The 281015-nt window shown below is 43.9% G+C and overlaps 5 protein-coding genes across 13 annotated transcripts; 4 read left to right on the forward strand and 1 right to left on the reverse strand.

Moving 5' to 3' along the window:
- The first annotated feature begins 650 nt into the window (after nucleotides 1–650).
- SPMAP1 (sperm microtubule associated protein 1) lies at nucleotides 651–5297 on the forward strand. The gene is made up of 3 exons (XM_081884493.1): nucleotides 651–1000; nucleotides 2637–2736; nucleotides 5024–5297. The coding sequence occupies exons 1-3, from the start codon at nucleotides 794–796 to the stop codon at nucleotides 5179–5181; spliced, it is 465 nt and encodes a 154-aa protein (XP_081740619.1). The 5' UTR covers nucleotides 651–793; the 3' UTR covers nucleotides 5182–5297.
- A 4536-nt stretch (nucleotides 5298–9833) lies between these two features.
- Nucleotides 9834–21537, forward strand: CWC25 (CWC25 spliceosome associated protein homolog). The gene is made up of 10 exons (XM_081884276.1): nucleotides 9834–9945; nucleotides 13051–13223; nucleotides 14002–14238; nucleotides 15141–15210; nucleotides 15795–15910; nucleotides 17029–17098; nucleotides 17233–17396; nucleotides 18288–18374; nucleotides 19202–19366; nucleotides 20554–21537. The coding sequence occupies exons 1-10, from the start codon at nucleotides 9928–9930 to the stop codon at nucleotides 20666–20668; spliced, it is 1215 nt and encodes a 404-aa protein (XP_081740402.1). The 5' UTR covers nucleotides 9834–9927; the 3' UTR covers nucleotides 20669–21537.
- A 3201-nt stretch (nucleotides 21538–24738) lies between these two features.
- PIP4K2B (phosphatidylinositol-5-phosphate 4-kinase type 2 beta) lies at nucleotides 24739–59230 on the forward strand. Of its 2 annotated transcripts, XM_081884262.1 has the most exons (11): nucleotides 24739–25353; nucleotides 25502–25752; nucleotides 32277–32374; nucleotides 36843–36939; nucleotides 39696–39848; nucleotides 42024–42170; nucleotides 43493–43531; nucleotides 46658–46771; nucleotides 48793–49051; nucleotides 50232–50335; nucleotides 52313–59230. In XM_081884262.1, exons 2-11 carry the CDS (start codon nucleotides 25576–25578, stop codon nucleotides 52391–52393), a joined length of 1269 nt encoding a protein of 422 aa, XP_081740388.1. In that variant the 5' UTR covers nucleotides 24739–25353; nucleotides 25502–25575; the 3' UTR covers nucleotides 52394–59230. The 2 variants fall into 2 exon arrangements, with proteins under 2 accessions (XP_081740388.1, XP_081740389.1); XM_081884263.1 differs by lacking the exon at nucleotides 24739–25353 and having other exon boundaries at nucleotides 25508–25775.
- Nucleotides 59231–65076: 5846 nt separating this feature from the next.
- On the reverse strand, nucleotides 65077–72908 carry PSMB3 (proteasome 20S subunit beta 3). The gene is made up of 6 exons (XM_081884471.1): nucleotides 72760–72908; nucleotides 70240–70424; nucleotides 68364–68471; nucleotides 67106–67283; nucleotides 66164–66258; nucleotides 65077–65294 (listed from the first exon to the last, which is right to left on the reverse strand). Exons 1-6 carry the CDS (start codon nucleotides 72760–72762, stop codon nucleotides 65246–65248), a joined length of 618 nt encoding a protein of 205 aa, XP_081740597.1. The 5' UTR covers nucleotides 72763–72908; the 3' UTR covers nucleotides 65077–65245.
- On the forward strand, nucleotides 69807–129226 carry PCGF2 (polycomb group ring finger 2). Of its 8 annotated transcripts, XM_081884335.1 has the most exons (12): nucleotides 69807–69824; nucleotides 85156–85389; nucleotides 109325–109467; nucleotides 109882–109978; nucleotides 114282–114337; nucleotides 114763–114813; nucleotides 114942–115050; nucleotides 117330–117378; nucleotides 118195–118293; nucleotides 119848–119928; nucleotides 122171–128418; nucleotides 128576–129226. In XM_081884335.1, exons 3-11 carry the CDS (start codon nucleotides 109356–109358, stop codon nucleotides 122528–122530), a joined length of 1014 nt encoding a protein of 337 aa, XP_081740461.1. In that variant the 5' UTR covers nucleotides 69807–69824; nucleotides 85156–85389; nucleotides 109325–109355; the 3' UTR covers nucleotides 122531–128418; nucleotides 128576–129226. The 8 variants fall into 8 exon arrangements, with proteins under 8 accessions (XP_081740461.1, XP_081740460.1, XP_081740462.1 ...); XM_081884334.1 differs by lacking the exon at nucleotides 69807–69824 and having other exon boundaries at nucleotides 85089–85389; XM_081884336.1 differs by lacking the exon at nucleotides 69807–69824 and having other exon boundaries at nucleotides 85089–85260.
- Nucleotides 129227–281015: the final 151789 nt, after the last annotated feature.

The following is a 281015-nucleotide window of genomic DNA, read 5'->3' on the forward strand; positions in this document are numbered from 1 at the left end:
GAAATTTGAAGGGACGGGACCTTGGGAGTTGCCAAATGAGGTATCTGAGGGCATCATGCCCACGAGTGCCATGTTGAACTCCAACACAAATACGGCAGGGTGAATTGTTGAACTCAGAATGTGATGTCTAGTCTACATTTGAGTTCTCCCAAGTATGTATGTGATGTTCTTAAATATATATATATGTACCTTGCTGTGCATACATATGGCTCCTAGCTGAAGAAAGAAGCAGCTAAGAAATGGAGCAGAAAAGAATATTTTTTTCACGGCATAGAAATATTACTCGAGATCTTCAGTGTTTTTGTTAAAATATTTTTATTACATATTCTATTCGAGAAATTCCAACTCTCATGGCCCATTTTTGAGGGTAGGTTCATTCATGAAATAAGAGGATTTAAAACAAGACATTTATGTACATTGCGTCAGTGCATCTGGCTGTTGGTGGTTTGAGTCCACCCAGGGAAGGCTTGGGGCAGAATTTCTGAGTTCCAGAGGGTTCGATTAGATGACCCTCTTGGTCCCTTCCAACTATTTTCTGTTCCACTGGAAAGCATTATCCCCCCACCCCCCACCCGTAATGGATCAAGACATGCCATGCCTGAGATGAGTCATCTCGAGCCTAACAACCTGTTGGCAACCTCTTGGTTGTTAGGGGGCAATTGTCTATGCTGATAGCATCACAGTGACACTGATTGTGTGGTCAGGAAATAGTGAAAGTTGCTGGGGAGGCGACGGGGAAAGCGGTACAGCTGGGAATAGCGACCAGTGGCTTTTCTCTTGCCTCGGACAAAACATGACTTGTGTCACACGGAGATGCCTACAAAGGCAAAAGGAGTTCATCCTGGATGGTGTGGCCGTAGACACTATAGCAAGCAGCTACACCAACCTCCTACCCAGGTTGTGGTCTGCCTTGCCTCCATATAATGCTCAGCTGGACATCCACGCGGCCAGCTACTTCTCATCCCCAGTGGTCAAATCTGTGCTGAAAAGGACAGAACAGGTAAGTGAATCTCAAGGATAATAAAACCAACTCGGCTGACAATCACACAGGTACTGCAGGATCTACTGACTATTCTGCAGGATAATTTCCCGTAGAAACTTGCTCCTAGTTTGTGGTCCACAAACTACCCACTTGGAGCTTTCCGGGCAGGCCAGCTCCTCCATCCCATAATAGTTTGCTGCCATGCTTTCCTTGGCTGTGCAATGTGTCTGCTTCTGCAATGCTAGGGTGAGTCGCCGTGTGCTGCAATTTACCATATTTTTTGCTCTATATAACTCACTTTTTTCCTCCTAAAAAGTAAGGGGAAATGTGTGTGCGTCTTATGGAGCGAATGCAGGCTGCACAGCTATCCCAGAAGCCAGAACAGCAAGAGGGATTGCTGGTTTCTACAAGAAAGAAGATTCCACGTAAGCATTAGGAAGAACTTCCTGACAGTAAGAGCTGTTCGACAGTGGAATTTGCTGCCAAGGAGTGTGGCGGAGTCTCCTTCTTTGGAGGTCTTTAAGCAGAGGCTTGACGACCATATGTCAGGAGTGCTCTGATGGTGTTTCCTGCTTGGCAGGGGGTTGGACTCGATGGCCCTTGTGGTCTCTCTTCCAACTCTATGATTCTGTGTTTCTATGTTTCACTGCGCAGCGGTTCTGGCTTCTGACATTCACAATATTTTTTTCCTTGTTTTCCTCCTCCAAAAACTAGGTGCGTCTTGTAGTCTGGTGCGTCTTATAGAGCGAAAAATATGGTGATTCATATAATTGCTTAGCACAGCTCAGTAATACCTCTTACTGGTATGTTAGAGCTTTGCCCGAGAATGCAAGGCATTGTGCATCTTTTTGAAAGTGTATAGTAATAGAATCCATTGCTCTTGGAGTGGTGTGTGGGTTTACCTGCCTTGGAGGTTGTTAATAAAAGGCTGGATCAGCATTTGAAGTGCTTAGCCATACAGAGGTTACTGTTTTGCCCATTAGGCTAGTAAAATCCATTGTTGCTTTTTCAATTATTTTAAATCTAGGTTGCTTCTGGAGGCCGAAGAATTACGCCCCTGCCAACCTCTCTTAAGTTCTAGCCAGATTCCAATCCATTCAGCACATCAAAAGTAAATGGGGAAAATACTGTATAATGAAGTCCAAATCACCACCAGGCTCCTGAATTGTTCCCTACTTCAAAAAAATAAATAAATTGTGTCCTACTTAAAAGACCTTGGAATGTTTCCAAAAGATAGATAGGCTGTGCATCTTCTATAGGTGTTCAGAAGGAGCCTATAGCATGGCCTATGGGTGTTCAGAAGGGGTGTGTGAAATCTTCAATATCTTCTATATTTGGACTTCCCTTTCTTGGAATGTTTCGGCTTTTGCTGCTTGATGTCACAGCTGCCTCTATGACCTCACTGTACGCACCACATGCCCCTATGACATCAGCCCCAATTATGTCAGGGAAAGGGAAGGAACATGATGGGCAATGTGAAAAGTTGAAAGGACTCCTCCTTCCCCACTCTGCAAATTTCATCGCCCCAAAATATCTTAACTAGAAGGATTTTTTTAAAAAAAAATTAGTTCTGTACAGCCCCTAGCACGTTGCTGGCACTAAAATACTAAGCAGCATTAGTAATAATGTTTTTAATTGCTTTTGCTTGTTACAGACCCGCGGAGGTACCTCGAGGGATGGCTGGATAGTAGATTATTTTCATATCTATGGGCCAGGACAGAGGTACTTGAACAGGAGAAATTGGGCAGGGGCAGGTGAGAGAAATACTACGTCTTTTCTATGCCTGTGTTTTGTCGTCCCCCCCCCTTTTCTTGGAGCTGTTCCCCCCTATTTCATTGTGGGAATCAAAGGCTTTTGAAGCTGTGTTTGATGCTGCAGAAATGACTTAATTCAGGACACATCCATGTGATACATTTAAAGCAGTATATACAGTGGTACCTCGGGTTACATACGCTTCAGGTTACAGACTCTGCTAACCCAGAAAGAGTGCTTCAGGTTAAGAACTTTGCTTCAGGATAAGTACAGAAATCGGGCGCGGTGGCAGCAGGAGGCCCCATTAGCTAAAGTGGTGCTTCAGGTTAAGAACAGTTTCAGGTTAAGAATGGACCTCCGGAACGAATTAAGTACTTAACCCGAGGTACCACTGTACTGAGGATGCTAGACAGACGATAACTTAGACATTTTATTAATGACCTGGGTGGATGCAAGAAGGAGTGTTATAAGAATTCTAAGGTCTCAAATATAGAATAAATGTTCATAAATGTACAAGGCAATCACATACATAAGTATATAAACCACATGTCTGAAATAGGTCAGGAGAGCAATCCTGAAGCCATTTTTACCCTCCCAAATTGACCTCAAATATTTCTCTGCGAGGAGGAGCGAAATGGGAAAACCTTTCCAATTGTCTTTGGACTGTAGGGGCTTACACCCTCCTGCAAACACAGTCTGGCAAGTACAGTGGAACCTCGGTTTTCGAACGTAATCCGTTCCAGAAGACCGTTGGAATTCTGAAATGTTCGAAAACCGAGGAGCAATGGGCAGTCTGCAAAATCCACTGAGAAAAAAGAAAAACTGTTCAACGTCCAATGCGTGTTCGAAAACGGAAGCAATTACTTCTGGGTTTTTGGCGTTTGGCTTCCGAGACGCTCAAAAACCGAGGTTTCACTGTATCTGTTAAGCTGAGGAAACTCAATTATGTGCAAGAGATTCAGGAACTAAAGTATTTACTATCACCTGGGTAGCCAAGCTACCCAGAAAATGCAAGAGTTGTTCGCGACTGGATTTAACTGTCAGGGGTCCTTTAACTTTACCAACAGGACGCGGGTGGCACTGTGGTCTAAACCACAGAGCCTAGGGCTTGCTGATCAGAAGGTCGGTGGTTCGAATCCCCACGAGGGGGTGAGCTCCCGTTGTTCGGTCCCTGCTCCTGCCAACCTAGCAGTTCGAAAGCACGTCAAAGTGCAAGTAGATAAATAGGTACCACTCCAGCGGGAAGGTGGACAGCGTTTCTGTGTGTTGCTCTGGTTCGCCAGAAGCGGCTTAGTTATGCTGGCCACATGACCCGGAAGCTGCACGCCAGCTCCCTCAGCCATTAAAGTGAGATGAGTGCTGCAACCCCAGAGTCGTTCGCTACTGGATTTAACTGTCAGGGGTCCTTCACCTTTACCTTAAGGCATTATCAGGTATCCTGGCAGACAGGAGAGAAGCGATACTCTCAAATTTCTGCTGGAGATGGCCTCCTCCTGTGATGCATGTATTATGTTTTGGGGGTAGTCTTGGGGTACAGGGTGGGCAATTTCAAAAGCCATTGTAGGGTCTTGCACACCATTGTTCAGGGTTCTCCTCTGGCCTGCATGTGGTGACCCTGTTGCAACAGTTTATTTCCTTTTAAATGAAGATCAGGCTTACTAGCTGCTTTGCTTTCAATATACAGTGGTACCTTAGGTTAAGAACTTAATTCGTTCCATAGGTCCGTTCTTAACCTGAAACTGTTCTTAACCTGAAGCACCACTTTGGCTAATGGGGCCTCCTGCTGCCACTGCGCCGCTGCCGCACGATTTATGTTCTCATCCTGAAGCAAAGTTCTTTACCCGAGATAATATTTCTGGGTTAGCGGAGTCTGTATCCTGAAGCGTATGTAACCTGAAGCGTATGTAACCCGAGGTACCACTGTATAGTGGTACCTTAGGTTAAGAACTTAATTAGTTCCAGAGGTCCGTACTTAACCTAAAACTGTTCTTAACCTGAGGTACCACTTTAGCTAATGGGGCCTTCGGCTGCTGCTGCGTGGCTGCGGCGTGATTTCTGTTCTCATCCTGAAGCAAAGTTCTTAACCCGAGGTACTATTTCTGGGTTAGTGGAGTCTGTAACCTGAAGCGTCTGTAACCTGAGGTACCACTGTACTCTAGTTGGCCTCTGCTTTCTCCGCGACTGGGGAGAGCTCTATACAGGCTCTGGAAACCCCATAAGGGAATTAGAGGAATTATCTTACAACAGGGGTAATAAAGAATTAGTTTCTCCCCCTCTCCCCACATACAGGTCATTCTCCACAGCAAGTGGCTGGCCACTATTGGCACTTGATGGACGTAAAGCCGGTGAAAGGGTACAATGGACGTTACGGCTACCGCCGCAACACCCCTGATCTCCGCACCCGTTCCTCTTGCTTTGGCGAAGTCACATGTTTCCCCATCCATTGAAGCATAGCATATGATTTCTTCACTGCCTTCCTCTTATCACACTCTCCTTTTGTTGTCAATTATATTGATTTCTCCAAAATAATAATAAAAAAATACTTTTAATTTCTTTACATGAACATTGTGTGTGTGCTTCTGTGTTGTGGGGTAGGGGTGGGGGGAAAGAATAATGTTACTGTGATAAGAATTTTGAGGTCTTAGATATATGGAGATGTTCATAAATGTACTAACCAAGCACGTACATAGATTAGCACAGGAAGACCGACCTGGAACCATTTTGATTCCTAAAGTGAGCAAATGTTTTCTCTGCGAGGTCAAAGTGGGAAACTTCCCCATTGTCTCTTTCCTCACAAGGCCTGTCTTAAGGACACATTTAAGATATGAATAGGGTGTGAGCCCGTGACATGGCCCAGGAACTAAGTATTTATCATTACAAAAGACTCCCCAGGGTATCCAATCAAGTAACCTGCCAGACAGGAGATAAACAACAGGAGAAAAAGAATAGTAAAATTTCTGTTTTAGACCGCCTTTTCTGTGATGTAGGTGTGATGTATCTGAGGGGTGGTCTTAGGTTACATCCCTTCTGTGATGTATGTATGATGTTTCTGGGGGTGTTCTTGATATACAGGGTGGCAATTTCAAAAGTCTTTATAAGGCCTCGCGTGCCATTTTTCTGGGTTCCTCCTCTCTCCTGTGGGTGAAGGGAGCACCCTGTTGCAACAGATCAATAAAGATCAAGCTTACTAGCTGCTTTGCTTCTCAATATTCTCTGACTGGCCTCTGTTATTCTCTCCTACCAATAGGGAACCGATGTAAGGACTCTATATGGGCTCTTGGATACCCCATAAGGGAAAAGGGCTATTTTTGTTTGCAACATTACAAAGGCTGGGTGCCTCCCCCTCTCTCTGCCTAGCGGTGGCAAGAACCCAGGGGGGTCCCAGGCACTCACCCAGGGCCTGTGTTCCTTTTGTTACAGAAATTACGGGGACGGGGGCACATCTTTAAAGTTAAATGTTACAAAATATTATGCCTGAATGTATCCTTTCAACTTGACAGCTCAGGGAAGTTAACTAGCTTTAAAAATAATATAAAATCAACTCCTTTGCCGGTTTCCTCCATTCCAAAGCTATTTCCCCCTTGAAAGGGACTCGAGGAAGTTCCCAGAAGTGACAATTGCTGAGCTGATCTTTGGCCAAGGAAAGCCTCATCCCATCACCAAATTTGCCAAGGGGCCAGACATGCAAAGGAAGTTCTATTGTACTTTGGGTGGTGGGACTTCAGAGGTGTTTGCCTATGCTAATCTTATACCTGAGTCTTGCCCTGCCATGTCTGCTTATGTTAATCTTGGTTTGTTTTTTTTTAAAAAAATATTTATTGAAATTTTACAGACAAAAGAAAATTACAGAATAAGAAAAGAAAAAGGAAAATAAAAAAGGAAAAAAGATACAAAAATACAGAGAAAAATACAAAATACATGAAAAATAGAAAAAAATCCAATTAAAAACAAATCAATCTTTTCATGTCTTATATTTCAATTACTTGTTTCCTGACCTCCTCACACCTCCCTTTTTTGTATTCCAGTTCACATAGTTAATTCAACAAATCCTTCCCCTCTTTGTTTTATCTTAATTCTATATCTTAACATATTAAAACTTTGTATCTTCATCTGATTATCAATCCATTTTTACATATTCTTTTTAGCTTTGTTGCTAAAGCCATTTCCTTTCAATCCAACATCATTTTAACATTCATTAATTTTACAATGTTTCTGTAGATAGTTTTTAAATTTCTTCCAATCTTCTTCCACCAACTCTTCTCCCTGGTCTCGGATTCTGCCAGTCATTTCCGCCAATTCCATATAGTCTATCACTTTCATCTGCCATTCTTCCAAGGTGGGTAGGTCTTGTGTCTTCCAATACTTTGCGATGAGAACTCTTGCTGCTGTTGTTGCATACATAAAGAAAGTTCTGTCCTCCTTTGGCACCAATTGGCCGACCATGCCCAGGAGAAAGGCCTCTGGTTTCTTCAGGAAGGTATATTTAAATACCTTTTTCATTTCATTATAGATCATCTCCCAGAAAGCCTTAATCCTTGGGCACGTCCACCAAAGGTGAAAGAATGTACCTTCATTTTCTTTATATTTCCAACACTTATTATCGGGCAAATGATACTGCATATGCAAATCTTGTACCAAGGACTTGTCTGGACATGTTTGCCAAGGTTAAAAAGGTAAAGGGACCCCTGACCATTAGGTCCAGTCGTGGCCGACTCTGGGGTTGCGGCGCTCATCTCGCTTTACTGGCCGAGGGAGCCGGCGTACAGCTTCTAGGTCATGTGGCCAGCATGACGAAGCCGCTTCTGGCGAACCAGAGCAGCGCACGGAAACGCCGTTTACCTTCCCACCGGAGTGGTACCTATTTATCTACTTGCACTTAGATGTGCTTTCGAACTGCTAGGTGGGCAGGAGCAGGGACTGAGCAACGGGAGCTCACCCCATCGCGGGGATTTGAACCACCAACCTTCAACCTAGTGTAACCCCTGTCTACCCCTCCCTTTGTGACATGTCAGTGATGTAGCAATGATGCTGTACAAACTGTATTCTGGGATATGGTGGGAAAGTTTTAAAAGTCTTTGTCACCCCATCCTCGGGGTTCAAAATTCCTCTTTGAACCTGTTGTGCAATAAACTGGTCTACAGCTATGTACTCTGGTTAGTGGCTGGACTCCTTCCTTTATTCCTCAGGGACCCGCAGTCTCTGCCTGATGAGCTGGGTGACTGAGCAGCCTCACACCTAGATTTTACCGTAACACTTTGGAGAATTGAGACGCGGCAGAGACTGTTGTAGCCTTAAGAAATAGGGTTTGTTCACCTGTTTGCACCTTCAGTCTGCATGGAGGGAGTCCAGATCTTGCAGCATGGTCATTTCAAGAGAGTAGCAGTATGCCCTGCATGTGTGGTTCCCCTCTACTGTTGGAAACTGGATGCTGGGACAGAAAAGCCTTTTTCCCTTTTCAGGCCTGAGCTTAGGCAAAGGCAGGGGAAGGGCTCAAAGCACGACTCCCTCTAGCACACCCTTTTGGTACACATAGTGAGAAAGGCAGCATAACAGTAAAAGTAAAATTCCAATAAAAGTCCATGGACAATATGGGCATTGTTACGGTAAAATCTGGGTGCGAGTCTGCTCTGCCACCCAGCTCGTCGGACTAAGTCCGCGGGTCCCTGCGGAGGAAAATGAGCTCAGCCGGAGACAGGAGCAAGCTGCAGAAGATCCAAGTTTATTGCGCAACAGGTTCAAGGCGAGATTGAACAGCGAGAAAGGAGTGACATGAACTTTTGAAACTTCCCTCCATGCCCCAGAATACAGTGCAAAACACATCCCAGTTACATCATGAATATATTAAGAAGAGGTTGGGTTACACAGATTACATAATGAATACATTAAGAAGAGGTTGGGTTACACAGGATTAACATATGGAGGAGGGAGCGGGGAATATGCAGAGCTGGAGATATGCGCAGATAAGCACATCCTGATGAGAAGACAATGGTCCATGTACTGGCATTGCCTGGAGGAAAGGCTTGGCAGAGTGATTTGACAGGATTAGGGTCTTGACACCTTGCTTGAGGGATTATGGAGGACAGGGGAGGTGTGATGGAGTCCTAGAGAAATTGAGCAAATTGGCACGTTGATTTTCTATGAATTTTATAGATTTTAGTCCCTTTTGACATTGACAATTGGAAATAAATTGATATATTGTAGCGAAGAAGGTGAAGAAGACATGCCCCCCCTTCCGTATCAGCATATATTATATTTATATTTTTTTCTTTAAAAAAGTTTAGGGGTACTCTCATTTTGACTCAAGAAAACGCACCATTTTATAGTTCAAATGGGGAAAAATAAATACAGTAAATGGATAAAAGGCCACCATCGGGGGTAGCAACGGAACTGACGATTCACCGTGCTAGAGAAGAAACTAAATTTTTATTTTTTAGTTTCTGCTCTTGTTAGATTCACAAAATGTTTAGGGGTATGCATCCCCCTGTGTCTCCCTCCAAAAAAGAACCAATTATATCATATATTATAATAATATCTGTCCATATAATTTGACTTCAATTGTTGTTATATTGCCATTTATTTATTTCATAAAGCTTATACACCACTTACTGCTTAAAAAAAGAGAAAAACCCTCCTTTTTGCTGCTGGCAATTTCAACTGCACAACCAGAAACGACAGTGAGAAAGAAAGAAAGAGAGAGAGAGAGAGGGAAAGAGAAAGGGTTATGCGCCTAGAATTCATAGAATCAGAACGGTAGGGACCCCCGGGGTCATCTAGCCCAACCCCCAGCAATGCGCGAGTCGCGCGACTCTGTATAGGCGTGTGTGTCCTTAGCGCCACCTTGCGGCCGAAAGCGCAGGTTCGATTTCCTGGAAGCCCGGTGGGGTGGGAAGAGTTGGTCGACGTCATCATGCCGCGATGGCTGAAGAAGAGAACTGGAGGCGGGGTGGGCGGGGGGAAGAGTTGGGCGACGTCATCACGCCGCGACGGCTGAAGAAGAGAACTGGAGAAGGGGTGGGCGGGGGGAAGAGTTGGGCGACGTCATCACGCCGCGACGGCTGAAGAAGAGAACTGGAGGCGGGGTGGGCGGGGGGAAGAGTTGGGCGACGTCATCACGCCGCGACGGCTGAAGAAGAGACCGGAAGGGGAAAGCGGCGAAGAAGCAGCAGGACGCTGCGGCCTCCTCCGCTGTCGACATGGGGGGAGGCGACCTGGTAAGGACGGGGGTGTGGAGAAGAGGGTGAGGGGAGGACACGGGAGTAGTTCTTCCCCCCCCCAAAAAAGCTGTGAGCTGTTGACAAGGGTGGTTTGGGAAGTTCGAGCCCCAGTGGAAGCACTGAAGTGTTGTGGGGTTTTGTGTTGATTTTTCAGGGGTCGGACTGGATGACCTCCGGGTGTCCCTTCCGACTCTACAGTTCTGAGTCTATGATGCAAAGCACCTGCGAAGGCCCTGGAGGCCAAAGCTCAGATACGGGGGGGGGGACCCAGCTTTGAAAGGGATGTGGGGTGTTATTGTAAGACGCTAGGCGTTCACAGTGGGTCACAGATCACCTGCTATTGTCTTGTGTGTACTGTAGTTATCTAAATCTTCTCATGTTGTAAGTTGCCTTTATTATTACAGGGGCACCTCGGGTTACAGACGCTTCAGGTTACAGACTTCGCTAACCCAGAAATAGTACCTCGCATTAAGAACTTTGCTTTAGGATGGGAACAGAAATCATGCAGCAGCGGCAGCAGGAGGCCCCATTAGCTAAAGTGGTGCTTCAGGTTAAGAACAGTTTCAGGTTAAGATTGGACCTCCAGAACGAATTAAGTTCTTACCCTGAGGTACCACTGTACTTTAATGTATTTTATTTATTATTTTCAATTTTATACATTTCAGTAATTTTATATTCATTTTAACATATCATAACTTGACTTTATGCCAGAGTGGTGCATGCTCTAGTTATCTCCCGCTTGGACTACTCCAATGCGCTCTACATGGGACTACCTTTGAAGGTGACCCGGAAACTGCAACTAATCCAGAATGTGGCAGCTAGACTGGTGACTGGGAGTGGCCGCTGAGACATTATAACATCGGTCCTGAAAGACCTACATTGGCTCCCAGTACATTTCCGAGCACAAATCAAAGTGTTGGTGCAGACCTTTAAAGCCTTTAAAGGCCTCAGCCCAGTATACCTTAAGGAGTGTCTCCACCCCCATTGTTCAGAATGGACACTGAGGTCCATCTCCCAGGGCCTTCTGGCGGTTCCCTCATTGCAAGAAGTGAGGTTGCAGGGAACCAGGCAGAGGGCCTTCTCGGTAGTGGTGCCCGCCCTGTGGAATGCCCTCCCATCAGATGTCAAGGAAATAAACAACTATCTGACTTTTAGAAGACACCTGAAGGCAGCCCTATTTAGGGAAGTGTTTAATGGTTGATGTTTTATCATGTTTTTAATATTCTGTTGGGAGCTGCCCAGAGTGGCTGGGGAAACCCAGCCAGATGGGCGGGTTATAAATAATAAATTATTAATATTATTACATCCCCCTTTCTCTGCGGATATTAAATTTATTTTTAATATCTTCTGCATATCCAAGTTAACTCATTTACTTAAAAACTATATTTACTCATTTATCCAAATTTACTCATCATCTTTAAATATATACACATAAAACTGCAGGTTATTTAAATAATCCTGCCAACGTTCTTTTTACAGTTTATTTGTAAATATTCAATAAACCATTTCCATTCTTTTACAAAAAGTTTGTTATCCTGATTTCTTATTTTCCTGATAGGTTCCACCATTTCCGCGTATTCCATAAGTTTTTGAATACATTCTTCTTTTGCTGGGACTTTTCCTTCTTTCCATTTTTGGGCAAGTAACATTCTTGCTATTGTAAGTTGCCTTGAAGCATGTTTCTAACAATGGAAAGGTGACATAAAAACAAACGGATGGTGGTGGTCTGCCTTGCTTTTAGAATTGCCCAGGTTAGAATAATAGGATCTTAGAATTGTAGAGTTGGAAGGTACCACAAGGGTCATGTAGTCCAACGCCGTGCAAGGCTGGAATCAGTTGCCCAATTCTGGCAATAACCCATGACCCTGAGGTGAAGAGTCTCCCGCTGTACCAACTGAGCTATGCCAGATTACTTGTTGTTATTATATATTTATTAATACTGCGCCCCTGCCTTTTCCCTGACAGGAGTCAAAGCAGCTTACAGATAAAAATAACTGCTAAAAGAGAAAGCAATCATTAAAGCACAATTGAATATTGATGGAATTAAAACTCTTGTTTTAATTTTATCAATACAGTGGTACCTCGGGTTAAGTACTTAATTCGTTCTGGAGGTCCGTTCTTAACCTGAAACTGTTCTTAACCTGAAGCACCACTTTAGCTAATGGGGCCTCCTGCTGCTGCTGCGCTACCGGAGCATGATTTCTGTTCTCACCCTGAAGCAAAGTTCTTAACCTGAAGCACTATTTCTGGTGGAGTGTGTAACCTGAAGTGTATGTAACCTGAGGTACCACTGTATTCAGTTGCTTACATTTGTGTGTGTGTGTGTGTGTGTGTGTAAGCCCTGGCAGCTCCAGCTAGGGCTGGGAATGTCTTCTGTTGGGAACCCTAGAGACCAGCTGCCAGTCAGTGTAAATTAATAATAATAATAATGATGATGCAGTGGTACCTCGGGTTAAGAACTTAATTAGTTCTGGAGGTCCATTCTTAACCTAAAACTGTTCTTAACCTGAAGCACCACTTCAGCTAATGGGGCCTCCCGCTGCCACCGCGCCACCACCACGTGATTTGTGTTCTCATCCTGAAACAAAGTTCTTAACTTGAAGCACTATTTCTAGGTTAGCGGAGTCTGTAACCTGAAGCATATGTAACCCGAGGTACCACTGTAATAATAAATTTATTACTTATTTCTTGCCTATCTGGCCAAGCCTCCCCAGTCACTTTTGGCAGCTCCCAACAGAATACAGTCATACCTCTGGTTACAGAAGCTTCCGGTTACAGACTCTGCTAACCTCAGGTTAAGAACTTTGCATCAGGATGAGAACAGAAGTCGTGTAGCAGCGGTGCGGCGGCAGCTGGAGGCCCCATTAGCTAAAGTGGTGCTTCAGGTTAAGAACAGTTTCAGGTTCGAATTAAGTACTTAACCCGAGGTACCACTGTATTAAAAACAATAGCAAGGGTCATTCCTGCTACTCATGAATCGGGAAAAATATTCGCTTCAATGCTTTCTTTCCCCTTACGTTTGCTGTTTTGGTACACCATTTGCAAGGGAAACCTTATCACCTGTTGTGTACCTCAGTTCAAGGGGCTCATTCCTGTTCGCAGAACCTCAAGAAAAGCTGGCATCCACAAACCTTGCGCAATGTGGAGAAAGTTTGGAAGGCAGAACAGAAGCATGAAGCCGAACGGAAGAAAATCGAGGAGCTGCAGCGGGAGTTACACGAAGAACGAGCACGGGAGGAAATGCAGCGCTATGCGGAGGACGTGGGGGCCGTCAAGTATGTTGGGCAGGATTTCCTTGGCCGACTGGCATATGTAGGGCTTAAAACTGAGCAGGTGCTTAGTATTTCTTCTCCAAGCAGCTACACTGGTAACCAAAACGCCACAGAAATATGAATCAGTTAGTAGAAACAGACTCATAGGATGACGGTTTCTCAGGTTCTTTGGGGAAAACATGGAGTGGAATTATATTTGTTCAGGGTCAGAAACTCAGATATATATAAGCCAGGTACCTTTCCCCCCCGTGAGGCTTATTATTTCTATTCATTTCATTTCATTTCCATACTGCTTTATATTTTAAAGAAAAAAATCTCAAAGTGGTTTACAACACATTGAAACATCATATAAAACAATCCAGAATAAAACAAATTCAAGCCTCAAGGAAAATATTTCAGATCCCTCTCTATTATTATTATTTTATTATTTTTTCAGATGATCTTTATTGAATTTTAGTTACATACTGTACATGCACATACATTATATTTCACATTTGTTCTTGCTGACTTCCCTCCTCCTTCTGGCTTTTTAGTGTCCTCTTTGACTTTTCGCATTGTCTTTGCAAAGCACAGGCACAAAAAAGTATTTTAGAAAGTTTAAAATTACCCCCAGATCTGTTTCACTTTCCGTCGGGTACTCAACTGTTTCCTTGGTCAACTCTTCCTTATAACAGTTTGAGAAATGCTTCTGTTGTAGAGGAGACATCTTTTGCATTTCTCTCAGCTCCTGCCCACTTGGTCTGAAAAATACGTTTAATGTCCTTTTCCACCAATGAATTAGGAAAAAAGATGAGAAGCTGGAGTGGATGTACCAAGGACCAGGAGGCATGGTGAACAGAGACGAATACCTTATGGGCCGCCCAGTTGACAAATACGTCTTTGAGACCATGGAGGACAAGGAAACAGGCTGTTCTTCTGAGACCGGTCTTCTGCCAGGCTCTATCTTTGCCCCTGCAGGTGCCAACTCCGCTTTGGATATGGCCAGCAAGATCCGAGAAGACCCGCTGTTCATGATAAGGTAGCAAAAATCTTTAGCTTTATATGGAACCAATTGGTGCTCTTAAGTTTTGTAAAGTACAGGGGAGTCAAGGCCTATTTAGTGTGACCATGCAGTGGGAGGACGACGACATTGTTTTCATTAGCGTCACCAGTTCCCCAGTTTTAAAAGACCAGTACAGTGGTATCTCGGGTTACATACGCTTCAGGTTACAGACTCCGCTAACCCAGAAATAGCGCTTCAGGTTAAGAACTTTGCTTCAGGATGAGAACACAAATCGTGCTCCGGCGGCAGCAGGAGGCCCCATTAGCTAAAGTGGTGCTTCAAGTTAAGAACAGTTTCAGGTTAAGTACGGACCTCCACAACGAATTAAGTACTTAACCTGAGGTACCACTGTAGTAGCTGTGGTCTAAACCACAGAGCCTAGGGCTTGCTGATCAGAAGGTTGGTGGTTCAAATCCCCGTAATGGGGTGAGCTGCTCCTGCCAACCTAGCAGTTTGAAAGCACGTCAAAGTGCAAGTAGATAAATAAGTACCGCTGTGGTGAGAAGGTAAACGGTGTTTCTGTGCACTGCTCTGGTTCGCCAGAAGCGGCTTAGTCATGCTAGCCACATGATCCGGAAAAACTGTACCCCGGCTCCCTTGGCCAGTAAAGTGAGATGAGCGCCGCAACCCCAGAGTCATCCACAACTGAACCCTAACGGTCAGGGCTCACTTTACCTTTCTGGTAAGACAAAGATGTAAGAAATATGTAAAGCTGAGACGAGACGTTACGTTACATCGCAGAAACTTGCAGTAATGCGAACCTTGCAGTTAGGTTTCATTGCAATGTTGGGATAACAGTGCTGTGCATGGGGAAATCTCATCATAACCTTGACATCTCTCTCCACCCCCCACCCCCGGTTTTTAATGTTGTTATTTAGGAAGAGGGAGGAAGAGAAGAAGCGTGAAGTTCTGAACAACCCTGTAAAAATGAAGAAGATCAAAGAACTGGTATGTTAAGTCTGCAATCCTATGTACCCTTAGCTAATATTCCGTGGGACATGCACAGAATTGTGCTATTGTCTGTAACAAATCCCTATAGCAAGGATTAACATTTAAAATGTCTTCTTGTCTTTGGGGTGGGGTGGGGGAATAGCATTTTAATTCCAAGGCTTGAAATGTTCGGGTGTGAAGGCATGGACCCTGGCATTACATTGGTGCTGATTTAATTGGCATTATATTGGTGCTGATTTAATTGGCATTATATTGGTGCTGATGTAAATGTATTGAGTATAAACGTAACCTTCACCTTTTAATTGTGTGCTCACAACCAAGGTGGTTTAAAGACTGGTACAGGGAGGGGTGACTTTCCACCCCACCCCCTTTCCAATGCCTGATTATGGTTGGAGCAGCAATTTTCACCCATATATTATCAAGAGATAATTATTCCAACTTTATCTAATGCAGAATAGGACAAAGAGAGGTGGTGGGAAAAGGTCTTTGTTCTCGCATTACTTCATGGGGTAGAACTGCGTTATAAATCACTATGTCGTTTGATACGGAGCTGGCACCTTTCTCCTCCCCCCCCCCCCCAGTTGCAAAGCAGTTTGGAGAAGAAGAAGAAAAAGAAGAAGAAAGATAAGAAGAAGAAGCACAAGAAACACAAGCACCACAGCCCCAGCAGCAGCGAAGACGAACAGGCAAAAGCCAAGTACGTTTAGAGAGAGCCAGTGTGGTGTAGTGGTTAAGAGCGATGGACTCGTAATCTGGGGAACCGGGTTCGCTTCCCTGCTCCTCCACATGCAGCTGCTGGGTGACCTTGGGAAGTCTCTCAGCCCCACTCACCTCACAGAGTGTTTGTTGTGGGGGAGGAAGGGAAAGGAGAATGTTAGCCGCTTTGAGACTCCTGAAGGGGAGTGAAAGGCGGGATATCAATCCAAACTCTTCTTCTTATATGCAGTGCAACCTTGTTCAACACTCATTTCCTGTTCTTAATCAGCAATATATTTTCCACTCTCAATTGGGTTGGCCTTGTGAGGTAGGGCTCTGTCACTCCTTTCGATGTTGATAAAGGGGCCTAAGGAGAAAGTGGTTTGCCCAGAACTGCAGAGACAGGACTTGAAGCTACTCTGCCCGTGAAGCAGCAGTGGATATTCAGTATCTGCTAAGTAATGACAGGCAGAACAGTTTCCTTTCTCCCTTCAGAAATATCCTTGTGGGGGGCAGAGGCACCTCCTTTTCAAGCCTACGCACTTGTTCATCTTTCTCCTGCCTCAGGCAATTCGTTGGATCCCCAGGGAGTTCCTGCTGCCAGGCTTGCCTTGTTTTCCTTCCCCTTGTCTATCTGTTAGCCTGGGTTCCTTGACAAGGCTTGGTGTCTACAGGTTAGGCATTCAGAATTACCACAGAGCCTAGGGCTTGCCGATCAGAAGGTCGGCGGTTCGAATCCCCGCGACAGGGTGAGCTCCCGTTGCTCAGTCCCAGCTCCTGCCAACCTAGCAGTTCAAAAGCACATCAAAGTGCAAGTAGATAAATAGGTACCACTCCGGCGGGAAGGTAAACGGTGTTTCCGTGTGCTGCTCTGGTTTGCCAAAAGTGGCTTTGTCACACTGGCCACGTGACCCGGAAGCTGTATGCCGGCTCCCTCGGCCACTAAAGCGAGATGAGCACTGCAACCCCAGAGTTGGCCACAACTGGACCTAATGGTCAGGGGTCCCTTTACCTTTAATATCTGAAGACTCCGTAGCTATTAGACCACCTGGAGAGGTTCAGTAATAACCCGGCTGACAAAGAGGCTGGCATAAATGTTGCTTTTGTCTTTTGCTTTAGGTCACGGGAGAAAACGGACCGCTCTTCCTCGGAGCCTCTTCACCCCAAAATACCCGGGTATGGCTTGCAGGTACGCCCAAGCTGTCTACCCTTAAGACTTCCCCCCTGGGGTAGCATTTACAGTGAGCAGAATGGAAGGGGTGAAGACCACGGCTGGCAGGCATGGTTGCCTCCATCACCAGTCACACCTTTCTCCCATTTCAGATCCAAAACGCCGGCCGCGAAAGCACATCTGGCCACAAGGTCCAACAGACTTCCGGGTCGAAGAGCCGTGGCCTGTCACCAGAGAGGACGTCTGGCAAGAAGAACGCTTACGAGGCGGAGCAAAGCAGCCGCAGGAGGTCAAGGTCACCGAGGCACAATAAACAGTAAGCAAGGAGATGGGGGCAGCTGTTGCTGGGTGACTATTGATAGTGCTATGGAAGCCAGGCTATTTCTGGCTTAGAATCATTTGCTTGTGGTGGAGTGTCGTTAGAAAGCAGAATGGCGTCTGAGTGTACTTGAAGGGAGATAATCCCATCTTCAGCATGTGTCTGACCCACCCTGTGTTCATCACCCGAGACCCTTCTTTGTGTATCTCCTCTGCGAGAGGTGCAGAGAGTGGCAGCAGAAGAAGTGGCCATTTTTGCCATGGCTCCCTGTTTGTGAAATGCTCTCCCCAGGGAGGCTTGCCAGGTGCCTTCATTATATATATTTAGGTGCCAGACAGAAAAAGTTTATTACCACTTCTCTGGCTGATTAACATTCTGTGGCCTTTTTGTGGGAGGGGGATATTGGTTTGTTCAATTTTTTTTTATTATGTATTTTGTGTTCTCATTTTGTATTTTTATCTTGTGACCTGCCCTGTAATCTGCGGATGAAGGGTGCTGCAGAAATTCAATCAATAATAATAACAGTAATAGTACAGTGGTACCTCTGGATGCTAACGGGATCCGTTCCAGAGCTCCGTTCGCATCCTGAAGCGAACACAACCCGCGTCTGTGCATGCGCAGGTCATAATTCGCAGCTTCCACACATGCGCGTGACGTCATTTTGACCGCCTGCGCATGTGTGAGCGGCAAAACCTGGAAGTAACGCGCTCCGTTACTTCCGGGTTGCTGCGGAGCACAATGAAAATACTCACCCTGAAGTTACTTCAACCCGAGGTATGACTGTACAAGATTGGGAAGGGGCAGGAGAATGGAATAGGTCCAAGACTCATTGGGACCAAATGGCTATTTTCGTGGCGGATATAAAAAAAGGATCTTCCTGAATTGCAGCCACAACATCAAGGAACAGAAGGCAAAAACGGGAGGCAGGAGTCCTTCGCCGAAGCAAGAAGTCTATAGAAGACCACAGACCTCAAGGTATGTTTAAGTGGGTAAAGCGCCAGGGGGTGCATTGTGAAGAAAGGGAAAGAGCTCTATAAGGCTGCGTCCTTCATGCAGGAGGCTTCAGAATGGATTGGCAAAGCAAGGCGATGATATTCAAAGTCCCGCACTTTGTGTTTAATTCAAGTCCGCCTTCCTGGATGCTGAAGACCAGAAAGCTGCTCTTAGGTGCTTTTTTTAAGGTTTTAGACTTCAGTTCTGTGCCCTGGGTGGTCCAGTGTACTCAGTAGACCTGGTTAAAAACAGAATAATCCTGATGTGGGTGTGAAATCTAGATTCCTTAATGCCCATGTGCCATGCTCTGCCCTGGCTTCCTTTTCATTTTCGGGCACATTCAAGATTGCCCATGTGCTCTAAATGAGCTTGACACACTGCAAGAAGCCAGAGGCAGTTTGCTGTAGCTAAGAGAAATCCATTTGCTCGGAGTTCCCCAGTTAAGCAGGGATTTGATTTGAACCCAGGTCTTTTCACTTACCCTATTTGTATGACCGCCCATCAACCCATGTTCTCCTTGGTTCACCAAAAAACAAAAAACCAAAAAACCAAATAGTGTTCAGATCTGATAACACCAGTGGCGTAGCGTGGGGGGTGCAGGGGGGGCCGGCCGCACCGGGCGCAACATCTGGGGGTTAGGGTTAGGGGGGCGCAAATCCACGGGTTAGGGGGCGCAAATTACTTGCCTTGCCCCGGGTGCTGACAACCCACGCTGCGCCACTGGATAACACTGATCAGAGTTACAACATTCTGCTGTAGCTCCAGTACCGGAGGCTGGGCAGACTGAAACTGAATTTGATCTCCTTTAGGAGAAAACTCTCTGCGGAAGAGCTGGAGAGAAAACGTCGAGAAATGATGGACAATGCCAAGTGGCGGGAAGAGGAGAGAGCGAAGAACGTGAACAGACACAGAAAAGAAGAGGAGCGAGAGCTCACACGGGATAAACTTGACAACGGCAATGGGAAGTTTATACAGTGAGTTTCCTCCCTTCCTCTGAAACTTGGGGGGGGGGGAGCTATAGCTGAGCATGTGCTTTGGGTTCAGTCCCTGGCATCTCAAGTTAAAAGGATTCAGTGATGGGAGACCTTGGAGAACCACTGCCCAAAATATTAGACGTCACTGGGCTACATGGATGCAGGTGGCGCTGTGGTCTAAACCACTGAGCCTCTTGGGCTTGCCGATCAGAAGGTCGGCGGTTCAAATCCCCGTGATGGGCTGAGCTCCTGTTGCTCTTTCCCAGCTCTGCCAACCTAGCAGTTCGAAAGCACGCCAGTGCAAGTAGATAAATAGGCATTGCTGCTGCGGGAAGGTAAACGGTGTTTCTGTGCGCTCTGGTTTCCGTCATGGTGTTCTGTTGTGCCAGAAACGGTTTAGTCATGCTGATCACATGACCTGGAAAGTTAAGGTAAAGGTAAAGGGACCCCTGACCGTTAGGTCCAGTCGTGACCGACTCTGGGGTTGCGGTGCTCATCTCGCTTTATTGGCCGAGGGAGCCGGCGTACAGCTTCCGGGTCATGTGGCCAGCATGACTAAGCCGCGTCTGGCGAACCAGAGCAGCGCACGGAAACGCCGTTTACCTTCCCGCCGGAGCGGTACCTATTTATCTACTTGCACTTTGACGTGCTTTCGAACTGCTAGGTTGACAGGAGCAGGGACCGAGCAACGGGAGCTCACCCCGTCACGGGGATTTGAACCGCCGACCTTATGATCGGCAAGTCCTAGACTCTGTGGTTTAACCCATAGTGCCACCCGCCTCCCTTACCTGGAAAGTTAGCTATAGACAAACACCGGCTCCTTTGGTCTGAAAGCAAGATGAGTGCTGAAACCCTATCATTGCCTTTGACTGGACTTAACCGTCCTGGGGTCGTTTACCTTACCTTTTTTTTTTTTTTACATGGACCAGTGGTCTGATTTAAACACCTTCACGTGTTCCTATAAAATTTCAGTTCCGAAACTAAAGTAAGGGTTGCACGTGGCTCAGGAAGTATGCCATATGCAGTTGGTATGTGGTTTAAGAAGAGGCCTTGCCTCTTCTGAGCCCATTTCCACCTCTTTCCTTCCTGCCTAAAATTCCTTTTGGCGGGAAACACCCTTGGGGTACAAGGCAGGAGGCTGCTTTTTCCAACCCGTCACGTTTCTTTCTCTCTCGATTTTCCTGCAGCCACATAAAGCTTGAGAGTGCGTCAACCTCTTCCCTTGAAGACAGGGTCAAGAGGAACATTCACTCCATCCAAAGGACAGCGGCAGCCCTGGAAAAAAACTTCATGCAGAGATGAGACTTGCTTCTGTCTTCCTCCACCGGACCAGATAGGGAAACCTTCGTATAAACTCCACAGCTCAGGCCAGCTGCCCTCTCACTGTGTGAGAGGCCTTGTACCTGGGTTTCATGAGGAAGACGTTATCTTTGATGCTTTGCTATAAGGGCCGTTTTTTCCAAACTAGGATATTGTAAAGTCCTGTGGGGTCCCAACTTTTGGAAGAGTTTGATATACTCCTGGCAAGGCTTTTTGATGGTAGGCCCTGTCTTGAAGCTCCATAGAGCTATAACATTTAGGCTAGAGGGTATCAGCTAGCTAGAGGAGATTTGCATCCACAGTGAATGGAACAGAAAGAAAAAGAGGCGGTCCTTTCGCTTCTGATTATGTCATCGCTTCTTATAAAGGAGCACAGCTGCCAAAACCACATGTATTTTATTGGCCGATCATAATTCCTTTTCGGTTTCTTAAATAACTTGATATTATTGGGTATTGGACCCATCCAAAATTTAGTGAGGCAAGTGGGAAATTCTGGGGATTATAGTTTCCCTTTGGCTTATGTTTCCGTTTTGTTGAGTTATTCTCCCCCACCCCCAAGACTGGTGTTCTATCCAGTCCATTTTTAAAACAACTTTTAAATAAGATTTTGTGCTGGGTAGCTAATACCGTAGAGACAGGGGTGCCTTTCATGAAACGAGGCTTTATTTTACGTGAAGCATTTTAGTGGAGACAGATGCACTTTCCTAAGTGGTGAAGCTTAGCTTTCTGAAGAATAGACAACAAAAGCAACACCTGACCAAATGGGACAGCCGTCTTTGTGTAGTCTGTGATGTGTAAATGCTGATCTTTGTATAAAATCCAGCTGGAATAATAGATATAGTTTCTCTTAAGCAGCTGTTTTAACCTTTTTGTGGTGATTTATCTTAATAAGCAGTTCGCATTCGCAGGCCGTTTGAAATGTTGTTGTGTTTCATGTGGAACTGGAGAAGAATGTGCGGGGATTGTAGGGCTGGGTAAAAGGTAAAGGTAAAGGTACCCCTGCCCGTACGGGCCAGTCTTGCCAGACTCTGGGGTTGTGCGCCCATCTCACTCAAGAGGCCAGGGGCCAGCGCTGTCCGAAGACACTTCCGGGTCACGTGGCCAGCGTGACATCGCTGCTCTGGCGAGCCAGAGCCGCACACGGAAACGCCGTTTACCTTCCCGCTGGTAAGCGGTCCCTATTTATCTACTTGCACCCGAGGGTGCTTTCGAACTGCTAGGTTGGCAGGCGCTGGGACCGAGAAGCGGGAGCGCACCCCGCCGCGGGGATTCGAACCGCCGACCTTTTGATCGGCAAGCCCTAGGCGCTGAGGCTTTAACCCACAGCGCCACCCGCGTCCCTTGTAGGGCTGGGAGAAGCACACAAATCCCCGTTTTGTAGCAACTGGCTTTGGAAACAGGCCCTTTTAGAGTGAAAAGAGGGCTGTCAAGTATCTTCCCAAAACACTCTGCTTACAAGGACACCCACGAGGCTTTTAAAACACTCCTGGGATGGGTACAAAGAGCTATATGAGAGGATGAAGGAGCAGCCTCTCTGTGCCCTGCAGCCAGCGCCTCAACTCAAGGCACAGTTTAGAAGAAAGACTACTCACTCTTCCTGCTTTTTAACCTTTCAAATTATTCTATATTTGTAAAGATAACTGTTGTGCCAGAAAATTTCTACTAAGTATGAGATTTTTAAAATTTTTTTTACTATCTACTTACCATTGTTTATGGCAGACAATTTGGAGAGAGATAGCAGAAACTACTTGGCTGCTTTTGGCTGTGTTCTTACATTTTTAATGGTGAAAAGGGGCCCCTTAAGAAAATCAACAGTGCAGTGGTACCTCAGGTTAAGTACTTAATTCGTTCTGGAGGTCCGTTCTTAACCTGAAACTGTTCTTAACCTGAAGCACCACTTTAGCTAATGGGGCCTCCTGCTGCTGCCGCGCCGCCGGAGCACAATTTCTGTTCTCATCCTGAAGCAAAGTTCTTAACCTGAAGCACTATTTCTGGGTTAGCGGAGTCTGTAACCTGAAGCATATGTAACCTGCAGGGTATGTAACCTGAGGTACCACTGTACAATGATCGTATAATTCACAGGAGTGAAAGTTAGTGTTTTGGCAACTATCTCTAAAGTTAACATGGCCACTTTATACCTGCCAGGAATCCCTCCTGGCCCATAGCCCTGTATGAGATTTCTCTGTTTCTTCTTCTTTCCTTAGCTTCTTGTTTCTGATCTTCAGACTCTCTCCTTCTCCTTTCCCTCAGGATCATGATTCTCAAGCATCTACATGTTTGCTTCCTTCTTCTTGGCTACCGCACCCTCTTTGAATAATTATTACCACTATCCACTTCCACCTCAGCCCAATTATTTTTAGGCCTTTGTCCCATCCAAGCTGCTCTTTACTTTGTGAAACTAGAAATAAAGTGGACCAGCTTATGAATATGATACGATAGTCATTTTCGGATATCTCAAGCGCTGTCCCATGGAAGAGGGAACAAACTTGTTTTCTCCTGCTCTGGAGGGTAGGACTCGAACCAGTGGCTTCAAGTTGCAAGAAAGGAGATTCCGACTAAGCATCAGAAAGAACTTCCTGACAGTGAGAGCTGTTCGACAGTGGAATGGTTGTAGACTCTCCTTCCTTGGAAGTTTTTAAGCAGAGGTTGGGTGGCCATCTGCCGTGGATGCTTTAGCTAAGATTACTGCGTTGCATGGGGTTGGAGTAGATTGATTGATTGATTTCAGTCTTGTGTGTGGGCATGAGGTTTACCTGGGAGGAGTCACTCTTTTTCTTTAGGCTTCTTTAAGTGTTGGTGCTGACCTGGAAAGCCCTAAATGGCCTCGGCCCAGTATACCTTGAAAGTGTGTCTTCACCCCCATCGTTCAGCCCGGACACTGAGGTCCAGCTCCGAGGGCTTCTGGCAGTTCCCTCACTGCGAGAAGTGAGGTTACAGGGAACCAAGCAAAGGGCCTTCTCGGTAGTGGCACCCGCCCTGTGGAACGCCCTCCCTTGAGATGTCAAGGAAATAGACAACTATCTGACTTTTAGAAGACATCTGAAGGCAGCCCTGTATTGGGAAGTTTTTAATGTCTAATGTTTTACAATTTTTTTATGTGCTGTCAGCCACCCAGAGTGACTGGGGAAACCCAGCCAGATAGCTGGGATATAAATAATAAAATTGCTATTTTTATTATTATTTATGAATGATTCCCCCCCAGCCCAAAATGGGCTGGAAGTTGGGTACTTGTGGGGGAGACAATGCTTAATGGAGGAGAAAAGAAATAAGGGCTCAAATTTACCCATACACTGGGCACTTTTTTCTCTGTGGGTTGGCAAATGGGGTGGATGGGCCAACTGAAGGCATGACAGCTATGAGTGAAAAGGGAGACAATAATTGCGTGAGGTTCACTCCAGCCACAGGCGGCGCTGTCTGCAAAAACACCACGTCCCTGACGTACCATCGCAATTCCCCATTCATAAATCCAGGCGCCTCTCCGCTGATTGGTCATAAAACGGAGAGGCGTGGTCCCTCCCATCTGTACGTCACATTTTCTTTACCGGAGCGTACTAATACTGAAAGAAAGGGATGTGGAGGAAATATTTCTGGTTCCGCTGCTCGAATCTCCCTTTAACCTGTCTCAGATTGATATTTTTTCTCCCCTCCACACGGGGAACCCCTGCTGCCTTGACTTTAACTAGCCTCACAGCACTTTTCTCCCCCCAACTGAAGCGCAAATGGTACATCCCGCTCCGCCGCCCGCCCCCCTCCCTCCGGCCGACGCCATCTTGACGCCTCTGCGCAGGAGCCGAGCGCGCGGGGTGCTCGTTCCGCGGTGGAGCAAACCACCGAGGAGGAAGCGCGGGGGGGAGGGAGGGGTGGAAGGGAGGTAGGCGGGGCGGGGCGACGTGTTGCCCGCGGACGAAACTACTTCTGGCGGCCGCGGAGGGGTGTCTGTGTGTGTGAGGCGGGGGGAGGGGGGGCGGGCAAGCGCCCGGATTCGGTTCGCTAGGGAGGCGGGCGGCGCTATTCGGCAGCTGACAGCGGGTGGGTGGGGCGCGGGCGCGACCATTATGCGGACGGAGGGGGTGGCAGCGCGGCGGCCGAGTCTCTGAGCGGAACCACTTGGTGGCACGCAGCGGGGGGGGGGGAGAGAGGGTCTGCTGCGAGGCAGTGGCTCAGGTGATACAGGTGCGGCGGCGGGCGGTACCACTCTTAATTCTCGCGGGGGGGGAGAGGGCAAGAGAGCGAGGGAGGGCGTGCTACTGACGGGCTTGGAATGGTAACAGCTCTGAGGAGGCGTGGCCGGGCGGTACCATTCGGGGGAGGCGGGCGGGGAGGCATGCCACAGACTTGACGTGTGCGTGTCTCCGAGGGGGGGAATGTTCCATTGCGCGTGGGTGAGGAAGGCTCCATGTGGTGCTTCTGGAGGGCCCCGTCGAGGGTGATACCACTGCATTCAGCAAGGGGGGCAGAGGGAGGCAGGAGGTACCACTTAGGGGACTGAGGGGAGGGCAACTTTTGGTTTTGGGGGTGCCCCTCCCGGGAATGCCAGGCAGTGCCAGCGCATGGGGCAAGTGGTGCCATTTTGAGCTGTGGTAGCGGAAGGGGTGTGCCTTTCACCCAAAGAGCATCAATAAGCGGGTATTGGAAGGGACCATGCCCAGGCCCCACTGCTCTTAGGGGGCTGTGAGCAGTGGCGTAGTGTGGGGGTGCAGGGGGGGCCAGCCGCACCGGGCGCAACATCTGGGGGTTAGGGGGCGCAAATCCACGGGTTAGGGGGCACAAATTACTTGCCTTGCCCCGGGTGCTGACAACCCACGCTACGCCACTGGCTGTGAGGGGTGCGCGGCGGTGGTGGTGGTGTTTTTTGGCAAGTCAGGAGCCCGGAGGACCCCCTCGCTGCCATGGCCTCCAACTGCACCGGAGGCACGGCCTCGGCGAATGTCGGCGCGGCCATCGGAGCGGCGCTGAGCGCTTCCAAGACCAAGACGAAGAAGAAGCATTTTGTGTGCCAGAAGGTGAAGCTCTTCCGAGCCTCGGAGCCGCTCCTCAGCGTCCTGATGTGGGGAATCAACCACACGGTGAGCAAGAGAGGCATGCAAACGTAGGTAGATCCCTACTCCCACTTCCCTTGAGTCACGCACAGGCGAGAGATGAAATGTGGCATTCATCCATCTCCATTAGGAGAGGTACACCTTCTCATGCCATGAGTCTTAGTGGCAGATCTTTCGCATCACCTGTTTGTTTGTTTTCAATGACTAAGCTCGGAAGAACCAGTTCTTACAGGTCCTGTTGCCAACATGGATTAGGATCCATATTCTGCAGGAGAACATGCTTTACGGAAAGAGAATTTAAAAGTTCCCATCTTTTGAAACGGGAGGCCTGTCAGGTTTCGATGGACTACAGTTTCCATCAGCCCAATGGTCAGGGTTGATGGGAGATATAGTCTAGCAAGATCTGGAGGGTCACCATTCCCCAACCTATATTTTAAAATAATCTGGTAGCATGTGGAGTAGGTTATAATACTCATAATACAACAGCTTGGGGTCCATCCACTGAAGCTGAATATCAGAACATCCAAAAGGATGGACTTCACACAGCACATAGTTCAATTCTGGAAGAGGCCACCACAAAATGTCGTGGTGGCCACCATCTTGGATTATTTCAAAAGGGGATTAGGCAAATTCATGGAGGATAAGGCTATCAGTATCTACTAGTCATGATGATTACATACTACCTTAGTACTGGAGGCAGTAAGTCCCGCGGTGCTGGTGCTCACGAGTGTGAGAGGGCTATTGTGCTCATGTTGTGCTTATGGTCTTCCCATTGGTATCTGGTCAGCCACTGTGAGAGCAGAGTGCTGGACTTGGTGGGCCTTTGGTCTGATCCAGCAGGGCTTCTATGTTCTTGTTAAATGCTGTGTGAAGGGGTAACAGCACTGTGTTTAATGAACTTGAAGGAGGGCCCTTCTACGTGCATGTCTTCCATATCGATTTCACACAGTGAGATAGGCAGGTACAAGTCCACCTCCCAGTTTACCTTATCTAGGGTTGCTTTCCCTGTTGACCCTTCTCTTCAGCTGTTATGGGAAGAAGAGACAAAAGGCTTTTCAGCCACTTCAGCAATTAACTCCCCAGTCCTACATGTTTCTGCTCAGAAGTAAGCCCAATTTCCTGCAGTAGGGCTTACTCCCAGAAAAGTGCAAGTAGGATTGCACCCTAAATCAGATCTAAGCAAGCAAGTTTCCACTTTTATATTGGCTTGCATGTGTCTGTTTGGAGTAAGCTGCACACCACAAACTTGTTTCTATAAATACATTATTTTGCCATGATGAATTCTGATTTCTTGGGTTTAATAATTCACAGTTTAAAACATGCATGCATACTTTGGGATGGTGGTTTGGCGCTTGATGAGGCTTGTAAAATATTCCAAATATTTCCCCAATTATTATTGGTGCTACGGTGACCAGGCAAATGAGATTTTGTCAACCTTATTCAAAACCCTTCCTTTTTCACCAGGTAACAGAAATGAGTGGTCACTTCCTCTCCTGAGGACAGAAGTGTTTTGCTGAATCTGGGTTCCAATCCCCATTCATCTTGAGCTCGCTCTGTTACAATTTATTGCTACTCTATTGATCACCTGTGTCAAATGGGAAGAGTACCTTCCCGAGTATCTGGGTGGAGAACGAGAGAAGATGGCAACATTTTCAATATGCAACAGTGTGCCAGATAAATGCTACACAAACATCTTATGAACTGTTGCAATTTAATAGTCATTTTGGTTGCAATCATTTGTACACCAGCCACCCACGTGTTGTGGAACTCCAGTCCCCATGAGCCAACAGGCAGGGCCAGGCGGTTGAAAGGCGTTGTCCAACACCTGGAGGACTGCAAATTCCACGTTTCCCACCTGTGCCCTAAAGGTGTTTGCTAGCTGTGGTTGATAAAATGGCCCTAGATAACTGGCGGGGCATTTATTGAGTAGCACAGGCATAGGCAAATTCGGCCCTCCAGACGTTTTGGGACTACAACTCCCATCATCCCTAGCTAACAGGACCAGTGGTCAGGGATGATGGGAATTGTAGTCTCAAAACATCTGGAGGGCCGAGTTTGCCTATGCCTGGCAGAGCCCCCCTCCTGTGGAGTGGGAACAATGCTGTCTGTTCAGGAATCTTAAAACTCAATTGTCTACAGTATACATGCATGTACTGGTTTGTGAGAGGGAGCTGGATTATTCAGTGGTGTGAATATTGGCGCCATGCATAATTTATATGAGCAAAGTGCCCCCTTCCCCAGGACTTTCACATTCCCTGTGATAAATATGGCAGTGTTGTCCTATGTGTCATGCACAAACTCTGTGAAACCACACCTCACTCTTGGATTATTGAATATTCCTCTGCCTCTGCTAAGCATGAGACAAAATGCAGTAGCAAGTAGAGAGAATGTCAACTTTGGCAATGTGTCTTGCTCGGCAGGAAACTGGAGGGCACAGGAGACCTGGATTATTATTATTTTTTGTCTAGGGTTTGATGAATTGAGTAAAGAAACTGGACGGCTTGAATTTACAAGCAGTGCTTTTACCTGCTGCAGCTGACCTGTAATTTTGTAATATTGATTTAATGGCGTGTTTTGTTGCAACTGCGTTTTTCAATTTGTTTTAAGTTGCCTCAAGTAATAGGAAAGTCGCCAGGTAAATGGCAGTCAATAAAAAGGAATAGCTTTGACCAATCCTGCCAAATCGGTTGGGTACGTTTGGGTTGGACAGAGGGGTCACATAGTTGTTAATCTGTGGGGTTTCTTGTTGCCAGAGGTGATGCTGGCCACCAGCATAAAAAGCTTAAAGATTAGATGCATTTATGGGTGGCACTGTGGGTTAAACCACAGAGCCTAGGGCTTGCTGATCAGAAGGTTGGCAGTTCGAATCCCTGTGACGGGGTGAGCTCCCGTTGCTCGGTCCCTGCTCCTGCCAACCTAGCAGTTTGAAAGCACGTCAAAGTGCAAGTAGATAAACAGGTATCGCTCCGGCGGGAAGGTAAACGGTGTTTCCGTGAGCTGCTCTGGTTCGCCAGAAGCGGCTTAGTCATGCTGGCCACTAGCTTACCTTCGAATTTTGGGTTGCAAGCATCAGGGCAGAAGGGGGTGGAGGCAGTTGGAAGAAGCTTCCCTAAGGTGCATTGATCAGCATGCAACTTAATATTTTTATCTGAAGAAGTCTGCATGCATACGGAAGCTTATACCAAGAACAAACCTAATTGGTCTCTGAGGTGCTACTGGACATTTTTTTATATACAGTGGTATCTCGGGTTAAGTACTTAATTCGTTCCGGAGGTCCATTCTTAACCTGAAACTGTTCTTAACCTGAAGCACCACTTTAGCTAATGGGGCCTCTTGCTGCAGCCGCGCCCCCGGAGCACGATTTCTGTTCTCATCCTGAAGCAAAGTTCTTAACCTGAGGTACTATTTCTGGGTTAGCGGAGTCTGTAACCTGAAGCGTCTGTAACCTGAAGCGTATGTAACCGAGGTACCACTGTAAATAGAGAGAGCCCAAGTTTTTCCACCCTTGTGGTTGAAAGTGGGTAGGTGATGTCTCCTGTAATGTAAGGAACTGAAAATCTTTCCAGTAGTCAGGGGCAAGCCCTCCGTCCCTTCCTGTTATAGTCCCTTGAATATTAAATGAGAATAAATCCTACACAAGAGAGAGAGAGAGAAATAATTGCATTACTTAGGTTGTAGTATTCTGCATTTCATGACACAGAATTATGATTGACTGGCTACAGATAAGTTTATTTTTTCTAATGTGGACTGTTTATGTCCATGGAAGAGTGTCATGCAAATCCACAGTTGAATGGGCTTTGCCTGTAAAATGTGACTGTCCCAAATTATCTTACAATGTGAGCCTATTCAAACTGGTTTAATATGTGCTGTGGGTAACCATAGTTTCCTGGTTTAGATGAAATGGGAAATCGTGGTTAATCAAAGGCTTCCTAGCTGAATCATGGCTTTTAAAAAAAATAAAAGTTTATTGGTATAAACACATACAGAATACAATAAAAATGATAGATACGATGAGTAAAAATATATGTAAAAGTACAAAAATAAAACACAGATACATGGGTGGAGTAAAAAACCCAATAAACTACTGAAAGTGCAATGTCATTTTCTCTTGTTGCACGAACAGAAAAAGGTGGGTCAATTCAGTTCTCAAGAAAACATTCCACATACTTGTCTGTAAAGCAAGGGGTGTAGTGGGCTGTTCAGTTGAGTTAGCTCAGGAGGAAAAACATATTGAGTAGAAAGGATCCATTTTTGATGAACCGCTGAGGGCTCTCTGGTTTTATGTCAGATGTTCTGACAATGCAATGTCCCACTCTTTCACTAGCCACTCTTCCTGAGAAGGAAGCGATTTGGATTTCCAATGGGCAGCCACTGGCTGCCACAGGAAGTATGAGCACAAGAGATTATGTGTGATAGATGAGTTGGTCCCACACTCCAAGGATAGCAGTGCCAAAGCTGGGTCTGAGAAAAGTACCTGTGAAGTAATTATGGAGATACAGTAGTACCTTGGTTCTCAAATGCCTTGGTACTGAAACAACTTGGAACCCAAACACTGCAAACCCGGAAGTAAGTGTTCCGGTCTGAGAACTTTTTTCGGAAGCTGAACATGCTCCGTTTTGAGTGTTATGCTGGCAATTTGAGTGTTACGCTGACGATTTGAGTGCCAACACTTCAGTTTTGAGTGTTACGCTGAGGTCTGTTTTTGCTATTTATTTTGCGTTTTTGTTTTCGCGGCTCTTTTTTCTTTTGTTTTTGTGTGGAACCCAGTTCAGCGACTGATTGATTGATTGTGTGGTTGCAATACATGGTTCATTGCTTTCATTTTATGGAGCAATGGTCTCTTTGGATAGTAAAATTCATGTTAAATTGCTGTTTTAGGGGTTGTTTTTAAAAGTCTGGAACGGATTAATCCATTTTCTATTACTTTCTATGGGAAAGTGCACCTTGGTTTTAGAACGCTTTGGTTTTGGAATGGACTTCCGGAACGGATTGAGTTTGAGATCCAAGGTACCACTGTAGTGTTAAAAGTTTGGATCCAGAATCTCTGAACTATGCAACAATCCCACCACATGTGAAGCAGTGGTTCAGCGTGTCCACAACCATGCCAACATAAACTGAAGTAGCCTTTGCCAATTCTAACTAGGCAGAGTGGAGTCCGATGCCATCAATGTTTTCAACATGGCTTCCTGTATTTTTACAGAGATGGTTTTAAGTGGGGGTTTAGACCATATTGGGATGCAGGTGGCGCTGTGGGTAAAACCTCAGTGCCTAGGACTTGCCGATTGTATGGTCAGCGGTTCGAATCCCCACGGCGGGGTGAGCTCCCGTCGTTCGGTCCCAGCTCCTGCCCACCTAGCAGTTCGAAAGCACCCTTAAGTGCAAGTAGATAAATAGGTACCGCTTTTTAGCGGGAAGGTAAACGGCGTTTCCGTGTGCTGCGCTGGTGCTGGCTCGTCAGAGCAGCTTCGTCACGCTGGCCATGTAACCCGGAAGTGTCTCCGGACAGCGCTGGCCCCCGGCCTCTTAAGTGAGATGGGCGCACAACCCTAGAGTCGGACACGACTGGCCCGTACGGGCAGGGGTACCTTTACCTTTACCTTTAGACCATATTGCTTCCCATACTTGATCCTTTCTCCGAAGGCCCAGATTACTCTCTCACACTGATCATAGCCCCTGGGAAGAGCCTGATACTTTACTGAGCAGAATTTTGTATCTATTGGAAGCCCTACCCTTATTATTAAAAGGGATGCGGGTGGCACTGTGGGTTAAACCACAGAGCCTAGGGCTTGCCGATCACAAGGTCGGCGGTTCAAATCCCCGCGATGGAGTGAGCTCCCGTTGTTCGGTCCCAGCTCCTGCCAACCTAGCAGTTCGAAAGCATGTCAAAGTGCAAGTAGATAAATAGGTACCACTCTGGCAGGAAGGTAAACGGCGTTTCCGTGCGCTGCTCTGGTTCACCAGAAGCGGCTTAGTTATGCTGGCCACATGACCCAGAAGCTGTACGCCGGCTCCCTTGGCCAATAATGCGAGATGAGCGCCGCAACCCCAGAGTAGGTCACGACTGGACCTAATGGTCAGGGGTCCCTTTACCTTTACATTTACCTTTACCCTTATTATTTAGGGTCTCATTAATACGAAGTAGTTCAAAGGGAGGAATCATGGCTTGCTGCAAAGGAGGAGCAAAGAGGTTGTGTATGTGGACAACATGTTTGTTCACATCCCAGCTTTATACGCCATGATATAGCCATCCAAGCTTGGCCAATGAGTTCATAAGACTGGATTTCAGTTCCCACAAATGCGTGGCACGGGCAGCTGTAGCCTCAGGATTGTACCTGCTCAGTAAACGCAGCAGGGAATTTGGTGTGGCAATGCATTAAGTGTGTGGCTGAATATAAATCTGGTTTCTGTTCTGCAGAATTCTGCAGGTCCTCACTTAGCGCTGACTCTCCCAGTGAAAGTTTAATGGCGTTTATTGGCTCTGGGCTCAGTACAGATGGTTTTCTTTCCCTTCTCCCTTCACTGCCTATTTAGATTCTGTGTTTCTTTTTCAGATTAATGAATTGAGTAATGTCCCTGTCCCAGTTATGTTAATGCCAGATGACTTTAAGGCCTACAGCAAGATTAAGGTGGACAATCATCTTTTCAACAAGTGAGTAATGGACGTAACTTTTGATCTGATTCCTCCCTTGATAGGAACTTCAGTATATAAATAGCTGGTTTCTTTTTATTTGATGTACAATGATGTATCGTCCATAATTTCACAGGAGTCACTTTGCAATGGAGGTGAAAGAAACGAGAAGCATAGACCATAGAGGAGCATGGTTTTATATATAATTTCCCAATTGTCTGTCTGTGTATTCTAAACCCTGCTGGTGTGTGGATATGGCTTGGAAGCTGCAGCTCATCTATTGAGAAAGACACGCCATGGGAAACATTACAACTCCTATTCAGGCCCAGCTGCATATGGCTACTTATAAGTTTTTATACTTTCAAGCCCAGTTTGATGTTCTGATTACATTTTCAGCCTATCATGGTTTGGGACCTGCATACCTTAAAAGGAGCACCTCCTTCCATATGTTTATTTTCACTTAACAAAATTTATATATCAATTCTTTTTATAAGAAAAGCTCTCAAGTGGTTTGCAAAGATGTAAAATGCAACTTCTACAGGTCTGGATAGGTTCGCCCGCACAAAAGTGTTTTAAGCAGAAGCCGGAAAGAATATGACGAAACTGCCAAAGGAAGCAATTGGCAAAACCCTAAAACTAATGATTTTTAATTTGTGGGGGAATGAAAGGATTTTAACTGAACAGCACCCGAGGTGTATATGTGTGTTCTTGGGGTGTTTGTGAAGTTCATTGCATATAAATAAACACCCCATATGCTAATGCTATGGTTTTGTGTGTTTCAAATTCATTCCATCATTCAGCAGTTTAAACCTGTGTTAACAAGAGACACAGATGCATCTTGTATTGCATATGGAAAGAGCTCTTACCGCTTTAGCTCAAGATTAGCTTGCCCACAGTTTCCCCTCCCTGCCTCTGGACAGCTGTTATGAAACCAAGGAACACTTAGATTGTGCATTTTGTGGCCACACTGTTCATTAACCTTGCAATTTTTAGTGCTTAGTGCTTTTAAACTGCTTCTGTATATTTTGACCATGACGTTTTGGAATCTGATTTGAGGCCACCTCATTCTCCTTCAGGAGACTGATATATTCAGAGTAGCATCTACCGTACCTTGCAGAAGAAACCAAGAACAGAATAACTTCCCATAAAAGAAAGGACAGTATTTGTTTCTGTCTAAATATAGGATTTGGGGTGCAGGAAATTCATTTGCCCAGCCTTTGAACATGGGACGGGGAACAAACTATCTGGGGTTAGTATCCTGGGAACACTTTAGTTGGGAATTTGACCTGTTGAACACAGTGGGGATTCCAAGTAAAGAGGCGTAATACTGTGCTGCAAATTGGTACCTTGCCATAATATTTGTTCCACTGCCCCTTTTAAGAACTCTTCAAGGGGTTATGCCTTGGTCTTCTGCAGCCGCACACTAATACTACGTTAGTTGTACAGTCATACCTTGGAAGTCGAATAGAATCAGTTCCGGGAGTCTGTTCGACTTCCAGAATGTTCAAAAACCAAAGTACGGCTTCTGATAGGCTGCAGGAAACAGGCATGTATGGATTTGCAATGTTTGGGAGCCAAAACGTCCAGGAACTAAGCTGTTCAACTTCCAAGGTACGACTGTACTCTTGTACTATTCCAGAGCGACGGAGCAACTATCTTCAGAAGTACTTGCAACGTTTGTGCACGGGGAGCATGTTGTTAGGATATAGTTCCGTTCCACCTTAAAAGGGAACAGGCATGACTGTTACGTGTCACATGCCTGTTTACTTCCAGCAAGTCTGCTGGGAACTTCCGTTTGTATATTGCTTTTGCTTTTAGCTGTTTTGCTGGAGACGAAGGGAAGCAGACATGTTTTCCTTTGTTCCTGAACTCTGCTGAATAAATGCCTGTAATTAAGGCTTACATCTGCCTCTGTCCGCCACTTCTGCCGTGAGAAGATTTATTCACTCTGCTGATAGAGCTTGCACAAGTCTCTAAACGTATCTGAGGCTTGTGCCGCTGATTGATGCTGTTCCAAGGGAGACCGGTGATCGTCCGGCTGCTGTCTAGTGGCTGGAGCCAGCTGGGGACCTGCCTCCCCGGCAGTATCCCAACACATGTAATGCGCCCCAGTTCAGGTTTATGGGATGGGATCTGGTCAGACATGTGCTGGTATAGGTGCCATAACTTCTGCAGCATGTTAAGATATCAAGCTGGCACATACCCACCAATGTGACTCTGCAGAGACGCAAGGGGGAAAGACCTTTGCTTGGTACAGATGTAAATGGATCTGGTTGCTGTATAAGATTAAGCCAGTGAAAAGCTGGGGGTTATGTCTGCACAGACACTGCCAGCTCTTCTAAGTTGCTGGGCAGAGTGAAAATGCAAGTCCTAACAAGAGTGTCACAGCACACATCAAGAGGAATCACCTGCTATTTTTTTTTTTTTTTTTTGACCAGGGGAAAGAGACAGTGGAAGAAGACTGGAAGAAATTTAAGACATATCTTAAAAATTGTTGTAAAATTGAGGAGTGTTAAGATGTCAAGGAATAAGAAATAGAGAATTGCAGCTGTAATTAATAAGTTAAAGAAAAAAGAATCTAATGAAAGTGAATTAAATAATTAATTAAATAATTAGTTAACTGGAGGAGTTGCTAAAGAAGTGTAAAACAAGGATGCAGCAAAAGGGAGGTATGGGGAAGTAAGGTGTATGAAATTAAGACTATGAAATTATACATGTTTATATGTTTGTATGTTTTTGTTTTGTGCATTGTTTGTTTTTATTATGTGTTTGGAAAATAAATAAAAAAATAAAAAAATAAAAAGCGGGGAGGAGGAGGAGAGCGGGACGTAAAATTATCTTTCCCACCTTACAGTAAATAAAAAGATATTTGAGGCCTGATATAAAAAAAAAGAGGAATCACCTGCTTGTCTTCCATTGGATTCGATTGGCAGGATTAAAAATCAGGGAGAGGCTGAACTTTTATCTATGGGTTACATCAGCTCTAGAGAGTATCGCTGTGGTGCAATAGTAAACATTGTCTGAGAAAATATGCCAAGAAAGGAGATGAGCAGGCATGATGCAATGGTAATTGGGTAGTGATAAACACAAGGTTATGGAAGGCTTTGACAAACTGCTATCTAGCAAAAGGCACAGTAGTAATAATAATAATACTAATAATAATAATAATTATTTATTTATACCCCGCCCATCTGGCTGGGCTTCCCCAGCCACTCTGGGCGGCTTCCCCAAAAAATATAAAAATACTGTAATACATCAAACATTAAAAGCTTCCCTAAACAGGGCTGCCTTCAGATGTCTTCTAAAAGTCTGGTAGTTGTTGTTCTCTTTGACATCTGGTGGGAGGCGTTCCACAGGGCGGGTGCCACTACCGAGAAGGCCCTCTGCCTGGTTCCCTGTAACTTGGCTTCTCGCAGTGAGGGAGCCGCCAGAAGGCCCTCGGTGCTGGACCTCAGTAATGAAAACCACATTAAAAGCTGGAGTTGCTATGTGGTTTCACACCAATCCAATTTAGTCCAGGGTTCTGTGCTCTTACGGTGGCCTGTGACTATTGCTCCGTTATGAGCTGGCGCCAATACTAACTTAATTGGGTCACAAGTACTACAGTGACAATGTCAGCATTAAAAATGCAGCTCTGATTTGAACCAGCTCTCTCTTTGATCCAGCAGAGATCTCCATCAACAGAATGGGCTCTTTTTGCAATGTTGAACATTGCCAAATGCACCAGTTACAGCCATGAATGGTTGTTCCGTTCTTTAGATGATCCCTCCAGTGTCGCAAGGTGTGATAGAAGATGACATTGGCTGATTTGTGGCATGTGTTATTAGGATAAAAGCTAAACGTGAACTAGCATGTCAAACCACTAAGTGATAGAGCCTAATTATGCAGACCACACTTCCTCCTTAGAATCCTGCACATGTCCAGGTCACAGAACTCGTTTGCTACCAGCTTTGGGTCGAGTTATGGCAAAAGAACAGTGACTGTCCACTATACAAAATTATAGGAATTAAGAGGATCCAGTCCCATACTGAAAGAGGTTGACACGAGTTTTTGCCATCTTGCGAAGGGGAGATCTCAAGGACTGCTCATGAAGAGGCAGAAGTAATGATTCCATTTTTAAAAAAAGGTTTCATATTAGAGAACACTTTTCACTTGTGCTCCATAAAGCATGGAGACGGTGAGTTAGTGCATATATAAAACCAAATTACATCTAAATGCTGAAAGATTGGAAGACGCGTTTTGTCAGAAGTCTTTTTTTATTTAAGTGCTTAATTAAGTATTAATTAGGAAGATTAAGGGTTCTTTTTATGTACGTAAATTTGCTTTTTCTTCTTTCTTTTTTCTGTATTTTCTTTTTTCCCCTTAATTTCCCCCCCTTTTCTTTTTGTAGTATGAGATTGTAAATTCTTTGTATAAGTGTGTAAATTAAATTAATAAAGATTATTTAAATAAAAAGAAAGAAAGACATCTTCTCTGCATCTGCTTCCAGGGAGAACCTCCCAAGTCGCTTCAAATTCAAGGAGTACTGCCCGCTGGTGTTCCGAAATCTCCGCGAAAGGTTTGCGATTGATGATCAAGATTATCAGGTACGGAGCATTCAAGCAAGCGGATGAGTCAAAACAAAAGGTTGCAATATGTTGGGAGTGGGTTTTGCAGAGTTTTTTTTGGGGGGGGGGTTGTTCAGGGGATTGGGGTTTGTTTGCAGGGTGAGGCCAGTGGGGAAGTCCTTGCAGGAGGAAGCTTGCTTCACTGGAAGCAAGACAGATCCAGCATGAAGGATGCAGGATGAGCCAAGATACTAGTCCTTGGGGCCAAGGTGGGAAGTAGCAGGGTTACTTTTCATGGGGATGAGATCGGGAAGTGGGGAGGTTCAATAAGGAGAAGGAAGATAGCAATAGCTGACCGTTCAAGGAATGGAAAGGAAAGCCTGCAGCGCTGTGGCAAATTCAGAAGTGCAGAGCCCCTTTATGATAACCACAGCCATGCCTCTTCTGAGATTATACAACTTTCTAATATTGTACAATAATTGTAAAGGGACCCCTGCCCATTAGGTCCAGTCGTGGACGACTCTGGGGTTGCGGCGCTCATCTCGTTTTATTGGCCGAAGGAGCCGGCGTACAGCTTCCGGGTCATGTGGCCAGCAGGACTAAGCCGCTTCTGGCGAACCTTAACAGGCACGGAAACAGCGTTTACCTTCCTGCTGAGCGGTACCTATTTATCTACTTGCACTTTGACGTGCTTTCGAACTGCTAGGTTGGCAGGAGCAGGGACCAAGCGACAGGAGCTCACCCCGTCTTGGGATTCGAACCGCCGACCTTCTGATCAGCAAGTCCTAGGCTCTGTGGTTTAGACCACAGCGCCACCCGCATCCCTTTCTTATATTGTACAATAATCTTACAATTATACAATAATAGCTATCTGCCAATCACCCATTCCCACCACCCTTCTGTGTAATACCCCTCCCCACCTTCTCACTATATAGAAGGGTCTGGTGACTTCTGTTTCAGTGTATCTGAAGAAGTGTGCATGCACACGAAAGCTCATACCAAGAACTAACTTAGTTGGTCTTTAAGGTGCTACTGGAATTTTTTTTGTTTTGACTATGGTAGACCAACACGTCTACCTATCTGTAACAATAATAGTAATTAAGGATGTTGTGCAATGATTGGTGCAGTTCTCCGTATGTTGCCTTTCAGCTAAATCTACTGTATTCTGTGCATGTACATGGGCAATTGATTTAGAGTACTCATTTCAGAGTGACCTAAATTGTGTTTTCCGTGGTGTCCCATTGTCTGCAACAGAGCTCATACCCTGCTCTCTTGAAATGGAACCACCTTGGTTTTTTTGGTGCCCCTAAATGCTTCGGCTTGGGGCATACAGGGGCTATAAATCTCCCCTTTTGTGCTGTTTAGGTGGCTCTAAGACATTAGAGACGGGGGCCCTGCTGCAGAAATGCTAATAGGTCTTTAACCCCGGCCCCGTGACCCTGGACCACTACACCACTAGACACAGTGAAGATCTGTGGTGGATGTACGGCACAGTCCAGAGTGCCAGCCTCTTCCCGGACAGGCTTGTGTTTGAGTGTGTTTTCAGGGGCAAAGGTCTGGTCTAGAAATCGATCGCTGCTCTGGAATGCAATCCTGGTATATAAGCTTTGATCGGAAAACAGAAGAGGTTTCTACACCTGCAGCTGTTTAAAGCAGCTTTGGAAATATACTGAATACCCAGAAGGGGTGTGTGTGTGTGTGTGTGTGTGTGTGTGTGTGTGTGTGTGTGGTTTTCATGCATTGTGAGTGAGCTTTCAGTGAACAATGGGACATGACGTTTGCAGTCTATGTGCTTCCCTCCGTTCCCTTTCCCTAGTGTACTCTATGCACCCCTTTCCACACTCCTCACCCCCAAACCTTAGCTCTGTCAGTCATCAGGGACTGGCTTCAAACGTGGAAAGAAAATAGGACTGCTAAAACTAGATCGAGGTAAAATTGGGGAACTGATTCCAATGAGTTAGCTACTTCGATATTTTATTGCTAACCTTTCCCCTTGGCTGAGCAGTTAGAATATTCATAAACATTCCAGCCAGTGGTTGGTGGGGTTTCCTAAGGGGCAGACATTTTTCCTGGTTCAAAATGCATTCCTCTGATTGGTTACCTTTTAAAGTCAGCAAAAACAAACAGGCAGCAACTCTTGGTTTCAATTGCAAAAAAACAAGTTTAAAAATGGGATGCCAAGGATCTGAAAGAAGAGGGACGTAGTGTTTTGCTTTGTTCACAGTGCTCTATATTAAGGGGAGAGGGTGGCGCTGAAGGTCAGCGGTTCAAATCCCCGCAACGGGGTGAGCGCCCGTTGCTCTGTCCCTGCTCCTGCCAACCTAGCAGTTCGAAAGCATGCCAGTGCAAGTAGATAAATAGGTACCGCTCCAGCGGGAAGGTAAACAGCGTTTCCGTGCGCTCTGATTTCCATCACGGTGTTCTGTTGTGCCAGAAGTGGTTTAGTCATGCTGGCCACATGACCCGGAAAGCTGTCTGTGGACAAACGCCGGCTCCCTCGGCCTGAAAGCGAGATGAGCGCCGCAACCCCAAAGGCGCCTTTGACTGGACTTAACCATCCAGGGGTCCTTTGCCTTTACCTTTTACCTATATTAAAGTGCAGGCATGCCAACATAATGGAGCTCTGTTGTGCAGAAGGCCTGGCACCCTACTGGCATGGCACAGTCTGCTTCCGATGCAGCGTTCAATGTCCTTCTTACTCCTGCATCAAGTGAAGTTGCTCCAACTTTCACAGGGCTGGTCTGAAGAGGCGGCCGGTGCATCTCCTCCTTGTTCTTTTCTTTTCCTCTTTGTAGAATTCCGTGACACGGAGCGCCCCGGTGTACAGTGACAGCCACGGCCGTTGCGGGGTCCGTTTCCTCACCACCTACGACCGGCGGTTTGTCATCAAGGCGGTGTCGAGTGAAGACGTCGCAGAGATGCACAACATCCTGAAAAAGTACCACCAAGTAAGGGAGGTGGAGAGAAAAAGGGCGTCTTAAGCACTAACCTAGCATGACTGGGAAGCGCTATTTCTGGTAATGCCTGGATTCTGGGTCATTTCTCTACAGGAGCTTCCTGCCCTCCCAGCACTGGACAAGAAAGCAGTTCTGATTATCTGCTTTGCTAGGCTCCCACAGTAGAGCCAGGTTGTCCTCCTCAGTCCCACTGCAGTCTAAATTGACATTTCTAGTTCTGAATTGAACTAGTTCCTACTCTGGTTTTCCAAAGCATAGTACGTATGCAAGGCTTTCACCATGGAGCCCCATAAGGTTACCAGATTTTTTTCAAAGAATCCAGGGACACTATTATTATTATTATTATTATTATTATTATTATTATTATTATTATTATTATAGTTTATATACTTCCCTATACTTGAAGGTCTCAGGACGGTTCACAGAATAAATTCAAGATATAAGACCACAAAATACAGTGGTACCTCGGGTTGAGAGCCAGTGTTGTGTAGTGGTTAAGAGCGGTAGTCATGTAATCTGGGGAACCGGGTTCGTGTCTCCGCTCCTCCACATGCAGCTGCTGGGTGACCTTGGGCCAGTCACACTTCTTTGAAGTCTCTCAGCCTCACTCACCTCACAGAGTGTTTGTTGTGGGGGAGGAAGGGAAAGGAGAATGTGAGCCACTTTGAGACTCCTGAAGGGGAGTGAAAGGCGGGATATCAAATCCAAACTCTTCTACATACGCTTCAGGTTACAGACTCCACTAACCCAGAAATAGTACCTTGGGTTAAGAACTTTGCTTCAGGATGAGAACAGAAATCGTAGCAGCAGCAGCAGGAGGCCCCATTAGCTAAAGTGGTGCTTCAGGTTAATAATAATAATAATAGTAACAGTAATAATAGTAATAATTTATTATTTATACCCCGCCCATCTGGCTGGGTTTCCCCAACCACCCTGGGCGGCTTCCAACAAAACACTAAAATACAATAACTTATTAAACATTAAAAGCTTCCCTAAACAGGGCTGCCTTTAGAACAGTTTCAGGCTAAGAACAGACCTCCGGAACGAATTAAGTATGTAACCAGAGGTACCACTGTACATAATAAAAATAAAAACAACAGCCCAATAGCCCCCCCCCAAAGAGCCACATTTTAAATGGGCATAGGATGTAGATCAACCAAAGGAAAGGCCTGGTTAAAAGGAACGTTTTTGCCTGGCGCCTACAGGTGTATGATGAAGGTGCCAGGCTACCTTCCCTGGGCATTCCACATTCAGCAGCAACTGGAGGGCCACAGTCTAGCCATCTCTGCCACAGGAAATCACAGCCAATACAATGCCGCAGGTCTCACTCTCCCATAAGTCCTTGCAAGCCTTTGCTCACTGCTCTCTAAACATATATTGGGAGCAGCCACCACAGAAACCCAAATCTGTACTGGAGGATGTATACCTGAGTGTATGACAGTTCCAGGAGGAGAAATCATTAATAATAATCATCATCACTTATCTATAACAACAACAGCTCCTCTGGGCAACTCCCAACAGAATATTAAAAACATGATAAAACACCAAACATTAAAAACTTCCCTACACAGGGCTGCCTTCAGATGTCTTCTATAAGTCAAATAGTTGTTTCATTGACATCTGATGGGAGGGCGTTCCACAGCGCGGGTGCCACTACTGAGAAGGCCCTTTGCCTGGTTCCCTCTAACCACACTTCTTGCAATGAGGGAACAGCCAGAAGGCCCTCGGAGCTGGACCTCAGTGTCCGGGCTGCACAATGGGGGTGGAGATGCTCCTTCAGATATACTGGGCCGAGGCCATTTAGGGCCTTAAAGGTCAGCACCAACACTTTGAATTGTGCTCGGAAACGTACTGGGAGCCAATGTAGGTCTTTCAGGACCGGTGTTATATGGTCTCGGCCACTCCCAGTCTAGCTACCGCATTCTGGATAATTGCAGTTTCCGGGTCACCTTCAAAGGTTTCTTTTATCTAAAAAGAAAGAATCCTTTCGGGTTCCTAACTCTTGTTGTGAAATGTTTACCTTTTTTTGTATGTTTAAGTGTCTCAAATACACTTGCAAGATTTGAAGCCGTCCTGTCCCTTTTGATCAAGCTGTGCTGAAGATCTGTGGCCTGATTCTGACGAACTTCTTGTTCTTGTTTTCGCCTCGCCTCCTCTCCTCTTTAGTTCATTGTGGAATGCCATGGGAATACGCTTCTCCCCCAGTTCCTTGGTATGTACAGGCTCACTGTAGACGGCGTGGAAACATACATGGTGGTCACCAGGAACGTGTTCAGCCATCGGCTGACAGTGCATCGGAAATACGATCTCAAGGTGAGGGACGTTATAACATTCTTGCGTGGAGCCACATTCTGCGCATCTGACTGGCCATCGTGAAAACAGGGTGTTTGGCCAAATGAGCCGCTGGCCTGATCCAGTATGCTTTTATTACATTTTATTACATTCCAACTTCTTTCCTGTAGTGGACAGTCTGACAGTTTTCTTCCTGAGGAGATGGACATTGGAGGTGTTTTAATTATTTTACTGCATACCACGTGAGAGAGAGCATAGTTAGAAATGCTCAAATAAACAAACTGGATGGGGAAGAGGGGGAAAGATGCTTTCAGATATTTCACAGGTTACCCACTTGCATGTGGATCCCGTCTCTCGTCATGGGAGTGTGGTATCCTGAGAATCTCAGCTTTCGAGGGTTTGGCTGTAGGGTAAAGGTAAAGGGACCCTTAACCATTAGGTCCAGTCGTGGCCTACTCTGGGATTGCAGTGTTCATCTCGCTTTACTGGCCGAGGGAGCTGGCATACAGCTTCTGGGTCAAGTGGCCAGCATAACTAAGCCGCTTCTGGCGAACCAGAGCAGCGCATGGAAACGCCGTTTACCTTCCCACCAGAGTGGTACCTATTTATCTACTTGCACTTTGACATGCTTTCGAACTGCTAGATTGGCAGGAGCAGGGACCGAGCAATGGGAGCTCACCCCGTAGCGGGGATTCGAACTGCCAGCCTTCTGATCGGCAAGCCCTAGGCTCTGTGATTTAACCCACAGCGCCACCCGCGTCCCTTTTAGCTGTAGGGTGGTTTTGTACAATTGCATCTAGTGTGCCAGAAGTCCTTTTCAGACACCACATGGTAGAGTTTAGGCTTGTGAGAGGTTATTGGAGACCACTTGAGGGAACCAGATATTAACACTGCAGTGTTATTGTGCTCTGGCTTTCTTAGGGATTTCTACATTAGCCTTCTGGGGCCCCTCTAGGAAGTGTGAGAGAGTCTCCTGACCGATGCATAGAATATCTGCCTGCATAGAATTGCTACACATGTTACATATGTGGTAGCCAGAAGTTAAATATTTGTGTACTAAGTTCCTGCACTTGTGTATCACGTGTGCAACCGTATTTCACATAGCCCCCCCCCCAACTTTTAAGCAATCTTAAAATCTGAATTTTCATCCCACTGGTTGCATAAAATGGGTTTGCTTTTTTGTTGTTAATACTGTGAATTTGGTTTTAAGTCTCTCTGTCTCTCACTGCTGGAAATCTTCAAAAAGGCGCTCGGTTATCTAAGGTTCAACACTGGGGGCTATTTTTTCTTTAAATACTAAGTTTATTGGCTCTAAAATATGTCTCCGCCCCTTTTCTTTCCAGGGTTCAACGGTAGCAAGGGAAGCCAGCGACAAGGAAAAGGTAAGAGCAACAGTCGGGGAAGGCATTCTGAATAAATCTACAAATGTTGCCGCCGTGGCTATAATTCTGGTAGGCTTAGAGGAAAGGGGGTGCAGTTCCCCTTTAGCTTTAGAAGTGTGTGCTGGGCGTTGGAGAGGTGGCTGAATAAGCTATATAGCTGCATCTCCCCATTTAACTCATAACTTTTGATTGCCACTGTTAGAGAGAGCAGGGAGCAACAGCCTCTCTTGAAGTTTCATTCTGTTGATTTGAAATAAAAGAGTGAATCAGAGGGAGAGACAGAAATGGGTATAGCAGAGAGAGAAAGAAGGAGAAAAGGGGAAAGGGGTATAGCAGAAAGAAATGGAGGGACAGGATCCTTCCATCTTTGGCTGTGGTCCTACCCACTGTTAGCATGTAGTCCCTGCTGGATTGCTCCTAAGGGTATGTAGCCCTCGACAGAAAAAAAAGGTTGCTTACGCTTGCATTAATCACCAGACTAGCCAACTACAGTGGTACCTCGGGTTAAGTACTTAATTCGTTCCGGAGGTCCGTACTTAACCTGAAACTGTTCTTAAACTGAAGCACCACTTTAGCTAATGGGGCCTCCTGCTGCTGCCGTGCCGCCGGAGCCCAATTTCTGTTCTTATCCTGAAGCAAAGTTCTTAACCTGAAGCACTATTTCTAGCTTAGTGGAGTGTGTAACCTGAAGCGTGTGTAACCCAAGGTACCACTGTAATATTTCAGCTCGTTTAATAGACGAGGACCCTTTTTGATGGGTGACAGAGAAAGGGACACCCTAGTTTGGTTATCGAGGCTGTTCAGCACGGGTTTCCTGGTAATCGTGGTTGCTGGATATGTGTGGACTGTGCAGCTGGTACGCTTCTAGAAAGTTGCTCCTCCCCAAACCAGAGGATCTGATCCAGTTTGGCTGGACTTGAGAGACTCGTTTGAGCCATAAGATTGGGCAGGGAGCAGGGGGGAATAAGTGAGTAAGTAAGGCCAGGTGGAGATCTCCAATGACTGGATAGTCCAATGGGCAGCTGGTTGCCTACCCCGCCTGTCCAGGCCTTTCAAACTCTGTGCGTGTGTGTGCGTGTGTCATCCAGGATTATTCTTCTTTGTAATTATAAACAAACATAATTCCTATGTCTTCCCTTCCACCTCCCAAATTATGCTAGATATATGTTTGTCTCCAGTGAGCGGGTGTGTGTGTGTGTGTGTGTGTGTCTTAAACGGCTTCCTTCATGTTAAAAACGAGAATCTTATCAAATGCCTGAAATGATTTCTTTTTTTAATTCAATGTTTTAGTTTTCCATTTGGTTATTTAAGAAGTATTTTAATTCTTCTCCCTCATTCTGTCCTGTTTTTCGTACTAATCCGGAAAAGCCAGATGGCTTTTCTCCTATTTTAGGGATTGCCAGTTGATTAGATATTCAGATTACTGAATATTTTTAACCTGACGGGAGTATAAACCTTTCAGACTGTGCAGCAGAGCCCTAAACAGTTGTACCAAAAATGTCTTTTGGGACCGGCCTTTTCTGCTGTAGGGAAATACACCCATCATATTGGTGGTATGTCCAAAAGAACACTAAAGAATCGACAAGTGTTTTTTTGGATTTCGATTCTCAGTTGGTTTTTGAAAATCAAACTTTTGTGATTGCAGGTTATTGAAAATGGCATTTAACCCTGCCAAATAAGCAGAAGATCACGAGCAGTGCAGTGGGGAGAAGTCTTTTCACTCACACATAAGGAAGTTGCAGAAGGAATAAAATTGCCCATTTGGCTATAGTTGTTAGCGTACCTGCTGACTTTTGAAAAATGCAGAAGAGGAAGGTCTAGGTTTCCGTTCATGAACTTCAGGCCCTCGTTACCGCTAGTACTTGAGACCACGGTAGATACAATATTCATGTTTGATGAATATTGGTGATGAAGACTCAGATGAAGAGATATATGTGAGTAAGAGAGTCAAATGGGTCATATTCCTAAATCTGTACTAAGAGCAGTTAAAGGTAAAGGGACTCCTGACTGTTAGGTCCAGTTGTGACTGACTCTGGGGTTGCGGCGTTCATCTCGCTTTATTGGCCAAGGGAGCCGGCGTACAGCTTCCGGGTCATGTGGCTAGCATGACTAAGCCACTTCTGGTGAACCAGAGCAGCGCATGGAAACGCCATTTACCTTCCTGCCAGAGCAGTACCTATTTATCTACTTGCACTTTGACGTGCTTTCGAACTGCTAGGTTGGCAGGAGCAGGGACCAAGCAATGGGAGCTCACCCCGTTACGGGGATTCGAACTGCCGACCTTCTGATCGGCAAGTCCTAGGTTCTGTGGTTTAACCCACAGCGCCATCCGCGTTAAGAGCAGTTAAGATGCTACATATAAGGCCGTAGGATTTTGATATTCTGCTTTGTGCAGATTTTGACCTAAGAATCCTGAACAGTTGAGCCCCTTTTAGGTGTTCCTAATATCTGATTGCCAGGCGCCTAGACAGATAACTCTAGGAAACTCCCAACCAGAACATCTTCCCTTTTTCCTTGTCTCCAGAATCGGCTGATCCAAGAGCTTGTCCCTAAACAGGAAAGTTCTATTTCTGGCTAGCGTTGTTGACAGCCAGCAATAAGAGTTTTGTAGACAGGCCGCTTTGACCCATCCGCAAGGCTACACTGTCATTCTTGAGATGGGTGAGAAAAAACTGCACCCAGGACTCGTGTACTGTAAGTGTGGCAGCACTGCAGCTTTTTATGGTCCCAACAAACCAGAGGGAACCAAAATTTCCCCAGGGTTGGAAAACTCACCCTGCAACCTCAGAAGACATCACAGCCCTTGGTGCCTTTCAGTCTGCTGCCAGAAGAGTTGTGCCATAAGTGTCAGAGAGAGCATTGTTCTGGGTGTTTGAGCTTTAGCCCCCAGTAGCTCCCGGCCGATAATTCCCGTTGTATATTTCATCTTAACCCTAAACGCTTCCAGCGTCGAATTTGCCTTTCCCATAACCTCAGAGAGCTGACATTTTTGGGTGAGTGTCCTGTTACGACCAAGGCCTCTTTCCTGGTTAGATGTGACCTCTTTGGATCTCATCCAGCCTCGATGTGAAATTGAAGGATTTATATATATTTTTTGCACTTATTCCAGTTCCATCTTCTCTCTAGGCCAAGGACCTGCCGACCTTCAAGGACAACGACTTTCTGAACGAAGGCCAAAAGCTCCACGTTGGAGAGGAAAGCAAAAAGAACTTTTTGGAGAAGTTGAAGCGAGACGTCGAGGTAGGGTTTGCTGAGCGAAAATGCGAACGAGTGAAAAGCTTGTCCACAAAGCTGGATAGAATAGAAGGGGGATCTTTGCAGACTCATTTCACCCCTGTAAGTTGGAATGCTTATGGACATGAATGGAAGTACAGTGGTACCTCGGGTTAAGTACTTAATTCGTTCCGGAGGTCCGTACTTAACCTGAAACTGTTCTTAACCTGAAGCATCACTTTAGCTAAAGGGGGCTCCTCCTCCTGCTGCTGCTGCTGCGCCACCAGAGCACAGTTTCTGTTCTCACCCTAAAGCAAAGTTCTTAACCTGAAGCACTATTTCTGGGTTAGCAGAGTCTGTAACCTGAAGCGTCTGTAACCTGAAGCGTATGTAACCTGAAGTGTATGTAACCCGAGATACCACTGTACCATATATACTCGAGTATAAGCCAACTTTTCCAGCACATTTTTTATGCTGAAAAAGCCCCCCCTCGGCTTATACCCGAGTGAGGCAGGCGGCGGAGGGATGAGCAGCCCAAAAGGAGCCCTTTCAGGCTGCTTGTTCTTCCTCCGCCGCTGCTGCCGCCACCACCAGGTTTGTGGCGTGCTGAACCGGCTTATACTTGAGTCAATAAGTTTTCCCAGGTTTTTGTGCTAAAATTAGGTGCCTCGGCTTATATTCGGGTCAGCTTATACTCGAGTATATATGGTATGTTTGAATTAGAGCTTTGAGTGAGGCCAGAGTGCCCACTCACACAGGCTTTCATTCGCTCTGTCTTCCCGAGCATTTGGTGCTGAGGCTCAGAGGTGGACAAGTGCCTTCGGCTGGTGATTAATTGTCTGACAGCAGGATGAATGAAAGCCAATAGTCAGGACCACAGACGGTAGATGCAGTGGTCTCCCTCAAGGACAAATTGCCCGGGCTGGACAAAGGCAGGAGTTTTGTATCAGCCAGTCAGTGGGACTGGAGTGGTTATCTGGTGTCACCTGACTTCCCAGACATAAGAGGATTGTGGGCTGTTGTGCAACTGTTCCAGCCGGAACTGTGTGTGCAGTCCTGACCAGGTGGCAACAAGAACTCTGTTTTTGATGCACCGGTTTGATCTTGGCACCTCCCGAGGGCATGATTCTCTGCCTCTTTCCCGTCAGCCTCCTCTGGGTTCAAATACCGTATTTTTCGCTCTGTAAGGCGCACCAGACCACAAGACGCATCTAGTTTTTGGAGGAGGAAAACAAGGGAAAAAAATATTCTGAATCTCAGAAGCCAGAACAGCAAGAGGGATCACTGCGTAGTGAAAGCAGGAATCCCTCTTGCTGTTCTGGCTTCTGGGATAGCTGTGCAGCCTGCATTCGCTCCATAGGACGCACACACATTTCCCCTTACTTTTTAGGAGGGAAAAAGTGAGTCGTAGAGCAAAAAATACAGTAACTGCCCTTCCTCTGCGCTCCCGGTAGGATTGGGCCAACACAAAAAAGCAGCACAATCGCCTGACCTCAAAGAGGTGAAGCCCAGCCTCTCCTCAGAGTTTGCCTCAGTTTTCACCCTGGAAATGAGAGAGAGAGAGAGAGTGAGTGAGTGTACACACCTTGGAAGTGTGTGTGTGTGTGTGTGTGTGTCTTTACATACACACGCACACACATATATACATACATTATGTACACACACACACACACACATATATATATATATATATATATATATATATATATATATATATTGGTATATTGGGGGGGTGAACGAAGTGTTCCTGCAGTCTTAATTCCAGAATAAAGTTTGCCTTTGCCTTTGTCATTTGCTGGTTTGGAGAGTGGGGGCTTTTGGAGCAAAAGGGTGAATTTGGTAGATACGTTCTGAATTGATTCTAGAGAGTGAAAACAGGACAGAAGGAAGGATTAGGAAGAACGGAAAGATACAGGAGTATGCAGGAGTCCAGGGTAAGAGGTCTAGAGTCTTGAATCTGATGCGGGGAGTTTGAAAAGGATCATAGTTTGAGATCAGAGCAGCTGGAGACAGAGAGAGAGAGAGAATGTCTTTCTGTTGGCTTCCAGTTTCTCGCTCAGCTGAAGATCATGGATTACAGTTTGCTGGTGGGGATTCACGACGTGGACCGTGCTGAGCAAGAGGAGATGGAAGTTGAGGACCGGGCAGAAGACGAAGAATGCGAGAACGACGGCATTGGTGGGAACCCCATTGGCTCTTACGGGACCCCGCCTGACAGTCCCGGCAACCTTCTCAACTTCCCCCGGTTTTTTGGGCCTGGGGAGTTTGATCCCTCCGTGGATGTCTACGCTATGAAAAGCCATGAAAGTGAGTGTTTGGTTTCGGCGTGGGTGAATAGGGTGGAAAGGAGGAGATGGGAAGCCCAGTCTAAAGTCCTCTGGATGGAAGCCAGAGTGTTGTGTTGATAGGTTCCCGGACCACAGGCTTTATGGCTTTAAAGGTCGGCACCAGCACTTTGAATTGTGCTCGGAAACGTACTGGGAACCAATGTAGGTCTTTCAGGACCGGTGTTATATGGTCTCGGCGGCTGCCCCCAGTCACCAGTCTAGCTGCCGCATTCTGGATTAGTTGTAGTTTCAGAGTCACCTTCAAAGGTAGCCCCACGTAGAGCATGTTTCAGAAGTCCAAGCAGGAGATAACCAGAGCATGCACCAGTCTGGCGAGACAGTGCACAGGCAGGTAAGGTTTCAGCCGGCGTACCATAATGTGTACATGTCTTCACAAACCAGTGATGGGAATGCACTGGATAGGAAGCAAATTTTATGTGTGTGTGTGTACACAGCCCTGACTTTCCCCAGCAATGTGCAACCACAGCGGGGAGCACTGGGTCTGTTTTGGGGCACACTTGCAGTGCCCATGGATCAATTGTAAGGCCCAGCAGGTCTGCATAAACCAGACTGTGGCCTAGTCTGTGTCCCAGAATCCTTTGAAATGCACACAGGTTTCTGTTTGTTACGGGTTCCCTAAAAGTTGGAAAATCTCTAATCTTAATAACATGAGAATTCCGTGGAGAGAACTCCTGTCTCTTAACAGCTGTTGGTCTCTGCTAGGTGTGTCTGAGCAATACTTGCTTTTCATTTCCTTATTATTTTGGTCCTTTCTCTTGCTCCACCCCTCCATTCGAAAGCTGGGGGGCTGGTGCATTGGCAGTGGGAAGGCCCTTTTCTGGGGGGGGGGGAATCAAAACAAATCAACTGCCAATCAAGCATCATGAAGCCAATTGGAGAGGCGCTCTGCAGATGCTCAGAGCAGCTGCTGACTTCTGGTCATGCTCTGCCACATTGAAATTGTCAGCAAGATACTACAGCCACGTACCCCCTCTGTTGGGCTGGAAAGGTGGCCTCAACTCACAGATCTAACCACAAAAACATTTGGCCATACTTGAACTGCGCTTGCTAGCCAAAGAGTAGGCGGCCTGCCCTAAATATGACTCTTTGCCTGATTAACCAGTTTTTTTCTCTCTCTCTCCCTCTCTCATTGCAATCAGGTGCCCCTAAAAAGGAGGTCTATTTCATGGCCATTATAGATATCCTCACACCGTATGACACAAAGAAAAAAGCGGCGCACGCTGCCAAAACTGTGAAACACGGGGTAAGACAAAACCATTCCTTTTGCTCGTTCAGAACCTATTGCTGGAAAATTTCATGGAATGCAATTCTAGTGTTGGGGGGGGCATTTTTCTCCTGTCTTTATCAATTAAACAAGTTGTGTCTGTCATTTACCGTAAATTCTACTCAGTATTGATCCGGAGTAGATTCCAATGTATGGTTAGCAGAGTAACAACTTAAACATGTGCAGGATTCCCAAAGAGAGCAGAGGCATTTCATGCAGCAGAGCTTTACTGCTACTGAAGGCAAAGGAGCAGAATGGTCACAAATCCAGTACATTCAGTATTGGCACTGTCCATAAGAAATCCAGTTGCAGCAGACTTAACTTAAACGTCACAATAACTTGTCATAAGTCTAAACCAGGGGTCGGCAACCTAAGGCCCATGGGCCAGAAGCACCCCACGGAGGCCATTTAACCGGCCCATGAGCCACCCACGAACTGAGCCTCCTGCTTGGCGTGTCCCCGTGTGCTGCACTAAACTGGCGCAGCGTGGCGTGGCTGATTAGATAGCTTGCCTGTAACTGAACATGTTTGAGGAAGCAAAACTCCAGCTTCTTTCAGTGGGTGATTGATGTGGGTCAGTGGGGGGGGGAATTAGGGGTCAGGCAAGAACATTCCTCTTATATTGCTAATTATACAATTTGCGGCCTTTAAATTGTCTATGTGTGGCAGGAGTTACTGTTTTCATTCGTTACAATGTTGTATATTTTTGTGTTTTTATATTACAAGTCGCCCTGCATTCCTCTGATTAAAGGGGAGTATAGAAATTAAACAAGCAAGCAAATAAATTGCGAGTCTTCCAGACTCTTTTTAAAATAATAATATTTTATCCCTTTTTTCCATATAGAAAGTTACATTTGTAGTAACAGTTCTATTCCAGTTCCACAAAACTGGTGACTTCCGGCTTCCAAACTCTCAAAGCGATGCATGTTTGGTAGCAATGTAGAATTTGCTGTAGTACCAACCCTTGCCTGTGAATGGGGTTTCATTGCCGACTCATTTCACCCCTGGACATGAATTGAAGTACCATATATACTCGAGTATAAGCCAACTTTTCCAGCACATTTTTTATGCTGAAAAAGCCCCCCTCGGCTTATACTCGAGTGAGGCAGGCGGCGGAGGGACGAGCAGCCCAAAAGGAGCCCTTTCAGGCTGCTTGTTCTTCCTCCGCCGCTGCTGCCGCCACCAAATTTGTGGTGTGGTGAACCGGCTTATACTCGATTCAATAAGTTTTCCCAGTTTTTTGTGCTAAAATTAGGTGCCTCGGCTTATATTCGGGTCAGCTTATACTCAAGTATATACGTGTCAGGGAACTGACATCGGAGCCAGAGGTGGAGGCAAGGCTCCCAAGCGATGCCGGAGAAGGGCCCAGCAGGGAGAGAGGGAACTCATCAGCTGGGGAAGGAAATCAGCGTAACACCAGGGAGAAAGGGGGGCGGATGGGGGAATCGGCGAAGGGGCTCCAGGACTCTTCGCCGGAGACCAGCGGGGAGAGCACAGGTCCTCCGCTACCCACACCCACCCTGCGCAGAAGACTTCCGCGCAGGGAAAGTAGGCGTAGACTTGGCGTCAAAGAACTCCTTTGCTGGAAGAAGTTCAAGAAACGCCCACTGACGGATTCTGCTAGCGACTGAAACAGCCACGAAGTGAAGGGCTGTCCAGCCAGGAAAAGGTTTAACCAGGCAACCTAGCCAGGAGTGGCGGCAACTTACGCACGAGCAACCCCATATAACCATTACAATACGGTATGTTTGAATTAGAGCTTTGAGTGAGGCCTGAGTGCCCACTCACACAGGGTATCATTCGCTCCGTCTTCCCAAGCGTTTGGTGCTCAGGCTCAGAGGTGGACAAGTGCCTTCGGCTGGTGATTAATTGTCTGACAGCAGGATGACTAAAAGCCAATAGTCAGGAGCGCAGAAGGGGGTTTCATTGCTTTAATCTGTTTGTTTTGTTTTCCAGGCTGGAGCAGAGATTTCCACAGTCAATCCAGAGCAGTATTCAAAACGCTTCAACGAATTTATGTCCAATATCCTGACATAGTTGCCTTCCCATCCTTGGCAAAAAAAAAGCAAAGGGAGAAGACAAAGTGGGGGTGGGTGCAGGATTTGACTTCCAGAGCAACAGGAAAGCACCTCACTCTGCCGGGTGCGATGTTCAGTGAATGTGCGATAACCGTGTGACCTAGCCGAAAACTAACTCATAGCTGTAGGCCTCCAAATACTCTGCTTGACCTGGTGGAAAAGTGGAGGTCTCTCTCTCTCTCTCTTTCTCCCTCTCTCTCTTTTTCTCTCTCTCTTTCTTTGGTTGTGAAAAAATCCAAACATAAACCTGAGGAATTATCTTTGAGGAGTACCACCGTCTCCTGAAGGTCAGGCGCAAATGTGAATAAATAGCAGAAACTCCACAGACATTTCTCCCTTCGATTGGATCTGCTTTTTTTCACCCCGAGCGAGAAAAAGCAAACAAACCCCTTGTTGCTTCTTTCTCTAAGAACTGGACGGGAATAACCGTTTGCCGTTTGGAGGGGAAACTGTTACAGCGATGTGCAAAAGCCATTTTAAGTCCATTGAAACAGAGACTTTCCCCTTTGGGTTACATTTCCCCATTATTATTATTATTATTTTGCACCAATGTTCATTTCAAAAGAGATGGGGTGGAATACGATGGCAAGTTGGCTGCTTAAAAATTCACGCGAGTCAATGGGAGGAAAGCAGTTACAGAAGAATTCTTACACCTGTCATTCTGGACCACGACGAAGGCCCTTGGCTAAGAGACTGACTCTGAAGGGGGTGTGGCAACATTAAATCATTCTCTGGATGAGTTGCAAAGACATTTCTTTTGGAGCACCTGGACTCAGTTGCCTCTGTAACATAACCGATGTTCTGGCAGTGTTAAGCTAATCATGGTTCAGCCAACTTTTTAAACCCTGGATCTGGTTGCAAATCCCATAAGACGGTGCTTGCCACTTTTTAAAGCAGCATATTGTGTTGTGAATCATTGTGTTGGAAATCTGTCTCCCTGGAGTTTTGGGAAGAACATGATCCTAGAACTTAGGGGAAAAAACATTATAAATCGATGCAGCTGACTGTTCCATAACCACTAAGATAGACTGTCTGTGAGCTAGGACAGAACGTTGGAATAATTTGTGCTAGGTCGGTTTTCTTCAAGAAAGCAAACTGTTCTTGCCCCATTTGAATTGCAACTTTCCCCCCTCTTACGTCTGCAGACAGTAACGTTGGATTGAACAGCTTGTTGAAACTGCCGAAGATTTGGAATGCAACGCATTGATTCCATGTTTTAAATCTTATGTGGGGTGGGGAGGGGGGTTGTTTGTGGGTTGGTTTCTTTTTTAAGATGGATATAACCGTTTTTGAGCCGTCACCTTGCAATCAAGACACTTTGCTTACTCTGCCTTGAAACTGTTTCTCACATAGGCCTTTCTTACCCTGAATGTGGTTGTTGGGGAGTTTGTGTCTTGTGCTGTGTAGTATAGTTCTTGATTTGTGGATTCTGTCTTGTTGAGAATGTGGTGAATGTTTTCTTTCCTTCTTTCCCCCTTCCCTTGTAGTATATGCCCCTTCTTCTCTGATGGGATCCTCCCCCCCCCCCCGCCTCGCCTGATTAAAAAGAAAATTGATTCCACAATTGTAAAGACATAGAAAGTTTTGCAAAACTTGAAAATGGTGGAGTATGCTGTAAATAGATTGAGGTTTCTTAAAAGCCTAAATGAAACCTTGCATTAGGAATAGGATAAGAAAGTCCCTCCTCTTCTCACTTGTGACTTTAATTTATCAGATCAGCTGCACCCGTCTGCTATGTTTTAAGCATCGTGGGGCAGATCTACACTTGTCATTTATAATGTTAAAAACGTGTTATTGAAATGGGACACCAGAGGGCACTGCAGAGCAGAACTCCACCGGCAATGGGAAACTGCCATTAGGAATTATAGATTGTTTTATTTATAGAAGATCAGTGTAGATCCAGCCCAGCTGACTACAACTGGTTGTGAATATATGAGCATACTTTTCAGAGTGGGAATGGGGATGTCGGCAGGTCGGAAATGCTTTGAAAGCTTTGAAAGGGCCCCTTTCTTCTCTAGAAGCATGCGCTCTAAACCCGTTATGAAATAAGAGCCTACAGCCTGGGAAGATTCTCCACTCTTGGATCCATTTCTTGGGCACTTGCTTCTCGACTCTTAAAAGCCATTTCACCCTACTTTCCACTAGGTTGTCATTAGAAATACGCACCAAACACTGGTGAAGATATCCCTACCAATGTCTGTCCTTTCCGAAGCTTGGCAGTACAGTTAGCCCTTGGGGGGTGGGATACATTTCCTGGTCATGCTGGGACCCGATCCAAAGGCCCATCTAGCCCAGCTTCCTGTTTCTCACAGTTGCCAACCAACCAAATGCTCCTGGGAAGCGTGGCAGGAGGACACGAGTCCTCTCTTGCTTGTGTGCCCCAGCAACAGGCACCTGGAGGCTTCCTGCCTCTGATAACCAGAGACCATATCTAGCCCATCATGGCCTAAATATTCAGTCTATCAAACTCAATCGGCATACGGAAGCAGGCTCCCACACGCATGGAATGACCGTCCCGGGAGCTCAAGGCACACTTCTTTTTTTTAAGTATCTGTGGCCCAACCTGTCTTTCTGCCCTTGTCTCTTCCCATTGCATTCCCATTGACCTCTCTTCTGCCCCCGCCCCCCCGAAAATCCCTTGCTCTCAAACATCTTTGTCAGTTCTGTTCTCATCTAATTTGCTTGAAGCTCCCTCCTTCAACACAACCTTGCTAATAATAATAATAGTAATAGTAATAATAATAATTTATTATTTATACCCCTCCCATCTGGCTGGGTTTCCCCAGCCACTCTGGGCAGCTTCCAACAGAACATTAAAATACAATAACCTATTAAACATTAAAAGCTTCCCTAAACAAGGCTGCCTTCAGGTGTCTTCTAAGAGTCTGGTAGTTGTTTTTCTCTTTGACATCTGGTGGGAGGGTGTTTCACAGGGTGGGTGCCACTACTGAGAAGGCCCTCTGCCTGGTTCCCTGTAACAGTACCCCCCCTCTCTTTTTCTCTTTCTCTTTCTCCCAGTCTCCCTTCAGAAGCCAATTCTTCCCTGATGCTTTTGGCTTGATAAACCCGTTCGTTCTCTTGTAAGGTGAGGAATGTGATCCATGGATATGGGTTTTGTCTGCCCACCTCTCCACTGACAAAAAGCAAAAATCTTTCAGAGAATACACCCTTGGCGGCTGAGACAATCCCCTCCGTCTCATCCCTAGCCCAGCTAAAGCCTGAGTAACATAGCCATTTCCATATCTTGCAAGCCTTACTTTCTCCCTGCAGTCATCCTTTTGATCGTATGCCCTGGGGTGGGGTGGGGCAAACACTGACATTTCTTTTTCATCTTTACAAAAAAGCATGCTGCTCCCATTAGGAGTGAGTGCAGGCAGCCAGTTACTCCCCTAACCATTCAAGCCACCCCACTGGTATCTGGGGTCTCCTAAGTGTCGCTCACCTGTAGGCAAAACTGCAAGCCGTTTATTGGATGCTGTTTGGAGATCTAAATATGAGAAGTCTTAAGCCCAAAGAGCTCTCCAGGGGGAGGTATGAGCAGGTGCTAGGTGACTTATCCAAGCTTCTCCACTCTGAACCTCTCACTAACGCCCTTTCCTGCGCCAACCTCTTTGTTGAGACCGTTTACCTTCGCTTCTCCTAAATTTGTTTTCTGCTCCGTGGCTATGAAGCTCCTGTCTGTTTTTGGCTTCCTGCCAACCCCCAACACTCTGCCTCTTCTCCCTAATCGCACCCCACCAGCAAACCTTTCCTCCCGCTCTTGTAGCTGTAGCTTTCTGCTGTGTCCCACACACGGTCCAATTTAATCTCCCCTTTTCCTCTCTTCTGCAAGTCCCATTTCAGCAAAGCTTCTCCCCATTCATTCTCGTACCAAACCCTACTCTAAGTATGGAGCCTCTCAGCTCTGCTCCCAACCACTGCATGTAGATGAGAATGCGGTCAGGTCTGCAATACTTCTGCATATTGCACCAGATTAACTGTTGGCTGTTAATGTGGAGCCTTTGGAGATAATTCCTGGGCTCAACAGGACGGTTGTGTGGCTGGCATTGTCTCCTCTCCTGCTAATGTTGGGTTTGATTGACAGGTCAAGGGCAGTTGGGTTTTCCCTTCCTCACAAAGCTTTCCCCTTAGATTTGCCTCCCCACAGACCTCCCCTCCAATTTAAGAGATAGAAATCTTGAAAACAGGTGAAACCAGGGCAGGAGACTTGAGAGCTCCATCATTCTGGTCTGATTCTGGCCCACTGCCCATTGCCAATCTTCCTCTTCATCTTCTTCCATGCCGGATTAGTATCAAGCATTTCCAAATTCTTCTTCTGATGAATTTTGGAAGTATATTTTGTGAAATAAGCAGAAAAGTGCACAGTTAGTTCTAGAATGGCAGGATATTTATTGTTCAGGGCAGAATTTGAGTCACCATAGTACAGAACTAGATTATTATTTTCCTCCTATGGCTCATCAGATGAACCTGGCAATCCAGTAAACATGAATTATGTGTAAAGGATATTCTAATTAAGGCTGTTGGCTTTTTTTGGTGCTGTGGAAGTGCCCCCTGCCATCGTGATTACGATATGCTGCTGAAATTGCAGCTGCTGAACAGTCTTAGTCCCCCCCCCCAAGCTTCTCCCCCACTCCATCAAGAACCTTTTGTTTTCCCTTGGATTTTGGTGACCTTTGGGTTTCCTTTTCTCCTGAGCACCGACATTAAACCTGTCTGCATCCATAACCATAAGGAGGCCAGTGTCGTGGTATATTTAAGTTTTGTTGTGTGGCCCAAGGTGACGGCACTGACGATGCAACTTTGCATCTGCATCAAGGGTGCTTAACTTTTTCTCTGGAGTCTATTCTGAAACTTTTGCACTTGCTCTGATGTCCTTTTCTAAGTGTGAGCTGTTTCCACGAAGGGCGCAGCTTGTCTGCACAGCCAGTGGGCTGCTGGCTTACTCTTGAACCTAACAGCCACCGGACACTTCTGTTGTCACTGAGCATTTGAACACCACCGGCAGATTTAGTAGTAGTGATTTATATGGTCATTTCCCCCCAAGATCCTTAAGGCAGAGAGAAGTGTGGATAAGTGCAAGGTGGAGCAAAACAATATCTGCTTGCCTGGACAGAACGCCCTTTTCAAAAGCCAGCATCGGCCGTAATCGGTCCAGGCAAAGAATTGTAAACAGTCAGCACTTTTCCCCTGAGCAAGAGAGGTCAGCTGAGAGCCTTTCTTTTTAATCTCTCACACACATGCACCACAGAAGCAAAGTATTTTCTGGCTCTTGGAGAACACCTTGGTGGTGCTTTCTCAAAAAAGAGAGCAAAAGGCAGCCTAATTGCAATTTCAGTTGGACGGATCTCTCTCTCTCTCTCTGTTTGTGTGTGTTAGTTCTGCTCCTGTGAACAGTCTTGCTCTCAGGATGCACATTCTCAGCTGGATTGTGCCCAGCCAGAGTACATGCTGTTTGTATCTGCTCTCTTGCCTTGGGTATATGCTCTCTGGTGATGCCAAAGCCCAAACCCTAAGGAGTTAGACATATTTGTTAAGGAATCTATTGGTGGCTACTAGCTACATGGTCCTCATAGTTTAAACCTGCATGCTTTGGTCATCACAAAGGAGAAGATGAGGTCATCTCCTCAGGAGAAGAAAATCTAGATGAGAGTTGGTTTCTGTGCAGAGTGAGGGTTTATCCACACTTAACTTACTTCCTCTCTTTCCAGGCACAGTCCGCACCTTAAAGCTTTGTGTCCAAGCGCTTGTTTTTCTTCCAGAGCTTTCTCCATGAAAACCTGCTCTTTAAAGTTCAATCGGAGCAAACAGCAATCCGCAGAAAACCAGAATGAACGTTTGCTCCGATTGAGCACTAAAGAGCGAGTTTTTGCGGTGAAAACTACAGGGCAAAATTAAAAAAACAAAATGCTCGGACAAGGAATTTTAAACCACCTGGAAAGAGCAGGGACAAAAGGTAAATTGGATAAGCCTGGTGTTTGACAGCCATTATACACATCCATCCCATGCTTTTAGTGATTTGATGGGAGGTGGGTTATATTCAGGCACTTAGCACTTGAAAAAGATACTGTTGTGGGATTTTTAAGGGCTGGTGATGGCAACCAAGTTTGTTTAATCATGTCTGCCTCCTTCAAATGTAAAACGGGTTGGGGCGGATCTTAATTGATTATTGCAAAGGTCATGGGTACCACTTTGTGCTCAGTTGTTTCAGCCAGTTGTTTCCAGCACATCTGAGCCAGCCTGGGAACGGTTTATGTTCGTACCCCTTGTTCTTAGGCTCCTGTTGTTAAAAACGCACATATACACATACACACACACACTTTGTATGCGAGCGAGACAACCAACAAGCTGCTATGCAGTCTCACTTGGCCCCGAGAATGAAAATCATAGCGCAAGTCTGCACAGTGTCACCACAGGTAGTTTTTTTTTTTAATTGTACGAATTGTAAATGCAGCTCCTGTGTTCCTAGTCAGGGTGAAGGAATCATGAGCCAGTTCCGCTGAGCTACATTTTTTAAAAAAGCCTGTTTTTTGTGCTGCATATGCAGTGGACTCAAAGGTGTTTTTAAAGATGTATCACATCTTTAGCTGGTGACAAAAAAAGTAAACAAAAAACTGAAAAAACGCACCCGTTTCAATTTTCACAACATTTTTTTAAAAAAATAGAGATTCAAAGTTCAATGTGCTTATCTGTTTGCTAGAAGAAGTATGAGACACTTAGTGTTTTGAAATGCATGCATGTTAACAAGGTGAAGTCTCCCAGGTGGGACAAACGAAATAAAATTAAAACTTTGTGTACAGTTCCATTTTTTAAAATGTATTTCTGAGGCGGGGGGAAACTGGGGAGGTGGGTCTCAAAAGGGAAGCAGGGTGGGATGAACTCATTTTCACATTCATTCAGCATCACAGGCTGACTTAAATATTTGGCCACAAGCCAGCAGTGGAGAAACTGCACCCAAGAAAAGCCACGGTGCCCTGACCAAAGCAGGGTTTGCAAGTGCCGCTGAAGCTGTGAAAGTTGGTGCCTGAAAAGCCCAGTGCCCTTTACCCACAGATGTGATTTCAATCCCTGCAGACAAAGGAAGTGTTTCGTTTGATGTCACCCAGTGACTGACAGGTGCCCAGTCACACTCACTGTCAAAATAGCAGGGACTGGGAAGGATCTCAGCCCAGTACAGTGGTACCTCGGGTTACATACGCTTGAGGTTACATGCGCTTCAGGTTACAGACACCACTAACCCAGAAATAGTACCTCGGGTTGAGAACTTTGCTTCAGGATGAGAACAGAAATCGTGCTCCGGCAGCAGCAGGAGGCCCCATTAGCTAACGTGCTGCTTCAAGTTAAGAACAGTCAGGTTAAGAACAGACCTCCAGAACGAATTAAGTACTTAACCCGAGGTACCACTGTATGCCTGAAGGAGCATCTCCACACCCATCGTTCAGCCCAGACACTGAGGTCCAGCTCCAAGGGCCTTCTGGCGGTTCCCTCGCTGTGAGAAGTGAGGTTACAGTGGAACCTCATGTTACGTACTGTCCTCCTTGCGAACGCTGCGGGTTAAGAGCTCCGCTAACCCGGACACGGGTGGCGCTGTGGTCTAAAAACCACTGAGCCTTGGGCTTGCCAATCAGAAGGTCAGCGGTTCAAATCCGCGTGACAAGGTGAGCTCCCGTTGCTCTGCCCCTACTCCTGCCAACCTAGCAGTTCGAACGCACGCCCAAATTGCAAATAGATAAATAGGTACCGCTCCGGCGGGAAGGTAAAAGGTGTTTCCGTGCGCTGCTCTGGTGTTGGTGTTCCGTTGCACCAGAAGCAGCTTAGTCATGCTGTCCACATGACCTGGAAAAACTCTGCAGAGTGGACAAACGCCGGCTCCCTCGGCCTGTAAAGCGAGATGAGCACTGTAACCTTAGAGTCGCTCGCGACTGGACTTAACTGTCAGGGGTCCCTTTATCTAACCCGGAAGTAGATGCTACTGGTTGTGAACGTTGCCCTGGGATGCGGGTGGAAGTCACACGCTGGTAGCGCGGCAGTAGCGGGAGGTGCCATTAGCAAAAGCGCGCCTCAGGTTATGAACGGTTTCGGCTTAAAAACGGACCTCCGGAACGAATTAAGTTCGCAACCAGAGGAACCACCGTACAAGGAACCAGGCAGACGGCCTTCTCGGTAGTGGTGCCCACCCTGTGGAATGCCTTCCCATCAGATGTCAAGGAATTACAAAAGACTGGCCAGGCTCCCCAGGGTATCCAATCAAGTAAGCATTAACAGGTAATCTGCCAGACAGGAGGTAAACAACGCACTCAGATTTCTGTTGTAGACCGCCCTTTCTGTGATGTAGGCATGATGCGTCTGGGGGTGGTCTTGAACTCCAGGGCGGTCAATTTAAAATGTCTACATAAGGGCGGGAACACCTTGGTCCGGAGTCCTCCTCCTGCTGCATGTGAAGGGGGCACCCTGTTGCAACAGATCAATAAAGATCAGGTTTACTAGCTGCTTTGCTTCTCAATATTCTCTGGTTGGCCTCTGTTATTTTCTCCGACCGATGGAGAACCTACAAAGGACTCTATAAGGGCTCTTGTGTCCCCCACAAGGGAATTAGGGCAGATTTTCGTTTATTATGTCATCATCTAACTCCAGTCCTTTGGTAGTTCTGGGGGGACTTGCAGCATAATAAATAAGGAATATTCTGTACGTGAGACTTTCCACTTGACAAAAAAGCGCCTTAATAAAAACTACCCTTATGTTTAAAAACGAAGACTATCTTACAAGAGACTTTGGGGGATTTTCAAAATTACCTCTTTCAATGGTCTTGAAATATGTAAATATGATGAAATATAACCTATGAAAAGGTTGACAGCTGGGCTAGTGGAAGATCCAAGTTTCTTTAATGTTATCAACCCAATAATTTACCCAGAATACTGCTTTGTGCTGAAACTTGATAAACACTACAGTGGTACTTTGGTTCTCAAACATAATCTGTTCCAGAATTCTGTTCAACTTACAAAATGTTTGAAAACCAAGGCGGGGCTTCCGATTAGTTCAGGCGCCCCGGAAACAATAGCTCACAGCTGCAGTGAACGATCGGCTTCCGAAAAACCTTCAAAAACCGGAACACACCTGTAAACATAATATGTTTACAGGAGACACATGTAGCAAAGAAACACAGAAAGATCTTGATCAATAAGAGACTCGGAAACGAATTTATATCATCAGATAGGGAGAAGAAGAGGGGAGTGATACTGTATGTAAGGAGTAAAATCGAAGCACAACAAATTTTTAAAGACGAAGAAGGAAGACTTATTGCAGTCCAAATTAATTGGCAAGGTGAGAAAATAATGATTGTCGGGATTTACGCACCTAACGGAAATAAAACTGATTTTTATAAGAATTTGGAAGAAAAACTGTTGGAATATGCAGACCAGAAGATAATTGTAATGGGAGATATGAACGGAGTGGTGTCAGGAGAGATGGACAGATTGAGAAACAATGGTTCAAAGGAAGGAAAACTACCCAAAACTTTCTTCGAAATGGTCAAAAATTGTAATCTAATAGATATCTGGAGGTTGCGACACCCACTGGAGAAACAGTTCACTTTTTATTCGGAACCAAATCAGTCAATGTCTAGAATCGACCAAATTTGGATATCAAATGAATTAACGCCAAGAATCCTAGAAGTAGAAATTCAACCGAGAGTTATCTCAGATCACAGCCCCATCAAATTAGAAATTAAAGGATTTGAAGAAAGAACCTATAGATGGAGACTAAATGATTACTTATTGGACGATCGAAAGGTTGTGCAAGATGCACAGAAGAAATTGAAAGAATATTTTGAAGACAACTGTAATAAAGGAACGAGGATGAACATAGTGTGGGATGCAAGCAAGGCAGTGATGAGAGGCTTCTTTATACAGCAGAATTCGATTAAGAAGAAAAATCGGGAGAAGGAAAAGAAAGAAATTTTAAAACAAATTATGGAAAATGAACAAAAATTAATCAAGAACCCAAACAGTGGTAAAATCAAGCAAAGCATCAAGGCTTTACAAACCCAGTTTGCAATGATGATAAATAAGGAGGTGGAATGGAACATTAAAAAACTGAGACAAAAGAACTTCGAATTCGCAAACAAATCAGGAAAATGGCTTGCCTGGCAGATCAAGAAAAGGAAGGAACAAAACACAATAAATAAAATTGAAGTGGGAGGAACAGAGATAACTAACCCCAAAGATATTAGGAAAGGATTCCTGGAATATTATAGACAATTATATAAAAAGAAAGATAAGAACAATATGAGGAAAATAGAAAGATATTTAAAAGAGAAAGAGGTGCAAAAGATCCCGACAGAAGCACAAGAAAGGCTGAACACCCCGATTGACACAGAGGAAATAAGAACGATGATAAAAAAACTGAAAAATGGAAAGGCCCCAGGACCAGACGGCTTCAGTGCAAGATATTACAAAGAATTGGGAATATCCCTGTTGATACCACTGAAAGAAGTAATGAACAACATATTGAAGGAAAGAGAAATCCCAGAGACATGGAAGGAGGCACTTATAACTTTTATCCCAAAATAAGATGTGGACTTATCCCAAGTAAAGAATTATAGACCAATTTCATTACTCAACACGGATTACAAAATTTTCACGGGAATAATAGCAGAAAGATTAAAAAAGGTTTTACAAGAAATTATCCATGATGATCAAGCGGGTTTCCTTCCAAATAGACAGATGAGAGATAATGTGAGAAATGTAATAAATATCTTAGAATATCTATCTGCAAGGAATGAGAAACAAGCAATGTTGATGTTTGTGGATGCTGAAAAAGCATTTGATAATGTGGCATGGGATTTCATGTTGAAAAACATCGAGCAGAGAGAAATGGGAAATGACTTTTTTAACGGAATAAAAGCAATATACACGGAGCAAAAAGCGAAGCTGCTAGTGAACAACATGATAACAGAGGAGATAAAGATCTCTAAAGGTACTAGACAGGGATGCCCGTTGTCACCACTATTGTTTGTGCTGGTCCTGGAGGTGCTATTGGACTCAATAAGGAAAAAGGAAAGTATAAAGGGGGTGACAATAGGCCGAAACCAATACAAAATTAAAGCCTTTGCTGACGACTTAGTTCTGATGGCGGAAGACCCGTTGGAGAATGCAGCGGAGATATTGGAGGAAATTGAAAAATTTGGGGAGGTGGCAGGTTTCATAATAAACAGGAAAAAAACCAAAATTATAGTTAAAAATATGGAAAAAACAACAATGGAGGCATTGCAGCAACAAACAGGTATTGAAATTGTTAAAAAGGTTAAATACTTGGGAATATGGCTATCCCCAAAAAACATCGATCTGTTCCAAAACAATTATACCCCGGTGTGGAACGGAATCAAGAAGGACCTGGAAGTGTGGAATAGGCTAAAGTTATCTCTTTGGGGGAGAATCTCAATGATTAAGATGTCAGTTCGACGACTGGCAGAAAATATGGAATGAGAATTTGAAATTTACGGCATGTACCACACTAAAAGAAAATGTAATGAAGATGGTTTACAGGTGGTACATGACACCAGCAAAATTGGCAAAAATGTATAAAACCTGTAACAAATGCTGGAGGTGTAAGGAGAAGGAGGGTACGTTCATACATATGTGGTGGGACTGTAAAAAAGTAAGGGGGTTCTGGGAAACTATATACAACGAACTAAAGAAAATACTAAAATACAGTTTTGCTAAAAAACCAGAAACCTTCCTTCTGGGCATAACAAGAACGGATATAAGTAGGAGAGATCTCAAACTGTTTCAATATGCTATTGTTGCAGCAAGGACACTGCTAGCACAAAGGTGGAAACAAGAAATGGTTCCGACCTTAGAGGAATGGAGGTCAAAACTAATAGATTACGCAGAGTTAGACAAATTAACGGGGAAAATTAGATACAAAAAGGACCAGAATTTTATTGAGGACTGGGGGAAATTTACAGAGTATTTGGAAAGTATATGTAAGGATAGTACAACGCTAGCGTGCTTTAAAGAGGCTTTGTGAAAGTAGGAGTATTGTCAAAAGGCAAGCAAAGATAGAAACATAATACCTAATGGCAATATAAAATTAAGGAATGTGAAGAGAAGATTGGAAATACAAAAGATTGTCAGAAAGGTTGGGGGAGGTCCAAGTAAGGCTAAATATGTGATATATAAGTGGATTTGTTTATTGCTTTTTATGGAAAACTTTAATAAAAAATTTATATACAAAAACCGGAACACACAATTCTGGGTTTTCGGCATTTGGGAGCCAAAATGTTCGAGACCCAAGGATCCACTGTACAGTGGTACCTCAGGTTAAGTACTTAATTCATTCCGGAGGTCCGTACCTGAAACTGTTCTTAACCTGAAGCACCACTTTAGCTAATGGGGCTTCCCGCTGCTGCCGCGCCACCGGAGCCTGATTTCTGTTCTCATCCTGAAGCAACGTTCTTAACCTGAAGCACTATTTCTGGGTTAGCGGAGTCTGTAACCTGAAGCGTATGTAACATGAAGCGTATGTAACCTGAGGTACCACTGTAATCATCTTCGAATGGATTTTTCTTAATGACCATCTAGCCTACTGCTTACTGCTTTCAGAAGTGATAAAGTTTGTGTATTATAAATGAAAAACCTAGTGGAATTCTTAGTGAAAACATTTATTCTGCCAACAATACATCTCATTTCCATCATATATAATTTTGAGCTCCGACAACAAAATCATATACGGTTTTCTTAACAGAAGAGCATCCCAGCCGTTGAGATAATGTCAAGTAAAATACTGAGCATCCCAAAACAACTGTGCCTTTTGCTTAGTCCATACGAGCTTTCAGTGTTCGGGTAGTAATCTTGTCTTTTTCACTGGTGAAGAGAGAAAAGAGGAGGAGAAACGGAGGTGAAATCTCACACTGATGCCCTGCAGTGTAAATCATATTTTTTACCTCATGGGGAATTTCCATCAAGCATCGGCCACTCACTAGAAAAACCTACCCTCAAGCAGGAAGGGAAACTAAATTACTGTATTTTTCGCTCTATAGGACGCACTTTTCCCCCTCCAAAAATTAAGGGGAAATGTCTTTGCGTCCTATGGAGTGAAAGCAGGCTCCTCGGCTTCAGTGATAGCAACACGAAGCCTCCGAAGCGCAGAGGGAGCGCTCCCGCCGTGCTCCAGAGGCTTCGCGTTGCTTTGGCTGAAGCCTAGAGAGCGAGAGGGGCCGGTGCACACCAACCCCTCTCGTTCTCCAGGCTTCAGGGATATTTGCCTGAAGCCTCTGGAGCGCAGTGGGAACTCGCAAGACACTCTGGCTTCAGCGAAAGGAACCTGAAGCCTCCAGAGCGCAGCGGGAACTCGCAAGACTCTCCTGGCTTCAGCAGAGAGGGAGAGCTGTGCAGCGCCCCTTCAGCGAAGCGGGAGGAGAAAGGAAGGGGCTCCGTTTCTCCTGCTGCTTCGCTGAAGGGGCGCTGCGCAGAGAGGGGGAGATTTTTTTTTCTTGTTCTCCCCCTCTAAAACAAGGTGCGTCCTATGGTCGGGTGCGTCCTATAGAGCGGAAAATACGGTAACTTCATCACTTCCATGGGACTCATTTTTCTGGGTCAGCCTTGCTGCTTTTAAGTGGAGAGCTACTCTCCTTGCAGCTAAGCCATGAAGATCAATCAACCTCTTGGACATGTTTTGCAGCAAATGTACTAAAAAAAGAGACCCAACCACAACAAACCAAAAGCATACTTACATGACATGAACTATCACGCCCATGCCTGACACGGCATCTCGGTCCACCGCATTGAGCATGGCTTGGCCTATGGTTTCAAAGAGGTCGTCTGGTTCCTGCATTCAAGAGAGGAAGAGAGAAACCCTTGTCTTTTACTTGGAATTCCTTTAGGTGTGTTGTATCTAGAACGAGCTTTGCACGAAGAGGAATTAAATCACATGGCATCTTTTAAAGGCCCTTAAGTTTGTAATCTGAAAACACGTGAGATGGGGTGGATTACAACTTCTTCTTCTTCTTCTTCTTCTTCTTCTTCTTCTTATTATTATTATTATTATTATTAAAATTTGTGTACTGGCTTTCATCCAAAGATCACAGGGTGGTTCACAACATAAAAATACTAAATGACAGCAGAAAATACATAACAAAACAAAAACAAACCAATCACACACACCCCAAAGGCCATAAAATGTTTAATCAGCCAAAGGCCCGGTAACATAACAACAACAACAACAACAACAACAACAACAACAACAACAACAACAATTTATTATATGTACCCCACCCATCTGGCTGGTTTTCCCCAGGCCCTCTGGGCGGCTTCCAACAAGGATTAAAAATACATCAAAATGTCACACATTAAAAACTTCCCTGAACAGGGCTGCCTTCAGATGTCTTCTAAATGTCAGGTAGTTGTTTATCTCTTTGACATCTGATGGGAGGGCGTTCCACAGGGCAGGCGCCACTACCGAGAAGGCCTTCTGCCTGGTTCCCTGTAGCTTTGCTTCTCGCAGTGAGGGAACCTCCAGAAGGCCCTCGGCACCGTTAAGAGGCACTGTGCATTAGCGAGAGCAGCCGTTTTTAGAGGCAGCCCCACAAAATCTTGGCCTCGCTAAGGTAATGAAAGCAGAAACACTCATGCCCATGCTTCTTGTGTGCTCCTGGGTAAGGTGGCATCCCTCTTACCATGTCTGGCTCCCACAGGGACTCGCACATGCCGTACATCTGCTCTGCGCAAGTCCCGCTGACCACAAAGTCCTCCGTTGTCATTGGGCAGCCGATCAGGTCTAAGGAGCAGATGAAGGGCTCGTACGTGACCGGGTCCAAGCCGGCTATCACGGGCTCCGTGTAGTAAGGTCCAAACCTGAAAACAGCAGGAAAAGGCGTGTTAGCTATCCATTCAGTAAACACGTCCCAAACACCATCTAAACATGACAAAGTTATGCTAAAAAAAAGCTATTAAAAACCCAACTTTGAGAAAAAGGGAAGCGGCAGGAAAATACATCCAATCACATTTCCGTTGGGATGCCCAGACAAGTTTAGGTTATGCTTAGAACTGGCGAGATCTTCAAATATCTGGAGAGAAGGGCAGAACTTCCCAGCCCCTCCAGTTCAGATGTAGCTTGCTAGAGCTACCCAGAGCACTTATTGCGGTACACCTGCTTTTGGCCTGACATATGTATTGATTTGTGTCAGGTGTGCCGAGTCCTCCCTTCCCTTCGGTAACTTCACAGACAAGAATTAATGAGAAGTTTATATTTTATAGTCCTTTTTAATTCAGTCATCTGAATTGGCTGCATGCAAAAATCCACATTTCTCCACACGGAGAGCAGTTGGCTACTCTAAATTCTCCCGCTTCCGTCCCCGGCAACATCCTGGACACCAACAAGAAGTTCCTCTTCCTCCTCTCTGCATTCTTTGTTCTCTAATACAGATGGACCTCCTAGTTCTTGGAAAGGGAGAGTTCCCCACACTCTCTAATGATGTCTCTGCTGGCTGTTCCCTCCCTTCTGTTTCTCTTTCCATTATCTCGTAACTAGGCAACTCCTGTCAAAGCTGCTTCATGTCTGTGCCTCTCTCTGCTCCTGAAACCGCTGGAAATAGGGGAGGCAAAATTTCCCCCTCCTCCTCTTCAGAGACAAGCTGATCTGAGAATACATTCTCCCATCCTCCGATTCAGACCATTCCCTGACAATTTGAGGGGGTTGGCAGATGGGTGATCCCATCTTTGAGCAGGAGGCATGGGCCATAGGACCTCCTTGTCTCTTCCAAATCAAACTGGTGCTTCAAGAGAACCCACCAGCCAGCAGAGATTCCAGGAGTTCAGTTGCAGCTAGGGCTTCAATCTGTTCTAGGTTTTATCTTCAGTGCAATCCCATGCATTCACCCCCCCAAAATGTTACTGAACTTCTTAGCTGAAATGCAATTCTTTTAAATCCTTTACCGTCTCTCATACAGCAGGTTAGACACCATACTCATCAGGGTCTGCGGTTTGATTTGCCGGCCTTCTTTCAGCTCATAAAGATTCAGCCGGAACTTGAGCCTTTGAGCGCTGTTAAGAGACAAAAAAATGTGTTTATTCCATTTCAAGGCCCTAAATCCGTTTTCCACTTGGTGGCTGAGGAAGCACAATGTACATATCTCAGGACATTCTGCAACTGCTCCCCATGGCATGGCGGATAGCTGTTTATTGGAGAATTTTGGACTAATTTGAGTAATCGCCAGTTTCCTTTATGCTTGCTTGCTTGATTTTTTTTATAAGACCAAGATCTTAGGCATAGTTGTTGCAGGATACAACACAGATCTGTGCAAGTACTTTGCAAAACCTGCACCGGCTGGAAGCCCAGACTTTTCTACTACAGTGGTACCTCGGGTTACATACGCTTCAGGTTACAGACTCCGCTAACCCAGAAATATTACCTCGGGTTAAGAACTTTGCTTCAGGATGAGAACAGAAATCGTGCTCTGGTGGCGCAGCAGCAGCAGCAGGAGGCCCCATTAGCTAAAGTGGTGCTTCAGGTTAAGAATGGACCTCCGGAACGAATTAAGTACTTAACCCGAGGTACCACTGTACTCATAATTTGATAACTTCAGCTTAAAATTTAGAACTTCCAACCTATTGTCTCTAAGAATCGGGTGTGTGGATTATTTAATGCCAATGTGTCTGTTATGGATCTTAAACACACCCCGTGAAAAAAAATAGGTAATGTAATTTAATAAGCCATTCCTAAAAAATGTTTGCATTTGATCTGATTTGAGTTGCAATTCAAAACTGCATTGTTCTAAGACAAAGATATTGCTGGACTACAAACCCCATCATCCTTGACCATGGACCATGCTGGCTGGGGATAATGGGAATCAGGAGTCCAAAAATATTTAAAGTGCACAGGTTTCCCATCTCTGTTTTAAGAGGGGAAAATGTAGCTCATTTTTTTAGGAACTTGGATTTTGTGTTCTAAAAAAGCAAAAGCAAAAACCAACCCTCAAGGTACTGAATATTTTAACTTTCAGTTCACCGGATGTGTGTGTGTTAGTGATCTATAACATGCTCAGCTGCAGGGAATTTTTGCCTCTGGAAAAAACTGTCCCTGTCCAACAGCACAAGTGATGAGAAAAACTTGAAAACATTATCTGTATTTGTTTTCTATTTTCTGATATTCGCAACTTCCAAGCAACCTTGCCAAGAGAGCCATTGTGGCGTTTGCCTCCTGGGATGGGTCATAAGGAAAGGGTTAAAGTAGGTGTGATGTGATTGGCCAGTGAGAATGCAAGGGGGGAATAAAAGTTAGAGTGGGAGGTTTTGAAAGTCAGTTGAGTTGAGAGTTGAGGCTTGGGAGTTGAAGAAGGAAGAGGGAGGTTTAGGTGTGGGTTAGTAGAGTTGTATTGTGAGAGAGAGAGAGGAATTGTGAGGTGGAGTCAGATAGATAGTTGGAATAATCAGTTTAGAGTTGTTAGGAACTAAGAATAAGAAACTGCCAAGTAAAACTAACTGAAACCATAAGCTTGTTCCTGCATTTAAAAATAAACTTGATTATTTGTTTATGTTAACAACTGACTGGACTCCGTGTGTCCCCGTGAGATACGGGGTGGAGGCAGCGGAAAAAGCAATCACAGTGGTGGCACAGGGTCAATAGACCGTCAAACGTCTGGGGCCCCTGTGTGTGATCGCCACAGCCACTCTTTCCATTTTGGAAGAGTTGGGGATATCAAGACCGAAAGAGCAGCAATTCACAAAAATCTAGCCACGAACCTCCCAAAAACAGTTCCCAAGGCACTGGACAAGACCAATTTTCTTGCTTTGAGCAAGAACAAATACTTACACTGTCTGAACATCAGTGGCGAGTCCAGCCAAACCAATGAATAATCTGTCTCCCATTGGGAAAATTTTCTGGAAATCCGTAGTCACCATCTGAGCTTGAATGCCAAACCGCCGGTCAGCAGCAATGGCAACACAGTTTTTCCCTTTCATGGCCATTACGGCCCCACCGTTATAGGACATAATAGACTGGGAAAGGAGGGAGAAGGCAGGCTGGTTAGTCAACATTATTAAGAAACCAATTCGGCAACACTTTTTCACCGGGATGGAGATTTTCCAAATCGGACAACTATGTGTGAGCCTCATCGATAGGACGGTCAACTACACACATGTAAGGAAAGTGTGTCAGAGATCTGACACAATTCCCACTTTCTTCCAAATGTTGTTAGAATAGAGTGCGCCTCTGGGGACGAAGTCAAAATGCTGTGCTAGCAACACCAAAGTGACCTCCCTGGGGAACAAGACTGTGCAGCGCATATGGAGGTCCTGGGCTGCACGGACGACAAGACCCCTCCCACTCTGCCTCCCCCTCTCTGCGGTCCAGATGAAAGCAGAGCGATATGTTTGGCACCAGCTTGGCTGCAGTTGTGGGTAAAGGTAAAGGGACCCCTGACCATTAGGTCCAGTTGTGGCCGACTCTGGGGTTGTGGCGCTCATCTAGCTTTATTGGCCGAGGGAGCGGGCGTACAGCTTCCGGGTCATGTGGCCAGCATGACTAAGCCGCTTCTGGAGAACCACAGCAGCGCACAGAAACGCCGTTTACCTTCCCGCTGGAGTGGTACCTATTTATCTACTTGCACTTCAACGTGCTTTCGAACTGCTACGTTGGCAGGAGCAGGGACCGAGCAACAGGAGCTCACCCCATCGCTGGGATTCGAACCGCCGACCTTCTGATCAGCAAGTCCTGGGCTCTGTGGTTTAACCCACACCGCCACCCGTGTCCCATGCAGTTGTGGTTAGAAAGAAACATATAAGGCGCCACCCAACTGTGTTAGGGACCCCACTCCAGATTTGTGCAATCCTTAACCTTTTCTTCTCCCAAAGATATCCCTGCAAGGCAGCAGACGCTTAGGATCAGAATCTTCCTTCTTTCTCAAATGTGGACCTCCAGCTGTTTTTGGACTACAACTCCCACCATCCCTGAACTCTGGCCTTGCTAGTTAGGGGTGATGGGAGTTGTAGTTCAACAACATCTGGGGACCCACAGGTTGAGAAAGCTATAAGGTAAAGGATCACTGGATGGTTAAATCCAGTCAAAGGCGACTATGGGGTGCAGCGCTCATATCGCTTTCAGGCAGAGGTAGCCGGCATTTGTCCACAGACAGCTTACGGGTCATGACTAAACTGCTTCTGGCGCAACGGAACATCGTGACGGAAACCAGAGCGCACAGAAACGCCATTTACCTTCCCACCACAGCAGTACCTATTCATCTACTTGCACTGGTGTGCTTTCAAACTGCTACTTAGGCAGGAGCTGGGACAGAGCAATGGGAGATCACCCTGTCACAGGGATTTGAACCTCCAACCTTCTGATCGGCAAGCCCAAGAGGCGCAGTGGTTTAGACCACAGCGCCACCCGCATCCCTAGCTATAGCAGGACCAGTGGTCAGGCATGATGGGAACTGTAGTCCAAAAAACACACACCAGCTGCAAGCCCAAGTTTGGGGAAAACATTGTCCCAGATGCACCACCTTCCCAGATAGACGAGCCCCATGTGCCTCTGTCAGCCTTTCTCAACCTGTGGGTCCCCAAATGTTGAACTACAACTCCCATCACCCCTAGCTAGCAAGGCCAGAGCTCAGGGGTGATGGGAGCTGTAGTCCAACAACAACTGGGGACCCACAGGTTGAGAACCGCTGCCCTATGTGGACAATAAAGAAAGCCTGGATTCGCCCAACCCCGGGTGGGTGCCTGGAGCCACTGGACGGGGGCCAACTTTCGCTATCACTTCTACCAGAGCCCGGGGATTTGAACCCCCAACCTTCTGATTGGCAAGGGGCTCAGTTGTTTAGACCACAGCACCACCCGCATCCCTAGCTATAGCAGGACCAGTGGTCAGGCATGATGGGAACTGTTGTCCAAAAAACACACACCAGCTGCAAGCCCAAGTTTGGGGAAACTCTGTCCCAGATGCACTACCTTCCCATCTGCCCCTATGTAGACAATAAAGGAAGCCTCGATTCTCCCAACCCAGGGTGGGTGCCTGGAACCATTTGATGGGGGGCCAACTTTCACTATCGCTTCTACCAGAGCCCGGGGACTATCCCGGGCTGGATCAGGCCAGAGCCCAGCGCACCCACCCTCCTCTTTCCCACGGGATCTGCGGGAAGGGGAGCCGCCTTTCCCCGGCCTCTCCCTCCCTCGCCCCCCGGCGATTCGCACCCAGAGCCTGGCCGAGGGCTCCCGTCTTGGCAGAGGCGGGATTCAGCCAGGAGCAGCCGATCAGCGCCTCGACCACCTTGGTCCAGTGGCACCCCGTTCCGCAGGTCATTCCCCCCCCCCCCAGCTCCCCTTTAGAACCCACCATGATGGACGCTGGTAAGAAAACGAGCCCTTATCTCTCGCTTCCTGCCGCTCGCTGCCCCTAAGCCCCGCCCCCGCCTCCCTGCCACTGGCTAGCGTGGCCACTCGCGCCGCTTCCCATTGGGTAGCTGGGCGCCGTCAGTCAAGGTTCGGCCTCCACCCTCGGAGCGGCCGGCAGAAGGATGTGAAGAGTCATGGTTCCTCCTCCCGCGCAGGACCCTCGCACGTAGAGATAAAAAGTAGAGAGAGACGCATCTTCTCTCGTGGAGGGATAGCTTCCGGGTTCGCAATGGATTTTTTTTCCAAAAAACAAAATTTATTTATATTTTACAATTGCAGAGTTATAACAATACAAAATACATACCCATATTTAGAGATTTCTCCGAATCTCTAGACTACCCACCTTCCCCAGGCCCCAGCCCCAGGGGGAAACTCCCAGGGGGAAATTCAGGATTACATTCTGCGCTTTGTCTGATATAATATATCTGGAATTTGTCTGAAATATATATATCTCTCCTCGTGACATATTCTTTCCCCATTATTGCCTGTATTGCATTATTGCCCATGTTGCCTTGTGTTCCATTCGCTGGGATACACCCACAATGTGTTTTTACATCTAAAAAAACTCAGGTATAAACTGACTGCAAGGACTAAGGGCTGAGTTAAGAAAGAAAAGAAACTCGCGTTGCCATCTAATCGCACGCTAAAATTATGGATTTCTGCAAACAAACACCTAACAGGAAAAAACCGCTTTTTTAAAAAGTGGCAGAAAGGAGGCTTAATAATATTTCAAATAAATAAGGAATAGGGATTCGGAAATGATGCACAACTCTTCTGTTGCCTTTGATTCCTATCTCTATGAACAGCAACCGGAAGTGGCGAAAGATCCAATTGTAAGCCTGAATGCTGCTTTTTTTTTTTCAACCAAGTATCCGCAGAGATAATAAATGAGAGAGATGTCTCCTGGTTGGTTGCCCAAATGACAGCAAATCAGGAAGGGTTTCTGACTTTCGACTGGTTAAAAATGGCAAATATGTTGTCTGTCTTGTATTTTGACGGCCTACCGAAAGCCCTCCTTCTACAAGGCTTGTAAATCGAGAACAATTTGCCTCTGCACTGCAATTGCTTTTTAAATAGATTTTAAAGACTTTTCTGTATTTTATTTCTGCGCTTTGGTACCCTGGGCTCCTTTGGGAGGAAGAGTGGTATGGAATTTAATAAATTAAATAAACTAAAAAGCAACCCTTTCCCCCCTGACCCCATGGACCAGAGCACGCCAGGCACTCCTGTCTTCCACTGCCTCCTGCAGTTTGGTCAAACTCATGCTGGTAGCTTCGAGAACACTGCCCAACCATCTCGTCCTCTGTTGTCCCCTTCTCCTTGTGCCCTCCATCTTTCCCAACATCAGGGTCTTCTCCAGGGAGTCTTCTCTTCTCATGAGGTGGCCAAAGTATTGGAGCCTCAGCTTCAGGATCTGTCCTTCCAGTGAGCACTCAGGGCTGATTTCCTTCAGAATGGATAGGTTTGATCTTCTTGCAGTCCATGGGACTCTCAAGAGTCTCCTCCAGTACCATAATTCAAAAGCATCAATTCTTCGGCGATCAGCCTTCTTAATGGTCCAGCTCTCACTTCCATACATCACTACTGGGAAAACCATAGCTGTAACTATACATACCTTTGTTGGCAAGGTGATGTCTCTGCTTTTTAAGATGCTGTCTAGGTTTGTCATTGCTTTTCTCCCAAGAAGCAAGCATCTTTTGATTTTGTGACTCTGTTACCATCTGCAGTGATCATGGAGCCCAAGAAAGTAAAATCTCTCACTGCGCCCATTTCTTCCCCTTCTATTTGCCCGGAGGTGATGGGCCCAGTGGCCATGATCTTAGTTTTTTTGATGTTGATGTTAAAAACATACACAAAGTAAAATTAAAAAATTCTTTCCAGTAGCATCTTAAAGACCAACTAAGTTTGTTATTGGTATGAGCTTTCATGTGCATGCAAACGAAACCTCATACCAATAACAAACTTAGTTGGTCTCTAAGGTGATACTGGAACGAATTTTTCTATTTTGTTTCGACTATGGCAGGCCGACACGGCTACCTACCTGTAACTAGAACTATGGAAGGCATACACAAAGTAGTTCCTACAATCCTGAAGTCTGCCCACCATTCCCTCAAACGAAGGGTAGAAAATCAACAAGGAAAGCCTCTTATCATTGCCTCTCTGATGCTATGAGGCATTTTAAAACACTGGGACCCAGTCACAGTGGCGTAGCGTGGGGGGTGCAGGGGGGGCCGGCCGCACCGGGCGCAACATCTGGGGGTTAGGGTTAGGGGGCGCAAATCCATGGGTTAGGGGGCGCAAATCCACGGGTTAGGGGGCACAAATTACTTGCCTTGCCCCGGGTGCTGACAACCCACGCTACGCCACTGCCCAGTCAGGAAAGAAACAACAACATCTTTGTCTAGGATTGGGTTTATTTGTTGTGTTTTGACAGGTTACTTGATTATTGCAAATCGGTTAAACGAAAGGAAGCATTTAAACCTCCCTGGCGAGTTATACTTTTCAGATTAATTCTGCAGGCTTCCATCCTCTTGTGTGGTAAAGGGAAGAAGATTCTACCTGCTGCATTCAGGAAAGTAGGGATTGCTAAAAGGAATGCCAGAAACGGCCAATTGGGGCAGGATAAAACCTTGCAAGGCTCTGAATAAAAGAAATGGAAACTCATTGTCATTAAATAAGAGATGTTGCGGCTAAGGGAAGAAACAATCTGACATATGTTTGCAACAGGAGCGGGAAACCTGATTTTAAGAAATTGTATTCAATTAAAGCAATTTGGTTTGATTTGTAATAATTTGGAAAATTAATAAAAATAATGGGGGGGGGGGAGAAAACTAATTTCCCCCCTATCAGGACCCCCACCTACAATGTCTGAAAACCTGCATCTGGTTTGGAAGAATGGCAGATGAAGATGATGGATTTTTTCAGAGCTAGCCGACCTTACCGGAAGAGTCCGCGACCAGAAGGAGGAGTATCAGGAATGGATAAAATTTAATGATTACTTAGTTAAATATGTTAAGTTAAATTAACTGAAAACAGCTTGCAGATACTTAGTTGGCTTAGGATTTTATTTATGTTAAGTGATGAATTAATATGTTTAATTTCATAATGTGAAGATCTGAGGATGTTAATGTCCAAGTTAAATTTTATAAGAACTGTGATTTGGAAAACTGTTAAAAGGACATGCAATGAAATTCAACCAAGGGGAAGCGAGGAAGTCACTTAACAATGTTAATAAAAGTAATTTTCAATAAGGCTATGATTTATGTTTGTTTGTCTTATGTGTTTGTTTGTTTGTTTGTTTGTTTATAATGTTGTGAAAACCAATAAAAAAAATTGGGGGGGAAAAGAAAGAAAAAGAAAACCTGCCTCTGGAGAATGGAAAGTTCCAGGTTATTCTTTTTGGCCTCTACCACCTTTTATTCCAAATTGAGCAGGAATAACTAAAAATGCACGAATCCTAGAGGAGCGGCAGGACCTGCCCTGGGATCAAGGGGGGAGCTGCGTTTATGGGGGCGCCCCTCGTTTTGCAAACCGATGGGAAGCCAGTTGAGAAACAAAAGACACCGTCGTCCCTGGGTGGGCTCGAACCACCAACCTTTCGGTTAACAGCCGAACGCGCTAACCGATTGCGCCACAGAGACCGGCTTACGGCGGGGAGGTGCTTGCCCTGCATTGCTAACTCCGAAGCCTAGTTAAAAAAAATAAAAATAGACAACGGTTCTGGATTCGACCGCTGGAGGCGGAGTGAGATTGGAAAGGTTTGGAAGGAAAGCCAGCGCGCAACAGAATCTTCAGGTTGTGGCTGGTAGTGCAATGGATACTAGGCAGACTGCAGAAAGAAAATGCATGCAAAAAATTTGCTATACCATATTCTATTCTATTCTCCTTTTTCTGAATATTTTTTTGGGGGGAGGTGTACATGGCTGTCTTTTTTAAAGCAATCATCGCATGCAAGAGCTGGCATTGCTGCAGATTGCAAAATCAGCTTCCTCTTCTACAGCTGCCGTTCACGCGCCACGCACTGCGCTGGCCTCGCTCTTGCAGAGATAAAGGCGCTCTCTCCACGCAAGATCCTGCTGCACGCGTGTCTTGTTGCGTCATGTGCGTGGTGGGCCAGCAGAGGGCGCGCCTCCTTCCTGCTCTTTGAACAGCATCCCCAGAACTGGCGCAATAGCAGGTCTCTATCCAGGTCTTGGTTAGCAGCGAGGAAAAACTCCCCCGCGAAGCTCAGCGTGCAAAGCCTGTTTTATAAAATCCTCTTCCATTTCTCTTTGTTCCCCAACCTTTTCTTTTCAGTTTTCCCCTGTTATTTTATTTGAGTCCTCCTACACCCCCTTTCTTTATAATAAAGAAAACAATTTAAACAGTTTAAATTAGCATTTGTTGGGGATTTTCCTGTGTTGCTTTATTACCCTTGGGTGATTCTCAAAGTCTGCTCACTCTCAGAGCAAAAATATTCAAAAACATAAAAAGTTGGGATAGCTCAGTCGGTAGAGCATGAGAGTTTTAATCTCAGGTTCGTGTGTTCGAGCCCCACTCTGGGCAAAAAAAATTCCTGCGTTAAAGGGGTAACTAGATGGGTTTCGTTGTTCCTTCCAACTCTCCCATTCTGTGTTCCTGAGTTATCTGTTGACTTAGGTTATTTTCCTGTGTAGTTGCTGGCTATTTATATTATATTATAATAATTATTATTATTACTATTGCATTGTGCCTTTTCGACAGCCCCCCTCCAATGTTTGTTTGTTTAAATATCCTTTGCCAGTTGTGCTGTTGAACTTCTTGTTCCAGGTAGACAAATGTAGGTGGTTTCTTTCTTGGAGTCAGTTTTGGTTTGGTTGGGGGGCTATGGGAATTTGTAGCGGTGAGTTCCGGATGGTGTTAAGACTCCATCAGCCCCCAGTAGCGTGGGAACTGCAGTTCCCTAACCCGGGTTGGTATGCAAGCTTTTGTGTTACACAGAATTCTTGGTCAGGCAGAAGAGCAAAGACGGTGGAGAGGCTGTCCCTAAACTGTCAGTCTCTGCACCAGTTGAGGGTGCAGAATTAGAGCCATCTCCATCAGCCCCCAGTAGCGTGGGAACTGTAGTTCCCTAACCCGGGTTGGTATGCAAGCTTTTTTGTTACACAGAATTCTTGGTCAGGCAGAAGAGCAAAGACGGTGGAGAGGCTGTCCCTAAACTGTCAGTCTCTGCACCAGTTGAGGGTGCAGAATTAGAGCCATGAAGAGTCCTTCTGGGCTGTGCCACAGACCTGGATAAAACGACTTCACTTCTCCACGCCATTATTCGGAAGCGACCTGTCTAGCCAAAGAATTTCGACCATGATCACAATTCATAAAGTGATGCGCCCAGTCTATGGAGGTGACCTGTATGTATAATCAACAACCTCAATCGGTTAGAGTCCATTGCGTGGTGTGGACATCAGATACAGACAGCCCTTTGCTTTCACTTGTCAGGCGACAGGCAGAAATTCAACGGGTGCAGCTTTTTCCCGTTGCAGCGTGGCAAAAAGTGACGCCTGTCCCCCAGGGAACAGAGCCTCTGGATCAAGATAAAGTTTAAAAATAAGATTGCGGATTTAGGAGATGAAAACTTCACCCTGGTGTGGCCTGCCTTAGATTAATTCAGATCCTCTCCAACTTCTGCATCGATTCTCAACTGTTCTGCTCCTGTCGTTTTCTTACTGCACATAAAAGAGTATCATAATAACTACAATTCCAGCCTTTCAAGGTACTGTCGTTCCCCATAATCGCCTAGGAGTTATGTTTTTGTCACACTCCCTCATATTCAAAACGTCAAAAAATATCTCCCCTTGGTGGTTGCACGGAGAGTCTGCAACTTCAGAATCGTGTGCATTCTGACGTTCAAAGCCACACCGAGAATACTGTGATCTTTCATTGATCAGCTCACCCAGAAGCTCTTAAAATGCTGTTATTTTTGCACTTGCGTGTGTGTGTGTGTGGTTGTTATTGACAAGACCGAGGACGAGAGGACAGAAAACTGGAGAATCATTGCTGAGCTTCAGAAAATGAAGTTATTAAAACTTTGCTAGGACTCTACCTGTTGTCTTTGTCCAAGGAGTTTTCTTGGCAGGGATACTGGAGTGGCTTGCCGGTTCCTGCTCCAGGTGGATCGCGTTTGGTGAAAACTCTCCACTATGACCTGTCCATCTTGGGTGGCCCTGCATGGCATAGCTCATAGCTTCTCTGAGTTATTCGCCACGGCAAGGCAGTGAACCAGCAGAGACATCCCCTTGCCAACAAAGGTCCGTATAGTTCAAGGCATGGTTTTCCCAGTAGCGATGTAGGGAAGTGAGAGCTGGACCATAAAGAAGGCTGATCGCCGAAGAATGGATGCTTTTGAATTATGGTGCTGGAGGAGACGCTTGAGAGTCCCATGGACTGCAAGAAGATCAAACCTCTCCATTCTTATGGAAATCAGCCCTGAGTGCTCACTGGAAGGACAGATCCTGAAGCTGAGGCTCCAATACTTTGGCCACCTCATGAGAAGACTCCCTGGAAAAGACCCTGATGTTGGGAAAGATGGAGGGCACAAGGAGAAGGGGACAACAGAGGACGAGATGGTTGGACAGTGTTCTTGAAGCTACCAGCATGAGTTTGACCAAGCTGCGGGAGACAGTAGAAGACAGGAGTGCCTGGCATGCTCTGGTCCAGGGGGTCACGAAGAGTCGGACATGACTAAACAACAACAACAACAACAACAACAACTGGATTCTACCACTTCGTGCTGCCGGTGTGGAGAGAAATCGCCTGTTTTAAGGGTCCGTCTGCCATCATAGGACACCCCCTCCCCAGAAAAAAACCACTCTCACAGAGAAAGGTGGGGTGATCCCCTTCTCCTTAGCATGCAATATTTTTCTCTGTTCCAGGAGCTGGTTTTGTAGGCAAGCTTTTTATTTTTTAATGCGAAACCTCTCACCAGTAAGTGAAAGTGGTACGCGTGATTCTGCTGAACGCGTGAATCGGCCAGGTTCCTTTGGGGAATGAAGTCTGAAAAGGGCTTCTGAAAGGAGCGAGGAGAGTTGAGATACCGCCCGTGGGTGTATATTATTTGAAATATGGGGCTGAGGGGAAGACACGGGGCAGAGACCTTTTCAAAAGTCTGGCTGGCAGCCCTGCTTCCATGCACATCTGGCCAGCCAGAAGTTTCTCCAATGCATCTTTTCCCAGAAAATAAAAAAGTCTACTCAAAGTTTGATAAAATAATTGACTCAATAAGGATTATAGGGTGGATGAGATGGGTGGAATCCAGCCCTCAGAAGAGCAGAAGGCTCTCTTTTCCCATAATACCCAGTAATTGACCTTCAAGTAGTCATATTTGAGGTTTTGCGCCACCGCTGATGGACTGAATCGCGCCAAAGGGTGTGCTAGTTGACTTACCAATGCCAGAATGCCTGTGGTATCAACAGCTGTTTTGCGAATCCCCACTGCTCAGTAGGTAATTCTCACTCTCTCTGCACTTTCCACATTTTTTATTTTTTGGTCTCTCACAGACCCCACCCCGACCAACGTGCATTCTGTGCCTCAGGGGAAAAAAAACCTTAATGCATATGGTTATACTGTGGTCCACGAAAGTTCATGGTATAATAAATCTTCAAGGTGTGCCAATTCTCCTTGTCGCTTTTCCCTCCGAGAGGAAATTCGGTTTTATGGCCGTTCTCAATCAGAACGTCTTACACGAGTCTTCCCTTCCCCGAATCTTGAGGGTCGTGGGAATGGTATCCAAAACATTACTCCTCTTCAAAGAACTGCGCGTCTGTAGCCAAGAGAGAATTATCGCTAGCCAAGGATGTGATTGTCATGATCACGCATTTCCTCCCTCAGTCTTAAAAAACAACAACCCCGAAGGCACGCGTCGCTTTGTTAAAATGGTTCCCATCCTAAATCTGCGTCCCCATTTGCGTGTGGTCGTTAGCAAAACCCTCAAGGAACGTCCACACCAACTTTTACGGAGCGAAGCTGAATTTGTATCTAAAAGAGACGAGGGAGGAGATCAGCTGGTCTTCTGTGGGAGATGGGTTGCTGCTGATACAAAAGCTTAAGAAGTTGCATCTAGAGACATTTGTTGTTTAGTCGTTTAGTCATGTCCGACTCTTCGTGACCCCATGGACCAGAGCACGCCAGGCCCTCCTGTCTTCCACTGCCTCCCGCAGTTTGGTCAAACTCATGTTCGTAGCTTCGAGAACACTGTCCAACCATCTCGTCCTCTGCCGTCCCCTTCTCCTTGTGCCCTCCATCTTTCCCAACATCAGGGTCTTTTCCAGGGAGTCTTCTCTTCTCCTGAGGTGGCCAAAGTATTGGAGCCTCAGCTTCAGGATCTGTCCTTCCAGTGAGCACTCAGGGCTGATTTCCTTCAGAATGGAGAGGTTTGATCTTCTTGCAGTCCATGGGACTTTCAAGAGTCTCCTCCAGCACCATAATTAAAAGCATCAGTTCTTCGTCGACCAGCCTTCTTTATGGTTCAGCTCTCACTTCCATACATCACTACTGGGAAAACCATAGCTTGAACTATACTGACCTTTGTCGGCAAGGGGGTGTCTCTGCTTTTTAAGATGCATCTAGAGACATACATTCTCCTATTTTTCCTTTGTCTTCCTATTCCTATCAATAAACCTCTGAGTTGTCTTTGTGTGAGACAAGAGCTCAGCTTATTCACACAGTATAGACAAACACGTAAGTGAGAAGAAGGTTAGTCTGAAGTATGCAGGATGTTTTAGCTGGTTGAACGCTTGTCGAGATCCACACCTCATTTGTGGTTTCCATTGACATATACTGGGTCGTGTGTGTGTATAAAGACAGGAGACTGCGTTGGGCTGCACTTTTGTGCTCCGCTCTCTTGGGAGTAAGCCAGTTCAAAGTAACTTACTTCCCAATAGCCTTGTGCCGCGCAAGCGAGCAAGCGAGCAAGCTTCCAAGTTACACAGCATTCTTCGCTGTGAAAGCGCTGTGCGGTGAGGTGCACCCAGATGTTGACTTCCGAAATCATTTCCTCCCACCCATTCTACTCAGCACAATTTTAATGGCATTCAGGTGCGCAACTGCTCCTAGTGCCACGCTCCCACGCTCCTCTGCATCATTTGCCCTTTTAAATTTAGCAACATCCCCCGGTGCCCCTATTTGAGGCTTCTCACCGCTTTCAGTCCTAGAGACTGAGATGGGTGTAAAATGCAAAGGGCTTGTGGGTGCCAGACCGGGAGATCAGCGCCCCCGCAAGGCCACCACAAGCAAGACGCCTACTCTAGAGTAAGTGCCACCAAACCACAGCCAAAGGAAGTCGGACCCACCGGTTTCAGCACTTTCTTCCAAGAATCAGGTTGGCAAGGTGATGTCTCTACTTTTTAAGATGCTGTCTAGGTTTGTCACCCCAAGGAGATGCTGCTAATACAAATTGCAACAACTTCTCTCTCGGAGGCGCGCTCCATTGTCTCTCCAATACCGTGGAAAAGGACTGGTCCCCATCTCCTCCGGATCCTCAACAGGCAAATAGATGTGGTTCTGCAGACTGTACCAGAGGGATGCAGTCTGTACCAGAGATCCCCACCCCAACTGCAAACTAGTGTCTCACCCCTGTCTTGCTACTGGACTCCGGTGCTTGCATTAAATCCAGGCGCTTCGCATATTCTTCCCCTCCAAAGACTTCGCTTCTACAGTATTGCCTCCTCCCAATCATTTCACCACCTTATTTCCCCCCACTGTTGCTGCAGCCCCTGGCACCTGCCCGATGGGCCATCGCACCTCCTCGCAAACACCTCCTCCTTCCTTCCGTCGCCATCCCCAAAAATGCTCCGCGAGGACGCGAGGTCAAGTTGACGCGGCGATTCGTTAATTCGACGCTGGATCCGGATTAGGCGCGCGTTGGTGTCAGTCTGGACTGCCACGAGTTTAGGCTCTCCAAATGATCCGGCGACGTTGGCGACGACCTTGTGGCTTCGGATCCTCACCTGTGTGGATGGGAAGCTGGAACGCGCCGCTTAATCCGTGGTTCACCGCTTGCTAAAAATCCGGATCAATAAATTTATCGCGTGTCATCTTCCTTCCCTGCCGGTTCCTGTGCCCCCGTACCGATTTACAAGCCTGCCTGAACCAGGATTAACTCGTTCCGCAGTAACCACTCTCTCCTCCTGGTTCTGATGGCAGCATAGACACGAGAGCGACCTAGAGGGTTCACACGTGACGGCCACCACGCCATCGCGATTCCTAGAGATTCTCATCGTCTGTCCGCACATAAACGTGCTTGCAAGAAAGCTGGGATATATGCGATCGGGCTTTTTAGTTACTAGCGCTTAAGAGCTGCGCGCTGGCCGCGAGGAAGTGGCTTTTGTAGGCAGTCTGGAGCGGCCACCTTCACTTTTTATGCCCCTGTCCCCAGGCAGAGAGCTTAAGCTTTCGTGAACACGGGTGCCACAAAAAAATCGCTTGGTCTATAACTGGTGGGAGAAAACTCGTGGATGACATTGCTGCAGATTATGCCCACTGCTACCTCTCCGGAATGGACCTTGTAGGTCATCTGTCATGGCTATATTAGCTGAGATCCCTGCATTGCAGGGGGGGGGGTGGACTAGCTGACTCGAGGGTTCCCTTCCCATTCTACGATTCTGTGACTTTAAACCGGTGGCGCCACTGAAGAACTCGCACTTCTCCAGCAAAGTCCCACTCCTCACTGGGGGAACCAGAAAAAGGACATCTCAGAAAGATCTAACATTGCGAAGCAAATCAGGGCTTCGAATCTCCCTCCATAGAAACAGTTAAAGTATTTTAGAAATAATCGACACCCCATCGGCTCACCCCTCCCCAAAAATAGTTCCTTGGTGCAAATCCCACCTTGGGCATGGGCGACGTCTCCAAGAGAAGCGTGTTCTCGTGCTTGAAAACACGCGGGGGAAGCAGGCAGCTTCTATATGGAGTCCAGTTTGTCTTGTTTAGTCACGAAACGGTTGGTAGTTAAAGTTTACTGGTTGCAATGCACGCTCTGCTTTAGTTCTTTTTGTTTTAATCTTACGTTTTGACGCCCTGCGTTTTAATTCACACGCTCTTTGTAAAAAAGTGGGTCATTCCTCGCTGTAAAACAGAAACAAAAAGCTGTAATCTTTTTAAAAAAACAACAACAAAGCTCCTTTTCCATTATCTTTTTGCACGCGTCTTTAATTGGTTCTTTGGGATTCGTTATACAGATTGCAAACTTTTAGCGAACTCTTTATTCTATGGGGAAGGGAGGACGTGAGCCCTTCCTTGGTGTCCGAAAGAAAGTGCCTGGTGCAAGTCACGGTTATAAAGTAACACATACACACACACAAATACTTACACCTGGGAGAAGAAATATAATACTCGTTTTCAGATTGTCCATATTCTCTCTCTCTCTCTCTCTCTCTCTCTCTCTCTCTCTCTCTCTCTCTCTCTCTCTCTCTCCCTTTCCCAAGTTCTGAATTTTAAGGGCTACATCTGCGTCGTGGATTTGAAGCCGACTCCTGTTTAGAATTCGAATTCTTTTATACACGTGACAATTCCGCAAGCCTCCAACCAGTGCACGCCTTCTTCTTGGAAGGATCACAGATTTACGCATCTCCCCCCGTAGCTCGTGGAAGAGCAGGAAATCGGAGAACTGCAGTATGGTCCTTTTGTATATTCCAGAGATTAAACACCAGGGGTTTTTTTTTTAATTAAACTTTTTTTGGGGGGAGGGTGTGCGCGCGCCTGTCCTTTCGCCTGCACCGGTTGTCTTTTCCACTTTCCCTCCTGCGCGTCTTTCCTCCCAGCAAAAAAAGACTCCGGGCCGACCGTGTGTGTGTTTCTGGGTGTGTGTGTCTTGTGTGTGTGTTTGTGTCAAACGGTCCCCCAAGCCGTCGCTTTTGTTCCCCGCGCGATCGCAGGCTTTTCTCTTCCAAATCGTGGCTTTACAGTATTTCGATCGTCGCGGTTTTTTTTTGGGTGCTTTCCTTTTTGCTTTTGAACGGGTGGCAAGGTTGTTTTTGTATTGTCTGGATGCGAAGTCTGTCTGTCTGGAGACAGAGGCGGAAGGGAAACCCGCACATTTTCCTCCCCCCCCATCCCCAGATCCCGAGTCTCTCCACCTCCTCCTCCTCCTCATTTATTTATTTCCAGGGACTTCGCTCTTTTGCAAACACCCCTGAAGGAACGAAATCACGTGAGGCTCCCAAAAGGGGGCGGGGCTTTTTGTCCGGAGGAAAAGAGGTGGGGGGGAGGAGGGGGAGGAAGAGGAGGAGGGGGAAGGGCCATTTTGTAGATTCCTCCCTCCCTCCCTCTTTCTGTAGCCCGGCAGAAAGAGAGAGAGAGAGAGAGAGAGAGAGAGAGGAGAGGAGAGAGATACGGCTGGCCAGAGAATCTCTCTGCCTCTGGAGAGAGAGAGAGATTTAACTATACTGTATATATTTATATGTATATATTTAAACATTCCAGTCTGATCAGTGTAAGTGGGGCGAAAAGGGGGGGCGGCGTCGGTTCCTCCCCCCTTTGCTTCTCCTCTCTCTCTTTTCTCTCTCCCCATCCGGTCTTTCGCTGCCTCCGTGCGCCCCTCTAGAAAGGATCCGGGGATCAGGTAGGGCTGCTATACTTTCCCCCTCCGAAATCTATGTGTGTGTGTGTGTCCCTTTTTTAAAAAAATAGCATTATTTGCTCCCGGGAACTCCCCCGCTTGCTTTCCCCTGGCGCCTTTTCCCTCCTTTCCCTTTGTCACTCCTTCTCTCTCTCTCTTTCCCTCTCCTCTTTTCCTTCTCTTTTTTCCCCCCTCCTCACCCTGCCTGGCTTTCAAGATGGCCGATCTTTTCTCTCTCTCTTTCTCTCTCTCTCTCTCTCTCTCTCTCTCGAAATTTTGCCAGCCCTCTCCGGCTCTGAGGAGCCCGCCTTTGTTGTTGTTGTTGTTGTGGCCGCGGGTCGCTTTTCCCCTTCCCCAAATCGCGAAAGGGGGGTACCTCCGGAGGCTCTCCAAAAGGTCTCCTCGGGGTTCCCCCTTTGGAAAGCTCAGCTCCGCCCCCCGGGACCCCCTTTCCCTTGTGTGTGAGTGTGTGTTTGCGCGTCTGCGTCCCCCCCATCGCAACTCAGGAAGCCGGCGGCCAGCGTGGCTCCCTTCCCCCGCCCAGGGCTGCCTCTCCTCGGCTGCTGCAGCCACCAGCTCCGGCTTCCCCGGAGAGGCCTTTACCGCTTCGCTTGTGCGTCTGGGTATGGTTTTTTGTGTGTGTTTGGGTGTGCGCGCAAACGGCGATCGAGGTTTTGACAGCCAGCATCTTGCAGGCCGCGGTGGAAAAAAGACTCTCCTCTGGTGTGGAGCTCGAGAGATCCACTCCTTTGGATCTCTCGAGAGATCCAAATGTCAGGCGATCCAGGGAGCCCCAAAGAGAAAGGCGCACGCGATGGCTCCTTCGGGCGCGCAGCTGCAGCAGCAGCAGGCCCGGGTGATTTGGAGAGAAAACTGGGATTTATATTGTAAAAATAAATATATGTATCATTTAAAGGGGGGGGCAAGAACCACAACATGGCGCGCAGGATGTTGTGGAGAGCGTTGTTGGTCTGGTGTGTGTGTGTGTGTGTTTATAAATGGTAGTGGGAAAGGGACATATTTCTTCTGCCTTGTGTTTCAACCAGCAAGGTGAGGACGGTGATGGTGCTTCCTTTGGTCTCAGACCAGAAGGGGTTTAAAAGTCTGATCTGGGGAACTCTAGAGCCAGAAAAGGGGTGTGCGTTTCTGTCATTCCCCCAAATCACATGGGAATATGGTTGTGGTGTTTTTGCGGTGTGTGTGTGGGGGGGGGGGTGAGGTTCGACAACATAGTTGTTTCCAAATGCGGGGAGGGGGTTGGGAAAGCTGATCGGGCTTGGGGCAGTTTGAGGCTGGAGATGCCGAAGCAACATTTGCTGATATTATTATTATTATTATTATTATTATTATTATTATTATTATTATTATTATTATTGTTGGCTGTCGCGATGTTTGGGGAGTGGACGAAATAAGGGAAGTAGGTGGAATTTTTTTAAAAAATTTTTGGTGTGTGTGTAAAATATGAATGAGAGTACAGCTGTAGTGGAAAAGCCATATAACTACATATTTTTCACTGTGTTGCTACATAAATAAGAGCAGAATCCTATGGATTCCTGCTAGGAACACTACAGGGTTTAATGGGGCGCTACGTGTGTTTAGAACAACACCCTAAACTTCCCCCATCAACCCCCCATTACTGCCTTAATTTTCTTTTTTAAAAGACACCTGGTGGTAATTTAATTAGCCAGTTGCTCTTGACGCCCTTGCAAAAATAGGATGCAATGTCAGAACAGACATGAGGGTGGACTTTCAGAAAAGTACCTTCTCCTACTCTCAGTTTGCGATGGTTCATTCATTTCTGCCCCACTAAGGATGGGGGGAGGAACCTCTCCTTGGTCACCGGATCAAAATCGTATTTCCCCCCAAAATTCTGATTTCTTCTTTGTAAGCCCCTTCAAAGCAGCTTCTGGTATGTAGCTCCAGAATTCGAGGAAGGAAGGCGTCTCATTGTCTTCTCTAGAGTATAATAAAAGCAGACACGGTGTTGGTATTTTCTAGAGTGCAGGGAGAAAGTACCTTTCTGGACTTTGCATTCCGTATTAGCTTCTAGAATGCAAGGAGGAAAGGATTTCCGCCACCTCTATATTTTACTCCAGAGTGGAAAAGACACCCTTTTCAATGTGGGCCTTTAGACGGAAGAAGTGACCTTCCTTCCAAGTATTTGCCTCTTAAATTCTGGGAATCCGGAACGGGGATTTAAAAAACGGGAGGTTCTAGGATGCAAGGAAGGAGAGGGGCTCATCCTGCTTCCAGAAATGTCCGGGGAAAATTAAGGGTTGGATTTCCATTTGTCTATTTTGCTGGAGGTTTCATGGACAGGTTTCTGCTCCAAGCTTTTATATAGAACATTCCCCTCTGGAATTCCAAGATAAGTTTCTAGAGAACTCGAGATAGGGCTAAGATCCAGATAAAGTTCAGCACTGCTCATTGTCTGTTAAAAATGCTTAATTTATTGGTTGGACCTTTTTAAAAACAGAGATGCTTCTGCCTCCAGAGTCTAAAGTCTTTCAACCTTCCTCGTGCCTTGTTTCATTTTTCTACCTTTAAATGTCGGGAATTATTGGCTTTAAAATATTAATTAATAATTCCCCACCTTCAGATGGCTTGAAAGTCCTTCACGAAAGTGGTGGCAAGGGGAATAGGAGGAGAGGCTGTTTTGTTCCTCTTTTATTATCTCCCTTTCCTCTGTTCTGGGACAAGGTCATTCTCTCAATGTCTCCTGACGCCTGCCCGTCCTTCTTAACGCTAACCTTGCAGTGTAGGCCACCCAAGCAGAGAGAGAAAGGCTGGTGTTCTTGCGTTTAGGCGGAGCAAAGCTTGTGCGTTTTTCTCTGTTTTGCCGTTGTGTTAGCGCGACGAGGATGGAGCGTCAAGTCCAGATCTTAGGTTATAGACTGGGCTTTGTCGTTGAAAAGAGAATTCCTGCATTGAAAGGGGGTTGGACTAGATGACCGGGGGGGGGGTCCCTCCCAAAGCTGCAATTCTATGAGAAGGATGGAGTGAACGATCAGTTCAAAGCGCTGTCCTGGAAGCGGAGCTGTTTCGTCTCTCTGCCGGTGGGTTTCACCCTCCAAGCGTCCCCTCCCTGCGCATCTCAGCTCCCAGAGGTTGCCCAGTGGTAGGGTTTGGGTAGCCCAGGGTACCTGGCGCTCCCGCTTCGCTTTCTGCGCTTCTCAAGAGGCATCTGGTTCGGCTGGGCTCAATGGTGGGTCTTCTTTGGTCGGATCCAGCAGAGGTCTTCTCAAGTTGCCTTATGAAGGTGTTTGAATGGTGGTGGGGACGGGACAATGCGCGCATCTTCTGCCTACGCTTAAGATCGCGCACCGTCGGCTGATGGCGAAAAGCTCGCCGTTTTCCCTGCGCAGAGGCCGGGTGAATCCTAAGCGCCTTCCTGCCCTGGCCTTGGGCCGCGCAAGAGCGTTTCCCGCAGGATCGCGCGCTCTTATTCCAAGTGGTGCTTGCTGGAGCGCCCGTGGCAGCGCAATCCTATGCACAGCATTACGCAGAAGTAAGTACAAATGGGCTTACTCCCAGGCCAGAGTGACATAAAGGATGCCAGCCCAGGGCTCCCCTCCTTCCTCTACCCATTGACCTGGGAGTAAGTCGCACTGCGCACAGGGAGATTTACTCATGAGGAAACTGGCCAGGATCGCGCTGAAAGCAGCCACCCCCTTGCGCAGGAGAGAGGCGAGGGTCGGAGCTGATTTTGGCTTGGCTCTTTTCCTGCTCTTTGGACTGGCGTGTATTTAAATCGGCGCCGAGACCCAGTCTTGCTGGCAGTGGGGTGGGTGGGTGGGGGGTTTGTTGTGTCTCGCTGGCGGTTTGTTGAGTCTTGCTTGGGGTTTTTGTTGCGTCTTGCTGGCGGTTTGTTGTGTCTGCTTTGGGGAGCGAGTTGCCTTTTGAACCCACGTGGGATCGAGAGCTGCAGGGAATCCCCTTGGGCTGGAGGGAGATCGCTTCTGAGAGCTGGGGTGGCGCGCGTCCCCGCTGCAGAAAGGCTAGGATTTTAGGGTCTCTCTCTCTTGCCTTCAGAAAGGAAGCATCCGACGCAGGTATTTGCCCTGCTCCCCGGAGGTCAAGGCCCAATACAGGCGTAACTCCCAAGTAAATCTCTTTCCGGATTGCAATTTTTTATAGTCTCAAATCCCACCCCATCCTTTGAAAACATTATTCCACTTTGACTTGGGATTTTTTTGGAGGTGTTTCAAAGATGTAGCCAAAGTTAGGCTTTTTAAAACACCCCATTGACTTCAGTGGGAGCGTATTCCTTATTTTTGTTTTGAAGATTTATACTCCGCTTTTCGATGGAGTGATGGCATGCGAAGAAACGCGAGTGGCTGGGGCTGCGCAGTCTGGTGTACATGTTCGTGGCTAAAGCAGCAACAGGGAATATCCCAATAGCTTTGATTCAGGACATGGGTTTTGCGGATAGGTATTCTGTTCTAGGTTGTCAATTGGCCTTCAGCTTGGACAACAAATCCCAGTGCTCCAGAAAACCCGGAGGGCTTGACTGGAGAGCGCAAGCTTAGCAGTGGATCTGGAGATGTAACGAACACCCGGATCTGTTTCCTTCGCCGAATTCTAGAAGCTAATAAAATGAAGGGACTGTCCTTGAATTTCTGTGTGGTGCACAGAAAGCCGGCCTCTTCCCAGCGCAGAAATCAATAAGAAGATCTCGAGAAATAGATTGGTGTACAAGGATAGGGGCTGCGTCGTGCAGAAATCAGTAGACTCTGGAATGGACGGGTTCTAGACTGGATTACTAGATGCTAAAGAAACATTGGGGGGGGCGTGGAGTGTTTGCCACACTTGCCTGGCGAAATATTACATGCACTCTCCGGGAAACCTCGGAACTTGTTTCAAAGGGCCCTTCTCGGGACCCTGAGCATATGGAGCAATGAAGAGTGGCTCTGAGCACATGCAGAGTGCCCGTTAACTATTGAGTAATCGCTGTCCGCATACATCTTAGAGGAAAATGTCTGAAACCCTGGCCAATTTTTTAAAAAACAAACCAGCAACAACTAGGCAAGTGACCAGGAGGCATTAAATAAACCATCTGAAAGATCCTTTCGCTCCACCCGTTTGTTTTCTCGTTTATTTAGGGATCTAAGTATTATATATTTCGCAAACGGCTTGGTGTGCAAGATGGTGATCCTCAAATTTCTGGAGGCTTGCCTTGGAGTTTGGGGGCTGCGGGAGAGAGAGACAGGAGGCGTTGCCCTAAATTTACAGATCTGAATCTAAGCTCGGCATAGTTCCTTAGCTTGCCCCTCCAGATCCGGCCCCGATGATGGGAACTGTATTCCAAACCACCTGGAAGAGGCACCAGGTTGGCGCAAAAATAGTAGTAACCTTGACTGGGATTAGGGAGAAGAGTTTCCGGGCTTCGGGGAAGTCGGAGCCCCGGGGGAAATTTTAAAATAAAAGAAGGATTAAAGAAATGTGAATGCTAACCTTTATACTGGGGAAGAGGCCAATGTATTTAGGATGCAATTCGGTGCAAGGGGTAGGACATCTTGGAGCCGTTGTTGCGCAGCGCAATCCTATGCCTCTCTACTCAGAGGTAAGCCGGAATGCGTTCAGGCACTCTTTGCATAGGATGGGAGCGCGACAACCCGGATTGCAGCCAGGGCTGGTTGCAGTCTCTTGCACACTTACATGCGGGGAAGTCCCATTGCTGCCCCCCACTTTGAAATAGGTAGCCCTTCGTAGGATCTGCGCCTCAAGCGCTGCGCTGTTGTTCTGAAGATCCCTCGGTTTTCTCACTTCCTGGTTGGTTGCATCCAGCAAAACAGGCTTTCCAAAGTTTGCAGGCTCAGAGAAGGAGGCTGCCTCCCGCCCATTCCCCCGGGAGAAACCCTTGCTATTTATTTTATCTGAAGGTTGCCTTTCAGAGCAAAACCCCACTTTCTTTAAACTCAGCCGGACGTGCTTCGGAGCGGGGGTGCCAATTTGAATAAAATATTGTGGGCGCCCAGGTAAGCCCCGCACCGCACACTCGACCACATGATGCAATGCACACACACCATTTGAAGGGGGATGCCCATCAACTTTGTGGGAGCCGGGCCCCCTCAGATATTTCATTGTGGGGGTTGAAGTCGGCTCCTGTGCTTCGGGATCCACAGCTGCGCGCTGTCTGGCAGCGTTTTCCGACCGATCCTGTCCTTTTTTAAGCAAATAAATAAATGCCCAAATGGAGCCCCTTTGAAGGGTCTTGCTCCTTTAACAATTGCAGGAAGGCGCGATCCGTCTTCAGCTGCCAAATTCTGCAAATGTACAGTATTCGTTGAATGTATAGCTTGGCTGTGGAGCTGACCGGACCCAGATCTGTTCAGCTTCTGCAATGTTACAAGATGACAATGGACTGCAACCATCATCCTTGCCCATTGGCCGCGCTTGGGTGGGGATGCTGAGAGCTGGGGGTCCAACATCTGACGCTGTGGGGGCAGAGATTTCTAGTCCCTAGCGGTGCAATGATAAATCTTAAAGTAGTTCCTTTATCAGATGAGTTTTCGATTCATTGGAGGGGGGGAGGAAGGCAAGGGGTTGCAAGGACGCCCCCCCTGGACCACTCCAGTTAGGAGAGATCCAGGTTTTGAGTGACCCCAACATTAAATTGAAATTTAAAATATGAAGCATGGTTTATTTGTATGTAAAGGCCGCCATCATGAATAGGACTGCCTTCTCCCAAAAGAGATGTAGAATGGGAACATCAGTAGCTCGAAGGGGCCTAGAGAAACTCCCTCTGCCCATCTTTGCGCCCCCCCCCGATCCCCAGGACCCACTATTTTGTCTGGCGCCACCGCTGGATATTTTCTCGAAGCGCTGAGCTTCGTTTTCATAGGGAGTGGTTTTAGTAGAGAGTGCGTCTGAGCACGTGCAGAAGGCCTTTCCTTTCAGGGCCCGTGTAACCAGATCTTCCTTGATCGCAGCGCATCAAGGATTAGGATTGGACCCAAGACGGACGATCCAATTTTGGGGAAGCTTGAGCACTCTTTGGGGCGGAAGGGGGGTGAGGAGGGAAGCCGTTTTTTAAACGAAAATTGACCACTGGTAAGACCGGCACCTCCATTGCTCTTGTCCTCTGGGGAGCATAAAATCTGCGATGGTGGCCTGTTTCCAAAAATGTATTGGTTTTTCCCGACACACGCAGCGATTTCATTTTTCATTTTTTATTTTTTGCCTGTGTAGGATTTTGGTCTTGGTTTCTAATCTTGAGCCGTTTGCCTGTTTCAGGAGCTAAATAATGTAATGCAAAATAGGTGAACGGGGCTGCCCGGCGATATTTCACGTTGAAAAGTCCCTTTGATTTCAAAGGAGAGAGCTCGATCTTCTGTAAATCGGAAGAAAACCCAAGTCTGTTGAATGGGTCGTTAAGCGGAAACCTAAGCAGGCTTGCTCAGAAGTAAGCCCCACTGAGTTCAATAGGAGTTGCTTTGCAGGCTTCCTTTGGGGGTGACAAATCTGCAGCAAAAGCCCCTACCTGGAGGTGCGGGGAAGCCAGTGTGGTGGAGAGGTTAGTGCGCTAGCCTAGGAGCCAGGAGATCCGGGTTTCAACCCCTATTCGCCCATGAAGCTCGCTGCGTGACCCTGGAGCTGCCACAATCTTTCAGTTTAACCAGATTTACAAAGTTGCTGTGCGGGTAAAATGGGGAGGGGGAGAACCAAGCGCCTTGCAAGAAAAGCCGCGTATAAATGTAATAATAATAATAAAGGCAAGCATATACTTTTCGCATTGGGACACGAGGCATTCCTAGAGCAGTTGTGTGCATGTCTATTTAAAAGTGAAGGCAGCGACTTCAATCGGTTACGTATACCTTGTTAAGCCTGTACAGGATTGCATTTCTTAAAAGTGCATAACTCTGGCTGAGCTGTCAGGGAAGTCCCGGCCCAGGCGAGGTTTGTGAGAAGGCGCGCCAGCTTTCAGGCTCTGCAGAGCTCTTCTTCAGGCATTCTGTACCTATTTCTCTCCCTTGCTGGTGCTCCTGCGCTTTCAGCAGTACTTGCGCAGGAGACAGGAGCACATCAGGTGGAAGGAAGCTTTCTTCAGTTCTTTCTCTTCCTGACAAAATTCCTTCCCTCTAAAGCATTTGGGGAGCTGAAGTAAATGAACAACACGCGCTCCCTCAAATCAGGGTGCACAACTAAGGTTTACCACCATGCAGTGTAACCCCTAAACCAAGGAGACGCAGGGGTGCATCTACCCAAACATGTGTACAAGGGACCATTTAAAGGAGCCCGATTTATTAAATAAATATCCTGTGCACATAATTACAGTAGAACCTCTGTACTCCGGAGCCCAATGGTGGCCAGTAGGTCATGCTTCCGGGTAAGCGTGCGTAAAATTGCGTTGTTTGGATCCGTTTTGCTGATCGAGTGAGATCCTGCTGAGATTCACCCTTTGCAGGGGTAGCAGGCGAGACCTCTCTGCCCATTTTATTGGGAAGCAAATCCCATTGACTCCTCTTCGACGGGACTTTTCTTCCTGCCTGGGAAAGTGGGCGTGAGATGGTTTGCAAACTTGAGTGGGTCGCGTCCGTCTCCATCGTCCATGAAAGGGTGGCTTGGTGAGTTGAGGTCGCTTTATTCTTAGCTAGCTAAAAGTGAAAAAGAAAAGGCCATTTTGATCACCGATAAGAGAGAGAGACAGAAAAGTCGATTGATTTTAAGCTGCTCCACAGCCCATTCAACAAAAGAATCTTGCCAGAAAATAAGATGGGAATGCGTTCTCAGGTTTATGCGCAAAAGGATAGTTTAGCCTGAGTTTGTTGCTCGTCTGGCTTTCTAAACGCTAAAGCAAGTCACAAGTTTCATAAGAGACCATTCTGCTCAGCTTCCCATCCAACTCCTTTCTCTTGCGCTGCAGCTAAAATCTCTCCACGCCCCCTGGGTCCGGGTTGTAAAACAGCCTTGTTACTTGGATTTCCTTTCTTTCCAAAGGGGGGAAAAAAAGGTTTCTGAGATCCCTTCTCAACAAATTGTCCCCAAGATACTGAAATGCGATTAGGCTGTAAATTTCAAGGTTCCTTTAGATGCAGGTTCTCAGCCTGATGCGCTTCTAGTTAGAAGCAAACCCCTTTAAGTTCAGTGGGGTTTTGCCTCCAGGTAAGTATGCATATAGGATTTCAGCCTTTAAGCGAAAGCACCGTTGGGAGTTGTGCAAAAGCCTAAGCAATAATTTGGGAGGTTTTGGCTACACATCTGTGCAAATATTTTTCCTGGTTCCTAAGCAAGTTGGGCGAGGGGAGGGGAACCTGATGCTCTCAGTGACCTAAGAGTAAAACAGCAGGTTGGGGAGAAAAAGAGCAGCAATGGATGGATGCCTCCCAGCCCAGGGGTGTTGATTCACGGGTCATTGATACGTCTAGCCAAAGGCTGTTTGATCTATCCATCTCCATGCTGGAAGGTCGTGTGGGCTGAAGCACATCTGAAAACTATACAAAACGGGAAGGCTGAGAAAATGGGAAAGGTGGTTCATTTTATTTTATTATTTTATTTTATTATTTGCACACCACAGGATGTCAAATAATAAAATAACTCTGGGCTTTTCACCTGCACTTTTGTAAAATACATTCCTATCTCAAATTGTCTGTTCAATCAGTTCTCTGGAATTATCCACTCATCCCTCAATCTGATAAATTTATTTCATATGTCTGTCTCTTTTCCACAGCCCCATTTTCCACAGTTTTTTTTTCTGTGTGCAAAGGATCTGTTTGATTACTTTAAGATGGGAGGATCACTTGTAGTTTACAATCTCGTGTGTGTGTGTGTGTGTCTGAAGAAACAAATTAACTCCACATCCCAATAATAGACTGGGTGGGAAATCAGCCAAGCTCCTTGTTTTTCCTCCTCTCTTTTGTCTGGAATGAGATTAGCCCTTCCTTAAATATTGCCTATATATTCTCATCCTTGATCTGGGATATGCAGTCTTTGGCCCTGCAGATGTTGCTGGACTCCAACTCCCATCAGCTCCAGCCAGCATGGGATGATGGGAGTTGTAGTCCAGCAACATCTGTGTGGAATAACAGCGGAGATACATCTTAAATGCATTACAGTAAGCCTGCAATTTTTTCAGGGGGTTATGTTTCAGGGATTGCACCTAAAGCAAACATTGTGCATACAGTGGTACCTCAGGTTACATACGCTTCAGGTTACATACGCTTCAGGTTACAGACTCTGCTAACCCCGAAATAGTACCTCGAGTTAAGAAATTTGCTTCAGGATGAGAACAGAAATCGTGCTCCGGCGGCATGGCAGCAGTGGGAGGCCCCATTAGCTAAAGTGGTGCTTCAGGTTAAGAACAGTTTCAGGTTAAGAACGGACCTCCGGAACGAATTAAGTACTTAACCCGAGGTACCACTGTAGTTAAAACACATTGGGTTCAGTGGCGGGTGGGATTGCCCAAGTCACTTTTTTGAGGAATCCCGCTCCTTTTTAAAAATTTATTTTGCCACATGTGCGAGTTAAATGCGCATAAATTGCGGGCCCACCTGAATGCAAAAGGGAGGTATCCCTCTGTGGAGAGGAATGGGGAGGTTGAGAAATGCTCAGATGTTTGTTTGTGTCAGATTGGTTCCATGTTTGTGTTCAGCTAATAAAGCTTTTCCCACTTAGACTAGAATTGGCTGGTGCAATGCAGGCAGCGGTGGCGGGCAACTGGGATGGGGACATTAGCCATTCCTCTTGCTTCTATTCCAGGGGTAGGAAACCTAAGGCCCATGGGCCGGATGCGGCCCATTCGCCTTCTCAATGCGGCCCACAGATGGTCCGGGAATCAGTGTGTTGTTACATGAGTAGAATGTGTCCTTTTATTTAAAATGCATCTCTGGGTTATTTGTGGGGCCTGCCTGGTGTTTTTACATGAGTAGAATGTGTGCTTTTATTTAAAACGCATTTCTGGGTTATTTGTGGGGCATAGGAATTCGTTCATTTCCCCCCCCCCCCAAATATAGTCCAGCCCACCACATGGTCTGAGGAACGGTGGACCAGCTAATGGCTGAAAAAGTTTGCTGACCCCTGCTCTATTCCCTTGGTCCATCTTCCTTAACTCAATCAGTTGCACAGTTAGGTAATGCTAGACTTCTGGATTTAAAGGTCTTGTGGGCCACAGCTCGTCTTTAGATGATTGTTGCTCTAATTTCACTTCCTGCAAAATGTGATAAGCCAGCCCTGCTGTGTATTTTGTTTGTTTTTTGGCAGGGAGGTCCTGCTTCTCTTTCCTCTGAGTGGGGCCTTGCACCTCTGTCACAAAGTCTTATCTTGATTGGCATCATTGAGCCTAACTTCTCCAGCTCAGGAGATAGGTAAAGGTAAAGGGATCCCTGACCATTGGGTCCAGTCGTGGCCGACTCTGGGGTTGCGGCGCTCATCTCGCTTTATTGGCCGAGGGAGCCGGCGTACAGCTTCCAGGTCATGTGGCCAGCATGACTAAGCCGCTTCTGGCAAACCAGAGCGGCGCACAGAAACGTCATTTACCTTCCTGCCGGAGCGGTACCTATTTATCTACTTGCACTGGTGTGCTTTCGAACTGCTAGGCTGGCAGGAGTAGGGACTGAGCAACAGGAGCTCACCCCGTCGCGGGGATTCGAACCGCCGACCTTCTGATCGGCAAGACCTAGGCTCTGTGGTTTAACCCACAGCGCCACCTGTGTCCCCAGGAGATAGTAAGTAGCTCCAATTAAAATATTCAGCTGAAGCAGGTAAGGTTGGTGAAGTATGCAAGTCTCCTGGTTTCTCAGTGCTCCTTAAGTGGTTCTTTATGATACAGTTTTGAAGGGGAGACTGTTGGACTAGGGGTTGCGAGACCCAGGTTCACATCCCTGCCCAATGGTGAAGGTCACAGGTTGATTTTGCCCCCCCCATCTCATGCATAGGATAATATGCATGGAGGGAGACACGTGTACATCGGCCCTAAGCTCATTAGTTTTATATAGTATTTATTTGATTTTACAGATACAAACCTATAGCAAAATCAATTAAAGGTAAAGGGACCCCTGACCATTAGGTCCAGTCGTGGCCGACTCTGGGGTTTCGGCACTCATCTCGCTTTATTGGCCGAGGGAGCCGGTGTACAGCTTCCGGGTCATGTGGCCAGCATGACTAAGCCCCTTCTGGCGAACCAGAGCAGCGCATGGAAATGCCGTTTACCTTCCCGCCAGAGCGGTACCTACCGGTATTTATCTACTTGCACTTTGATGTGCTTTCGAACTGCTACAAATCTATATAAAGAGATTACTCCTGAATCTCACAACTTCCCCCCATGGGTCCTAATGTCAACATTTACAATTGCATATCAATTAATTATCCACATTTTCTTATCCATCTGAATTATCCATAGTCGTCGTTACCTTACAAGTTAAAATCCTGCCAATGTTTTCATCTGCTAATAATGGTCTCCTAAATAAATTATAAATTTTCCCCATTCTTTTTTAAAGTTCTTGTCCTTTTGGTTCCTGAGCCTTCCAGTTAATTTTGCCATTTCGGCATAGTCCATCAACTTGGTTTGCCATTCTTTCCTGGTTGGAATTGTTCCTTCTTTCCATCTCTGGGCTAGTAACATCCGTGCGGCTGTTATCACATACATAAATATTCTTTTCTGATCCTTCGGAATCTCGGTACTGTACCTATAATTCCTAATAAAAAGGCTTCTGGTTTTAAAATAAACATTATTTTAAACTCCCCCGCCTTTATTTCATTATTTATCATCTCCCATACAGTTTTTATTACCTTATACGACCACCACATATGATAAAAGGTACCTTCTTTTTCTTTACATTTCCAGCAGGTATTTGTTCTTGTTCTATACATTTTTGCTAACGTACTAGGTGTCAAACACATCATTTTCATATAATTTTCTTTCAGCGTGCAACATGCTGTAAATTTCAAGTTTTCTGTAACTTCTCCCAATCTGCCATAAAATTAATAAAGAAATTAAACCAATACATTAACTGAAAGATCTATAATGCTAGCTGGATTGTAAAAGACTGGGGTGAGGAGATCCCATTGGTGGAAACGGGCAATTTCGCAGAGCTGCCATCAAATGGGAGATAGCTAATAAAAGGGCATGGTGCCATACAAAGAGAAAACGTTTGTGAAAAGAAAAGACCAGATGGGTGTCACTGGAGTAGAGTTGAAAGACTTCTCTTCCAAAACCCACTAGTATCTGCTAATTAATTATCTTTCAAAGAGGCTTTCACAGAAATTAATTTCTTTTACAGGATTAATCTGTAAAAAGGGCTGTTGATTGATTAAAAGATTTTCAGTTGACTTATCTCCTGGCTTCCCATTAATTCATTTAAAGGAAGAAGCATATTGCAAAAGCCTTGATAGGTTTCTTCCTGAGCAGACCTGCAGTGTTTCTCTGAAGTGTGAGAGGGATTGATAATGCTGTAAATAAGCTAGTACTTATTGCTAGATGGAAAGACTGTATTTAATATTTTCAAAAGAAGCTAAAGGATTTGAACAATTCCCCCCCTTTCAGAATATTTTTACTGGTTTTTCTCATTTATCTAAAATCTGAACGATTTAAATCTCTTGTAATTGCTTTGTTTTGCCAGTTAAAGTTTGCAGCGCTACAGAGAGAGGTACAGTGGTACCTTGGGTTAAGTACTTAATTCGTTCCAGAGGTCCGTACTTAACCTGAAACTGTTCTTAACCTGAAGCACCACTTTAGCTAATGGGACTCCTGCTGCTGTCGCGCCGCCGGAGCCCAATTTCTGTTCTTATCTTGAAGCAAAGTTCTTAACCTGAAGCACTATTTCTGGGTTAGCGGAGTGTGTAACCTGAAGCGTATGTAACCTGAAGCGTATGTAACCTGAAGCGTATGTAACCCGAGGTACTACTGTACTGGAACACTAGACTTTGTGGAAATCCCATTCCCCTTGCTAAAGAAGTTGTGTTTTTTAATTCCAGATATGTGAGCTGTTACACCAGTGATGAATAGTGCAGGGAATTCATTCTGCTTATGTTAAAAGATGTGTTTGTCTATCAAATTGTATTTGAAATGTTGGCATGGGGAACAAATTCTAGGAGAAACCTCAGCTCAAACTGATTCTGATTCAACATATGGGGGCAATGCTATGGGAAGATCCGGACTCAGACAGGCTCAACCAGGGTTAAGTCCCCAACCCTGGAAAACCCAAAGATACAGTGGCATTGCTGGCTGGTTTAAATCTCAAAAAGGGTGGTGGTGGAGACAGGGACTAGAGAGGGAGAATTTGGGCTGGATCCTAAACCCATTCATCTTGGTTGCATGATTTGGCAACACATAACCATTTCAAAAGGGACGCGGGTGGTGCTGTGGGTTAAACCACAGGGCCTAGGACTTGCCGATCAGAAGGTCAGCGGTTCAAATCCCCGCGACGGGGTGAGCTCCCGTTGCTTTGTCCCAGCTCCTGCCAACCTAGCAGTTCGAAAGCACGTCAAAGTGCAAGTAGATAAATAGGTACCATTCCGGTGGAAAGGTAAACGGCGTTTCCGTGACTGCTCTGGTTCGCCAGAAGCAGCCTGGTCATGCTGACCACATGACCCAGAAGCTGTACGCCGGCTCCCTCAGCCAATAATGCGAGATGAGCGCCGCAACCCCAGAGTCGGTCACGACTGGACCTAATGGTCAGGGGTCCCTTTACCTTTACCTAACCATTTCAAAGTCTTGTTTTTCATCTGCCAGATTTAAGCAGAACAGCAGCCCCACTGCTGAAGTTTGGATCTGGCTTAACTTTAGACTGGCTTAACTTCCATGGTCTTTCTTTACACTAGCTCCTTGTACATAGGATTGTACTGTATATGTACATAACAAAGGAGGCGTTGGGGCTTCAAACTGAAAGGAAATATTATTCGAAGAGTTTGTTTTGATTTGATTTTTCTGCGGAGAGCAGAAACTAATGTAATTTGTGCTACGGTGAAAAAGCTGATTGGGGGAGTTAATTAGTGTAGGGAAAGTCTCATAGACTAGAAGTTATGTCATGTATGTGTCATGCGGGTTTGTAGCATATATGTATGTATATGTGACGCGTAATTAATGTTACTTGTTGGGTGTCCTTAGAGAGAGAAACTGATCTTTCCATGTAGCATGAATGAGGTATTGATTTCTAGTATGAGGATTTTATTAAAACTAGCTTGCACTGGCAGGCTGGCTTCTTTCCAGCGTTTAATTTCCATTTAAGAAATAAAAGAGCGGTGCTCAGGCAACTTGCTCTTAAGCCCCGACCCCTAATTCCAGATGTGTGAGGGCTGAGAAAAAACAGTCTTCACACGCAAACCTCCTTCTCCCATGTATTGGGAGAAAGAGGCCCCCCCCAACACTAAAAGGACTCGAGAGACAATGGAGTGCGCCTTAGGGGGTGAAGTCAAACCACTGCAAAGTGACCTCCCCGGGGCACAAGCCTGGGCAAGTGTGTATGGAGGTCCTGGGTTGCCCAGAGGACAAGACCCCCCCCTCTTGTCTTCGCATGCAGGGCAAGTCTAACTCAAGGGTTTTTGGACCCATTGGCTACCCTCACCTGGTTTAGCCGGCCAGTCAAAGCCATTCCCTGGGTGCAGCTGCTGTTGCATGCTAAATAACAACAACAACAACAACAACAACAACAACAACAACAACATATTATTTATACCCCACCCACCTGGCTGGGTTTCCCCAGCCACTCTGGGCAGTTTCCAACAAAATATTAAAATACATCAAACATTAAAACATTAATTAAACATTAATTAAATTAAATTAATTATTAAACATTAAAAGCTTCCCTAAACAGGGCTGCCTTCAGATGTCTTCTAAAAGTTTGATACAGTGGTACCTTGGGTTACAGGTGCTTTAGGTTACAGACTCTGCTAACCCAGAAATAGTACAACTTTGCTTCAGGATGAGAACAGAAATCATGCTCCGGCGGCAGCGGGAGGCCCCATTAGCTAAAGTGGTGCTTCAGGTTAAGAACAGTTTCAGGTTAAGAACGGACCTCCAGAACGAATTAAGTTCTTAACACGAGGTACCACTGTAGTTGTTTTTCTCTTTGACATCTGGTGGGAGGGCGTTCCACAGGGTGGGTGCCACTACCGAGAAGGCCCTCTGCCTGGTTCCCTGTAACTTGGTTTCCCGCAGTAAGGGAACCCCAGAAGGCCCTTGGAGCGGGACCTCAGTGTCCGGGCAGAACGATGTGGGTGGAGAAGCTCCTTCAGGTATACCGGACCCAGGCTGTTTAGGGTCAGCACCAACACTTTGAATTGTGCTTGTAAACATACTGACGGCTCTCAGGAGCCAGAGGTGAGAGCCACAGGTGAGAGAGGGTGGGGACCAAAGGTAGACAAACTACCCCCAGAGGAGCACAATGTGTCCTCCACTATACTATCCCTCCCCTAACACCTCATATATCCCCATAGAAGTTCTGAGCCTAGTAAGCGGGATAGCTCAGTTGGTTAGAGCTGGGGTCAGCAAACTTTTTCAGCAGGGGGCCGGTCCACTGTCCCTCAGAGCTCGTGGGGGGGGGGACACAATATTTTGGGGAGAAAAATGAACAAATTCCTATGCCCCACAAATAACTCAGAGGTGCATTTTAAATAAAAGCGCACATTCTACTCATGTAAAAACACGCTGATTTCCAGACTGTGCGCGGGCCGGATTTAGAAGGCAATTGGGCCTGATTTGGCCCCAGGCCTTAGTTTGCCTACTCGTTAGAGCATGGTGCTGATAATGCCAAGGTTGCAGGTTTGATCCCCATAAGGGACAGCTGCATTTCCCTTCATTGCAGTGGGTGATTCTCAGGGTCCCTTCCAACAATGCAATTCTATGTTCAGGGCTCACTTTGAAGCCCATTTCCCCTGAATTTGAGTTAATGGGGAGCTAGTTATGATAGTCAAGTGTGGCATTCTGCACATGTTCAGGTACATTTTTTCTTTTAAGTGCAATCGGTTGCAATTGCATGTTCTTTGTTGCAATTCCAGTGTGTCAGCGGTTCCGAGAACTGATGGGCTTTTACTAAAACTCTTTGCAGTAAACCGGACCGCCCCTTCTCCGTTTCCTTGCCTGCTACCTTTGACAGCATTTGCAGATGGAAGGAGCGAATTTCTTGCCGTGAAGGAGGACAGGAGTGGGGCGGCCAGGAAGAGAATAGATTGCAAAAGCAGACCTCTCCCAGAAAATAAAAATGAGGAGGGGAGGGAAGGGGAAAGACACACAATCTGGAGAATAGGGGAGCTCCCAAGGGTACCAGATAGGGGAATTGCGTTGCAGGACCACAAAGATGCAATGTAATCGGCTGGATTTTTCTCCGGTGCTGGCATCCTGCCGTCTGGAGCAGCCATGTAACTATAGAAACTGGCTCGTTGCCTTACACCAATCAGGAAATGTAACATCACCTGAGAATGCAATGGAGAGAGCCACTTTGTTGATGCTGCGAAGGGAGGGAGCCAGCCCGCCATTCCTTCTTTGCTGTTCCTATTAAGTGAAATTAGGGGAAAGCTGGGGGGTAGGGAGAAAATTGTGAAGCGGGGAGGGGAAGAGCTCAGGGGCGAGGTGGGGTGTCTCTGTCCCCCAAGGAAATTGCGGAATGGAAAATGTGTGTGTGGCAAATAACATTTAGGGGGGTTAGAAGCAGGAGAAGCAGTAGAGTTGGAAGGGAACCCGAGGGTCATCTAGTCCAACCCTCTGCAATGCAGAAATCTTCTGCCCCATGTGGGGCTCGAACCCATGACCTTGAGATTAGGAGTCTGCCGATTGAGCTATTACAGCTTCCGGTCTTCGGGACCTGTATGTTCGTGGCTGATAGGTTCCCATGAAACGATGGGTGGTATTCAACTATGTTTCCCTCAGAGTAGACCCATTGAAATGAATGGACAAAAGGAATTCGCGTGGAACTACTCTGAGTAAAACTTCAGTTTGAATACCACCCTCTGAAAGGAAGATGGGTTTGTGATTTTTTAAAAAAATCATTGGCTGTGTGTCTCTCTTTCTTTGTTTCCCCTCCAACCCTTCATGTTAAGCTATTTTTTGTGCTTGTTAATATTTTTTTTAAAAAAATAATTTTAAAGCTAGACATTGGAGGGAAAAGAGGGATGAAAACATGTGTGCTTGTAGCATAGGGCAGAGGGCCTTCTTGGTTGTGGCACCCACCTTGTGGAACACCTTCCCATCAGATGTCAAGGAGATAAACAACTATATGACTTTTCGAAGATATCTGAAGGCAGCCCTGTTTAGGGAAATTTTTAATGTTTGATGTTTTATCGTGTTTTTTAATATTCTGTTGCGAGCTGCCCAGAGTGGCTGCGGAAACCCAGCCAGATGGGTGGGGTATAAATAACAAATTATTATTACTCCTTCTAAACATGGGAATGCATGTGGCAGAGGTGGAAATAAGTGTGCCTATATTGTGTTTTGCAGACTTGTCACAAAACCCCTCACTCCCTGCTTTTGGGCAGTGATTACATTATAGGGAGGGCACGGGGGGGGACTCTACCCTTTACAGCCCCTTAACTTTTATTTTTATTTTTTAAAGTTACATGAGAACAGCAGTTTAGAAAACTACGGGGTAGGAGTCAGAAAGTGGGGTCTGTGGGTTTCTGTAAGGGACCCCTACTCTCCCCCCTTACAATTCAAGCACCAGGTTTATTTTCTCCCATGGTTTGCTGCTTGTTTTTGGCAATCGTTTTTATGTTTTTGACCATCCATGAGAGCCCAGTATGGGGATTTAACTTCAATTGATGTGAAATCTGTTACCAAGAACACTTCTTTTTAAAAGAAAAACAACACACACACACACACACACACACACACACTTCCTTTTCCCTCTCTTTGTCATGAAAGTTAATGTCTCTTTATAAACTCTATTTCCAATTGTTGTGGGATTCTGCTAATTCCTATCCACCCCAACCTATGGTTTACTCTGAAGAAGACAATGGCAGCTTTCTTAACATGGCTCTTATTTTCCCAAGGCAGGCATGTCCAAATCCGGCCCCCGTGGCAGTTTATTTCCTGGGGTAAAATAATAAAAAAAGCTCAACAACTTCAATCCTTAAAAAAGCTCAGCAAAGGTTAACAACTTTGGTTGGCCCTTAGGTCGGCCCTCATGGCCCTTCACTTCATCAAATCTGGCCCTCTTTGAAAAAAGTTTAGGGAAAAGGATAAATAAGGGTGCAGGAAGCCCTTATTGTACTTTTAATGTTTTAATGTACTTTAAATTTTTTGCTGGAAACCCAGCCAGATGGGCGGGGTATAAATAAATTATTATTATTATTATTATTATTATTATTATTATTATTATTATTTAGAATGTGACCCCCCCCCAAAAAGCACAATGTCTCCCTCCATTTTGTGGCGTACTTTGAGCACAGGCCCATGCAGGACCAGCCCTAACAGGCAACACCCTGGGCAGATGCCATGCATGGAATGTGTGGATGCCATCTTGGAATGTGTGGGTTCCATCTTGTTTCTCACCTCAGGTAGCAAAATGCCTCAGGCTGACTTTGGGCCCATGGCACAAATGTACATTAAATGCACGTATACTAATTTATGTGCACGGAAACAAATTTAGACCAGGTTTCGGAAGGAAAGCAGTCTTGTGATAAAAGTTGTTGTTGTTTTTTAAATGTAAAGTGGGGAAAAACCCAAAAAAGGTGGAAGGGCAAGAGATCCAGTTGGAAAAGACCCTTTGAGGAACTTCTTTAAGAAGCGGAAGGGACTATCATGGATATCTCCTAGATTTAGGCTCCGGGAGGGGGAAAGGACGGCAAATTCTCTTGCACTTTTTCTTAGGTTCTCCATACAAAGTGAAAATGTTGAGGTAGAGTTTTGGCAAATACTAAGTTTCCCCACCCTCTGGAAGCCGCAATGGACAATTTAATAGCTAAGTGAATGACAATAGCAAGTGAATGGCAAGTAAAAAGCACATCAAGAGTTTCTCCCAGTGGTGTCCTCTGTGTGCCCCTAGAAAATGGCGGGGGGCAAATGAGGTTGGGGGCGATGAGTAAATAAAAATGGAAGCGATGTGTGTATCATAATGAATCAAAGCAAAATGCGTGTATGAGAGAGAGACTGACTCAAAACATCCTTTCCTCACCTCTCTCCCCTAAATTAGCATGTGCGCCTAAGTTTGTGGCAAGGCTGACTTGTTTGTTGGAGGTTTAAAGAATCCCAAAACTTGGCCTAGCCGTGGTGTGGAGAGGAAGCTTTTTTTTAACAAGCTGGTTTCCTTGATGAAACCTGAGACGGTTGCCTCCATCGAATTTCATATCCAGACCTTTTGCTGTAGAAACAGACAGAGCGAGCAAAATAATTGCTCCCCCATCTGTTAGGGCTGCTTATCCCTTATTCAGCTTTCCTTTCTCTTATGCTTCTCTCCCGTATAGGGAGAAAAGGTTGACTTCTGTCCTGAGCAGTTTTTGCTTTTCATCAGCAGACCTGTAAAGATTTTTTAAAGCAATACAAGAATGGTGCGCCCCTTTTGCAAAGAGCTGGGCTCTGAGGAATCTGTGACCCTCCAGATATTTCTGGATTATGCCTGGGCCTGACGGTTTTTAGAGACCAGCAAACATCTGGAAGCCCAAAAGCCTTGAAATGAAATAGGGCTTCACTTTTGCAGCTCTGCCACCATTGCTGATGTAAAATTCAGCTAGTTATCTGGATGATTTCCATAACATGCATTTTATCCTTTGCTTTGGGTGGTGGTAGGGATCGCCTAGGCCCAGAAACGATGTGGGTCTCAAACCAATTTGCAAACGCCACACCAGTATGGCATTTCTTTCTTATTCTTTTTTTCATTCCCTGCTTTCCCCATCTTCCTCCTCCTTCCTTCCCCTCTTTTTCTCCCACCTCCACCTTGGGTAGTTGCAATAATAATCTGGCTTCTTGCCAAGTATAGGCGTTACTATGGAAACAGAAAAGCTGCCTCTGTGAGCCAGGAGGGGTTGTGGCTTCTAATGTCTCCTATTGTATATATTCAGCCGTATATAGTAGAGAGGAAAAGAGGGAGAACTATAATCACAGGATTCCCCCCCTTCCTTTAAACCCTTCCTACATTTCATTGTATAAAACGAGGCTGAATTTCCTAGAAGAAACAGAGAATGGGGGGGGGGGGAGAGAAAAGGCCTATTTCCCTTTTCCCCATCCTTGAAAACACCCGACATGCCGCTAAATTTCTTCATCAGCCACAAAGGAGAAAACAACTTATTTTCTTCTTTGCATTTTAATATCGAGAGGGAGGATGCTTTTGAAAATGTTTCTGTGGCTCCCCCTTGATGTGTTGTTGTTGTTGTTTTGCAGAAATAGCACCTAATTGTGGCGCATGAAGGGGTCCCGATTGTGGGGGGGTCACCCGTGAAGTTGTTATTAAGGTACCTGCCATGGCAAGGTGCCATAGAAAGGTTATGGCAGAAGGGAAGGCAGACCCTACCCAGAAGCTTAAATGTTAATCTGGTAAGGCTACATAAGCCTTATGGGGCCCTTCCCTCCTTGCCCCACCCCAAGCAGCCTCTGTTCAGGGGATCTGCAAGCCTTATTTGTTTCTGTACAATTATTTTGTTATGTTGTGTTGACTGGGCCCAGGGATGGCCCAAAACAGTTGGCTGCCTGAGGCAAAGGACAACATGATGCCCTCCCCTCCCCATTTCACATAGAGAAGCCAGTTGAATATTTCCTCAACACGGATGAGGGGGTAGGAGGCTTGTTTAGGATGGGCAATATAGCCTGGGGGCACAAACAGCCCTGTCCTCCAGCAGAGGGGAACAGCTTAGGGGTAGGGGCTGAGAAGAACAGCCGCAGTGCTGCTGCTGCCCCCCCCAGGACCTGACGCCCGAGGCAGCTGCCTTACTCTGACTAATGAGAGGACTGACTCTGGGGTTCTGTATAATTACTTTCAGGCTTGCCATAGGGTTTTGTTTTAGTCAGTATGGGGGGGAAAACCAACTCTCTTTTTCTAATACATTTTTTTAAAAGATAGGAAGAATATGAAGAGAAGTACGGCAGAAGAACAAACAAAATGGCAGACCTGGGGTGGGATATACACCGTGTTTATGGAAGACAATCTTACTTGGCTATGAGTGATCGTCAAAGAAGAATCTAGGGAGCAATGGAAGGCTATGCGATTGTTACTGTGCCCGACAGCCAAATTTACCAAATGGCCCAACGTTAAGCCATCCTTTGTTCAATATGCTGGAATGGGATGTGTGTGGTGTTATGGTCTAAACAATTGAGTCTCTTGGGCTTGCTGATTGGAAGGTCGGTGGTTTGAATCCCCATGACGGGGTGAGCGCCCATTGCTCTGTCCCAGCTCCTGTCAACCTAGCCATTTGAAAGCACACCAGTGCAAGTAGATAAACGGGTACCACTGCGGTGCGAAGGTAAATGGCGTTTCTGTGTGCTCTGGCTTCTGTCACAGTGTTTTGTTGCACCAGAAGCGGTTTAGTCATGCTGGCCACTTGACCCGGAAAGCTGTCTGTGGACAAATGCCAGCTCCCTCGGCCTGAAAGCAAGATGAGTGCTGCAACCCCATAGTCACCTTTGACTGGACTTAACCGTCCAGGGGTCTTTTACCTTTACCATATGTGAATGTGGGAAAGAAGTGTGGCACACAATCCAAAGTTGCAGCCACAGCGTCTGGTAATGTTGCAGGGTCTTCTGGGGGTGGGGTGCACTTTTTTGCCCTTACGGATGCAGAGGTAGTCTTTGAAAAGGTGTGGCACAAGACCTGGTTGCATATCAGCAGTGAGCTAGTGCCCTTGGGTTAATATTAATGGAGCACCAAAAATCCATCAAGGATGGATTTTTCATCCCTATTCAGTTTAGCTAGTGATCAACGCTCTAGAAAAAGCATCTCCTTGTTTTCAAAATTGTGCCAGATCAGCTTTAGAATAAGTATTTTATGATACTCTTCATCTGGGACCTCAATGATGCATTGGAGTCAGGGAGAGAGGCTCCCCTAGTCTCGCAAATGCTTACAAAAGTTAATTTAACTTGGTGTCACCTAGACTACCCCTTCCCCATGCCAGTGGATCTGGCAAACTACTTTCCTAGCAGGAGATATTACTTAGCCTGAACACGTGTGGGGCTTGCAATTGGTGTATGTTTGCAGTCTGCTACAGAATAATGTCCAAAAAGTCAAAATTCTGTCAGATTATATACTCTGTGCATTGCATTTTTTATTTTATGGATTTATTTGGATTCCTTGGGCTTCCTTTTTTGGAAGAAAAGGTAGGGTTTTAAAAATAATTTTGTATGACACCATTATACACACCGACTTTTTGTATTGGTCCTCTGGGAATTGAAAAACCTCAGTGAGTAATGTGGTTTGCATGCCCCCCAGCTCTGGGGACTGCAAGGACTACTATATCCGGTCCCTATTGTATCTGGTGGCACTACTCAGGATACAATATGGAAAGAGCTTGTTCGTTCCCCAGATGGTTTGCAGTCTGCGTTTGATAGGCAAGTATACCGAGATCCATGTACAGACTGTGACAGCACTATGCATATAGGTGTACAGAAAATAGCATCCCGAGTCAAGATTGAAAAAAAACCCTCTTTTCACTTCAGGGCGCGGTATTGCTCTGGAAGTGTATGAGCAATATTGGGTGAGGTCTCCAAAAACCAGAGAGAGAGGAACTAAGCAAGCTTTTTCTGTAGTCAGGGTTTCAGCGACTCTGTCTTTTATGTGCAGAATTCTTTATTGTTCTTCAGAGGCAGCTTAATAAATGATGCAACCTGAATAACCTGTATAGGGCACAAAATTATTTACACACACACACACACACACACACACACACACACACACACACACACACATGCGCATTAAAAAAAGCACAGTTGATACCCATCACTGTCCCTAGGAGAACTTCAAAGCACACAGTTTCTTGCAGCCTGCTCTGATACCCTGGTTTGAAATATTTGGCTATTGCCACAAATTTTCAGCATGACTGAGGTTGTCTTACTTACCCCGGGTCTTTCCCCCCCTTCTTCTTCCAGAGAGGATCTGCTGAGCTTCTCAGGATCCAAAATGCACAGGACCACCAGGATAAAAATCACAGAGCTGAACCCTCACTTGATGTGCGCTTTGTGTGGAGGCTACTTCATCGATGCCACAACCATTGTGGAATGCTTACACTCTTGTAAGTTTAAAAACCATATCTGGAAACTCCTGAGGATTAATGGGATACGTGCCTCATCCCTGGGCTCTATTCAGAGCTGGGGCCAGCTGTCGAAAGACGCAGAACAATAATCACCCCACTTTGAGCATATGAAAAGGGCATTTTCTTCACTATCGACTGGGTGGCATCCCATGCTTCCCACCTTGGCCGCCTCTGCCACCAGGGCCTTTTCCCCCCAAAAAGTCCCGGCAGTAGCAAGACACGGGCATTACCTGAGACCATCAAGCCTTGGAATTTGGGCACTCCATGTGGCTTCCTACGTTCAGTTCTGTCAGTCTTGTGAGGCTTTGCCTCATGGCTGTTGTCCACAGTGTCGTAAATCTTCCCCTGTGCTGACTTTGTCCTCCCACCCCTGTTGCCTTCTTTCCTTTACAGTCTGCAAAACCTGCATCGTCCGTTACCTGGAGACGAACAAATACTGCCCGATGTGCGATGTCCAAGTGCATAAAACAAGGCCACTGCTCAGCATCAGGTATGTCATATTCATTTATATGTCATCTGGGGCAGTTATCTGTGTCAGACAAGAAGCCGAGCAATGTGCTCATGTAACCTTGAAAATTTTGGAGCGGGGGGGAGGGGCAAGGTCCCTTGACTATCCCTATCTGGCACCCCTGCAGCCAAGGATGAGTTCATATAGATGGAAGCAGCATGTAGCGGCTAGACCAGGGGTCAGCAACCTTTTTCAGCCATGGACCGGTCCACCATCCCTCAGACCACGTGGTGGTCTGGACTATATTTTTTTGGGGGGGGAAATGAACGAATTCCTATGCCCCACAAATAACCCAGAGATGCATTTTAAATGAAAGGGCACATTCTACTCATGTAAAAACACCAGCCAGGCCCCACAAATAACCCAGAGATGCATTTTAAATAAAAGGGCACATTCTGCTCATGTAAAAATACGCTGATTCCCGGACCGTCCGCAGGCCGGATTGAGAAGGCGATTGGGCCACATCTGGCCCCCGGGCCGTAGGTTGCCTACTCCTGGGCTAGAGCTTGCCCTGTAATGTCTGTAACTGTGGAGAGGTTGTCACTTAGACCCAAAGAGACTTGCACAGAGCTAGACAAAACCTGATGGTTGGCTTGAACCGCAGGTGAGGACAAAAGCAGGTCACCTGCTGTTATTGGGACATGTGATTGACAGGTGGGCAGCCCAACCTACCTATCAAATTTGGCATGCAGGAAGCTGTTGGACTGTGCTGAAATGGCAAAACTGACCGGAAAGCTCAGGAACCAAGTAGATCAAAACTTTAATAAGAAATGGGAAAAATTTATAACATATCTAGGAGACCACTGTAAGCAGATGAAAACATTAGCCAGATTCTAATAACACTTGTAATGTAGCAATACTATGGACAATATGGAGAGATATAAAATATGGATTATGAAATAATATGCAGTTGAGAAGGTGGACAATAGGACCCGTGGAGGGGAAGGTGGGAAGTCCAGAGATTCGGAGAAATCTCTAGATATGGATATGCAATTTGGATTGTTATAATTCTACATTTGTAAAATCAAATGAAAATTATTATTACTATTTTTTAAATTGGCATGCAGGATGTGAGAGAGTTAAGAGTCCAGCCTGCTGGCAAGATCCAGTTCCTCCCCAGCGAACCCACAGCACACCCTGTCTTATTAGGATTCAGCCTCAGTTTTTTGGCCCCCACCCAGCCTGTCACTGCTTTCAGGCACTGATCCAATACATGCACAGCCTAACGTGGCTGTGTTTCTCTATCTGGTGACGAATGGCTGCATTTCGGTATGGCAAAGCTGCACTGCTAATTAATGGGCTCTGATAATGTCTTTGGACCACAGTCTTTGGACCACAGATGAGCAAGCTATTGAAGAAGCTCTAAGAACTATTAAATCCGAGTATGATTGTGGTTTATGATGTATCGATCCATTTGTCTTGGAGCTCTTGCATTAACCTCCTGCCCGAGGCATGCACACGTCACGCTTTCCCCAATTCTGCGTCAATTTAAACCCGCTGTGCGTCGCGGAGAGCCTGCCTCTAATGCAAGATTAAAATGCAGAATATTTGCACACGTTCATGGATTTTGCACAATTTATTCAGCTTTAGCAAGTTGGAAAGAGAGTCAATGGGCTCAGCAGAGCACTGAGACCCACCCCCATCGCCAACTCTCCTGTCTTTGTGGCTTTGCATTTTTTTTGATGAAACGTTTCTTTTCCAAAAGTAAGCCCGCCCAGCAATGCTTGGCTTTGAAGTGGTTATCCGGCTGCTTCCTTGTTAGTCTGGATTTTGGGGGAAGCCAGACGCACCTTACTGAACTCTACAGATGGTTGGCATAGAAACCAAGAAGGCGACTTCTCACAGATGCATCTCTCCGGTTGTATTTTTAGCTCCTGTGCTGTGCAAATTAAATTCTCTAGTAACACTTCAGGCGTTCTGCAAAATATTTACAAGCCGAGCTCCCACCAGCCTCTCCTCTTAGGCCCACAAACATCCGCGCTCCCAGAGGCATGCATGCGCCCACCCATCCACCCGGCAGATGCGAGCTGCCAGTGCAAAGAGGCATGCGAGAGGGGAGAAAACGCGCCAGGTTAAAAGTGCAGCGAAATGTCACTGGGGTTTAGCGACCCCATGGCGAGACCGCAGCCTCTGATTGATTTCAAATGTGCCACTGAGAGCAGGTGTGCTGGGTATATTAGTTGTGATTTCCTCTCCAGCTTCCCTGAATGTCCCCAATCTCCAAGCAGTTTTATGATTTTTAGGGAGGATGTTTAAAAAGCCATGCGTATGCCTCAATGCTGGAGTACACGGCAGTATTTTACTTTATTTCACAAGGAAACTGATAAGGCACTGATCTGTGAAGCAGGTATGCTTTGATGGGTTGCTTTGATGTTCTGCTAGGGGCAGAGCAGCCTCGGCCCAGTATACCTGAAAGAGTGTCTCCACCCCCATCGCTCAGCCCAGACACTGAGGTCCAGCTCCGAGGGCCTTCTGGCGGTTCTCTCCCTGTGAGAAGTAAGGTTACAGGGAACCAGGCAGAGGGCCTTCTCGGTAGTGGCACCCATCCTGTGGAACGCCCTCCCATCAGATGTCAAGGAAATAAACAACTATATGACTTTTAGAAGACATCTGAAGGCAGCCCTTTTTAGGGAAGCTTTTAATATTTGATGAATTATTGTATTTTAATATTTTGCTGGAAGCCACCCAGAGTGGCTGGGGAAACCCAGCCAGATGGGCAGGGTATAATTGTTGTTGTTGTTGTTGTTGTTGTTGTTGTTGTTGTTGTTGTTGTTATTATTATTATTATTTGTTGTTGTTGTTGTTGTTGTTGTTATTATTAGTATTATTTTTTGTTGTTGTTGTTGTTGTTGTTGTTGTTGTTATTATGGATTGGAAGAATGGGGTGGGTTTGCAGGAGCTGTATAGGCAGCAGTATGGCAAAGTGCATTGGCTCAGTGGTTCATGGTTGCTCTTCCCTTCCCACCAATGATTTCTTAGAATGATTGCATTTTTTTTGGGGGGGGAGAGGCTTTTTATATTTTATTTTACCAGGCCCCTTGGTTGCAACAGGTGGCTTCAGGGCTCTGCTGCGGAGACACGACTCGTCACACTTTATAGCCGCTCAGGAATAATAGGGTGTCCTGGATGTCTTAAGTGTCTTATTGACTCGAGCAAATATAATGGCTTTCCTTGTAACCTAGCTGCCAGTCACGCAGCCCCTGGACAAAGCTTGTTTTCATTAGCTTGCCATAAATCACAAAACAAAGTCAATATGCATGTGTAATAAATAACATTACCAAATTGGATTGGGGGGGGGGCGCTCAGGACAGCCCAACGGTGTGAAGATTGTGACGCTGTAAATTAAAACAAACACTGCCTGGTGTGTGGGTGTGTGTACACACACACACACACACACACAGCCTTTTAAATCAAACTCTGCATGCTGTTCAACACAGAAATAATTGTGTGTTGCCTCCCTTACCTCCAGTAAATCCAAATTCAGAGGGGTTTTGACACATTTATATGTTTCATCAATAGATCAAAGCAGCAGTTAATAGTATTGCAACACTGGAACTGTGCATTAAATGAAATCAAAACTTGGTGCCAAGAACACCTGAACTCCGGCACCCCTGCCCATTATGTGACTTACAACAAGTTTTCATTATGTGCTTATTTTGCATAATTGTTTTCTCACGGCAGGAAAGGGTGAACTATGAATCTTCCTGACTGGCTGGTACGGGGTGTGGGCTGGGCTGTACGTTCCATTACCACGAAGAAAAAAACTTTGGCTAAAGTGTAGGTCAGGACTGGGAAACCTGTAGCATAAAATAGCTTCTATTGATAGCCACTCTCTTAACCAACTGAACTGATCCTCTGAAGTATTCAGTTCTGAATTTGGTCCTGAATTGGCTGCATGAGAGATGCTGGGGCTCAAGGCTTATCTTCTAAAGTTAGGCACACTTCTGTTGTCTTGGCACTAAGAAAAAAAAGGTTTTGTAGCAAGTGTTGGAACACCCTAAGTCCGATTAAGCAACAGAGATAGTGAGCGCTGTGTTTTGAAATGTTAAGCCTCTTCTTCCTGCCTTTGCTGCAATGCCTCCTGTTCAGTGCAGAGGGGATTGCACTAGAGTAGCTATTCGTTTTAATAAGCCCGTACAGTGGGGCTGGGGCAAGAGAGGCTTGCTCTATGTTTCTGATATTATCAACAGCAAAAATGAATTTGAATTGGGATTTTAATATTCTCCCCCACTTTTCCCCTTGCAATTGACCTTTGCTAACCCATCTTTTTCTCCTCATGTTTCAGATCAGATAAAACCCTACAGGACATAGTCTACAAGCTGGTACCAGGACTTTTCAAAGGTGTGAACATGTTCAGATTTTGTGGCTGTTTTTCTGTTTTGTTTTTAAGAAGTTGCTTCCGTTGACTTTGATGCAGTTAGAAAAAGAAGCCATCTGATTATTATATAGGGCTGATGAACAGTATATAAATAACTGAGCAGAATAGGGCCAAATATTCAACTATAGTATTACCTCATTAAGTAATACAAATAGTCTTCGAAACTATGGCTGTTGTGCTTTTGGTCCTAATGCAAATTTAATTCTAGTTCTTTTATTTGTTTTCCGTTCAGTCAGTGATTAAAAATGTACGAATAATTATATGGTAGCGTGTTGCTAAACATGAATGCATTGATTTATTTATTCACTGTGATGTGTAGCCCCACCTGCAGAATAAGTGAAAGATATAAATGCTAATAAATGAATTAACTGTTTGCTTTTGCCCGCAGATGAAATGAAGAGGCGACGTGATTTCTACGCAGCATACCCTCTGGCAGATGGTATGGCGTCTCTCATGAATTTCCCTCCTACATGTGAACAGTGATGCATTAAAAAAAACCACCCCACAAAAAAGGTGTGATTTTTATTTTTTCTCTGTCTCCTCCTTTCCTCTCAATTGCCTGTGTAGTTCCTAATGGATCCAATGAAGACCGGGGAGAAGTTTCGGAACAGGAGAAAGGGAACCTGACAGACGATGAAATTGTCAGCTTATCCATAGAGTTCTATGAAGGAATCAGGTAATACAGAAAAAAATATGAGGGGAATAATTTCACTTAATTTGCCCTGGGTTGTTTTTTTTACTACACATATATTTTATCAAATTTTATATATTTATGCTTGGTTAATGTTTTGAAAGAATGTATGTATTACACTCACACACTTACGTACAGTCGTACCTTGGTTGTCGGACGAATTCTGTTCTGGAAGTCCGTTCGACTTCCAAAAACATTCGAAAACCAAGGCACGGCTTCTGATTGGCTGCAGGATCTCCCTGCACTCAATTGGAAGCTGCAGAAGCCACGTCGGACGTTTGGCTTCCAAAAAAAGTTCACAAACCGGAACACTCACTTCTGGGTTTGCGGCGTTCAGGAGCCAAAACGTTCGAGTTCCAAGGTGTTCAACAACCAAGGTACGACTGTATATTAATTGTATTTGTGGTGTAACATTATGTTTTGGCATTGTATATGCCACCATGAGCATTCTTACTGAAAATGCAATGGATGCATATGATTTAATAATAAACAAGTCTAGGCCTGTGCAGGGAACAATCAAAGTTTTCATAATGCGATATTGCTTTTCATTTGCTTGCTTGTTTGTTTCTTACATCATACAATAAGAAGGATGTGGCCGGGACAAAGAAGAGGAAACTTTGTTACTGAAAGACAGTATAGGAATCATATGTGTGTGCATGTGCGTATTATAATCTCCCAGGGTAGATGCAGTCTATCTGCACTATACTACTGTTGAATGTTATTGCTGATGAAAACATGATTTTAATAAGCTGTGCAATGGAGATCAAGTGCAAACGCACATCGCAATAGAGGTGTGCATCCGATTTGCTCTGCACCCACCAGGAGACGGAATCGCCCTTGTGGCTTAAAGGTCTTGTTGGGTGAGGTTAGGCTTAGGGAACATGTGCTGCAAATTAATTATTTTATTCCCTTACATCCTACACTTCTGTATTGCTCAGTCAGCATTGTTCTTTGGACAGTTTACAATGAAGGCTAAAACCACAATACAGTGGTACCTTGGTTCAGTGGCGTAGCGTGGGTTGTCGGCACCCGGGGCAAGGCAAGTAATTTGTGCCCCCTAACCCGTGGATTTGCGCCCCCTAACCCGTGGATTCGCACCCCCTAACCCTAACCCCCAGATGTTGCGCCTGGTGCGGTCGGCCCCCCCTGCACCCCCCACGCTACGCCACTGCCTTGGATTTTGAACAAAATGCATTCCATAAGTCCCTTTGACTCCCAGAACCGTTTGAAAACCGAAGTGTGGCTTCCAATTGGCTGCAGGAGATGTTTGGGTTCTAAAAATTGCTCGAAAACCTGAGAACTCACTTCTGGGGTTTGATAGCTTGGTAGCTGATTTGTTTGGGAGCCAAGGTGTTCGGCTTCCAAGGTACGACTGTACAGAACAATACCTATCACAGAATAATAATAATAAAAAGAGCTCTATGAAAACAAAAGAAAAACGGCAACAGAGAATAAACAGTACAGTAGACCTAAGGAGCTCAAACACTTTCTAAAGGCTCAGTGGTACAGAATATTGGTTGAATGGGGGTAGGGACTGATAGCAGAGCAGGAAAGGGGACAGAGGGAGGAAGAGAGACACAGAGATAAAACAGAAGGAACCATCTTGTTGTGTGGAGAGGTCCTTTTCTGTTTCGTTCTGAGAAGTTATTGTAAAATATTCCTGGAGGAAGTAGTCAAATGTATCCCTAGAAATCACTGGAGAACTCCCAAGATTTTTAAAAACGTGGCTGGTACTAGTGTGTCCATTCTCCCTCCCCACAACCTGCCCTCTTCAAATATTAGCAGAAAGAGAAGAAGTCCTGCTCTTTCTGAGTTCTAGTTTAGTGTGAAACAACATTTTAAAAAGAACATCCTACCAGTGCAAATTCCAAAGCAGGTTGATTGTTGCTGGGAAAGTGATTGTTGCTGGGAAAGAATGCTAATCCAACCATATCTGGAGCGGTGCCACACAGGTGTGCTCAAGTTGGGCTGCCAAGCTACCTGACCACAGCACTGTAGAAGCAGTGGGTGAGGCTGGGGCTGTGTGGGTGCAACAGCAAAGCCAGTCTGGAGCCCAGGTAAGTTGCAGCAAGACTGCTGCCAGGAGGATGGCTCTGCCCCACTCTACTGGCTGCTCCTGGGACCTTGGTTTTGATTGTGATCTTCCACATATGGCTGAAGTGTGCAGAAATAACCAAAGTTCTGGACCCACAGAGGCCTGGATAAACTGGTCCGTCCTCTTGTGTGTGTGTGTTTCATTAATTCCCCCTATTTCTCTCTCTCAGAGAAGAAAACAAAGGGACTGTTGAGAATGGGAACACAGAGAAAGACAAGGTGAGCTATGTAGCTTCTGCCCTTGAATAATGCTTTAGAAATGTGGGAGAATCCCATGTCCCCTGCATGCCCTCAAATTATTGAATTCTTAAAATAAGAGGTTCAGGGGCTGCCTGAAAGCCGTGTCCTCTGAGCTGGGATCCCAGAGTTGTTCCATAGGTGGTGATCTCTAAAGTGAGAGGTGCAGGGGCTCAAGGTGGTTGTCCTCCAACCGGGAGGCCCTTTCCATTAATATTTCATATTTAGGAACCAATCGCAAGGCACCCCAATCTTAATTGGGATTTTTATGTCCTCCGGGCGTAAATCATGATGAATCAAGTTAGCGCTCAATACCTCAAAAGCCCCCTACACTGCCTCCTCTTGCTCCCCACCTCCAACCTTTCCCCTCAATTTGACTTTCAATTTTTCTTTTCTGTTTAGTCCATTTTTCTTTCCTTCCTGCTTTCACCTTTGCTGTGTCCCTTTCCCTGTTTCTGTGGCTGTGCTAGGATGTACTCCAACTTTCTCCTTTCCTCTTTTTAAATTTCGGATTCTGTTTCCCTCCCCCCACAGATGTTGTGCTTTCCCTCCCCCCTCCAACGGTATATAGATTGCAAGGATGTCCTTTGCCTATGACCTCTGACCCTTCCCGGACTCCTCCCCCTGCCCCCTTCCCCGGTATCCTTGCCTTTTGGCAGATTTACAGCTGCTTCAATACATATTTCAACGACTCTGCCTGCTCCAGCTGCCTAGCCCTCTCCCAATAAAACCTTTTCTCTCACTTTCTCTCTCTCCCTCCCCTCCCTCCCTCGCTTTCTCTCTCATATTCCTCCCTAGAAGAACAGCATGAGATTCCTCCGTTGCCCTGCCGCTATGACGATCATGCACCTGGCTAAGTTCCTCCGCAACAAGATGGATGTTCCCAGCAAATACAAAGTGAGTTGCTATCAAATGCTATCACACTTTTCCCGGGCCAAGGTTGATGCTGCATGTTCAAAACTATTTGCCCATCAAGGAAGCTCCAGTTCCACACTCATTATAAAATAAGCAAACAGCAAAACGTGCAAACAGCGTTTTAAGTGTGCGTGCTTTCTCCCTGCCGAAGAACTGGCTTCACTCTGAAGGCTTATATAGGTTTTTTTAGCAACAGAGGTTTCCCAAATTCCAAACCCAAATGAACTGTGCAGATTGAGAAAACATGTCTCTGTTTGCTTGCTCTGCGTAATTTAGTTTACTTCTAGTTAGGGGAAGGGACATATGCTTTCAAACTTTCTTTACTGCTTAAGGGCTAGAAAATTACTTCTTTAAAAAACAGCAACAAAGATGAAGATGTTCAGGAGACTTTGGACCTGTAAAAGGGTAAAAGAGTATATAAAAGAGGATATAATCTATAATGAAATTAAAACAATGTTTGAAAGTACTTTTCAAAAAAGGAAAAAAGAAGGGGGGAAAAAACAGAGTCCTTTTTGTTGGGGATAATTCAGACAAAAATTCCCAGGTGTCAAAAAAAGGTTATTTATGTATGCCACTACTGCGGCCTGTGTTTTGTTAGCCCCCAAATGGAAAACGAGCGAGGTCCCAACCAAAGAAGAATGACAACTTAAACTGATTGAATATGTGCAGCTTGCAGACCTAATACATAGAATAAGAGAACAAGAAGAACATATGTTTAAAGAAGAATGTCAGCATTAAGATAAATTCAACAGTGTAAATAAGTTTTGATTGATGTAATAATGGAATACTGATTGGTATAGTTTTTGTAAAATATGCAGGGATTTATGATATGCAGAATGAACCATGGATAGAGAAGAGAAGTCACTGCCATTTTAAGATTGTTTAAAAGAGTATTGCAAAACAGAAAATCTAATAAAAGTGTGTGTGTGTGTGTGTGTGTGTGTGTGTATATGTGTGTGTGTATGTGTGTGTGTGTGTGTGTGTGTATATGTGAGAAAGATGCTCAGGAGACTTACTGTATTTTTCGCCCCATAGGACGCACCGGCCCATAGGACGCACCAAGTTTTTTTTGGGGGGAAATAATGAAAAAAAAAATATTTTCCCCCCAGGCGCTTGTGGGGCCGGCAGCGGGGAGAAGCGCTCTTCTCCCTGCCGCCCGCCTGCAGACCAGGTCCGGGGACAGCGGGAAGACGCACTGTGCCTCCTCGCTGTCCCTGGAGCTTGCAGGGCTGGCGGCGGGGAGAAGCATGCGTCTCCCCGCCGTCAGCCTCCAAACCACATTGGGAGACAGCAGGATGGCGGCGGTCCGCCTCCCCGCTGTCCCCCGAGCTTGTGGAGCTGGCGATGGGGCTCTCCAGGCTTCAGCGAAAGCCTGCATTCACCCCATAGGACGCACACACATTTCCCCTTCATTTTTGGAGGGGAAAAAGTGCGTCCTATAGGGCGAAAAATACGGTAAATCTGTGTCCAGTACTTATTCATCTGTGCCTGCCATGTAACTCAGAATTTCTTTACTTGTGTTATTAAATCTGTTAGGTGGAAGTTCTCTATGAAGATGAACCTCTGAAGGAATACTATACCCTAATGGACATAACTTATATCTATCCTTGGCGACGGGTAAGTGCGTAGAGAGAAGCGACCCCTAAGGGTGATCTAGCCCAACTTCCTGCAATGCAGGAATCTCAACTAGATCATAAATGACAGATGGCCATAGGAAGCTGTCTTGTCCTGAGTCAGACCGTTGGTTCATTTAGTTCAGTGTTGTCAGCACTGACAGAGCAACATCTCCAGTGAAAGACTCTTGTCCGAAACCCCCGAGAGCCACTGTACCTTCGTATAGACCAGTGTTACCCAAACATGGGTCCCCAGCTGTTTTTGGACTACAACTCCCATCATCCTCAGCTAGCAGGACCGGTGGTCAGGGATGATGGGCATTGTAGTCCAGCTGGGGAAATCCCTGGTACAGACTGAGCAAGATGGATCAATGGCTTCATTCATAGTAAGGCAGTGTTCCATAGATTCATAAGAGACAAATAAGAGCAGAGGAAATTTGAGTTGTGACCCAAGTTGGCTCAAGGTCTGAGACAGAACTCATTTGAGAATGAGGAGCAAATGTATCTTCCATTCAGAACCCACCAAGTGGGATGGAAGGGTACGTCTTGTTTGTTACATCTGAAAACAACAATGAAAACAAATGACAAATTAGCATTCGGGATTTAGGATGCGGGTGGCGCTGTGGGTTAAACGACAGAGCCTAGGACTTGCCAATCAGAAGGTCGGTGGTTCGAATCCCCGCGATGGGGTGAGCTCCCGTTGCTCGGTCCCTGCTCCTGCCAACCTAGCAGTTTTGAAGCACGTCAAAGTGCAAGTAGATAAATAGGTACCACTCCAGCGAGAAGGTAAACGGCGTTTCCGTGCGCTGCTCTGGTTCGCCAGAAGCGGTTTAGTCATGCTGGCCACATGACCAGGAAGCTGTACGCTGGCTCCTTTGGCCAGTAAAGCGAGATGAGCGCCGCAACCCCAGAGTCGGTCACAACTGCACCTAATGGTCAGGGGTGCCTTTACCTTTAAGAATTGAAAATGTTACGTTGGCCCTCATATCTGGAGGAAGAAGTTAGAGCAGAGGAAAGGAAATAGTCTTTTTTTTAAAAAAATGTTATTAAGGTTTATAGAGAAAAGAATAAAACTTAATATCTTTTCCCTTTTTTTTAACCAACCAAGACTTTTATATAGATACAATAAAAACACAAAAAGGCGTGGGGGAGGGGGGAGAGGAAATAGAGAAGCAAAAAAGAAATAATGTCAAATTCTTCATCTGTCTGCTATATAAAAACAATATTCACTTTGTCCAATCCAATCTAACACTTGACAAAGCCACTTTATATAATCAAACATTATCTTCAGTCCTCAAATCCAGATGCTATTATTTCATTTTCTGTTTTTACGCAGAAAGTCTATGAGAGGTTTCCAATCTTTTATTTTTAAAACACCTTTATTGAACAAGTTCAAAAAGTACATAATTATATGTGCACTGAACATGATGAGACGTAAATAAAAGAAAGAAAGAGAAATAGCACCTGTATAGAAGGGAAAATAATGGGGGGAGGGAAAAAAACCCCCAAACTCTATGCTTTCCAAAGTTCTTATTGTAATATACCAAATCTTAACCTATTACAGTATTTGCAAGAATAGATTCCACATGTCATCGAATTGGTCCATGGCAAGTCTGTGTTTATATGCAAGTTGTTCATATGTTGCGAGTTTGTATAAGACTTCAATCGTAGAAGGTTTCCAGTCTTTAACAAATGTTAACAATGACCTTTCTCTGGTTAAATATGTCAGTTTTGCCATCTTGGCTAAGTCCCCGTTAGTTTTAACAGCCATTTCCCGATTGATGTGTCCTTCCTTCTTGGTGCATATAAAAAGGGGTGGGGGGTAAAACGGTTGCAGGTGGGACGCTGGTGGCGCTGTGGGTTAAACCACACAGCCTAGGACTTGCCGATCAGAAGGTTGGTGGTTCGAATCCCTGCGACGGGGTGAGCTCCCATTGTTCGGTCTTTGCTCCTGCCAACCTAGCAGTTCAAAAGCACATCAAAGTGCAAGTAGATAAATAGGTACCACTCCGGCGAGAAGGTAAACGGCGTTTTCGTGCACTGCTCTGGTTTGCCAAAAGCGGCTTAGTCATGCTGGGCACATGACCCGGAAGCTGGCTCCTTCGGCTAATAAAGCGAGATGAGCTCCGCAACCCCAGAGTCGGCCACGACTGGACCCAATGGTCAGGGGTCCCTTTACCTTTTAAAATGGTTGCAGCTAAGCTGTGTAGAAGATGAAATGTTATGTTTACGCTCTCCCTCTGCAGAATGGCCCTCTCCCTCTGAAATACCGTGTCCAGCCGGCCTGCAAGAGGCTAAAACTCTCCTCCCAGCTCCCCAACTCCGAATGCACCAACACCAGCGGCGCGTCAGAGTGCGAGTCTGTCAGCGACAAGGCCAACAGCCCGGCCACCTTGCCGGCCACCACTTCCTCTTCGTTGCCAAGCCCTGCCACCCCTTCCCACGGCTCGCCCAGCTCCAACACCACCACGGTGAGCATCCCCGCCAACCCTGCGCCCGGGACCATGCTCAACGGCACTTCGAACTGCCACCAGATGCAACCCTTGGCCAGCAGGGGGCGCAAGGCAATGGTAAATGGCGGCCCCACCATGTCGGCTTTGACTTAAAGGGACAGGACATTTTTTCTTCCTTCTCCTTCTTGGCTGGATCTCGAGTTTTATAAATAAGTATATTATGTGTAGATAAGGGCAGTGGAGGGGTGGGGTGGGGGTGGGGGGGAAATTATACATACTTATTTTCTATCAATCGACCTGATTTAATTTAAGAAGAAAAAAAGGCAAAAAGAGACAAAAAAACCCGACGTGTCCTCCCCCTTTTTTAATTTTAAAAAAGAAAAAAAAGTGCTCCTGTAACTGCATGATGTCATCTGTGTTAAAGCGGCAGTCCCTTCCTGTTAAAAACTCTTTTTTATTTGTGCCCTCTGTTTGTAGTCAGATTTAATGCACAGTCCCCGAGAGAGAAAAACGCACAGTCCTGAATCAAGCAGGCTTCCTGTCTTAGAAGCACACGTGGCTTTCTCATGCTTTCTTCGTCCTTTGACTTATGCGCCGTCATGGAATCTGGTTCCCTCCCAGTGTTTCTGGACTTCAACTCCCATGAGCCCTAACCAGCACAGGCTGAGGGAAAGGGACGATGGGAGTTGTAGTCCAACACAATTTAGAGGGCGCCAAGTTGAGGAAGGCAGGACGCCTTCCACCTTGGGCACCCTTGCTGTCTCCACCTACGCTTCCTTTCAGCCCCCCCCCCCGCTACACAAGCGCAATGTCTTTAAAGATGTGCGGAACCTTTGGCTCTCCGGGTGTCGCTGAAACATAACTCCCATCTGCCGCAGCAAGCATTGCCAATGACCAGAGGCGACAGGAGTTCATCTTGAGGGCCAAAGATTCCTCTCACCTTCTTGAAAGCACATCCAAAGCACATCCCCCCACCCTCTCAAAGAATTCTGTAGTTTGTTAAGGGTTGCTGGGAGCTAACTCTGAGTGGCTAACTACAGTGCCCAGAATTCCTGGAGGGAAATAATGTGCTTTGAGCATGCTTTAGAGGTGTAGGGTGTACACAGCTTTAGCCTCATATTCCCTCATCTATACCTCCCGTGGTCTCCTGCAGAGCCGAGATGCAGCTATAAAGCCTGAAGGAGAGGTCCGGACAGCTGCACACATCAGAAGGGTTGACGCCGCCAGTCTCCTTCCTTTAATGATGCGAAAGGCCAACAGCCACTGCTGGTTTGCAAACAGCCATGTGACAAAACATGGCAGCTAGGAACAGAGGGACAGCTGAGATAGGGCTGAGGACCAGAAGCTTAGCCCCACAAGGTTCAGGTCTGAAGGTGGGCCTTGGGCCATTGGTGGAAGAACAGGTTCCGTGAAATGCAATGCGAATTGTCTCACACACAGGGACCCAGGCTAGCGTGGCGCCCTGAGCTTCACAAGCAAGGCCACGCATCACAAGCAAGGCCTGCCAAGATGTCTGGCTGTTTTGTTAGTCGCTGGGGCCGCTTCTTCTGTCTGCCTTTCAAACCCAACATGTGGACTGGGATGTCCTCAGAGCAGCGAGTTCCGCACATTCCCCTCTCCCACCTGTTTCTATGCCTGCAGTAGTGCAATGTTGCAGGTAGCAACTGTCGTGGGTGGCTCTGTGGTCTAAACCACTGAGCCGCTTGGGCTTGCCGATCGGAAGGTTGGCGGTTCGAATCCCTGCGATGGAGTGAGCTCCCGTTGCTCTGCTCCAGCTCCTGCCAATCTAGCAGTTCGAAAGCACGCCAGTGCAAGTAAATAAATAGGTACCACTGCAGCAGGAAGATAAACAGCATTTCTGTGCACTCTGGTTTCCGTCCTGTTGTGCCAGAAACGGTTTAGTTTGCTGGCCACATGATCCAAAAAGCTGTCTGTGGACAAACACCGGCTCCCTTGGCCTAAAAGCAAGATGAGCGCCACAACCCCATAGTCGCCTTTGACTGGACTTAACTGTCCAGGGGTCCTTTACCTTTTTACCTTTAATGTTGTATCTGGTGAGGCCAACCACTACTGGCGTCACATCCCCAAAACCCATACAGGTGTGGCATTGCCAGTGACGCTGTTACGGTGAACATAGTGCCTTGAGCTTAAGCTGGCTTCCTCCTGGTCAGTCCTCCAGACATTTTGAACCATGACTCCTTCCACTCCCACCCCTCAATTCTGTCCCTTTGTGCCAGACGTCTCTGCCTGTATCTCAGGAGATCTCATCTTCACTTCTGTTTCCAACCACTTCAGCCGTCCCGCCAACAGACCTGGGATTTTTTTTTTTTGGGGGGGGGAGGGTGGTTTTACGGAGAGGGCATTTTCTTAGGACACATTCACACCACCTATTTCACGCACGTTTAAAGCACACAGCTCCCCACCCCACCCCAAAATACTGGAAACTGCAGTTTTCTTGAGTGTGCTGGGAATTGTAACACCTATCAGGTAAAAAAAGGTAAAGGACCCCTGGACGGTTAAGTCCAGTCAAAGGCAACTATGGCGTTGCAGAGCCTCTTGGGCTTGCTGATCAGAAGGTTGGTGCTTAGGGTCCCTGCAATGGAGTGAGCTCCTGTTGCTCCGTCCTAGCTCCTGCCAACCTAGCAGTTCAAAAGCACGCCAGTGCAAGGAGATAAATAGGTACAGCTGCGATGGGAAGGTAAATTATGTTTCCATGTGCTCTGGTTTCCGTCACGGTGTCCTGTTGCACCAGAAGCGGTTTAGCCATGCTGGCCACATGACCCGGAAAGCTATCTGTGGACAAACGCCGGCTCCCTCAGCCTGAAAGCAAGGTGAGCGCCACAACCCCATAGTCGCCTTTGACTGGACTTAACCATCCAGGGGTCCTTTACCTTTGACTCTTACACCTATCATTTGTAGGGTTTTTGAGGGGATGTCATGCGCTTTAACGGCATGAGGTTGTATCTGACGCTAGCCCTGCTCAGAGCAGAAACATTGAATGAAGCTAATGGACAGGACCTCACTTGATTCATTGGGTTTTCTCTGAACAGGACTTAGTTGAATACACCCCTCTGTGTGGATGTGTCATTAGAGATAGCTACTGGCCATTTACTGGCCTACAGTTCTCAGGGCTTGAAGTTGTAGAAGACAGAAGTGGAGCCCTCCATATTCAGAGGGTAGTATACTGGGGAAGAATGAGCAGCATTTTCACACCCAGGATGTGAACCGCCCAGGGACATTGGCTGGCCATGGTCACGAGCAGGGGTGGCGAACAACCTGCAGTGACCTGGTGTATGACTCCTGACTCCCATGAACCCCAGTCAGCATGGCCTGCAGTGAAGGATGATGGGAATTACAGACCAGCAGGTTCACCTCCACTGGTCGAAAGACAGATGGTTACGTGAGGCGGGTTCTTCTCCAAAAACCAGCTTGCACACACTTAATGATTTCTTGGCTGGGAGCAATGACAGTTGGAAACAGTTTAGATTTGCGGTGTTGATCTGGCCCACGTGTGTGCTTTCAGGGAGTAGTAGTAGCTTTGAAACCAGGAGTCCATAAAACTAGTTCATGGAAACTTCTACCCATCTTGGAGGCTGGGAGCATGCATACCTTGAGTTCGTGAGATCTGGGGCAGCCAAGACCCACATTCTTGCAGCTGTTTGCGTTATAGTTACGCAAGCAGATGCGCTTGGGGGGCGGCCTGATTTGGCTCATGCCAACTTTTTGTTTGAACTGGCTCTTGAGATGAGAAACAACTCGTAGACTTTGAGGGATCCTGTCCTGCATCTCTCTCCTCCCCCCAAAGCCTCCCTTTTCTCATTCACCCTGCTTGTAAAACGAGTTTCAAAGAAATAAATACAGTGCCTTTGAAAAGGAAACCTACTGCTTGATCCGCTGGGGTGACAGAAGAGGGTTTTGTGGTTTTAACCGGGTGGGGTGGGGTTGGGGGAAGACAATGTCTTTTCATTTGCTGACTTGTGTTTTCAAGACTGCCAGGTGGAAACGCACAACTTCCAGCGGGAAGAGTTCTATTCTTCCGTCAGCTTGAATCCTCTCCCCTTTTTTCTGAATGGAAGAAAAGCGATCCCAGAGGGCAGCCTTCGCCAAGCCTGTTCACCTCCAGATGCTTTGGACTACAACTCCCATCAGCCCCTGCCAGCACGGCTGATGGGAGTTGTAGTCCGGAGGGGGCAACAAGTTGGCAAAAGCTGCCAGAGTGATCATCTTCCTTTTTTTAATGTAAGTTAGGAAGGGCTAACTTGACACAAGCACATTTTGTATTCCTGAATGTCAAAGGAACTTTTGATAGGCTCCCCCCCCCCCACCGGCTGGCTCACAAGAGCGGCCGACCTCACAAAGGCAATCCAACCTCGGAGGTTTTTGCAGGTGGATCTGTTGTGCTCGACGTGCACTGAGACCAAGATGTGCAGCGGAGAACACATGTTTTGGCAACCTGGCAATGCACCTGGACTCCCAAGTCCTACCCCATGTCACCCAAACTTATAAACAAGGGGTTGTACCCTATTGTGTACCTGTGCTGATGGAAGGGTTTTTTGATCCTGCTTGAGCAGAGGGGGAGAGGAGGTGTTTTTTATTTTTTAGTTTTTTATTTAATTCACCCTTTCTCCGACATCCCCTTGCACGACCTCCCACACTGTTCTAAGGGGATCCTCAACCATCTTCAGCAGATTGGGAGGCATAGGGAGGCAAGGGCTGTGGAGGGAAGGGGGAATAACACAAAAAATATATTCCTCTTTCACTTCTGGATCAGAGTGTCTTCCATCAAGGGGAGGGACACACCTGGGATACAGGTCATCTGCCGGTGCAATAGGATGGGTCCAAGTCTGCTGTTGTTACCCTGCTGCTCTGCATCAGGACCACTGTGCAGCAGAAGCCACTGCTAAGAATAGGAAGCTGATCTAGGGATATGTGGGGCCTTGCACAACGTGACATTTGGAGGATGACTATAATAATAATACATTTCCCCTTGCTCTTGCCATTGACATACTGCACTTGAAGTGAGGAGGAAGAATCATAGTCCTGGGAAGGACCCCCAAAACCCTCCTTTCCAGTCCCACTTCACAGAGGACCAGCACATCTGAATCGTCTTGCTGGGTCGGACTCAAGGTTTACTTGTCCCGGCACTCTGACCAAAGAGCTGCTTAGGTTTGTGTGGCAGCCCAGTGAGATATTTTTCATTAACTTTTTTCTCTCTCTAAACAGCTGGCACCTCTGATTGCCCTCTTCCTGCACCGTGTCACAGATCACATCACTAGTTTCCCTTGCTTTCCAAGGTGGTTTGCCGCCTAGCGAGGAAGGCATCTTCCAGACAGAGAGAAACAAAACCTTGCTGCTCGGGTTCTTGCCATAGCTGTGGTCGACAGAACCTAGTAGTGAAAGGGATGTTGCCTCCTGGAGGTTCCAGTTTTGTAATTGTGGCTAATAACCATTGGAAGGCACATCCACTTCCTCTGAAACCGAAGACATGTCCAAAAGTTTAGCATCCCAAAAGCAACTTGTTCTACAGCTGAGCTCCTCTTAGAGTGAGGAAGGCTCTTTTTCCTAATCTGCTCTTCATAATTTCCCGCTCTTTGCTGCTTGTCCTGGCCGCAGGCTGAGCATTCGTTTTCTTGAGATTCTTTATATTAAACAAAAATAGAACTTTGCAGTTTTATCACACCGTTCTAAGCAGCATTTGCAGCAATGCCATAATGTCAAGGGTGTCTGTGTATGTAGGGGGAAGCCTCGTAACAACTACACACACACACACACACACACACACACACACACCCTGATTTGACAAGCTCTATTGTGAAGGTGACGGTTCCTGCATCTGGGGGAACTGAAGTCACTGGGGAGAGGCATGCCTTATGCCACCACCTCGTAGGGAACATAACAACCGTGGGCCTCCTTTAAAAATAGCTTCATGGTAGAGCATCCCTTTGCAGACAGAAGGTCCAGATTCAATCCGCAGCGTTTTCAGGTAAGGCTGGGAGATGCTTCTGTCTGGAATCCTGGAGAGCCACTGCTGGTGTAGACCAGTGTTTCCCAACCTTGGGTTTACAGCTGTTTTTGGACTACAATTCCCATCACCTCTAGCTAGGAAGACCAGTTGTCAGGGATGATGGGAATTGTGGTCCAAAAGCTGCCCGAGACCAAAGGTTGGGAAACACTGGTGTAGACAATACACCGAACAAGGTGTGCACCCACGGTCAGTATAATAAGGCAGTTTCCTCTAACAGCCTGCTGGCAAAACACCACTTTCTCTGCATCTCTTGCCTCTAGGTTGGCAACTGGTGTGGGTGAAGGCGGCACCTCCCAGTGGGCTGGATTTGGTTCTGGCGCCTCCAACCGCCAACCCATAAGATAACCAGTTTTTTTACCCCCTTACAAGGAAGTATCGGAGGCCCCGAGGGGCCAACAGGAAGAATTTACAGAAACACATGCACATTTTATTGACCAGTCCTATTGCTCTCTCTTTCTCATTGGCCAAGACCGAACTTGGGCCTTGCTACTGGCATTGCGCCATGTTTTAAGATTTTCTGGACTTCAAACACCCAAAAGGTGTTTCCCACCTGCGCATTAACATTGTACATACCGAGTGAAATGACCAAGGCGACGGAAGGCCTCACGCTTTTCTCTTCTGAGCTCCCCACCCCCACCCCAACAACCTTTTTTGTACATTTTTTTAATATGGTACAAGCCAAATCGCTCTGTATGTTTGCAAACCTGTATGATGTTTTAATGTGCTGTAATATATTCTGATATTCATATATTGTTATTGGTTAAAACATTTGTATCAATAAGACAGTTTGTAAATGGTAATAAATGCTACAACTTTGTCCTTCAGCTCTGGTGTCTGGCATTGTTGTGCTTTGCAAGTTCTTTCTCCTCCATCACTAGCCCACAAAATCGTAAGCTTTGCAAAAAGGGGCCCAAATTGCTTCACCCCATTGAAGAGCTGAAGCCTCTTATCAGTTTCAAGACAATAGGGCGATGGATGTTGTTCCGGACTTGGTGGTGGAGTATGAAATATCTATGGCAGCAACCAGATAAAGGGATTTCTCTGATTATTATGCTACTTGCATCATGATTGCAGTATCTTCCTTCCTAAAGGTTTTGACACCTTAGGATTTGCTGTTGTATTTGGTACCACAGAACTGCTAATGTGTATATATGTTTTCAGTGAGGCCGAAATTAGAAGTGACATTGAATACGTCTTTGCATTTAACAGGCACCATTTTAAAAAACCCCCGCAAATAGCAGCTGGGTGAGTGTGTGAGCAGCTTAACCCTTTCAATGAGGGAAGTTCCCTTGAGCACCGATAGTAGCTTTCCAATCCCAATACTGTAGTAGTTTCAAAGGAGGAATTTTCCTTGTGACTGAAACAGAGGAGATGTCCTTCCAATCTGCTGTGATCCTGATAACAATCAGCCTCCTCCTCCTTGCATTTTAAAAAGCTGCTTGTTGTGTTTACGGTCACTTCTTATCTAGTTTGTTCATGTGTGTGCTCTCTAAGCATTCCCCACGGCCAAACAATCTCTCAATTTCTTTCAAGTGCAGCCCTACCAGTAACTGCAAAAACATTTAACGCAATTTTAAAACTGCCAAGAAAAGATGCGATCAAACAGAGCCTATCTGCATAACACCTCCTTTTGCATAACACTCTGAATCTGTTTAGATGCATTGGAATTCTGTTCTGTCTGGGCATTCCAAGGATGTTAAAGCCCCACCCACAACCACCAAAAATCTTATTTAGTAATCTGTCTGGTGTCAGATTTTATCAGGCGTTGTCTACACAGTGTGAAGTGTTCAAAGCCAATGGGGACTAGAAATTTGCCGTTTAATTTTTTTTTAAAAAAGGTAAGATTAACAAGAAGCTGGATTTTGTACCTTATTATACCTTCTGCAGTTTTTGTTGTTTTGTACATCAGTTGTAGCATGAACACAGTTCTACACAGACACACAAACAACAACAAGGCATGCTGTTTTAAAATCCCAATGTACCTGCCAGGTGGTGGTGTTTCAAAATCATCCCAAAGTACAACATGCTGCATCAAACCCCTGTCTCTTATTTTGCTGTTCCCTATTTGAAGAACGATTCATAATCTTGGGATTTCACTTTTGGTGGATTTCGACAACAATGCTTTCTTAGCACTGGCAAGTACATGCAGAACTGCTGGCATTATTCAGAATCCACAAATGATCCTGTACGATCTGCAATTGCTCGATAAGTGTGTATGCAGACATAGAGCCAAATAATATAGCCACCAAACAGTGCACAGTGAGCACCACACAGCCACTTAGCCATGTAATAGCAATGGGTGCAAATCTGGGCCAGGAATTCCAATTTCTCCATTGCATGCTGAACTCCAGAGCCAGGGTGGTGTAGTGGGTAAGAGTGGTGGACTCGTAATCTGGTGAACTGGATTCGCTTCCCTGCTCCTCCACTTACAGCTGCTGGGTGACCTTGGGCTAGTCACACTTCTCTGAAGTCTCTCAGCCCCACTCACCTCACAGAGTGTTTGTTGTGGGGGAAGAAGGGAAAGGAGATTGTGAACTGCTTTGAGACTCCTTAGGGTAGTGATAAAGCGGGATATCAAAACCAAACTCCTCCTCCTCCTCCTCCTCCTCCTTCTTCCAGCAGGTCAGGTGAACCTGCAATTACCTGTGTTATCCCTGTGCTAACAGAGTAATTTAAAGATTTCTGGGCTGTGTACTACAGACAGAACATAAAAATGCAGAAATACACAGGATCCTTATTTGGGTTAGGTGCAGCCGTGGCAGAAACCTGTACTCCACCAGCTGGCATTCTGACCTCCTTTTTAGTTTTCTCGCTGCATCATTCATCCGTCTTGACATCCAGCTAATGCAAACATCAACAGCTAGAAGCCAAGTCAGGAGAGTAGGGAGGGAAAGAGAGATCAAGAAATTGGAAGGAAGAGGGACCTCAAGCAGTAGTGGAAGTTGTGGTGGGACCCATTGGGTTACCTCCCGAGTCTGGATAATGCATTATTTTTGAAGAGAATACCTCAATTATAAATACGCCAATTGAACACTCATCACCTGACGTGTTATTATCAAGCTGTGTTCTTGCTGGACACAGAGCTGCTTTCAAAACATCACTGAGGTGAGTAGCATAGCATTTTGGATCAGGGAGTACCAGAAGTGTCAATTCAGAAAGCTGAATTCGAGGGACGCGATAACTGAAACCAGCTCTGGCCACGTGGTGGCAGCAAAATGCATTTTTGGAAAGCATCTGCATTACATCCTATGGTGTGCTGTCACTAAATAAACGAATACTTGTCATTTGAAAGGCTATAGAAGGGCAAGAAGGAGGGTTGAATTTGCGTTGGGGATCTGTCAATACCAGCCTTGGATAAGTGGACTCCCTTCTTTCACTCCCAGACACTTTTCAAAAGTTGTTCCACTAACTCTTTGAATTCTCTCTCCTTATTTGGATTTAATTTGGGGATTTTTGTGGCTTCGGTGAGAGTCTTAGAGGCTGTGAGCTGATGAGCGGATCTCTCCTTCTAGTGCCATGGCTCATTACCCAAATTCTCCAGAGCTTGTGTTGCCCCAGCGGGGAGCTCGGTTTTTTTCTTTTTGGTTTGCGTTTATAGAAAATTTTATTCATTGTTTTTAAAAGATGGCATGTCAAGTCATCAAGCACAAGGAAAGAAAGATTAAACAGCAAATCCCTGGGTTATGTATAGCAGTGTTTCCCAACCTTTTTTGGGCAAAGGCACACTTGTTTCATGAAAAAAATCTTGAGGCACACCACCATTAGAAAATGTTGTTGCCCAAGCGCGGCTACTGCAAAGAGTTTCCAAAACAAGGGCAAATTCTCAGTGGAAGAAGTGGGCACTGCCAGGGGAAAGCTGGAATGGGGGGAAGGAAGGTTTCCCCGTTTATCCTCACCCTCACGGCCGCCAATAAATAAGCAGGTCACTCCGCATGCCAAAATGAACTAACCGCCTCGGAGCCAAAGATTTTGGAAAAGGCACATTAATTTTAAAGTTACTGTTCAAAATGAAATCGGAACAATTGTCTGTTCAGACAGCAACCCCGCTAAGGGAGGTTTCCACAAAAGGCGAGGGTGAGAGGGAAGAAATGTCAACTTTTCTGGTTCTGCGCTGGGAGAGGGGAATCCAACGAGGGAGTGAAAATGGAGAGCGGAGGGCACCCGAAAAGACGTGCCGGGGATTTATTTTAATGTGGCTGCTCATAAATTAGCAAGCGTGGCTTGAGAAGCGCCAGGCTCCGCTCCCAAGGGTTACCTCGCCCGGCAGAGCCGCCTCTTCGGAGCAGCCCCGGGTCGCCCGGCCTCCACCCGGCGCAACCTCGCCCGCCGCCGCCGCGCACCTCACTCCTCTGGTCCCGGAGCGAAGAGCAGCGCGCCTGAAGAGAAGCGGGGGGCCGCCTCCTCGTCGCCAAGCGCGCCCCGCCCCGCCGAGGGGAAAGCCGCCTCCTCCCGGCAGCAACTCCAGCGGCGGCGGGTGGGGCTTACTCCCGAGGAAGTCTTTCCGCGAGGGGCGCGTGAGGCGCTCCTCCGGGAAGGGCCAAGCGGGAACTGGCGACTGGGTCGGTCAGGGCAGCCGAGCCCTCCGGCCACCCGCCTCACCTGGAGGCGCGGACGGGGCGCCGGGGCGAGTCCCCGCAGCCCCTCCCCGTCCGGCCCGGGTGGAGCTCCACTGCCCGGCTGCTTCCTGCCCGCCCCTCGCCGGCCGCCACTCGGCCTGCGCACCTCGGGAAAGGCCGCCCGACTCGCCCGCCTCCCTCCCACGGCACACCAGGCAACGTCTCGCGGCACACTAGTGTGCCGCGGAACACCGGTTGGGAAACACTGATGTATGGCAAAGAACAAGAACATTCAATATAAAATGTCATTTTTCTATTATCATATTTTTCCGTCTATAAGACGCCCCCATATATAAGACGCCTCCTATTTTTGGGGAATCCAAATTAAGAAAACATCACTCAGTACTACACATGTATAAGACAGGCCCCAATTTTAAACCTAATTTTTTGGTAAAAAAAACCCTAGTCTTATACATGGAAAAATACGGCAGGCCTCACATAAAAAGATCACAGTATATAAAATAAAGATAAACGCAATAACCCAATAATAACCCCCCCAAAGATCCACATTTTAAAAGGGTATGGGATGTTGATCAGGTCAACCAAAGGGCTGGTTAAAAAGGAACATTTTTGCCTGGCTCCTAAAGGTGAAGGCCTAATGAAGGCGCCAGGCGAACTTCCCTGGGGAGAGCATTCCACAGACTGGAGCCACTGCAGAGGACTGGTTGGAGGAGCTCCAGATAAATATATAGCTAATTATATGAATCTATTTTATTGTAAGGTGCATTAGGGTAACTGAGACCAACGGTTGGAATCTCAGGAAGGACATTTTTATGGGATGCAGAAATCAGTCAGATTTGTGCTGAAATTGTGACGCAGGGGCTTAGGGATTTTTTTTAAAAAAAAAGGTCCGCAGGTTAAGTTGCTGAAGGCTGATATCTTGTCCTGTGATAAAAAGCCTTCTGTTTCGACCGCCAAACATTTCAGGGGAGCATTTGCAACCCTTCGGCACCGTATTGGACTGAATTGCCAAAAGTGAGATTTTTGCTGAAATTGTGACCCCGGGGCTTAGGGATTATTAAAAAAAAATCTTTTTCTGCCGGTTAAGTTATCGAGGGACGCAGGTGGCGCTGTGGGTTAAAGCCTCAGCGCCTAGGACTTGCCGATCGAAAGGTCGGTGGTTCGAATCCCTGCGGCGGGGTGCGCTCCCGCTGCTCGGTCCCAGCGCCTGCCAACCTAGCAGTTCGAAAGCACCTCCGGGTGCAAGTAGATAAATAGGGACCGCTTACCAGCGGGAAGGTAAACGGCGTTTCCGTGTGCGGCTCTGGCTCGCCAGAGCAGCGATGTCACGCTGGCCACGTGACCCGGAAGTGTCTCCAGACAGCGCAGGCCCCTGGCCTCTTAAGTGAGATGGGCGCACAACCCCAGAGTCTGGCAAGACTGGCCCGTACGGGCAGGGGTACCTTTACCTTTTTTTAAGTTATCGAGGGCTGATTTCTTGTCCTGTGATAAAAAGCCATCTGTTTCCATCGCCAAAGCTTTCAGGGGAGCATTTGCAACCTTTGGCACGATTTTTGAGTGAATTGTCAAAAGTCAGATTTTTACTGAAATTGTGACCCCAGGGCTTAGGGATTCCACCACCCCCAAAAAAATTTCTGCCGGTTAAGTTGCTGAGGGCTGATTTCTTGTCCTGTAATAAAAAGCCTTCTGCTTACACCGCCAAAGCCTTCAGGGGAGCATTTGCAACCATTCGGCACCATTTTTGAGTGAATTGTCAAAAGTCAGATTTTTGCTGCAATTGTGACCCCGGGGCTTAGGGATTTTTCCAAAAATAACTTTTTTCGCTAGTTAAGTTGTCGATGGCTGATTTCTTGTCCTTTGATAAAAATCCTTCTGTTTCCATCGCCAAAGCCAAAGCTTTCAGGAGAGCATTTGCAACCGGTTGGGACCATTTTTGAGTGAGTTGTCAAAAGTCAGATTTTTGCTGAAATTGTGACCCCGGGGCTTAGGGATTTTTCAAAAAAAAAAACTTCTTCCGCCCATTAACTTTCTGAGGGCTGATTTCTTCTCCTGTGATAAAAAGCCTTCTGTTTCGACAGCCAAACATTTCAGGGGAGCATTTGCAAGCGTTTGGCACCATTTTTGAGTGAATTGCCAAAAGTCAGATTTTTTCTGAAATTGTGACCGCGGGGGTTAGGGATTTCCCCCCCCCCCCAAAAAAATTCTGCCGGTTAACTTGCTTAGGGCTGATTGCCTGTCATGTGATAAAATGAATTGTCAAAAGTCAGATTTTTTTCTGAAATTGTGACCCCCGGCGCTTAGGGATTTTTCAAAAAAATCTTTTTCCGCCGGTTAACTTTCTGAGTGCAGTTTTCTTGTCCTGTGATAAAAAGCCTTCTGTTTCCATCACCAAAGCTTTCAGGGGAGCATTTGCAACCCGTTGGCACCATTTTTGAGTGAATTGTCAAAAGTCAGATTTTTTCTGAAAGATTTTCAAAAAAATCTTTTTCTGCCGGTTAAGTGCTTGGTGACTGATTTCTTGTCCTGTGATATAAAGCCTTCTGTTTCGACCGCCAAACATTTCAGGGGAGCATTTGCAACCGGTTGGCACCATTTTTGAGTGAATTGCCAAAAGTCAGTTTTTTTCTGAAATTGTGACCCCGGGGCTTAGGGATTTCCCCCCCTAAAAATATTTCCGCCGGTTAACTTGCTTAGGGCTGATTGCCTGTCATGTGATAAAAAGCCTTCTGTTTCCGTCGCCAAACATTTCAGGGGAGCATTTGCAACTGATTGGCACCATTTTTGAGTGAATTGCCAAAAGTCAGATTTTTTCTGAAATTGTTACCCCGGGGCATAGCGATTGTTCAAAAAAATCTTTTTCCGCCGGTTAAGTTGCTGAGTGCAGTTTTCTTGTCCTGTGATAAAAAGCCTTCTGTTTCCATCGCCAAAGCTTTCAGGGGAGCATTTGCAACCGGTTGGCACCATTTTTGAGTGAATTGTCAAAAGTCAGATTTTTTCTGAAAGATTTTCAAAAAAATCTTTTTCTGCCGAAATCTTTTTCTTGCCAAAAGTCAGATTTTTTCAGAAATTGTGACCCCGGGGGTTAGGGATTTCCCCCCAAAAAAATATTTCCGCCGGTTAACTTGCTTAGGGCTGATTGCCTGTCATGTGATAAAAAGCCTTCTGTTTCCGTCGCCAAACATTTCAGGGGAGCATATGCAAGTTTTTGGCACCATTTTTGAGTGAATTGCCAAAAATCAGTTTTTTTCTGAAATTGTGACCCCGGGGCTTAGGGATTTTTCAAAAAAATCTATTTCCGCCGGTTAAGTTGCTGAGGGGTGTTTTCTTGTAATGTGATAAAAAGCCTTTTGTTTCGACAGCCAAACATTTCAGGGGAGCATTTGCAACCGGTTGGCACCATTTTTGAGTGAATTGCCAAAAGTCAGATTTTTTCTGAAATTGTGACCCCGGGGGTTAGGGATTTTTCAAAAAAATCTTTTTCCGCTGGTTAAGTTGCTGAGGGCTGTTTTCTTGTAGTGTGATAAAAAGCCTTCTGTTTCCATCGCCAAAGCTTTCAGGGGAGCATTTGAAACCGGTGGGGACCATTTTTGAGTGAATTGCCAAAAGTCAGATTTTTGCTGAAATTGTGACCACAGGGCTTAGGGATAATTCAAAAAAATCTTTTTCCGCCGGTTAACTTGCTGAGGGCTGTTTTCTTGTAATGTGATAAAAAGTCTTCTGTTTCCATCGCCAAAGCTTTCAGGGGAGCATATGCAAGTTTTTGGCACCATTTTTGAGTGAATTGCCAAAAATCAGATTTTTTCTGAAATTGTGACCCCGGGGCTTAGGGATTTTTCAAAAAAATCTATTTCCGCCGGTTAAGTTGCTGAGGGGTGTTTTCTTGTAATGTGATAAAAAGCCTTCTGTTTCCATCGCGAAAGCTTTCAGGGGAGCATTTGCAACCGGTTGGCACTATTTTTGAGTGAATTGCCATAAGTCAGATTTTTTCTGAAATTGTGACCCCGGGGCTTAGGGATTTTTAAAAAAAATCTTTTTCTGCCGGTTAAGTTGCTGAGGGCTGTTTTCTTGTAATGTGATAAAAAGCCTTCTGTTTCGACAGCAAAACATTTCAGGGGAGCATTTGCAACCGGTTGGCACCATTTTTGAGTGAATTGCCAAAAGTCAGATTCTTTCTGAAATTGTGACTTCAGGGCTTAGGGATTTTTCAAAAAAATCTTTTCCCACCGGATAAGTTGCTGAGTGCTGTTTTCTTGTCCTGTGAGAAAAAGCCTTCTGTTTCCATCGCCAAAGTTTTCAGGGGAGCATTTGCAACCGGTTGGCACCATTTTTGAGTGAATTGCCAAAAGTCCGATTTTTTCTGAAATTGTGACCCCGGGGCTTAGGGATTTTTTTAAAAAATCTTATTCCACCGGTTAAGTTGCTGAGTGCAGTTTTCTTGTCCTGTGATAAAAAGCCTTCTGTTTCCATCGCCAAAGCTTTCAGGGGAGCATTTGCAACCGGTTGGCACCATTTTTGAGTGAATTGTCAAAAGTCAGATTTTTTCTGAAAGATTTTCAAAAAAATCTTTTTCTGCCGGTTAAGTTCTTGGTGGCTGATTTCTTGTCCTGTGATATAAAGCCTTTTGTTTCAACCGCGAAACATTTCAGGGGAGCATTTGCATCCGGTTGGCACCATTTTTGAGTGAATTGCCAAAAGTCAGATTTTTTCTGAAATTGTGACCCCGGGGGTTAGGGATTCCCCCCCCAAAAAAAATTTCCGCCGGTTAACTTGCTTAGGGCTGATTGCCTGTCATGTGATAAAAAGCCTTCTGTTTCCGTCGCCAAACATTTCAGGGGAGCATTTGCAAGCGTTTGGCACCATTTTTGAGTGAATTGCCAAAAGTAAGATTTTTGCTGAAATTGTGACCCCGGGGTTTAGCGATTTTTCAAAAAAATCTTTTTCCGCCGGTTAAGTTGCTGAGGGCTGATTTCTTGTCCTGTGATAAAAAGCCTTCTGTTTCCATCGCCAAAGCTTTCAGGGGAGCATTTGCAACCGGTTGGCACCATTTTTGAGTGAATTGTCAAAAATCAGATTTTTGCTGAAATTGTGACCCCCGGGGCTTAGGGATTTTTCAAAAAAAATTTTTTTCCACCGGATAAGTTGCTGAGTGCTGTTTTCTTGTCCTGTGATAAAAAGCCTTCTGTTTCCATCGCCAAAGCTTTCAGGGGAGCATTTGCAACCGGTTGGCACCATTTTTGAGTGAATTGCCAAAAGTCAGATTTTTGCTGAAATTGTGACCCCCGGGGCTTAGGGATTTTTCAAAAAAAATTTTTTTCCACCGGATATGTTGCTGAGTGCTGTTTTCTTGTCCTGTGATAAAAAGCCTTCTGTTTCCATCGCCAAAGCTTTCAGGGGAGCATTTGCAACCGGTTGGCACCATTTTTGAGTGAATTGCCAAAAGTCGGATTTTTTTCTGAAATTGTGACCCTGGGGCTTAGAGATTTTTCAAAAAAATCTTTTTCCGCCGGTTAAGTTGCTGAGGGCTGATTTCTTGTCCTGTGATAAAAAGCCTCCTGTTTTGACAGCCAAACGTTTCAGGGGAGCATTTGCAAGCGTTTGGCACCATTTTTGAGTGAATTGCCAAAAGTCAAATTTTTTCTGAAATTGTGACCCCTGGGCTTAGGGATTTTTCAAAAAAATCTTTTTCTGCCGGTTAAGTTGCTGAGGGCTGTTTTCTTCTCATTCTATTTCCTTCGCCAAAGCTTTCAGGGGAGCATTTGCAAGCGTTTGGCAGCATTTTTGAGTGAATTGCCAAAAGTCAGATTTTTTCTGAAATTGTGACCCCGGGGCTTAGGGATTTTTCAAAAAAATCTTTTTCCGCCGGTTAAGTTGTTGGTGGCTGATTTCTTGTAATGTGATAAAAAGCCTTCTGTTTCCATCGCCAAAGCTTTCAGGGGAGCATTTGCAAGCGTTTGGCACTATTTTTGAGTGAATTGTCAAAAGTCAGATTTTTTCTGAAATTGTGACCCCGGGGGTTAGGGTTTTTTTTTGAAAAAAATCTTTTTCCACCGGCTAAGTTGCTGAGGGCTGTTTTCTTGTCCTGTGATAAAAAGCCTTCTATTTCCATCGCCAAAGCTTTCAGGGGAGCATTTGCAAGCGTTGGGCGCCATTTTTGAGTGAATTGCCAAAAGTCAGATTTTTTCGGAAATTGTGACCCCGGGGCTTAGGGATTTTTCAAAAAAATCTTTCTCCGCCGGTTAAGTTGCTGAGGGCTGATTTCTTGTCCTGTGAAAAAAAAGCATTCTGTTTTGACTGCCAAACATTTCAGGGGAGCATTTGCAAGCGTTTGGCTCCATTTTTGAGTGAATTGCCAAAAGTCAGATTTTTTCTGAAATTGTGACCCCGGGGCTTAGGGATATTTCAAAAAAATCTTTTTCCGCCGGTTAAGTTGCTGAGGGCTGATTTCTTGTCCTGTGATAAAAAGCCTTCTGTTTCGACAGCCAAACATTTCAGGGGAGCATTTTCCAGCGTTTGGCAGCATTTTTGAGTGAATTGCCAAAAGTCAGATCTTTTCTGAAATTGTGACCCCGGGGCTTAGGGATTTTTCAAAAAAATCTTTTTCCGCCGGTTAAGTTGTTGGTGGCTGATTTCTTTTCGTGTGATAAAAAGCATTCTGTTTCGACTGCCAAACATTTCAGGGGAGCATTTGCCCACGTTTGGCAGCATTTTTGAGTGAATTGCCAAAAGTCAGATTTTTTCTGAAATTGTGACCCCGGGGCTTAGGGATTTTTCAAAAAAATCTTTTTCCGCCGGTTAAGTTGCTGAGGGCTGATTTCTTGTCCTGTGATAAAAAGCCTTCTGTTTCGACAGCCAAACATTTCAGGGGAGCATTTGCAAGCGTTTCGCACCATTTTTGAGTGAATTGCCAAAAGTCAGATTTTTTCTGAAATTGTGACCCCGGGGCTTAGGGATTTTTCAAAAAAATCTTTTTCCGCCGGTTAAGTTGCTGAGGGCTGATTTCTTGTCCTGTGATAAAAAGCCTTCTGTTTCGACAGCCAAACATTTCAGGGGAGCATTTGCAAGCGTTTCGCACCATTTTTGAGTGAATTGCCAAAAGTCAGTTTTTTTCTGAAATTGTGACCCCGGGGCTTAGGGATTTCCCCCCCTAAAAATATTTCCGCCGGTTAACTTGCTTAGGGCTGATTGCCTGTCATGTGATAAAAAGCCTTCTGTTTCCGTCGCCAAACATTTCAGGGGAGCATTTGCAACTGATTGGCACCATTTTTGAGTGAATTGCCAAAAGTCAGATTTTTTCTGAAATTGTTACCCCGGGGCATAGCGATTGTTCAAAAAAATCTTTTTCCGCCGGTTAAGTTGCTGAGTGCAGTTTTCTTGTCCTGTGATAAAAAGCCTTCTGTTTCCATCGCCAAAGCTTTCAGGGGAGCATTTGCAACCGGTTGGCACCATTTTTGAGTGAATTGTCAAAAGTCAGATTTTTTCTGAAAGATTTTCAAAAAAATCTTTTTCTGCCGAAATCTTTTTCTTGCCAAAAGTCAGATTTTTTCAGAAATTGTGACCCCGGGGGTTAGGGATTTCCCCCCAAAAAAATATTTCCGCCGGTTAACTTGCTTAGGGCTGATTGCCTGTCATGTGATAAAAAGCCTTCTGTTTCCGTCGCCAAACATTTCAGGGGAGCATATGCAAGTTTTTGGCACCATTTTTGAGTGAATTGCCAAAAATCAGATTTTTTCTGAAATTGTGACCCCGGGGCTTAGGGATTTTTCAAAAAAATCTATTTCCGCCGGTTAAGTTGCTGAGGGGTGTTTTCTTGTAATGTGATAAAAAGCCTTTTGTTTCGACAGCCAAACATTTCAGGGGAGCATTTGCAACCGGTTGGCACCATTTTTGAGTGAATTGCCAAAAGTCAGATTTTTTCTGAAATTGTGACCCCGGGGGTTAGGGATTTTTCAAAAAAATCTTTTTCCGCTGGTTAAGTTGCTGAGGGCTGTTTTCTTGTAGTGTGATAAAAAGCCTTCTGTTTCCATCGCCAAAGCTTTCAGGGGAGCATTTGAAACCGGTGGGGACCATTTTTGAGTGAATTGCCAAAAGTCAGAGTTTTGCTGAAATTGTGACCACAGGGCTTAGGGATAATTCAAAAAAATCTTTTTCCGCCGGTTAACTTGCTGAGGGCTGTTTTCTTGTAATGTGATAAAAAGCCTTCTGTTTCCATCGCCAAAGCTTTCAGGGGAGCATATGCAAGTTTTTGGCACCATTTTTGAGTGAATTGCCAAAAATCAGATTTTTTCTGAAATTGTGACCCCGGGGCTTAGGGATTTTTCAAAAAAATCTATTTCCGCCGGTTAAGTTGCTGAGGGGTGTTTTCTTGTAATGTGATAAAAAGCCTTCTGTTTCCATCGCGAAAGCTTTCAGGGGAGCATTTGCAACCGGTTGGCACTATTTTTGAGTGAATTGCCATAAGTCAGATTTTTTCTGAAATTGTGACCCCGGGGCTTAGGGATTTTTTAAAAAAATCTTTTTCTGCCGGTTAAGTTGCTGAGGGCTGTTTTCTTGTAATGTGATAAAAAGCCTTCTGTTTCGACAGCAAAACATTTCAGGGGAGCATTTGCAACCGGTTGGCACCATTTTTGAGTGAATTGCCAAAAGTCAGATTCTTTCTGAAATTGTGACTTCAGGGCTTAGGGATTTTTCAAAAAAATCTTTTCCCACCGGATAAGTTGCTGAGTGCTGTTTTCTTGTCCTGTGAGAAAAAGCCTTCTGTTTCCATCGCCAAAGTTTTCAGGGGAGCATTTGCAACCGGTTGGCACCATTTTTGAGTGAATTGCCAAAAGTCCGATTTTTTCTGAAATTGTGACCCCGGGGCTTAGGGATTTTTTTAAAAAATCTTATTCCACCGGTTAAGTTGCTGAGTGCAGTTTTCTTGTCCTGTGATAAAAAGCCTTCTGTTTCCATCGCCAAAGCTTTCAGGGGAGCATTTGCAACCGGTTGGCACCATTTTTGAGTGAATTGTCAAAAGTCAGATTTTTTCTGAAAGATTTTCAAAAAAATCTTTTTCTGCCGGTTAAGTTCTTGGTGGCTGATTTCTTGTCCTGTGATATAAAGCCTTTTGTTTCAACCGCGAAACATTTCAGGGGAGCATTTGCATCCGGTTGGCACCATTTTTGAGTGAATTGCCAAAAGTCAGATTTTTTCTGAAATTGTGACCCCGGGGGTTAGGGATTCCCCCCCCCAAAAAAAATTTCCGCCGGTTAACTTGCTTAGGGCTGATTGCCTGTCATGTGATAAAAAGCCTTCTGTTTCCGTCGCCAAACATTTCAGGGGAGCATTTGCAAGCGTTTGGCACCATTTTTGAGTGAATTGCCAAAAGTAAGATTTTTGCTGAAATTGTGACCCCGGGGTTTAGCGATTTTTCAAAAAAATCTTTTTCCGCCGGTTAAGTTGCTGAGGGCTGATTTCTTGTCCTGTGATAAAAAGCCTTCTGTTTCCATCGCCAAAGCTTTCAGGGGAGCATTTGCAACCGGTTGGCACCATTTTTGAGTGAATTGTCAAAAATCAGATTTTTGCTGAAATTGTGACCCCCGGGGCTTAGGGATTTTTCAAAAAAAATTTTTTTCCACCGGATAAGTTGCTGAGTGCTGTTTTCTTGTCCTGTGATAAAAAGCCTTCTGTTTCCATCGCCAAAGCTTTCAGGGGAGCATTTGCAACCGGTTGGCACCATTTTTGAGTGAATTGCCAAAAGTCAGATTTTTGCTGAAATTGTGACCCCCGGGGCTTAGGGATTTTTCAAAAAATTTTTTTTTCCACCGGATATGTTGCTGAGTGCTGTTTTCTTGTCCTGTGATAAAAAGCCTTCTGTTTCCATCGCCAAAGCTTTCAGGGGAGCATTTGCAACCGGTTGGCACCATTTTTGAGTGAATTGCCAAAAGTCGGATTTTTTTCTGAAATTGTGACCCTGGGGCTTAGAGATTTTTCAAAAAAATCTTTTTCCGCCGGTTAAGTTGCTGAGGGCTGATTTCTTGTCCTGTGATAAAAAGCCTCCTGTTTTGACAGCCAAACGTTTCAGGGGAGCATTTGCAAGCGTTTGGCACCATTTTTGAGTGAATTGCCAAAAGTCGGATTTTTTCTGAAATTGTGACCCCTGGGCTTAGGGATTTTTCAAAAAAATCTTTTTCTGCCGGTTAAGTTGCTGAGGGCTGTTTTCTTCTCATTCTATTTCCTTCGCCAAAGCTTTCAGGGGAGCATTTGCAAGCGTTTGGCAGCATTTTTGAGTGAATTGCCAAAAGTCAGATTTTTTCTGAAATTGTGACCCCGGGGCTTAGGGATTTTTCAAAAAAATCTTTTTCCGCCGGTTAAGTTGTTGGTGGCTGATTTCTTGTAATGTGATAAAAAGCCTTCTGTTTCCATCGCCAAAGCTTTCAGGGGAGCATTTGCAAGCGTTTGGCACTATTTTTGAGTGAATTGTCAAAAGTCAGATTTTTTCTGAAATTGTGACCCCGGGGGTTAGGGTTTTTTTTTGAAAAAAATCTTTTTCCACCGGCTAAGTTGCTGAGGGCTGTTTTCTTGTCCTGTGATAAAAAGCCTTCTATTTCCATCGCCAAAGCTTTCAGGGGAGCATTTGCAAGCGTTGGGCGCCATTTTTGAGTGAATTGCCAAAAGTCAGATTTTTTCGGAAATTGTGACCCCGGGGCTTAGGGATTTTTCAAAAAAATCTTTCTCCGCCGGTTAAGTTGCTGAGGGCTGATTTCTTGTCCTGTGAAAAAAAAGCATTCTGTTTTGACTGCCAAACATTTCAGGGGAGCATTTGCAAGCGTTTGGCTCCATTTTTGAGTGAATTGCCAAAAGTCGGATTTTTTCTGAAATTGTGACCCCGGGGCTTAGGGATATTTCAAAAAAATCTTTTTCCGCCGGTTAAGTTGCTGAGGGCTGATTTCTTGTCCTGTGATAAAAAGCCTTCTGTTTCGACAGCCAAACATTTCAGGGGAGCATTTTCCAGCGTTTGGCAGCATTTTTGAGTGAATTGCCAAAAGTCAGATCTTTTCTGAAATTGTGACCCCGGGGCTTAGGGATTTTTCAAAAAAATCTTTTTCCGCCGGTTAAGTTGTTGGTGGCTGATTTCTTTTCGTGTGATAAAAAGCATTCTGTTTCGACTGCCAAACATTTCAGGGGAGCATTTGCCCACGTTTGGCAGCATTTTTGAGTGAATTGCCAAAAGTCAGATTTTTTCTGAAATTGTGACCCCGGGGCTTAGGGATTTTTCAAAAAAATCTTTTTCCGCCGGTTAAGTTGCTGAGGGCTGATTTCTTGTCCTGTGATAAAAAGCCTTCTGTTTCGACAGCCAAACATTTCAGGGGAGCATTTGCAAGCGTTTCGCACCATTTTTGAGTGAATTGCCAAAAGTCAGATTTTTTCTGAAATTGTGACTTCAGGGGTTAGGGATTTTTGAAAAAAACCTTTTTCCACCGGTTAAGTTGTTGAGCGCTGTTTTCTTGTCCTGTGATAAAAAGCCTTCTATTTCCCTCGCCAAAGCTTTCAGGGGAGCATTTGCAAGCGTTTGGCGCCATTTTTGAGTGAATTGCCAAAAGTCAGATTTTTTCTGAAATTGTGACTTCAGGGGTTAGGGATTTTTCAAAAAAATCTTTTTCCGCCGGTTAAGTTGCTGAGGGCTGATTTCTTGTCCTGTGAAAAAAAAGCATTCTGTTTTGACAGCCAAACATTTCAGGGGAGCATTTGCAAGCGTTTGGCTGCATTTCTGAGTGAATTGCCAAAAGTCAGATTTTTTATGAAATTGTGACCCCGGGGCTTAGGGATTTTTCAAAAAAATCTTTTTCTGTTGGTTAAGTTGCTGAGGGCTGATTTCTTGTCCTGTGATAAAAAGCCTCCTGTTTCGACAGCCAAACATTTCAGGGGAGCATTTGCAAGCGTTTCGCACCATTTTTGAGTGAATTGCCAAAAGTCAGATTTTTTCTGAAATTGTGACTTCAGGGGTTAGGGATTTTTCAAAAAAATCTTTTTCCACCGGTTAAGTTGTTGAGCGCTGTTTTCTTGTCCTGTGATAAAAAGCCTTCTATTTCCCTCGCCAAAGCTTTCAGGGGAGCATTTGCAAGCGTTTGGCGACATTTTTGAGTGAATTGCCAAAAGTCAGATTTTTTCTGAAATTGTGACCCCGGGGCTTTGGGATTTTTCAAAAAAATCTTTTTCCGCCGGTTAAGTTGCTGAGGGCTGATTTCTTGTCCTGTGAAAAAAAAGCATTCTGTTTTGACAGCCAAAGCTTTCAGGGGAGCATTTGCAAGCGTTTGGCACTATTTTTGAGTGAATTGTCAAAAGTCAGATTTTTTTCTGAAATTGTGACCCCGGGGGTTAGGTTTTTTTTTGAAATAAATCTTTTTCCACCGGTTAAGTTGCTGAGGGCTGTTTTCTTGTGACCCCGGGGCTTAGGGATTTTTCAAAAAAATCTTTTTCTGGCGGTTAAGTTGCTGAGGGCTGATTTCTTGTCCTGTGATAAAAAGCCTCCTGTTTCGACAGCCAAACATTTAAGGGGAGCATTTGCAAGAGTTTGGCGCCATTTTTGAGTGAATTGCCAAAAGTCAGATCTTTTCTGAAATTGTGACCCCGGGGCTTAGGAATTTTTCAAAAAAATCTTTTTCCGCCGGCTAAGTTGCTGAGGGCTGATTTCTTGTCCTGTGATAAAAAGCCTCCTGTTTTGACAGCCAAACATTTCAGGGGAGCATTTGCAAGCGTTTGGCACCATTTTTGAGTGAATTGCCAAAAGTCAGATTTTTTCTGAAATTGTGACCCCTGGGCTTAGGGATTTTTCAAAAAAATCTTTTTCTGCCGGTTAAGTTGCTGAGGGCTGTTTTCTTCTCATTCTATATCCTTCGCCAAAGCTTTCAGGGGAGCATTTGCAAGCGTTTGGCAGCATTTTTGAGTGAATTGCCAAAAGTCAGATTTTTTCTGAAATTGTGACCCCGGGGGTTAGGGTTTTTTTTTGAAAAAAATCTTTTTCCACCGGCTAAGTTGCTGAGGGCTGTTTTCTTGTCCTGTGATAAAAAGCCTTCTATTTCCATCGCCAAAGCTTTCAGGGGAGCATTTGCAAGCGTTGGGCGCCATTTTTGAGTGAATTGCCAAAAGTCAGATTTTTTCGGAAATTGTGACCCCGGGGCTTAGGGATTTTTCAAAAAAATCTTTCTCCGCCGGTTAAGTTGCTGAGGGCTGATTTCTTGTCCTGTGAAAAAAAAGCATTCTGTTTTGACTGCCAAACATTTCAGGGGAGCATTTGCAAGCGTTTGGCTCCATTTTTGAGTGAATTGCCAAAAGTCGGATTTTTTCTGAAATTGTGACCCCGGGGCTTAGGGATATTTCAAAAAAATCTTTTTCCGCCGGTTAAGTTGCTGAGGGCTGATTTCTTGTCCTGTGATAAAAAGCCTTCTGTTTCGACAGCCAAACATTTCAGGGGAGCATTTGCAAGGGTTTGACAACATTTTTGAGTGAATTGCCAAAAGTCAGATCTTTTCTGAGATTGTGACCCCGGGGCTTAGGGATTTTTCAAAAAAATCTTTTTCCGCCGGTTAAGTTGTTGGTGGCTGATTTCTTTTCGTGTGATAAAAAGCATTCTGTTTCGACTGCCAAACATTTCAGGGGAGCATTTGCCCACGTTTGGCAGCATTTTTGAGTGAATTGCCAAAAGTCAGATTTTTTCTGAAATTGTGACCCCGGGGCTTAGGGATTTTTCAAAAAAATCTTTTTCCGCCGGTTAAGTTGCTGAGGGCTGATTTCTTGTCCTGTGATAAAAAGCCTTCTGTTTCGACAGCCAAACATTTCAGGGGAGCATTTGCAAGCGTTTCGCACCATTTTTGAGTGAATTGCCAAAAGTCAGATTTTTTCTGAAATTGTGACTTCAGGGGTTAGGGATTTTTCAAAAAAATCTTTTTCCACCGGTTAAGTTGTTGAGCGCTGTTTTCTTGTCCTGTGATAAAAAGCCTTCTATTTCCATCGCCAAAGCTTTCAGGGGAGCATTTGCAAGCGTTTGGCGCCATTTTTGAGTGAATTGCCAAAAGTCAGATTTTTTCTGAAATTGTGACCCCGGGGCTTTGGGATTTTTCAAAAAAATCTTTTTCTGCTGGTCAAGTTGCTGAGGGCTGATTTCTTGTCCTGTGATAAAAAGCCTCCTGTTTCGACAGCCAAACATTTCAGGGGAGCATTTGCAAGCGTTTGGCGCCATTTTTGAGTGAATTGCCAAAAGTCAGATTTTTTCTGAAATTGTGACTTTGGGATTTTTCAAAAAAATCTTTTTCCGCCGGTTAAGTTGCTGAGGGATGATTTGCTGTCCTGTGATAATAAGCCTCCTGTTTCGACAGCCAAACATTTCAGGGGAGCATTTTCCAGCGTTTGGCAGCATTTTTGAGTGAATTGCCAAAAGTCAGATCTTTTCGGAAATTGTGACCCCGGGGCTTAGGGATTTTTCAAAAAAATCTTTTTCCGCCGGTTAAGTTGTTGGTGGCTGATTTCTTGTAATGTGATAAAAAGCCTTCTGTTTCCATCGCCAAAGCTTTCAGGGGAGCATTTGCAAGCGTTTGGCACTATTTTTGAGTGAATTGTCAAAAGTCAGATTTTTTTCTGAAATTGTGACCCCGGGGGTTAGGTTTTTTTTTGAAATAAATCTTTTTCCACCGGTTAAGTTGCTGAGGGCTGTTTTCTTGTCCTGTGATAAAAAGCCTTCTATTTCCATCGCCAAAGCTTTCAGGGGAGCATTTGCAAGCGTTTGGCAACATTTTTGAGTGAATTGCCAAAAGTCAGATTTTTTCTGAAATTGTGTCCCCGGGGCTTAGGGATTTTTCAAAAAAATCTTTTTCTGGCGGTTAAGTTGCTGAGGGCTGATTTCTTGTCCTGTGATAAAAAGCCTCCTGTTTCGACAGCCAAACATTTCAGGGGAGCATTTGCAAGCGTTTGGCGCCATTTTTGAGTGAATTGCCAAAAGTCAGATTTTTTCTGACATTGTGACCCCGGGGCTTAGGGATTTTTCAAAAAAATCTTTTTCCGCCGGTTAAGTTGCTGAGGGCTGATTTCTTGTCCTGTGATAAAAAGCCTCCTGTTTCGACAGCCAAACATTTAAGGGGAGCATTTGCAAGAGTTTGGCGCCATTTTTGAGTGAATTGCCAAAAGTCAGATCTTTTCTGAAATTGTGACCCCGGGGCTTATGGATTTTTCAAAAAAATCTTTTTCCGCCTGTTAAGTTGCTGAGGGCTGATTTCTTGTCCTGTGATAAAAAGCCTCCTGTTTCGACAGCCAAACATTTCAGGGGAGCATTTGCAAGCGTTTGGCACTATTTTTGAGTGAATTGCCAAAAGTCAGATTTTTTCTGAAATTGTGACCCCGGGGCTTAGGAATTTTTCAAAAAAATCTTTTTCCGCCGGCTAAGTTGCTGAGGGCTGATTTCTTGTCCTGTGATAAAAAGCCTCCTGTTTTGACAGCCAAACATTTCAGGGGAGCATTTGCAAGCGTTTGGCACCATTTTTGAGTGAATTGCCAAAAGTCAGATTTTTTCTGAAATTGTGACCCCTGGGCTTAGGGATTTTTCAAAAAAATCTTTTTCTGCCGGTTAAGTTGCTGAGGGCTGTTTTCTTCTCATTCTATTTCCTTCGCCAAAGCTTTCAGGGGAGCATTTGCAAGCGTTTGGCAGCATTTTGAGTGAATTGCCAAAAGTCAGATTTTTTCTGAAATTGTGACCCCGGGGGTTAGGGGTTTTTTTTGAAAAAAATCTTTTTCCACCGGCTAAGTTGCTGAGGGCTGTTTTCTTGTCCTGTGATAAAAAGCCTTCTATTTCCATCGCCAAAGCTTTCAGGGGAGCATTTGCAAGCGTTGGGCGCCATTTTTGAGTGAATTGCAAAAAGTCAGATTTTTTCGGAAATTGTGACCCCGGGGCTTAGGGATTTTTCAAAAAAATCTTTCTCCGCCGGTTAAGTTGCTGAGGGCTGATTTCTTGTCCTGTGAAAAAAAAGCATTCTGTTTTGACTGCCAAACATTTCAGTGGAGCATTTGCAAGCGTGTGGCTCCATTTTTGAGTGAATTGCCAAAAGTCGGATTTTTTCTGAAATTGTGACCCCGGGGCTTAGGGATATTTCAAAAAAATCTTTTTCCGCCGGTTAAGTTGCTGAGGGCTGATTTCTTGTCCTGTGATAAAAAGCCTTCTGTTTCGACAGCCAAACATTTCAGGGGAGCATTTGCAAGGGTTTGACAACATTTTTGAGTGAATTGCCAAAAGTCAGATCTTTTCTGAAATTGTGACCCCGGGGCTTAGGGATTTTTCAAAAAAATCTTTTTCCGCCGGTTAAGTTGTTGGTGGCTGATTTCTTTTCGTGTGATAAAAAGCATTCTGTTTCGACTGCCAAACATTTCAGGGGAGCATTTGCCCACGTTTGGCAGCATTTTTGAGTGAATTGCCAAAAGTCAGATTTTTTCTGAAATTGTGACCCCGGGGCTTAGGGATTTTTCAAAAAAATCTTTTTCCGCCGGTTAAGTTGCTGAGGGCTGATTTCTTGTCCTGTGATAAAAAGCCTTCTGTTTCGACAGCCAAACATTTCAGGGGAGCATTTGCAAGCGTTTCGCACCATTTTTGAGTGAATTGCCAAAAGTCAGATTTTTTCTGAAATTGTGACCCCGGGGCTTAGGGATTTTTCAAAAAAATCTTTTTCCGCCGGTTAAGTTGCTGAGGGCTGATTTCTTGTCCTGTGATAAAAAGCCTTCTGTTTCGATAGCCAAACATTTCAGGGGAGCATTTGCAAGCGTTTCGCACCATTTTTGAGTGAATTGCCAAAAGTCAGATTTTTTCTGAAATTGTGACTTCAGGGGTTAGGGATTTTTCAAAAAAATCTTTTTCCACCGGTTAAGTTGTTGAGCGCTGTTTTCTTGTCCTGTGATAAAAAGCCTTCTATTTCCATTGCCAAAGCTTTCAGGGGAGCATTTGCAAGCGTTTGGCGCCATTTTTGAGTGAATTGCCAAAAGTCAGATTTTTTCTGAAATTGTGACCCCGGGGCTTTGGGATTTTTCAAAAAAATCTTTTTCTGCTGGTCAAGTTGCTGAGGGCTGATTTCTTGTCCTGTGATAAAAAGCCTCCTGTTTCGACAGCCAAACATTTCAGGGGAGCATTTGCAAGCGTTTGGCGCCATTTTTGAGTGAATTGCCAAAAGTCAGATTTTTTCTGAAATTGTGACTTCAGGGGTTAGGGATTTTTCAAAAAAATCTTTTTCCACCGGTTAAGTTGTTGAGCGCTGTTTTCTTGTCCTGTGATAAAAAGCCTTCTATTTCCATCGCCAAAGCTTTCAGGGGAGCATTTGCAAGCGTTTGGCTCCATTTTTGAGTGAATTGCCAAAAGTCAGATTTTTTTCTGAAATTGTGACCCCGGGGCTTTGGGATTTTTCAAAAAAATCTTTTTCTGCTGGTCAAGTTGCTGAGGGCTGATTTCTTGTCCTGTGATAAAAAGCCTCCTGTTTCGACAGCCAAACATTTCAGGGGAGCATTTGCAAGCGTTTGGCGCCATTTTTGAGTGAATTGCCAAAAGTCAGATTTTTTCTGAAATTGTGACTTAGGGATTTTTCAAAAAAATCTTTTTCCGCCGGTTAAGTTGCTGAGGGATGATTTGCTGTCCTGTGATAATAAGCCTCCTGTTTCGACAGCCAAACATTTCAGGGGAGCATTTTCCAGCGTTTGGCAGCATTTTTGAGTGAATTGCCAAAAGTCAGATCTTTTCTGAAATTGTGACCCCGGGGCTTAGGGATTTTTCAAAAAAATCTTTTTCCGCCGGTTAAGTTGTTGGTGGCTGATTTCTTGTAATGTGATAAAAAGCCTTCTGTTTCCATCGCCAAAGCTTTCAGGGGAGCATTTGCAAGCGTTTGGCACTATTTTTGAGTGAATTGTCAAAAGTCAGATTTTTTTCTGAAATTGTGACCCCGGGGGTTAGGTTTTTTTTTGAAATAAATCTTTTTCCACCGGTTAAGTTGCTGAGGGCTGTTTTCTTGTCCTGTGATAAAAAGCCTTCTATTTCCATCGCCAAAGCTTTCAGGGGAGCATTTGCAAGCGTTTGGCAACATTTTTGAGTGAATTGCCAAAAGTCAGATTTTTTCTGAAATTGTGTCCCCGGGGCTTAGGGATTTTTCAAAAAAATCTTTTTCTGGCGGTTAAGTTGCTGAGGGCTGATTTCTTGTCCTGTGATAAAAAGCCTCCTGTTTCGACAGCCAAACATTTCAGGGGAGCATTTGCAAGCGTTTGGCGCCATTTTTGAGTGAATTGCCAAAAGTCAGATTTTTTCTGACATTGTGACCCCGGGGCTTAGGGATTTTTCAAAAAAATCTTTTTCTGGCGGTTAAGTTGCTGAGGGCTGATTTCTTGTCCTGTGATAAAAAGCCTCCTGTTTCGACAGCCAAACATTTAAGGGGAGCATTTGCAAGAGTTTGGCGCCATTTTTGAGTGAATTGCCAAAAGTCAGATCTTTTCTGAAATTGTGACCCCGGGGCTTATGGATTTTTCAAAAAAATCTTTTTCCGCCTGTTAAGTTGCTGAGGGCTGATTTCTTGTCCTGTGATAAAAAGCCTCCTGTTTCGACAGCCAAACATTTCAGGGGAGCATTTGCAAGCGTTTGGCACTATTTTTGAGTGAATTGCCAAAAGTCAGATTTTTTCTGAAATTGTGACCCCGGGGCTTAGGAATTTTTCAAAAAAATCTTTTTCCGCCGGCTAAGTTGCTGAGGGCTGATTTCTTGTCCTGTGATAAAAAGCCTCCTGTTTTGACAGCCAAACATTTCAGGGGAGCATTTGCAAGGGTTTGGCACCATTTTTGAGTGAATTGCCAAAAGTCAGATTTTTTCTGAAATTGTGACCCCTGGGCTTAGGGATTTTTCAAAAAATTTTTTTTCTGCCGGTTAAGTTGCTGAGGGCTGTTTTCTTCTCATTCTATTTCCTTCGCCAAAGCTTTCAGGGGAGCATTTGCAAGCGTTTGGCAGCATTTTGAGTGAATTGCCAAAAGTCAGATTTTTTCTGAAATTGTGACCCCGGGGGTTAGGGGTTTTTTTTGAAAAAAATCTTTTTCCACCGGCTAAGTTGCTGAGGGCTGTTTTCTTGTCCTGTGATAAAAAGCCTTCTATTTCCATCGCCAAAGCTTTCAGGGGAGCAATTGCAAGCGTTGGGCGCCATTTTTGAGTGAATTGCAAAAAGTCAGATTTTTTCGGAAATTGTGACCCCGGGGCTTAGGGATTTTTCAAAAAAATCTTTCTCCGCCGGTTAAGTTGCTGAGGGCTGATTTCTTGTCCTGTGAAAAAAAAGCATTCTGTTTTGACTGCCAAACATTTCAGTGGAGCATTTGCAAGCGTGTGGCTCCATTTTTGAGTGAATTGCCAAAAGTCGGATTTTTTCTGAAATTGTGACCCCGGGGCTTAGGGATATTTCAAAAAAATCTTTTTCCGCCGGTTAAGTTGCTGAGGGCTGATTTCTTGTCCTGTGATAAAAAGCCTTCTGTTTCGACAGCCAAACATTTCAGGGGAGCATTTGCAAGGGTTTGACAACATTTTTGAGTGAATTGCCAAAAGTCAGATCTTTTCTGAAATTGTGACCCCGGGGCTTAGGGATTTTTCAAAAAAATCTTTTTCCGCCGGTTAAGTTGTTGGTGGCTGATTTCTTTTCGTGTGATAAAAAGCATTCTGTTTCGACTGCCAAACATTTCAGGGGAGCATTTGCCCACGTTTGGCAGCATTTTTGAGTGAATTGCCAAAAGTCAGATTTTTTCTGAAATTGTGACCCCGGGGCTTAGGGATTTTTCAAAAAAATCTTTTTCCGCCGGTTAAGTTGCTGAGGGCTGATTTCTTGTCCTGTGATAAAAAGCCTTCTGTTTCGACAGCCAAACATTTCAGGGGAGCATTTGCAAGCGTTTCGCACCATTTTTGAGTGAATTGCCAAAAGTCAGATTTTTTCTGAAATTGTGACCCCGGGGCTTAGGGATTTTTCAAAAAAATCTTTTTCCGCCGGTTAAGTTGCTGAGGGCTGATTTCTTGTCCTGTGATAAAAAGCCTTCTGTTTCGATAGCCAAACATTTCAGGGGAGCATTTGCAAGCGTTTCGCACCATTTTTGAGTGAATTGCCAAAAGTCAGATTTTTTCTGAAATTGTGACTTCAGGGGTTAGGGATTTTTCAAAAAAATCTTTTTCTGCTGGTCAAGTTGCTGAGGGCTGATTTCTTGTCCTGTGATAAAAAGCCTCCTGTTTCGACAGCCAAACATTTCAGGGGAGCATTTGCAAGCGTTTGGCGCCATTTTTGAGTGAATTGCCAAAAGTCAGATTTTTTCTGAAATTGTGACTTCAGGGGTTAGGGATTTTTCAAAAAAATCTTTTTCCACCGGTTAAGTTGTTGAGCGCTGTTTTCTTGTCCTGTGATAAAAAGCCTTCTATTTCCATCGCCAAAGCTTTCAGGGGAGCATTTGCAAGCGTTTGGCTCCATTTTTGAGTGAATTGCCAAAAGTCAGATTTTTTCTGAAATTGTGACCCCGGGGCTTTGGGATTTTTCAAAAAAATCTTTTTCTGCTGGTCAAGTTGCTGAGGGCTGATTTCTTGTCCTGTGATAAAAAGCCTCCTGTTTCGACAGCCAAACATTTCAGGGGAGCATTTGCAAGCGTTTGGCGCCATTTTTGAGTGAATTGCCAAAAGTCAGATTTTTTCTGAAATTGTGACTTTGGGATTTTTCAAAAAAATCTTTTTCCGCCGGTTAAGTTGCTGAGGGATGATTTGCTGTCCTGTGATAATAAGCCTCCTGTTTCGACAGCCAAACATTTCAGGGGAGCATTTTCCAGCGTTTGGCAGCATTTTTGAGTGAATTGCCAAAAGTCAGATCTTTTCTGAAATTTTGACCCCGGGGCTTAGGGATTTTTCAAAAAAATCTTTTTCCGCCGGTTAAGTTGTTGGTGGCTGATTTCTTGTAATGTGATAAAAAGCCTTCTGTTTCCATCGCCAAAGCTTTCAGGGGAGCATTTGCAAGCGTTTGGCACTATTTTTGAGTGAATTGTCAAAAGTCAGATTTTTTTCTGAAATTGTGACCCCGGGGGTTAGGTTTTTTTTTGAAATAAATCTTTTTCCACCGGTTAAGTTGCTGAGGGCTGTTTTCTTGTCCTGTGATAAAAAGCCTTCTATTTCCATCGCCAAAGCTTTCAGGGGAGCATTTGCAAGCGTTTGGCAACATTTTTGAGTGAATTGCCAAAAGTCAGATTTTTTCTGAAATTGTGACCCCGGGGCTTAGGGATTTTTCAAAAAAATCTTTTTCTGGCGGTTAAGTTGCTGAGGGCTGATTTCTTGTCCTGTGATAAAAAGCCTCCTGTTTCGACAGCCAAACATTTAAGGGGAGCATTTGCAAGAGTTTGGCGCCATTTTTGAGTGAATTGCCAAAAGTCAGATCTTTTCTGAAATTGTGACCCCGGGGCTTATGGATTTTTCAAAAAAATCTTTTTCCGCCTGTTAAGTTGCTGAGGGCTGATTTCTTGTCCTGTGATAAAAAGCCTCCTGTTTCGACAGCCAAACATTTCAGGGGAGCATTTGCAAGCGTTTGGCACTATTTTTGAGTGAATTGCCAAAAGTCAGATTTTTTCTGAAATTGTGACCCCGGGGCTTAGGAATTTTTCAAAAAAATCTTTTTCCGCCGGCTAAGTTGCTGAGGGCTGATTTCTTGTCCTGTGATAAAAAGCCTCCTGTTTTGACAGCCAAACATTTCAGGGGAGCATTTGCAAGCGTTTGGCACCATTTTTGAGTGAATTGCCAAAAGTCAGATTTTTTCTGAAATTGTGACCCCTGGGCTTAGGGATTTTTCAAAAAAATCTTTTTCTGCCGGTTAAGTTGCTGAGGGCTGTTTTCTTCTCATTCTATTTCCTTCGCCAAAACTTTCAGGGGAGCATTTGCAAGCGTTTGGCAGCATTTTTGAGTGAATTGCCAAAAGTCAGATTTTTTCTGAAATTGTGACCCCGGGGGTTAGGGTTTTTTTTTGAAAAAAATCTTTTTCCACCGGCTAAGTTGCTGAGGGCTGTTTTCTTGTCCTGTGATAAAAAGCCTTCTATTTCCATCGCCAAAGCTTTCAGGGGAGCATTTGCAAGCGTTGGGCGCCATTTTTGAGTGAATTGCCAAAAGTCAGATTTTTTCGGAAATTGTGACCCCGGGGCTTAGGGATTTTTCAAAAAAATCTTTCTCCGCCGGTTAAGTTGCTGAGGGCTGATTTCTTGTCCTGTGAAAAAAAAGCATTCTGTTTTGACTGCCAAACATTTCAGTGGAGCATTTGCAAGCGTGTGGCTCCATTTTTGAGTGAATTGCCAAAAGTCGGATTTTTTCTGAAATTGTGACCCCGGGGCTTAGGGATATTTCAAAAAAATCTTTTTCCGCCGGTTAAGTTGCTGAGGGCTGATTTCTTGTCCTGTGATAAAAAGCCTTCTGTTTCGACAGCCAAACATTTCAGGGGAGCATTTGCAAGGGTTTGACAACATTTTTGAGTGAATTGCCAAAAGTCAGATCTTTTCTGAAATTGTGACCCCGGGGCTTAGGGATTTTTCAAAAAAATCTTTTTCCGCCGGTTAAGTTGTTGGTGGCTGATTTCTTTTCGTGTGATAAAAAGCATTCTGTTTCGACTGCCAAACATTTCAGGGGAGCATTTGCCCACGTTTGGCAGCATTTTTGAGTGAATTGCCAAAAGTCAGATTTTTTCTGAAATTGTGACCCCGGGGCTTAGGGATTTTTCAAAAAAATCTTTTTCCGCCGGTTAAGTTGCTGAGGGCTGATTTCTTGTCCTGTGATAAAAAGCCTTCTGTTTCGACAGCCAAACATTTCAGGGGAGCATTTGCAAGCGTTTCGCACCATTTTTGAGTGAATTGCCAAAAGTCAGATTTTTTCTGAAATTGTGACCCCGGGGCTTAGGGATTTTTCAAAAAAATCTTTTTCCGCCGGTTAAGTTGCTGAGGGCTGATTTCTTGTCCTGTGATAAAAAGCCTTCTGTTTCGACAGCCAAACATTTCAGGGGAGCATTTGCAAGCGTTTCGCACCATTTTTGAGTGAATTGCCAAAAGTCAGATTTTTTCTGAAATTGTGACTTCAGGGGTTAGGGATTTTTCAAAAAAATCTTTTTCCACCGGTTAAGTTGTTGAGCGCTGTTTTCTTGTCCTGTGATAAAAAGCCTCCTGTTTCGACAGCCAAACATTTCAGGGGAGCATTTGCAAGCGTTTGGCACTATTTTTGAGTGAATTGCCAAAAGTCAGATTTTTTCTGAAATTGTGACCCCGGGGCTTAGGAATTTTTCAAAAAAATCTTTTTCCGCCGGCTAAGTTGCTGAGGGCTGATTTCTTGTCCTGTGATAAAAAGCCTCCTGTTTTGACAGCCAAACATTTCAGGGGAGCATTTGCAAGCGTTTGGCACCATTTTTGAGTGAATTGCCAAAAGTCAGATTTTTTCTGAAATTGTGACCCCTGGGCTTAGGGATTTTTCAAAAAAATCTTTTTCTGCCGGTTAAGTTGCTGAGGGCTGTTTTCTTCTCATTCTATTTCCTTCGCCAAAACTTTCAGGGGAGCATTTGCAAGCGTTTGGCAGCATTTTTGAGTGAATTGCCAAAAGTCAGATTTTTTCTGAAATTGTGACCCCGGGGGTTAGGGTTTTTTTTTGAAAAAAATCTTTTTCCACCGGCTAAGTTGCTGAGGGCTGTTTTCTTGTCCTGTGATAAAAAGCCTTCTATTTCCATCGCCAAAGCTTTCAGGGGAGCATTTGCAAGCGTTGGGCGCCATTTTTGAGTGAATTGCCAAAAGTCAGATTTTTTCGGAAATTGTGACCCCGGGGCTTAGGGATTTTTCAAAAAAATCTTTCTCCGCCGGTTAAGTTGCTGAGGGCTGATTTCTTGTCCTGTGAAAAAAAAGCATTCTGTTTTGACTGCCAAACATTTCAGTGGAGCATTTGCAAGCGTGTGGCTCCATTTTTGAGTGAATTGCCAAAAGTCGGATTTTTTCTGAAATTGTGACCCCGGGGCTTAGGGATATTTCAAAAAAATCTTTTTCCGCCGGTTAAGTTGCTGAGGGCTGATTTCTTGTCCTGTGATAAAAAGCCTTCTGTTTCGACAGCCAAACATTTCAGGGGAGCATTTGCAAGGGTTTGACAACATTTTTGAGTGAATTGCCAAAAGTCAGATCTTTTCTGAAATTGTGACCCCGGGGCTTAGGGATTTTTCAAAAAAATCTTTTTCCGCCGGTTAAGTTGTTGGTGGCTGATTTCTTTTCGTGTGATAAAAAGCATTCTGTTTCGACTGCCAAACATTTCAGGGGAGCATTTGCCCACGTTTGGCAGCATTTTTGAGTGAATTGCCAAAAGTCAGATTTTTTCTGAAATTGTGACCCCGGGGCTTAGGGATTTTTCAAAAAAATCTTTTTCCGCCGGTTAAGTTGCTGAGGGCTGATTTCTTGTCCTGTGATAAAAAGCCTTCTGTTTCGACAGCCAAACATTTCAGGGGAGCATTTGCAAGCGTTTCGCACCATTTTTGAGTGAATTGCCAAAAGTCAGATTTTTTCTGAAATTGTGACCCCGGGGCTTAGGGATTTTTCAAAAAAATCTTTTTCCGCCGGTTAAGTTGCTGAGGGCTGATTTCTTGTCCTGTGATAAAAAGCCTTCTGTTTCGACAGCCAAACATTTCAGGGGAGCATTTGCAAGCGTTTCGCACCATTTTTGAGTGAATTGCCAAAAGTCAGATTTTTTCTGAAATTGTGACTTCAGGGGTTAGGGATTTTTCAAAAAAATCTTTTTCCACCGGTTAAGTTGTTGAGCGCTGTTTTCTTGTCCTGTGATAAAAAGCCTTCTATTTCCATTGCCAAAGCTTTCAGGGGAGCATTTGCAAGCGTTTGGCGCCATTTTTGAGTGAATTGCCAAAAGTCAGATTTTTTCTGAAATTGTGACCCCGGGGCTTTGGGATTTTTCAAAAAAATCTTTTTCTGCTGGTCAAGTTGCTGAGGGCTGATTTCTTGTCCTGTGATAAAAAGCCTCCTGTTTCGACAGCCAAACATTTCAGGGGAGCATTTGCAAGCGTTTGGCGCCATTTTTGAGTGAATTGCCAAAAGTCAGATTTTTTCTGAAATTGTGACTTCAGGGGTTAGGGATTTTTCAAAAAAATCTTTTTCCACCGGTTAAGTTGTTGAGCGCTGTTTTCTTGTCCTGTGATAAAAAGCCTTCTATTTCCATCGCCAAAGCTTTCAGGGGAGCATTTGCAAGCGTTTGGCTCCATTTTTGAGTGAATTGCCAAAAGTCAGATTTTTTCTGAAATTGTGACCCCGGGGCTTTGGGATTTTTCAAAAAAATCTTTTTCTGCTGGTCAAGTTGCTGAGGGCTGATTTCTTGTCCTGTGATAAAAAGCCTCCTGTTTCGACAGCCAAACATTTCAGGGGAGCATTTGCAAGCGTTTGGCGCCATTTTTGAGTGAATTGCCAAAAGTCAGATTTTTTCTGAAATTGTGACTTAGGGATTTTTCAAAAAAATCTTTTTCCGCCGGTTAAGTTGCTGAGGGATGATTTGCTGTCCTGTGATAATAAGCCTCCTGTTTCGACAGCCAAACATTTCAGGGGAGCATTTTCCAGCGTTTGGCAGCATTTTTGAGTGAATTGCCAAAAGTCAGATCTTTTCTGAAATTGTGACCCCGGGGCTTAGGGATTTTTCAAAAAAATCTTTTTCCGCCGGTTAAGTTGTTGGTGGCTGATTTCTTGTAATGTGATAAAAAGCCTTCTGTTTCCATCGCCAAAGCTTTCAGGGGAGCATTTGCAAGCGTTTGGCACTATTTTTGAGTGAATTGTCAAAAGTCAGATTTTTTTCTGAAATTGTGACCCCGGGGGTTAGGTTTTTTTTTGAAATAAATCTTTTTCCACCGGTTAAGTTGCTGAGGGCTGTTTTCTTGTCCTGTGATAAAAAGCCTTCTATTTCCATCGCCAAAGCTTTCAGGGGAGCATTTGCAAGCGTTTGGCAACATTTTTGAGTGAATTGCCAAAAGTCAGATTTTTTCTGAAATTGTGACCCCGGGGCTTAGGGATTTTTCAAAAAAATCTTTTTCTGGCGGTTAAGTTGCTGAGGGCTGATTTCTTGTCCTGTGATAAAAAGCCTCCTGTTTCGACAGCCAAACATTTAAGGGGAGCATTTGCAAGAGTTTGGCGCCATTTTTGAGTGAATTGCCAAAAGTCAGATCTTTTCTGAAATTGTGACCCCGGGGCTTATGGATTTTTCAAAAAAATCTTTTTCCGCCTGTTAAGTTGCTGAGGGCTGATTTCTTGTCCTGTGATAAACAGCCTCCTGTTTCGACAGCCAAACATTTCAGGGGAGCATTTGCAAGCGTTTGGCACTATTTTTGAGTGAATTGCCAAAAGTCAGATTTTTTCTGAAATTGTGACCCCGGGGCTTAGGTATTTTTCAAAAAAATCTTTTTCCGCCGGCTAAGTTGCTGAGGGTTGATTTCTTGTCCTGTGATAAAAAGCCTCCTGTTTTGACAGCCAAACATTTCAGGGGAGCATTTGCAAGCGTTTGGCACCATTTTTGAGTGAATTGCCAAAAGTCAGATTTTTTCTGAAATTGTGACCCCTGGGCTTAGGGATTTTTCAAAAAAATCTTTTTCTGCCGGTTAAGTTGCTGAGGGCTGTTTTCTTCTCATTCTATTTCCTTCGCCAAAACTTTCAGGGGAGCATTTGCAAGCGTTTGGCAGCATTTTTGAGTGAATTGCCAAAAGTCAGATTTTTTCTGAAATTGTGACCCCGGGGGTTAGGGTTTTTTTTTGAAAAAAATCTTTTTCCACCGGCTAAGTTGCTGAGGGCTGTTTTCTTGTCCTGTGATAAAAAGCCTTCTATTTCCATCGCCAAAGCTTTCAGGGGAGCATTTGCAAGCGTTGGGCGCCATTTTTGAGTGAATTGCCAAAAGTCAGATTTTTTCGGAAATTGTGACCCCGGGGCTTAGGGATTTTTCAAAAAAATCTTTCTCCGCCGGTTAAGTTGCTGAGGGCTGATTTCTTTTCGTGTGATAAAAAGCATTCTGTTTCGACTGCCAAACATTTCAGGGGAGCATTTGCCCACGTTTGGCAGCATTTTTGAGTGAATTGCCAAAAGTCAGATTTTTTCTGAAATTGTGACCCCGGGGCTTAGGGATTTTTCAAAAAAATCTTTTTCTGCCGGTTAAGTTGCTGAGGGCTGATTTCTTGTCCTGTGATAAAAAGCCTTCTGTTTCGACAGCCAAACATTTCAGGGGAGCATTTGCAAGCGTTTCGCACCATTTTTGAGTGAATTGCCAAAAGTCAGATTTTTTCTGAAATTGCGACCCCGGGGCTTAGGGATTTTTCAAAAAAATCTTTTTCCGCCGGTTAAGTTGCTGAGGGCTGATTTCTTGTCCTGTGATAAAAAGCCTTCTGTTTCGACAGCCAAACATTTCAGGGGAGCATTTGCAAGCGTTTCGCACCATTTTTGAGTGAATTGCCAAAAGTCAGATTTTTTCTGAAATTGTGACTTCAGGGGTTAGGGATTTTTCAAAAAAATCTTTTTCCACCGGTTAAGTTGTTGAGCGCTGTTTTCTTGTCCTGTGATAAAAAGCCTTCTATTTCCATCGCCAAAGCTTTCAGGGGAGCATTTGCAAGCGTTTGGCAACATTTTTGAGTGAATTGCCAAAAGTCAGATTTTTTCTGAAATTGTGACCCCGGGGCTTAGGGATTTTTCAAAAAAATCTTTTTCTGGCGGTTAAGTTGCTGAGGGCTGATTTCTTGTCCTGTGATAAAAAGCCTCCTGTTTCGACAGCCAAACATTTAAGGGGAGCATTTGCAAGAGTTTGGCGCCATTTTTGAGTGAATTGCCAAAAGTCAGATCTTTTCTGAAATTGTGACCCCGGGGCTTAGGAATTTTTCAAAAAAATCTTTTTCCGCCGGCTAAGTTGCTGAGGGCTGATTTCTTGTCCTGTGATAAAAAGCCTCCTGTTTTGACAGCCAAACATTTCAGGGGAGCATTTGCAAGCGTTTGGCACCATTTTTGAGTGAATTGCCAAAAGTCAGATTTTTTCTGAAATTGTGACCCCTGGGCTTAGGGATTTTTCAAAAAAATCTTTTTCTGCCGGTTAAGTTGCTGAGGGCTGTTTTCTTCTCATTCTATTTCCTTCGCCAAAGCTTTCAGGGGAGCATTTGCAAGCGTTTGGCAGCATTTTTGAGTGAATTGCCAAAAGTCAGATTTTTTCTGAAATTGTGACCCCGGGGGTTAGGGTTTTTTTTTGAAAAAAATCTTTTTCCACCGGCTAAGTTGCTGAGGGCTGTTTTCTTGTCCTGTGATAAAAAGCCTTCTATTTCCATCGCCAAAGCTTTCAGGGGAGCATTTGCAAGCGTTGGGCGCCATTTTTGAGTGAATTGCCAAAAGTCAGATTTTTTCGGAAATTGTGACCCCGGGGCTTAGGGATTTTTCAAAAAAATCTTTCTCCGCCGGTTAAGTTGCTGTGGTCTGATTTCTTGTCCTGTGATAAAAAGCCTCCTGTTTCGACAGCCAAACATTTCAGGGGAGCATTTGCAAGCGTTTGGCTGCATTTCTGAGTGAGTTGCCAAAAGTCAGATTTTTTCTGAAATTGTGACCCCGGGGCTTAGGGATTTTTCAAAAAAATCTCTTTCCGCCGGTTAAGTTGCTGAGGGCTGATTTCTTCTCCTGTGATAAAAAGCCTCCTGTTTCAACAGCCAAACATTTCAGGGGAGCATTTGCAAGCGTTTGGCACCATTTTTGAGTGAATTGCCAAAAGTCAGATTTTTTCTGAAATTGTGACCCCGGGGCTTAGGAATTTTTCAAAAAAATCTTTTTCTGCCGGCTAAGTTGCTGAGGGCTGATTTGCTGTCCTGTGATAAAAAGCCTCCTGTTTCGACAGCCAAACATTTCAGGGGAGCATTTGCAAGCGTTGGCCGCAATTTTTGAGTGAATTGCCAAAAGTCGGACTTTTTCTGAAATTGTGACCCCGAGGCTTAGGGATTTTTCAAAAAAATCTTTTTCCGCCGGTTAAGTTGCTGAGGGCTGATTTCTTCTCCTGTGATAAAAAGCCTTTTGTTTCGACAGCCAAACATTTTAGGGGAGCATTTGCAAGCGTTTGGCACCATTTTTGAGTGAATTGCCAAAAGTCAGTTTTTTTCCGAAATTGTGAACCCGGGGCTTTGGGATTTTTCAAAAAAATCTGTTTCTGCCGGTTAAGTTGCTGAGGGCTTATTTGCTGTCCTGTGATAAAAAGCCTCCTGTTTCGACAGCCAAACATTTCAGGGGAGCATTTGCAAGCGTTTGGTGCCATTTTTGAGTGAATTGCCAAAAGTCAGGTTTTTCTGAAATTGTGACCCCGGGGCTTTGGGATTTTTCAAAAAAATCTTTTTCCGCTGGTTAAGTTGCTGAGGGCTGATTTCTTGTCCTGTGAAAAAAAAGCCTCCTGTTTCGACAGCCAAACATTTCAGGGGAGCATTTGCAAGCGTTTGGCGGCATTTTTGAGTGAATTGCCAAAAGTCAGATCTTTTCTGAAATTGTGACCCCGGGGCTTAGGGATTTTTCAAAAAAATCTTTTTCCGCCGGTTAAGTTGCTGAGGGCTGATTTGCTGTCCTGTGATAAAAAGCCTTTTGTTTCGACAGCCAAACATTTCAGGGGAGCATTTGCAAGCGTTTGGCGCCATTTTTGAGTGAATTGCCAAAAGTCAGATTTTTTCTGAAATTGTGACTTAGGGATTTTTCAAAAAAATCTTTTTCCGCCGGTTAAGTTGCTGAGGGATGATTTGCTGTCCTGTGATACTAAGCCTCCTGTTTCGACAGCCAAACATTTCAGGGGAGCATTTTCCAGCGTTTGGCAGCATTTTTGAGTGAATTGCCAAAAGTCAGATCTTTTCTGAAATTGTGACCCCGGGGCTTAGGAATTTTTCAAAAAAATCTTTTTCCGCCGGTTAAGTTGTTGGTGGCTGATTTTTTGTAATGTGATAAAAAGCCTTCTGTTTCCAGCGCCAAAGCTTTCAGGGGAGCATTTGCAAGCGTTTGGCACTATTTTTGAGTGAATTGTCAAAAGTCAGATTTTTTTCTGAAATTGTGACCCCGGGGGTTAGGGTTTTTTTTGAAACAAATCTTTTTCCACCGGTTAAGTTGCTGAGGGCTGTTTTCTTGTCCTGTGATAAAAAGCCTTCTATTTCCATCGCCAAAGCTTTTAGGGGAGCATTTGCAAGCGTTTGGCAACATTTTTGAGTGAATTGCCAAAAGTCAGATTTTTTCTGAAATTGTGACCCCGGGGCTTAGGGATTTTTCAAAAAAATCTTTTTCTGCCGGTTAAGTTGCTGAGGGCTGATTTCTTGTCCTGTGATAGAAAGCCTCCTGTTTCGACAGCCAAACATTTCAGGGGAGCATTTGCAAGCGTTTGGCGCCATTTTTGAGTGAATTGCCAAAAGTCAGATTTTTTCTGACATTGTGACCCCGGGGATTTTTCAAAAAAATCTTTTTCCGCCTGTTAAGTTGCTGAGGGCTGATTTCTTGTCCTGTGATAAAAAGCCTCCTGTTTCGACAGCCAAACATTTCAGGGGAGCATTTGCCAGCGTTTGGCACCATTTTTGAGTGAATTGCCAAAAGTCAGATTTTTTCTGAAATTGTGACTTTTAGGGACTTTTCAAAAAAATCTTTTTCCGCCGGTTAAGTTGCTGAGGGCTGATTTGCTGTCCTGTGATAAAAAGCCTTTTGTTTCGACAGCCAAACATTTCAGGGGAGCATTTGCAAGCGTTTGGCGCCATTTTTGATAAAATGCCTTTTTGATAAAAAGCCTTTTATCAAAGGCTTTGATAAAAAGGCTTTTTTGATAAAAAGCCATTTTTGATAAAAAGCCTTTTGTTTCGACAGCCAAACATTTCAGGGGAGCATTTGCAAGCGTTTGGCGCCATTTTTGAGTGAATTGCCAAAAGTCAGATTTTTTCTGAAATTGTGACATAGGGATTTTTCAAAAAAATCTTTTTCCGCCGCTTAAGTTGCTGAGGGATGATTTGCTGTCCTGTGATAATAAGCCTCCTGTTTCGACAGCCAAACATTTCAGGGGAGCATTTTCCAGCGTTTGGCAGCATTTTTGAGTGAATTGCCAAAAGTCAGATCTTTTCTGAAATTGTGACCCCGGGGCTTAGGGATTTTTCAAAAAAATCTTTTTCCGCCGGTTAAGTTGTTGGTGGCTGATTTCTTGTAATGTGATAAAAAGCCTTCTGTTTCCATCGCCAAAGCTTTCAGGGGAGCATTTGCAAGCGTTTGGCACTATTTTTGAGTGAATTGTCAAAAGTCAGATTTTTTTCTGAAATTGTGACCCCGGGGGTTAGGGTTTTTTTTGAAATAAATCTTTTTCCACCGGTTAAGTTGCTGAGGGCTGTTTTCTTGTCCTGTGATAAAAAGCCTTCTATTTCCATCACCAAAGCTTTCAGGGGAGCATTTGCAAGCGTTTGGCAACATTTTTGAGTGAATTGCCAAAAGTCAGATTTTTTCTGAAATTGTGACCCCGGGGCTTAGGGATTTTTCAAAAAAATCTTTTTCCGCCGGTTAAGTTGCTGAGGGCTGATTTGCTGTCCTGTGATAAAAAGTCTCCTGTTTCGACAGCCAAACATTTCAGGGGAGCATTTGCAAGCGTTGGGCGCCATTTTTGAGTGAATTGCCAAAAGTCAGATTTTTTCTGAAATTGTGACCCCGGGGCTTTGGGATTTTTCAAAAAAATCTTTCTCCGCCGGTTTAGTTGCTGAGGGCTGATTTCTTGTCCTGTGAAAAAAAAGCATTCTGTTTTGACTGCCAAACATTTCAGGGAAGCATTTGGAAGCGTTTGGCGCCATTTTTGAGTGAATTGCCAAAAGTCAGATTTTTTCTGAAATTGTGACTTAGGGATTTTTCAAAAAAATCTTTTTCCGCCGGTTAAGTTGCTGAGGGATGATTTGCTGTCCTGTGATACTAAGCCTCCTGTTTCGACAGCCAAACATTTCAGGGGAGCATTTTCCAGCGTTTGGCAGCATTTTTGAGTGAATTGCCAAAAGTCAGATCTTTTCTGAAATTGTGACCCCGGGGCTTAGGGATTTTTCAAAAAAATCTTTTTCCGCCGGTTAAGTTGTTGGTGGCTGATTTCTTGTCGTGTGATAAAAAGCCTTCTGTTTCCATCGCCAAAGCTTTCAGGGGAGCATTTGCAAGCGTTTGGCACTATTTTTGAGTGAATTGTCAAAAGTCAGATTTTTTTCTGAAATTGTGACCCCGGGGGTTAGGGTTTTTTTTGAAATAAATCTTTTTCCACCGGTTAAGTTGCTGAGGGCTGTTTTCTTGTCCTGTGATAAAAAGCCTTCTATTTCCATCGCCAAAGCTTTTAGGGGAGCATTTGCAAGCGTTTGGCAACATTTTTGAGTGAATTGCCAAAAGTCAGATTTTTTCTGAAATTGTGACCCCGGGGCTTAGGGATTTTTCAAAAAAATCTTTTTCCGCCGGTTAAGTTGTTGGTGGCTGATTTCTTGTAATGTGATAAAAAGCCTTCTGTTTCCATCGCCAAAGCTTTCAGGGGAGCATTTGCAAGCTATAGGCAACATTTTTGAGTGAATTGCCAAAAGCCAGATTTTTTCTGAAATTGTGACCCCGGGGCTCAGGGATTTTTCAAAAAAATCTTTTTCCGCCGGTTAAGTTCCTGACGGCTGATTTCTTGTCCTGTGATAAAAAGCATTCTGTTTCGACTGCCAAACATTTAAGGGGAGCATTGGCAAGCGTTTGGCAGCATTTTTGAGTGAATTGCCAAAAGTCGGATTTTTTTCTGAAATTGTGACCCCGGGGCTTAGGGATTTTTCAAAAAAATCTTTTTCCGCCGGTTAAGTTGCTGAGGGCTGATTTCTTCTCCTGTGATAAAAAGCCTCCTGTTTCGACAGCCAAACATTTCAGGGGAGTATTTTCCAGCGTTTGGCAACATTTTTGAGTGAATTGCCAAAAGTCGGATTTTTTCTGAAATTGTGACCCCGGGGCTTAGGGATTTTTCAAAAAAATCTTTCTCCGCCGGTTAAGTTGCTGAGGGCTGATTTCTTGTCCTGTGAAAAAAAAGCATTCTGTTTTGACTGCCAAACATTTCAGTGGAGCATTTGCAAGCGTGTGGCTCCATTTTTGAGTGAATTGCCAAAAGTCGGATTTTTTCTGAAATTGTGACCCCGGGGCTTAGGGATTTTTCAAAAAAATCTTTTTCTGCCGGTTAAGTTGCTGAGGGCTGATTTCTTGTCCTGTGGTAAAAAGCCTCCTGTTTCGACAGCCAAACATTTCAGGGGAGCATTTGCAAGCGTTTGGCGCCATTTTTGAGTGAATTGCCAAAAGTCAGATTTTTTCTGACATTGTGACCCCGGGGATTTTTCAAAAAAATCTTTTTCCGCCTGTTAAGTTGCTGAGGGCTGATTTCTTGTCCTGTGATAAAAAGCCTTTTGTTTCGACAGCCAAACATTTCAGGGGAGCATTTGCAAGCGTTTGGCGCCATTTTTGAGTGAATTGCCAAAAGTCAGATTTTTTCTGAAATTGTGACTTAGGGATTTTTCAAAAAAATCTTTTTCCGCCGGTTAAGTTGCTGAGGGATGATTTGCTGTCCTGTGATAATAAGCCTCCTGTTTCGACAGCCAAACATTTCAGGGGAGCATTTTCCAGCGTTTGGCAACATTTTTTAGTGAATTGTCAAAAGTCAGATCTTTTCTGAAATCGTGACCCCGGAGCTTAGGGATTTTTCAAAAAAATCTTTTTCCGCCGGTTAAGTTGTTGGTGGCTGATTTCTTGTAATGTGATAAAAAGCCTTCTGTTTCCATCGCCAAAGCTTTCAGGGGAGCATTTGCAAGCGTTTGGCACTATTTTTGAGTGAATTGTCAAAAGTCAGATTTTTTTCTGAAATTGTGACCCCGGGGGTTAGGGTTTTTTTTGAAATAAATCTTTTTCCACCGGTTAAGTTGCTGAGGGCTGTTTTCTTGTCCTGTGATAAAAAGCCTTCTATTTCCATCGCCAAAGCTTTTAGGGGAGCATTTGCAAGCGTTTGGCAACATTTTTGAGTGAATTGCCAAAAGTCAGATTTTTTCTGAAATTGTGACCCCGGGGCTTAGGGATTTTTTCAAAAAAATCTTTATCTGCCGGTTAAGTTGCTGAGGGCTGATTTCTTGTCCTGTGATAGAAAGCCTCCTGTTTCGACAGCCAAACATTTCAGGGGAGCATTTGCAAGCGTTTGGCGCCATTTTTGAGTGAATTGCCAAAAGTCAGATTTTTTCTGACATTGTGACCCCGGGGATTTTTCAAAAAAATCTTTTTCCGCCTGTTAAGTTGCTGAGGGCTGATTTCTTGTCCTGTGATAAAAAGCCTCCTGTTTCGACAGCCAAACATTTCAGGGGAGCATTTGCCAGCGTTTGGCAGCATTTTTGAGTGAATTGCCAAAAGTCAGATTTTTTCTGAAATTGTGACCCCGGGGCTAAGGGATTTTTCAAAAAAATCTTTTTCCGCCGGTTAAGTTGCTGAGGGCTGATTTGCTGTCCTGTGATAAAAAGCCTTTTGCTTCGACTGCCAAACATTTCAGGGGAGCATTTGCAAGCGTTTGGCAGCATTTTTGAGTGAATTGCCAAAAGTCAGATCTTTTCTGAAATTGTGACCCCGGGGCTTAGGGATTTTTCAAAAAAATCTTTCTCCGCCGGTTAAGTTGCTGAGGGCTGATTTCTTGTCCTGTGAAAAAAAAGCATTCTGTTTTGACTGCCAAACATTTCAGGGAAGCATTTGGAAGCGTTTGGCACCATTTTTGAGTGAATTGCCAAAAGTCGGATTTTTTCTGAAATTGTGACCCCGGGGCTTAGGGATATTTCAAAAAAATCTTTTTCCGCCGGTTAAGTTGCTGAGGGCTGATTTCTTGTCCTGTGATAAAAAGCCTTCTGTTTCGACAGCCAAACATTTCAGGGGAGCATTTGCAAGGGTTTGACAACATTTTTGAGTGAATTGCCAAAAGTCAGATTTTTTCTGAAATTGTGACTTAGGGATTTTTCAAAAAAATCTTTTTCCGCCGGTTAAGTTGCTGAGGGATGATTTGTTGTCCTGTGATACTAAGCCTCCTGTTTCGACAGCCAAACATTTCAGGGGAGCATTTTCCAGCGTTTGGCAGCATTTTTGAGTGAATTGCCAAAAGTCAGATCTTTTCTGAAATTGTGACCCCGGGGCTTAGGGATTTTTCAAAAAAATCTTTTTCCGCCGGTTAAGTTGTTGGTGGCTGATTTTTTGTAATGTGATAAAAAGCCTTCTGTTTCTATCGCCAAAGCTTTCAGGGGAGCATTTGCAAGGGTTTGACAACATTTTTGAGTGAATTGCCAAAAGTCAGATTTTTTCTGAAATTGTGACTTAGGGATTTTTCAAAAAAATCTTTTTCCGCCGGTTAAGTTGCTGAGGGATGATTTGTTGTCCTGTGATACTAAGCCTCCTGTTTCGACAGCCAAACATTTCAGGGGAGCATTTTCCAGCGTTTGGCAGCATTTTTGAGTGAATTGCCAAAAGTCAGATCTTTTCTGAAATTGTGACCCCGGGGCTTAGGGATTTTTCAAAAAAATCTTTTTCCGCCGGTTAAGTTGTTGGTGGCTGATTTTTTGTAATGTGATAAAAAGCCTTCTGTTTCTATCGCCAAAGCTTTCAGGGGAGCATTTGCAAGCGTTTGGCACTATTTTTGAGTGAATTGTCAAAAGTCAGATTTTTTTCTGAAATTGTGACCCCGGGGGTTAGGGTTTTTTTTGAAATAAATCTTTTTCCACCGGTTAAGTTGCTGAGGGCTGTTTTCTTGTCCTGTGATAAAAAGCCTTCTATTTCCATCGCCAAAGCTTTTAGGGGAGCATTTGCAAGCGTTTGGCAACATTTTTGAGTGAATTGCCAAAAGTCAGATTTTTTCTGAAATTGTGACCCCGGGGCTTAGGGATTTTTCAAAAAAATCTTTTTCTGCCGGTTAAGTTGCTGAGGGCTGATTTCTTGTCCTGTGATAGAAAGCCTCCTGTTTCGACAGCCAAACATTTCAGGGGAGCATTTGCAAGCGTTTGGCGCCATTTTTGAGTGAATTGCCAAAAGTCAGATTTTTTCTGACATTGTGACCCCGGGGATTTTTCAAAAAAATCTTTTTCCGCCTGTTAAGTTGCTGAGGGCTGATTTCTTGTCCTGTGATAAAAAGCCTCCTGTTTCGACAGCCAAACATTTCAGGGGAGCATTTGCCAGCGTTTGGCACCATTTTTGAGTGAATTGCCAAAAGTCAGATTTTTTCTGAAATTGTGACTTTTAGGGACTTTTCAAAAAAATCTTTTTCCGCCGGTTAAGTTGCTGAGGGCTGATTTGCTGTCCTGTGATAAAAAGCCTTTTGTTTCGACAGCCAAACATTTCAGGGGAGCATTTGCAAGCGTTTGGCGCCATTTTTGATAAAATGCCTTTTTGATAAAAAGCCTTTTATCAAAGGCTTTGATAAAAAGGCTTTTTTGATAAAAAGCCATTTTTGATAAAAAGCCTTTTGTTTCGACAGCCAAACATTTCAGGGGAGCATTTGCAAGCGTTTGGCGCCATTTTTGAGTGAATTGCCAAAAGTCAGATTTTTTCTGAAATTGTGACATAGGGATTTTTCAAAAAAATCTTTTTCCGCCGCTTAAGTTGCTGAGGGATGATTTGCTGTCCTGTGATAATAAGCCTCCTGTTTCGACAGCCAAACATTTCAGGGGAGCATTTTCCAGCGTTTGGCAGCATTTTTGAGTGAATTGCCAAAAGTCAGATCTTTTCTGAAATTGTGACCCCGGGGCTTAGGGATTTTTCAAAAAAATCTTTTTCCGCCGGTTAAGTTGTTGGTGGCTGATTTCTTGTAATGTGATAAAAAGCCTTCTGTTTCCATCGCCAAAGCTTTCAGGGGAGCATTTGCAAGCGTTTGGCACTATTTTTGAGTGAATTGTCAAAAGTCAGATTTTTTTCTGAAATTGTGACCCCGGGGGTTAGGGTTTTTTTTGAAATAAATCTTTTTCCACCGGTTAAGTTGCTGAGGGCTGTTTTCTTGTCCTGTGATAAAAAGCCTTCTATTTCCATCACCAAAGCTTTCAGGGGAGCATTTGCAAGCGTTTGGCAACATTTTTGAGTGAATTGCCAAAAGTCAGATTTTTTCTGAAATTGTGACCCCGGGGCTTAGGGATTTTTCAAAAAAATCTTTTTCCGCCGGTTAAGTTGCTGAGGGCTGATTTGCTGTCCTGTGATAAAAAGTCTCCTGTTTCGACAGCCAAACATTTCAGGGGAGCATTTGCAAGCGTTGGGCGCCATTTTTGAGTGAATTGCCAAAAGTCAGATTTTTTCTGAAATTGTGACCCCGGGGCTTTGGGATTTTTCAAAAAAATCTTTCTCCGCCGGTTTAGTTGCTGAGGGCTGATTTCTTGTCCTGTGAAAAAAAAGCATTCTGTTTTGACTGCCAAACATTTCAGGGAAGCATTTGGAAGCGTTTGGCGCCATTTTTGAGTGAATTGCCAAAAGTCAGATTTTTTCTGAAATTGTGACTTAGGGATTTTTCAAAAAAATCTTTTTCCGCCGGTTAAGTTGCTGAGGGATGATTTGCTGTCCTGTGATACTAAGCCTCCTGTTTCGACAGCCAAACATTTCAGGGGAGCATTTTCCAGCGTTTGGCAGCATTTTTGAGTGAATTGCCAAAAGTCAGATCTTTTCTGAAATTGTGACCCCGGGGCTTAGGGATTTTTCAAAAAAATCTTTTTCCGCCGGTTAAGTTGTTGGTGGCTGATTTCTTGTCGTGTGATAAAAAGCCTTCTGTTTCCATCGCCAAAGCTTTCAGGGGAGCATTTGCAAGCGTTTGGCACTATTTTTGAGTGAATTGTCAAAAGTCAGATTTTTTTCTGAAATTGTGACCCCGGGGGTTAGGGTTTTTTTTGAAATAAATCTTTTTCCACCGGTTAAGTTGCTGAGGGCTGTTTTCTTGTCCTGTGATAAAAAGCCTTCTATTTCCATCGCCAAAGCTTTTAGGGGAGCATTTGCAAGCGTTTGGCAACATTTTTGAGTGAATTGCCAAAAGTCAGATTTTTTCTGAAATTGTGACCCCGGGGCTTAGGGATTTTTCAAAAAAATCTTTTTCCGCCGGTTAAGTTGTTGGTGGCTGATTTCTTGTAATGTGATAAAAAGCCTTCTGTTTCCATCGCCAAAGCTTTCAGGGGAGCATTTGCAAGCTATAGGCAACATTTTTGAGTGAATTGCCAAAAGCCAGATTTTTTCTGAAATTGTGACCCCGGGGCTCAGGGATTTTTCAAAAAAATCTTTTTCCGCCGGTTAAGTTCCTGACGGCTGATTTCTTGTCCTGTGATAAAAAGCATTCTGTTTCGACCGCCAAACATTTAAGGGGAGCATTGGCAAGCGTTTGGCAGCATTTTTGAGTGAATTGCCAAAAGTCGGATTTTTTTCTGAAATTGTGACCCCGGGGCTTAGGGATTTTTCAAAAAAATCTTTTTCCGCCGGTTAAGTTGCTGAGGGCTGATTTCTTCTCCTGTGATAAAAAGCCTCCTGTTTCGACAGCCAAACATTTCAGGGGAGTATTTTCCAGCGTTTGGCAACATTTTTGAGTGAATTGCCAAAAGTCGGATTTTTTCTGAAATTGTGACCCCGGGGCTTAGGGATTTTTCAAAAAAATCTTTCTCCGCCGGTTAAGTTGCTGAGGGCTGATTTCTTGTCCTGTGAAAAAAAAGCATTCTGTTTTGACTGCCAAACATTTCAGTGGAGCATTTGCAAGCGTGTGGCTCCATTTTTGAGTGAATTGCCAAAAGTCGGATTTTTTCTGAAATTGTGACCCCGGGGCTTAGGGATTTTTCAAAAAAATCTTTTTCTGCCGGTTAAGTTGCTGAGGGCTGATTTCTTGTCCTGTGGTAAAAAGCCTCCTGTTTCGACAGCCAAACATTTCAGGGGAGCATTTGCAAGCGTTTGGCGCCATTTTTGAGTGAATTGCCAAAAGTCAGATTTTTTCTGACATTGTGACCCCGGGGATTTTTCAAAAAAATCTTTTTCCGCTTGTTAAGTTGCTGAGGGCTGATTTCTTGTCCTGTGATAAAAAGCCTTTTGTTTCGACAGCCAAACATTTCAGGGGAGCATTTGCAAGCGTTTGGCGCCATTTTTGAGTGAATTGCCAAAAGTCAGATTTTTTCTGAAATTGTGACTTAGGGATTTTTCAAAAAAATCTTTTTCCGCCGGTTAAGTTGCTGAGGGATGATTTGCTGTCCTGTGATAATAAGCCTCCTGTTTCGACAGCCAAACATTTCAGGGGAGCATTTTCCAGCGTTTGGCAACATTTTTTAGTGAATTGTCAAAAGTCAGATCTTTTCTGAAATCGTGACCCCGGAGCTTAGGGATTTTTCAAAAAAATCTTTTTCCGCCGGTTAAGTTGTTGGTGGCTGATTTCTTGTAATGTGATAAAAAGCCTTCTGTTTCCATCGCCAAAGCTTTCAGGGGAGCATTTGCAAGCGTTTGGCACTATTTTTGAGTGAATTGTCAAAAGTCAGATTTTTTTCTGAAATTGTGACCCCGGGGGTTAGGGTTTTTTTTGAAATAAATCTTTTTCCACCGGTTAAGTTGCTGAGGGCTGTTTTCTTGTCCTGTGATAAAAAGCCTTCTATTTCCATCGCCAAAGCTTTTAGGGGAGCATTTGCAAGCGTTTGGCAACATTTTTGAGTGAATTGCCAAAAGTCAGATTTTTTCTGAAATTGTGACCCCGGGGCTTAGGGATTTTTTCAAAAAAATCTTTATCTGCCGGTTAAGTTGCTGAGGGCTGATTTCTTGTCCTGTGATAGAAAGCCTCCTGTTTCGACAGCCAAACATTTCAGGGGAGCATTTGCAAGCGTTTGGCGCCATTTTTGAGTGAATTGCCAAAAGTCAGATTTTTTCTGACATTGTGACCCCGGGGATTTTTCAAAAAAATCTTTTTCCGCCTGTTAAGTTGCTGAGGGCTGATTTCTTGTCCTGTGATAAAAAGCCTCCTGTTTCGACAGCCAAACATTTCAGGGGAGCATTTGCCAGCGTTTAGCACCATTTTTGAGTGAATTGCCAAAAGTCAGATTTTTTCTGAAATTGTGACCCCGGGGCTAAGGGATTTTTCAAAAAAATCTTTTTCCGCCGGTTAAGTTGCTGAGGGCTGATTTGCTGTCCTGTGATAAAAAGCCTTTTGCTTCGACAGCCAAACATTTCAGGGGAGCATTTGCAAGCGTTTGGCAGCATTTTTGAGTGAATTGCCAAAAGTCAGATCTTTTCTGAAATTGTGACCCCGGGGCTTAGGGATTTTTCAAAAAAATCTTTCTCCGCCGGTTAAGTTGCTGAGGGCTGATTTCTTGTCCTGTGAAAAAAAAGCATTCTGTTTTGACTGCCAAACATTTCAGGGAAGCATTTGGAAGCGTTTGGCACCATTTTTGAGTGAATTGCCAAAAGTCGGATTTTTTCTGAAATTGTGACCCCGGGGCTTAGGGATATTTCAAAAAAATCTTTTTCCGCCGGTTAAGTTGCTGAGGGCTGATTTCTTGTCCTGTGATAAAAAGCCTTCTGTTTCGACAGCCAAACATTTCAGGGGAGCATTTGCAAGGGTTTGACAACATTTTTGAGTGAATTGCCAAAAGTCAGATTTTTTCTGAAATTGTGACTTAGGGATTTTTCAAAAAAATCTTTTTCCGCCGGTTAAGTTGCTGAGGGATGATTTGTTGTCCTGTGATACTAAGCCTCCTGTTTCGACAGCCAAACATTTCAGGGGAGCATTTTCCAGCGTTTGGCAGCATTTTTGAGTGAATTGCCAAAAGTCAGATCTTTTCTGAAATTGTGACCCCGGGGCTTAGGGATTTTTCAAAAAAATCTTTTTCCGCCGGTTAAGTTGTTGGTGGCTGATTTTTTGTAATGTGATAAAAAGCCTTCTGTTTCTATCGCCAAAGCTTTCAGGGGAGCATTTGCAAGGGTTTGACAACATTTTTGAGTGAATTGCCAAAAGTCAGATTTTTTCTGAAATTGTGACTTAGGGATTTTTCAAAAAAATCTTTTTCCGCCGGTTAAGTTGCTGAGGGATGATTTGTTGTCCTGTGATACTAAGCCTCCTGTTTCGACAGCCAAACATTTCAGGGGAGCATTTTCCAGCGTTTGGCAGCATTTTTGAGTGAATTGCCAAAAGTCAGATCTTTTCTGAAATTGTGACCCCGGGGCTTAGGGATTTTTCAAAAAAATCTTTTTCCGCCGGTTAAGTTGTTGGTGGCTGATTTTTTGTAATGTGATAAAAAGCCTTCTGTTTCTATCGCCAAAGCTTTCAGGGGAGCATTTGCAAGCGTTTGGCACTATTTTTGAGTGAATTGTCAAAAGTCAGATTTTTTTCTGAAATTGTGACCCCGGGGGTTAGGGTTTTTTTTGAAATAAATCTTTTTCCACCGGTTAAGTTGCTGAGGGCTGTTTTCTTGTCCTGTGATAAAAAGCCTTCTATTTCCATCGCCAAAGCTTTTAGGGGAGCATTTGCAAGCGTTTGGCAACATTTTTGAGTGAATTGCCAAAAGTCAGATTTTTTCTGAAATTGTGACCCCGGGGCTTAGGGATTTTTCAAAAAAATCTTTTTCTGCCGGTTAAGTTGCTGAGGGCTGATTTCTTGTCCTGTGATAAAAAGCCTCCTGTTTCGACAGCCAAACATTTCAGGGGAGCATTTGCCAGCGTTTGGCACCATTTTTGAGTGAATTGCCAAAAGTCAGATTTTTTCTGAAATTGTGACTTAGGGACTTTTCAAAAAAATCTTTTTCCGCCGGTTAAGTTGCTGAGGGCTGATTTGCTGTCCTGTGATAAAAAGCCTTTTGTTTCGACAGCCAAACATTTCAGGGGAGCATTTGCAAGCGTTTGGCGCCATTTTTGATAAAATGCCTTTTTGATAAAAAGCCTTTTATCAAAGGCTTTGATAAAAAGGCTTTTTTGATAAAAAGCCATTTTTGATAAAAAGCCTTTTGTTTCGACAGCCAAACATTTCAGGGGAGCATTTGCAAGCGTTTGGCGCCATTTTTGAGTGAATTGCCAAAAGTCAGATTTTTTCTGAAATTGTGACATAGGGATTTTTCAAAAAAATCTTTTTCCGCCGGTTAAGTTGCTGAGGGATGATTTGCTGTCCTGTGATAATAAGCCTCCTGTTTCGACAGCCAAACATTTCAGGGGAGCATTTTCCAGCGTTTGGCAGCATTTTTGAGTGAATTGCCAAAAGTCAGATCTTTTCTGAAATTGTGACCCCGGGGCTTAGGGATTTTTCAAAAAAATCTTTTTCCGCCGGTTAAGTTGTTGGTGGCTGATTTCTTGTAATGTGATAAAAAGCCTTCTGTTTCCATCGCCAAAGCTTTCAGGGGAGCATTTGCAAGCGTTTGGCACTATTTTTGAGTGAATTGTCAAAAGTCAGATTTTTTTCTGAAATTGTGACCCCGGGGGTTAGGGTTTTTTTTGAAATAAATCTTTTTCCACCGGTTAAGTTGCTGAGGGCTGTTTTCTTGTCCTGTGATAAAAAGCCTTCTATTTCCATCGCCAAAGCTTTCAGGGGAGCATTTGCAAGCGTTTGGCAACATTTTTGAGTGAATTGCCAAAAGTCAGATTTTTTCTGAAATTGTGACCCCGGGGCTTAGGGATTTTTCAAAAAAATCTTTTTCCGCCGGTTAAGTTGCTGAGGGCTGATTTGCTGTCCTGTGATAAAAAGTCTCCTGTTTCGACAGCCAAACATTTCAGGGGAGCATTTGCAAGCGTTGGGCGCCATTTTTGAGTGAATTGCCAAAAGTCAGATTTTTTCTGAAATTGTGACCCCGGGGCTTTGGGATTTTTCAAAAAAATCTTTCTCCGCCGGTTTAGTTGCTGAGGGCTGATTTCTTGTCCTGTGAAAAAAAAGCATTCTGTTTTGACTGCCAAACATTTCAGGGAAGCATTTGGAAGCGTTTGGCGCCATTTTTGAGTGAATTGCCAAAAGTCAGATTTTTTCTGAAATTGTGACTTAGGGATTTTTCAAAAAAATCTTTTTCCGCCGGTTAAGTTGCTGAGGGATGATTTGCTGTCCTGTGATACTAAGCCTCCTGTTTCGACAGCCAAACATTTCAGGGGAGCATTTTCCAGCGTTTGGCAGCATTTTTGAGTGAATTGCCAAAAGTCAGATCTTTTCTGAAATTGTGACCCCGGGGCTTAGGGATTTTTCAAAAAAATCTTTTTCCGCCGGTTAAGTTGTTGGTGGCTGATTTCTTGTCGTGTGATAAAAAGCCTTCTGTTTCGACTGCCAAACATTTCAGGGGAGCATTTGCCCGCGTTTGGCACCATTTTTGAGTGAATTGCCAAATGTCAGATTTTTTCTGAAATTATGACCCCGGGGCTTAGGGAATTTTCAAAAAAATCTTTTTCCGCCGGTTAAGTTGCTGAGGGCTGATTTCTTGTCGTGTGATAAAAAGCCTTCTGTTTCGACAGCCAAACATTTCAGTGGAGCATTTGCAAGCGTTTCGCACCATTTTTGAGTGAATTGCCAAAAGTCAGATTTTTTCTGAAATTGTGACCCCAGGGCTTAGGGATTTTTCAAAAAAATCTTTTTCCACCGGTTAAGTTGCTGAGTGCTGTTTTCTTGTCCTGTGATAAAAAGCCTTCTATTTCCATCGCCAAAGCTTTCAGGGGAGCATTTGCAAGCTATAGGCAACATTTTTGAGTGAATTGCCAAAAGCCAGATTTTTTCTGAAAGTGTGACCCCGGGGCTAAGGGATTTTTCAAAAAAATCTTTTTCCGCCGGTTAAGTTCCTGACGGCTGATTTCTTGTCCTGTGATAAAAAGCATTCTGTTTCGACTGCCAAACATTTAAGGGGAGCATTGGCAAGCGTTTGGCAGCATTTTTGAGTGAATTGCCAAAAGTCGGATTTTTTTCTGAAATTGTGACCCCGGGGCTTAGGGATTTTTCAAAAAAATCTTTTTCCGCCGGTTAAGTTGCTGAGGGCTGATTTCTTCTCCTGTGATAAAAAGCCTCCTGTTTCGACAGCCAAACATTTCAGGGGAGCATTTTCCAGCGTTTGGCAACATTTTTGAGTGAATTGCCAAAAGTCGGATTTTTTCTGAAATTGTGACCCCGGGGCTTAGGGATTTTTCAAAAAAATCTTTTTCCGCCGGTTAAGTTGCTGAGGGCTGTTTTCTTGTCCTGTGATAAAAAGCCTTCTATTTCCATCGCCAAAGCTTTTAGGGGAGCATTTGCAAGCGTTTGGCAACATTTTTGAGTGAATTGCCAAAAGTCAGATTTTTTCTGAAATTGTGACCCCGGGGCTTAGGGATTTTTCAAAAAAATCTTTTTCTGCCGGTTAAGTTGCTGAGGGCTGATTTCTTGTCCTGTGGTAAAAAGCCTCCTGTTTCGACAGCCAAACATTTCAGGGGAGCATTTGCAAGCGTTTGGCGCCATTTTTGAGTGAATTGCCAAAAGTCAGATTTTTTCTGACATTGTGACCCCGGGGATTTTTCAAAAAAATCTTTTTCCGCCTGTTAAGTTGCTGAGGGCTGATTTCTTGTCCTGTGATAAAAAGCCTCCTGTTTCGACAGCCAAACATTTCAGGGGAGCATTTGGAAGCGTTTGGCACCATTTTTGAGTGAATTGCCAAAAGTCAGATTTTTTCTGAAATTGTGACCCCGGGGCTGAGAAATTTTTCAAAAAAATCTTTCTCCGCCGGTTTAGTTGCTGAGGGCTGATTTCTTGTCCTGTGAAAAAAAAGCATTCTGTTTTGACTGCCAAACATTTCAGGGAAGCATTTGGAAGCGTTTGGCGCCATTTTTGAGTGAATTGCCAAAAGTCAGATTTTTTCTGAAATTGTGACTTAGGGATTTTTCAAAAAAATCTTTTTCCGCCGGTTAAGTTGCTGAGGGATGATTTGCTGTCCTGTGATACTAAGCCTCCTGTTTCGACAGCCAAACATTTCAGGGGAGCATTTTCCAGCGTTTGGCAGCATTTTTGAGTGAATTGCCAAAAGTCAGATCTTTTCTGAAATTGTGACCCCGGGGCTTAGGGATTTTTCAAAAAAATCTTTTTCCGCCGGTTAAGTTGTTGGTGGCTGATTTCTTGTCGTGTGATAAAAAGCCTTCTGTTTCGACTGCCAAACATTTCAGGGGAGCATTTGCCCGCGTTTGGCACCATTTTTGAGTGAATTGCCAAATGTCAGATTTTTTCTGAAATTATGACCCCGGGGCTTAGGGAATTTTCAAAAAAATCTTTTTCCGCCGGTTAAGTTGCTGAGGGCTGATTTCTTGTCGTGTGATAAAAAGCCTTCTGTTTCGACAGCCAAACATTTCAGGGGAGCATTTTCCAGCGTTTGGCAACATTTTTGAGTGAATTGCCAAAAGTCGGATTTTTTCTGAAATTGTGACCCCGGGGCTTAGGGATTTTTCAAAAAAATCTTTTTCCGCCGGTTAAGTTGCTGAGGGCTGTTTTCTTGTCCTGTGATAAAAAGCCTTCTATTTCCATCGCCAAAGCTTTTAGGGGAGCATTTGCAAGCGTTTGGCAACATTTTTGAGTGAATTGCCAAAAGTCAGATTTTTTCTGAAATTGTGACCCCGGGGCTTAGGGATTTTTCAAAAAAATCTTTTTCTGCCGGTTAAGTTGCTGAGGGCTGATTTCTTGTCCTGTGGTAAAAAGCCTCCTGTTTCGACAGCCAAACATTTCAGGGGAGCATTTGCAAGCGTTTGGCGCCATTTTTGAGTGAATTGCCAAAAGTCAGATTTTTTCTGACATTGTGACCCCGGGGATTTTTCAAAAAAATCTTTTTCCGCCTGTTAAGTTGCTGAGGGCTGATTTCTTGTCCTGTGATAAAAAGCCTCCTGTTTCGACAGCCAAACATTTCAGGGGAGCATTTGCAAGCGTTTGGCACCATTTTTGAGTGAATTGCCAAAAGTCAGATTTTTTCTGAAATTGTGACCCCGGGGCTTAGGGATTTTTCAAAAAAATCTTTTTCCACCGGTTAAGTTGCTGAGGGCTGATTTGCTGTCCTGTGATAAAAAGCCTTTTGTTTCGACAGCCAAACATTTCAGGGGAGCATTTGCAAGCGTTTGGTGCCATTTTTGAGTGAATTGCCAAAAGTCAGATTTTTTCTGAAATTGTGACTTAGGGATTTTTCAAAAAAATCTTTTTCCGCCGGTTAAGTTGCTGAGGGATGATTTGCTGTTGTGATAATAAGCCTCCTGTTTCGACAGCCAAACATTTCAGGGGAGCATTTTCCAGCGTTTGGCAACATTTTTTAGTGAATTGCCAAAAGTCAGATCTTTTCTGAAATCGTGACCCCGGAGCTTAGGGATTTTTCAAAAAAATCTTTTTCCGCCGGTTAAGTTGTTGGTGGCTGATTTCTTGTAATGTGATAAAAAGCCTTCTGTTTCCATCGCCAAAGCTTTCAGGGGAGCATTTGCAAGCGTTTGGCACTATTTTTGAGTGAATTGTCAAAAGTCAGATTTTTTTCTGAAATTGTGACCCCGGGGGTTAGGGTTTTTTTTGAAATAAATCTTTTTCCACCGGTTAAGTTGCTGAGGGCTGTTTTCTTGTCCTGTGATAAAAAGCCTTCTATTTCCATCGCCAAAGCTTTTAGGGGAGCATTTGCAAGCGTTTGGCAACATTTTTGAGTGAATTGCCAAAAGTCAGATTTTTTCTGAAATTGTGACCCCGGGGCTTAGGGATTTTTCAAAAAAATCTTTTTCCGCCGGTTAAGTTGTTGGTGGCTGATTTCTTGTAATGTGATAAAAAGCCTTCTGTTTCCATCGCCAAAGCTTTCAGGGGAGCATTTGCAAGCTATAGGCAACATTTTTGAGTGAATTGCCAAAAGCCAGATTTTTTCTGAAATTGTGACCCCGGGGCTCAGGGATTTTTCAAAAAAATCTTTTTCCGCCGGTTAAGTTCCTGACGGCTGATTTCTTGTCCTGTGATAAAAAGCATTCTGTTTCGACTGCCAAACATTTAAGGGGAGCATTGGCAAGCGTATGGCAGCATTTTTGAGTGAATTGCCAAAAGTCGGATTTTTTTCTGAAATTGTGACCCCGGGGCTTAGGGATTTTTCAAAAAAATCTTTTTCCGCCGGTTAAGTTGCTGAGGGCTGATTTCTTCTCCTGTGATAAAAAGCCTCCTGTTTCGACAGCCAAACATTTCAGGGGAGCATTTTCCAGCGTTTGGCAACATTTTTGAGTGAATTGCCAAAAGTCGGATTTTTTCTGAAATTGTGACCCCGGGGCTTAGGGATTTTTCAAAAAAATCTTTTTCCGCCGGTTAAGTTGCTGAGGGCTGTTTTCTTGTCCTGTGATAAAAAGCCTTCTATTTCCATCGCCAAAGCTTTTAGGGGAGCATTTGCAAGCGTTTGGCAACATTTTTGAGTGAATTGCCAAAAGTCAGATTTTTTCTGAAAGTGTGACCCCGGGGCTTAGGGATTTTTCAAAAAAATCTTTTTCCACCGGTTAAGTTGCTGAGGGCTGATTTGCTGTCCTGTGATAAAAAGCCTTTTGTTTCGACAGCCAAACATTTCAGGGGAGCATTTGCAAGCGTTTGGTGCCATTTTTGAGTGAATTGCCAAAAGTCAGATTTTTTCTGAAATTGTGACTTAGGGATTTTTCAAAAAAATCTTTTTCCGCCGGTTAAGTTGCTGAGGGATGATTTGCTGTTGTGATAATAAGCCTCCTGTTTCGACAGCCAAACATTTCAGGGGAGCATTTTCCAGCGTTTGGCAACATTTTTTAGTGAATTGCCAAAAGTCAGATCTTTTCTGAAATTGTGACCCCGGGGGTTAGGGTTTTTTTTGAAATAAATCTTTTTCCACCGGTTAAGTTGCTGAGGGCTGTTTTCTTGTCCTGTGATAAAAAGCCTTCTATTTCCATCGCCAAAGCTTTTAGGGGAGCATTTGCAAGCGTTTGGCAACATTTTTGAGTGAATTGCCAAAAGTCAGATTTTTTCTGAAATTGTGACCCCGGGGCTTAGGGATTTTTCAAAAAAATCTTTTTCCGCCGGTTAAGTTGTTGGTGGCTGATTTCTTGTAATGTGATAAAAAGCCTTCTGTTTCCATCGCCAAAGCTTTCAGGGGAGCATTTGCAAGCTATAGGCAACATTTTTGAGTGAATTGCCAAAAGCCAGATTTTTTCTGAAATTGTGACCCCGGGGCTCAGGGATTTTTCAAAAAAATCTTTTTCCGCCGGTTAAGTTCCTGACGGCTGATTTCTTGTCCTGTGATAAAAAGCATTCTGTTTCGACTGCCAAACATTTAAGGGGAGCATTGGCAAGCGTTTGGCAGCATTTTTGAGTGAATTGCCAAAAGTCGGATTTTTTTCTGAAATTGTGACCCCGGGGCTTAGGGATTTTTCAAAAAAATCTTTTTCCGCCGGTTAAGTTGCTGAGGGCTGATTTCTTCTCCTGTGATAAAAAGCCTCCTGTTTCGACAGCCAAACATTTCAGGGGAGCATTTTCCAGCGTTTGGCAACATTTTTGAGTGAATTGCCAAAAGTCGGATTTTTTCTGAAATTGTGACCCCGGGGCTTAGGGAATTTTCAAAAAAATCTTTTTCCGCCGGTTAAGTTGCTGAGGGCTGATTTCTTGTCGTGTGATAAAAAGCCTTCTGTTTCGACAGCCAAACATTTCAGTGGAGCATTTGCAAGCGTTTCGCACCATTTTTGAGTGAATTGCCAAAAGTCAGATTTTTTCTGAAATTGTGACCCCGGGGCTTAGGGATTTTTCAAAAAAATTTTTTTCCGCCGGTTAAGTTGTTGGTGGCTGATTTCTTGTAATGTGATAAAAAGCCTTCTGTTTCCATCGCCAAAGCTTTCAGGGGAGCATTTGCAAGCTATAGGCAACATTTTTGAGTGAATTGCCAAAAGCCAGATTTTTTCTGAAATTGTGACCCCGGGGCTCAGGGATTTTTCAAAAAAATCTTTTTCCGCCGGTTAAGTTCCTGACGGCTGATTTCTTGTCCTGTGATAAAAAGCATTCTGTTTCGACTGCCAAACATTTAAGGGGAGCATTGGCAAGCGTTTGGCAGCATTTTTGAGTGAATTGCCAAAAGTCGGATTTTTTTCTGAAATTGTGACCCCGGGGCTTAGGGATTTTTCAAAAAAATCTTTTTCCGCCGGTTAAGTTGCTGAGGGCTGATTTCTTCTCCTGTGATAAAAAGCCTCCTGTTTCGACAGCCAAACATTTCAGGGGAGCATTTTCCAGCGTTTGGCAACATTTTTGAGTGAATTGCCAAAAGTCGGATTTTTTCTGAAATTGTGACCCCGGGGCTTAGGGATTTTTCAAAAAAATCTTTTTCCGCCGGTTAAGTTGCTGAGGGCTGTTTTCTTGTCCTGTGATAAAAAGCCTTCTATTTCCATCGCCAAAGCTTTTAGGGGAGCATTTGCAAGCGTTTGGCAACATTTTTGAGTGAATTGCCAAAAGTCAGATTTTTTCTGAAATTGTGACCCCGGGGCTTAGGGATTTTTCAAAAAAAACTTTTTCTGCCGGTTAAGTTGCTGAGGGCTGATTTCTTGTCCTGTGGTAAAAAGCCTCCTGTTTCGACAGCCAAACATTTCAGGGGAGCATTTGCAAGCGTTTGGCGCCATTTTTGAGTGAATTGCCAAAAGTCAGATTTTTTCTGACATTGTGACCCCGGGGATTTTTCAAAAAAATCTTTTTCCGCCTGTTAAGTTGCTGAGGGCTGATTTCTTGTCCTGTGATAAAAAGCCTCCTGTTTCGACAGCCAAACATTTCAGGGGAGCATTTGCCAGCGTTTGGCACCATTTTTGAGTGAATTGCCAAAAGTCAGATTTTTTCTGAAATTGTGACCCCGGGGCTTAGGGATTTTTCAAAAAAATCTTTTTCCACCGGTTAAGTTGCTGAGGGCTGATTTGCTGTCCTGTGATAAAAAGCCTTTTGTTTCGACAGCCAAACATTTCAGGGGAGCATTTGCAAGCGTTGGGCGCCATTTTTGAGTGAATTGCCAAAAGTCAGATTTTTTCTGAAATTGTGACTTAGGGATTTTTCAAAAAAATCTTTTTCCGCCGGTTAAGTTGCTGAGGGATGATTTGCTGTTGTGATAATAAGCCTCCTGTTTCGACAGCCAAACATTTCAGGGGAGCATTTTCCAGCGTTTGGCAACATTTTTTAGTGAATTGCCAAAAGTCAGATCTTTTCTGAAATCGTGACCCCGGAGCTTAGGGATTTTTCAAAAAAATCTTTTTCCGCCGGTTAAGTTGTTGGTGGCTGATTTCTTGTAATGTGATAAAAAGCCTTCTGTTTCCATCGCCAAAGCTTTCAGGGGAGCATTTGCAAGCGTTTGGCACTATTTTTGAGTGAATTGTCAAAAGTCAGATTTTTTTCTGAAATTGTGACCCCGGGGGTTAGGGTTTTTTTTGAAATAAATCTTTTTCCACCGGTTAAGTTGCTGAGGGCTGTTTTCTTGTCCTGTGATAAAAAGCCTTCTATTTCCATCGCCAAAGCTTTTAGGGGAGCATTTGCAAGCGTTTGGCAACATTTTTGAGTGAATTGCCAAAAGTCAGATTTTTTCTGAAATTGTGACCCCGGGGCTTAGGGATTTTTCAAAAAAATCTTTTTCCGCCGGTTAAGTTGTTGGTGGCTGATTTCTTGTAATGTGATAAAAAGCCTTCTGTTTCCATCGCCAAAGCTTTCAGGGGAGCATTTGCAAGCGTTTGGCACTATTTTTGAGTGAATTGTCAAAAGTCAGATTTTTTTCTGAAATTGTGACCCCGGGGGTTAGGGTTTTTTTTGAAATAAATCTTTTTCCACCGGTTAAGTTGCTGAGGGCTGTTTTCTTGTCCTGTGATAAAAAGCCTTCTATTTCCATCGCCAAAGCTTTTAGGGGAGCATTTGCAAGCGTTTGGCAACATTTTTGAGTGAATTGCCAAAAGTCAGATTTTTTCTGAAATTGTGACCCCGGGGCTTAGGGATTTTTCAAAAAAATCTTTATCTGCCGGTTAAGTTGCTGAGGGCTGATTTCTTGTCCTGTGATAGAAAGCCTCCTGTTTCGACAGCCAAACATTTCAGGGGAGCATTTGCAAGCGTTTGGCGCCATTTTTGAGTGAATTGCCAAAAGTCAGATTTTTTCTGACATTGTGACCCCGGGGATTTTTCAAAAAAATCTTTTTCCGCCTGTTAAGTTGCTGAGGGCTGATTTCTTGTCCTGTGATAAAAAGCCTCCTGTTTCGACAGCCAAACATTTCAGGGGAGCATTTTCCAGCGTTTAGCACCATTTTTGAGTGAATTGCCAAAAGTCAGATTTTTTCTGAAATTGTGACCCCGGGGCTAAGGGATTTTTCAAAAAAATCTTTTTCCGCCGGTTAAGTTGCTGAGGGCTGATTTCTTGTCCTGTGATAAAAAGCCTTCTGTTTCGACAGCCAAACATTTCAGGGGAGCATTTGCAAGCGTTTGGCAGCATTTTTGAGTGAATTGCCAAAAGTCAGATTTTTTCTGAAATTGTGACATAGGGATTTTTCAAAAAAATCTTTTTCCGCCGGTTAAGTTGCTGAGGGATGATTTGTTGTCCTGTGATACTAAGCCTCCTGTTTCGACAGCCAAACATTTCAGGGGAGCATTTTCCAGCGTTTGGCAGCATTTTTGAGTGAATTGCCAAAAGTCAGATCTTTTCTGAAATTGTGACCCCGGGGCTTAGGGATTTTTCAAAAAAATCTTTTTCCGCCGGTTAAGTTGTTGGTGGCTGATTTCTTGTAATGTGATAAAAAGCCTTCTGTTTCCATCGCCAAAGCTTTCAGGGGAGCATTTGCAAGCGTTTGGCACTATTTTTGAGTGAATTGTCAAAAGTCAGATTTTTTTCTGAAATTGTGACCCCGGGGGTTAGGGTTTTTTTTGAAATAAATCTTTTTCCACCGGTTAAGTTGCTGAGGGCTGTTTTCTTGTCCTGTGATAAAAAGCCTTCTATTTCCATCGCCAAAGCTTTCAGGGGAGCATTTGCAAGTGTTTGGCAACATTTTTGAGTGAATTGCCAAAAGTCAGATTTTTTCTGAAATTGTGACCCCGGGGCTTAGGGATTTTTCAAAAAAATCTTTTTCCGCCGGTTAAGTTGCTGAGGGCTGATTTGCTGTCCTGTGATAAAAAGTCTCCTGTTTCGACAGCCAAACATTTCAGGGGAGCATTTGCAAGCGTTGGGCGCCATTTTTGAGTGAATTGCCAAAAGTCAGATTTTTTCTGAAATTGTGACCCCGGGGCTTTGGGATTTTTCAAAAAAATCTTTCTCCGCCGGTTTAGTTGCTGAGGGCTGATTTCTTGTCCTGTGAAAAAAAAGCATTCTGTTTTGACTGCCAAACATTTCAGGGAAGCATTTGGAAGCGTTTGGCGCCATTTTTGAGTGAATTGCCAAAAGTCAGATTTTTTCTGAAATTGTGACTTAGGGATTTTTCAAAAAAATCTTTTTCCGCCGGTTAAGTTGCTGAGGGATGATTTGCTGTCCTGTGATACTAAGCCTCCTGTTTCGACAGCCAAACATTTCAGGGGAGCATTTTCCAGCGTTTGGCAGCATTTTTGAGTGAATTGCCAAAAGTCAGATCTTTTCTGAAATTGTGACCCCGGGGCTTAGGGATTTTTCAAAAAAATCTTTTTCCGCCGGTTAAGTTGTTGGTGGCTGATTTCTTGTAATGTGATAAAAAGCCTTCTGTTTCCATCGCCAAAGCTTTCAGGGGAGCATTTGCAAGCGTTTGGCACTATTTTTGAGTGAATTGTCAAAAGTCAGATTTTTTTCTGAAATTGTGACCCCGGGGGTTAGGGTTTTTTTTGAAATAAATCTTTTTCCACCGGTTAAGTTGCTGAGGGCTGTTTTCTTGTCCTGTGATAAAAAGCCTTCTATTTCCATCGCCAAAGCTTTCAGGGGAGCATTTGCAAGCGTTTGGCAACATTTTTGAGTGAATTGCCAAAAGTCAGATTTTTTCTGAAATTGTGACCCCGGGGCTTAGGGATTTTTCAAAAAAATCTTTTTCCGCCGGTTAAGTTGCTGAGGGCTGATTTGCTGTCCTCTGATAAAAAGTCTCCTGTTTCGACAGCCAAACATTTCAGGGGAGCATTTGCAAGCGTTGGGCGCCATTTTTGAGTGAATTGCCAAAAGTCAGATTTTTTCTGAAATTGTGACCCCGGGGCTTTGGGATTTTTCAAAAAAATCTTTCTCCGCCGGTTTAGTTGCTGAGGGCTGATTTCTTGTCCTGTGAAAAAAAAGCATTCTGTTTTGACTGCCAAACATTTCAGGGAAGCATTTGGAAGCGTTTGGCGCCATTTTTGAGTGAATTGCCAAAAGTCAGATTTTTTCTGAAATTGTGACTTAGGGATTTTTCAAAAAAATCTTTTTCCGCCGGTTAAGTTGCTGAGGGATGATTTGCTGTCCTGTGATACTAAGCCTCCTGTTTCGACAGCCAAACATTTCAGGGGAGCATTTTCCAGCGTTTGGCAGCATTTTTGAGTGAATTGCCAAAAGTCAGATCTTTTCTGAAATTGTGACCCCGGGGCTTAGGGATTTTTCAAAAAAATCTTTTTCCGCCGGTTAAGTTGTTGGTGGCTGATTTCTTGTCGTGTGATAAAAAGCCTTCTGTTTCGACTGCCAAACATTTCAGGGGAGCATTTGCCCGCGTTTGGCACCATTTTTGAGTGAATTGCCAAATGTCAGATTTTTTCTGAAATTATGACCCCGGGGCTTAGGGAATTTTCAAAAAAATCTTTTTCCGCCGGTTAAGTTGCTGAGGGCTGATTTCTTGTCGTGTGATAAAAAGCCTTCTGTTTCGACAGCCAAACATTTCAGTGGAGCATTTGCAAGCGTTTCGCACCATTTTTGAGTGAATTGCCAAAAGTCAGATTTTTTCTGAAATTGTGACCCCAGGGCTTAGGGATTTTTCAAAAAAATCTTTTTCCACCGGTTAAGTTGCTGAGTGCTGTTTTCTTGTCCTGTGATAAAAAGCCTTCTATTTCCATCGCCAAAGCTTTCAGGGGAGCATTTGCAAGCTATAGGCAACATTTTTGAGTGAATTGCCAAAAGCCAGATTTTTTCTGAAAGTGTGACCCCGGGGCTAAGGGATTTTTCAAAAAAATCTTTTTCCGCCGGTTAAGTTCCTGACGGCTGATTTCTTGTCCTGTGATAAAAAGCATTCTGTTTCGACTGCCAAACATTTAAGGGGAGCATTGGCAAGCGTTTGGCAGCATTTTTGAGTGAATTGCCAAAAGTCGGATTTTTTTCTGAAATTGTGACCCCGGGGCTTAGGGATTTTTCAAAAAAATCTTTTTCCGCCGGTTAAGTTGCTGAGGGCTGATTTCTTCTCCTGTGATAAAAAGCCTCCTGTTTCGACAGCCAAACATTTCAGGGGAGCATTTTCCAGCGTTTGGCAACATTTTTGAGTGAATTGCCAAAAGTCGGATTTTTTCTGAAATTGTGACCCCGGGGCTTAGGGATTTTTCAAAAAAATCTTTTTCCGCCGGTTAAGTTGCTGAGGGCTGTTTTCTTGTCCTGTGATAAAAAGCCTTCTATTTCCATCGCCAAAGCTTTTAGGGGAGCATTTGCAAGCGTTTGGCAACATTTTTGAGTGAATTGCCAAAAGTCAGATTTTTTCTGAAATTGTGACCCCGGGGCTTAGGGATTTTTCAAAAAAATCTTTTTCTGCCGGTTAAGTTGCTGAGGGCTGATTTCTTGTCCTGTGGTAAAAAGCCTCCTGTTTCGACAGCCAAACATTTCAGGGGAGCATTTGCAAGCGTTTGGCGCCATTTTTGAGTGAATTGCCAAAAGTCAGATTTTTTCTGACATTGTGACCCCGGGGATTTTTCAAAAAAATCTTTTTCCGCCTGTTAAGTTGCTGAGGGCTGATTTCTTGTCCTGTGATAAAAAGCCTCCTGTTTCGACAGCCAAACATTTCAGGGGAGCATTTGGAAGCGTTTGGCACCATTTTTGAGTGAATTGCCAAAAGTCAGATTTTTTCTGAAATTGTGACCCCGGGGCTTAGGGATTTTTCAAAAAAATCTTTTTCCGCCGGTTAAGTTGCTGAGGGCTGATTTGCTGTCCTGTGATAAAAAGTCTCCTGTTTCGACAGCCAAACATTTCAGGGGAGCATTTGCAAGCGTTGGGCGCCATTTTTGAGTGAATTGCCAAAAGTCAGATTTTTTCTGAAATTGTGACCCCGGGGCTTTGGGATTTTTCAAAAAAATCTTTCTCCGCCGGTTTAGTTGCTGAGGGCTGATTTCTTGTCCTGTGAAAAAAAAGCATTCTGTTTTGACTGCCAAACATTTCAGGGAAGCATTTGGAAGCGTTTGGCGCCATTTTTGAGTGAATTGCCAAAAGTCAGATTTTTTCTGAAATTGTGACTTAGGGATTTTTCAAAAAAATCTTTTTCCGCCGGTTAAGTTGCTGAGGGATGATTTGCTGTCCTGTGATACTAAGCCTCCTGTTTCGACAGCCAAACATTTCAGGGGAGCATTTTCCAGCGTTTGGCAGCATTTTTAAGTGAATTGCCAAAAGTCAGATCTTTTCTGAAATTGTGACCCCGGGGCTTAGGGATTTTTCAAAAAAATCTTTTTCCGCCGGTTAAGTTGTTGGTGGCTGATTTCTTGTCGTGTGATAAAAAGCCTTCTGTTTCGACTGCCAAACATTTCAGGGGAGCATTTGCCCGCGTTTGGCACCATTTTTGAGTGAATTGCCAAATGTCAGATTTTTTCTGAAATTATGACCCCGGGGCTTAGGGAATTTTCAAAAAAATCTTTTTCCGCCGGTTAAGTTGCTGAGGGCTGATTTCTTGTCGTGTGATAAAAAGCCTTCTGTTTCGACAGCCAAACATTTCAGTGGAGCATTTGCAAGCGTTTCGCACCATTTTTGAGTGAATTGCCAAAAGTCAGATTTTTTCTGAAATTGTGACCCCAGGGCTTAGGGATTTTTCAAAAAAATCTTTTTCCACCGGTTAAGTTGCTGAGTGCTGTTTTCTTGTCCTGTGATAAAAAGCCTTCTATTTCCATCGCCAAAGCTTTCAGGGGAGCATTTGCAAGCTATAGGCAACATTTTTGAGTGAATTGCCAAAAGCCAGATTTTTTCTGAAAGTGTGACCCCGGGGCTCAGGGATTTTTCAAAAAAATCTTTTTCCGCCGGTTAAGTTCCTGACGGCTGATTTCTTGTCCTGTGATAAAAAGCATTCTGTTTCGACTGCCAAACATTTAAGGGGAGCATTGGCAAGCGTTTGGCAGCATTTTTGAGTGAATTGCCAAAAGTCGGATTTTTTTCTGAAATTGTGACCCCGGGGCTTAGGGATTTTTCAAAAAAATCTTTTTCCGCCGGTTAAGTTGCTGAGGGCTGATTTCTTCTCCTGTGATAAAAAGCCTCCTGTTTCGACAGCCAAACATTTCAGGGGAGCATTTTCCAGCGTTTGGCAACATTTTTGAGTGAATTGCCAAAAGTCGGATTTTTTCTGAAATTGTGACCCCGGGGCTTAGGGATTTTTCAAAAAAATCTTTTTCCGCCGGTTAAGTTGCTGAGGGCTGTTTTCTTGTCCTGTGATAAAAAGCCTTCTATTTCCATCGCCAAAGCTTTTAGGGGAGCATTTGCAAGCGTTTGGCAACATTTTTGAGTGAATTGCCAAAAGTCAGATTTTTTCTGAAATTGTGACCCCGGGGCTTAGGGATTTTTCAAAAAAATCTTTTTCTGCCGGTTAAGTTGCTGAGGGCTGATTTCTTGTCCTGTGGTAAAAAGCCTCCTGTTTCGACAGCCAAACATTTCAGGGGAGCATTTGCAAGCGTTTGGCGCCATTTTTGAGTGAATTGCCAAAAGTCAGATTTTTTCTGACATTGTGACCCCGGGGATTTTTCAAAAAAATCTTTTTCCGCCTGTTAAGTTGCTGAGGGCTGATTTCTTGTCCTGTGATAAAAAGCCTCCTGTTTTGACAGCCAAACATTTCAGGGGAGCATTTGCCAGCGTTTGGCACCATTTTTGAGTGAATTGCCAAAAGTCAGATTTTTTCTGAAATTGTGACCCCGGGGCTTAGGGATTTTTCAAAAAAATCTTTCTCCGCCGGTTTAGTTGCTGAGGGCTGATTTCTTGTCCTGTGAAAAAAAAGCATTCTGTTTTGACTGCCAAACATTTCAGGGAAGCATTTGGAAGCGTTTGGCGCCATTTTTGAGTGAATTGCCAAAAGTCAGATTTTTTCTGAAATTGTGACTTAGGGATTTTTCAAAAAAATCTTTTTCCGCCGGTTAAGTTGCTGAGGGATGATTTGCTGTCCTGTGATACTAAGCCTCCTGTTTCGACAGCCAAACATTTCAGGGGAGCATTTTCCAGCGTTTGGCAGCATTTTTGAGTGAATTGCCAAAAGTCAGATCTTTTCTGAAATTGTGACCCCGGGGCTTAGGGATTTTTCAAAAAAATCTTTTTCCGCCGGTTAAGTTGTTGGTGGCTGATTTCTTGTAATGTGATAAAAAGCCTTCTGTTTCCATCGCCAAAGCTTTCAGGGGAACATTTGCAAGCGTTTGGCACTATTTTTGAGTGAATTGTCAAAAGTCAGATTTTTTTCTGAAATTGTGACCCCGGGGGTTAGGGTTTTTTTTGAAATAAATCTTTTTCCACCGGTTAAGTTGCTGAGGGCTGTTTTCTTGTCCTGTGATAAAAAGCCTTCTATTTCCATCGCCAAAGCTTTCAGGGGAGCATTTGCAAGCGTTTGGCAACATTTTTGAGTGAATTGCCAAAAGTCAGATTTTTTCTGAAATTGTGACCCCGGGGCTTAGGGATTTTTCAAAAAAATCTTTTTCCGCCGGTTAAGTTGCTGAGGGCTGATTTGCTGTCCTCTGATAAAAAGTCTCCTGTTTCGACAGCCAAACATTTCAGGGGAGCATTTGCAAGCGTTGGGCGCCATTTTTGAGTGAATTGCCAAAAGTCAGATTTTTTCTGAAATTGTGACCCCGGGGCTTTGGGATTTTTCAAAAAAATCTTTCTCCGCCGGTTTAGTTGCTGAGGGCTGATTTCTTGTCCTGTGAAAAAAAAGCATTCTGTTTTGACTGCCAAACATTTCAGGGAAGCATTTGGAAGCGTTTGGCGCCATTTTTGAGTGAATTGCCAAAAGTCAGATTTTTTCTGAAATTGTGACTTAGGGATTTTTCAAAAAAATCTTTTTCCGCCGGTTAAGTTGCTGAGGGATGATTTGCTGTCCTGTGATACTAAGCCTCCTGTTTCGACAGCCAAACATTTCAGGGGAGCATTTTCCAGCGTTTGGCAGCATTTTTGAGTGAATTGCCAAAAGTCAGATCTTTTCTGAAATTGTGACCCCGGGGCTTAGGGATTTTTCAAAAAAATCTTTTTCCGCCGGTTAAGTTGTTGGTGGCTGATTTCTTGTCGTGTGATAAAAAGCCTTCTGTTTCGACTGCCAAACATTTCAGGGGAGCATTTGCCCGCGTTTGGCACCATTTTTGAGTGAATTGCCAAATGTCAGATTTTTTCTGAAATTATGACCCCGGGGCTTAGGGAATTTTCAAAAAAATCTTTTTCCGCCGGTTAAGTTGCTGAGGGCTGATTTCTTGTCGTGTGATAAAAAGCCTTCTGTTTCGACAGCCAAACATTTCAGTGGAGCATTTGCAAGCGTTTCGCACCATTTTTGAGTGAATTGCCAAAAGTCAGATTTTTTCTGAAATTGTGACCCCAGGGCTTAGGGATTTTTCAAAAAAATCTTTTTCCACCGGTTAAGTTGCTGAGTGCTGTTTTCTTGTCCTGTGATAAAAAGCCTTCTATTTCCATCGCCAAAGCTTTCAGGGGAGCATTTGCAAGCTATAGGCAACATTTTTGAGTGAATTGCCAAAAGCCAGATTTTTTCTGAAAGTGTGACCCCGGGGCTAAGGGATTTTTCAAAAAAATCTTTTTCCGCCGGTTAAGTTCCTGACGGCTGATTTCTTGTCCTGTGATAAAAAGCATTCTGTTTCGACTGCCAAACATTTAAGGGGAGCATTGGCAAGCGTTTGGCAGCATTTTTGAGTGAATTGCCAAAAGTCGGATTTTTTTCTGAAATTGTGACCCCGGGGCTTAGGGATTTTTCAAAAAAATCTTTTTCCGCCGGTTAAGTTGCTGAGGGCTGATTTCTTCTCCTGTGATAAAAAGCCTCCTGTTTCGACAGCCAAACATTTCAGGGGAGCATTTTCCAGCGTTTGGCAACATTTTTGAGTGAATTGCCAAAAGTCGGATTTTTTCTGAAATTGTGACCCCGGGGCTTAGGGATTTTTCAAAAAAATCTTTTTCCGCCGGTTAAGTTGCTGAGGGCTGTTTTCTTGTCCTGTGATAAAAATCCTTCTATTTCCATCGCCAAAGCTTTTAGGGGAGCATTTGCAAGCGTTTGGCAACATTTTTGAGTGAATTGCCAAAAGTCAGATTTTTTCTGAAATTGTGACCCCGGGGCTTAGGGATTTTTCAAAAAAATCTTTTTCTGCCGGTTAAGTTGCTGAGGGCTGATTTCTTGTCCTGTGGTAAAAAGCCTCCTGTTTCGACAGCCAAACATTTCAGGGGAGCATTTGCAAGCGTTTGGCGCCATTTTTGAGTGAATTGCCAAAAGTCAGATTTTTTCTGACATTGTGACCCCGGGGATTTTTCAAAAAAATCTTTTTCCGCCTGTTAAGTTGCTGAGGGCTGATTTCTTGTCCTGTGATAAAAAGCCTCCTGTTTCGACAGCCAAACATTTCAGGGGAGCATTTGGAAGCGTTTGGCACCATTTTTGAGTGAATTGCCAAAAGTCAGATTTTTTCTGAAATTGTGACCCCGGGGCTTAGGGATTTTTCAAAAAAATCTTTTTCCGCCGGTTAAGTTGCTGAGGGCTGATTTGCTGTCCTGTGATAAAAAGTCTCCTGTTTCGACAGCCAAACATTTCAGGGGAGCATTTGCAAGCGTTGGGCGCCATTTTTGAGTGAATTGCCAAAAGTCAGATTTTTTCTGAAATTGTGACCCCGGGGCTTTGGGATTTTTCAAAAAAATCTTTCTCCGCCGGTTTAGTTGCTGAGGGCTGATTTCTTGTCCTGTGAAAAAAAAGCATTCTGTTTTGACTGCCAAACATTTCAGGGAAGCATTTGGAAGCGTTTGGCGCCATTTTTGAGTGAATTGCCAAAAGTCAGATTTTTTCTGAAATTGTGACTTAGGGATTTTTCAAAAAAATCTTTTTCCGCCGGTTAAGTTGCTGAGGGATGATTTGCTGTCCTGTGATACTAAGCCTCCTGTTTCGACAGCCAAACATTTCAGGGGAGCATTTTCCAGCGTTTGGCAGCATTTTTAAGTGAATTGCCAAAAGTCAGATCTTTTCTGAAATTGTGACCCCGGGGCTTAGGGATTTTTCAAAAAAATCTTTTTCCGCCGGTTAAGTTGTTGGTGGCTGATTTCTTGTCGTGTGATAAAAAGCCTTCTGTTTCGACTGCCAAACATTTCAGGGGAGCATTTGCCCGCGTTTGGCACCATTTTTGAGTGAATTGCCAAATGTCAGATTTTTTCTGAAATTATGACCCCGGGGCTTAGGGAATTTTCAAAAAAATCTTTTTCCGCCGGTTAAGTTGCTGAGGGCTGATTTCTTGTCGTGTGATAAAAAGCCTTCTGTTTCGACAGCCAAACATTTCAGTGGAGCATTTGCAAGCGTTTCGCACCATTTTTGAGTGAATTGCCAAAAGTCAGATTTTTTCTGAAATTGTGACCCCAGGGCTTAGGGATTTTTCAAAAAAATCTTTTTCCACCGGTTAAGTTGCTGAGTGCTGTTTTCTTGTCCTGTGATAAAAAGCCTTCTATTTCCATCGCCAAAGCTTTCAGGGGAGCATTTGCAAGCTATAGGCAACATTTTTGAGTGAATTGCCAAAAGCCAGATTTTTTCTGAAAGTGTGACCCCGGGGCTCAGGGATTTTTCAAAAAAATCTTTTTCCGCCGGTTAAGTTCCTGACGGCTGATTTCTTGTCCTGTGATAAAAAGCATTCTGTTTCGACTGCCAAACATTTAAGGGGAGCATTGGCAAGCGTTTGGCAGCATTTTTGAGTGAATTGCCAAAAGTCGGATTTTTTTCTGAAATTGTGACCCCGGGGCTTAGGGATTTTTCAAAAAAATCTTTTTCCGCCGGTTAAGTTGCTGAGGGCTGATTTCTTCTCCTGTGATAAAAAGCCTCCTGTTTCGACAGCCAAACATTTCAGGGGAGCATTTTCCAGCGTTTGGCAACATTTTTGAGTGAATTGCCAAAAGTCGGATTTTTTCTGAAATTGTGACCCCGGGGCTTAGGGATTTTTCAAAAAAATCTTTTTCCGCCGGTTAAGTTGCTGAGGGCTGTTTTCTTGTCCTGTGATAAAAAGCCTTCTATTTCCATCGCCAAAGCTTTTAGGGGAGCATTTGCAAGCGTTTGGCAACATTTTTGAGTGAATTGCCAAAAGTCAGATTTTTTCTGAAATTGTGACCCCGGGGCTTAGGGATTTTTCAAAAAAATCTTTTTCTGCCGGTTAAGTTGCTGAGGGCTGATTTCTTGTCCTGTGGTAAAAAGCCTCCTGTTTCGACAGCCAAACATTTCAGGGGAGCATTTGCAAGCGTTTGGCGCCATTTTTGAGTGAATTGCCAAAAGTCAGATTTTTTCTGACATTGTGACCCCGGGGATTTTTCAAAAAAATCTTTTTCCGCCTGTTAAGTTGCTGAGGGCTGATTTCTTGTCCTGTGATAAAAAGCCTCCTGTTTCGACAGCCAAACATTTCAGGGGAGCATTTGCAAGCGTTTGGCACCATTTTTGAGTGAATTGCCAAAAGTCAGATTTTTTCTGAAATTGTGACCCCGGGGCTTAGGGATTTTTCAAAAAAATCTTTTTCCACCGGTTAAGTTGCTGAGGGCTGATTTGCTGTCCTGTGATAAAAAGCCTTTTGTTTCGACAGCCAAACATTTCAGGGGAGCATTTGCAAGCGTTTGGCGCCATTTTTGAGTGAATTGCCAAAAGTCAGATTTTTTCTGAAATTGTGACTTAGGGATTTTTCAAAAAAATCTTTTTCCGCCGGTTAAGTTGCTGAGGGATGATTTGCTGTTGTGATAATAAGCCTCCTGTTTCGACAGCCAAACATTTCAGGGGAGCATTTTCCAGCGTTTGGCAACATTTTTTAGTGAATTGCCAAAAGTCAGATCTTTTCTGAAATCGTGACCCCGGAGCTTAGGGATTTTTCAAAAAAATCTTTTTCCGCCGGTTAAGTTGTTGGTGGCTGATTTCTTGTAATGTGATAAAAAGCCTTCTGTTTCCATCGCCAAAGCTTTCAGGGGAGCATTTGCAAGCGTTTGGCACTATTTTTGAGTGAATTGTCAAAAGTCAGATTTTTTTCTGAAATTGTGACCCCGGGGGTTAGGGTTTTTTTTGAAATAAATCTTTTTCCACCGGTTAAGTTGCTGAGGGCTGTTTTCTTGTCCTGTGATAAAAAGCCTTCTATTTCCATCGCCAAAGCTTTTAGGGGAGCATTTGCAAGCGTTTGGCAACATTTTTGAGTGAATTGCCAAAAGTCAGATTTTTTCTGAAATTGTGACCCCGGGGCTTAGGGATTTTTCAAAAAAATCTTTTTCTGCCGGTTAAGTTGCTGAGGGCTGATTTCTTGTCCTGTGATAGAAAGCCTCCTGTTTCGACAGCCAAACATTTCAGGGGAGCATTTGCAAGCGTTTGGCGCCATTTTTGAGTGAATTGCCAAATGTCAGATTTTTTCTGACATTGTGACCCCGGGGATTTTTCAAAAAAATCTTTTTCCGCCTGTTAAGTTGCTGAGGGCTGATTTCTTGTCCTGTGATAAAAAGCCTCCTGTTTCGACAGCCAAACATTTCAGGGGAGCATTTGCCAGCGTTTAGCACCATTTTTGAGTGAATTGCCAAAAGTCAGATTTTTTCTGAAATTGTGACCCCGGGGCTAAGGGATTTTTCAAAAAAATCTTTTTCCGCCGGTTAAGTTGCTGAGGGCTGATTTGCTGTCCTGTGATAAAAAGCCTTTTGTTTCGACAGCCAAACATTTCAGGGGAGCATTTGCAAGCGTTTGGCGCCATTTTTGAGTGAATTGCCAAAAGTCAGATTTTTTCTGAAATTGTGACCCCGGGGCTTAGGGATTTTTCAAAAAAATCTTTCTCCGCCGGTTAAGTTGCTGAGGGCTGATTTCTTGTCCTGTGAAAAAAAAGCATTCTGTTTTGACTGCCAAACATTTCAGGGAAGCATTTGGAAGCGTTTGGCACCATTTTTGAGTGAATTGCCAAAAGTCGGATTTTTTCTGAAATTGTGACCCCGGGGCTTAGGGATATTTCAAAAAAATCTTTTTCCGCCTGTTAAGTTGCTGAGGGCTGATTTCTTGTCCTGTGATAAAAAGCCTTCTGTTTCGACAGCCAAACATTTCAGGGGAGCATTTGCAAGGGTTTGACAACATTTTTGAGTGAATTGCCAAAAGTCAGATTTTTTCTGAAATTGTGACCCCGGGGCTTAGGGATTTTTCAAAAAAATCTTTTTCCGCCGGTTAAGTTGCTGAGGGCTGATTTGCTGTCCTGTGATAAAAAGCCTTTTGTTTCGACAGCCAAACATTTCAGGGGAGCATTTGCAAGCGTTTGGCGCCATTTTTGAGTGAATTGCCAAAAGTCAGATTTTTTCTGAAATTGTGACCCCGGGGCTTAGGGATTTTTCAAAAAAATCTTTCTCCGCCGGTTAAGTTGCTGAGGGCTGATTTCTTGTCCTGTGATAAAAAGCCTTCTATTTCCATCGCCAAAGCTTTTAGGGGAGCATTTGCAAGCGTTTGGCAACATTTTTGAGTGAATTGCCAAAAGTCAGATTTTTTCTGAAATTGTGACCCCGGGGCTTAGGGATTTTTCAAAAAAATCTTTTTCTGCCGGTTAAGTTGCTGAGGGCTGATTTCTTGTCCTGTGATAGAAAGCCTCCTGTTTCGACAGCCAAACATTTCAGGGGAGCATTTGCAAGCGTTTGGCGCCATTTTTGAGTGAATTGCCAAAAGTCAGATTTTTTCTGACATTGTGACCCCGGGGATTTTTCAAAAAAATCTTTTTCCGCCTGTTAAGTTGCTGAGGGCTGATTTCTTGTCCTATGATAAAAAGCCTCCTGTTTCGACAGCCAAACATTTCAGGGGAGCATTTGCCAGCGTTTAGCACCATTTTTGAGTGAATTGCCAAAAGTCAGATTTTTTCTGAAATTGTGACCCCGGGGCTAAGGGATTTTTCAAAAAAATCTTTTTCCGCCGGTTAAGTTGCTGAGGGCTGATTTGCTGTCCTGTGATAAAAAGCCTTTTGTTTCGACAGCCAAACATTTCAGGGGAGCATTTGCAAGCGTTTGGCGCCATTTTTGAGTGAATTGCCAAAAGTCAGATTTTTTCTGAAATTGTGACCCCGGGGCTTAGGGATTTTTCAAAAAAATCTTTCTCCGCCGGTTAAGTTGCTGAGGGCTGATTTCTTGTCCTGTGAAAAAAAAGCATTCTGTTTTGACTGCCAAACATTTCAGGGAAGCATTTGGAAGCGTTTGGCACCATTTTTGAGTGAATTGCCAAAAGTCGGATTTTTTCTGAAATTGTGACCCCGGGGCTTAGGGATATTTCAAAAAAATCTTTTTCCGCCGGTTAAGTTGCTGAGGGCTGATTTCTTGTCCTGTGATAAAAAGCCTTCTGTTTCGACAGCCAAACATTTCAGGGGAGCATTTGCAAGGGTTTGACAACATTTTTGAGTGAATTGCCAAAAGTCAGATTTTTTCTGAAATTGTGACCCCGGGGCTTAGGGATTTTTCAAAAAAATCTTTTTCTGCCGGTTAAGTTGCTGAGGGCTGATTTCTTGTCCTGTGGTAAAAAGCCTCCTGTTTCGACAGCCAAACATTTCAGGGGAGCATTTGCAAGCGTTTGGCGCCATTTTTGAGTGAATTGCCAAAAGTCAGATTTTTTCTGACATTGTGACTTAGGGATTTTTCAAAAAAATCTTTTTCCGCCGGTTAAGTTGCTGAGGGATGATTTGCTGTTGTGATAATAAGCCTCCTGTTTCGACAGCCAAACATTTCAGGGGAGCATTTTCCAGCGTTTGGCAACATTTTTTAGTGAATTGCCAAAAGTCAGATCTTTTCTGAAATCGTGACCCCGGAGCTTAGGGATTTTTCAAAAAAATCTTTTTCCGCCGGTTAAGTTGTTGGTGGCTGATTTCTTGTAATGTGATAAAAAGCCTTCTGTTTCCATCGCCAAAGCTTTCAGGGGAGCATTTGCAAGCGTTTGGCACTATTTTTGAGTGAATTGTCAAAAGTCAGATTTTTTTCTGAAATTGTGACCCCGGGGGTTAGGGTTTTTTTTGAAATAAATCTTTTTCCACCGGTTAAGTTGCTGAGGGCTGTTTTCTTGTCCTGTGATAAAAAGCCTTCTATTTCCATCGCCAAAGCTTTTAGGGGAGCATTTGCAAGCGTTTGGCAACATTTTTGAGTGAATTGCCAAAAGTCAGATTTTTTCTGAAATTGTGACCCCGGGGCTTAGGGATTTTTCAAAAAAATCTTTTTCTGCCGGTTAAGTTGCTGAGGGCTGATTTCTTGTCCTGTGATAGAAAGCCTCCTGTTTCGACAGCCAAACATTTCAGGGGAGCATTTGCAAGCGTTTGGCGCCATTTTTGAGTGAATTGCCAAATGTCAGATTTTTTCTGACATTGTGACCCCGGGGATTTTTCAAAAAAATCTTTTTCCGCCTGTTAAGTTGCTGAGGGCTGATTTCTTGTCCTGTGATAAAAAGCCTCCTGTTTCGACAGCCAAACATTTCAGGGGAGCATTTGCCAGCGTTTAGCACCATTTTTGAGTGACTTGCCAAAAGTCAGATTTTTTCTGAAATTGTGACCCCGGGGCTAAGGGATTTTTCAAAAAAATCTTTTTCCGCCGGTTAAGTTGCTGAGGGCTGATTTGCTGTCCTGTGATAAAAAGCCTTTTGTTTCGACAGCCAAACATTTCAGGGGAGCATTTGCAAGCGTTTGGCGCCATTTTTGAGTGAATTGCCAAAAGTCAGATTTTTTCTGAAATTGTGACCCCGGGGCTTAGGGATTTTTCAAAAAAATCTTTCTCCGCCGGTTAAGTTGCTGAGGGCTGATTTCTTGTCCTGTGAAAAAAAAGCATTCTGTTTTGACTGCCAAACATTTCAGGGAAGCATTTGGAAGCGTTTGGCACCATTTTTGAGTGAATTGCCAAAAGTCGGATTTTTTCTGAAATTGTGACCCCGGGGCTTAGGGATATTTCAAAAAAATCTTTTTCCGCCGGTTAAGTTGCTGAGGGCTGATTTCTTGTCCTGTGATAAAAAGCCTTCTGTTTCGACAGCCAAACATTTCAGGGGAGCATTTGCAAGGGTTTGACAACATTTTTGAGTGAATTGCCAAAAGTCAGATTTTTTCTGAAATTGTGACCCCGGGGCTTAGGGATTTTTCAAAAAAATCTTTTTCCGCCGGTTAAGTTGCTGAGGGCTGATTTGCTGTCCTGTGATAAAAAGCCTTTTGTTTCGACAGCCAAACATTTCAGGGGAGCATTTGCAAGCGTTTGGCGCCATTTTTGAGTGAATTGCCAAAAGTCAGATTTTTTCTGAAATTGTGACCCCGGGGCTTAGGGATTTTTCAAAAAAATCTTTCTCCGCCGGTTAAGTTGCTGAGGGCTGATTTCTTGTCCTGTGATAAAAAGCCTTCTATTTCCATCGCCAAAGCTTTTAGGGGAGCATTTGCAAGCGTTTGGCAACATTTTTGAGTGAATTGCCAAAAGTCAGATTTTTTCTGAAATTGTGACCCCGGGGCTTAGGGATTTTTCAAAAAAATCTTTTTCTGCCGGTTAAGTTGCTGAGGGCTGATTTCTTGTCCTGTGATAGAAAGCCTCCTGTTTCGACAGCCAAACATTTCAGGGGAGCATTTGCAAGCGTTTGGCGCCATTTTTGAGTGAATTGCCAAAAGTCAGATTTTTTCTGACATTGTGACCCCGGGGATTTTTCAAAAAAATCTTTTTCCGCCTGTTAAGTTGCTGAGGGCTGATTTCTTGTCCTATGATAAAAAGCCTCCTGTTTCGACAGCCAAACATTTCAGGGGAGCATTTGCCAGCGTTTAGCACCATTTTTGAGTGAATTGCCAAAAGTCAGATTTTTTCTGAAATTGTGACCCCGGGGCTAAGGGATTTTTCAAAAAAATCTTTTTCCGCCGGTTAAGTTGCTGAGGGCTGATTTGCTGTCCTGTGATAAAAAGCCTTTTGTTTCGACAGCCAAACATTTCAGGGGAGCATTTGCAAGCGTTTGGCGCCATTTTTGAGTGAATTGCCAAAAGTCAGATTTTTTCTGAAATTGTGACCCCGGGGCTTAGGGATTTTTCAAAAAAATCTTTCTCCGCCGGTTAAGTTGCTGAGGGCTGATTTCTTGTCCTGTGAAAAAAAAGCATTCTGTTTTGACTGCCAAACATTTCAGGGAAGCATTTGGAAGCGTTTGGCACCATTTTTGAGTGAATTGCCAAAAGTCGGATTTTTTCTGAAATTGTGACCCCGGGGCTTAGGGATATTTCAAAAAAATCTTTTTCCGCCGGTTAAGTTGCTGAGGGCTGATTTCTTGTCCTGTGATAAAAAGCCTTCTGTTTCGACAGCCAAACATTTCAGGGGAGCATTTGCAAGGGTTTGACAACATTTTTGAGTGAATTGCCAAAAGTCAGATTTTTTCTGAAATTGTGACCCCGGGGCTTAGGGATTTTTCAAAAAAATCTTTTTCCGCCGGTTAAGTTGCTGAGGGCTGATTTGCTGTCCTGTGATAAAAAGCCTTTTGTTTCGACAGCCAAACATTTCAGGGGAGCATTTGCAAGCGTTTGGCGCCATTTTTGAGTGAATTGCCAAAAGTCAGATTTTTTCTGAAATTGTGACCCCGGGGCTTAGGGATTTTTCAAAAAAATCTTTCTCCGCCGGTTAAGTTGCTGAGGGCTGATTTCTTGTCCTGTGAAAAAAAAGCATTCTGTTTTGACTGCCAAACATTTCAGGGAAGCATTTGGAAGCGTTTGGCAGCATTTTTGAGTGAATTGCCAAAAGTCGGATTTTTTTCTGAAATTGTGACCCCGGGGCTTAGGGATTTTTCAAAAAAATCTTTTTCCGCCGGTTAAGTTGCTGAGGGCTGATTTCTTCTCCTGTGATAAAAAGCCTCCTGTTTCGACAGCCAAACATTTCAGGGGAGCATTTTCCAGCGTTTGGCAAAATTTTTGAGTGAATTGCCAAAAGTCGGATTTTTTCTGAAATTGTGACCCCGGGGCTTAGGGATTTTTCAAAAAAATCTTTTTCCGCCGGTTAAGTTGCTGAGGGCTGTTTTCTTGTCCTGTGATAAAAAGCCTTCTATTTCCATCGCCAAAGCTTTTAGGGGAGCATTTGCAAGCGTTTGGCAACATTTTTGAGTGAATTGCCAAAAGTCAGATTTTTTCTGAAATTGTGACCCCGGGGCTTAGGGATTTTTCAAAAAAATCTTTTTCTGCCGGTTAAGTTGCTGAGGGCTGATTTCTTGTCCTGTGGTAAAAAGCCTCCTGTTTCGACAGCCAAACATTTCAGGGGAGCATTTGCAAGCGTTTGGCGCCATTTTTGAGTGAATTGCCAAAAGTCAGATTTTTTCTGACATTGTGACCCCGGGGATTTTTCAAAAAAATCTTTTTCCGCCTGTTAAGTTGCTGAGGGCTGATTTCTTGTCCTGTGATAAAAAGCCTCCTGTTTCGACAGCCAAACATTTCAGGGGAGCATTTGCCAGCGTTTGGCACCATTTTTGAGTGAATTGCCAAAAGTCAGATTTTTTCTGAAATTGTGACCCCGGGGCTTAGGGATTTTTCAAAAAAATCTTTTTCCACCGGTTAAGTTGCTGAGGGCTGATTTGCTGTCCTGTGATAAAAAGCCTTTTGTTTCGACAGCCAAACATTTCAGGGGAGCATTTGCAAGCGTTTGGCGCCATTTTTGAGTGAATTGCCAAAAGTCAGATTTTTTCTGAAATTGTGACTTAGGGATTTTTCAAAAAAATCTTTTTCCGCCGGTTAAGTTGCTGAGGGATGATTTGCTGTTGTGATAATAAGCCTCCTGTTTCGACAGCCAAACATTTCAGGGGAGCATTTTCCAGCGTTTGGCAACATTTTTTAGTGAATTGCCAAAAGTCAGATCTTTTCTGAAATCGTGACCCCGGAGCTTAGGGATTTTTCAAAAAAATCTTTTTCCGCCGGTTAAGTTGTTGGTGGCTGATTTCTTGTAATGTGATAAAAAGCCTTCTGTTTCCATCGCCAAAGCTTTCAGGGGAGCATTTGCAAGCGTTTGGCACTATTTTTGAGTGAATTGTCAAAAGTCAGATTTTTTTCTGAAATTGTGACCCCGGGGGTTAGGGTTTTTTTTGAAATAAATCTTTTTCCACCGGTTAAGTTGCTGAGGGCTGTTTTCTTGTCCTGTGATAAAAAGCCTTCTATTTCCATCGCCAAAGCTTTTAGGGGAGCATTTGCAAGCGTTTGGCAACATTTTTGAGTGAATTGCCAAAAGTCAGATTTTTTCTGAAATTGTGACCCCGGGGCTTAGGGATTTTTCAAAAAAATCTTTTTCTGCCGGTTAAGTTGCTGAGGGCTGATTTCTTGTCCTGTGATAGAAAGCCTCCTGTTTCGAGAGCCAAACATTTCAGGGGAGCATTTGCAAGCGTTTGGCGCCATTTTTGAGTGAATTGCCAAAAGTCAGATTTTTTCTGACATTGTGACCCCGGGGATTTTTCAAAAAAATCTTTTTCCGCCTGTTAAGTTGCTGAGGGCTGATTTCTTGTCCTGTGATAAAAAGCCTCCTGTTTCGACAGCCAAACATTTCAGGGGAGCATTTGCCAGCGTTTAGCACCATTTTTGAGTGAATTGCCAAAAGTCAGATTTTTTCTGAAATTGTGACCCCGGGGCTTAGGGATATTTCAAAAAAATCTTTTTCCGCCGGTTAAGTTGCTGAGGGCTGTTTTCTTGTCCTGTGATAAAAAGCCTTCTATTTCCATCGCCAAAGCTTTTAGGGGAGCATTTGCAAGCGTTTGGCAACATTTTTGAGTGAATTGCCAAAAGTCAGATTTTTTCTGAAATTGTGACCCCGGGGCTTAGGGATTTTTCAAAAAAATCTTTTTCCGCCGGTTAAGTTGCTGAGGGCTGATTTGCTGTCCTGTGATAAAAAGCCTTTTGTTTCGACAGCCAAACATTTCAGGGGAGCATTTGCAAGCGTTTGGCGCCATTTTTGAGTGAATTGCCAAAAGTCAGATTTTTTCTGAAATTGTGACCCCGGGGCTTAGGGATTTTTCAAAAAAATCTTTCTCCGCCGGTTAAGTTGCTGAGGGCTGATTTCTTGTCCTGTGAAAAAAAAGCATTCTGTTTTGACTGCCAAACATTTCAGGGAAGCATTTGGAAGCGTTTGGCACCATTTTTGAGTGAATTGCCAAAAGTCGGATTTTTTCTGAAATTGTGACCCCGGGGCTTAGGGATATTTCAAAAAAATCTTTTTCCGCCGGTTAAGTTGCTGAGGGCTGATTTCTTGTCCTGTGATAAAAAGCCTTCTGTTTCGACAGCCAAACATTTCAGGGGAGCATTTGCAAGGGTTTGACAACATTTTTGAGTGAATTGCCAAAAGTCAGATTTTTTCTGAAATTGTGACCCCGGGGCTTAGGGATTTTTCAAAAAAATCTTTTTCCGCCGGTTAAGTTGCTGAGGGCTGATTTGCTGTCCTGTGATAAAAAGCCTTTTGTTTCGACAGCCAAACATTTCAGGGGAGCATTTGCAAGCGTTTGGCGCCATTTTTGAGTGAATTGCCAAAAGTCAGATTTTTTCTGAAATTGTGACCCCGGGGCTTAGGGATTTTTCAAAAAAATCTTTCTCCGCCGGTTAAGTTGCTGAGGGCTGATTTCTTGTCCTGTGAAAAAAAAGCATTCTGTTTTGACTGCCAAACATTTCAGGGAAGCATTTGGAAGCGTTTGGCAGCATTTTTGAGTGAATTGCCAAAAGTCGGATTTTTTTCTGAAATTGTGACCCCGGGGCTTAGGGATTTTTCAAAAAAATCTTTTTCCGCCGGTTAAGTTGCTGAGGGCTGATTTCTTCTCCTGTGATAAAAAGCCTCCTGTTTCGACAGCCAAACATTTCAGGGGAGCATTTTCCAGCGTTTGGCAACATTTTTGAGTGAATTGCCAAAAGTCGGATTTTTTCTGAAATTGTGACCCCGGGGCTTAGGGATTTTTCAAAAAAATCTTTTTCCGCCGGTTAAGTTGCTGAGGGCTGTTTTCTTGTCCTGTGATAAAAAGCCTTCTATTTCCATCGCCAAAGCTTTTAGGGGAGCATTTGCAAGCGTTTGGCAACATTTTTGAGTGAATTGCCAAAAGTCAGATTTTTTCTGAAATTGTGACCCCGGGGCTTAGGGATTTTTCAAAAAAATCTTTTTCTGCCGGTTAAGTTGCTGAGGGCTGATTTCTTGTCCTGTGGTAAAAAGCCTCCTGTTTCGACAGCCAAACATTTCAGGGGAGCATTTGCAAGCGTTTGGCGCCATTTTTGAGTGAATTGCCAAAAGTCAGATTTTTTCTGACATTGTGACCCCGGGGATTTTTCAAAAAAATCTTTTTCCGCCTGTTAAGTTGCTGAGGGCTGATTTCTTGTCCTGTGATAAAAAGCCTCCTGTTTCGACAGCCAAACATTTCAGGGGAGCATTTGCCAGCGTTTGGCACCATTTTTGAGTGAATTGCCAAAAGTCAGATTTTTTCTGAAATTGTGACCCCGGGGCTTAGGGATTTTTCAAAAAAATCTTTTTCCACCGGTTAAGTTGCTGAGGGCTGATTTGCTGTCCTGTGATAAAAAGCCTTTTGTTTCGACAGCCAAACATTTCAGGGGAGCATTTGCAAGCGTTTGGCGCCATTTTTGAGTGAATTGCCAAAAGTCAGATTTTTTCTGAAATTGTGACTTAGGGATTTTTCAAAAAAATCTTTTTCCGCCGGTTAAGTTGCTGAGGGATGATTTGCTGTTGTGATAATAAGCCTCCTGTTTCGACAGCCAAACATTTCAGGGGAGCATTTTCCAGCGTTTGGCAACATTTTTTAGTGAATTGCCAAAAGTCAGATCTTTTCTGAAATCGTGACCCCGGAGCTTAGGGATTTTTCAAAAAAATCTTTTTCCGCCGGTTAAGTTGTTGGTGGCTGATTTCTTGTAATGTGATAAAAAGCCTTCTGTTTCCATCGCCAAAGCTTTCAGGGGAGCATTTGCAAGCGTTTGGCACTATTTTTGAGTGAATTGTCAAAAGTCAGATTTTTTTCTGAAATTGTGACCCCGGGGGTTAGGGTTTTTTTTGAAATAAATCTTTTTCCACCGGTTAAGTTGCTGAGGGCTGTTTTCTTGTCCTGTGATAAAAAGCCTTCTATTTCCATCGCCAAAGCTTTTAGGGGAGCATTTGCAAGCGTTTGGCAACATTTTTGAGTGAATTGCCAAAAGTCAGATTTTTTCTGAAATTGTGACCCCGGGGCTTAGGGATTTTTCAAAAAAATCTTTTTCTGCCGGTTAAGTTGCTGAGGGCTGATTTCTTGTCCTGTGATAGAAAGCCTCCTGTTTCGACAGCCAAACATTTCAGGGGAGCATTTGCAAGCGTTTGGCGCCATTTTTGAGTGAATTGCCAAAAGTCAGATTTTTTCTGACATTGTGACCCCGGGGATTTTTCAAAAAAATCTTTTTCCGCCTGTTAAGTTGCTGAGGGCTGATTTCTTGTCCTGTGATAAAAAGCCTCCTGTTTCGACAGCCAAACATTTCAGGGCAGCATTTGCCAGCGTTTAGCACCATTTTTGAGTGAATTGCCAAAAGTCAGATTTTTTCTGAAATTGTGACCCCGGGGCTAAGGGATTTTTCAAAAAAATCTTTTTCCGCCGGTTAAGTTGCTGAGGGCTGATTTGCTGTCCTGTGATAAAAAGCCTTTTGTTTCGACAGCCAAACATTTCAGGGGAGCATTTGCAAGCGTTTGGCGCCATTTTTGAGTGAATTGCCAAAAGTCAGATTTTTTCTGAAATTGTGACCCCGGGGCTTAGGGATTTTTCAAAAAAATCTTTCTCCGCCGGTTAAGTTGCTGAGGGCTGATTTCTTGTCCTGTGAAAAAAAAGCATTCTGTTTTGACTGCCAAACATTTCAGGGAAGCATTTGGAAGCGTTTGGCACCATTTTTGAGTGAATTGCCAAAAGTCGGATTTTTTCTGAAATTGTGACCCCGGGGCTTAGGGATATTTCAAAAAAATCTTTTTCCGCCGGTTAAGTTGCTGAGGGCTGATTTCTTGTCCTGTGATAAAAAGCCTTCTGTTTCGACAGCCAAACATTTCAGGGGAGCATTTGCAAGGGTTTGACAACATTTTTGAGTGAATTGCCAAAAGTCAGATCTTTTCTGAAATTGTGACCCCGGGGCTTAGGGATTTTTCAAAAAAATCTTTTTCCGCCGGTTAAGTTGCTGAGGGCTAATTTCTTGTCCTGTGATAAAAAGCCTTCTGTTTCGACTGCCAAACATTTCAGGGGAGCATTTGCCCGCGTTTGGCAGCATTTTTGAGTGAATTGCCAAAAGTCAGATTTTTTCTGAAATTATGACCCCGGGGCTTAGGGAATTTTCAAAAAAATCTTTTTCCGCCGGTTAAGTTGCTGAGGGCTGATTTCTTGTCGTGTGATAAAAAGCCTTCTGTTTCGACAGCCAAACATTTCAGTGCAGCATTTGCAAGCGTTTCGCACCATTTTTGAGTGAATTGCCAAAAGTCAGATTTTTTCTGAAATTGTGACCCCAGGGCTTAGGGATTTTTCAAAAAAATCTTTTTCCACCGGTTAAGTTGCTGAGTGCTGTTTTCTTGTCCTGTGATAAAAAGCCTTCTATTTCCATCGCCAAAGCTTTCAGGGGAGCATTTGCAAGCTATAGGCAACATTTTTGAGTGAATTGCCAAAAGCCAGATTTTTTCTGAAAGTGTGACCCCGGGGCTAAGGGATTTTTCAAAAAAATCTTTTTCCGCCGGTTAAGTTCCTGACGGCTGATTTCTTGTCCTGTGATAAAAAGCATTCTGTTTCGACTGCCAAACATTTAAGGGGAGCATTGGCAAGCGTTTGGCAGCATTTTTGAGTGAATTGCCAAAAGTCGGATTTTTTTCTGAAATTGTGACCCCGGGGTTTAGGGATTTTTCAAAAAAATCTTTTTCCGCCGGTTAAGTTGCTGAGGGCTGATTTGCTGTCCTGTGATAAAAAGTCTCCTGTTTCGACAGCCAAACATTTCAGGGGAGCATTTGCAAGCGTTGGGCGCCATTTTTGAGTGAATTGCCAAAAGTCAGATTTTTTCTGAAATTGTGACCCCGGGGCTTAGGGATTTTTCAAAGAAATCTTTCTCCGCCGGTTAAGTTGCTGAGGGTTGATTTCTTGTCCTGTGAAAAAAAAGCATTCTGTTTTGACTGCCAAACATTTCAGGGAAGCATTTGGAAGCGTTTGGCACCATTTTTGAGTGAATTGCCAAAAGTCGGATTTTTTCTGAAATTGTGACCCCGGGGCTTAGGGATTTTTCAAAAAAATCTTTTTCCGCCGGTTAAGTTGCTGAGGGCTGTTTTCTTGTCCTGTGATAAAAAGCCTTCTATTTCCATCGCCAAAGCTTTTAGGGGAGCATTTGCAAGCGTTTGGCAACATTTTTGAGTGAATTGCCAAAAGTCAGATTTTTTCTGACATTGTGACCCCGGGGATTTTTCAAAAAAATCTTTTTCCGCCTGTTAAGTTGCTGAGGGCTGATTTCTTGTCCTGTGAAAAAAAAGCCTCCTGTTTCGACAGCCAAACATTTCAGGGGAGCATTTGCCAGCGTTTGGCAACATTTTTGAGTGAATTGCCAAAAGTCAGATTTTTTCTGAAATTGTGACCCCGGGGCTTAGGGATTTTTCAAAAAAATCTTTTTCCGCCGGTTAAGTTGCTGAGGGCTGATTTGCTGTCCTGTGATAAAAAGCCTTTTGTTTCGACAGCCAAACATTTCAGGGGAGCATTTGCAAGCGTTTGGCGCCATTTTTGAGTGAATTGCCAAAAGTCAGATTTTTTCTGAAATTGTGACTTAGGGATTTTTCAAAAAAATCTTTTTCCGCCGGTTAAGATGCTGAGGGATGATTTGCTGTCCTGTGATAATAAGCCTCCTGTTTCGACAGCCAAACATTTCAGGGGAGCATTTTCCAGCGTTTGGCAGCATTTTTGAGTGAATTGCCAAAAGTCAGATCTTTTCTGAAATTGTGACCCCGGGGCTTAGGGATTTTTCAAAAAAATCTTTTTCCGCCGGTTAAGTTGTTGGTGGCTGATTTCTTGTAATGTGATAAAAAGCCTTCTGTTTCCATCGCCAAAGCTTTCAGGGGAGCATTTGCAAGCATTTGGCACTATTTTTGAGTGAATTGTCAAAAGTCAGATTTTTTTCTGAAATTGTGACCCCGGGGGTTAGGGTTTTTTTTGAAATAAATCTTTTTCCACCGGTTAAGTTGCTGAGGGCTGTTTTCTTGTCCTGTGATAAAAAGCCTTCTGTTTTGACAGCCAAACATTTCAGTGGAACATTTGCAAGCGTTTGGCACCATTTTTGAGTGAATTGCCAAAAGTCAGATTTTTTCTGAAATTGTGACCCCGGGGCTTAGGGATTTTTCAAAAAAATCTTTTTCCGCCGGTTAAGTTGCTGAGGGCTGATTTGCTGTCCTGTGATAAAAAGCCTCCTGTTTCGACAGCCAAACATTTCAGGGGAGCATTTGCAAGCGTTGGTCGCCATTTTTGAGTGAATTGCCAAAAGTCAGATTTTTTCTGAAATTGTGACCCCGGGGCTTAGGGATTTTTCAAAAAAATCTTTCTCCGCCGGTTAAGTTGCTGAGGGCTGATTTCTTGTCCTGTGAAAAAAAAGCATTCTGTTTTGACTGCCAAACATTTCAGGGAAGCATTTGGAAGCGTTTGGCACCATTTTTGAGTGAATTGCCAAAAGTCGGATTTTTTCTGAAATTGTGACCCCGGGGCTTAGGGATATTTCAAAAAAATCTTTTTCCGCCGGTTAAGTTGTTGGTGGCTGATTTCTTGTCGTGTGATAAAAAGCCTTCTGTTTCGACAGCCAAACATTTCAGGGGAGCATTTGCAAGCGTTTGGCGCCATTTTTGAGTGAATTGTCAAAAGTCAGATTTTTTTCTGAAATTGTGACCCCGGGGGTTAGGGTTTTTTTTGAAATAAATCTTTTTCCACCGGTTAAGTTGCTGAGGGCTGTTTTCTTGTCCTGTGATAAAAAGCCTTCTATTTCCATCGCCAAAGCTTTCAGGGGAGCATTTGCAAGCGTTTGGCAACATTTTTGAGTGAATTGCCAAAAGTCAGATTTTTTCTGAAATTGTGACCCCGGGGCTTAGGGATTTTTCAAAAAAATCTTTCTCCGCCGGTTAAGTTGCTGAGGGCTGATTTCTTGTCCTGTCAAAAAAAGCATTCTGTTTTGACTGCCAAACATTTCAGGGAAGCATTTGGAAGCGTTTGGCGCCATTTTTGAGTGAATTGCCAAAAGTCAGATTTTTTCTGAAATTGTGACTTAGGGATTTTTCAAAAAAATCTTTTTCCACCGGTTAAGTTGCTGAGGGATGATTTGCTGTCCTGTGATACTAAGCCTCCTGTTTCGACAGCCAAACATTTCAGGGGAGCATTTTCCAGCGTTTGGCAGCATTTTTGAGTGAATTGCCAAAAGTCAGATCTTTTCTGAAATTGTGACCCCGGGGCTTAGGGATTTTTCAAAAAAATCTTTTTCCGCCGGTTAAGTTGTTGGTGGCTGATTTTTTGTAATGTGATAAAAAGCCTTCTGTTTCCTTCGCCAAAGCTTTCAGGGGAGCATTTGCAAGCGTTTGGCACTATTTTTGAGTGAATTGTCAAAAGTCAGATTTTTTTCTGAAATTGTGACCCCGGGGGTTAGGGTTTTTTTTGAAATAAATCTTTTTCCACCGGTTAAGTTGCTGAGGGCTGTTTTCTTGTCCTGTGATAAAAAGCCTTCTATTTCCATCACCAAAGCTTTTAGGGGAGCATTTGCAAGCGTTTGGCAACATTTTTGAGTGAATTGCCAAAAGTCAGATTTTTTCTGAAATTGTGACCCCGGGGCTTAGGGATTTTTCAAAAAAATCTTTTTCTGCCGGTTATGTTGCTGAGGGCTGATTTCTTGTCCTGTGATAGAAAGCCTCCTGTTTCGACAGCCAAACATTTCAGGGGAGCATTTGCAAGCGTTTGGCGCCATTTTTGAGTGAATTGCCAAAAGTCAGATTTTTTCTGACATTGTGACCCCGGGGATTTTTCAAAAAAATCTTTTTCCGTCTGTTAAGTTGCTGAGGGCTGATTTCTTGTCCTGTGATAAAAAGCCTCCTGTTTCGACAGCCAAACATTTCAGGGGAGCATTTGCCAGCGTTTGGCAACCTTTTTGAGTGAATTGCCAAAAGTCAGATTTTTTCTGAAATTGTGACCCCGGGGCATAGGGATTTTTCAAAAAAATCTTTTTCCGCCGGTTAAGTTGCTGAGGGCTGATTTGCTGTCCTGTGATAAAAAGCCTTTTGTTTCGACAGCCAAACATTTCAGGGGAGCATTTGTAAGCGTTTGGCACCATTTTTGAGTGAATTGCCAAAAGTCTGATTTTTTCTGAAATTGTGACTTAGGGATTTTTCAAAAAAATCTTTTTCCGCCGGTTAAGTTGCTGAGGGATGATTTGCTGTCCTGTGATAATAAGCCTCCTGTTTCGACAGCCAAACATTTCAGGGGAGCATTTTCCAGCGTTTGGCAGCATTTTTGAGTGAATTGCCAAAAGTCAGATCTTTTCTGAAATTGTGACCCCGGGGCTTAGGGATTTTTCAAAAAAATCTTTTTCCGCCGGTTAAGTTGTTGGTGGCTGATTTCTTGTAATGTGATAAAAAGCCTTCTGTTTCCATCGCCAAAGCTTTCAGGGGAGCATTTGCAAGCGTTTGGCACTATTTTTGAGTGAATTGTCAAAAGTCAGATTTTTTTCTGAAATTGTGACCCCGGGGGTTAGGGTTTTTTTTGAAATAAATCTTTTTCCGCCGGTTAAGTTCCTGACGGCTGATTTGCTGTCCTGTGATAAAAAGTCTCCTGTTTCGACAGCCAAACATTTCAGGGGAGCATTTGCAAGCGTTGGGCGCCATTTTTGAGTGAATTGCCAAAAGTCAGATTTTTTCTGAAATTGTGACCCCGGGGCTTAGGGATTTTTCAAAAAAATCTTTCTCCGCCGGTTAAGTTGCTGAGGGCTGATTTCTTGTCCTGTGAAAAAAAAGCATTCTGTTTTGACTGCCAAACATTTCAGGGAAGCATTTGGAAGCGTTTGGCACCATTTTTGAGTGAATTGCCAAAAGTCGGATTTTTTCTGAAATTGTGACCCCGGGGCTTAGGGATATTTCAAAAAAATCTTTTTCCGCCGGTTAAGTTGCTGAGGGCTGATTTCTTGTCCTGTGATAAAAAGCCTTCTGTTTCGACAGCCAAACATTTCAGGGGAGCATTTGCAAGGGTTTGACAACATTTTTGAGTGAATTGCCAAAAGTCAGATCTTTTCTGAAATTGTGACCCCGGGGCTTAGGGATTTTTCAAAAAAATCTTTTTCCGCCGGTTAAGTTGCTGAGGGCTGATTTCTTGTCCTGTGATAAAAAGCCTTCTGTTTCGACTGCCAAACATTTCAGGGGAGCATTTGCCCGCGTTTGGCAGCATTTTTGAGTGAATTGCCAAAAGTCAGATTTTTTCTGAAATTATGACCCCGGGGCTTAGGGAATTTTCAAAAAAATCTTTTTCCGCCGGTTAAGTTGCTGAGGGCTGATTTCTTGTCGTGTGATAAAAAGCCTTCTGTTTCGACAGCCAAACATTTCAGTGGAGCATTTGCAAGCGTTTCGCACCATTTTTGAGTGAATTGCCAAAAGTCAGATTTTTTCTGAAATTGTGACCCCAGGGCTTAGGGATTTTTCAAAAAAATCTTTTTCCACCGGTTAAGTTGCTGAGTGCTGTTTTCTTGTTCTGTGATAAAAAGCCTTCTATTTCCATCGCCAAAGCTTTCAGGGGAGCATTTGCAAGCTATAGGCAACATTTTTGAGTGAATTGCCAAAAGCCAGATTTTTTCTGAAAGTGTGACCCCGGGGCTAAGGGATTTTTCAAAAAAATCTTTTTCCGCCGGTTAAGTTCCTGACGGCTGATTTCTTGTCCTGTGATAAAAAGCATTCTGTTTCGACTGCCAAACATTTAAGGGGAGCATTGGCAAGCGTTTGGCAGCATTTTTGAGTGAATTGCCAAAAGTCGGATTTTTTTCTGAAATTGTGACCCCGGGGTTTAGGGATTTTTCAAAAAAATCTTTTTCCGCCGGTTAAGTTGCTGAGGGCTGATTTGCTGTCCTGTGATAAAAAGTCTCCTGTTTCGACAGCCAAACATTTCAGGGGAGCATTTGCAAGCGTTGGGCGCCATTTTTGAGTGAATTGCCAAAAGTCAGATTTTTTCTGAAATTGTGACCCCGGGGCTTAGGGATTTTTCAAAGAAATCTTTCTCCGCCGGTTAAGTTGCTGAGGGCTGATTTCTTGTCCTGTGAAAAAAAAGCATTCTGTTTTGACTGCCAAACATTTCAGGGAAGCATTTGGAAGCGTTTGGCACCATTTTTGAGTGAATTGCCAAAAGTCGGATTTTTTCTGAAATTGTGACCCCGGGGCTTAGGGATTTTTCAAAAAAATCTTTTTCCTCCGGTTAAGTTGCTGAGGGCTGTTTTCTTGTCCTGTGATAAAAAGCCTTCTATTTCCATCGCCAAAGCTTTTAGGGGAGCATTTGCAAGCGTTTGGCAACATTTTTGAGTGAATTGCCAAAAGTCAGATTTTTTCTGACATTGTGACCCCGGGGATTTTTCAAAAAAATCTTTTTCCGCCTGTTAAGTTGCTGAGGGCTGATTTCTTGTCCTGTGAAAAAAAAGCCTCCTGTTTCGACAGCCAAACATTTCAGGGGAGCATTTGCCAGCGTTTGGCAACATTTTTGAGTGAATTGCCAAAAGTCAGATTTTTTCTGAAATTGTGACCCCGGGGCTTAGGGATTTTTCAAAAAAATCTTTTTCCGCCGGTTAAGTTGCTGAGGGCTGATTTGCTGTCCTGTGATAAAAAGCCTTTTGTTTCGACAGCCAAACATTTCAGGGGAGCATTTGCAAGCGTTTGGCGCCATTTTTGAGTGAATTGCCAAAAGTCAGATTTTTTCTGAAATTGTGACTTAGGGATTTTTCAAAAAAATCTTTTTCCGCCGGTTAAGATGCTGAGGGATGATTTGCTGTCCTGTGATAATAAGCCTCCTGTTTCGACAGCCAAACATTTCAGGGGAGCATTTTCCAGCGTTTGGCAGCATTTTTGAGTGAATTGCCAAAAGTCAGATCTTTTCTGAAATTGTGACCCCGGGGCTTAGGGATTTTTCAAAAAAATCTTTTTCCGCCGGTTAAGTTGTTGGTGGCTGATTTCTTGTAATGTGATAAAAAGCCTTCTGTTTCCATCGCCAAAGCTTTCAGGGGAGCATTTGCAAGCATTTGGCACTATTTTTGAGTGAATTGTCAAAAGTCAGATTTTTTTCTGAAATTGTGACCCCGGGGGTTAGGGTTTTTTTTGAAATAAATCTTTTTCCACCGGTTAAGTTGCTGAGGGCTGTTTTCTTGTCCTGTGATAAAAAGCCTTCTGTTTTGACAGCCAAACATTTCAGTGGAACATTTGCAAGCGTTTGGCACCATTTTTGAGTGAATTGCCAAAAGTCAGATTTTTTCTGAAATTGTGACCCCGGGGCTTAGGGATTTTTCAAAAAAATCTTTTTCCGCCGGTTAAGTTGCTGAGGGCTGATTTGCTGTCCTGTGATAAAAAGCCTTTTGTTTCGACAGCCAAACATTTCAGGGGAGCATTTGCAAGCGTTTGGCGCCATTTTTGAGTGAATTGCCAAAAGTCAGATTTTTTCTGAAATTGTGACTTAGGGATTTTTCAAAAAAATCTTTTTCCGCCGGTTAAGTTGCTGAGGGATGATTTGCTGTCCTGTGATAATAAGCCTCCTGTTTCGACAGCCAAACATTTCAGGGGAGCATTTTCCAGCGTTTGGCAGCATTTTTGAGTGAATTGCCAAAAGTCAGATCTTTTCTGAAATTGTGACCCCGGGGCTTAGGGATTTTTCAAAAAAATCTTTTTCCGCCGGTTAAGTTGTTGGTGGCTGATTTCTTGTAATGTGATAAAAAGCCTTCTGTTTCCATCGCCAAAGCTTTCAGGGGAGCATTTGCAAGCGTTTGGCACTATTTTTGAGTGAATTGTCAAAAGTCAGATTTTTTTCTGAAATTGTGACCCCGGGGGTTAGGGTTTTTTTTGAAATAAATCTTTTCCACCGGTTAAGTTGCTGAGGGCTGTTTTCTTGTCCTGTGATAAAAAGCCTTCTGTTTTGACAGCCAAACATTTCAGTGGAACATTTGCAAGCGTTTGGCACCATTTTTGAGTGAATTGCCAAAAGTCAGATTTTTTCTGAAATTGTGACCCCGGGGCTTAGGGATTTTTCAAAAAAATCTTTTTCCGCCGGTTAAGTTGCTGAGGGCTGATTTGCTGTCCTGTGATAAAAAGCCTCCTGTTTCGACAGCCAAACATTTCAGGGGAGCATTTGCAAGCGTTGGGCGCCATTTTTGAGTGAATTGCCAAAAGTCAGATTTTTTCTGAAATTGTGACCCCGGGGCTTAGGGATTTTTCAAAAAAATCTTTCTCCGCCGGTTAAGTTGCTGAGGGCTGATTTCTTGTCCTGTGAAAAAAAAGCATTCTGTTTTGACTGCCAAACATTTCAGGGAAGCATTTGGAAGCGTTTGGCACCATTTTTGAGTGAATTGCCAAAAGTCGGATTTTTTCTGAAATTGTGACCCCGGGGCTTAGGGATATTTCAAAAAAATCTTTTTCCGCCGGTTAAGTTGCTGAGGGCTGATTTCGTGTCCTGTGATAAAAAGCCTTCTGTTTCGACAGCCAAACATTTAAGGGGAGCATTGGCAAGCGTTTGGCACCATTTTTGAGTGAATTGCCAAAAGTCAGATTTTTTCTGAAATTGTGACTTAGGGATTTTTCAAAAAAATCTTTTTCCGCCGGTTAAGTTGCTGAGGGATGATTTGCTGTCCTGTGATAATAAGCCTCCTGTTTCGACAGCCAAACATTTCAGGGGAGCATTTTCCAGCGTTTGGCAGCATTTTTGAGTGAATTGCCAAAAGTCAGATCTTTTCTGAAATTGTGACCCCGGGGCTTAGGGATTTTTCAAAAAAATCTTTTTCCGCCGGTTAAGTTGTTGGTGGCTGATTTCTTGTAATGTGATAAAAAGCCTTCTGTTTCCATCGCCAAAGCTTTCAGGGGAGCATTTGCAAGCGTTTGGCACTATTTTTGAGTGAATTGTCAAAAGTCAGATTTTTTCTGAAATTGTGACCCCGGGGGTTAGGGTTTTTTTTGAAATAAATCTTTTTCCGCCGGTTAAGTTCCTGACGGCTGATTTGCTGTCCTGTGATAAAAAGTCTCCTGTTTCGACAGCCAAACATTTCAGGGGAGCATTTGCAAGCGTTGGGCGCCATTTTTGAGTGAATTGCCAAAAGTCAGATTTTTTCTGAAATTGTGACCCCGGGGCTTAGGGATTTTTCAAAAAAATCTTTCTCCGCCGGTTAAGTTGCTGAGGGCTGATTTCTTGTCCTGTGAAAAAAAAGCATTCTGTTTTGACTGCCAAACATTTCAGGGAAGCATTTGGAAGCGTTTGGCACCATTTTTGAGTGAATTGCCAAAAGTCGGATTTTTTCTGAAATTGTGACCCCGGGGCTTAGGGATATTTCAAAAAAATCTTTTTCCGCCGGTTAAGTTGCTGAGGGCTGATTTCTTGTCCTGTGATAAAAAGCCTTCTGTTTCGACAGCCAAACATTTCAGGGGAGCATTTGCAAGGGTTTGACAACATTTTTGAGTGAATTGCCAAAAGTCAGATCTTTTCTGAAATTGTGACCCCGGGGCTTAGGGATTTTTCAAAAAAATCTTTTTCCGCCGGTTAAGTTGCTGAGGGCTGATTTCTTGTCCTGTGATAAAAAGCCTTCTGTTTCGACTGCCAAACATTTCAGGGGAGCATTTGCCCGCGTTTGGCAGCATTTTTGAGTGAATTGCCAAAAGTCAGATTTTTTCTGAAATTATGACCCCGGGGCTTAGGGAATTTTCAAAAAAATCTTTTTCCGCCGGTTAAGTTGCTGAGGGCTGATTTCTTGTCGTGTGATAAAAAGCCTTCTGTTTCGACAGCCAAACATTTCAGTGGAGCATTTGCAAGCGTTTCGCACCATTTTTGAGTGAATTGCCAAAAGTCAGATTTTTTCTGAAATTGTGACCCCAGGGCTTAGGGATTTTTCAAAAAAATCTTTTTCCACCGGTTAAGTTGCTGAGTGCTGTTTTCTTGTCCTGTGATAAAAAGCCTTCTATTTCCATCGCCAAAGCTTTCAGGGGAGCATTTGCAAGCTATAGGCAACATTTTTGAGTGAATTGCCAAAAGCCAGATTTTTTCTGAAAGTGTGACCCCGGGGCTAAGGGATTTTTCAAAAAAATCTTTTTCCGCCGGTTAAGTTCCTGACGGCTGATTTCTTGTCCTGTGATAAAAAGCATTCTGTTTCGACTGCCAAACATTTAAGGGGAGCATTGGCAAGCGTTTGGCAGCATTTTTGAGTGAATTGCCAAAAGTCGGATTTTTTTCTGAAATTGTGACCCCGGGGTTTAGGGATTTTTCAAAAAAATCTTTTTCCGCCGGTTAAGTTGCTGAGGGCTGATTTGCTGTCCTGTGATAAAAAGTCTCCTGTTTCGACAGCCAAACATTTCAGGGGAGCATTTGCAAGCGTTGGGCGCCATTTTTGAGTGAATTGCCAAAAGTCAGATTTTTTCTGAAATTGTGACCCCGGGGCTTAGGGATTTTTCAAAGAAATCTTTCTCCGCCGGTTAAGTTGCTGAGGGCTGATTTCTTGTCCTGTGAAAAAAAAGCATTCTGTTTTGACTGCCAAACATTTCAGGGAAGCATTTGGAAGCGTTTGGCACCATTTTTGAGTGAATTGCCAAAAGTCGGATTTTTTCTGAAATTGTGACCCCGGGGCTTAGGGATTTTTCAAAAAAATCTTTTTCCGCCGGTTAAGTTGCTGAGGGCTGTTTTCTTGTCCTGTGATAAAAAGCCTTCTATTTCCATCGCCAAAGCTTTTAGGGGAGCATTTGCAAGCGTTTGGCAACATTTTTGAGTGAATTGCCAAAAGTCAGATTTTTTCTGACATTGTGACCCCGGGGATTTTTCAAAAAAATCTTTTTCCGCCTGTTAAGTTGCTGAGGGCTGATTTCTTGTCCTGTGAAAAAAAAGCCTCCTGTTTCGACAGCCAAACATTTCAGGGGAGCATTTGCCAGCGTTTGGCAACATTTTTGAGTGAATTGCCAAAAGTCAGATTTTTTCTGAAATTGTGACCCCGGGGCTTAGGGATTTTTCAAAAAAATCTTTTTCCGCCGGTTAAGTTGCTGAGGGCTGATTTGCTGTCCTGTGATAAAAAGCCTTTTGTTTCGACAGCCAAACATTTCAGGGGAGCATTTGCAAGCGTTTGGCGCCATTTTTGAGTGAATTGCCAAAAGTCAGATTTTTTCTGAAATTGTGACTTAGGGATTTTTCAAAAAAATCTTTTTCCGCCGGTTAAGATGCTGAGGGATGATTTGCTGTCCTGTGATAATAAGCCTCCTGTTTCGACAGCCAAACATTTCAGGGGAGCATTTTCCAGCGTTTGGCAGCATTTTTGAGTGAATTGCCAAAAGTCAGATCTTTTCTGAAATTGTGACCCCGGGGCTTAGGGATTTTTCAAAAAAATCTTTTTCCGCCGGTTAAGTTGTTGGTGGCTGATTTCTTGTAATGTGATAAAAAGCCTTCTGTTTCCATCGCCAAAGCTTTCAGGGGAGCATTTGCAAGCATTTGGCACTATTTTTGAGTGAATTGTCAAAAGTCAGATTTTTTTCTGAAATTGTGACCCCGGGGGTTAGGGTTTTTTTTGAAATAAATCTTTTTCCACCGGTTAAGTTGCTGAGGGCTGTTTTCTTGTCCTGTGATAAAAAGCCTTCTGTTTTGACAGCCAAACATTTCAGTGGAACATTTGCAAGCGTTTGGCACCATTTTTGAGTGAATTGCCAAAAGTCAGATTTTTTCTGAAATTGTGACCCCGGGGCTTAGGGATTTTTCAAAAAAATCTTTTTCCGCCGGTTAAGTTGCTGAGGGCTGATTTGCTGTCCTGTGATAAAAAGCCTTTTGTTTCGACAGCCAAACATTTCAGGGGAGCATTTGCAAGCGTTTGGCGCCATTTTTGAGTGAATTGCCAAAAGTCAGATTTTTTCTGAAATTGTGACTTAGGGATTTTTCAAAAAAATCTTTTTCCGCCGGTTAAGTTGCTGAGGGATGATTTGCTGTCCTGTGATAATAAGCCTCCTGTTTCGACAGCCAAACATTTCAGGGGAGCATTTTCCAGCGTTTGGCAGCATTTTTGAGTGAATTGCCAAAAGTCAGATCTTTTCTGAAATTGTGACCCCGGGGCTTAGGGATTTTTCAAAAAAATCTTTTTCCGCCGGTTAAGTTGTTGGTGGCTGATTTCTTGTAATGTGATAAAAAGCCTTCTGTTTCCATCGCCAAAGCTTTCAGGGGAGCATTTGCAAGCGTTTGGCACTATTTTTGAGTGAATTGTCAAAAGTCAGATTTTTTTCTGAAATTGTGACCCCGGGGGTTAGGGTTTTTTTTGAAATAAATCTTTTTCCACCGGTTAAGTTGCTGAGGGCTGTTTTCTTGTCCTGTGATAAAAAGCCTTCTGTTTTGACAGCCAAACATTTCAGTGGAACATTTGCAAGCGTTTGGCACCATTTTTGAGTGAATTGCCAAAAGTCAGATTTTTTCTGAAATTGTGACCCCGGGGCTTAGGGATTTTTCAAAAAAATCTTTTTCCGCCGGTTAAGTTGCTGAGGGCTGATTTGCTGTCCTGTGATAAAAAGCCTCCTGTTTCGACAGCCAAACATTTCAGGGGAGCATTTGCAAGCGTTGGGCGCCATTTTTGAGTGAATTGCCAAAAGTCAGATTTTTTCTGAAATTGTGACCCCGGGGCTTAGGGATTTTTCAAAAAAATCTTTCTCCGCCGGTTAAGTTGCTGAGGGCTGATTTCTTGTCCTGTGAAAAAAAAGCATTCTGTTTTGACTGCCAAACATTTCAGGGAAGCATTTGGAAGCGTTTGGCACCATTTTTGAGTGAATTGCCAAAAGTCGGATTTTTTCTGAAATTGTGACCCCGGGGCTTAGGGATATTTCAAAAAAATCTTTTTCCGCCGGTTAAGTTGTTGGTGGCTGATTTCTTGTCGTGTGATAAAAAGCCTTCTGTTTCGACAGCCAAACATTTCAGGGGAGCATTTGCAAGCGTTTGGCGCCATTTTTGAGTGAATTGTCAAAAGTCAGATTTTTTTCTGAAATTGTGACCCCGGGGGTTAGGGTTTTTTTTGAAATAAATCTTTTTCCACCGGTTAAGTTGCTGAGGGCTGTTTTCTTGTCCTGTGATAAAAAGCCTTCTATTTCCATCGCCAAAGCTTTCAGGGGAGCATTTGCAAGCGTTTGGCAACATTTTTGAGTGAATTGCCAAAAGTCAGATTTTTTCTGAAATTGTGACCCCGGGGCTTAGGGATTTTTCAAAAAAATCTTTCTCCGCCGGTTAAGTTGCTGAGGGCTGATTTCTTGTCCTGTCAAAAAAAGCATTCTGTTTTGACTGCCAAACATTTCAGGGAAGCATTTGGAAGCGTTTGGCGCCATTTTTGAGTGAATTGCCAAAAGTCAGATTTTTTCTGAAATTGTGACTTAGGGATTTTTCAAAAAAATCTTTTTCCACCGGTTAAGTTGCTGAGGGATGATTTGCTGTCCTGTGATACTAAGCCTCCTGTTTCGACAGCCAAACATTTCAGGGGAGCATTTTCCAGCGTTTGGCAGCATTTTTGAGTGAATTGCCAAAAGTCAGATCTTTTCTGAAATTGTGACCCCGGGGCTTAGGGATTTTTCAAAAAAATCTTTTTCCGCCGGTTAAGTTGTTGGTGGCTGATTTTTTGTAATGTGATAAAAAGCCTTCTGTTTCCTTCGCCAAAGCTTTCAGGGGAGCATTTGCAAGCGTTTGGCACTATTTTTGAGTGAATTGTCAAAAGTCAGATTTTTTTCTGAAATTGTGACCCCGGGGGTTAGGGTTTTTTTTGAAATAAATCTTTTTCCACCGGTTAAGTTGCTGAGGGCTGTTTTCTTGTCCTGTGATAAAAAGCCTTCTATTTCCATCGCCAAAGCTTTTAGGGGAGCATTTGCAAGCGTTTGGCAACATTTTTGAGTGAATTGCCAAAAGTCAGATTTTTTCTGAAATTGTGACCCCGGGGCTTAGGGATTTTTCAAAAAAATCTTTTTCTGCCGGTTATGTTGCTGAGGGCTGATTTCTTGTCCTGTGATAGAAAGCCTCCTGTTTCGACAGCCAAACATTTCAGGGGAGCATTTGCAAGCGTTTGGCGCCATTTTTGAGTGAATTGCCAAAAGTCAGATTTTTTCTGACATTGTGACCCCGGGGATTTTTCAAAAAAATCTTTTTCCGTCTGTTAAGTTGCTGAGGGCTGATTTCTTGTCCTGTGATAAAAAGCCTCCTGTTTCGACAGCCAAACATTTCAGGGGAGCATTTGCCAGCGTTTGGCAACCTTTTTGAGTGAATTGCCAAAAGTCAGATTTTTTCTGAAATTGTGACCCCGGGGCATAGGGATTTTTCAAAAAAATCTTTTTCCGCCGGTTAAGTTGCTGAGGGCTGATTTGCTGTCCTGTGATAAAAAGCCTTTTGTTTCGACAGCCAAACATTTCAGGGGAGCATTTGTAAGCGTTTGGCACCATTTTTGAGTGAATTGCCAAAAGTCTGATTTTTTCTGAAATTGTGACTTAGGGATTTTTCAAAAAAATCTTTTTCCGCCGGTTAAGTTGCTGAGGGATGATTTGCTGTCCTGTGATAATAAGCCTCCTGTTTCGACAGCCAAACATTTCAGGGGAGCATTTTCCAGCGTTTGGCAGCATTTTTGAGTGAATTGCCAAAAGTCAGATCTTTTCTGAAATTGTGACCCCGGGGCTTAGGGATTTTTCAAAAAAATCTTTTTCCGCCGGTTAAGTTGTTGGTGGCTGATTTCTTGTAATGTGATAAAAAGCCTTCTGTTTCCATCGCCAAAGCTTTCAGGGGAGCATTTGCAAGCGTTTGGCACTATTTTTGAGTGAATTGTCAAAAGTCAGATTTTTTTCTGAAATTGTGACCCCGGGGGTTAGGGTTTTTTTTGAAATAAATCTTTTTCCGCCGGTTAAGTTCCTGACGGCTGATTTGCTGTCCTGTGATAAAAAGTCTCCTGTTTCGACAGCCAAACATTTCAGGGGAGCATTTGCAAGCGTTGGGCGCCATTTTTGAGTGAATTGCCAAAAGTCAGATTTTTTCTGAAATTGTGACCCCGGGGCTTAGGGATTTTTCAAAAAAATCTTTCTCCGCCGGTTAGGTTGCTGAGGGCTGATTTCTTGTCCTGTGAAAAAAAAGCATTCTGTTTTGACTGCCAAACATTTCAGGGAAGCATTTGGAAGCGTTTGGCACCATTTTTGAGTGAATTGCCAAAAGTCGGATTTTTTCTGAAATTGTGACCCCGGGGCTTAGGGATATTTCAAAAAAATCTTTTTCCGCCGGTTAAGTTGCTGAGGGCTGATTTCTTGTCCTGTGATAAAAAGCCTTCTGTTTCGACAGCCAAACATTTCAGTGGAGCATTTGCAAGCGTTTTGCACCATTTTTGAGTGAATTGCCAAAAGTCAGATTTTTTCTGAAATTGTCACCCCAGGGCTTAGGGATTTTTCAAAAAAATCTTTTTCCACCGGTTAAGTTGCTGAGTGCTGTTTTCTTGTCCTGTGATAAAAAGCCTTCTATTTCCATCGCCAAAGCTTTCAGGGGAGCATTTGCAAGCTATAGGCAACATTTTTGAGTGAATTGCCAAAAGTCGGATTTTTTTCTGAAATTGTGACCCCGGGGTTTAGGGATTTTTCAAAAAAATCTTTTTCCGCCGGTTAAGTTGCTGAGGGCTGATTTGCTGTCCTGTGATAAAAAGTCTCCTGTTTCGACAGCCAAACATTTCAGGGGAGCATTTGCAAGCGTTGGGCGCCATTTTTGAGTGAATTGCCAAAAGTCAGATTTTTTCTGAAATTGTGACCCCGGGGCTTAGGGATTTTTCAAAAAAATCTTTCTCCGCCGGTTAAGTTGCTGAGGGCTGATTTCTTGTCCTGTGAAAAAAAAGCATTCTGTTTTGACTGCCAAACATTTCAGGGAAGCATTTGGAAGCGTTTGGCACCATTTTTGAGTGAATTGCCAAAAGTCGGATTTTTTCTGAAATTGTGACCCCGGGGCTTAGGGATTTTTCAAAAAAATCTTTTTCCCCCGGTTAAGTTGCTGAGGGCTGTTTTCTTGTCCTGTGATAAAAAGCCTTCTATTTCCATCGCCAAAGCTTTTAGGGGAGCATTTGCAAGCGTTTGGCAACATTTTTGAGTGAATTGCCAAAAGTCAGATTTTTTCTGACATTGTGACCCCGGGGATTTTTCAAAAAAATCTTTTTCCGCCGGTTAAGTTGCTGAGGGATGATTTGCTGTCCTGTGATAATAAGCCTCCTGTTTCGACAGCCAAACATTTCAGGGGAGCATTTTCCAGCGTTTGGCAGCATTTTTGAGTGAATTGCCAAAAGTCAGATCTTTTCTGAAATTGTGACCCCGGGGCCTAGGGATTTTTCAAAAAAATCTTTTTCCGCCGGTTAAGTTGTTGGTGGCTGATTTTTTGTAATGTGATAAAAACCCTTCTGTTTCCATCGCCAAAGCTTTCAGGGGAGCATTTGCAAGCGTTTGGCACTATTTTTGAGTGAATTGTCAAAAGTCAGATTTTTTTCTGAAATTGTGACCCCGGGGGTTAGGGTTTTTTTTGAAATAAATCTTTTTCCACCGGTTAAGTTGCTGAGGGCTGTTTTCTTGTCCTGTGATAAAAAGCCTTCTGTTTTGACAGCCAAACATTTCAGTGGAACATTTGCAAGCGTTTGGCACCATTTTTGAGTGAATTGCCAAAAGTCAGATTTTTTCTGAAATTGTGACCCCGGGGCTTAGGGATTTTTCAAAAAAATCTTTTTCCGCCGGTTAAGTTGCTGAGGGATGATTTGCTGTCCTGTGATAAAAAGCCTCCTGTTTCGACAGCCAAACATTTCAGGGGAGCATTTGCAAGCGTTGGGCGCCATTTTTGAGTGAATTGCCAAAAGTCAGATTTTTTCTGAAATTGTGACCCCGGGGCTTAGGGATTTTTCAAAAAAATCTTTTTCCGCCGGTTAAGTTGCTGAGGGCTGATTTGCTGTCCTGTGATAAAAAGCCTTTTGTTTCGACAGCCAAACATTTCAGGGGAGCATTTGCAAGCGTTTGGCGCCATTTTTGAGTGAATTGCCAAAAGTCAGATTTTTTCTGAAATTGTGACTTAGGGATTTTTCAAAAAAATCTTTTTCCGCCGGTTAAGTTGCTGAGGGATGATTTGCTGTCCTGTGATAATAAGCCTCCTGTTTCGACAGCCAAACATTTCAGGGGAGCATTTTCCAGCGTTTGGCAGCATTTTTGAGTGAATTGCCAAAAGTCAGATCTTTTCTGAAATTGTGACCCCGGGGCTTAGGGATTTTTCAAAAAAATCTTTTTCCGCCGGTTAAGTTGTTGGTGGCTGATTTCTTGTAATGTGATAAAAAGCCTTCTGTTTCCATCGCCAAAGCTTTCAGGGGAGCATTTGCAAGCGTTTGGCACTATTTTTGAGTGAATTGTCAAAAGTCAGATTTTTTTCTGAAATTGTGACCCCGGGGGTTAGGGTTTTTTTTGAAATAAATCTTTTTCCACCGGTTAAGTTGCTGAGGGCTGTTTTCTTGTCCTGTGATAAAAAGCCTTCTGTTTTGACAGCCAAACATTTCAGTGGAACATTTGCAAGCGTTTGGCACCATTTTTGAGTGAATTGCCAAAAGTCAGATTTTTTCTGAAATTGTGACCCCGGGGCTTAGGGATTTTTCAAAAAAATCTTTTTCCGCCGGTTAAGTTGCTGAGGGCTGATTTGCTGTCCTGTGATAAAAAGCCTCCTGTTTCGACAGCCAAACATTTCAGGGGAGCATTTGCAAGCGTTGGGCGCCATTTTTGAGTGAATTGCCAAAAGTCAGATTTTTTCTGAAATTGTGACCCCGGGGCTTAGGGATTTTTCAAAAAAATCTTTCTCCGCCGGTTAAGTTGCTGAGGGCTGATTTCTTGTCCTGTGAAAAAAAAGCATTCTGTTTTGACTGCCAAACATTTCAGGGAAGCATTTGGAAGCGTTTGGCACCATTTTTGAGTGAATTGCCAAAAGTCGGATTTTTTCTGAAATTGTGACCCCGGGGCTTAGGGATATTTCAAAAAAATCTTTTTCCGCCGGTTAAGTTGCTGAGGGCTGATTTCTTGTCCTGTGATAAAAAGCCTTCTGTTTCGACAGCCAAACATTTCAGGGGAGCATTTGCAAGGGTTTGACAACATTTTTGAGTGAATTGCCAAAAGTCAGATCTTTTCTGAAATTGTGACCCCGGGGCTTAGGGATTTTTCAAAAAAATCTTTTTCCGCCGGTTAAGTTGTTGGTGGCTGATTTCTTGTCGTGTGATAAAAAGCCTTCTGTTTCGACAGCCAAACATTTCAGGGGAGCATTTGCAAGCGTTTGGCGCCATTTTTGAGTGAATTGTCAAAAGTCAGATTTTTTTCTGAAATTGTGACCCCGGGGGTTAGGGTTTTTTTTGAAATAAATCTTTTCCCACCGGTTAAGTTGCTGAGGGCTGTTTTCTTGTCCTGTGATAAAAAGCCTTCTATTTCCATCGCCAAAGCTTTCAGGGGAGCATTTGCAAGCGTTTGGCAACATTTTTGAGTGAATTGCCAAAAGTCAGATTTTTTCTGAAATTGTGACCCCGGGGCTTAGGGATTTTTCAAAAAAATCTTTCTCCGCCGGTTAAGTTGCTGAGGGCTGATTTCTTGTCCTGTGAAAAAAAGCATTCTGTTTTGACTGCCAAACATTTCAGGGAAGCATTTGGAAGCGTTTGGCGCCATTTTTGAGTGAATTGCCAAAAGTCAGATTTTTTCTGAAATTGTGACTTAGGGATATTTCAAAAAAATCTTTTTCCGCCGGTTAAGTTGCTGAGGGATGATTTGCTGTCCTGTGATACTAAGCCTCCTGTTTCGACAGCCAAACATTTCAGGGGAGCATTTGGAAGCGTTTGGCACCATTTTTGAGTGAATTGCCAAAAGTCGGATTTTTTCTGAAATTGTGACCCCGGGGCTTAGGGATATTTCAAAAAAATCTTTTTCCGCCGGTTAAGTTGCTGAGGGCTGATTTCTTGTCCTGTGATAAAAAGCCTTCTGTTTCGACAGCCAAACATTTCAGGGGAGCATTTGCAAGGGTTTGACAACATTTTTGAGTGAATTGCCAAAAGTCAGATCTTTTCTGAAATTGTGACACCGGGGCTTAGGGATTTTTCAAAAAAATCTTTTTCCGCCGGTTAAGTTGTTGGTGGCTGATTTCTTGTCGTGTGATAAAAAGCCTTCTGTTTCGACAGCCAAACATTTCAGGGGAGCATTTGCAAGCGTTTGGCGCCATTTTTGAGTGAATTGTCAAAAGTCAGATTTTTTTCTGAAATTGTGACCCCGGGGGTTAGGGTTTTTTTTGAAATAAATCTTTTTCCACCGGTTAAGTTGCTGAGGGCTGTTTTCTTGTCCTGTGATAAAAAGCCTTCTATTTCCATCGCCAAAGCTTTCAGGGGAGCATTTGCAAGCGTTTGGCAACATTTTTGAGTGAATTGCCAAAAGTCAGATTTTTTCTGAAATTGTGACCCCGGGGCTTAGGGATTTTTCAAAAAAATCTTTCTCCGCCGGTTAAGTTGCTGAGGGCTGATTTCTTGTCCTGTCAAAAAAAGCATTCTGTTTTGACTGCCAAACATTTCAGGGAAGCATTTGGAAGCGTTTGGCGCCATTTTTGAGTGAATTGCCAAAAGTCAGATTTTTTCTGAAATTGTGACTTAGGGATTTTTCAAAAAAATCTTTTTCCGCCGGTTAAGTTGCTGAGGGATGATTTGCTGTCCTGTGATACTAAGCCTCCTGTTTCGACAGCCAAACATTTCAGGGGAGCATTTTCCAGCGTTTGGCAGCATTTTTGAGTGAATTGCCAAAAGTCAGATCTTTTCTGAAATTGTGACCCCGGAGCTTAGGGATTTTTCAAAAAAATCTTTTTCCGCCGGTTAAGTTGTTGGTGGCTGATTTTTTGTAATGTGATAAAAAGCCTTCTGTTTCCATCGCCAAAGCTTTCAGGGGAGCATTTGCAAGCGTTTGGCACTATTTTTGAGTGAATTGTCAAAAGTCAGATTTTTTTCTGAAATTGTGACCCCGGGGGTTAGAGTTTTTTTTGAAATAAATCTTTTTCCACCGGTTAAGTTGCTGAGGGCTGTTTTCTTGTCCTGTGATAAAAAGCCTTCTATTTCCATCGCCAAAGCTTTTAGGGGAGCATTTGCAAGCGTTTGGCAACATTTTTGAGTGAATTGCCAAAAGTCAGATTTTTTCTGAAATTGTGACCCCGGGTCTTAGGGATTTTTCAAAAAAATCTTTTTCTGCCGGTTAAGTTGCTGAGGGCTGATTTCTTGTCCTGTGATAGAAAGCCTCCTGTTTCGACAGCCAAACATTTCAGGGGAGCATTTGCCAGCGTTTGGCACCATTTTTGAGTGAATTGCCAAAAGTCAGATTTTTTCTGAAATTGTGACCCCGGGGATTTTTCAAAAAAATCTTTTTCCGCCTGTTAAGTTGCTGAGGGCTGATTTCTTTTCCTGTGATAAAAAGCCTCCTGTTTCGACAGCCAAACATTTCAGGGGAGCATTTGCCAGCGTTTGGCACCATTTTTGAGTGAATTGCCAAAAGTCAGATTTTTTCTGAAATTGTGACCCCGGGGCATAGGGATTTTTCAAAAAATTCTTTTTCCGCCGGTTAAGTTGCTGAGGGCTGATTTGCTGTCCTGTGATAAAAAGCCTTTTGTTTCGACAGCCAAACATTTCAGGGGAGCATTTGTAAGCGTTTGGCACCATTTTTGAGTGAATTGCCAAAAGTCTGATTTTTTCTGAAATTGTGACTTAGGGATTTTTCAAAAAAATCTTTTTCCGCCGGTTAAGTTGCTGAGGGATGATTTGCTGTCCTGTGATAATAAGCCTCCTGTTTCGACAGCCAAACATTTCAGGGGAGCATTTTCCAGCGTTTGGCAGCATTTTTGAGTGAATTGCCAAAAGTCAGATCTTTTCTGAAATTGTGACCCCGGGGCTTAGGGATTTTTCAAAAAAATCTTTTTCCGCCGGTTAAGTTGTTGGTGGCTGATTTCTTGTAATGTGATAAAAAGCCTTCTGTTTCCATCGCCAAAGCTTTCAGGGGAGCATTTGCAAGCGTTTGGCACTATTTTTGAGTGAATTGTCAAAAGTCAGATTTTTTTCTGAAATTGTGACCCCGGGGGTTAGGGTTTTTTTTGAAATAAATCTTTTTCCGCCGGTTAAGTTCCTGACGGCTGATTTGCTGTCCTGTGATAAAAAGTCTCCTGTTTCGACAGCCAAACATTTCAGGGGAGCATTTGCAAGCGTTGGGCGCCATTTTTGAGCGAATTGCCAAAAGTCAGATTTTTTCTGAAATTGTGACCCCGGGGCTTAGGGATTTTTCAAAGAAATCTTTCTCCGCCGGTTAAGTTGCTGAGGGCTGATTTCTTGTCCTGTGAAAAAAAAGCATTCTGTTTTGACTGCCAAACATTTCAGGGAAGCATTTGGAAGCGTTTGGCACCATTTTTGAGTGAATTGCCAAAAGTCGGATTTTTTCTGAAATTGTGACCCCGGGGCTTAGGGATATTTCAAAAAAATCTTTTTCCGCCGGTTAAGTTGCTGAGGGCTGATTTCTTGTCCTGTGATAAAAAGCCTTCTGTTTCGACAGCCAAACATTTCAGGGGAGCATTTGCAAGGGTTTGACAACATTTTTGAGTGAATTGCCAAAAGTCAGATCTTTTCTGAAATTGTGACCCCGGGGCTTTGGGATTTTTCAAAAAAATCTTTTTCCGCCGGTTAAGTTGTTGGTGGCTGATTTCTTGTCGTGTGATAAAAAGCATTCTGTTTCGACTGCCAAACATTTCAGGGGAGCATTTGCCCGCGTTTGGCAGCATTTTTGAGTGAATTGCCAAAAGTCAGATTTTTTCTGAAATCATGACCCCGGGGCTTAGGGAATTTTCAAAAAAATCTTTTTCCGCCGGTTAAGTTGCTGAGGGCTGATTTCTTGTCCTGTGATAAAAAGCCTTCTGTTTCGACAGCCAAACATTTCAGTGGAGCATTTGCAAGCGTTTTGCACCATTTTTGTGTGAATTGCCAAAAGTCAGATTTTTTCTGAAATTGTCACCCCAGGGCTTAGGGATTTTTCAAAAAAATCTTTTTTCCACCGGTTAAGTTGCTGAGTGCTGTTTTCTTGTCCTGTGATAAAAAGCCTTCTATTTCCATCGCCAAAGCTTTCAGGGGAGCATTTGCAAGCTATAGGCAACATTTTTGAGTGAATTGCCAAAAGCCAGATTTTTTCTGAAAGTGTGACCCCGGGGCTAAGGGATTTTTCAAAAAAATCTTTTTCCGCCGGTTAAGTTCCTGACGGCTGATTTCTTGTCCTGTGATAAAAAGCATTCTGTTTCGACTGCCAAACATTTAAGGGGAGCATTGGCAAGCGTTTGGCAGCATTTTTGAGTGAATTGCCAAAAGTCGGATTTTTTTCTGAAATTGTGACCCCGGGGTTTAGGGATTTTTCAAAAAAATCTTTTTCCGCCGGTTAAGTTGCTGAGGGCTGATTTCTTCTCCTGTGATAAAAAGCCTCCTGTTTCGACAGCCAAACATTTCAGGGGAGCATTTGCAAGCGTTTGGCTGCATTTCTGAGTGAGTTGCCAAAAGTCAGATTTTTTCTGAAATTGTGACCCCTGGGCTTAGGGATTTTTCAAAAAAATCTCTTTCCGCCGGTTAAGTTGCTGAGGGCTGATTTCTTGTCCTGTGATAAAAAGCCTCCTGTTTCGACAGCCAAACATTTCAGGGGAGCATTTGCAAGCGTTTGGCGCCATTTTTGAGTGAATTGCCAAAAGTCAGATTTTTTCTGAAATTGTGACCCCGGGGCTTAGGGATTTTTCAAAAAAATCTTTTTCTGCCGGTTAAGTTGCTGAGGGCTGATTTCTTGTCCTGTGATAAAAAGCCTCCTGTTTCGACTGCCAAACATTTCAGGGGAGCATTTGCAAGCGTTTGGCGCCATTTTTGAGTGAATTGCCAAAAGTCAGATTTTTTCTGACATTGTGACCCCGGGGATTTTTCAAAAAAATCTTTTTCCGCCTGTTAAGTTGCTGAGGGCTGATTTCTTGTCCTGTGATAAAAAGCCTCCTGTTTCGACAGCCAAACATTTCAGGGGAGCATTTGCCAGCGTTTGGCACCATTTTTGAGTGAATTGCCAAAAGTCAGATTTTTTCTGAAATTGTGACCCCGGGGCATAGGGATTTTTCAAAAAATTCTTTTTCCGCCGGTTAAGTTGCTGAGGGCTGATTTGCTGTCCTGTGATAAAAAGACTTTTGTTTCGACAGCCAAACATTTCAGGGGAGCATTTGCAAGCGTTTGGCGCCATTTTTGAGTGAATTGCCAAAAGTCAGATTTTTTCTGAAATTGTGACTTAGGGATTTTTCAAAAAAATCTTTTTCCGCCGGTTAAGTTGCTGAGGGATGATTTGCTGTCCTGTGATAAAAAGTCTCCTGTTTCGACAGCCAAACATTTCAGGGGAGCATTTGCAAGCGTTTGGCGCCATTTTTGAGTGAATTGCCAAAAGTCAGATTTTTTCTGAAATTGTGACCCCGGGGCTTAGGGATTTTTCAAAGAAATCTTTCTCCGCCGGTTAAGTTGCTGAGGGCTGATTTCTTGTCCTGTGAAAAAAAAGTATTCTGTTTTGACTGCCAAACATTTCAGGGAAGCATTTGGAAGCGTTTGGCACCATTTTTGAGTGAATTGCCAAAAGTCGGATTTTTTCTGAAATTGTGACCCCGGGGCTTAGGGATATTTCAAAAAAATCTTTTTCCGCCGGTTAAGTTGCTGAGGGCTGATTTCTTGTCCTGTGATAAAAAGCCTTCTGTTTCGACAGCCAAACATTTCAGGGGAGCATTTGCAAGGGTTTGACAACATTTTTGAGTGAATTGCCAAAAGTCAGATCTTTTCTGAAATTGTGACCCCGGGGCTTTGGGATTTTTCAAAAAAATCTTTTTCCGCCGGTTAAGTTGTTGGTGGCTGATTTCTTGTCGTGTGATAAAAAGCATTCTGTTTCGACTGCCAAACATTTCAGGGGAGCATTTGCCCGCGTTTGGCAGCATTTTTGAGTGAATTGCCAAAAGTCAGATTTTTTCTGAAATTATGACCCCGGGGCTTAGGGAATTTTCAAAAAAATCTTTTTCCGCCGGTTAAGTTGCTGAGGGCTGATTTCTTGTCCTGTGATAAAAAGCCTTCTGTTTCGACAGCCAAACATTTCAGTGGAGCATTTGCAAGCGTTTTGCACCATTTTTGTGTGAATTGCCAAAAGTCAGATTTTTTCAGAAATTGTCACCCCAGGGCTTAGGGATTTTTCAAAAAAATCTTTTTCCACCGGTTAAGTTGCTGAGTGCTGTTTTCTTGTCCTGTGATAAAAAGCCTTCTATTTCCATCGCCAAAGCTTTCAGGGGAGCATTTGCAAGCTATAGGCAACATTTTTGAGTGAATTGCCAAAAGCCAGATTTTTTCTGAAAGTGTGACCCCGGGGCTAAGGGATTTTTCAAAAAAATCTTTTTCCGCCGGTTAAGTTCCTGACGGCTGATTTCTTGTCCTGTGATAAAAAGCATTCTGTTTCGACTGCCAAACATTTAAGGGGAGCATTGGCAAGCGTTTGGCAGCATTTTTGAGTGAATTGCCAAAAGTCGGATTTTTTTCTGAAATTGTGACCCCGGGGTTTAGGGATTTTTCAAAAAAATCTTTTTCCGCCGGTTAAGTTGCTGAGGGCTGATTTCTTCTCCTGTGATAAAAAGCCTCCTGTTTCGACAGCCAAACATTTCAGGGGAGCATTTGCAAGCGTTTGGCTGCATTTCTGAGTGAGTTGCCAAAAGTCAGATTTTTTCTGAAATTGTGACCCCTGGGCTTAGGGATTTTTCAAAAAAATCTCTTTCCGCCGGTTAAGTTGCTGAGGGCTGATTTCTTGTCCTGTGATAAAAAGCCTCCTGTTTCGACAGCCAAACATTTCAGGGGAGCATTTGCAAGCGTTTGGCGCCATTTTTGAGTGAATTGCCAAAAGTCAGATTTTTTCTGAAATTGTGACCCCGGGGCTTAGGGAATTTTCAAAAAAATCTTTTTCCGCCGGTTAAGTTGCTGAGGGCTGATTTCTTGTCCTGTGATAAAAAGCCTTCTGTTTCGACAGCCAAACATTTCAGTGGAGCATTTGCAAGCGTTTTGCACCATTTTTGAGTGAATTGCCAAAAGTCAGATTTTTTCTGAAATTGTGACCCCAGGGCTTAGGGATTTTTCAAAAAAATCTTTTTCTGCCGGTTAAGTTGCTGAGGGCTGATTTCTTGTCCTGTGATAAAAAGCCTCCTGTTTCGACAGCCAAACATTTCAGGGGAGCATTTGCAAGCGTTTGGCGCCATTTTTGAGTGAATTGCCAAAAGTCAGATTTTTTCTGACATTGTGACCCCGGGGATTTTTCAAAAAAATCTTTTTCTGCCGGTTAAGTTGCTGAGGGCTGATTTCTTGTCCTGTGATAAAAAGCCTCCTGTTTCGACAGCCAAACATTTCAGGGGAGCATTTGCAAGCGTTTGGCGCCATTTTTGAGTGAATTGCCAAAAGTCAGATTTTTTCTGACATTGTGACCCCGGGGATTTTTCAAAAAAATCTTTTTCCGCCTGTTAAGTTGCTGAGGGCTGATTTCTTGTCCTGTGATAAAAAGCCTCCCGTTTCGACAGCCAAACATTTCAGGGGAGCATTTGCCAGCGTTTGGCACCATTTTTGAGTGAATTGCCAAAAGTCAGATTTTTTCTGAAATTGTGACCCCGGGGCATAGGGATTTTTCAAAAAATTCTTTTTCCGCCGCTTAAGTTGCTGAGGGCTGATTTGCTGTCCTGTGATAAAAAGCCTTTTGTTTCGACAGCCAAACATTTCAGGGGAGCATTTGCAAGCGTTTGGCGCCATTTTTGAGTGAATTGCCAAAAGTCAGATTTTTTCTGAAATTGTGACTTAGGGATTTTTCAAAAAAATCTTTTTCCGCCGGTTAAGTTGCTGAGGGATGATTTGCTGTCCTGTGATAATAAGCCTCCTGTTTCGACAGCCAAACATTTCAGGGGAGCATTTTCCAGCGTTTGGCAGCATTTTTGAGTGAATTGCCAAAAGTGAGATCTTTTCTGAAATTGTGACCCCGGGGCTTAGGGATTTTTCAAAAAAATCTTTTTCCGCCGGTTAAGTTGTTGGTGGCTGATTTCTTGTAATGTGATAAAAAGCCTTCTGTTTCCATCGCCAAAGCTTTCAGGGGAGCATTTGCAAGCGTTTGGCACTATTTTTGAGTGAATTGTCAAAAGTCAGATTTTTTCTGAAATTGTGACCCCGGGGGTTAGGGTTTTTTTTGAAATAAATCTTTTTCCACCGGTTAAGTTGCTGAGGGCTGTTTTCTTGTCCTGTGATAAAAAGCCTTCTATTTCCATCGCCAAAGCTTTCAGGGGAGCATTTGCAAGCGTTTGGCAACATTTTTGAGTGAATTGCCAAAAGTCAGATTTTTTCTGAAATTGTGACCCCGGGGCTTAGGGATTTTTCAAAAAAATCTTTTTCCGCCGGTTAAGTTGCTGAGGGCTGATTTGCTGTCCTGTGATAAAAAGCCTCCTGTTTCGACAGCCAAACATTTCAGGGGAGCATTTGCAAGCGTTGGGCGCCATTTTTGAGTGAATTGCCAAAAGTCAGATTTTTTCTGAAATTGTGACCCCGGGGCTTAGGGATTTTTCAAAAAAATCTTTCTCCGCCGGTTAAGTTGCTGAGGGCTGATTTCTTGTCCTGTGAAAAAAAAGAATTCTGTTTTGACTGCCAAACATTTCAGGGAAGCATTTGGAAGCGTTTGGCACCATTTTTGAGTGAATTGCCAGAAGTCGGATTTTTTCTGAAATTGTGACCCCGGGGCTTAGGGATATTTCAAAAAAATCTTTTTCCGCCGGTTAAGTTGCTGAGGGCTGATTTCTTGTCCTGTGATAAAAAGCCTTCTGTTTCGACAGCCAAACATTTCAGGGGAGCATTTGGAAGGGTTTGACAACATTTTTGAGTGAATTGCCAAAAGTCAGATCTTTTCTGAAATTGTGACCCCGGGGCTTAGGGATTTTTCAAAAAAATCTTTTTCCGCCGGTTAAGTTGTTGGTGGCTGATTTCTTGTCGTGTGATAAAAAGCCTTCTGTTTCGACAGCCAAACATTTCAGGGGAGCATTTGCAAGCGTTTGGCGCCATTTTTGAGTGAATTGCCAAAAGTCAGATTTTTTCTGAAATTGTGACCCCGGGGCTTAGGGATTTTTCAAAAAAATCTTTTTCCGCCTGTTAAGTTGCTGAGGGCTGATTTCTTGTCCTGTGATAAAAAGCCTCCTGTTTCGACAGCCAAACATTTCAGGGGAGCATTTTCCAGCGTTTGGCAGCATTTTTTGTGAATTGCCAAAAGTCGGATTTTTTCTGAAATTGTGACCCCGGGGCTTAGGGATTTTTCAAAAAAATCTTTTTCCGCCGGTTAAGTTGCTGAGGGCTGATTTGCTGTCCTGTGATAAAAAGCCTCCTGTTTCGACAGCCAAACATTTCAGGGGAGCATTTGCAAGCGTTGGGCGCCATTTTTGAGTGAATTGCCAAAAGTCAGATTTTTTCTGAAATTGTGACCCCGGGGCTTAGGGATTTTTCAAAAAAATCTTTCTCCGCCGGTTAAGTTGCTGAGGGCTGATTTCTTGTCCTGTGAAAAAAAAGCATTCTGTTTTGAATGCCAAACATTTCAGGGAAGCATTTGGAAGCGTTTGGCACCATTTTTGAGTGAATTGCCAAAAGTCGGATTTTTTCTGAAATTGTGACCCCGGGGCTTAGGGATATTTCAAAAAAATCTTTTTCCGCCGGTTAAGTTGCTGAGGGCTGATTTCTTGTCCTGTGATAAAAAGCCTTCTGTTTCGACAGCCAAACATTTCAGGGGAGCATTTGCAAGGGTTTGACAACATTTTTGAGTGAATTGCCGAAAGTCAGATCTTTTCTGAAATTGTGACTTAGGGATTTTTCAAAAAAATCTTTTTCCGCCGGTTAAGTTGCTGAGGGATGATTTGCTGTCCTGTGATAATAAGCCTCCTGTTTCGACAGCCAAACATTTCAGGGGAGCATTTTCCAGCGTTTGGCAGCATTTTTGAGTGAATTGCCAAAAGTCAGATCTTTTCTGAAATTGTGACCCCGGGGCTTAGGGATTTTTCAAAAAAATCTTTTTCCGCCGGTTAAGTTGTTGGTGGCTGATTTCTTGTAATGTGATAAAAAGCCTTCTGTTTCCATCGCCAAAGCTTTCAGGGGAGCATTTGCAAGCGTTTGGCACTATTTTTGAGTGAATTATCAAAAGTCAGATTTTTTTCTGAAATTGTGACCCCGGGGGTTAGGGTTTTTTTTGAAATAAATCTTTTTCCACCGGTTAAGTTGCTGAGGGCTGTTTTCTTGTCCTGTGATAAAAAGCCTTCTATTTCCATCGCCAAAGCTTTCAGGGGAGCATTTGCAAGCGTTTGGCAACATTTTTGAGTGAATTGCCAAAAGTCAGATTTTTTCTGAAATTGTGACCCCGGGGCTTAGGGATTTTTCAAAAAAATCTTTTTCCGCCGGTTAAGTTGCTGAGGGCTGATTTGCTGTCCTGTGATAAAAAGCCTCCTGTTTCGACAGCCAAACATTTCAGGGGAGCATTTGCAAGCGTTGGGCGCCATTTTTGAGTGAATTGCCAAAAGTCAGATTTTTTCTGAAATTGTGACCCCGGGGCTTAGGGATTTTTCAAAAAAATCTTTCTCCGCCGGTTAAGTTGCTGAGGGCTGATTTCTTGTCCTGTGAAAAAAAAGCATTCTGTTTTGACTGCCAAACATTTCAGGGAAGCATTTGGAAGCGTTTGGCACCATTTTTGAGTGAATTGCCAAAAGTCGGATTTTTTCTGAAATTGTGACCCCGGGGCTTAGGGATATTTCAAAAAAATCTTTTTCCGCCGGTTAAGTTGCTGAGGGCTGATTTCTTGTCCTGTGATAAAAAGCCTTCTGTTTCGACAGCCAAACATTTAAGGGGAGCATTGGCAAGCGTTTGGCACCATTTTTGAGTGAATTGCCAAAAGTCAGATTTTTTCTGAAATTGTGACTTAGGGATTTTTCAAAAAAATCTTTTTCCGCCGGTTAAGTTGCTGAGGGATGATTTGCTGTCCTGTGATAATAAGCCTCCTGTTTCGACAGCCAAACATTTCAGGGGAGCATTTTCCAGCGTTTGGCAGCATTTTTGAGTGAATTGCCAAAAGTCAGATCTTTTCTGAAATTGTGACCCCGGGGCTTAGGGATTTTTCAAAAAAATCTTTTTCCGCCGGTTAAGTTGTTGGTGGCTGATTTTTTGTAATGTGATAAAAAGCCTTCTGTTTCCATCGCCAAAGCTTTCAGGGGAGCATTTGCAAGCGTTTGGCACTATTTTTGAGTGAATTGTCAAAAGTCAGATTTTTTTCTGAAATTGTGACCCCGGGGGTTAGGGTTTTTTTTGAAATAAATCTTTTTCCACCGGTTAAGTTGCTGAGGGCTGTTTTCTTGTCCTGTGATAAAAAGCCTTCTATTTCCATCGCCAAAGCTTTCAGGGGAGCATTTGCAAGCGTTTGGCAACATTTTTGAGTGAATTGCCAAAAGTCAGATTTTTTCTGAAATTGTGACCCCGGGGCTTTGGGATTTTTCAAAAAAATCTTTTTCCGCCGGTTAAGTTCCTGAGGGCTGATTTCTTGTCCTGTGAAAAAAAAGCCTTCTGTTTCGACAGCCAAACATTTCAGGGGAGCATTTGCAAGCGTTTGGCTGCATTTCTGAGTGATTTGCCAAAAGTCAGATTTTTTCTGAAATTGTGACCCCGGGGCTTAGGGATTTTTCAAAAAAATCTTTTTCCGCCTGTTAAGTTGCTGAGGGCTGATTTCTTGTCCTGTGATAAAAAGCCTCCTGTTTCGACAGCCAAACATTTCAGGGGAGCATTTTCCAGCGTTTGGCAGCATTTTTGAGTGAATTGCCAAAAGTCGGATTTTTTCTGAAATTGTGACCCCGGGGCTTAGGGATTTTTCAAAAAAATCTTTTTCCGCCGGTTAAGTTGCTGAGGGCTGATTTCTTGTCCTGTGAAAAAAAAGCATTCTGTTTCGACTGCCAAATATTTCAGCGGAGCATTTGCAAGCGTTTGGCAGCATTTTTGAGTGAATTGCCAAAAGTCGGAATTTTTCTGAAATTGTGACCCCGGGGATTAGAGATTTTTCAAAAACATCTTTTTCCGCCGGTTAAGTTGCTGAGGGCTGATTTCTTGTCCTGTGATAAAAAGCCTCCTGTTTCGACAGCCAAACATTTCAGGGGAGCATTTGCAAGCGTTTGGCCCCATTTTTGAGTGAATTGCCAAAAGTCAGATTTTTTCTGAAATTGTGACCCCGGGGCTTAGGGATTTTTCAAAAAAATCTTTTTCCGCCGGTTAAGTTGCTGAAGGCTGATTTGCTATCCTGTGATAAAAAGGCCCCTGTTTCGACAGCCAAACATTTCAGGGGAGCATTTGCAAGCGTTTGGCGCCATTTTTGAGTGAATTGCCAAAAGCCAGATTTTTTCTGCAATTGTGACCCCGGGGCTTCGGCATTTTTCAAAAAAATCTTTTTTCGCCGGTTAAGTTGCTGAGGGCTGATTTCTTGTCCTGTGATAAAAAGCATTCTGTTTCGACTGCCAAACATTTAAGGGGAGCATTGGCAAGCGTTTGGCACCATTTTTGAGTGAATTGCCAAAAGTCAGATTTTTTCTGAAATTGTGACTTAGGGATTTTTCAAAAAAATCTTTTTCCGCCGGTTAAGTTGCTGAGGGATGATTTGCTGTCCTGTGATAATAAGCCTCCTGTTTCGACAGCCAAACATTTCAGGGGAGCATTTTCCAGCGTTTGGCAGCATTTTTGAGTGAATTGCCAAAAGTCAGATCTTTTCTGAAATTGTGACCCCGGGGCTTAGGGATTTTTCAAAAAAATCTTTCTCCGCCGGTTAAGTTGTTGGTGGCTGATTTCTTGTAATGTGATAAAAAGCCTTCTGTTTCCATCGCCAAAGCTTTCAGGGGAGCATTTGCAAGCGTTTGGCACTATTTTTGAGTGAATTGTCAAAAGTCAGATTTTTTTCTGAAATTGTGACCCCGGGGGTTAGGGTTTTTTTTGAAATAAATCTTTTTCCGCCGGTTAAGTTGCTGAGGGCTGATTTCTTGTCCTGTGATAAAAAGCCTCCAGTTTCGACAGCCAAACATTTCAGGGGAGCATTTTCCAGCGTTTGGCAGCATTTTTTGTGAATTGCCAAAAGTCGGATTTTTTCTGAAATTGTGACGCCGGGGCTTAGGGATTTTTCAAAAAAATCTTTTTCCGCCGGTTAAGTTGCTGAGGGCTGATTTGCTGTCCTGTGATAAAAAGCCTCCTGTTTCGACAGCCAAACATTTCAGGGGAGCATTTGCAAGCGTTGGGCGCCATTTTTGAGTGAATTGCCAAAAGTCAGATTTTTTCTGAAATTGTGACCCCGGGGCTTAGGGATTTTTCAAAAAAATCTTTCTCCGCCGGTTAAGTTGCTGAGGGCTGATTTCTTGTCCTGTGAAAAAAAAGCATTCTGTTTTGACTGCCAAACATTTCAGGGAAGCATTTGGAAGCGTTTGGCAGCATTTTTGAGTGAATTGCCAAAAGTCGGATTTTTTCTGAAATTGTGACCCCGGGGCTTAGGGATATTTCAAAAAAATCTTTTTCCGCCGGTTAAGTTGCTGAGGGCTGATTTCTTGTCCTGTGATAAAAAGCCTTCTGTTTCGACAGCCAAACATTTCAGGGGAGCATTTGCAAGGGTTTGACAACATTTTTGAGTGAATTGCCAAAAGTCAGATCTTTTCTGAAATTGTGACTTAGGGATTTTTCAAAAAAATCTTTTTCCGCCGGTTAAGTTGCTGAGGGATGATTTGCTGTCCTGTGATAATAAGCCTCCTGTTTCGACAGCCAAACATTTCAGGGGAGCATTTTCCAGCGTTTGGCAGCATTTTTGAGTGAATTGCCAAAAGTCAGATCTTTTCTGAAATTGTGACCCCGGGGCTTAGGGATTTTTCAAAAAAATCTTTTTCCGCCGGTTAAGTTGTTGGTGGCTGATTTCTTGTAATGTGATAAAAAGCCTTCTGTTTCCAACGCCAAAGCTTTCAGGGGAGCATTTGCAAGCGTTTGGCACTATTTTTGAGTGAATTGTCAAAAGTCAGATTTTTTTCTGAAATTGTGACCCCGGGGGTTAGGGTTTTTTTTGAAATAAATCTTTTTCCACCGGTTAAGTTGCTGAGGGCTGTTTTCTTGTCCTGTGATAAAAAGCCTTCTATTTCCATCGCCAAAGCTTTCAGGGGAGCATTTGCAAGCGTTTGGCACCATTTTTGAGTGAATTGCCAAAAGTCAGATTTTTTCTGAAATTGTGACCCCGGGGCTTAGGGATTTTTCAAAAAAATCTTTTTCCGCCGGTTAAGATGCTGAGGGCTGATTTGCTGTCCTGTGATAAAAAGCCTCCTGTTTCGACAGCCAAACATTTCAGGGGAGCATTTGCAAGCGTTGGGCGCCATTTTTGAGTGAATTGCCAAAAGTCAGATTTTTTCTGAAATTGTGACCCCGGGGCTTAGGGATTTTTCAAAAAAATCTTTCTCCGCCGGTTAAGTTGCTGAGGGCTGATTTCTTGTCCTGTGAAAAAAAAGCATTCTGTTTTGACTGCCAAACATTTCAGGGAAGCATTTGGAAGCGTTTGGCACCATTTTTGAGTGAATTGCCAAAAGTCGGATTTTTTCTGAAATTGTGACCCCGGGGCTTAGGGATATTTCAAAAAAATCTTTTTCCGCCGGTTAAGTTGCTGAGGGCTGATTTCTTGTCCTGTGATAAAAAGCCTTCTGTTTCGACAGCCAAACATTTAAGGGGAGCATTGGCAAGCGTTTGGCACCATTTTTGAGTGAATTGCCAAAAGTCAGATTTTTTCTGAAATTGTGACTTAGGGATTTTTCAAAAAAATCTTTTTCCGCCGGTTAAGTTGCTGAGGGATGATTTGCTGTCCTGTGATAATAAGCCTCCTGTTTCGACAGCCAAACATTTCAGGGGAGCATTTTCCAGCGTTTGGCAGCATTTTTGAGTGAATTGCCAAAAGTCAGATCTTTTCTGAAATTGTGACCCCGGGGCTTAGGGATTTTTCAAAAAAATCTTTTTCCGCCGGTTAAGTTGTTGGTGGCTGATTTCTTGTAATGTGATAAAAAGCCTTCTGTTTCCATCGCCAAAGCTTTCAGGGGAGCATTTGCAAGCGTTTGGCACTATTTTTGAGTGAATTGTCAAAAGTCAGATTTTTTTCTGAAATTGTGACCCCGGGGGTTAGGGTTTTTTTTGAAATAAATCTTTTTCCACCGGTTAAGTTGCTGAGGGCTGTTTTCTTGTCCTGTGATAAAAAGCCTTCTATTTCCATCGCCAAAGCTTTCAGGGGAGCATTTGCAAGCGTTTGGCAACATTTTTGAGTGAATTGCCAAAAGTCAGATATTTTCTGAAATTGTGACCCCGGGGCTTTGGGATTTTTCAAAAAAATCTTTTTCCGCCGGTTAAGTTCCTGAGGGCTGATTTCTTGTCCTGTGAAAAAAAAGCCTTCTGTTTCGACAGCCAAACATTTCAGGGGAGCATTTGCAAGCGTTTGGCTGCATTTCTGAGTGATTTGCCAAAAGTCAGATTTTTTCTGAAATTGTGACCCCGGGGCTTAGGGATTTTTCAAAAAAATCTTTTTCCGCCTGTTAAGTTGCTGAGGGCTGATTTCTTGTCCTGTGATAAAAAGCCTCCTGTTTCGACAGCCAAACATTTCAGGGGAGCATTTTCCAGCGTTTGGCAGCATTTTTGAGTGAATTGCCAAAAGTCGGATTTTTTTCTGAAATTGTGACCCCGGGGCTTAGGGATTTTTCAAAAAAATCTTTTTCCGCCGGTTAAGTTGCTGAGGGCTGATTTCTTGTCCTGTGAAAAAAAAGCATTCTGTTTCGACTGCCAAATATTTCAGCGGAGCATTTGCAAGCGTTTGGCAGCATTTTTGAGTGAATTGCCAAAAGTCGGATTTTTTCTGAAATTGTGACCCCGGGGATTAGAGATTTTTCAAAAACATCTTTTTCCGCCGGTTAAGTTGCTGAGGGCTGATTTCTTGTCCTGTGATAAAAAGCCTCCTGTTTCGACAGCCAAACATTTCAGGGGAGCATTTGCAAGCGTTTGGCCCCATTTTTGAGTGAATTGCCAAAAGTCAGATTTTTTCTGAAATTGTGACCCCGGGGCTTAGGGATTTTTCAAAAAAATCTTTTTCCGCCGGTTAAGTTGCTGAAGGCTGATTTGCTATCCTGTGATAAAAAGGCCCCTGTTTCGACAGCCAAACATTTCAGGGGAGCATTTGCAAGCGTTTGGCGCCATTTTTGAGTGAATTGCCAAAAGCCAGATTTTTTCTGCAATTGTGACCCCGGGGCTTCGGCATTTTTCAAAAAAATCTTTTTCCGCCGGTTAAGTTACTGAGGGCTGATTTCTTGTCCTGTGATAAAAAGCATTCTGTTTCGACTGCCAAACATTTCAGGGGAACATTTGCCAGCGTTTGGCACCATTTTTGAGTGAATTGCCAAAAGTCGGATTTTTTCTGAAATTGTGACCCCGGGGCTTAGGGATTTTTCAAAAAAATCTTTTTTCGCCGGTTAAGTTGCTGAGGGCTGATTTCTTGTCCTGTGATAAAAAGCATTCTGTTTCGACTGCCAAACATTTAAGGGGAGCATTGGCAAGCGTTTGGCACCATTTTTGAGTGAATTGCCAAAAGTCAGATTTTTTCTGAAATTGTGACTTAGGGATTTTTCAAAAAAATCTTTTTCCGCCGGTTAAGTTGCTGAGGGATGATTTGCTGTCCTGTGATAATAAGCCTCCTGTTTCGACAGCCAAACATTTCAGCGGAGCATTTTCCAGCGTTTGGCAGCATTTTTGAGTGAATTGCCAAAAGTCAGATCTTTTCTGAAATTGTGACCCCGGGGCTTAGGGATTTTTCAAAAACATCTTTTTCCGCCGGTTAAGTTGTTGGTGGCTGATTTCTTGCAATGTGATAAAAAGCCTTCTGTTTCCATCGCCAAAGCTTTCAGGGGAGAATTTGCAAGCGTTTGGCACTATTTTTGAGTGAATTGTCAAAAGTCAGATTTTTTTCTGAAATTGTGACCCCGGGGGTTAGGGTTTTTTTTGAAATAAATCTTTTTCCACCGGTTAAGTTGCTGAGGGCTGTTTTCTTGTCCTGTGATAAAAAGCCTTCTATTTCCATCGCCAAAGCTTTTAGGGGAGCATTTGCAAGCGTTTGGCAACATTTTTGAGTGAATTGCCAAAAGTCAGATTTTTTCTGAAATTGTGACCCCGGGGCTTAGGGATTTTTCAAAAAAATCTTTCTCCGCCGGTTAAGTTGCTGAGGGCTGATTTCTTGTCCTGTGAAAAAAAAGCATTCTGTTTTGACTGCCAAACATTTCAGGGAAGCATTTGGAAGCGTTTGGCACCATTTTTGAGTGAATTGCCAAAAGTCGGATTTTTTCTGAAATTGTGACCCCGGGGCTTAGGGATATTTCAAAAAAATCTTTTTCCGCCGGTTAAGTTGCTGAGGGCTGATTTCTTGTCCTGTGATAAAAAGCCTTCTGTTTCGACAGCCAAACATTTCAGGGGAGCATTTGCAAGGGTTTGACAACATTTTTGAGTGAATTGCCAAAAGTCAGATTTTTTCTGAAATTGTGACTTAGGGATTTTTCAAAAAAATCTTTTTCCGCCGGTTAAGTTGTTGGTGGCTGATTTCTTGTCGTGTGATTAAAAGCATTCTGTTTCGACTGCCAAACATTTCAGGGGAGCATCTGCCCGCGTTTGGCAGCATTTTTGAGTGAATTGCCAAAAGTCAGATTTTTTCTGAAATTATTACCCCGGGGCTTAGGGAATTTTCAAAAAAATCTTTTTCCGCCGGTTAAGTTGCTGAGGGCTGATTTCTTGTCCTGTGATAAAAAGCCTTCTGTTTCGACAGCCAAACATTTCAGTGGAGCATTTGCAAGCGTTTCGCACCATTTTTGAGTGAATTGCCAAAAGTCAGATTTTTTCTGAAATTGTGACCCCAGGGGTTAGGGATTTTTCAAAAAAATCTTTTTCCACATGTTAAGTTGCTGAGTGCTGTTTTCTTGTCCTGTGATAAAAAGCCTTCTATTTCCATCGCCAAAGCTTTCAGGGGAGCATTTGCAAGCTATTGGCAACATTTTTGAGTGAATTGCCCAAAGCCAGATTTTTTCTGAAATTGTGACCCCGGGGCTAAGGGATTTTTCCAAAAAATCTTTTTCCGCCGATTAAGTTGCTGAGGGCTGATTTCTTGTCCTGTGATAAAAAGCCTCCTGTTTCGACAGCCAAACATTTCAGGGGGGCATTTTCCAGCGTTTGGCAGCATTTTTGAGTGAATTGCCAAAAGTCGGATTTTTTCTGAAATTGTGACCCCGGGGCTTAGGCATTTTTCAAAAAAATCTTTTTCCGCCGGTTAAGTTGCTGAGGGCTGTTTTCTTGTCCTGTGATAAAAAGCCTTCTATTTCCATCGCCAAAGCTTTCAGGGGAGCATTTGCAAGCTATTGGCAACATTTTTGAGTGAATTGCCAAAAGCCAGATTTTTTCTGAAATTGTGACCCCGGGGCTTAGGGATTTTTCAAAAAAATCTTTTTCCGCCGGTTAAGTTGCTGAGGGCTGATTTGCTGTCCTGTGATAAAAAGCCTCCTGTTTCGACAGCCAAACATTTCAGGGGAGCATTTGCAAGCGTTTGGCAGCATTTTTGAGTGAATTGCCAAAAGTCGGATTTTTTCTGAAATTGTGACCCCGGGGCTTAGGGATATTTCAAAAAAATCTTTTTCCGCCGGTTAAGTTGCTGAGGGCTGATTTCTTGTCCTGTGATAAAAAGCCTTCTGTTTCGACAGCCAAACATTTCAGGGGAGCATTTGCAAGGGTTTGACAACATTTTTGAGTGAATTGCCAAAAGTCAGATTTTTTCTGAAATTGTGACCCCGGGGATTAGGGATTTTTCAAAAAAATCTTTTTCCGCCGGTTAAGTTGTTGGTGGCTGATTTCTTGTCGTGTGATTAAAAGCATTCTGTTTCGACTGCCAAACATTTCAGGGGAGCATCTGCCCGCGTTTGGCAGCATTTTTGAGTGAATTGCCAAAAGTCAGATTTTTTCTGAAATTATGACCCCGGGGCTTAGGGAATTTTCAAAAAAATCTTTTTCCGCCGGTTAAGTTGCTGAGGGCTGATTTCTTGTCCTGTGATAAAAAGCCTTCTGTTTCGACAGCCAAACATTTCAGTGGAGCATTTGCAAGCGTTTCGCACCATTTTTGAGTGAATTGCCAAAAGTCAGATTTTTTCTGAAATTGTGACCCCAGGGGTTAGGGATTTTTCAAAAAAATCTTTTTCCACATGTTAAGTTGCTGTGTGCTGTTTTCTTGTCCTGTGATAAAAAGCCTTTTATTTCCATCGCCAAAGCTTTCAGGGGAGCATTTGCAAGCTATTGGCAACATTTTTGAGTGAATTGCCCAAAGCCAGATTTTTTCTGAAATTGTGACCCCGGGGCTAAGGGATTTTTCCAAAAAATCTTTTTCCGCCGGTTAAGTTCCTGACGGCTGATTTCTTGTCCTGTGATAAAAAGCCTCCTGTTTCGACAGCCAAACATTTCAGGGGGGCATTTTCCAGCGTTTGGCACCATTTTTGAGTGAATTGCCAAAAGTCGGATTTTTTCTGAAATTGTGACCCCGGGGCTTAGGCATTTTTCAAAAAAATCTTTTTCCGCCGGTTAAGCTGCTGAGGGCTGTTTTCTTGTCCTGTGATAAAAAGCCTTCTATTTCCATCGCCAAAGCTTTCAGGGGAGCATTTGCAAGCTATTGGCAACATTTTTGAGTGAATTGCCAAAAGCCAGATTTTTTCTGAAATTGTGACCCCGGGGCTTAGGGATTTTTCAAAAAAATCTGTTTCCGCCGGTTAAGTTGCTGAGGGCTGATTTGCTGTCCTGTGATAAAAAGCCTCCTGTTTCGACAGCCAAACATTTCAGGGGAGCATTTGCAAGCGTTTGGCAGCATTTTTGAGTGAATTGCCAAAAGTCGGATTTTTTCTGAAATTGTGACCCCGGGGCTTAGAGATTTTTCAAAAAAATCTTTTTCCGCCGGTTAAGTTGCTGAGGTCTGATTTCTTGTCCTGTGATAAAAAGCCTACTGTTTCGACAGCCAAACATTTCAGGGGAGCATTTGCAAGCGTTTGGCCCCATTTTTGAGTGAATTGCCAAAAGTCAGATTTTTTCTGAAATTGTGACCCTGGGGCTTAGGCATTTTTCAAAAATATCTTTTTCCGCCGGTTAAGTTACTGAGGGCTGATTTCTTGTCCTATGATAAACAGCATTCTGTTTCGACTGCCAAACATTTCAGGGGAACATTTGCCAGTGTTTGGCGCCATTTTTGAGTGAATTGCCAAAAGTCAGATTTTTTCTGAAATTGTGACCCCGGGGCTTAGGGATTTTTCAAAAAAAACTTTCTCCGCCGGTTAAGTTGCTGAGGGCTGATTTCTTGTCCTGTGAAAAAAAAGCATTCTGTTTTGACTGCCAAACATTTCAGGGGAGCATTTGGAAGCGTTTGGCGCCATTTTTGAGTGAATTGCCAAAAGTCGGATTTTTTCTGAAATTGTGACCCCGGGGCTTAGGGATATTTCAAAAAAATCTTTTTCCGCCGGTTAAGTTGCTGAGGGCTGTTTTCTTGTCCTGTGATAAAAAGCCTTCTATTTCCATCGCCAAAGCTTTCAGGGGAGCATTTGCAAGCTATTGGCAACATTTTTGAGTGAATTGCCAAAAGCCAGATTTTTTCTGAAATTGTGACCCCGGGGCTTAGGGATTTTTCAAAAAAATCTTTTTCCGCCGGTTAAGTTGCTGAGGGCTGATTTGCTGTCCTGTGATAAAAAGCCTCCTGTTTCGAGAGCCAAACATGTCAGGGGAGCATTTGCAAGCGTTTGGCGCCATTTTTGAGTGAATTGCCAAAAGTCAGTTTTTTTCTGAAATTGGGACCCCGGGGCTTTGGGATTTTTCAAAAAAATCTTTTTCCGCCGGTTAAGTTCCTGAGGGCTGATTTCTTGTCCTGTGAAAAAAAAGCATTCTGTTTTGACTGCCAAACATTTCAGCGGAGCATTTGCAAGCGTTTGGCAGCATTTTTGAGTGAATTGCCAAAAGTCGGATTTTTTCTGAAATTGTGACCCCGGGGCTTAGAGATTTTTCAAAAAAATCTTTTTCCGCCGGTTAAGTTGCTGAGGTCTGATTTCTTGTCCTGTGATAAAAAGCCTCCTGTTTCGACAGCCAAACATTTCAGGGGAGCATTTGCAAGCGTTTGGCGCCATTTTTGAGTGAATTGCCAAAAGTCAGATTTTTTCTGAAATTGTGACCCCGGGGCTTAGGTTTTTTTTTGAAATAAATCTTTTTCCACCGGTTAAGTTGCTGAGGGCTGTTTTCTTGTCCTGTGATAAAAAGCCTTCTATTTCCATCGCCAAAGCTTTTAGGGGAGCATTTGCAAGCGTTTGGCAACAGTTTTGAGTGAATTGCCAAAAGTCAGATTTTTTCTGAAATTGTGACCCCGGGGCTTAGGGATTTTTCAAAAAAATCTTTCTCCGCCGGTTAAGTTGCTGAGGGCTGATTTCTTGTCCTGTGAAAAAAAAGCATTCTGTTTCGACTGTCAAACATTTCAGCGGAGCATTTGCAAGCGTTTGGCAGCATTTTTGAGTGAATTGCCAAAAGTCGGATTTTTTCTGAAATTGTGACCCCGGGGCTTAGGGATATTTCAAAAAAATCTTTTTCCGCCGGTTAAGTTGCTGAGGGCTGATTTCTTGTCCTGTGATAAAAAGCCTTCTGTTTCGACAGCCAAACATTTCAGGGGAGCATTTGCAAGGGTTTGACAACATTTTTGAGTGAATTGCCAAAAGTCAGATTTTTTCTGAAATTGTGACCCCGGGGCTTAGGGATTTTTCAAAAAAATCTTTTTCCGCCGGTTAAGTTGTTGGTGGCTGATTTCTTGTCGTGTGATTAAAAGCATTCTGTTTCGACTGCCAAACATTTCAGTGGAGCATTTGCAAGCGTTTCGCACCATTTTTGAGTGAATTGCCAAAAGTCAGATTTTTTCTGAAATTGTGACCCCAGGGGTTAGGGATTTTTCAAAAAAATCTTTTTCCACATGTTAAGTTGCTGAGTGCTGTTTTCTTGTCCTGTGATAAAAAGCCTTCTATTTCCATCGCCAAAGCTTTCAGGGGAGCATTTGCAAGCTATTGGCAACATTTTTGAGTGAATTGCCCAAAGCCAGATTTTTTCTGAAATTGTGACCCCGGGGCGTAGGGAATTTTCAAAAAAATCTTTTTCCGCCGGTTAAGTTCCTGACGGCTGATTTCTTGTCCTTTGATAAAAAGCCTCCTGTTTCGACAGCCAAACATTTCAGGGGGGCATTTTCCAGCGTTTGGCAGCATTTTTGAGTGAATTGCCAAAAGTCGGATTTTTTCTGAAATTGTGACCCCGGGGCTTAGGGATTTTTCAAAAAACTCTTTTTCCGCCGGTTAAGTTGCTGAGGGCTGATTTCTTCTCCTGTGATAAAAAGCCATCTGTTTCGACAGCCAAACATTTCAGGGGAGCATTTGCAAGCGTTTGGCACCATTTTTGAGTGAATTGCCAAAAGTCAGTTTTTTTCTGAAATTGTGACCCCGGGGCTTTGGGATTTTTCAAAAAAATCTGTTTCCGCCGGTTAAGTTGCTGAGGGCTGATTTGCTGTCCTGTGATAAAAAGCCTCCTGTTTCGACAGCCAAACATTTCAGGGGAGCATTTGCAAGCGTTTGGCAGCATTTTTGAGTGAATTGCCAAAAGTCGGATTTTTTCTGAAATTGTGACCCCGGGGCTTTGGGATTTTTCAAAAAAATCTTTTTCCGCCGGTTAAGTTCCTGAGGGCTGATTTCTTGTCCTGTGAAAAAAAAGCATTCTGTTTCGACTGCCAAACATTTCAGCGGAGCATTTGCAAGCGTTTGGCGCCATTTTTGAGTGAATTGCCAAAAGTCGGATTTTTTCTGAAATTGTGACCCCGGGGCTTAGGGATTTTTCAAAAAAATCTTTTTCCGCCGGTTAAGTTGCTGAGGGCTGTTTTCTTGTCCTGTGATAAAAAGCCTTCTATTTCCATCGCCAAAGCTTTCAGGGGAGCATTTGCAAGCTATTGGCAACATTTTTGAGTGAATTGCCAAAAGCCAGATTTTTTCTGAAATTGTGACCCCGGGGCTTAGGGATTTTTCAAAAAAATCTTTTTCCGCCGGTTAAGTTGCTGAGGGCTGATTTGCTGTCCTGTGATAAAAAGCCTCCTGTTTCGAGAGCCAAACATGTCAGGGGAGCATTTGCAAGCGTTTGGCGCCATTTTTGAGTGAATTGCCAAAAGTCAGTTTTTTTCTGAAATTGGGACCCCGGGGCTTTGGGATTTTTCAAAAAAATCTTTTTCCGCCGGTTAAGTTCCTGAGGGCTGATTTCTTGTCCTGTGAAAAAAAAGCATTCTGTTTTGACTGCCAAACATTTCAGCGGAGCATTTGCAAGCGTTTGGCAGCATTTTTGAGTGAATTGCCAAAAGTCGGATTTTTTCTGAAATTGTGACCCCGGGGCTTAGAGATTTTTCAAAAAAATCTTTTTCCGCCGGTTAAGTTGCTGAGGTCTGATTTCTTGTCCTGTGATAAAAAGCCTCCTGTTTCGACAGCCAAACATTTCAGGGGAGCATTTGCAAGCGTTTGGCGCCATTTTTGAGTGAATTGCCAAAAGTCAGATTTTTTCTGAAATTGTGACCCCGGGGCTTAGGCATTTTTCAAAAAAATCTTTTTCCGCCGGTTAAGTTACTGAGGGCTGATTTCTTTTCCTGTGAAAAAAAAGCATTCTGTTTTGACTGCCAAACATTTCAGGGGAGCATTTGGAAGCGTTTGGCGCCATTTTTGAGTGAATTGCCAAAAGTCGGATTTTTTCTGAAATTGTGACCCCGGGGCTTAGGGATATTTCAAAAAAATCTTTTTCCGCCGGTTAAGTTGCTGAGGGCTGTTTTCTTGTCCTGTGATAAAAAGCCTTCTATTTCCATCGCCAAAGCTTTCAGGGGAGCATTTGCAAGCTATTGGCAACATTTTTGAGTGAATTGCCAAAAGCCAGATTTTTTCTGAAATTGTGACCCCGGGGCTTAGGGATTTTTCAAAAAAATCTTTTTCCGCCGGTTAAGTTGCTGAGGGCTGATTTGCTGTCTTGTGATAAAAAGCCCCCTGTTTCGACAGCCAAACATTTCAGGGGAGCATTTGCAAGCGTTTGGCGCCATTTTTGAGTGAATTGCCAAAAGCCAGATTTTTTCTGAAATTGTGACCCCGGGGCTTAGGCATTTTTCAAAAAAATCTTTTTCCGCCGGTTAAGTTGCTGAGGGCTGATTTGCTGTCTTGTGAAAAAAAGCCCCCTGTTTCGACAGCCAAACATTTCAGGGGAGCATTTGCAAGCGTTTGGCTGCATTTCTGAGTGAATTGCCAAAAGCCAGATTTTTTCTGAAATTGTGACCCCGGGGCTTAGGCATTTTTCAAAAAAATCTTTTTCCGCCGGTTAAGTTACTGAGGGCTGATTTCTTGTCCTGTGATAAAAAGCATTCTGTTTCGACTGCCAAACATTTCAGGGGAACATTTGGCAGTGTTTGGCGCCATTTTTGAGTGAATTGCCAAAAGTCGGATTTTTTCTGAAATTGTGACCCCGGGGCTTAGGGATTTTTCAAAAAAAATTTCTCCGCCGGTTAAGTTGCTGAGGGCTGATTTCTTGTCCTGTGAAAAAAAAGCATTCTGTTTTGACTGCCAAACATTTCAGGGGAGCATTTGGAAGCGTTTGGCGCCATTTTTGAATGAATTGCCAAAAGTCGGATTTTTTCTGAAATTGTGACCCCGGGGCTTAGGGATATTTCAAAAAAATCTTTTTCCGCCGGTTAAGTTGCTGAGGGCTGTTTTCTTGTCCTGTGATAAAAAGCCTTCTATTTCCATCGCCAAAGCTTTCAGGGGAGCATTTACAAGCTATTGCCAACAGTTTTGAGTGAATTGCCAAAAGCCAGATTTTTTCTGAAATTGTGACCCCGGGGCTTAGGGATTTTTCAAAAAAATCTTTTTCCGCCGGTTAAGTTGCTGAGGGCTGTTTTCTTGTCCTGTGATAAAAAGCCTTCTATTTCCATCGCCAAAGCTTTCAGGGGAGCATTTGCAAGCTATTGGCAACATTTTTGAGTGAATTGCCAAAAGCCAGATTTTTTCTGAAATTGTGACCCCGGGGCTTAGGGATTTTTCAAAAAAATCTTTTTCCGCCGGTTAAGTTGCTGAGGGCTGATTTGCTGTCCTGTGATAAAAAGCCTCCTGTTTCGAGAGCCAAACATGTCAGGGGAGCATTTGCAAGCGTTTGGCGCCATTTTTGAGTGAATTGCCAAAAGTCAGTTTTTTTCTGAAATTGGGACCCCGGGGCTTTGGGATTTTTCAAAAAAATCTTTTTCCGCCGGTTAAGTTCCTGAGGGCTGATTTCTTGTCCTGTGAAAAAAAAGCATTCTGTTTTGACTGCCAAACATTTCAGCGGAGCATTTGCAAGCGTTTGGCAGCATTTTTGAGTGAATTGCCAAAAGTCGGATTTTTTCTGAAATTGTGACCCCGGGGCTTAGAGATTTTTCAAAAAAATCTTTTTCCGCCGGTTAAGTTGCTGAGGTCTGATTTCTTGTCCTGTGATAAAAAGCCTCCTGTTTCGACAGCCAAACATTTCAGGGGAGCATTTGCAAGCGTTTGGCGCCATTTTTGAGTGAATTGCCAAAAGTCAGATTTTTTCTGAAATTGTGACCCCGGGGCTTAGGCATTTTTCAAAAAAATCTTTTTCCGCCGGTTAAGTTACTGAGGGCTGATTTCTTGTCCTATGATAAACAGCATTCTGTTTCGACTGCCAAACATTTCAGGGGAACATTTGCCAGTGTTTGGCGCCATTTTTGAGTGAATTGCCAAAAGTCAGATTTTTTCTGAAATTTTGACCCCGGGGCTTAGGGATTTTTCAAAAAAAACTTTCTCCGCCGGTTAAGTTGCTGAGGGCTGATTTCTTTTCCTGTGAAAAAAAAGCATTCTGTTTTGACTGCCAAACATTTCAGGGGAGCATTTGGAAGCGTTTGGCGCCATTTTTGAGTGAATTGCCAAAAGTCGGATTTTTTCTGAAATTGTGACCCCGGGGCTTAGGGATATTTCAAAAAAATCTTTTTCCGCCGGTTAAGTTGCTGAGGGCTGTTTTCTTGTCCTGTGATAAAAAGCCTTCTATTTCCATCGCCAAAGCTTTCAGGGGAGCATTTGCAAGCTATTGGCAACATTTTTGAGTGAATTGCCAAAAGCCAGATTTTTTCTGAAATTGTGACCCCGGGGCTTAGGGATTTTTCAAAAAAATCTTTTTCCGCCGGTTAAGTTGCTGAGGGCTGATTTGCTGTCTTGTGATAAAAAGCCCCCTGTTTCGACAGCCAAACATGTCAGGGGAGCATTTGCAAGCGTTTGGCGCCATTTTTGAGTGAATTGCCAAAAGTCAGTTTTTTTCTGAAATTGGGACCCCGGGGCTTTGGGATTTTTCAAAAAAATCTTTTTCCGCCGGTTAAGTTCCTGAGGGCTGATTTCTTGTCCTGTGAAAAAAAAGCATTCTGTTTTGACTGCCAAACATTTCAGCGGAGCATTTGCAAGCGTTTGGCAGCATTTTTGAGTGAATTGCCAAAAGTCGGATTTTTTCTGAAATTGTGACCCCGGGGCTTAGAGATTTTTCAAAAAAATCTTTTTCCGCCGGTTAAGTTGCTGAGGTCTGATTTCTTGTCCTGTGATAAAAAGCCTCCTGTTTCGACAGCCAAACATTTCAGGGGAGCATTTGCAAGCATTTGGCGCCATTTTTGAGTGAATTGCCAAAAGTCAGATTTTTTCTGAAATTGTGACCCCGGGGCTTAGGCATTTTTCAAAAAAATCTTTTTCCGCCGGTTAAGTTACTGAGGGCTGATTTCTTGTCCTATGATAAACAGCATTCTGTTTCGACTGCCAAACATTTCAGGGGAACATTTGCCAGTGTTTGGCGCCATTTTTGAGTGAATTGCCAAAAGTCAGATTTTTTCTGAAATTTTGACCCCGGGGCTTAGGGATTTTTCAAAAAAAACTTTCTCCGCCGGTTAAGTTGCTGAGGGCTGATTTCTTTTCCTGTGAAAAAAAAGCATTCTGTTTTGACTGCCAAACATTTCAGGGGAGCATTTGGAAGCGTTTGGCGCCATTTTTGAGTGAATTGCCAAAAGTCGGATTTTTTCTGAAATTGTGACCCCGGGGCTTAGGGATATTTCAAAAAAATCTTTTTCCGCCGGTTAAGTTGCTGAGGGCTGTTTTCTTGTCCTGTGATAAAAAGCCTTCTATTTCCATCGCCAAAGCTTTCAGGGGAGCATTTGCAAGCTATTGGCAACATTTTTGAGTGAATTGCCAAAAGCCAGATTTTTTCTGAAATTGTGACCCCGGGGCTTAGGGATTTTTCAAAAAAATCTTTTTCCGCCGGTTAAGTTGCTGAGGGCTGATTTGCTGTCTTGTGATAAAAAGCCCCCTGTTTCGACAGCCAAACATTTCAGGGGAGCATTTGCAAGCGTTTGGCGCCATTTTTGAGTGAATTGCCAAAAGCCAGATTTTTTCTGAAATTGTGACCACGGGGCTTAGGCATTTTTCAAAAAAATCTTTTTCCGCCGGTTAAGTTGCTGAGGGCTGATTTGCTGTCTTGTGAAAAAAAGCCCCCTGTTTCGACAGCCAAACATTTCAGGGGAGCATTTGCAAGCGTTTGGCTGCATGTCTGAGTGAATTGCCAAAAGCCAGATTTTTTCTGAAATTGTGACCCCGGGGCTTAGGCATTTTTCAAAAAAATCTTTTTCCGCCGGTTAAGTTACTGAGGGCTGATTTCTTGTCCTGTGATAAAAAGCATTCTGTTTCGACTGCCAAACATTTCAGGGGAACATTTGGCAGTGTTTGGCACCATTTTTGAGTGAATTGCCAAAAGTCGGATTTTTTCTGAAATTGTGACCCCGGGGCTTAGGGATTTTTCAAAAAAATCTTTTTCCGCCGGTTAAGTTCCTGACGGCTGTTTTCTTGTCCTGTGATAAAAAGCCTTCTATTTCCATCGCCAAAGCTTTCAGGGGAGCATTGGCAAGCGTTTGGCAGCATTTTTGAGTGAATTGCCAAAAGTCGGATTTTTTCTGAAATTGTGACCCCGGGGCTAAGGGATTTTTCAAAAAAATCTTTTTCCGCCGGTTAAGTTGCTGAGGGCTGATTTCTTGTCCTATGATAAACAGCATTCTGTTTCGACTGCCAAACATTTCAGGGGAACATTTGCCAGTGTTTGGCGCCATTTTTGAGTGAATTGCCAAAAGTCAGATTTTTTCTGAAATTTTGACCCCGGGGCTTAGGGATTTTTCAAAAAAAACTTTCTCCGCCGGTTAAGTTGCTGAGGGCTGATTTCTTTTCCTGTGAAAAAAAAGCATTCTGTTTTGACTGCCAAACATTTCAGGGGAGCATTTGGAAGCGTTTGGCGCCATTTTTGAGTGAATTGCCAAAAGTCGGATTTTTTCTGAAATTGTGACCCCGGGGCTTAGGGATATTTCAAAAAAATCTTTTTCCGCCGGTTAAGTTGCTGAGGGCTGTTTTCTTGTCCTGTGATAAAAAGCCTTCTATTTCCATCGCCAAAGCTTTCAGGGGAGCATTTGCAAGCTATTGGCAACATTTTTGAGTGAATTGCCAAAAGCCAGATTTTTTCTGAAATTGTGACCCCGGGGCTTAGGGATTTTTCAAAAAAATCTTTTTCCGCCGGTTAAGTTGCTGAGGGCTGATTTGCTGTCTTGTGATAAAAAGCCCCCTGTTTCGACAGCCAAACATTTCAGGGGAGCATTTGCAAGCGTTTGGCGCCATTTTTGAGTGAATTGCCAAAAGCCAGATTTTTTCTGAAATTGTGACCCCGGGGCTTAGGCATTTTTCAAAAAAATCTTTTTCCGCCGGTTAAGTTGCTGAGGGCTGATTTGCTGTCTTGTGAAAAAAAGCCCCCTGTTTCGACAGCCAAACATTTCAGGGGAGCATTTGCAAGCGTTTGGCTGCATTTCTGAGTGAATTGCCAAAAGCCAGATTTTTTCTGAAATTGTGACCCCGGGGCTTAGGCATTTTTCAAAAAAATCTTTTTCCGCCGGTTAAGTTACTGAGGGCTGATTTCTTGTCCTGTGATAAAAAGCATTCTGTTTCGACTGCCAAACATTTCAGGGGAACATTTGGCAGTGTTTGGCGCCATTTTTGAGTGAATTGCCAAAAGTCGGATTTTTTCTGAAATTGTGACCCCGGGGCTTAGGGATTTTTCAAAAAAAATTTCTCCGCCGGTTAAGTTGCTGAGGGCTGATTTCTTGTCCTGTGAAAAAAAAGCATTCTGTTTTGACTGCCAAACATTTCAGGGGAGCATTTGGAAGCGTTTGGCGCCATTTTTGAATGAATTGCCAAAAGTCGGATTTTTTCTGAAATTGTGACCCCGGGGCTTAGGGATTTTTCAAAAAAATCTCTTTCTGCCGGTTAAGTTGCTGAGGGCTGATTTCTTGTCCTGTGATAAAAAGCCTCCTGTTTCGACAGCCAAACATTTCAGGGGAGCATTTTCCAGCGTTTGGCAGCATTTTTGAGTGAATTGCCAAAAGTCGGATTTTTTATGAAATTTTGACCCCGGGGCTTAGGGATTTTTCAAAAAAATCTTTTTCCGCCGGTTAAGTTGCTGAGGGCTGATTTCTTGTCCTGTGATAAAAAGCCTTCTATTTCCATCGCCAAAGCTTTCAGGGGAGCATTTACAAGCTATTGCCAACAGTTTTGAGTGAATTGCCAAAAGCCAGATTTTTTCTGAAATTGTGACCCCGGGGCTTAGGGATTTTTCAAAAAAATCTTTTTCCGCCGGTTAAGTTCCTGACGGCTGTTTTCTTGTCCTGTGATAAAAAGCCTTCTATTTCCATCGCCAAAGCTTTCAGGGGAGCATTGGCAAGCGTTTGGCAGCATTTTTGAGTGAATTGCCAAAAGTCGGATTTTTTCTGAAATTGTGACCCCGGGGCTAAGGGATTTTTCAAAAAAATCTTTTTCCGCCGGTTAAGTTGCTGAGGGCTGATTTGCTGTCCTGTGATAAAAAGCCTCCTGTTTCGACAGCCAAACATGTCAGGGGAGCATTTGCAAGCGTTTGGCGCCATTTCTGAGTGAATTGCCAAAAGTCACATTTTTTCTGAAATTGTGACCCCGGGGCTTAGGGATTTTTCAAAAAAATCTCTTTCTGCCGGTTAAGTTGCTGAGGGCTGATTTCTTGTCCTGTGATAAAAAGCCTCCTGTTTCGACAGCCAAACATTTCAGGGGAGCATTTTCCAGCGTTTGGCAGCATTTTTGAGTGAGTTGCCAAAAGTCGGATTTTTTCTGAAATTATGACCCCGGGGCTTAGAGATTTTTCAAAAAAACCTTTTTCCGCCGGTTAAGTTGCTGAGGGCTGATTTCTTGTCCTGTGATAAAAAGCCTCCTGTTTCGACAGCCAAACATTTCAGGGGAGCATTTGCAAGCGTTTGGCCCCATTTTTGAGTGAATTGCCAAAAGTCAGATTTTTTCTGAAATTGTGACCCGGGGGCTTAGGGATTTTTCAAAAAAATCTTTTTCCGCCGGTTAAGTTGCTGAGGGCTGATTTGCTGTCTTGTGATAAAAAGCCCCCTGTTTCGACAGCCAAACATTTCAGGGGAGCATTTTCCAGCGTTTGGCGCCATTTTTGAGTGAATTGCCAAAAGCCAGATTTTTTCTGAAATTGTGACCCCGGGGCTTCGGCATTTTTCAAAAAAATCTTTTTCCGCCGGTTAAGTTGCTGAGGGCTGATTTGCTGTCTTGTGATAAAAAGCCCCCTGTTTCGACAGCCAAACATTTCAGGGGAGCATTTGCAAGCGTTTGGCCCCATTTTTGAGTGAATTGCCAAAAGTCAGATTTTTTCTGAAATTGTGACCCCGGGGCTTAGGGATTTTTCAAAAAAATCTTTTTCCGCCGGTTAAGTTGCTGAGGGCTGATTTCTTGTCCTATGATAAACAGCATTCTGTTTCGACTGCCAAACATTTCAGGGGAACATTTGCCAGTTTTTGGCGCCATTTTTGAGTGAATTGCCAAAAGTCAGATTTTTTCTGAAATTGTGACCCCGGGGCTTAGGGATTTTTCAAAAAAATCTCTTTCTGCCGGTTAAGTTGCTGAGGGCTGATTTCTTGTCCTGTGATAAAAAGCCTCCTGTTTCGACAGCCAAACATTTCAGGGGAGCATTTTCCAGCGTTTGGCAGCATTTTTGAGTGAATTGCCAAAAGTCGGATTTTTTATGAAATTTTGACCCCGGGGCTTTGGGATTTTTCAAAAAAATCTTTTTCCGCCGGTTAAGTTGCTGAGGGCTGATTTCTTGTCCTGTGATAAAAAGCCTCCTGTTTCGACAGCCAAACATTTCAGGGGAGCATTTGCAAGCGTTTGGCCCCATTTTTGAGTGAATTGCCAAAAGTCAGATTTTTTCTGAAATTGTGACCCCGGGGCTTAGGGATTTTTCAAAAAAATCTTTTTCCGCCGGTTAAGTTACTGAGGGCTGATTTCTTGTCCTATGATAAACAGCATTCTGTTTCGACTGCCAAACATTTCAGGGGAACATTTGCCAGTTTTTGGCGCCATTTTTGAGTGAATTGCCAAAAGTCAGATTTTTTCTGAAATTGTGACCCCGGGGCTTAGGGATTTTTCAAAAAAATCTTTTTCCGCCGGTTAAGTTGCTGAGGGCTGATTTGCTGTCCTGTGATAAAAAGCCTCCTGTTTCGAGAGCCAAACATGTCAGGGGAGCATTTGCAAGCGTTTGGCGCCATTTTTGAGTGAATTGCCAAAAGTCAGTTTTTTTCTGAAATTGGGACCCCGGGGCTTTGGGATTTTTCAAAAAAATCTTTTTCCGCCGGTTAAGTTCCTGAGGGCTGATTTCTTGTCCTATGATAAACAGCATTCTATTTCCATCGCCAAAGCTTTCAGGGGAGCATTGGCAAGCGTTTGGCAGCATTTTTGAGTGAATTGCCAAAAGTCAGATTTTTTCTGAAATTGTGACCCCGGGGCTAAGGGATTTTTCAAAAAAATCTTTTTCCGCCGGTTAAGTTGCTGAGGGCTGATTTGCTGTCCTGTGCTAAAAAGCCTCCTGTTTCGACAGCCAAACATGTCAGGGGAGCATTTGCAAGCGTTTGGCGCCATTTCTGAGTGAATTGCCAAAAGTCACATTTTTTCTGAAATTGTGACCCCGGGGCTTAGGGATTTTTCAAAAAAATCTCTTTCTGCCGGTTAAGTTGCTGAGGGCTGATTTCTTGTCCTGTGATAAAAAGCCTCCTGTTTCGACCGCCAAACATTTCAGGGGAGCATTTTCCAGCGTTTGGCAGCATTTTTGAGTGAATTGCCAAAAGTCGGATTTTTTATGAAATTTTGACCCCGGGGCTTAGGGATTTTTCAAATAAACCTTTTTCCGCCGGTTAAGTTGCTGAGGGCTGATTTCTTGTCCTGTGATAAAAAGCCTCCTGTTTCGACATGCCAAACATTTCAGGGGAGCATTTGCAAGCGTTTGGCCCCATTTTTGAGTGAATTGCCAAAAGTCGGAATTTTTCTGAAATTGTGACCCCGGGGCTTAGGGATTTTTCAAAAAAATCTTTTTCCGCCGGTTAAGTTGCTGAGGGCTGATTTCTTGTCCTGTGATAAAAAGCCTCCTGTTTTGACAGCCAAACATTTCAGGGGAGCATTTGCAAGCGTTTGGCGCCATTTTTGAGTGAATTGCCAAAAGTCAGATTTTTTTCTGAAATTGTGACCCCGGGGCTTAGGGATTTTTCAAAAAAATCTTTTTCCGCCGGTTAAGTTGCTGAAGGCTGATTTGCTGTCCTGTGATAAAAAGCCCCCTGTTTCGACAGCCAAACATTTCAGGGAAGCATTTGCAAGCGTTGGGCGCCATTTTTGAGTGAATTGCCAAAAGCCAGATTTTTTCTGAAATTGTGACCCCGGGGCTTAGGCATTTTTCAAAAAAATCTTTTTCCGCCGGTTAAGTTACTGAGGGCTGATTTCTTGTCCTGTGATAAAAAGCATTCTGTTTCGACTGCCAAACATTTAAGGGGAGCATTTTTCAGCGTTTGGCTGCATTTCTGAGTGAATTGCCAAAAGCCAGATTTTTTCTGAAATTGTGACCCCGGGGCTTGGGGATTTTTCAAAAAAATCTTTTTCCGCCGGTTAAGTTACTGAGGGCTGATTTCTTGTCCTGTGATAAAAAGCATTCTGTTTCGACTGCCAAACATTTAAGGGGAGTATTGGAAAGCGTTTGGCAGCATTTTTGAGTGAATTGCCAAAAGTCGGATTTTTTCTGAAATTATGACCCCGGGGCTTAGAGATTTTTCAAAAAAATCTTTTTCCGCCGGTTAAGTTGCTGAGGGCTGATTTCTTGTCCTGTGATAAAAAGCCTCCTGTTTCGACAGCCAAACATTTCAGGGGAGCATTTGCAAGCGTTTGGAGCCATTTTTGAGTGAATTGCCAAAAGTCAGATTTTTTTCTGAAATTGTGACCCCGGGGCTTAGGGATTTTTCAAAAAAATCTTTTTCCGCCGGTTAAGTTGCTGAAGGCTGATTTGCTGTCCTGTGATAAAAAGCCCCCTGTTTCGACAGCCAAACATTTCAGGGAAGCATTTGCAAGCGTTGGGCGCCATTTTTGAGTGAATTGCCAAAAGCCAGATTTTTTCTGAAATTGTGACCCCGGGGCTTAGGCATTTTTCAAAAAAATCTTTTTCCGCCGGTTAAGTTACTGAGGGCTGATTTCTTGTCCTGTGATAAAAAGCATTCTGTTTCGACTGCCAAACATTTAAGGGGAGCATTTTTCAGCGTTTGGCAGCATTTTTGAGTGAATTGCCAAAAGTCGGATTTTTTATGAAATTGTGACCCCGGGGCTTGGGGATTTTTCAAAAAAATCTTTTTCCGCCGGTTAAGTTACTGAGGGCTGATTTCTTGTCCTGTGATAAAAAGCATTCTGTTTCGACTGCCAAACATTTCAGGGGAGCATTTTCCAGCGTTTGGCAGCATTTTTGAGTGAATTGCCAAAAGTCGGATTTTTTCTGAAATTATGACCCCGGGGCTTAGAGATTTTTCAAAAAAATCTTTTTCCGCCGGTTAAGTTGCTGAGGGCTGATTTCTTGTCCTGTGATAAAAAGCCTCCTGTTTCGACAGCCAAACATTTCAGGGGAGCATTTGCAAGCGTTTGGCCCCATTTTTGAGTGAATTGCCAAAAGTCAGATTTTTTCTGAAATTGTGACCCGGGGGCTTAGGGATTTTTCAAAAAAATCTTTTTCCGCCGGTTAAGTTGCTGAGGGCTGATTTCTTGTCCTGTGAACAAAAAGCATTCTGTTTCGACTGCCAAACATTTCAGCGGAGCATTTGCAAGCGTTTGGCAGCATTTTTGAGTGAATTGCCAAAAGTCGGATTTTTTCTGAAATTGTGACCCCGGGGCTTAGGGATTTTTCAAAAAAATCTTTTTCCGCCGGTTAAGTTCCTGACGGCTGTTTTCTTGTCCTGTGATAAAAAGCCTTCTATTTCCATCGCCAAAGCTTTCAGGGGAGCATTGGCAAGCGTTTGGCAGCATTTTTGAGTGAATTGCCAAAAGTCGGATTTTTTCTGAAATTGTGACCCCGGGGCTAAGGGATTTTTCAAAAAAATCTTTTTCCGCCGGTTAAGTTGCTGAGGGCTGATTTGCTGTCCTGTGATAAAAAGCCTCCTGTTTCGACAGCCAAACATGTCAGGGGAGCATTTGCAAGCGTTTGGCGCCATTTCTGAGTGAATTGCCAAAAGTCACATTTTTTCTGAAATTGTGACCCCGGGGCTTAGGGATTTTTCAAAAAAATCTCTTTCTGCCGGTTAAGTTGCTGAGGGCTGATTTCTTGTCCTGTGATAAAAAGCCTCCTGTTTCGACAGCCAAACATTTCAGGGGAGCATTTTCCAGCGTTTGGCAGCATTTTTGAGTGAATTGCCAAAAGTCGGATTTTTTATGAAATTTTGACCCCGGGGCTTAGGGATTTTTCAAATAAATCTTTTTCCGCCGGTTAAGTTGCTGAGGGCTGATTTCTTGTCCTGTGAAAAAAAAGCATTCTGTTTCGACTGCCAAACATTTCAGCGGAGCATTTGCAAGCGTTTGGCATCATTTTTGAGTGAATTGCCAAAAGTCGGAATTTTTCTGAAATTGTGACCCCGGGGCTTAGGGATTTTTCAAAAAAATCTTTTTCCGCCGGTTAAGTTGCTGAAGGCTGATTTGCTGTCCTGTGATAAAAAGCCCCCTGTTTCGACAGCCAAACATTTCAGGGAAGCATTTGCAAGCGTTGGGCACCATTTTTGAGTGAATTGCCAAATGCCAGATTTTTTCTGAAATTGTGACCCCGGGGCTTAGGCATTTTTCAAAAAAATCTTTTTCCGCCGGTTAAGTTACTGAGGGCTGATTTCTTGTCCTGTGATAAAAAGCATTCTGTTTCGACTGCCAAACATTTAAGGGGAGCATTTTTCAGCGTTTGGCAGCATTTTTGAGTGAATTGCCAAAAGTCGGATTTTTTATGAAATTGTGACCCCGGGGCTTGGGGATTTTTCAAAAAAATCTTTTTCCGCCGGTTAAGTTACTGAGGGCTGATTTCTTGTCCTGTGATAAAAAGCATTCTGTTTCGACTGCCAAACATTTAAGGGGAGCATTGGAAAGCGTTTGGCAGCATTTTTGAGTGAATTGCCAAAAGTCGGATTTTTTCTGAAATTATGACCCCGGGGCTTAGAGATTTTTCAAAAAAATCTTTTTCCGCCGGTTAAGTTGCTGAGGGCTGATTTCTTGTCCTGTGATAAAAAGCCTCCTGTTTCGACAGCCAAACATTTCAGGGGAGCATTTGCAAGCGTTTGGCCCCATTTTTGAGTGAATTGCCAAAAGTCAGATTTTTTCTGAAATTGTGACCCGGGGGCTTAGGGATTTTTCAAAAAAATCTTTTTCCACCGGTTAAGTTGCTGAGGGCTGATTTCTTGTCCTGTGAAAAAAAAGCATTCTGTTTCGACTGCCAAACATTTCAGCGGAGCATTTGCAAGCGTTTGGCAGCATTTTTGAGTGAATTGCCAAAAGTCGGATTTTTTTCTGAAATTGTGACCCCGGGGCTTAGGCATTTTTCAAAAAAATCTTTTTCTGCCGGTTAAGTTACTGAGGGCTGATTTCTTTTCCTGTGATAAAAAGCATTCTGTTTCGACTGCCAAACATTTCAGGGGAACATTTGCCAGCGTTTGGCACCATTTTTGAGTGAATTGCCAAAAGTCGGATTTTTTCTGAAATTGTGACCCCGGGGCTTAGGGATTTTTCAAAAAAATCTTTTTCCGCCGGTTAAGTTGCTGAGGGCTGATTTCTTGTCCTGTGATAAAAAGCCTTCTGTTTCGACAGCCAAATATTTCAGGGGAGCATTTGCAAGCGTTTCGCAACATTTTTGAGTGAATTGCTAAAAGTCGGATTTTTTCAGAAATTGTGACCCCGGGGCTTAGAGGTTTTTCAAAAAAATCTTTTTCCGCCGGTTAAGTTGCTGTGGGCTGATTTCTTGTCCTGTGATAAAAAGCCTCCTGTTTCGACAGCCAAACATTTCAGGGGAGCATTTGCCCGCGTTTGGCAGCATTTTTGAGTGAATTGCCAAAAGTCGGATTTTTTCTGAAATTGTGACCCCGGGGCTTAGGGATTTTTCAAAAAAATCTTTTTCCGCCGGTTAAGTTGCTGAGGGCTGATTTCTTGTCCTGTGAAAAAAAAGCATTCTGTTTCGACTGCCAAACATTTCAGCGGAGCATTTGCAAGCGTTTGGCAGCATTTTTGAGTGAATTGCCAAAAGTCGGATTTTTTCTGAAATTGTGACCCCGGGGCCTAGAGATTTTTCAAAAAAATCTTTTTCCGCCGGTTAAGTTGCTGAGGGCTGATTTCTTGTCCTGTGATAAAAAGCCGCCTGTTTCGACAGCCAAACATTTCAGGGGAGCATTTGCAAGCGTTTGGCCCCATTTTTGAGTGAATTGCCAAAAGTCAGATTTTTTCTGAAATTGTGACCCCGGGGCTTTGGGATTTTTCAAAAAAATCTTTTTCCGCCGGTTAAGTTCCTGAGGGCTGATTTCTTGTCCTGTGAAAAAAAAAGCATTCTGTTTCGACAGCCAAACATTTCAGTGGAGCATTTGCAAGCGTTTGGCTGCATTTCTGACTGAATTGCCAAAAGTCACATTTTTTCTGAAATTGTGACCCCGGGGCTTAGGGATTTTTCAAAAAAATCTCTTTCCGCCGGTTAAGTTGCTGAGGGCTGATTTCTTGTCCTGTGATAAAAAGCCTTCTGTTTCGACAGCCAAATATTTCAGGGGAGCATTTGCAAGCGTTTCGCACCATTTTTGAGTGAATTGCCAAAAGTCGGATTTTTTCAGAAATTGTGACCCCGGGGCTTAGAGATTTTTCAAAAAAATCTTTTTCCGCCGGTTAAGTTGCTGAGGGCTGATTTCTTGTCCTGTGATAAAAAGCCTCCTGTTTCGACAGCCAAACATTTCAGGGGAGCATTTGCCCTCGTTTGCAAGCATTTTTGAGTGAATTGCCAAAAGTCGGATTTTTTCTGAAATTGTGACCCCGGGGCTTAGGGATTTTTCAAAAAAATCTTTTTCCGCCGGTTAAGTTGCTGAGGGCTGATTTCTTGTCCTGTGAAAAAAAAGCATTCTGTTTCGACTGCCAAACATTTCAGCGGAGCATTTGCAAGCGTTTGGCAGCATTTTTGAGTGAATTGCCAAAAGTCGGATTTTTTCTGAAATTGTGACCCCGGGGCTTAGGGATTTTTCAAAAAAATCTTTTTCCGCTGGTTAAGTTGCTGAGGGCTGATTTCTTCTCCTGTGAAAAAAAAGCATTCTGTTTCGACTGCCAAACATTTCAGCGGAGCATTTGCAAGCGTTTGGCAGCATTTTTGAGTGAATTGCCAAAAGTCAGATTTTTTCAGAAATTGTGACCCCGGGGCTTAGGGATTTTTCAAAAAAATCTTTTTCCGCTGGTTAAGTTGCTGAGGGCTGATTTCTTCTCCTGTGAAAAAAAAGCATTCTGTTTCGACTGCCAAACATTTCAGCGGAGCATTTGCAAGCGTTTGGCAGCATTTTTGAGTGAATTGCCAAAAGTCGGATTTTTTCTGAAATTGTGACCCCGGGGCTTAGAGATTTTTCAAAAAAATCTTTTTCCGCCGGTTAAGTTGCTGAGGGCTGATTTCTTGTCCTGTGATAAAAAGCCTCCTGTTTTGACAGCCAAACATTTCAGGGGAGCATTTGCAAGCGTTTGGCGCCATTTTTGAGTGAATTGCCAAAAGTCAGATTTTTTTCTCAAATTGTGACCCCGGGGCTTAGGGATTTTTCAAAAAAATCTTTTTCCGCCGGTTAAGTTGCTGAAGGCTGATTTGCTGTCCTGTGAAAAAAAAGCATTCTGTTTCGACTGCCAAACATTTCAGCGGAGCATTTGCAAGCGTTTGGCAGCATTTTTGAGTGAATTGCCAAAAGCCAGATTTTTTCTGAAATTGTGACCCCGGGGCTTAGGCATTTTTCAAAAAAATCTTTTTCCGCCGGTTAAGTTACTGAGGGCTGATTTCTTGTCCTGTGATAAAAAGCATTCTGTTTCGAATGCCAAACATTTCAGGGGAACATTTGCCAGCGTTTGGCACCATTTTTGAGTGAATTGCCAAAAGTCGGATTTTTTTCTGAAATTGTGACCCCGGGGCTTAGGGATTTTTCAAAAAAATCTTTTTCCGCCGGTTAAGTTGCTGAGGGCTGATTTCTTGTCCTGTGAAAAAAAAGCATTCTGTTTCGACTGCCAAACATTTCAGCGGAGCATTTGCAAGCGTTTGGCAGCATTTTTGAGTGAATTGCCAAAAGTCGGATTTTTTCTGAAATTGTGACCCCGGGGCTGAGAGATTTTTCAAAAAAATCTTTTTCCGCCGGTTAAGTTGCTGTGGGCTGATTTCTTGTCCTGTGATAAAAAGCCGCCTGTTTCGACAGCCAAACATTTCAGGGGAGCATTTGCAAGCGTTTGGCCCCATTTTTGAGTGAATTGCCAAAAGTCGGATTTTTTCTGAAATTGTGACCCCGGGGCTTAGGGATTTTTCAAAAAAATCTTTTTCCGCCGGTTAAGTTGCTGAGGGCTGTTTTCTTGTCCTGTGATAAAAAGCCTTCTATTTCCATCGCCAAAGGTTTCAGGGGAGCATTTGCAAGCTATTGGCAACATTTTTGAGTGAATTGCCAAAAGCCAGATTTTTTCTGAAATTGTGACCCCGGGGCTAAGGGATTTTTCAAAAAAATCTTTTTCCACCGGTTAAGTTGCTGAGGGCTGATTTGCTGTCCTGTGATAAAAAGCCTCCTGTTTCGAGAGCCAAACATTTCAGGGGAGCATTTGCAAGCGTTTGGCGCCATTTTTGAGTGAATTGCCAAAAGTCAGATTTTTTCTGAAATTGTGACCCCGGGGCTTTGGGATTTTTCAAAAAAATCTCTTTCCGCCGGTTAAGTTCCTGAGGGCTGATTTCTTGTCCTGTGATAAAAAAGCATTATGTTTCGACAGCCAAACATTTCAGGGGAGCATTTGCAAGCGTTTGGCTGCATTTCTGAGTGAATTGCCAAAAGTCACATTTTTTTCTGAAATTGTGACCCCGGGGCTTAGGGATTTTTCAAAAAAATCTTTTTCCGCCGGTTAAGTTGCTGAGGGCTGATTTCTTCTCCTGTGAAAAAAAAGCATTCTGTTTCGACTGCCAAACATTTCAGCGGAGCATTTGCAAGCATTTGGCAGCATTTTTGAGTGAATTGCCAAAAGTCGGATTTTTTTCTGAAATTGTGACCCCGGGGCTTAGGGATTCTTCAAAAAAATCTTTTTCCGCCGGTTAAGTTGCTGAGGGCTGATTTCTTGTCCTGTGATAAAAAGCCTCCTCTTTTGACAGCCAAACATTTCAGGGGAGCATTTGCAAGCGTTTGGCGCCACTTTTGAGTGAATTGCCAAAAGTCAGATTTTTTTCTGAAATTGTGACCCCGGGGCTTAGGGATTTTTCAAAAAAATCTTTTTCCGCCGGTTAAGTTGCTGAAGGCTGATTTGCTGTCCTGTGATAAAAAGCCCCCTGTTTCGACAGCCAAACATTTCAGGGGAGCATTTGCAAGCGTTTGGCGCCATTTTTGAGTGAATTGCCAAAAGCCAGATTTTTTCTGAAATTGTGACCCCGGGGCTTAGGCATTTTTCAAAAAAATCTTTTTCCGCCGGTTAATTTACTGAGGGCTGATTTCTTGTCCTGTGATAACAAGCATTCTGTTTCGACTGCCAAACATTTCAGGGGAACATTTGCCAGCGTTTGGCACCATTTTTGAGTGAATTGCCAAAAGTCGGATTTTTTTCTGAAATTGTGACCCCGGGGCTTAGGCATTTTTCAAAAAAATCTTTTTCTGCCGGTTAAGTTACTGAGGGCTGATTTCTTGTCCTGTGATAAAAAGCATTCTGTTTCGACTGCCAAACATTTCAGAGGAACATTTGCCAGCGTTTGGCACCATTTTTGAGTGAATTGCCAAAAGTCGGATTTTTTCTGAAATTGTGACCCCGGGGCTTAGGGATTTTTCAAAAAAATCTTTTTCCGCCGGTTAAGTTGTTGGTGGCTGATTTCTTGTCGTGTGATAAAAAGCATTCTGTTTCGACTGCCAAACATTTCAGGGGAGCATTTGCCCGCATTTGGCAGCATTTTTGAGTGAATTGCCAAAAGTCATATTTTTTCTGAAATTGTGACCCCGGGGCTTAGGGATTTTTCAAAAAAATCTTTTTCCACCGGTTAAGTTGCTGAGGGCTGATTACTTGTCCTGTGAAAATAAAGCATTCTGTTTCGACTGCCAAACATTTCAGCGGAGCATTTGCAAGCGTTTGGCAGCATTTTTGAGTGAATTGCCAAAAGTCGGATTTTTTCTGAAATTGTGACCCCGGGGCTTAGAGATTTTTCAAAAAAATCTTTTTCCGCCGGTTAAGTTGCTGAGGGCTGATTTCTTGTCCTGTGATAAAAAGCCGCCTGTTTCGACAGCCAAACATTTCAGGGGAGCATTTGCAAGCCTTTGGCCCCATTTTTGAGTGAATTGCCAAAAGTCAGATTTTTTCTGAAATTGTGACCCCGGGGCTTAGGGATTTTTCAAAAAAATCTTTTTCCGCCGGTTAAGTTGCTGAGGGCTGATTTCTTGTCCTGTGATAAAAAGCCTTCTGTTTCGACAGCCAAACATTTCAGGGGAGCATTTGCAAGCGTTTGGCGCCATTTTTGAGTGAATTGCCAAAAGTCGGATTTTTTCTGAAATTGTGACCCTGGGGCTTAGGGATTTTTCAAAAAAATCTTTTTCTGCCGGTTAAGTTACTGAGGGCTGATTTCTTGTCCTGTGATAAAAAGCATTCTGTTTCGACTGCCAAACATTTCAGCGGAGCATTTGCCAGCGTTTGGCAGTATTTTTGAGTGAATTGCCAAAAGTCGGATTTTTTCTGAAATTGTGACCCTGGGGCTTAGGGATTTTTCAAAAAAATCTTTTTCCACCGGTTAAGTTGCTGAGGGCTGATTTCTTCTCCTGTGAAAAAAAAGCATTCTGTTTCGACTGCCAAACATTTCAGCGGAGCATTTGCCAGCGTTTGGCAGTATTTTTAAGTGAATTGCCAAAAGTCGGATTTTTTCTGAAATTGTGACCCCGGGGCTTAGAGATTTTTCAAAAAAATCTTTTGGCGCCGGTTAAGTTGCTGAACGCTGATTTGCTGTCCTGTGATAAAAAGCCCCCTGTTTCGACAGCCAAACATTTCAGGGGAGCATTTGCCAGCGTTTGGCGCCATTTTTGAGTGAATTGCCAAAAGTCAGATTTTTTCTGAAATTGTGACCCCGGGGCTTAGGGATTTTTCAAAAAAATCTTTTGGCGCCGGTTAAGTTGCTGAACGCTGATTTGCTGTCCTGTGATAAAAAGCCCCCTGTTTCGACAGCCAAACATTTCAGGGGAGCATTTGCAAGCGTTTGGCGCCATTTTTGAGTGAATTGCCAAAAGCCAGATTTTTTCTGAAATTGTGACCCTGGGGCTTAGGCATTTTTCAAAAAAATCTTTTTCCGCCGGTTAAGTTACTGAGGGCTGATTTCTTGTCCTGTGATAAAAAGCATTCTGTTTCGACTGCCAAACATTTCAGGGGAACATTTGCCAGCGTTTGGCACCATTTTTGAGTGAATTGCCAAAAGTCAGATTCTTTCTGAAATTGTGACCCCGGGGCTTAGGGATTTTTCAAAAAAAATCTTTTTCCGCCGGTTAAGTTGCTGAGGGCTGATTTCTTGTCCTGTGATAAAAAGCCTCCTGTTTCGACAGCCAAACATTTCAGGGGAGCATTTTCCAGCGTTTGGCAGCATTTTTGAGTGAATTGCCAAAAGCCAGATTTTTTCTGAAATTGTGACCCCGGGGCTTAGGCATTTTTCAAAAAAATCTTTTTCTGCCGGTTAAGTTACTGAGGGCTGATTTCTTGTCCTGTGATAAAAAGCATTCTGTTTCGACTGCCAAACATTTCAGAGGAACATTTGCCAGCGTTTGGCACCATTTTTGAGTGAATTGCCAAAAGTCCGATTTTTCCTGAAATTGTGACCCCGGGGCTTAGGGATTTTTCAAAAAAATCTTTTTCCGCCGGTTAAGTTGTTGGTGGCTGATTTCTTGTCGTGTGATAAAAAGCATTCTGTTTCGACTGCCAAACATTTCAGGGGAGCATTTGCCCGCATTTGGCAGCATTTTTGAGTGAATTGCCAAAAGTCAGATTTTTTCTGAAATTGTGACCCCGGGGCTTAGGGATTTTTCAAAAAAATCTTTTTCCACCGGTTAAGTTGCTGAGGGCTGATTTCTTGTCCTGTGAAAATAAAGCATTCTGTTTCGACTGCCAAACATTTCAGCGGAGCATTTGCAAGCGTTTGGCAGCATTTTTGAGTGAATTGCCAAAAGTCGGATTTTTTCTGAAATTGTGACCCCGGGGCTTAGAGATTTTTCAAAAAAATCTTTTTCCGCCGGTTAAGTTGCTGAGGGCTGATTTCTTGTCCTGTGATAAAAAGCCGCCTGTTTCGACAGCCAAACATTTCAGGGGAGCATTTGCAAGCGTTTGGCCCCATTTTTGAGTGAATTGCCAAAAGTCAGTTTTTTTCTGAAATTGTGACCCCGGGGCTTAGCGATTTTTCAAAAAAATCTTTTTCCGCCGGTTAAGTTGCTGAAGGCTGATTTGCTGTCCTGTGATAAAAAGCCCCCTGTTTCGACAGCCAAACATTTCAGGGGAGCATTTGCAAGCGTTTGGCGCCATTTTTGAGTGAATTGCCAAAAGCCAGATTTTTTCTGAAATTGTGACCCCGGGGCTTAGAGATTTTTCAAAAAAATCTTTTTCCGCCGGTTAAGTTGCTGAGGGCTGATTTCTTGTCCTGTGATAAAAAGCCTCCTGTTTCGACAGCCAAACATTTCAGGGGAGCATTTTCCAGCGTTTGGCAGCATTTTTGAGTGAATTGCCAAAAGCCAGATTTTTTCTGAAATTGTGACCCCGGGGCTTAGGCATTTTTCAAAAAAATCTTTTTCCGCCGGTTTAGTTACTGAGGGCTGATTTCTTGTCCTGTGATAAAAAGCATTCTGTTTCGACTGCCAAACATTTCAGGGGAACATTTGCCCGCGTTTGGCAGCATTTTTGAGTGAATTGCCAAAAGTCAGATTTTTTCTGAAATTGTGACCCCGGGGCTTAGGGATTTTTCAAAAAAATCTTTTTCCGCCGGTTAAGTTGCTGAGGGCTGATTTCTTGTCCTGTGATAAAAAGCCTTCTGTTTCGACAGCCAAACATTTCAGGGGAGCATTTGCAAGCGTTTGGCGCCATTTTTGAGTGAATTGCCAAAAGTCGGATTTTTTCTGAAATTGTGACCCTGGGGCTTAGGGATTTTTCAAAAAAATCTTTTTCTGCCGGTTAAGTTACTGAGGGCTGATTTCTTGTCCTGTGATAAAAAGCATTCTGTTTCGACTGCCAAACATTTCAGCGGAGCATTTGCCAGCGTTTGGCAGTATTTTTGAGTGAATTGCCAAAAGTCGGATTTTTTCTGAAATTGTGACCCTGGGGCTTAGGGATTTTTCAAAAAAATCTTTTTCCACCGGTTAAGTTGCTGAGGGCTGATTTCTTCTCCTGTGAAAAAAAAGCATTCTGTTTCGACTGCCAAACATTTCAGCGGAGCATTTGCCAGCGTTTGGCAGTATTTTTAAGTGAATTGCCAAAAGTCGGATTTTTTCTGAAATTGTGACCCCGGGGCTTAGAGATTTTTCAAAAAAATCTTTTGGCGCCGGTTAAGTTGCTGAACGCTGATTTGCTGTCCTGTGATAAAAAGCCCACTGTTTCGACAGCCAAACATTTCAGGGGAGCATTTGCCAGCGTTTGGCGCCATTTTTGAGTGAATTGCCAAAAGTCAGATTCTTTCTGAAATTGTGACCCCGGGGCTTAGGGATTTTTCAAAAAAATCTTTTGGCGCCGGTTAAGTTGCTGAGGGCTGATTTCTTGTCCTGTGATAAAAAGCCTTCTGTTTCGACAGCCAAACATTTCAGGGGAGCATTTGCAAGCGTTTGGCGCCATTTTTGAGTGAATTGCCAAAAGTCGGATTTTTTCTGAAATTGTGACCCTGGGGCTTAGGGATTTTTCAAAAAAATCTTTTTCTGCCGGTTAAGTTACTGAGGGCTGATTTCTTGTCCTGTGATAAAAAGCATTCTGTTTCGACTGCCAAACATTTCAGCGGAGCATTTGCCAGCGTTTGGCAGTATTTTTGAGTGAATTGCCAAAAGTCGGATTTTTTCTGAAATTGTGACCCTGGGGCTTAGGGATTTTTCAAAAAAATCTTTTTCCACCGGTTAAGTTGCTGAGGGCTGATTTCTTCTCCTGTGAAAAAAAAGCATTCTGTTTCGACTGCCAAACATTTCAGCGGAGCATTTGCCAGCGTTTGGCAGTATTTTTAAGTGAATTGCCAAAAGTCGGATTTTTTCTGAAATTGTGACCCCGGGGCTTAGAGATTTTTCAAAAAAATCTTTTGGCGCCGGTTAAGTTGCTGAACGCTGATTTGCTGTCCTGTGATAAAAAGCCCCCTGTTTCGACAGCCAAACATTTCAGGGGAGCATTTGCCAGCGTTTGGCGCCATTTTTGAGTGAATTGCCAAAAGTCAGATTTTTTCTGAAATTGTGACCCCGGGGCTTAGGGATTTTTCAAAAAAATCTTTTGGCGCCGGTTAAGTTGCTGAACGCTGATTTGCTGTCCTGTGATAAAAAGCCCCCTGTTTCGACAGCCAAACATTTCAGGGGAGCATTTGCAAGCGTTTGGCGCCATTTTTGAGTGAATTGCCAAAAGCCAGATTTTTTCTGAAATTGTGACCCTGGGGCTTAGGCATTTTTCAAAAAAATCTTTTTCCGCCGGTTAAGTTACTGAGGGCTGATTTCTTGTCCTGTGATAAAAAGCATTCTGTTTCGACTGCCAAACATTTCAGGGGAACATTTGCCAGCGTTTGGCACCATTTTTGAGTGAATTGCCAAAAGTCAGATTCTTTCTGAAATTGTGACCCCGGGGCTTAGGGATTTTTCAAAAAAAATCTTTTTCCGCCGGTTAAGTTGCTGAGGGCTGATTTCTTGTCCTGTGATAAAAAGCCTCCTGTTTCGACAGCCAAACATTTCAGGGGAGCATTTTCCAGCGTTTGGCAGCATTTTTGAGTGAATTGCCAAAAGCCAGATTTTTTCTGAAATTGTGACCCCGGGGCTTAGGCATTTTTCAAAAAAATCTTTTTCTGCCGGTTAAGTTACTGAGGGCTGATTTCTTGTCCTGTGATAAAAAGCATTCTGTTTCGACTGCCAAACATTTCAGAGGAACATTTGCCAGCGTTTGGCACCATTTTTGAGTGAATTGCCAAAAGTCGGATTTTTTCTGAAATTGTGACCCCGGGGCTTAGGCATTTTTCAAAAAAATCTTTTTCCGCCGGTTAAGTTGTTGGTGGCTGATTTCTTGTCGTGTGATAAAAAGCATTCTGTTTCGACTGCCAAACATTTCAGGGGAGCATTTGCCCGCATTTGGCAGCATTTTTGAGTGAATTGCCAAAAGTCAGATTTTTTCTGAAATTGTGACCCCGGGGCTTAGGGATTTTTCAAAAAAATCTTTTTCCGCCGGTTAAGTTGCTGAGGGCTGATTTCTTGTCCTGTGATAAAAAGCCTTCTGTTTCGACAGCCAAACATTTCAGGGGAGCATTTGCAAGCGTTTGGCGCCATTTTTGAGTGAATTGCCAAAAGTCGGATTTTTTCTGAAATTGTGACCCTGGGGCTTAGGGATTTTTCAAAAAAATCTTTTTCTGCCGGTTAAGTTACTGAGGGCTGATTTCTTGTCCTGTGATAAAAAGCATTCTGTTTCGACTGCCAAACATTTCAGCGGAGCATTTGCCAGCGTTTGGCAGTATTTTTGAGTGAATTGCCAAAAGTCGGATTTTTTCTGAAATTGTGACCCTGGGGCTTAGGGATTTTTCAAAAAAATCTTTTTCCACCGGTTAAGTTGCTGAGGGCTGATTTCTTCTCCTGTGAAAAAAAAGCATTCTGTTTCGACTGCCAAACATTTCAGCGGAGCATTTGCCAGCGTTTGGCAGTATTTTTAAGTGAATTGCCAAAAGTCGGATTTTTTCTGAAATTGTGACCCCGGGGCTTAGAGATTTTTCAAAAAAATCTTTTGGCGCCGGTTAAGTTGCTGAACGCTGATTTGCTGTCCTGTGATAAAAAGCCCACTGTTTCGACAGCCAAACATTTCAGGGGAGCATTTGCCAGCGTTTGGCGCCATTTTTGAGTGAATTGCCAAAAGTCAGATTCTTTCTGAAATTGTGACCCCGGGGCTTAGGGATTTTTCAAAAAAATCTTTTGGCGCCGGTTAAGTTGCTGAGGGCTGATTTCTTGTCCTGTGATAAAAAGCCTTCTGTTTCGACAGCCAAACATTTCAGGGGAGCATTTGCAAGCGTTTGGCGCCATTTTTGAGTGAATTGCCAAAAGTCGGATTTTTTCTGAAATTGTGACCCTGGGGCTTAGGGATTTTTCAAAAAAATCTTTTTCTGCCGGTTAAGTTACTGAGGGCTGATTTCTTGTCCTGTGATAAAAAGCATTCTGTTTCGACTGCCAAACATTTCAGCGGAGCATTTGCCAGCGTTTGGCAGTATTTTTGAGTGAATTGCCAAAAGTCGGATTTTTTCTGAAATTGTGACCCTGGGGCTTAGGGATTTTTCAAAAAAATCTTTTTCCACCGGTTAAGTTGCTGAGGGCTGATTTCTTCTCCTGTGAAAAAAAAGCATTCTGTTTCGACTGCCAAACATTTCAGCGGAGCATTTGCCAGCGTTTGGCAGTATTTTTAAGTGAATTGCCAAAAGTCGGATTTTTTCTGAAATTGTGACCCCGGGGCTTAGAGATTTTTCAAAAAAATCTTTTGGCGCCGGTTAAGTTGCTGAACGCTGATTTGCTGTCCTGTGATAAAAAGCCCACTGTTTCGACAGCCAAACATTTCAGGGGAGCATTTGCCAGCGTTTGGCGCCATTTTTGAGTGAATTGCCAAAAGTCAGATTCTTTCTGAAATTGTGACCCCGGGGCTTAGGGATTTTTCAAAAAAATCTTTTGGCGCCGGTTAAGTTGCTGAACGCTGATTTGCTGTCCTGTGATAAAAAGCCCCCTGTTTCGACAGCCAAACATTTCAGGGGAGCATTTGCAAGCGTTTGGCGCCATTTTTGAGTGAATTGCCAAAAGCCAGATTTTTTCTGAAATTGTGACCCTGGGGCTTAGGCATTTTTCAAAAAAATCTTTTTCCGCCGGTTAAGTTACTGAGGGCTGATTTCTTGTCCTGTGATAAAAAGCATTCTGTTTCGACTGCCAAACATTTCAGGGGAACATTTGCCAGCGTTTGGCACCATTTTTGAGTGAATTGCCAAAAGTCAGATTCTTTCTGAAATTGTGACCCCGGGGCTTAGGGATTTTTCAAAAAAATCTTTTTCCGCCGGTTAAGTTGCTGAGGGCTGATTTCTTGTCCTGTGATAAAAAGCCTCCTGTTTCGACAGCCAAACATTTCAGGGGAGCATTTTCCACCGTTTGGCAGCATTTTTGAGTGAATTGCCAAAAGCCAGATTTTTTCTGAAATTGTGACCCCGGGGCTTAGGCATTTTTCAAAAAAATCTTTTTCCGCCGGTTTAGTTACTGAGGGCTGATTTCTTGTCCTGTGATAAAAAGCATTCTGTTTCGACTGCCAAACATTTCAGGGGAACATTTGCCCGCGTTTGGCAGCATTTTTGAGTGAATTGCCAAAAGTCAGATTTTTTCTGAAATTGTGACCCCGGGGCTTAGGGATTTTTCAAAAAAATCTTTTTCCGCCGGTTAAGTTGCTGAGGGCTGATTTCTTGTCCTGTGATAAAAAGCCTTCTGTTTCGACAGCCAAACATTTCAGGGGAGCATTTGCAAGCGTTTGGCGCCATTTTTGAGTGAATTGCCAAAAGTCAGATTTTTTCTGAAATTGTGACCCCGGGGCTTAGGGATTTTTCAAAAAAATCTTTTTCTGCCGGTTAAGTTACTGAGGGCTGATTTCTTGTCCTGTGATAAAAAGCATTCTGTTTCGACTGCCAAACATTTCAGGGGAACATTTGCCAGCGTTTGGCACCATTTTTGAGTGAATTGCCAAAAGTCGGATTTTTTCTGAAATTGTGACCCCGGGGCTTAGAGATTTTTCAAAAAAATCTTTTTCCGCCGGTTAAGTTGCTGAGGGCTGAATTGCTGTCCTGTGATAAAAAGCCCCCTGTTTCGACAGCCAAACATTTCAGGGGAGCATTTGCAAGCGTTTGGCGCCATTTTTGAGTGAATTGCCAAAAGCCAGATTTTTTATGAAATTGTGACCCCGGGGCTTGGGGATTTTTCAAAAAAATCTTTTTCCGCCGTTTAAGTTACTGAGGGCTGATTTCTTGTCCTGTGATAAAAAGCATTCTGTTTCGACTGCCAAACATTTCAGCGGAGCATTTGCAAGCGTTTGGCAGCATTTTTGAGTGAATTGCCAAAAGTCGGATTTTTTTCTGAAATTGTGACCCCGGGGCTTAGGCATTTTTCAAAAAAATCTTTTTCTGCCGGTTAAGTTACTGAGGGCTGATTTCTTTTCCTGTGATAAAAAGCATTCTGTTTCGACTGCCAAACATTTCAGGGGAACATTTGCCAGCGTTTGGCACCATTTTTGAGTGAATTGCCAAAAGTCGGATTTTTTCTGAAATTGTGACCCCGGGGCTTAGGGATTTTTCAAAAAAATCTTTTTCCGCCGGTTAAGTTGCTGAGGGCTGATTTCTTGTCCTGTGATAAAAAGCCTTCTGTTTCGACAGCCAAATATTTCAGGGGAGCATTTGCAAGCGTTTCGCAACATTTTTGAGTGAATTGCTAAAAGTCGGATTTTTTCAGAAATTGTGACCCCGGGGCTTAGAGGTTTTTCAAAAAAATCTTTTTCCGCCGGTTAAGTTGCTGTGGGCTGATTTCTTGTCCTGTGATAAAAAGCCTCCTGTTTCGACAGCCAAACATTTCAGGGGAGCATTTGCCCGCGTTTGGCAGCATTTTTGAGTGAATTGCCAAAAGTCGGATTTTTTCTGAAATTGTGACCCCGGGGCTTAGGGATTTTTCAAAAAAATCTTTTTCCGCCGGTTAAGTTGCTGAGGGCTGATTTCTTGTCCTGTGAAAAAAAAGCATTCTGTTTCGACTGCCAAACATTTCAGCGGAGCATTTGCAAGCGTTTGGCAGCATTTTTGAGTGAATTGCCAAAAGTCGGATTTTTTCTGAAATTGTGACCCCGGGGCCTAGAGATTTTTCAAAAAAATCTTTTTCCGCCGGTTAAGTTGCTGAGGGCTGATTTCTTGTCCTGTGATAAAAAGCCGCCTGTTTCGACAGCCAAACATTTCAGGGGAGCATTTGCAAGCGTTTGGCCCCATTTTTGAGTGAATTGCCAAAAGTCAGATTTTTTCTGAAATTGTGACCCCGGGGCTTTGGGATTTTTCAAAAAAATCTTTTTCCGCCGGTTAAGTTCCTGAGGGCTGATTTCTTGTCCTGTGAAAAAAAAAGCATTCTGTTTCGACAGCCAAACATTTCAGTGGAGCATTTGCAAGCGTTTGGCTGCATTTCTGACTGAATTGCCAAAAGTCACATTTTTTCTGAAATTGTGACCCCGGGGCTTAGGGATTTTTCAAAAAAATCTCTTTCCGCCGGTTAAGTTGCTGAGGGCTGATTTCTTGTCCTGTGATAAAAAGCCTTCTGTTTCGACAGCCAAATATTTCAGGGGAGCATTTGCAAGCGTTTGGCACCATTTTTGAGTGAATTGCCAAAAGTCGGATTTTTTCAGAAATTGTGACCCCGGGGCTTAGAGATTTTTCAAAAAAATCTTTTTCCGCCGGTTACGTTGCTGAGGGCTGATTTCTTGTCCTGTGATAAAAAGCCTCCTGTTTCGACAGCCAAACATTTCAGGGGAGCATTTGCCCGCGTTTGGCAGCATTTTTGAGTGAATTGCCAAAAGTCGGATTTTTTCTGAAATTGTGACCCCGGGGCTTAGGGATTTTTCAAAAAAATCTTTTTCCGCTGGTTAAGTTGCTGAGGGCTGATTTCTTCTCCTGTGAAAAAAAAGCATTCTGTTTCGACTGCCAAACATTTCAGCGGAGCATTTGCAAGCGTTTGGCAGCATTTTTGAGTGAATTGCCAAAAGTCGGATTTTTTCTGAAATTGTGACCCCGGGGCTTAGAGATTTTTCAAAAAAATCTTTTTCCGCCGGTTAAGTTGCTGAGGGCTGATTTCTTGTCCTGTGATAAAAAGCCTCCTGTTTTGACAGCCAAACATTTCAGGGGAGCATTTGCAAGCGTTTGGCGCCATTTTTGAGTGAATTGCCAAAAGTCAGATTTTTTTCTCAAATTGTGACCCCGGGGCTTAGGGATTTTTCAAAAAAATCTTTTTCCGCCGGTTAAGTTGCTGAAGGCTGATTTGCTGTCCTGTGATAAAAAGCCCCCTGTTTCGACAGCCAAACATTTCAGGGGAGCATTTGCAAGCGTTTGGCGCCATTTTTGAGTGAATTGCCAAAAGCCAGATTTTTTCTGAAATTGTGACCCCGGGGCTTAGGCATTTTTCAAAAAAATCTTTTTCCGCCGGTTAAGTTGCTGAGGGCTGATTTCTTGTCCTGTGATAAAAAGCATTCTGTTTCGAATGCCAAACATTTCAGGGGAACATTTGCCAGCGTTTGGCACCATTTTTGAGTGAATTGCCAAAAGTCGGATTTTTTTCTGAAATTGTGACCCCGGGGCTTAGGGATTTTTCAAAAAAATCTTTTTCCGCCGGTTAAGTTGCTGAGGGCTGATTTCTTGTCCTGTGAAAAAAAAGCATTCTGTTTCGACTGCCAAACATTTCAGCGGAGCATTTGCAAGCGTTTGGCAGCATTTTTGAGTGAATTGCCAAAAGTCGGATTTTTTCTGAAATTGTGACCCCGGGGCTGAGAGATTTTTCAAAAAAATCTTTTTCCGCCGGTTAAGTTGCTGTGGGCTGATTTCTTGTCCTGTGATAAAAAGCCGCCTGTTTCGACAGCCAAACATTTCAGGGGAGCATTTGCAAGCGTTTGGCCCCATTTTTGAGTGAATTGCCAAAAGTCGGATTTTTTCTGAAATTGTGACCCCGGGGCTTAGGGATTTTTCAAAAAAATCTTTTTCCGCCGGTTAAGTTGCTGAGGGCTGTTTTCTTGTCCTGTGATAAAAAGCCTTCTATTTCCATCGCCAAAGGTTTCAGGGGAGCATTTGCAAGCTATTGGCAACATTTTTGAGTGAATTGCCAAAAGCCAGATTTTTTCAGAAATTGTGACCCCGGGGCTAAGGGATTTTTCAAAAAAATCTTTTTCCACCGGTTAAGTTGCTGAAGGCTGATTTGCTGTCCTGTGATAAAAAGCCTCCTGTTTCGAGAGCCAAACATTTCAGGGGAGCATTTGCAAGCGTTTGGCGCCATTTTTGAGTGAATTGCCAAAAGTCAGATTTTTTCTGAAATTGTGACCCCGGGGCTTTGGGATTTTTCAAAAAAATCTCTTTCCGCCGGTTAAGTTCCTGAGGGCTGATTTCTTGTCCTGTGATAAAAAAGCATTCTGTTTCGACAGCCAAACATTTCAGGGGAGCATTTGCAAGCGTTTGGCTGCATTTCTGAGTGAATTGCCAAAAGTCACATTTTTTTCTGAAATTGTGACCCCGGGGCTTAGGGATTTTTCAAAAAAATCTTTTTCCGCCGGTTAAGTTGCTGAGGGCTGATTTCTTCTCCTGTGAAAAAAAAGCATTCTGTTTCGACTGCCAAACATTTCAGCGGAGCATTTGCAAGCATTTGGCAGCATTTTTGAGTGAATTGCCAAAAGTCGGATTTTTTCTGAAATTGTGACCCCGGGGCTTAGGGATTCTTCAAAAAAATCTTTTTCCGCCGGTTAAGTTCCTGACGGCTGATTTCTTGTCCTGTGATAAAAAGCATTCTGTTTCGACTGCCAAACATTTCAGGGGAACATTTGCCAGCGTTTGGCACCATTTTTGAGTGAATTGCCAAAAGTCAGATTCTTTCTGAAATTGTGACCCCGGGGCTTAGGGATTTTTCAAAAAAATCTTTTTCCGCCGGTTAAGTTCCTGACGGCTGATTTCTTGTCCTGTGATAAAAAGCATTCTGTTTCGACAGCCAAACATTTCCGGGGAGCATTTGCAAGTGTTTGGCACCATTTTTGAGTGAATTGCCAAAAGTCAGATTTTTTCTGAAATTGTGACCCCGGGGCTTAGGCATTTTTCAAAAAAATCTTTTTCCGCCGGTTTAGTTACTGAGGGCTGATTTCTTGTCCTGTGAAAAAAAAGCATTCTGTTTCGACTGCCAAACATTTCAGGGGAGCATTTGCCCGCATTTGGCAGCATTTTTGAGTGAATTGCCAAAAGTCAGATTTTTTCTGAAATTGTGACCCGGGGCTTAGGGATTTTTCAAAAAAATCTTTTTCCGCCGGTTAAGTTGCTGAGGGCTGATTTCTTGTCCTGTGATAAAAAGCCTCCTGTTTCGAGAGCCAAACATTTCAGGGGAGCATTTGCAAGCGTTTGGCGCCATTTTTGAGTGAATTGCCAAAAGTCAGATTTTTTCTGAAATTGTGACCCCGGGGCTTTGGGATTTTTCAAAAAAATCTCTTTCCGCCGGTTAAGTTCCTGAGGGCTGATTTCTTGTCCTGCGATAAAAAAGCATTCTGTTTCGACAGCCAAACATTTCAGGGGAGCATTTGCAAGCGTTTGGCTGCATTTCTGAGTGAATTGCCAAAAGTCACATTTTTTTCTGAAATTGTGACCCCGGGGCTTAGGGATTTTTCAAAAAAATCTTTTTCCGCCGGTTAAGTTGCTGAGGGCTGATTTCTTCTCCTGTGAAAAAAAAGCATTCTGTTTCGACTGCCAAACATTTCAGCGGAGCATTTGCAAGCATTTGGCAGCATTTTTGAGTGAATTGCCAAAAGTCGGATTTTTTCTGAAATTGTGACCCCGGGGCTTAGGGATTCTTCAAAAAAATCTTTTTCCGCCGGTTAAGTTGCTGAGGGCTGATTTCTTGTCCTGTGATAAAAAGCCTCCTCTTTTGACAGCCAAACATTTCAGGGGAGCATTTGCAAGCGTTTGGCACCATTTTTGAGTGAATTGCCAAAAGCCAGATTTTTTCTGAAATTGTGACCCCGGGGCTTAGGCATTTTTCAAAAAAATCTTTTTCCGCCGGTTAAGTTACTGAGGGCTGATTTCTTGTCCTGTGATAACAAGCATTCTGTTTCGACTGCCAAACATTTCAGGGGAACATTTGCCAGCGTTTGGCACCATTTTTGAGTGAATTGCCAAAAGTCGGATTTTTTTCTGAAATTGTGACCCCGGGGCTTAGGCATTTTTCAAAAAAATCTTTTTCTGCCGGTTAAGTTACTGAGGGCTGATTTCTTGTCCTGTGATAAAAAGCATTCTGTTTCGACTGCCAAACATTTCAGAGGAACATTTGCCAGCGTTTGGCACCATTTTTGAGTGAATTGCCAAAAGTCGGATTTTTTCTGAAATTGTGACCCCGGGGCTTAGGGATTTTTCAAAAAAATCTTTTTCCGCCGGTTAAGTTGTTGGTGGCTGATTTCTTGTCGTGTGATAAAAAGCATTCTGTTTCGACTGCCAAACATTTCAGGGGAGCATTTGCCCGCATTTGGCAGCATTTTTGAGTGAATTGCCAAAAGTCAGATTTTTTCTGAAATTGTGACCCCGGGGCTTAGGGATTTTTCAAAAAAATCTTTTTCCACCGGTTAAGTTGCTGAGGGCTGATTTCTTGTCCTGTGAAAATAAAGCATTCTGTTTCGACTGCCAAACATTTCAGCGGAGCATTTGCAAGCGTTTGGCAGCATTTTTGAGTGAATTGCCAAAAGTCGGATTTTTTCTGAAATTGTGACCCCGGGGCTTAGAGATTTTTCAAAAAAATCTTTTTCCGCCGGTTAAGTTGCTGAGGGCTGATTTCTTGTCCTGTGATAAAAAGCCGCCTGTTTTGACAGCCAAACATTTCAGGGGAGCATTTGCAAGCGTTTGGCCCCATTTTTGAGTGAATTGCCAAAAGTCAGTTTTTTTCTGAAATTGTGACCCCGGGGCTTAGCGATTTTTCAAAAAAATCTTTTTCCGCCGGTTAAGTTGCTGAAGGCTGATTTGCTGTCCTGTGATAAAAAGCCCCCTGTTTCGACAGCCAAACATTTCAGGGGAGCATTTGCAAGCGTTTGGCGCCATTTTTGAGTGAATTGCCAAAAGCCAGATTTTTTCTGAAATTGTGACCCCGGGGCTTAGAGATTTTTCAAAAAAATCTTTTTCCGCCGGTTAAGTTGCTGAGGGCTGATTTCTTGTCCTGTGATAAAAAGCCTCCTGTTTCGACAGCCAAACATTTCAGGGGAGCATTTTCCAGCGTTTGGCAGCATTTTTGAGTGAATTGCCAAAAGCCAGATTTTTTCTGAAATTGTGACCCCGGGGCTTAGGCATTTTTCAAAAAAATCTTTTTCCGCCGGTTTAGTTACTGAGGGCTGATTTCTTGTCCTGTGATAAAAAGCATTCTGTTTCGACTGCCAAACATTTCAGGGGAACATTTGCCCGCGTTTGGCAGCATTTTTGAGTGAATTGCCAAAAGTCAGATTTTTTCTGAAATTGTGACCCCGGGGCTTAGGGATTTTTCAAAAAAATCTTTTTCCGCCGGTTAAGTTGCTGAGGGCTGATTTCTTGTCCTGTGATAAAAAGCCTTCTGTTTCGACAGCCAAACATTTCAGGGGAGCATTTGCAAGCGTTTGGCGCCATTTTTGAGTGAATTGCCAAAAGTCGGATTTTTTCTGAAATTGTGACCCTGGGGCTTAGGGATTTTTCAAAAAAATCTTTTTCTGCCGGTTAAGTTACTGAGGGCTGATTTCTTGTCCTGTGATAAAAAGCATTCTGTTTCGACTGCCAAACATTTCAGGGGAACATTTGCCAGCGTTTGGCACCATTTTTGAGTGAATTGCCAAAAGTCGGATTTTTTCTGAAATTGTGACCCCGGGGCTTAGAGATTTTTCAAAAAAATCTTTTTCCGCCGGTTAAGTTGCTGAGGGCTGAATTGCTGTCCTGTGATAAAAAGCCCCCTGTTTCGACAGCCAAACATTTCAGGGGAGCATTTGCAAGCGTTTGGCCCCATTTTTGAGTGAATTGCCAAAAGCCAGATTTTTTCTGAAATTGTGACCCCGGGGCTTAGGCATTTTTCAAAAAAATCTTTTTCCGCCGGTTAAGTTACTGAGGGCTGATTTCTTGTCCTGTGATAAAAAGCATTCTGTTTCGACTGCCAAACATTTCAGGGGAACATTTTCCCGCGTTTGGCAGCATTTTTGAGTGAATTGCCAAAAGTCGGATTTTTTCTGAAATTGTGACCCCGGGGCTTAGAGATTTTTCAAAAAAATCTTTTGGCGCCGGTTAAGTTGCTGAACGCTGATTTGCTGTCCTGTGATAAAAAGCCCCCTGTTTCGACAGCCAAACATTTCAGGGGAGCATTTGCCAGCGTTTGGCGCCATTTTTGAGTGAATTGCCAAAAGTCAGATTTTTTCTGAAATTGTGACCCCGGGGCTTAGGGATTTTTCAAAAAAATCTTTTGGCGCCGGTTAAGTTGCTGAACGCTGATTTGCTGTCCTGTGATAAAAAGCCCCCTGTTTCGACAGCCAAACATTTCAGGGGAGCATTTGCAAGCGTTTGGCGCCATTTTTGAGTGAATTGCCAAAAGCCAGATTTTTTCTGAAATTGTGACCCTGGGGCTTAGGCATTTTTCAAAAAAATCTTTTTCCGCCGGTTAAGTTACTGAGGGCTGATTTCTTGTCCTGTGATAAAAAGCATTCTGTTTCGACTGCCAAACATTTCAGGGGAACATTTGCCAGCGTTTGGCACCATTTTTGAGTGAATTGCCAAAAGTCAGATTCTTTCTGAAATTGTGACCCCGGGGCTTAGGGATTTTTCAAAAAAATCTTTTTCCGCCGGTTAAGTTGCTGAGGGCTGATTTCT

This window comes from Podarcis melisellensis, assembly GCF_964234715.1.
Source record: "Podarcis melisellensis genome assembly, chromosome: 13".
Taxonomy (NCBI): Eukaryota; Metazoa; Chordata; class Lepidosauria; order Squamata; family Lacertidae; genus Podarcis; species Podarcis melisellensis.

What these genes read in the sequence shown, in the direction of transcription:
- SPMAP1 (XM_081884493.1), top strand. Translation starts at nt 794, where the DNA reads ATGACTTGTGTCACACGGAGATGCCTACAAAGGCAAAAGGAGTTCATC. An exon ending in TGCTGAAAAGGACAGAACAG is followed by an intron (nt 1,001 to 2,636) that starts GTAAGTGAATCT and finishes TGCTTGTTACAG; the next exon opens with ACCCGCGGAGGTACCTCGAG. An exon ending in GAGAAATTGGGCAGGGGCAG is followed by an intron (nt 2,737 to 5,023) that starts GTGAGAGAAATA and finishes CCCCACATACAG; the next exon opens with GTCATTCTCCACAGCAAGTG.
- CWC25 (XM_081884276.1), top strand. An exon ending in GACGAACAGGCAAAAGCCAA is followed by an intron (nt 15,911 to 17,028) that starts GTACGTTTAGAG and finishes CTTTTGCTTTAG; the next exon opens with GTCACGGGAGAAAACGGACC. An exon ending in GGCAATGGGAAGTTTATACA is followed by an intron (nt 19,367 to 20,553) that starts GTGAGTTTCCTC and finishes ATTTTCCTGCAG; the next exon opens with CCACATAAAGCTTGAGAGTG.
- PIP4K2B (XM_081884262.1), top strand. Translation starts at nt 25,576, where the DNA reads ATGGCCTCCAACTGCACCGGAGGCACGGCCTCGGCGAATGTCGGCGCG. An exon ending in GACAATCATCTTTTCAACAA is followed by an intron (nt 32,375 to 36,842) that starts GTGAGTAATGGA and finishes ATCTGCTTCCAG; the next exon opens with GGAGAACCTCCCAAGTCGCT. An exon ending in AAGCCAGCGACAAGGAAAAG is followed by an intron (nt 43,532 to 46,657) that starts GTAAGAGCAACA and finishes TCTTCTCTCTAG; the next exon opens with GCCAAGGACCTGCCGACCTT.
- PSMB3 (XM_081884471.1), bottom strand. An exon ending in GCCACTGATGTTCAGACAGT is followed by an intron (nt 68,472 to 70,239) that starts GTAAGTATTTGT and finishes GTCTCTTAACAG; the next exon opens with CGCTCAAAGGCTCAAGTTCC. An exon ending in GGCGTGATAGTTCATGTCAT is followed by an intron (nt 65,295 to 66,163) that starts GTAAGTATGCTT and finishes TCTCTTCACCAG; the next exon opens with TGAAAAAGACAAGATTACTA.
- PCGF2 (XM_081884331.1), top strand. Translation starts at nt 106,238, where the DNA reads ATGGAAACAGAAAAGCTGCCTCT. An exon ending in TGTGGAATGCTTACACTCTT is followed by an intron (nt 109,468 to 109,881) that starts GTAAGTTTAAAA and finishes TTTCCTTTACAG; the next exon opens with TCTGCAAAACCTGCATCGTC. An exon ending in GGAACACAGAGAAAGACAAG is followed by an intron (nt 117,379 to 118,194) that starts GTGAGCTATGTA and finishes ATTCCTCCCTAG; the next exon opens with AAGAACAGCATGAGATTCCT.